General features: G+C 43.4%; 5 protein-coding genes and 1 pseudogene across 21 annotated transcripts; 1 reads left to right on the forward strand and 5 right to left on the reverse strand.

The window, feature by feature from the left end:
* Positions 1 to 8,448: 8,448 nt before the first annotated feature.
* On the reverse strand, positions 8,449 to 96,598 carry TEAD4 (TEA domain transcription factor 4). Of its 9 annotated transcripts, XR_012125599.1 has the most exons (16): positions 95,904 to 96,055; positions 71,298 to 71,552; positions 54,286 to 54,453; positions 53,927 to 53,991; positions 53,410 to 53,472; positions 49,794 to 49,922; positions 48,718 to 48,761; positions 48,154 to 48,209; positions 45,812 to 45,954; positions 44,661 to 44,834; positions 33,390 to 33,530; positions 32,461 to 32,613; positions 29,359 to 32,376; positions 27,242 to 27,380; positions 9,679 to 9,733; positions 8,449 to 8,721 (listed from the first exon to the last, which is right to left on the reverse strand). XR_012125599.1 is itself a non-coding variant. In XM_073222877.1 (13 exons), the coding sequence occupies exons 2-13, from the start codon at positions 71,302 to 71,304 to the stop codon at positions 32,263 to 32,265; spliced, it is 1,257 nt and encodes a 418-aa protein (XP_073078978.1). In that variant the 5' UTR covers positions 71,305 to 71,552; positions 96,583 to 96,598; the 3' UTR covers positions 27,435 to 32,262. The 9 variants fall into 9 exon arrangements, 8 of the variants coding, with proteins under 8 accessions (XP_073078978.1, XP_073078977.1, XP_073078974.1 ...); XM_073222877.1 differs by lacking the exons at positions 8,449 to 8,721; positions 9,679 to 9,733; positions 27,242 to 27,380; positions 95,904 to 96,055 and adding an exon at positions 96,583 to 96,598 and having other exon boundaries at positions 27,435 to 32,376; XM_073222876.1 differs by lacking the exons at positions 8,449 to 8,721; positions 9,679 to 9,733; positions 27,242 to 27,380; positions 95,904 to 96,055 and adding an exon at positions 96,417 to 96,518 and having other exon boundaries at positions 27,435 to 32,376.
* A 4,664-nt stretch (positions 96,599 to 101,262) lies between these two features.
* On the reverse strand, positions 101,263 to 102,085 carry LOC108399748 (large ribosomal subunit protein eL39-like). Its single transcript, XM_073223543.1, has one exon. The coding sequence runs from the start codon at positions 101,639 to 101,641 to the stop codon at positions 101,486 to 101,488; it is 156 nt and encodes a 51-aa protein (XP_073079644.1). The 5' UTR covers positions 101,642 to 102,085; the 3' UTR covers positions 101,263 to 101,485.
* A 2,972-nt stretch (positions 102,086 to 105,057) lies between these two features.
* Positions 105,058 to 192,668, reverse strand: TULP3 (TUB like protein 3). 6 transcript variants are annotated; one of them, XM_073222882.1, is made up of 11 exons: positions 192,552 to 192,668; positions 127,418 to 127,469; positions 119,393 to 119,489; positions 118,468 to 118,644; positions 113,558 to 113,691; positions 112,857 to 113,054; positions 110,216 to 110,328; positions 109,811 to 109,925; positions 108,171 to 108,269; positions 107,601 to 107,772; positions 105,058 to 107,013 (listed from the first exon to the last, which is right to left on the reverse strand). In XM_073222882.1, exons 1-11 carry the CDS (start codon positions 192,590 to 192,592, stop codon positions 106,880 to 106,882), a joined length of 1,332 nt encoding a protein of 443 aa, XP_073078983.1. In that variant the 5' UTR covers positions 192,593 to 192,668; the 3' UTR covers positions 105,058 to 106,879. The 6 variants fall into 6 exon arrangements, with proteins under 6 accessions (XP_073078983.1, XP_073078982.1, XP_073078984.1 ...); XM_073222881.1 differs by having other exon boundaries at positions 119,330 to 119,489; XM_073222883.1 differs by having other exon boundaries at positions 105,058 to 105,329; positions 119,297 to 119,489.
* On the reverse strand, positions 110,338 to 112,842 carry LOC108399752 (small ribosomal subunit protein uS5 pseudogene; annotated as a pseudogene).
* A 1,526-nt stretch (positions 192,669 to 194,194) lies between the features above and the next one.
* RHNO1 (RAD9-HUS1-RAD1 interacting nuclear orphan 1) lies at positions 194,195 to 199,392 on the reverse strand. 3 transcript variants are annotated; one of them, XM_073222887.1, is made up of 3 exons: positions 199,047 to 199,166; positions 196,225 to 196,356; positions 194,195 to 195,087 (listed from the first exon to the last, which is right to left on the reverse strand). In XM_073222887.1, exons 2-3 carry the CDS (start codon positions 196,270 to 196,272, stop codon positions 194,533 to 194,535), a joined length of 603 nt encoding a protein of 200 aa, XP_073078988.1. In that variant the 5' UTR covers positions 196,273 to 196,356; positions 199,047 to 199,166; the 3' UTR covers positions 194,195 to 194,532. The 3 variants fall into 3 exon arrangements, with proteins under 3 accessions (XP_073078988.1, XP_036864906.1, XP_073078987.1); XM_037009011.1 differs by having other exon boundaries at positions 196,105 to 196,356; XM_073222886.1 differs by lacking the exon at positions 196,225 to 196,356 and having other exon boundaries at positions 199,047 to 199,392.
* On the forward strand, positions 199,268 to 224,468 carry FOXM1 (forkhead box M1). Of its 2 annotated transcripts, XM_017664683.3 has the most exons (16): positions 199,268 to 199,403; positions 201,284 to 201,853; positions 202,433 to 202,578; positions 203,743 to 203,934; positions 204,845 to 204,973; positions 205,601 to 205,645; positions 206,261 to 206,333; positions 206,515 to 206,690; positions 210,639 to 213,496; positions 215,315 to 218,333; positions 218,474 to 218,610; positions 219,368 to 219,487; positions 219,635 to 219,894; positions 222,605 to 222,687; positions 223,272 to 223,378; positions 224,333 to 224,468. In XM_017664683.3, the coding sequence occupies exons 2-9, from the start codon at positions 201,328 to 201,330 to the stop codon at positions 211,650 to 211,652; spliced, it is 2,301 nt and encodes a 766-aa protein (XP_017520172.3). In that variant the 5' UTR covers positions 199,268 to 199,403; positions 201,284 to 201,327; the 3' UTR covers positions 211,653 to 213,496; positions 215,315 to 218,333; positions 218,474 to 218,610; positions 219,368 to 219,487; positions 219,635 to 219,894; positions 222,605 to 222,687; positions 223,272 to 223,378; positions 224,333 to 224,468. The 2 variants fall into 2 exon arrangements, with proteins under 2 accessions (XP_017520172.3, XP_073078972.1); XM_073222871.1 differs by lacking the exons at positions 215,315 to 218,333; positions 218,474 to 218,610; positions 219,368 to 219,487; ... (2 more) ...; positions 223,272 to 223,378; positions 224,333 to 224,468 and having other exon boundaries at positions 210,248 to 210,781.
* Positions 224,469 to 288,358: the final 63,890 nt, after the last annotated feature.

Raw genomic sequence — 288,358 nt, forward strand, 5'->3', positions numbered from 1 at the left:
TTCTAAGTACTTTACATGTTTTCATTCGTGTGATCCTCAAAATAACTCCCTGAAGTAGGTTCTATCAGCATCCCTCCATTTTACACATGAGGAAATTGAAGCTCAGAAGGGGTAAGTAATTTCTCCCTGGTCATTTAGCCATTAAATGACTGAACCAGGGTATAACCCGGGTTGCCTGGCTACAGGGCCTGGGCACTTACCTGCTACTCTCTCCATCCTCTATCAGCCACATGCACTAAGTGACATCAGAGGTGTCTTCCAACTAAAGTGACTTGAGCCAACTCTCTGACATGGAGACAATTAGAAGGGAGAGTGAGAAGCAGAGTGTACGAGATCATCTACCTGCATGTCTGCCAGTAAAAACTGGTGGTTTCTACATCTGCCAGGGTTTTAAAAAAGGACCCATTAACTCAGGTAGTGAGAAAACTTACAACTATCGGTTAAATGCACAGTGGAGCTACTAGTTTAAAGAAGCACTTTCTTTCATGTGATCCTCATAATTACTCCCCAAGGAGTTATTGTGCACTTTCCAACATGAAGAATGAAAGAGTTCCTCCCCTAACTCACCCCTTCACATGTACTCATGCTATTTGAAGAGTGCTTATTATGGTCACGGAGCCTACCAGCTGCACCAGAAGGGTCCAAACCCAGCCACCCACCATTCTCATGGCGAGCAAGGCCACAGTAGCCAAAGACGTCCCCTGCTTCCTTCCCACATCCCTTCTTCTAGGGAATGCAGATCATCCCAAGGGCCCCTCCTTTTATTTGATTTCCCAATGCACATAAAAGTTATGTTTACACTATGCTGTAGTCTATTAAGTATGCAATAATGTTATGTCTAAAAAACAATATATATACATTAATTTAAAAATGCTTTCTTTGCTAAAAAATGCTAACCATCATCTGAGCTTCCAGCAAGTTGTAATGTTTTTGCTGATGGAGGGTCTTGCCTTGATGTTGATGGCTGTGGACTGATCAGGGTGGGGGTTGCTGAAGGCTGGTGTGGTCATGGCAATTTCTTAAAATAAGACAGCACTGAAGTTTGCCACATTGATTGACTCTTCCTTCCATGAACCATTTTAATGTAGCTTGCAAAGCTGTTTGATAGCATGCTACTCACAGAAGAACTGTCAAAATTGGAGTGGGTCCTCTCAAACCCTGCCACTACTTTATCAACTAAGTGTATGGAATATTCTAAATCCTTTGTGGTCACTTCAACAGTCTTCACAGCATCTTCACCAGGAGTAGATTCTGTCTCAAGAAACGACTTTCTTTGTTCATCCATAAGAAGCAACTCCTCATTCATTGAAGTTTTATCATGAGATGCAGCAACTCAGTCCCATCTCTAGGCTCCACTTCAAATTCTGGTTCTCTTGCTGTTTCCACCACATCTGCAGTGACTTCCTCTACTGAGCTCTTGAACCCCTCAAAGTCATCCATGAGGTCTGGAATCAACTTCTTCTAAACCCCTGTTTCTGTTGGCATCCTGACCTCTTCCCATGAATCATGGTATCTAGAATGGTGAACTCTTTCTAGAAGATTTTCAACTGATGTTGCCCAGGTCCATCAGAGGAATCACTATCTATGACAGCTATAGCCTTATGAAATGTATTTCTTAAATAATAAGACTTGAAAGTCAAAATTACTCCTTGATTAATTGACTGCAGAATAGATACTGTGTTAGTGGGCATGAAAACATTAATCTTGTTGTGCATCTCCATCATGACCAGCTGCCTTGTCAATGAGCAGTAATATTTTGAAAGGAATTTTTTTTTTCTGAGCTGTAGTTTTCAGAAACAGGCTTCAAATATTCAGTAAACTATGTTATAAACAAATAAACTGTCATCCAGGCTTTGTTTCTTCACTTATAGAGCCCAGGCAGAGTAGATTTAGGGTAATTCTTAAGAACCCTAGAATTTTTGGAATGGTCAATGAGCATTGGCTTCAACTTAAAGTCTCCAACAAGGGAATCTGCCTCTCCTTTGAAGCTTTGAAACTAGGTATTGACTTCTCCTCCCTAGCTATGAAAATCCTAGATGGCACCTTCGTCCAGTAAAGGGATGTTTTGCCTATACTGACGATCTATTGTTTAGGGTAACCACCTTCATTAATGATCTCAGCTGATCTTCTAGATGATTTGCTACAGCTTCTATGTCAGCAGTTGTTGCTTCACCTGCACTTTGATGCTATGAAGACGGCTTCTTTCCTAAACCTCATGAACCAACCTCTTTTAGCTTCAAACTTTCTTCTGTAGCCTCCTCACCAATCTCAGTCTTTAGAGAATTGAAGAGAGTTAGGGCCTTGCTCTGAATTAGGGTCTGGCTTAAGGGGAAGTTGTGGCTTGTTTGATCTACCCAAACTGCAAGAAGTTTCGTATCAACAATAAGGCTGTTTGGCTTTCTTATTATTCATGTGACCTCTCAAATAGCACTTTTAATTTCCTCCAAGAATTTTCCCTTTGCATTCACAACTTGGCTAACTGTTTGGTGCATGAGGCCAAGCTTTCGGCCTTTCTTGACATGCTTTTGTCACTAAGCTTAATAATTTCTAGCTTTTGATTTAAAGTAAGAGATGTGTGATTCTTCATCTCATTTGAGCACTTAGAGGCCATCATAGGAATATCACTTGGCCCACTTACAATATTGTTATTGTCAGGGAATAGGGAAGCCCAAGAAGAGGGAGAGAGACAAGGGAACCACCAGTTGGTGGAACACTCAGAACACACACAACATTTATTGACCAAGTCCACCATATTATATGGGCAGGGTTCGTGGCACCCCACAACAATTACAATAGTAACATCAAAGACCATTGTTCATGAGTCACAACAAATATGATAATAATGAAAAGGCTTGAAATATTGCAAGAATTACTAAAAAATGACACACATGAAGTAAGCAAATGCTGATAGGAAAATGGCACCAATAGACTTGCTCAACACAGGATTGCCACAAACCACCAATTTATAAAAACCACAATATTTGCAAAGCACAATAAAGCCAAGTGCAAGAAAATGAGATGTGCCTGTATGATCTTAAATTATCCCTACATGCAAATCCATGGTTTTAAATCACACTTTAAACTCCGCCCTGCAGACCAAAACCCTATGTAAAAGTACTGACCAATAAAAGCATTAAACCAAAACATCAAATTGCCACAGCACAGGAAATGTTGATGTGTCTGGAACAAGGGAGTTGTGGGGGTACAGTGCAAGATAAGAGCAAAGAATCTCATAGGCAGCAGACTGCTGGGCCATGCTAAGAATTTTGACATGTAAATATATTCTAAGATTAGTAGTCATCCTCAAAGGGTTTTAGATAAGAGAGTGACAGGATCAGATCTACATTTTGAGACTTACTCTGGCTGTAGCATAGAGAACAAATTGGAGCTGCGTAGGAGCCAAAATGGACACGGAAGACTTTAGCAGTGGTCTGGGCACAAGATGAAGTTAGCTTGGTCTAGGTTGGTGGTAGTGTGGAAAGAAGGATATGAAAAGACTTGAGTGAGATTTAGAGGGTGAAATGCAGATTGGCAGTGATATGAGGGATTAGGAGGAACGGTGTCAAGAATGACTCATCAGGTCTCCAACCAGCCTAAGAGGATGGTTGGTGGGGCCATTCGCTCAGATAGGCAACAAGGGAAGAGGATTTAAGGGAAAGATGGTGAATTCAAGGAAGGTGAAGGCGAATAAGTAACCATCAGATTCAGTGAGTCAAAGGTCACTGGGGATCGTGGCAAGAGCCATTTCTTTGCAACAGTGAGGCAGTAGCTGTGCTGGAGAGGTTGAGAGACGATAGAGCTGATAAATGGAGATAGTAAGACAATGCTTTCAAGAAAATAGGCTGTAGATGGAAAGATACAGGGCAGATACTCACAGGAAATTGTGGATCAAGGGAGATTTTTGAGGAATTTAAAGGGGAAAATTGAACCTGTTTAAAACCTGGTGGGAATAGTCCTACTTCTGATATGGAGGAATCAGTTCCCAACTGGCCAATTCTCCCACAGATAATATACATCTCCCACTGGAATAATGTTTCTCCCACTGGAAAACATACATGCAAACAAACAAAAACCCAACTATTTCAGGGCTCTGGAAAGTGAACCCGAGTAGGTAGATTTTGGAGAGGATTCAACATATGAAAGAAGCAATTAGTATGTGATGAATTCCCACTTTTTGTAGATCTTACCTCCATGGGCTACAGTCACAGCACAGCATAGGGTGGCTGACACTGCAATAGAAAAGCCTGTCTTTCTGGCAGAGGAGCAAGGGAATAGAGCTCAGAGCAACCGAGTTGCTGAAAGGGATAAGTCCTGGAAAAAAGAAAGGCGAGAGTCAGAGAAGAGGAACCCATAATTCTTTATATAAACCATGCCCAAGTCTCTACTCATGAGCAGGGAACCCCTGCTACAGATAAAGGAATCAGACAGACTTGAGCAATTGCCTGCTGCAGGTAAGACAGGGTTTGTAGTTTGAGTATAAACAGAAATATGGCCTGCTGAAAGAAAAATATCAACACTTTTCTGGGGGGAAAAATGGAATCCAGAGTCTCCTCAACAAAACCTTCAAAATATTCAGGATATGATCCAAAATTATTCAACACACAAAGAACCAGGAAAATGTGACCAATTCTAAAAGGAAAAAACAAGCAACAGAGGTCAATCCCAAGAAAACTTGCATGTTGTAATTATCAGACAAGGGTTTTAAAGTAGCTATTGTAACTATGTTCATGGCTAAAAAATCACATTTATAAGAAATGAACAGATAGGAAACAATAGCAGAAACCTAGAAAATAGAATCAAATGAAAAAAGAAGCAAATGGAAATTTTAGAACTAAATATCAGGAATAAAAAAAATCACTGGATGGACTTAATGAAGATCTCATTGGAAAGAGAAAATGAACTTGAAGATAAATCAATAGAAAGTAACCAGTCTGAAAGAAAGAGAGAAGAAAGATTGGAAAGAAAAAAGTAACACAGAGACCTTTGGAACACGTCTGACATATGGGTGATTGGCATCCCAGAAGGAGAAGAAAGAGAGTGGGACAGAAAAATAAATATTTAAAGCCTTATAGGAGGATCCATTCAGGAGGCAGAGACTGAATATACAGGAAAGAGATCACAAATGCTAGAAGTTTCTATAGAAGGAAGGAAGGGATGGAATCCAAAGTGTAAACATAGAGATTTGGCCAAGACAGAAAAGACGGCCGCACTTGCACTGCAACAGGGGGAAAGAGGCGGGGATGGGAGCACATGGGGGGCCTGGTGTCCCAGAGGGGGGTTTTCATCTGATGGCTTCTGCTTTCCCTCTTAAAGAGAGGAACTGAGAGAAATAAGTCAGATAGAGAAAGAGAAATACAGGATGATTTCACTTACATGTGGAATCTAAAAAACAAAACAAATAGACAAACAAAACTGAAATAGACTCATAAACACCGAGAACAGACCAGTGTTGCTACAGGGGAGTGGACAGGGGTGAAGCAGGTGAAGGGGTAGCAGTTAGTGAGAATGTTTGATACCTCAATCTGGGCAATGGTGATGTGAGTATATACACATGTCAAAATCCATCAAGCTATACACTAAGATTTGTGTGTTTTATTGTATGCACCTCAATATAAAAAACTTTTTAATTAAAATGTCAAAAAAATAAATTTAAGAAAAAGAGAGAGCAACTGGAAGACAGAAAACAGCAGAAGACAGAAGGTCATCTGCAGCACGTGGGGGTACCGGGAAGGGCCCCAGGCTCTGGATACTCACCATGGGACAGCCAATCCACCACAGACACGGAACAGCGGCTTCGGTGTGCTGAGGGCTCATGTGGATGTAGTAGCCATGAATCATGTAAAACCAATCTGCCCTGGTGTGTGCCTTCCCCACAGACTGCTTGAGTGCAAGCATGGTGACTGAATAGCTGGGACCATCCACAGCTGGGATTTTACCAGATGAGTGCTACAAATGACAAGGATCATGTTTGGGACATAGACAAGGACTCTAAGCTTGATAAGGAGAGAAGAAAAGCAGTGAGGGGGCTGGTGACATGGGATAGTTAGATCAACAGAGCAGGGCTGCTGTGGGATAGCTGCCCTGGGAGAAGCTGATCAGCCAGTTGAGAGGGAGGATGTGGAAGTCAGAGAGGAGCAGCAGGCTCGATTTTGGAGTTCCCGGTGATGCCAAAGCCCCAGTTGCAACCATGAAGTGGGTGGCTTGGAGAGAATAGAGATGGTCTTCAGAGAGAAGGGAGTCAACTAACTGAGGGTCCAGGTGATCTCTTGAATTTCACCCAAACCAACACTGAATTTACCTAGCACGAGGGGAAGATGAGCCAGATGCAGAGATCTTTGAAGAATGAGGGACCTAGGGGTTAGTAAATGGCAGAAGCCCTCAGGAGGAGAGAGGATGGCATAGCCATACAACTGAGACTCAGAAGAGTGGTCTAAGGGAGTGGGAGTAAGGAAGACCACCCCTGCCTCCCACCTTTTATGCTGAGTGTAGAAGAACATAGCCAGGTGCTGCATCGTAGGGGCTAAAGGAGCAATTTCTGCAGGTCTGTTACTTCCTCATTACTGCACAACAGACTACCACAGATTTGGCAGCTTAAAACAACAACCATTTACTGTCTCAGTTTCTGTGAACCAGTCCCTGCATGGCTTGGCTGGGTTCCCTGTTCAGTATCTCACAAGGCTGCCATTGAGTGTTGGCCAGATTGTCACCTGGAGGCTTAACTGGGGAAGAACCCGCGTCCGCACCCACTCAGTTGTCAGAATCTGTCTCCTTGCAGTGTATGGCTGAAGGCCCTGGCTTCTTGCTAGATGTCTGCTGGAGGCTGCCCTCAGTGCTTACACATTTGGGTTTTAACAGCATGGCCAGCAAAGAGAGTCTCCTAGAAAGAGTCAATCAGCAAGACCAAGTCGCACATGGCATAACTTAATCACAGTGTGACATCTGTCCCCTCTGCCACACCCTGGCCACTAGAAGCACAGCTGCATGCTCACTCAAGTGGAGGGCATCACCGGCAGTGTGAACACCAGAGTCAGGGGTCATGTCTGTCCGTAGGGTCTGTCCTCCACAGAAAGGGAGGGGACACTGGGCGCTTGCAGGACACAATGGGACAGGCTGGTGAATGGAGGTGGAGGCAAGGGGGTGAGAGTCATCAGGACAAGGAAATGCTGAGCAGCTAAGAGTGAGAATTTGGCCAAGGATGGATGGAGTGGCAGAGAGAGGGGCTTAGACTTCGGGTGCAAGCTGATGGAAATTGCATTCTCTTGCTTTCTTTATCACATGTTCTATGGAAAAGAGATCTACTTTCAGAAATACGTTCTGTCAAATAGGCTAACTTTGCTATATATATATATATATATATGTTGATTCAATTTCCTCCAAAAGCCTGACCTCTTTAAAGAGCGGATAGCTGAAACACATCCACCCAGACAGGCTGAGAAGCATCTGAAGATAGCAGGGGAAACAGAGTGACAACCCCATTTCCAGTATGAAAGGCAGAGGAGAGCCAGAAGGCAAAGACTGCTCCAGGAGAAAGGGGAGCTGAAGTGGACACCCGGAAACTGGAATCAAGCCCAGGCAATTCAGTAGAGTTGGATGAAATGAAATTGTGAGATTGTGGATAAAGTGACCAGAGGATGATGGTCGATAAGATACACAAGGATCATAAAAGTAACAAGGGACATGTTTGCAGCCCTGGCCAGGGCCACTATACTTCCATTTACGATATAGTGAAGTTCATTAATATGATATTAAAATATATATATAGCAAGACATTTTAAAGTTGTTTTCAAAAAAGCATCTGGTAGCTGAAAAACTGGTAGTTAAAGGTGGAGGAATAAAATGAAAGGCATTATAGTAGAATATATATTTCTAAAGGACTTAGTAGGGTTGGCATTAAAGAGGACACATCAATGTGAACTCATTTATGGGCTCTCTTGCTAAAGTGGACTGAAAGTGGAAACTCCCTCTCACCTTAGGCTCTCATGTGGATAATCTGGCCCACACCAGGAGTGCCTGTATGTCAGCCCCTAATAACATTTGCCACTTAAGGAAACCAGGGCTCCCTGGAAAGTAGCTGACTCCCTACCTTGGTACAAGAAAAATCAAAGCAGGTCTAAGTCGCTCTATGATGCTAGAAGAATGCTAGTTTCAAAAGATGTGTGAGGTAGTGTTTAAAAGGACAAGAGATGCAGTAAAAAAAGGCAACACTGTGATAATCTGAGTATCAGAAACGTAACAAAAACCATGTGAAAAGCCCGAGTCTATAATGATAATGAATATGGGTTATACTAAAGAAAGGTACACATGAGGTCCTGAAAATGTCAGCTATTCAAGATGCACACCGTATCCAAGGTTTGGATAATAATTAAGTTGTGAATTTCTTGTCCTTATATCAGGCAGTGCAATTTAAGGGACACCAGGGATGAAAGATGCACTGGGTCGTATTTTTTTTTAAACAAATTTTTTATTGTGGCAGGTAAAATTTTACTACAGGAAGCCACTTCCACAGATAATTGCCAAGCTGGGTGAAAGTATTTCAGAACCAGAACCCACCCCCAGAGTCAGCCAACATCCAGGCAGCTCTCCATGTCTGTTACAGTATGGCAGCTCCAGCATAGGGAGCTCATTACCCTAATCTGTAGTGCAAACGAGTCCTAAATCTTCACATTAGTCATTCTCGGTCCATCTGCAAGGCTGATTCTGCTTTGTTTCTTTGAATAGCGGCTTGAAAATAAATATCAAGATGATGATAATTGGAACATATATTTGTACTTTTGTGACAGGTTTATGGGCATGTTGTATGTGTGTGTATGTGGTAGTAACTGCTATAATCATTGGAGCAATTTGTGTTTTATCTGTATTTTTTGTGATTTAAAAAAACTTCTATTGCATGAAAAAATTTGCAGAACATAAAGTTAATCAATTATTTTAATGTGTAATTTTTATCTGCTTTTTTAGGTGCTGGAAAATATAAAAGCACGTGACATTAGACTTGTGATGTTGATTTAATACTTAGGTGTATTAAATTTATGATTAAGTGCTTAAATAAATCTAAATAGATCCAAAAGTTGAGACTTACTGTTTCATGAATGGTATTTAACACTAAGTAAATTCTTAGTGTTAAGTGCTTAGCATCTAAGATTTTGTTAGACTTTGAAGAGTTGCAAGTCTGCCTTAGATTTCTGAGATGCTTATAGCTTAAATGGCCTAAGATAATTAAATTAATCAAGTTTATAAGTGATATTAAATGTTTAGAGAATTTGTGAGCTAACTGAATATTAATCAAAGAACAAATAAAAGACATTTTACTAAAAATACTAGCTTTGTAAATAGCAAGATTTTTAAGTTGAACTTAATAAATAAGGCTTTGTAACTTACAACTTTAATAAATTGAAAAAAACTTAAATATACCAATAACTTCAGTATTCTTTTCCATATACTAAATTTCCCTTAGACATTAAAAACTCAATTGACAGTGACTTAGTTTATAAACTAATACAAAATATACGGTGATATTTATTTGTTGAAATTTTGAGTTGAAAATAGTACATGTCAAATATTATTAAATTAAAAGGAAGCACCCTTTTTTAATTTAATTTTCTTTTATTCTATTTTTATTGATATTATTTTCTTTATAGTAACAGATTTCTACAAACAATGATGAATATGTTAAATACCTACCTTTCCCAGGAATGAAGCGTCTATAATCCACCCCATACTCCATCTGCTACTCTGGCTACAAGAAGAAGGAATTATTCTAGATTGGTCACAGTCTAGAGGTTGAGTTTTACTCTGCACCTGGTCAAAGTCTAGCCTGCAGCTTCTTGAACTTCATGTGCATGGGAATTACTTACGATTTTGACTGGGGTGGGTGGGGTGAGAATTTGCATTTCTCCTGAGCTCCTGATTGTACACTGCCTGCCACTGGTCCAGGATCCCCATCTGAGGCCCTGAAGCACACGCTGGGTCTGTGTGAGCGCATGTGGGTGCGGCTCTTCCCAAAGGCTCCAGGCCCCAAGGGCTGGACTTGCTCCCTTGGCCACAGAGCCTGGGCGCTCGCTCTCTCCCTCTCTTTCCTGGTCTCTCTCTCAGTCTCTCAATGTCTCTGTCTCTCTCATACAGTAGGAGGGCCTGGAGGCTGCTGCCCTAAGAAGACGTTGAGGCAACCACCCTCCCTGGCTCTTGAATCTCATGCTAATCCCTGCTCATCTCTGATGCATGGCCTTGCCCCTCCACGACAGAGATTGGCCCAAGACCCAGTATTGCCCAGTGGAATTCTGACATAATTCTGTTTCTTTTTTATGTGATTTCCCCCCACTAGCATGCAAGCTCTTTGAGGGCCAGCACTTTGTATTCACTAGGTCATCCCCAGGAGCTAGAACAGTGCCAGACACATCCTGGGTGCTCATAAGTATTTATGGGATGAATGAGGCCTGTTTTGGTTCTAGGTATGCAAACCAACCCTTCTACAGTTTGACATTGGGGTCCAAGTCTCACTTGATGAAGACAGGGGGAAGTGCCTGCTTAGCCTCTTTGGTGCACCTATCTGCCTTGGGGGACTGTGGCCAAAGGCAGGATTTTAGTTTTCTACCCCTTGCCTTAAAGTCGTCTCAATGCCATGTCCATCTCTGACCCAGCAGCAGGGTTCTGCAGAGCCCAGACCAGAAGAGCACTCCTTGTCCAAGGCTGTGGGAGGACACAAAGTCAGAGGCAGACGAAGTGGAGGGATAACAAGGAAAAGCTGAGGTCCTACAAGCTGTGAGGGGAATGTGATGAGTTGCCAAGCCCAAGAGAGCAGAAGTCAATATCAAAGCCAGGGACTGCAGCCAGGAATCCAAGGTCCAGAGATGAAGAGAACAAGCAAGTGGGCCGATTGGAACTGGGCAGGGGCGAGGCCTTTCCCTGGGGCCGGCATGTGAGGCTTGCTTTAATGTGCCTCCAGGGCTAGGCTGGGCCAGACAAGATTAAAGGGGGCCTGGGTGGGCTGGGAAGAATGGTATTTCCCAGGGACTCTTAGCGTTCTAGGGCTAAAGCTGGGGAGACAGCATGTGAACTTGGAGGCTGGATTCAAACCCCAGCTTCCAATGCCTGACCGTGCAACCTCGGGCAGGTCACTTAAAAGTGATCTCACCTTCGCTTGCTGTTAGGAAGGCACAAACCCTTAATCAGCTTAAAATCTGTATCTCCACAAACATCTCAAAATGCTATTTGGCATACACCTGCCACAAAGTGTCTACATTGGGATCGGTGGGGATTTAGAGTTGGAAAGAAATCAGCAAAGTAGTTACCGAGGAAGAAAAGCAGAAGAAGGGAATCATGCCAAACTTCAGAAGCTCTCAGTTTGGCCTCTGTGGAAGGGAGACTGCAAAGAGAGGCAGATCCTTCTGATACCAAGAAAACATCTGTATGGTCACACGATGCTCAGGAGACTCTTGGTCTGAACATCTCATTGCTCCCTGATCACTTCCAAAATGGGATTGCTAGCATGCCAGCTGGCAAACACATTTTCCCTCCAATGTTGGTTATCATCTAACTTTTACTCTTTATTCTCTGTAATCTCTTGTACGCACATCGCCTCTCTGGAAATATAAGCATTTTCCTGAAAAGGTGAGACAGCTTTGTTGCTGCATGAAAAAGTGCTTTCTCCTTAATGCCAGTTCTCTCCAGGACCTGGAAGACTTCTGGGGACCTTGGGGCCAGCTTCCAAGTACTTCTCCCAGCATCGGGCAAATGCTAGGGGAAGACTTCCTGCATATTTATAACCTTTCGCCACCTACATCCATGAGCACTGGGTAAGGAGCTGGAAGATCAGGTTGAAGGATAAGATCTGTGGCTTAGCAACCAGGTGACATGAGTTAGTGATTTCTCTGAGGCTCAGTTTCTTCATCTATCACAGTGTGGCTGCAAACATTAAGAAAGGCAGTGGAGGAAGATTAAAGATTGCAGCATGAGAGGTGAGACAGAGGCTTCCTCCTAAAACTGCATATAATATGAAAATATAGTTAATAGAACTAATCCTGAGAGAGCAACAGGAAAGAGGGCTGTGCCAGACTGCACACACCTGGAGAAAAGAGCAGACCTCACAGAACAGGGTAACGTACCAAAGATGTGGCCCAGCAGGACCCAAGCCCCACCCCCAACCCAGCTCACCGGCGGGAGGAAGAGAAGCAGAATGGAGAGGGAGTGGAGGCCTGGGACTGCTGAATACCTAACTCTGGAGATCTGCTCTGGAAGCACAAACCTACATTTCATGGTGCTTTCATGATGGTCTCATGATTACAGGGTTGGAAAACTAAGACAGACAGAACTCCTGGAAAGACTGAGATTCCAGCTGGTTGTGGAAAGCAGGGATCCATATCTGGCTGCTCTGGGACAAAAGCTTATACCCATGTGCTCAGCCCACTGGTTCAGGCAGTGGAGACAAGCATAGCAGCTGGGAAGCAGGAAACAGCTCTTTCCTCCCCCAGGGCACCAATACCACTCCCCTGCGACACCGACATTGCTTCAGGGGCTGAGCAGCTACAGAGAGTAGAGCTTCTGGACACTACAGGGCAGCATATACAAATATGAAACGCCAAGGGAACCTGGGTCAAAGTAAAATTAATACAACTCCTGAGAAAGATGACATGGACCTCATGACTCTTCCTGAAACGGAGTTCAAAATAAAAATCATTAATATGCTCATGGAGGTACGAAAGATATTCAAGAACTCAGGAATGGATTCCTGTCAGAGATCCAATTGTTGAAGAGAACAATGGAGGGTATTAAAAGCAGATTGGATACGGTGGAGGAGACGATAAATGAAATAGAAACTAGAGAAGAGGAATTCAAAGAAGCTGAGGCACAGAGAGAAAAAATAATCTCTAAGAATGAAAGAATATTGAGAGAACTGTGTGACCAATCCAAACAGAACAATATTCACATTATAGGGGTACCAGAAGAAGAGAGACAGAAAGGGATAGAAAGTGTCTTTGAGGAGGTAACTGCTGAAAACTTCCCCAATCTGAGGAAGGAGATAGTCTCTCAGGCCATGGAGACCCACAGATCTCCCAACAGAAGGGACCCAAGGAAGACAACACCAAGACATACAGTAATAAAATTGGCAAAGATCAAGGATAAGGACAGACTATTAAAAGCAGCCAGAGAGAGAAATAAGATTACATACAAAGGAAAGCCCATCAGGCTAACATCAGACTTCTCAGCAGAAATCTTCCAGGCCAGAGGGGAGTGGCATGATGTATTTAATGCAATGAAGCAGAAGGGCCTGGAACCAAGATTACTTTATCCAGAAAAATTATCACTTAAATTTGAAGGAGGGATTAAACAATTTCCAGATAAGCAAAAGCTGAGAGAATTTACCTCTCACAAACCATCTCTACAGGCTATTTTGGAGGGACTGCTATAGATGGAAGTGTTCCTAAGGTTTAATAGCTGTCATCAGAGGTCATACAACCACAGTAAAGAAAGTAGAACAGGATTCGGATTAAAGATGGCAGCGTGAGAGGAGAGACAGAGGCTTCCTCCTAAAATTAGAAAATTTAATTGGCACCACTAATCCTGAGAGAGCAACAGGAAAGAGGATGGCATCAGACTGCACACACCTGGAGAGAAGAGCAGACCTCAGCAAACGGGGTAAAGTAACAGAGCTGTGGCTCCACGGGACCTGAGCCCCTCCCCCACCCCAGCTGACCAGCGGGAGGAAGACAAACAGAGTAGGGAGGGAGTGGAAGGCTTAGGACTGCTGAAAACCTAGCTCCAGAGATCTGCCCTGGGAGCACAAACCTACATTTCATGGTGCTTTCATGAGACTCGCATGACTACTGGGTTGGAAAGTTAATACAGGCAGAGTTCCTGGGGAGACTGGGATTTCGGCTGCTTGTGGAAAGCAGGGATCCATATCTGGCTACTCTGGGACAAAACTTATACCTGTGTAACCGGCCCACTGGCTCAGGCAGTGGAGACAGGCACAGCAGCCGGGAGGTGGGGAACAGCTCTTTCCTACCCCAAGTACTGCTCCCCTGCGATCCCCGACATTGCTTCAGGGGCTCAGCAGCTCCATAATAGAGCTTCTGGACACTAGAAGGCGCCATATACAAACATGAAATGCCAAAGGAACCTTGTCCAGAGTAAAATTGTTAATACAACTCCCGAGAAAGATTTAAATGATATGGACCTCATGACTCTTCCTGAAAGGGAGTTCAAAATAAAAATGATCAACATCCTAATGGAGGTACAGAAAGACATCCAAGAACTCAGGAATGAATTCAGGTCAGAGATCCAATCATTAAAGAACACGATGGAGGGTATTAAAAGCAGGTTGGATACGGTGGAGGAGACAATAAATGAAATAGAAACTAGAGAAGAGGAATACAAAGAAGCTGAGGCACAGAGAGAAAAAAGGATCTCTAAAAATGAAAGAATATTGAGAGAATTGTGTGATGAATCCAAGCGGAACAATATTTGCTTATAGGGATACCAGAAGAAGAAGAGAGACAGAAAGGGACAGAAAGTGTCTTTGAGGAGGCAGTTGCTGAAAACTTCCCCAATCTGGGGAAGGAGATAGTCTCTCAGGCCATGGAGATCCACAGATCCCCCTACACAAGGGACCCAAGGAAGACAACACCAAGACACATAGTAATTAAAATGGGAAAGATCAAGGATAAGGACAGACTGTTAAAAGCAGCCAGAGGCAGAAATACGATCACATACAAAGGAAAGCCCATCAGACTAACATCAGACTTCTCAGCAGAAACCTTACAGGCCAGAAGGGAGTGGCATGATGTACATAATGCCATGAAGAAGAAGGGCCTGGAACCAAGATTACTTTATCTGGCAAGATTATCATTTAAATTTGAAGGAGGGATTAAACAATTTCCAGATAAGCAAAAGCTGAGAGAGTTTACCTCCCACAAACCATCTCTACAGGCTATTTTGGAGGGACTGCTATAGATGGAAGTGTTCCTAGGGTTGGATAGCTGTCACCAGAGATAGTAAAATCATGGTAGGGAGGGTGGAGCAGCTGATTGCGAGGCAAATGCAAATTAAATTGACTATCCCCAAAATCAATTAAGGGATAGAGAAACAGTATAGAATTTGATACTTAATATATAAAGAATGAAGGAGGAAGAAAAAGGAGGAGAAATAGAAAAGAACCTTTAGATTGTGTTTGTAACAGCATATTAAGTGAGATAAGTTAGACTTTTAGATAGTAAGGAAAGTAAACTGGAACCTTTGGTAACCACGAATCTAAAGCCTGAAATGCCAATAAGTACATACCTATCAATAATCACCCTAAATGTAAATGGACTGAATGCACCAATCAAAAGACATAGAGTCACTGAATGGATAAAAAAACAAGACCCATCTATATGCTGCTTACAAGAGACTCACCTCAAACCCAAAGACATGCACAGACTAAAAGTCAAGGGATGGAAAAAGATATTTCATGCAAACAATAGGGAGAAAAAAGCAGGTGTTGCAGTTCTAGTATTAGACAAAATAGACTTCAAAACAAAGAAAGTAACAAGAGATAAAGAAGGACATTACATAATGATAAAGGGCTCAGTCCAACAAGAGGATATAACCATTATAAATATATATGCACCCAACACAGGAGCACCAGCATATGTGAAACAAATACTAACAGAACTAAAGGAGGAAATAGAGAGCAATGCATTCATTTTAGGAGACTTCAACACACCACTCACCCCAACAGACAGATCCACTGGACAGAAAATAAGTAAGGACACAGAGGCACTCAACAACACACTAGAACAGATGGACCTAACAGACATCTATAGAACTCTACACCCAAAAGAAACAGGATACACATTCTTCTCAAGTGCAGATGGAACATTCTCCAGAACAGACCACATCCGAGGCCACAAAAAGAGCCTCAGTAAATTCCAAAAGATTGAAATCCTACCAACCAACTTTTCAGACCACAAAGGTATAAAACCAGAAATAAATTGTACAAAGAAAGCAAAAAGGCTCACAAACACATGGAGGCTTAACAACACACTTCTAAATAGTCAATGGATCAACGACCAAATTAAAATGGAGATCCAGCAATGTATGGAAATAAATGACAACAACAACACAAAGCCCCAACTCCTGTGGGACGCAGCAAAAGCAGTCTTAAGAGGAAAGTATATAGCAATCCAGGCATATTTAAAGAAGGAAGAACAAACCTAAATGAATAGTCTAACATCACGATTATCAAAATTGGAAAAAGAAGAACAAATGAAGCCTAAAGTCAGCAGAAGGAGGGACATAATAAAGATCAGAGAAGAAATAAACAAAATTGAGAAGAATAAAACAATAGAAAAAATCAATGAAACCAAGAGCTGGTTCTTTGAGAAAACAAACAAAATAGATAAGCCCCTAGCCAGACTTGTTAAGAGAAAAAGAGAATCAACACACATCAACAGAATCAGAAATGAGAAAGGAAACATCACGATGGACCCAACAGAAATACAAAGAATTATTAGAGAATACTATGAAAACCTATATGCTAAGAAGCTGGAAAACCTAGAAGAAATGGACAACTTCCTAGAAAAATACAACCTTCCAAGACTGACCAAGGAAGAAACAGAAAATCTAAATAAACCAATTACCAGCAAAGAAATTGAAGTGGTAATCAAAAAACTACCCAAGAAAAAAACCCCTGGGCCAGATGGATTTACCTTGGAATTTTATCAGACATACAGAGAAGATATAATACCCATTCTCCTTAAAGTTTTCCAAAAAATAGAAGAGAAGCGAATACTCCCAAACTCATTCTATGAAGCCAACATCACCCTAATACCAAAACCAGGCAAAGACCCCACTAAAAAATAAAATTACAGACCAATATCCCTGATGAATGTAGATGCAAAAATACTCAATAAAATATTAGCAAACCGAATTCAAAAATATATCAAAAGGATCATACACCACGACCAAGTGGGATTAATCCCAGGGATGCAAGGATGGTACAACATTCGAAAATCCATCAACATCATCCACCACATAAACAAAAAGAAAGACAAAAACCACATGATCATCTCCATAGATGCTGAAAAAGCATTCGACAAAATTCAACATCCATTCATGATAAAAACTCTCAGCAAAATGGGTATAGAGGGCAAGTACTTCAACATAATAAAGGCCATATATGATAAACCTACAGCCAGCATTATACTGAACAGCGAGAAGCTGAAAGCATTTCCTCTGAGATCGGGAAAAAGACAGGGATGCCCACTCTCCCCACTGTTATTTAACATAGTACTGGAGGTCCTAGCCACGGCAATTAGACATAACAAAGAAATACAAGGAATCCAGATTGGTAAAGAAGAAGTTAAACTGTCACTATTTACAGATGCCATGATATTGTACATAAAAAACCCTAAAGACTCCACTCCAAAACTACTCGAACTGATATCGGAATACAGCAAAGGATACAAGGAAGAATTAATATTGTGAAAATGGCCATCCTGCCCAAAGCAATATACAGATTTGATGCAATCCCTATCAAATTACCAACAACATTCTTCAACGAACTGGAACAAATAGTTCAAAAATTCATATGGAAACACCAAAGACCCCGAATACCCAAAGCAATCCTGAGAAAGAAGAAGAAAGTGGCGAGGATCTCACTCCCCAACTTCAAGCTCTACTACAAAGCCATAGTAATCAAGACAATTTGGTACTGGCACAAGAATAGAGCCACAGACCAGTGGAACAGATTAGAGACTCCAGACATTAACCCAAACATATATGGCCCGTTAATATATGTTAAAGGAGCCATGGACATACAATGGGGAAATGACAGTCTCTTCAACAGATGGTGCTGGCAAAACTGGACAGCTACATGTAAGAGAATGAAACTGGACCACTGTCTAACCCCATACACAAAAGTAAATTCAAAATGGATCAAAGACCTGAATGTAAGTCATGAAACCATAAAACTCTTAGAAAAAAACATAGGCAAAAATCTCTTGGACATGAACATTAGCAACTTCTTCATGAATATATCTCCCCGGACAAGGAAAACAAAAGCAAAAATGAACAGGTGGGACTATATCAAGCTGAAAAGCTTCTGTACAGCAAAGGACACCATCAATAGAACAAAAAGGTACCCTACAGTATGGGAGAACATTTTCATAAATGACAGATCCGATAAAGGCTTGACATCCAAAATATATAAAGAGCTCACACACCTCAACAAACAAAAAGCAAATAATCCAATTAAAAAATGGGCAAAGGAGCTGAACAGTTTTCCAAAGAAGAAACTCAGATGACCAACAGACACATGAAAAGATGCTCCACATCGCTAGTTATCAGAGAAATGCAAACTAAAACCACAATGAGATATCACCTCACACTAGTAAGGATGACTACCATCCAAAAGACAAACAACAACAAATGTTGGCAAGGTTGTGGAGAAAGGGGAACTCTCCTACACTGCTGGTGGGAATGTAAATTAGTTCAACCATTGTGGAAAGCAATATGGAGGTTCCTCAAAATGCTCAAAATAGACTTACCATTTGACCCAGGAATTCCACTTCTAGGAATTTACCCTAAGAATGCAGCACTCCAGTTTGAAAAAGACAGATGCACCCCTATGTTTATTGCAGCACTATTTACAATAGCCAAGAAATGGAAGCAACCTAAGTGTCCATCTGTAGATGAATGGATAAAGAAGAGGTGGTACATATACACAATGGAATATTATTCAGCCATAAGAAGAAAACAAATCCTACAATTTGCAACAACATGGATGGAGCTAGAGGGTATTATGCTCAGTGAAATAAGCCAAGTGGAGAAAGACAAATACCAAATGATTTCATTCATCTGTGGAGTATAAGAACAAAGGAAAAACTGAAGGAACAAAACAGCAGCAGAATCACAGAACCCAAGAATGGACTAACAGTTACCAAAGGGAAAGAGACTGGGGGAGAATGGGAGGGTATGGAGGGATAAGGGTGGGGAAGAAGAAAGGGGGTATAATGATTAGCATGTATAATGTGGGGGGTGGGGGAAAGGGGAGGGTTTTGCAACACAGAGAAGACAAGTAGTGATTCTACAACATCTTACTATGCTGATGGTCAGTAACTGTAATGGGGTGTGTGTGGGGGACTTGGAGTAGGGGAGAGCCTAGTAAACATAATGTTCTTCATGTAATTGTAGATTGATGATAACAAAATAAAAAATATATATATGTTCCACCAGAAAAAAAAAAAAAGAAAGTAGAACAGCTAATTACTAAGCAAATGCAAAATTAAATTAACTACCCCAAAGTCAATCAAGGGATAGACAAATAGTACAGAATATGATACATAATATATAAAGAATGGAGGAAGAAGAAAAAGGAGGAGAAAAAGAAAAGAACCTTTAGATTGTGCTTGTAATAGCATATTAAGTGAGTTAAGTTAGATTCTTAGATAGTAAGGAAGTTAACCTTGAACCTTTGGTAACCACAAATCTAAAGCCTGCAAGGGCAATAAGTACATACCTATTGATAATCACCCTAAACGTAAATGGACTGAATGAGCCAATCAAAAGACACAGAGTCACTGGATGGATAAAAAAACAAGACCCACCTGTATGCTGCCTACAAGAGACTCACTTTAAATCCAAAGACATATACAGACTAAAAGTGAAGGGATGGAAAAAGATATTTCATGCAACTAATGGAGAGAAAAAAGCAGAAGTTGCAGTACCTGTATCAGACAAAATAGACTTCAAAACAAAGAAAGTCACAAGAGACAAAGAAGGACATTACATAATGATACAAGGGCCAATCCAACAAGAGGATATAACTATTATAAATATATATGCACTCAACACAGGAGCACCAGCATATGTGAAACAAATACTAACTGAATTAAAAGGGGAAATAGAATGCAATGCATTCATTCTAGGAGATTTCAACTCTCCACTCACTCCAAAGGACAGATCAAGCAGACAGAAAATAAGTAAGGACAGAGGCACTGAACAACACATTAGAACAGATGGACCTAAGAGACATCTACAGAACTCTACACCCAAATGCAGCAGGATACACATTCTTCTCAAGTGCACATGGAACATTTTCAAGAAGAGATCATATACTAGGCCACAAAAAGAGTGTCAGTAAATTCAAAAAGATTGAAATTGTACCAACCAGTTTCTCAGACCACAGAGGTATGAAACTAGAAATAAATTATGCAAAGAAAATGAAAAATCCCAAAAAAACACGGAAGCTTCACAACATGCTCCTAAATAACCAATGCAACAATGACCAAATAAAAACAGAGGTCAGGCAATATATGGAGACAAATGACAACAATAATTCAACACCGCAAAATCTGTGGGACGCAGCAAAGGCCATTCTAAGAGGAAAGTATATTGCAATACAGGCCTACCTCAAGAAAGAAAAACAATCCCATATAAGCAGTCTAAACTCACAATTAATGAAACTAGAAAAAGAACAAGAAATGAGGCCCAAAGTCAGTAGAAAGAGGGACATAATAAAGATTAGAGCATAAATAAATAAAATTGAGAAGAATAAAACAATAGAAAGAATCAATGAAAGCAAGAGCTGGTTCTTTGAGAAAATAAACAAAATAGATAAACCCCTAGCCAAACTTATCAAGAAAAAAAGAGAGTCTATACACATAAACAGAATCAGAAATGAGAAAGGAATAATCACTATGGACACCACAGAAATACAAAGAATTATTAGAGAATACTATGACAAATTATAAGCTAACAAACTGGATAACCTAGAAGAAATGGACAACTTTCTAGAAAAACACAACCTTCCAAGGCTGACCCAGGAAGAAACAGAAAATCTGAACAGACCAATTACCAGCAACAAAATTGAACTGGTAATCAAAAAAATACCTAAGAACAAAACCCCTGGACCAGATGGCTTCACCGCTGAGTAAGGAAGGAAGTTAACCTTGAACCTTTGGTAACCATGAATCTAAAGTCTGCAGTGGCAATAAGTTGAATTTTATCAAACATTTAGTGAAGACCTAATACCCATTCTCCATAAAGTTTTCCAAAAAATAGAAGAGGAGGGAATACTTCCAAACTCATTCTATTAGGCCAGCATTACTCTAATACCAAAACCAGGCAAAAACACCACAGAAAAATTACAGACCAATATCGCTGATGAACATAGATGCAAATTAGCAAACCAAATTCAAAAATACATCAGAAAGATCATCCATCATGATCAAGTGGGATTCATTCCAGGGATGCAAGGATGGTATAACATTTGAAAATCCATCCACATCATCCACCACATCAACAAAAAGAAGGACAAAAACCACATGATCATCTCCATAGATGCTGAAAAAGCATTTGACAAAATTCAACATCCATTCATGATAAAAACTCTCAACAAAATGCGTATAGAGGGCAGGTACCTCAATATAATAAAGGCCATATATGACAAACCCACAGCCAACATCATACTGAACAGTGAAAAGCTGAAAGTTTTTCCTTTAAGATCGGAAACAAGACAAGGATGCCACTTTCTCCACTTCTATTCAACATAGTACTGGAGGTCCTAGCCACGCAATCAGACAACACAAAGAAATAAAAGGCATCCAGATTGGCAAGGAAGAAGTTAAATTGTCCCTATTTGCAGATGACATGATATTGTACATAAAAAAACCTAAAGAATCCACTCCAAAACTACTAGATCTAAGATCTGAATTCAGCAAAGTTGCAGGATACAAAATTAATACACAGAAATCTGTGGCATTCCTATACACTAACAATGAACTAGCAGAGAGAGAAATCAGGAAAACAATTCCATTCCCAATTGCATCAAAAAGAATAAAATACCTAGGAATAAACCTAACCAAGAAAGTAAAAGACCTATACTCTGAAAACTACAAGACACTCATGAGAGAAATTAAAAGAAGATACCAATAAATGGAAACACATCCTATGCTCATGGATAGGAAGAATTAATATTGTCAAAATGGCCATCCTGCCTAAAGCAATCTACATATTCAATACAATCACTATCAAAATAGCAACAGCATTCTTCAACAAACTGGGGAAAATAATTCTAAAATTCATATGGAACTACAAAAGACCTCAAATAGCCAAAGCAATCCTGAGAAGGAAGAATAAAGCAGGGGGGATTATGCTCCCCAACTTCAAGCTCTACTACAAATCCACAGATATCAAGACAACTTGGTACTGGCACAAGAACAGACCCATAGAACAATGGAATAGACTAGAGAGCCCAGATATAAACTCAAGTATACATGGTCAATTAATATATGATAAAGGAGCCATGGACATACCATGGGGAAATCACAGCCTCTTCAACAGCTGGTGTTGGCAAAACTGGACAGCTACATGCAAGAGAATGAAACTGGATTATTGTTTAACCCCATACACAAAAGTAAACTTGAAATGGATTAAAGACTTGAATGTAAGCCATGAAACCATAAAACTCTTAGAAGACAACATAGGCAAACATCTCCTGAACATAAGCATGAGCAACTTCTTCCTGAATGCATCTCCTCGAGCAAGGGAAACAAAAGCAAAATTGAACTCATGGGACTACATCAAACTAAAAAGTTTCTGTACAGCAAAGGACACCATCAACAGAACAAAAAGGCATCCTACAGTATGGGAGAATATATTTGTAAATGACATATCTGACAAGGGGTTAACATCCAAAATATATAAAGAACTTACATGCTTCAACACCCAAAAAGCAAGTAACCCAATTAAGAAATGGGCAGAGGATATGAAGAGAGAGTTCTCCAAAGAATAAATTCAGATGGCCAACAGACACATTGAAAAGATCCTCCACATCACTAATCATCAGGGAAATACAAATTAAAACCACAATGAGATATCACCTCACACCAGTAAGGATGGCCAGCATCGAAAAGACTAAGAACAACGAATGCTGGCAAGGATGCGGAGAAAGGGGAACCCTCCTACACTGCTGGTGGGAATGTAAGCTAGTTCAACCATTGTGGAAAGCAATATGGAGGTTCCTCAAGAAACTAAAAATAGAAATACCATTTGACCCGGGAATCCCACTCCTTGGAATTTACCCAAAGAATACAAGTTCTCAGATTCAAAAAGACATATGCACCCCTTTGTTTATTGCAGCACTTTTTACAATAACCAAGATATGGAAGCAACCTAAGTGTCCACCAGTAAATGAATGGATAAAGAAGATGTGGTACATATACACAATGGAATACTATTCAGCCATAAGAAAGAAACAAATCTGACCATTTGCAACAACATGGATGGAGCTGGAGGACATTATGCTTAATGAAATAAGCCAGGCAGAGAAAGACAAGTATCAAATGATTTCCCTCATTTGTGGAGTGTAACAATGAAGCAAAACTGAAGAAACAAAATAGCAGCAGACTCAGAGAGTCCAAGAATGAACTAGTGGTTACCAAAGGGGAGGGTTGTGGGAGGGTGGGTGGAAAGGGAGGGAGAAGGGGATTGAGGGGTATTACGTTTAGTACACATGGTGTGGGGGATCACGGGGAGAACAGTGTAGCACAGAGAAGGGACATAGTGGATCTGTGGCATCTTGCTGCACTGATGGACAGTGACTGCAGTGGGATATGGGTGGGGACTTGATAATATGGGTAAATGTAGTAACCACATTGTTTTTTCATGTGAAACCTTCATAAGAGTGTATATCAATCATACCCTAATAAAAAATTAAATTAAAAAAAAAAAAGAAAGGCAGTGGATTTGAAAGTGCTCTGTAAACTGAAAGTGATTTATGGAATCAGGAGTGGAACTGTTATTACTGTTGTCATAGCTGTTCATGGTTCAACCCCCACCTATGTTTGTTGCCAGATTCAGTGATATATCAGTTAGAATTAAGTTTGGCTGCTAACTACAAAAAAATATTAAAAGTGACTTAGAGAAGATAAGTTATTTCTCTCTCATATCTTTCTGAGCTGTTATGGTGCCCCAGAGTATGAAAGATCCAGGATCTTTAATCTTATTGCTTTACAGTGGGTAACCTCCATTCCTAAGGTCATCTCATGGTCCAAAATGGCTGTAGTAATCAAGCCATTACATCACAATCCAGTCAACTGAAAAGACTGCAGAAAAGCATGCATCCTCCCTTTTAGGACAGTTTCGGAAACTGCAGTTCTGCTTACCTCCACTGGCCAACCTGAGTCACAGGGTCACATCTAGCCACAAGGGTGACTAGAAAATATGAGTTTCATTCTGAGCAGTTGTGTGCCTAGCTAAAAATGGAGGGGTCCTATTACCTAGGGAGAAAGGGCTGCTAGTTGTCTCTGCTACAAAGGAACATTTCTCTATCCTCATCTTCATCTACCTGAGGAGCATTTCCCCACTCGCCATGGAAATTCTTCTCTTTACTACTGAGAAGAAAACCGCACCCTCCCAGCTTTCTCCTCCTCTCTTCCTTAAATGTTGGAATGACTCAGGACAGTCCTGGGGACACCTCTTTCTTCTCTGTCCATACTTTCCTCCTAAGTAATCTCATCTAGTCCCAAGGATCTGAATGCCAATCTGGGTGCCAGTGAATGCTAAGGCCAGCCCTGATCTCTCCCCTTAATTCCAGAAGCATGTAAGCAGCTGCCACTTGACACCACCACTGGAAAGTCTAACAGGCATCTCAACCTTAATCCTTGACCCCCACCCACAATTTTGCTCCTCCCTGAGTTTTCCCATCATAGTAAATGGCACCAGTGACTTAAACCAGGGAAATTAAGAGTTAATCTTGACTCCTCACTTTCGCACACTCACTACACCCAAGCCATCAGGAAGTCATGCTGACTATCTCCAAAACCTATCTCTAGGTAACCCGCTTTCCTTCATTCCCTCACTAACATCATCTCTTGCCTGGACCTTCGCAGTAACTTAATGGGGTTGGGTTGTGGCGGGGAGGGGAGGTGCCTGCTTTCACTCCTGCTTCCTACTGCCCATCTTCACACAAGTCAGAGTGGTATTTTGAAGAAGTCAATCAGGACAAAAGCGTTGGGATGCAAACCCTTCCCAGATGACCATGAAGGGATTCGTTAAGGGTATGAACCCTAACAGACAGACAGCACTGTAGAGGAAATAACAGTGACAGAAATTTGGAAGCTGGAAAACAGGAAGATGGGTGCCAATTGATTTAGTCAGCCCAAGAAAGTGGAATCCTAACCCAGAGAAAGCCAAAACAGAACACAATCAGTGATGCCACAAAACTCCCAGAAGCCAAGAATTGATGGCACCAGGTGTTTCTGGAAATGGAGGTGCCAGATTGCTCAAATTCCATTCCACATGATCCCCCAAGTCCTCTTCTCAACCCCATGCAGCTGGGGATGCTTCCTCCACTCAAGCAGAAGCTAGGGGTTCTTCCCCCTGGGAGAGGGCAACAGGGGGTGTCACTGGGCTAGGGGCACGAGGGCCAGCTGGAAACAGAGTACCGTGCAGAGAATGGGGGGGTGATGAAGGCGTCCATTCTGAATGCTGAGACACCCCCAGCACTTTTCTCCCATGTGGTTGAAAGGATGTTGGGGCCAGTTCTCCCCCACAAGGAACTGGAGGAGCCCTTCCCACGGAACCTGACCTGGCTAGAAAGAAACACCTTAAAGAAATACACTTCCTAACAGGAGCCCCGCAGGTGGGCAGAGCAGCCAGGCCCTCCACACTGGCCCGCGGTCGGAGCCCAGCCACCACTCAGCACCATGCCACAGCAGGCAAGCAGCCATCAACAGCAGGCCCCAGCGACAGAGGCTCTGTTCCAGGAAGACTGCACTTTTGGACCCTGAAATGGAATGGCAGATCATTTTCAGAGGTCACAAGTGTTTGTCTCCTTTCGATTTTTTTTTGTCAACCAGTTAAAAATGTAGAAACCATTCTTAGCTCCCAGGCTATCCAAAAAGTGGGAGTCATTGGGTGGGTTGGATATGGCCAAACCCTGTTCTCATACTTTATCCCATTTTATTTTCATCAAAGCTCTAATTGCTTCCTGTTCTTTTCTTGCTACTTCTTATCAGCCTCCCCCACTAGAATGGCAAGTCCGTAAGAGCAAATAATTCATCCTTTTTCCCGGCCCCTCAGCACTGAGAACACTGCTTGGCAAACAGTATGTGCTCAGTACATGTTTGCTGTGTGTCAGTATGACGGCTGAGCCATACCAGCCACCTGCACCCCGAATTGCTGCCAGCAGTGCCCGAGAGGACCAGCCTTGGATGATAGTGATGGCACTCCCAGCCCTGCTCTTCTCTCACCCCTTCCCTGTTTGCTGGCTCCTTTCCCTTTCCTTCTGTTCCTCCATCCCAAACTGTAAGCCTGTCTATGGTGCCCAGGGTGGCCCACAAATCTGAGCCACAGAAAATACACAAAGGCCACCTGGCCTCCACACTCCCAGACCTAAAGATGAGGGAATGGCGTCAGGCTGCTGGTCCAGCCTTGGACTGAGACTGTGACCACAGGCCCTGTCAAGGCAGACAGGGAGAGAAGTGGGGAGTATTTGCTTCAGGTAAACAGGGCTTCAGATTATGCCCTTCAGACCCTGAAACCAGGCAGAACGAATGCAGTGCGGCAGCTAATGCAGGTCAGGGGTTCGGTAGTGTTTGCGGACTGGATGGGATATTCACAAGCATTGAAGCTTTTCAGCATGATGTCATGGGACTTGTGGTGCCAAAGAAGAAGCCATCCCTCACCAATGTCCAGAACATAGGATTCCTTGGGAGAACTCCCCAAGTGGGCACAGGGCACCAGCCTGTGCTGCCACATTGATGGCATACAGTCCTTTAAGCTCACCCAACACCCTGTTTGAACATATGCAGAAGCCACCAACCACCAGTGATAGATTTCTTTCTTCCCAGGGGGAGAAAGGAGGTGCTGACAAGCAGACGTGCACCCCACGACTTGGCAGCCGCCCTGCCCGATGTGAATTAATCAAGGGGCTGATCAATAAGGTCGTTCTGGTTAGCAAGCCAGTCCTGTGGGCCCACTCACTCCTAGGTCAAGGGCTGAAATCAACTTCCTATGATGCCAAGTGAGAGACCGCATCCCACCAGTGCCTAGATCTCTTAACCTGACTGCTTTTCAAATCCAATGGTTTTTGTGTCTGTTTGTTTCTATTAAGTCCCTAATGCTATGTTTTCAAAATACAGCAGTGCTCACGGAACCTGGTGTCAGAACCGCCCCACTTAGGAGGTGGTAAGGAATTTATGTAACCCAGATGCAGCCAAGGACTTGTTCTCTGATGGCCCAGTGTCATGGTCTGGGACTTGACCTCGCGTTTGCCGGCAACTCGAGGGCTTCCTGTTCCCGCAGGGGCCTGGGCTGGCTGGGCAGGCAGCTCTCGGTGGCTCTGAGCTCCGGCTCCTGCTGGCCTGGCTCTTTCCATGGCTCCAGTCTGCAGTTTTTCTGCTCTATTGACAGATGAGATACTTTTATTTCTGTAAAAAGAAATGACTCACAAGGGCCTGTGTGTCAGTAGCTGACTTTACTGAAGATTTGGAGAGACAAAGGGGGTTTACATAGCAAAAATACAAAAAACTTAAAGTTGAATATTAGACATCCATGAGCTTAAAAAGACCCTTTGCCACTTCCACTAGCGGGCTTCAGCCTTCCGAAAAGGTACTGGACCAAACCTCTCCCTGACCTTTCTCAGGAATTAAACAAAAACCAAATTCCGACGTTTCTTGTTCAGAGTGGCTTCGCCCACCATTCGTCCAGTCCTCCCTTTCAAACCTTCCCTGGGGACTCTGCCTCACCCACATAGGCCACAGAATTATTTTCCCAGTTAGGAACTTCCTTCCATTTCTGATAAGGGGTGAGGATGAAAGTCAAGTGCGTGTGTTCTGGGGGTGGGAGAGCTGGGTCAGGGCAGGCTTTACACGCCCAGCTGCCCAGCTCTCTGAGGGTGCACTGGGAGCCCAGTTCGGCACCCGCCTTCATGCTCACAGCCACACTCCTTCCTTCCAACAGCAGCTGGAAGTTGAAGCCCTGTTATCCCCACTTCACAGATGAGGCCACGAAGGCTAAGTCATTTGCCCAAGACCACACTTGTAAGAAGCCAGTTCAGCCCTCGATCAGCCCCACTCCAGGGTTGAAGTCCTTAAGACCAACTGATGTAGATTTAACTCTTTGGGGAAAAGCTTCTCGTTTGCATTCTGGGAGCTGACATATGGATAAAGAAGGGGTCAAACAGTAACCACTGGTGTCACTGTCCCTGAGGTAAAACCAAATGCACTGCCGCTGTCCCTTACCTCCCTACCCTGTGCAGGTGCGGCCCAGGTGAGCCTGCACCTGGCCTAGTCCTGCCAGGTGTCAGGGGCTCCCTGCTGCCACACTGCTGCTCACAAGGGATGGCCGCCCTTCAGCTCCAGTCACTACGGAGCCCACTGTCCTCTGAACCCGCCCACTGGGGAGAGGGAGCGGGTGCTGGACCAAGCACCCCGAATGTGGGGGCCTGAGCCAGGAAGCCCCTTGGCTGCCCCTTGGTCCTCACGCTACCAGCTTCAGTCCTGAAAGGGCAGAGCCTGTGTCTGCACACGCATGCACACAAGCAGGCACACGCCCCAAGTCCCTTCTGGTGGGTTTCTCTCTCATTAGGACCATCCCACCCTATGGGAGGTCTCTGGTGGCCCCTGGGCACAGTGTGCTCAGTCAACATCAGACTCCATGGGATGGGCGGTCCGTTCCCATGTCCCCATCTCAACAACGTGGCTGCTGGCCCTACGTGGTGACAGTAGGGCAAGGGGCTCAGGGACCCCTCTCACCTTCCAGGCCCAAACGGTGTGGATCGCACTGCCTTGGACACATGCACTCATTCATCAAATGGTTCCCGGGCACCTGCTATGTTCCAGAACACCACGTTCAGTTTACAGAACCAGGAAATCCATTGCCTCCACCCACAGACAGTGAGTCCGGGAGGAGAGACTGGCTGAGAAGCAGACAGTCACACGTGCTTCTCTGCAGTCCATGGCAATCCCAGAGTTTTCTAAAATCAGATCAAAAAGACTCCCTGGATTAACACACTTCCAAGATCTCCCTTCACATGGAATAAAATCCACAGTCCTTACCAAGTGAGGGGCTGTTGGCCTGCAGAGGGAGCCGGATGGCCGGCTGCCCCCCACCTGGCCGGCTGTTCCCCACTGGCCGGCTGCCCCCACCTGGCTGGCTGGCTGGGCAGGAGGAGCCCCTGCCTGCCTCCACAGCTCCCCACTCATCTCTCCTTATTCCCGACACTCGCTCCTCTCTGTGGCTGGGACATGCCAGCCACCCTCCTGCCTCTCCTAAGAAGGCCTTTCCTCACCCTCCCCAGGCTGTAGAGAGGCTCCCCAGTGACCCTCAACCTCTGCACCCTCGTTTCCTGACATATCACAGGCTACATGGCCTGTTTACCTGCTTGTTTACTCTTTCTTCCTCAGTAAAACATAAGCTCCCCAAGGGCCTCTTCTGTCTTGGTCATTGATACATTCCCAGTATCCGGCACAAAGCAGAAGTGAAGTGAATATCTGCGAAGTGAATGAATAGAGGCAGTGATATGCCAAGCAAGTGAGTTCCCCTCTCTGTGCCCCAACTTTCCTCATCTGTAAAATGGGGAGAGCACAGAACCTAGCAGGAGATGATGAAAAGAGACAACAAGACACCTGTGTTCCGGCACCAGGTTAACAGGTGCTCCAAACGATCATGGGCGGAAATGCTTCTGCCACACAAGGGCAGGAGTGACTAGCCTTGGCCCTTGAGAATGGGCAACCAACTTCCAGGGAGAGCGGGGTGGGCGATGCTGGCCGGATCGTGTGGAACAGAGGCCAAAAGGCAGGGGGAGGTGCTGGGAAGGGTACACAATTCAGAACACAGGTGAGGGTCAGGTGAGGCTGCAGGAGGCAGACTGGGCCAGGCCTCCCGCCTGTCCTCCAAGTCTGCACACCAGGGGGAGAGGACACCCCATCTGCATTCTCCATGGCTGACTAGTCTGGAATTTACGCTGTAGGTAAGTGACTCTCCATTAGGCCTCTGAGGTCAGTTCATAAAGAGAAGGGAAAGCTCAGCCCGCACCTGGCCCCAGCAGGATCTGCACTGACTCCCTCCCACCTGCAACACAAGAAGATCACCTCCTGAATGTGTGCATCCCAGCCATGGCCAGGGGGCTGCTCACACGTCCTTCAGAAGCATTTGTCTGAAGGTTCACAGTCAAGCGAGAAGGGCAGGCTTCGTGAGCAGCCCCCACCCAAACAGGCCCAGGCCCAGGAATAGGGGAGGGGAGAAGGGCAAGGGGAGATGGTGAGGACTGTGATGCTGGGGTGGGGGCTGGGGGAGCCTTATACAAACACACCTGCACACATGAGCACATGCCACCCGCCCGGGGACCCAGGGCCCCATGCCCCGTCTCCACAGCACATCCTGTGAGAGCCATTTCCACTGGCAGTGGAGCTGGGAGGCTCAGCACGAGGTTTGCAGCGGCCCAGAATGTGTGGTTCAGGCTGCTCTGGGGTGAAGAGAGGAGTGTGGCCGTGGAGGATGGCGCACACGGGGCAGTGGGCTTCTCCCCACCATCCGAACGCTGCCAGCCTTCTTCCTGTCTGCTCCTCTGAACGCTGCCCACCCTTTACCGGACCGCCTCTCAACTGCGACCCCCTCCCTGGATCTCCCACAGCCTGCCCTCTCCCATCTCTGAATTCCAGCCACTCTGAGGATCCACCAGCCTCACTCAGGAGTTTTCCAACCTGACTCCTTAGATGGCCAGCTCCTCTCTTCATAATAATTTATATTCACTGAACACACTGATGTGCTCAGCACTAGGCTAGGCACTCTACATATACGAGGTAGGTACTATTATCATACCCATTTTACAGATGGGGAAACTGAGGCACAGTGAAAGTAGGTGACTTGCCCCAAGGTCACACAGCTAGTCAGCAGCTGAGAACCAGGATTCCAATCCCAGCAGTCTGACTCCAGAGCTCTTGCTCCTAACCGCCACTCCATAACACCTCCTAGGTGCCATCTTCCTCCTCTCTGTATTCCCATACATGCCCCGCAGAGCTGGGCACACAGTGAACCTGCAGCTCCCCTTGACCCCAGATTCCCGGAGTTACCTCCCGTCAGGGATGATACCAGAAAGCCACTAGGTGGCAGCAAAGAGTCAGGCCGCGTGGCCCTGCGGGAGGGGAGCCCTAAGGCAGGAAGTCGCTTATGCCTGTTGCCCCAGGCACTTTACAGACAGACTCTCCCCTCCCTGAGGCCTCCCAAGGCCGGCGAGACAGGACACTAAGGCTCAGAAAGTGGACAAATTCACCCAAGGTTAGACAGCCAGGAGCAGTGGGGCCGAAGCCAGGTCTGCGGAAACCTAGAGTGCGTGCTAGTTCTAGGAAGCAATGACCCAGGGGACCCCTCGAGGCCCAGAGGGGGTCCCATGCTCCTTCTCCTCCACCCCCAGGGAACACAGACACTGTCTGGGGTGGTAGTGGAAGGCCTGCCCCGGCTCCAGGCAGGCTGAGCTGAGACTCACAGAAGGCACAGCTGGGGAGTCGCAGAGGCCACGGGTCCATCACAGGCCTTTGACTGCCCTCCTCAGCCTTCACGACACTGCGTGATGCCAGCCTCACCCCTGAAACGCGGCAGGCTGGCTCGGCTCGGCCATACCTGCCTTCCCTGTCTTGAGCTGCTCTGGCCTGGGACCAGTTGCCCCAAGCAGCCGGTGTGGACCTGCAATCCATGCCCACTGAAGACAGATGAAATTTGCTTAAAGAGCTCTGACCATGTGCCTTTCAACCTTACAACTGTTACCACCACCTCACTAAAACCCGCACCCTGGGCTGGGCCAGGCCTCCCCCAGACTGTCCCGGGGCGATGGCCACAGAGGGGCCCTAGTGGGCACATGCACGGGCATGCACAGGACGGGGTCCTGTGTGCCCATCCTTGGGCCTCCCGGCGTGGCTGGCAGAGCGCAGCACAGGGACCATCCGCCTCATGCTTCAGCGTCTGGCGACATGGACAGCTGAGTCCGCCGGGGCGCTGGCTTCAGAACTGCTGGGAAGCGTCTGGGGCTGCTTCTGGCCTGCTTCCCAGGCTGCCCCTTTCTCCCACAGTCCCTCCTAAGGCCCACACCACAGGTCAGGCCCTCTGAAGTCATGACACCCCGCGTTTATCTGGGCTCGGGCACTGCAGGTTCAGGCAGTTTGTTCCTGGGCAGAAAGGGTCACGACCTCTCAGCAACCGTGGCCCTTCAGGGGCTATCACCGCAGGTCCCCTCCCCATGTCCCTGCACACATGATGTCTCCCCCCCCTCCCTGCTCCCCGTGTCTCTTATTCTTTCACCAGCCGGTAGATGTGGTGCTGGGCCCCGTGCTCACTGGCTGACACCTCAAAGACATAGGCAATGCACAGCAAGGTCTCCTGGGTGTCTCTGTTGGTGACCACCTGCAGGTGAGGGAAAAGAAGATGGTCAAGGCCCCAGAAGCAAGCCCGCCACTCCCCTACCGCCCACCGGCTCCCGCCAGCCACCTGCAGGATGGTGAAGTTCTCCAGCACGCTGTTCATCATGTACTTCTCCGGCAGGTGCTTCAGCTTGTGGATGAAGTTGATCATGTACTCACAGAGCGGGGACCGGTGGATGCGGTATGAGTAGTGGCCATTCTCATAGCGGGCATACTCTGTCTGTAGGACCCAGGGAACAGCAGGGGCTTAAAATCTCTTTTGACCATGTGCAGCCCAGGCCTAAGTCCACGGGGAAGCTCCAAGACCCACTGGCTCTTATGTGGGAAGAAAAGGAAGGAGGCCTGGTTGAGAACAGAGCCTGCCTCCTCCCTCAGGGACAGGCAGAAACCGGGGATCAGAGAAGGGAGCTTAAAGATGGAAGAGGGGCAGCACTGGGCACTGGGAGAAAGTGACAGCCCAACCCTGGCTGCACAGAGTGCCTGGGGACCCCTGAACTTGACGGCTGTGTTGCTTCGATGTTGCTTTCCTGGTGCCACAACTGTGTGCTCTAGGTATGCAAGATGCTGCCTTTGGGGGAGCTGGGGGAGGCATCAATGGGATTACAATCACATACGGATCTGCAATTATCTCAAAATAAAAGTGTGATTTAAATAAATAGCTTGGCAGGCTGTTTACAAGCCACTATCGCCCAGATTCCTCCCTAGAGGCTGGGTTAAGTGCTGGGGAGTGGGTCGCCACTGGTGTGTTTCCAAAGCTCCCAGGTGAAGGACGGCGTGGCCAGGGCTGAGCACTGGGATGGGGGACTGTCTTCCTGGGTGCTAGCCTGGCACATGGTTGTGGTGGACATGAGGTGAGTTACTGATAACCGAGAGACTGGGAGGGTAAGACTTCCATGAATTCAGACAAATACGGGGAAAGAGATGAGGACAGGAATGAAGACGAGCCCAAATTGGTGGAAAGGTCCAGTGTAACAGGTGCCCCAGATGGCCTCCTACCTCCACCTTCTCTACCACTTGCTTGCCGAAAGAGCAGACCTTGGTGGAGCAGGTGATTATCATGTTCTCAGGACTCTCGTACTGGCTGGAGACCCCATAGAAGGAGCTGCCTTCATCCTCAATGTTGGTGTTGAGGTCTGCCTGGAGGGAGACATGGGGAGGCCAAGAAGCATACAGATAAGTCAGCAGGGACCTACTGGGGGCAGAGCCAAGGAGACGTCTGGGGCTACAGTCCAGGGTCTAAGGCCAGGAAGCAACCGGAGGGCTTAAAAAGAGCTTGGACAATAGGATCTTGGAAAGTTTCCTCCTTCTACACATCCAGGCCTGGTATAAAATCAGGGTGTGTTGCCTAAACAATGGAAAATAATTCATGGCCCTGCATTAGTTTCAGGCCACAGCTGCTCACTCAGGTAGCAACATATCCATCAGGTAGGGCCCCAGATTTTATCTATAGGACTTCAGGTGTTATAGTCTAAGGCTCTGTCCTTACTAAATTGCAAACACCTGAATATATCAGTCATTTCTATTTTAGTATAAATTAATGTATCACATTCTTTCCAGAGTCAATTTTGATGATGAAGAAAGCAGGAGGATAGAAAGTGAGAATGGAAGGCTGGAACAGGGGGAGTAGGAGGGGAGGCTGGGACTCCACTATTCCTCATCCTCTGGTCCAGCAGGTCACCAGCCCCTGCCAATGCTCTGGGGGATGGCCTCTTGCCCATCTTGATGGCATTATTGAGTCCTGTCACCCTTGACTGCTTTACATTTCTGGTTCAGCCTCCAGTCTCCTGACACTAGTCTTCCCTTTGATTCATTCTAGCTGCTCTGAGAGTTCTCTTCAAAAATACAAGTCTGACTGCACCACGCTGTGGTTAAAACCCTCTCACTCGGCCCCTTTGCTACAAGAGAACATGTGTCTCACTCCCCAGCCTGGCTCACGAGCCCCTGGTCCCCTCCACCAGCTTCTCCACAGTCCCCGAACAACCTGTCCTCCTGGCCCTACTGAAAGCACAGCCTAGAACACCTCCTGCTGGATGTGAGGTTGATTTGAAATTTCCCTTTTAGAAAAGGTGGAATCAAACCAGGATTTTCACACCCGTTCCCTGGGAGAGGAGTCAGGGAGGATTTGATCAGTTTGATCAGTGAAGCTCCCCATCCATAGGCCTTGTGCAGGGCCATGCGGCTTGGTAGTGACAGGCCCCAGAAATTCAGGCTACAGTGACTGTCCCAAACAGCCACAGGAGAGGAAGGGAGACACAGGACTCCAGTGCCTCAGAGACGCTGAAGACAAGACTGTATTTCTGAAGCCCTAGGCCACTTGGGGTCCCCATCCCCAGAGCTCAGGCTCCACATCGAATCGTCCTGTCTGAGCCCGGGGTGCTAACAGAGCAATTGAAGACTCAGAAGACGTGCACGGACTACAGAAGCCTTATTCTTAGGGTAAAGTCTCTCCTACCCCACACACAACTAGTCCTAAATCACTACCAAGCTGGATCCAGAGTACAGCTCCATAAATGCAGGGGGAGCCCCAGACCAGAACTCTAGGAAGGTTCTGGCACCGCTGAGCCAGGCACTAGGCAGTTCCGTTATTGGCCTCCAGAGGGCGCTCGGACATTATTTTCCTCTCCTTTGGAGAAAGGTTCTCAGAGCAAGAATGCTCCCTAGCTTGGCAGGCGGGCGTTGAATGTCCAATGGCATAATAGAAATGTTATGTAGCCACAAAAAATGTTGAGAAGGACTTGAATTTTCCACAGTGAATTGACTACAACATATTATTGAGTGGGGAAAAGAAAATCTGGTTCTGGAACAGAATGACGATGTGTTACTTCTCTGATGAGGGAAAAAAACGCTGTTTTCATGTTGAAATAGAATGGTGTAAGTTTTACTATGCTCTGCAATGGCTTTAATGATGCCACTAGCAAGAGAGAAAAAAGGAATAATGCTACACTCAGATCAATACTCAGCCTCTGAAATAAACAGCAGTGTTGTAAATACCTCCATCCCACCCCTAGCTGGCCTCGGGGCTGCCCACTGTGTGGTGCGGGTGCAGAAGGCAGGTTCAGGGACCTGAATCTGCCTAAACAGACTTAGCCAGGCCTCCGGTGGGCTGGGAATGAATCGCAGCTGTGACTGGCCCACAGCCTTACAGTTAAGTACTAGGTGAACGGGGACCAAAATCTGGCTTTCTGTCTCGTATTTTCTCTACTAAGTCATATGCTCCTCCTGGGAGACCAAGTTTGTCAGACTTAAAAAGGCCTGCGGGACAGTTTGTGTGCTCAAAATATGCTGCAGCTAGAAGCACAGGGCAGAGGCGTGGACTATGCCTGAGAAAGACTGGCAGGACACCCAGCCGCCTGGGAAGGGCAGGCACCTGAACATGGAGAGGTGGATGAGGGGTGGCGCTGGCTGGGGGATGAGGCCAGAGCATAAAAGTGATGCCTCTCAGGCTTTAGCCACTGCCAGCCTCCTCTGATTAATGCCACCTACCACATGCCCCACTATACCCCTAAAGGTTTCTTTCAAATACACTCATTTCTATATCTTAACTCCATTTTAAGGAATATACTCATGAAATCTGAGGTTCTATATTTTCTAGTATACATGAAAATAATCACTAACTATCCAAGAAGAAATGGTTATTCATGTGCCACCTGAAAGAATGCTGTGCTCAGGCAGGGCTGGCACGACCCCTCCCAGCTTTTCCCAGGATCCCCACAGCTGTCTATCTGGCCAGCCCCTGGTCACCCTGCACTGGCAGAATCTGTTCAGATGGCCTGGCCCCCTTCCAGATGGGAAGCCCCCTGGAAGCAAGAACAAAGTGTTCCTCAGGGCTTGGGCCCACCCAGGGCAGGGGAACCTTTAATAAAGGCTGCATGTGGCTGTCAACCTCTCACCTCTGGGTAAGGAGAGAGGTCTCTTGGCCACAAGGAAGGACCTACTATCTCCTCTTCTCTGGGAGTCCTCTGAACCCCAGCTCTGCCCCCACCCCAAATACACGGGGTCTCTGGCCTCACCTGCCCCTCCAATCCCAGGGTCATCTACTAATCCTGCCTCGGCCCAGCCTGGCCAGGGGAGCGGGGCCCAGGTGGATCAGATGTTGCCTCTACTCTCAAGGAACTTATACTAGGAGGAGAGCAAGTGGAATGAATGAGCTGAGGGTTGAGTGGTACATAGAGGAGGGGAAAGAGAGAGAGAGGGCGGGAGAGAGAGAAATCCTACAAGGGATCATCAGAAATCTGCCCAGAACCTGCCCAGGAGCCACCCCTGCGGCTATGCTGCATGGACCCGGAGACTCGGAGGGTGCACTCGGGCGCCTGTCCTGTCCTCTGATCCCCGGCCTCCCACCCTCTCCTCGGCTTTTCTGCAGGTGCTTCCGGCCCAGCTAGCAACCTCCCCCAAACAAGCTCCGCTTCTCCCCTTTCTCAGCCTGAGAGGGACACTGCACCCCCATCACCCCGAGAGGCGCCCCCTCATCCTCCTGCCCCCTAAATGCCCCGCTGCCCTCCCTCCTCCCTATTCATAGCCATGCGAGTGAGCACAGCCTAGCCTGGAGCAGGTGCGGGGGATCGGGTGACTGACAGATGAGCCCAGGCAGCCCAGCCAGTGTGGGGGCCGGGGGGTTCAGCTTCATTGTCCTGTGCTGGTATGCGCCTGGGGGAAATGTCAGGGCCGCACAGGGAACAGCAGGGAACAGCAGGCCGGGACGCGAGGATGACTGGGGCGCGCTCCTGCCTCGGCGTGTCAGCTCAGCCCTGCCCTGCAGCTTCAAGGTGGGGACTGGTTAACGGCCAGCAGGGTCAGGGGTCCCCTGCCCCACCCACCTCAAGACAGAAGTGGTCTCTGCTGGCCTCACATATTCTGGGGGAGAGAGAGGGACTCCAGCTTCTCAGTCCCTGCTCCAAACCCCAAACTTCCCATTGACCGAGCACAGCCTCACAGTCAACCCCTCCTGTAGCCAGATGCCATTTCCAGCTGGAAATGATCTGTCCTGGTAGTCCGGGAACCTATGAATTACCACCACAGTCCCACCAATAACAGCGCCTTTCAGTGGGAGGGGCTAAGAGGACGGATGGGGACGGCAAAATCCTCCCAGTCCAAGAGGGCTCTGAGCGACACCGCCACGCATGCTCCAGGCCCTGGAACAGAAAGGAAGGCGTTGAGGGGGTGGGGGAGGCAGCACTGTTTCTCAGCTGTGCAGCTTCCCTTCCTAACTGTGTGTGGCCAGTGTCACACCAGCTGACAGCAGGCCAGGGCACAGGAGAAGAGGGTTCCAGATGGCTGGGGACACCAGGGCTGCCTGTGGGACCCTGTGGTTGACCAAAAGTAGCATGGTTCGCAAAGGAGCATCTTTGCCCCACATCACAAATTTGAACTTCTCCTCTGCCTCTGCCTCCACAGCACCGGAGGGACCAGGTGGCTGCCAAGGTACCCAGGCCGCAGCATGCCCCACCTCTGACTGTGCCCGTCCCCAGCCCGCTCAAGCCTCTGGCCTTCAGAGAGGGCCTGGCTCTCAGGGCTCAGGCAAGGGACAGGGACGAGGCAGGCGCATGGCCTGTCTTCACTGTTGGCTGACTCCACACACATCAGGGGCCACAGAGACACAGCCCCTTGCAAGCCCTCAGAACAAATTGCTGGCTTTTTGGATGGAAAAACAGGGACCCAGAGAAGCCACAATTTGCTCAGGACACAGCTCACAAATGGCAGAACCAAGACTAGAGCCTCTACATCCAGCTCAGGCCTCACCTTACTCTCCCTTAACATCCTGCAGGAGCCCTGCTTCTGGCCCACAACACTCCCCAGACAGTGGTTACTGCCCCAGGACCCTGAGATCTGCTCTGGATTCTCCCACTTGGAGCAGGAGCTTCTGCAAGACAAGGGATCCACAAAGCACAGGCCGTGTGCATGCACATGGTCAGAGCACAAAGGCCACACATGGAACCTGCTGATCATATGCACTCGGCACCAACCGTCCCCTCCCTTCTCCACTTCTCCCATCCACCTGCAAAGAGCCAGAAGGAAGGGGAGGCCATGGGCACAGCAGGGCTGCAGGAGGACATTCTGGCTCCTCCTCCCCACCTGCCAGCTTTGATGTACAGGCAGAACAAGCCTCCCCATTTTCCTGGAAGGCAGTTTGGGCTCCAGAGAACCCGAAGGCCTAACTCAGCAGCGCCCCGAATGTCCCCATGCTGCCCCCGCCTGCCATCCCGGGGACCTGGGGACCAGTTCAGGCAGTGCAGAGCCTTCTCCAACAGGAGTACCAGGACCCCACACAGAGGGCACCCCAGTCACTCTGCAAGGGAAGACAGCTTAGTGTGGTGCTTCTGGGCACCTGCCCCTGAGCCATTCTGCATGGGTCTGCATCCCAGTTCTGCCACTGTGAAATAGGGGACCTTTGTAAGTCATTTTACCTCTCTGTGCCTCAGTTTTCCCTCTGTGGAATGAGGCTGTCAAGTATACCTCCTCTTGGGGATGCTGCAGGGATGAAACATGCTAATACACATGGGATGGGGAACATCGAGTGCGTGGTGCAATCTTCCACCAACCACCCTGACCCACCTCACAGTGTGGCTATCAGAGGAAGGGCCACAGGAGAGAGGCTCGCCCTGGCTGGGTGTCTCAGAGCCAGGCCTTGCTTACTCCATGCCTCAGTTTCCCCCCCTTATGAAACAGGAGGCCTAAGATGGTCCTCGTCTAGATGGTGACTAGAAGAATACAGAATATTATCAACAACTAAAAGGCAGGAGCTAATGGAAAGGGCCAGAAATATGCCACCTCTCCCCTCTAGGGAAGTGTTCCCTGAATGCCTCTTGCCAACCAGGTCTCCCTTCTGACCCTAAACTGTACCCTCAGGATAGCTTGAAGCAGTGCTGGAAAACACCACGAATCACCTCACTCAAGCTCCTTTTCCCAAGCCAAGACTAAGCTTGGACAGATTTGGGGGGCTGCAGGGCAGGGATCACTCAGAGAGGGGGTAGGCTTCCCCAGGGGAAGGCCAGGAGCCTACTGACACACAGCAGGAAATAGGAGCTGCCTCTGCGGGCTGCCTGCTGGCGATGCTAACTGGCGGCATGCAGCCAAGCCTCTTGGTTCTGATTTTCATGTCCAGGGCTGGAAGTTTAGAGAAAAAGTGAAGTGAGATGGTTTAAGCCCTTCCTGAAAAAAAGGAGGTGGACATCTTGCCTCAAAGTCACTCTCTAAAGCCAGCCTTTCTGGCTGTGGTCCTAAGAGGCGGACATCTCTGCTGGGCCTCCATCAGAGCCATCTCCTGCAAATCTGGATGGCTCATTTATCAACGAAGTACATGTCATGCTTTGCTCAAAAACCTTCAATGATGTCTCATTACCTAAGGAGAGGGAATGGCCAATATGTAAGAAATATGCCACTATCTTCCCCAGCTACATCCATGGCAGACATTAGTAGTCAATCCAGAACTTTCTTCCTCTAGATCCTCCAGCCTTCCTAACAATGATTCCCTTTCCATTAGAGGTGAACTCAGGTCAGAGTTCATTTTCCCGGACACCTGGTTAAAAGGGGAGACTGATCATCCAAGCAATTTCACGATTCCCCTTCCGGAGAGCCGAGTAGAACTGCACCACAGAGGCGGAAAAAAACAGAGGAGACCAGACTGACAAGAGGGCGCCGAATTCAAGGAGACTGGGGGCTGCTCAGAGCCGGGAGGCATTCCGTGGAGCCCAAGGAGGCAAGAAAAGAAATTACAGCCCAAGAGTGCCCTCCACGGGGTGACAAAAAGTGAGCTGATGTTCCCAAGAAGAGGCCGAGCCGCTCGGGACGAGAGGGGAAGGCGCAGGACATGACACGGGGCTGACCAGGAGGCTGTGCATGGCTGGGCCAGACCTCCAGCCCACCTCTCCAGCCCATCAGGAGAGGACCGTCTTCAGAAAGTGGTGACCATCTCCAAAGATTAAACAGGAAGGCTCGGGTTTCAGGGACACTGGGCATGTCAGGGGAGGGTGACAAGACAGGAGAACTAAGGGAAGCCTCCTAAGGGACGGCTGGGTCCCTCGCCTCTCCCCTGCCCCTTCGCTAGGCTGCCAGTGACCCTGCCAGGGGCAAGTTTAAGGAGCCTGCTCTGAAAAAACTGAGCCATCTCAGAAGAAAAAAAAAAAAACACAAGTCTAGTAAACACAGTGACATTTATTAGTTTCCTCAATAAAACAATCACCTTAAAGGGATGCCGATGAGGTGACAAGTCCTACCTTGGACACAGAGCTTCCGGTCACTGTTAAGTATGGACAAATGGTGCAAACAAGAGAAAGGATGAACTGGACTTCATCAAAATGAAAAACGTTTGTGCCTCACAGGACACTCTCAAGAATGTGAAAAGACAGACAACAGAATGGGATAGTGTCTACAAATCACATACGTGATAGGGGACATCTATATATAATGTATGAAGAACCCAGAACTGAATAATAAGACAGATAACCTGATTTGTGTGGGCCAAGGCCCTGAACAGACATTTCTCCAAGGAAGACATATGAATGCCCAGCAGGAACAGGCAAGTGCAAATCAAAACCATAATGACCACCGCCTGTGAAGTGGTGAGGTACTGACGCCCACCACCCTAAAGCTGAGCCTTCAAAACACCACGCTAAGTGAAAGAAGTCGGTCACAAAAGACCACACATACTATGTGATTCTATGGATATGAAATGTCCAGAACAGGCAAAGCTATAGCAATAGGAAGAGATTAATGGTTGCCTAAGGCTGGGGGTATGTGGTAGGGGCTGAGAAGGGCGGTGGTTGGGTTTATTTAGGGGATGATGAAAACACTCTAAAATTGGTTGCACAATTCTGAATACACTAAAACATATTGAAATGTACACTTTAAGTAGGTAAATTATATGTAAGTGAATTATATGGTCCTTAAAAAAAAATGTGGACCAAAAACATAGCCAAGGATTATAGACATTTGAGAAAACCCTCCAACTTGAAAGACAGAGACCAAAACAGACAGAAAAAAGGACTAAAAGGAAACAAAGACAAGGAAGGGAGCAGAAGAAAACCTAAAAGATGATTCTTACTTCCTCTCCTCAGAATGGTAACAGAAAAACCATAGCCATGAAACAAGATCAGGATGCAGTCAAAGGACAAGACAGAGGACTAAACAGTGTCAGGTCAAAATTAAATATTTGATAGAAGGGGCAGAAAATGCCACCATATTCCATTAATATAATTCACCATTAACTATGTGATGCACCATGATTTTCTGAGCCACTAAGAAAGAAAAATGCCATCAATTGAACTATGGCACACCAGCAGCTAAAAGACCCATCCATCGCCTCTCGTCACAGAAGCTTGATTTATTCAGAACGGCAATTTATTCAACCAACAGAGTACATTTTCCTGGATCCTTTGCAGCCAGGTGCAATCATACGACTAATTAAGTGTTGTGTGGGACTCGCAGGAAGGCTACACAAAGGGAGCTAAGTTGGCCTCCCCCTTTCTGATGGCTGGAATGTATGATGGCTAGAACCCCAGAGGCCACGACCTTGAGGACAAAAGCCATGCGCTAAGGATGACCAACAGAGAAGGAAAAAAAGGTCTCTGGTGACTTCAAGGAGCTACTGGACCAGCCCTGGAGAGTCTTACCTCCAGACATACTTTACTTGAAGGAAAAAAAAACATTTATGTATCCTATGGTTACTGTAGTTTTTATGTAATGTACACTCAGATGTACTCTTGACTAACACAGAAGAATTAGAAGATAAAGTTAAGGAAATCTCCAAGAAAATTAGTTGGAAAAAAAAGAAATGGTAAAAACCATAGAGGATAAATCCAGGAGATCCAACATCAGACTAATAGGGGTTCCTGGAAAAGCACAGAGGAAACAGAAGGAAAGATGAGTAAATTTCCCCAAATTAAGAGACATGATTAAAAGTGCCTACCAAGTTCCTGGCTCAGAGAAAGCAGAACACACATATTCGAAGCTCACCAAAGTGAAATATAAGAACTTCAGGGAGGGAAAGGAAATTCAAAACTTTCAGACACAAAAAAAATCATAACAAGTTATATAACCAAGGATAGAGAATCAGAATGCTATCAGACTGCTTATGTCAGAAGGCAGTGAAGCACTGCATTAAAAAATGATTCTTAAAAATCATGTCTAGGGTAAAACATTTATGATCTAGATTCTATACCAGTCCAACTATCCATCAAGTACAAAAAAATGACATTCAAACAGGCGAAGACTTGGAACATTTATCTACCATGCATCTCTTCTTAGGAAGGTACTAGAGAATGTGTTCCAGCCAAATGAGAAGGGGAGAGGGGAGGTCACCAAAACAGAGAGAACCATGAGCTCTAGGAAACTGTAGATTCAATACATAGGAGAGCAGTAAAAGCAGGCTCCTGGATGACAATAGCAGAGCACGTCTGGAGAACAACTCATTCAGAATGAGCAGAAGATCATTAGGAGAAAGGGGGAACTGATAAATCAACTTATAGGTTTGAGGAGCTGAGGAAAACCTTTTTTTTTTTTCAATTTTATATGGTGGTTATGATGGAGCAATTTGTAAATTTTTAATATTAGATTTATTCAGAAACATGCAAGTGAGAAAGTAATTTATTTGTAGGAAAAAAAAGTACAAGAAATGAAATGTAATCATAGTATGTCATCACATAATAAGCATAATTCTTGGTTCTCTGGTGGTCAATTTACATTGTCAAAAAATGTAAATGTCATGTTGCTTTTATTAAAGTCTGTAATGATGAGAGGGCAAGTGGTGTGCTATGACTCAGGTCTTCCTACTATTATGGAATACACAATGTCTTAGTCATGACATCAAAGTATGGCAATATAAGCATATGATTCTGAACTAAGGAGACAAAACCCAGAATAAGCAGCAAAAATTTATACTGCCTCTGGGGATTGGACTGGGGCTGGGGAGGAAGGGGGCAAAAATCTGATGCTTTTTATTATAAGCCTCTTGGGATTAATTAATATCTATGAACACACACTGATTTAAAAATTAGATAAAGTAAAAGAAAATGTTACCTACTTTTTATCCCAACAAAGATTTAAACCCAGACTTAAGTATGATCAGGACCTCCTTCCAGGGTCTAACTCACCTTCCCAGTTTAAGTTCCATCATTTGCTCTCAGACATTCATACCATGACCTTCCCCACTGGAGCTCACTTCCTTGGGCCCCCCCAGGCTCTGCCTAATAATCCCTGGAGGTGCAGAGCACGCTTCCCTCCTCCTTGCAGACAAGCTGTCTTACAGAATGTACAAATTTGAGCATCTTAAAGATCAGGAGTCCCAGTCTCAGGCTCGGCACCTGTCTTGCTGGAGAGAGCCAGCCTGTGGGCTTGACTGGGGACCAGAACTCAGCATGGGCTTCCCAGCAAGGGCCTGTAAGCCACCTGGAATTTATATAAACTTTTGTGTGAATATGCCTATTTCTAGGAAAAGTAAAGCTTTCAGATCAAAGTGGTCTGTGACCATATAAGGGTCTCTGGGCAAGAGGTACTGAAAGGCTCCATCTTCAGCGTGGCTGTGTCCTGGGCCTCGCCAGGCCCACAGGGTGCTGGCAGAGGAGCATGGGCAGAGCCTCCAGCCCAGCACCAATGCTTTGAAACTACCCAAAGGCTCCCACCTCCTCTCAGCACCAAGCCAGGATTTCTTGCACTTCCTTGTCACTGGCTTCATTTGCCCGTGTCTGACCCTCTTCCCTGCATCCCTTTCCGTGTGTACTGGGCCCCCTGGCAGGCAGGCTTCCAGCGCAGGCACCTCGTCTCCAGGTCTCAGAGGAGGCGGCACTCATCCAGGGCTGAGACGGGGAGGACAGCAGAGGCCACGCCTGCGGGCTGAGCTGTTTGGGAAGCTGGGTGGGTGTGGGTGCTGCATCTGCGGTGACCTGTCCCAGCCCGCCAGTCCACTCTGCAAGCCCTGTCCAGCCCAACAGCTGCCCTGCTCCGGGCCCTGAAACCAGTTCAGGGCTTGGCATCCAACGAGTCCGTGCTGGCTCTCCACCTACCCCTCCCTCGGTATCTCCAGTGGGTCTTTTTCCAGCACTGCAGCCCCTTTGTGGCCACCATCCCCTGTCAAGGAAAGGGCCCTCTCCGAGCCCAGCTGCCCCACTCCTTGTCGGGCCTCCCATCCCAGGGCAACCATTCTGTGCGTGCTTCTCGCCTTCATGCTGGTCCCAGGTTTTCCCCACGGAAAGGGCACCTTATGCCACTCTCCTCCTGTCCTCCTCCTCGTCCGCAGACTGGGGGCTGGACAGGGCAGTGTATCAAAGGGCTTACCCAGAACTTCACGAGAAAGAAGGCATTGGAAGGTCCCCGTTCAAAAAGCTCCTTGAGTCCACCCTTTTTCTCTGGGAATTTGTCGTAGATCTGGCGGATGTCCACGGCTTCGAGGTAGGGGTCACTGTAGCTTGGACTGGACTGGCCGATGTGCACAAACAGGTGCTTGTTGTACTGTGGAGAAGACAGCTGGTGTGAGAGGTGTGGGAGGCCGTGGGCAGACAGGTCAGAGCTAGATCCCAGCCATGTGGCCGGAGCAGGTCACTTTGCCTCAGGGGGCCTCAGTTTCTCCACTGGTAAAATGGAGACAGTAAAACGATGGACTGCAAAGCAACGTGGGCAGGACTGAAGCATCTGGTGCCATGCCCAGCGCTCCCTGGCAGTTGTTCGTATTACTCTTCCTCCTGCCTCTCACTAAGTATCCCCAGGTAAGGCATCTTCTGTCTCTGGGCCTCGATTAGTGTGTCTGTGATGTAAGACCACTGACCTAGGTAAGTGCTTTCAAATGGTGCTCTACTCTTAGAGGTGGGGCTGGGCTGCTTCTGTGCCCTGCACAGACACCTTGCTACAACCCAAGAAAGTCTCCTTTTCTTGTATGCTCTGGGCATCTAAGGAACAGTTTTGTTAATGGGACCCTAGGCTAAAAAACAAGTTTGAAAATGTCCATGTGAAAAGGTCTGCGAAGTCCCCAGGCTCTGGCATCCTGTGGGTCCAGCCTCATCCAGCAGGTCAGCTAGCGCCTTTGACCTCTGCAGTTGATGCTGGCCCCCAGGACAGGGGACACGGAAGAGGATGGGTTGGGGGCAGGGCCCTGCTCCCTGCTGGTGCCCTAGAGGATGTGGGTCAGACACAGCTTCCTGTCTGCTCCTCAGAGCCCCTGGGCGGATGGACCCAGGCCAGGGAGGGGTGGGGAGGGGCCAATCAACTGTGGGGAAAGAGGTGGGTGGAGGGAGGAAGGAAAGGGGAGGCAAGGGCGGAGGGGGCGGAAGGCTGGGGGGGAGAGGGACCCTAAGTCAACCCCAGAAGTGGAGGCCCAGGACAGAAGGGCAGATGCAGGTGGAAAAGGGAGCCAGAGAAGGCAGAAGGTATGGGGGAAGGAGGCTCCCAGCACAGGGGAGGCAGGAGAGCTGGGCACTGGGGCCAGGACCTACCGAGTCAGGGTCCTGCTGCTGCTCCAGGAAGGCAGAGAATTCCAACATCCAGAGCTTGGAGCTGGCCACGCTGCGGCCCTGCCACGGGGGTGCCGGGGGTGCTGAGGGCGAAGGGGTGGGTCCCGCAGGAGAAGACTCAAAGCCTGCACACAGCAGGGAAGGGCATGGGGACCAGTCCATGCGCAGCCCCCGTGACAGCCTCTGTGAGGACCCTAGGCCCACCAGGGAGACCCTGTGCTGGTGAGGGCATCTCCTGCCTCCCCAAACTGGGCCTCCCCGCAGGGGTAGTGGGGAGGGGCGCAAAGCCTGGCAGGGAGGGCTCAGCCTGGTGCAGCTCAGCCCCTTGGGCCGCTGCACAGAACTACACTCAAGGGAGAGCAGATGCTGCTTGGGACCAGGATGCCTGTGAGACGGAGGCTTCCAGAACAGCACAGCTAGGGTCCTGCCCTTGAGGAGCTGCTGGTGCAGTCTGGGAGATGGTCACACAAATCAGTTACTACAACACAAGCCTGTGAGGACAGGAAGTTTTCTGTTCAGTTCACTGTGGTCTCTCAACCCCTAGGACAGTGCCTGGCCCAGAAGAGGACCTTGATGCAGGTTTGCTAATAAAGGAAGTAACTAACAGTGTAAAACAGACAAGGCCTGTGCTCAGCACCCACCTCGGGGGTGGTTGGGACAGAAGGGGAGGCTTGAAGAAGTTAGGAAGTACAGGGAAGGCAGTGAAGACAGGCAAGGGGGTTCCAGCTCAGGCAAAGGTAGGGAATGCAGGAAGCTCAGGGTCTGGACGCTCTGTCTTTGGTAGAACTGGAGAGAAGGGTGGCTTTGTGCCCCTGGCAGGAAACAAGGCTAAAGAGATGGGCAGGGGTACAGAGCAGCAGGAATTTTAGCCTGAGCTCAGAAGAGAAAGTGTTTTAAGCAGGGCATTAAAATGACCAGACTCAACTTTCTGGAAGACCCTGCTCCCGAGCGGAGGAAGGGCTGGAGGCAGAGCGGACAGCTGGGCCTGGCAGCTCTTCCCAGGCGGGACAGTGAGGAAGGCCTGATCTACCACAGTGCAGGGGAGAGGAGGGGACACTGGGGGGACACTAAGGGAGCGAAGCCCAGGCCTTGGTGACGGTGGGATGTACAGAGGGTGGGAGCAGTGTGCTGAGGCAGGAGTTCTGGAGGTGAAGAGGAACCAGTCCGAGAGGTGGCTCTAGGGCCACACAAGGGGTGACGGCTCGTGCTTAATGCAGCAGTTGAATCATTCATTTGTCCCAGCACTACGTACGGGCACAGCTGGATACCGGACTGGCAAGAAGCAGTCACAGACCCTGCCCAGGCACCCAGACAGTGACAACACAGAGGGTCCAGTGCCCGGTGGGGACGCCTAACCCGGGCGGGGCAGTGCGAAGAGACTGGCAGGAGGAAAACCTGAGCCAGGGCCAAGGCAGGGCGGGGTAGGAGTGGACAGGGGAGCAGGGAGAGAAGGCGGAGGTCAGCACAGAGTTCAGGGGAGCCAAGACGGGACTTTAAGCCTGGAAGCAACATGGGGGGCATGGTGCTTTGAAAAGCTCGGTGGGGTGAATTACAGGGTGTAGGGAGGAGCTGGAGCTGGTTAAGAGGCCGCTGCAGGAACCCTGGCAAGATCTGGGGGCTGAGCAAAGGCAATGTCCCAGGGAGGAGAGGTGGAGGCAGGGCTGAGAGAGCAGCCGTCAGGAGCCTGGGCGCTCTCAGCAGGAAAAGCCAGGCCAGCCTACAGGCAGGTGGCGGTGCCCCAGGCCAGGAAAGCTGGCTGGTGAGGGCCCCATCTGGCTCTACAGATGGGGAGGTGGTGAGGGGCCCTCATGAGAAAGAGGCATGGACGGGCCAGTCGTCCTGCCCTCCCCTGCGCTGTGAGAGGGCCGGGACCCTGTGCGGCCCCACCCGCCTGGACTTCTCCCAGGAGGGCTCCCGGCTCCCCAGGGGCTCCGGGCTGGAAAGCTGTGCTCTCCTCGGACCTCCCGTTGAAGGTGAGTTACAGCGTCACCAGGAAGGCCACCCCAAGCCAAGGTGTACGGGGCCCACATGCAGCACATGAGGGTGGCCAGGCTGAGCAGCTGCCCCAGGGCACAGGCACCGCCCTTTGCACTGTACACACCCTGCAAGCCCTGAGCCCAAGCTGAGGAGGAAGACAGGGGACCGGAGAGGCCCGAGGGGCTCTGGCAAAGGCGGTGCACACTGGGACCAGGGAGTGGGGTGGGGCCCAGCAGCTGGGATGTTCGGTCTGAGCACATGCAGGTGGCATCTATGGGGGTCCAGCTGCCGGGTGCCTCGGCCTCAATGCAGGAGCTGCAGGGCTGGGATGTGAGCAGCCGACCCACCTGGCAGAGGCAGTGCAGGCTGGACAGTGTAGGTTTGTTGAGAGAAAGGTTTCACACTGTGGAGACACAGGGGAAGAGGTATAAGCTGTCGGGCAGGCTACAGCCTGGCAGCCTTGAGTAGTGGCCCAAAGCTCTCTGCGGGGCCGGCCCCAATGGCCTGGCCAGCAGTGGTCTTGGTGGGCTTTGGTCTCCCACTCCCTCCCTGCCAACTCCCTCGGGCTTCCTGCTGATCCACAGAAGCAGCACGTGTATTGGAAAAACCCACCCTTTGCTCCTCCCTGCCCCGCAGGCCCCCACAGGTTTGGCCCTAGCCTCCTTCCTCTGGGGTCCCAAGCTCTGGCCTTGCTATGCCCATGACAGACAGGAGCTTCAGCAAATGCCACCCCAGAGTGTCGGCACTGTAGATGCAGCTGATGCCAGAGCAGGAGCCCAATCCCCAAGCTCAGACTGTCCTGAGAGGCCAGCCCTAGACCGCAGCCCATCCCAGCCTGGGGGCCAGACTCAACTGCACGAATTTATGGGCTCAAGTGTAGGTCAGGGAGCGCTGGTAGCAGGCATACTCACTCATGGGATGTTCCGGCTTGGCCTGGCAAAGCTCCTTGCCAAAACTGGGGAGGCAAAACATGCAGAGTGAGCACTGCTCTCATGCGTGTGGACGCGGGGTGCAGGCAGACAGGGCAGAGGCCTGGGCTGAAGGTGAGGCTGCGAGCCCAGCTCCTGGGGGCGGCAGGGAGAGGGCTAAGGCTAACACTAGCCTACAGCTGCGTCCCAAAGCATTTCAGGCTCTGCTGCCACGGTGCTCCATGGCAGGAACACCAGGTTTGGTGAACATGGTAAACTGGGTTCCTCCCTTAGAGGCCAACCGTGCAGGGCAGCAAGTCAGGCTCTGAACGGTTCTGCAGTCAGAAAACGTGTTTAGTTCTAAGCGCCCCACACTTCCTTCTGCAGTCACTTTGTATCACATCTATCTAACGTCCCAGAGGACCACAGTGAAAACTGCTGGAAAGGAGGCTTGCCAGCCCAGGGCCTGTTACTGTCCCTTCCCCCAGTGCCTAGATGGACCGTGGATGCATCTTGAAGAGCCATCTAGTCCCTACAGCCAAGAAAGCCCTGCGAGAACACAGCCCTGGACAGGAGGGGCCTTTCTGAAAGTGTGGCCAACCTGGCTGTGGTAAGAGGCCCATTATTAGGCTGAGAAATTTAAAATTTGAACAAGAGTTTGTTCCTGAATAGTGGCCAGCCCCCCCGCAGGTGGACAGCACTGAGAGCCCAAGGGGGGGGCAGGCACAAGGCCGATGGGGGAGGGAACACGCTGCTGTGCCAAAGCCTCAGGCTCCAGCCCCCGCCCCTGGGGCCTCGGCCTTCTCATCTGCGCGTGGGGCCCAGTCGGCAGCTCCTCAGTCCGTCAGCTAAGGGGGCAGTCTTGCCCTGTGTGAAAGGTCTGTGGTGTCACGGCCAAGGCCCAAGAATGTAGTTGAGATTCCGGGACCTCACATGGCCCCTTAGTCCCTGGTCCCTCCTTCTCCCTGGCTCTCCTGGCCCGAGAGGACTCGAGTGAGAGAAATTTTGTCTGGCTGGTACCTCGGGCTCCTCAGAAGTGGGGGCGGGCTTGACCTCTGGCTCCAGGCAGCCCCACTTACCCCTGAGACTGCTGGGTAGCCTGGGCCCCGGGCGAGGGCCATTTTACTGTGGAAGGCTGTGGCAGAGATGATCTGGGCGGACGACATGGTGGCCATGCTCTGCAGAGCCTTGTCCTTAGCTGCCTGATCCTGGGGAAGACATCAGAGGGAGGGCATCAGCAATGGTCATCACAGCAGCTCAGACAAGGCGGCATCTGGGCTGGGAGCCAGGGAAGCCGTCCCACTGCCAGTGGCCAGAGCCCCGGACTTGGCCCCAGGGCACCAGGCCCGCGTCCTTGCTGTGCTAAAACTTGTTTAGTGGCTTTGAGCCAGTGACTTGGTTTCTCTGGTTTCCCCATCCGTCAAAGGGGCATACTACTTGCCCTGCCTCTTTTTTAGAGCTTAAAGAAACTTTGGGGACATCTGCCAGACCATGTCTTTGTTCACTAATTACAGGGACATCTGAAGAATGGAACTGTTAGCCCTTTGCTCACCTCCACACGGCTGGTGGCAGGCATGGCACCTGGCTCATGGCAGGGGAGGTATAAATATCTGTCGGATCCCTCCGCAAATGGGTAGGAAGGGGCGCCTTCGGTCATGCACCTGTCAGAGGCACAGGACAGTCTCCTGCGGCCCCACCTGTCTCAGTCCAGCCCTAGGGGTCTCCCCGTGCATGGTGGACACTCCCCTTCTTATTACACGTCAGAATGTAAATACCTGCTTTCTGTGGTCTGAAGACCCCAAGGAATGGGTTCACCCTGTACAGGTTCTAAACAAATTAACATTTATGACTGGTAATAATACTAACAGTAATAATACTCTGTTATACATATAAAAGCCAGTGGCTCCCATCCTGAGCTCCTCAATCCCTAAGATCTTCAAAACAACGAGACAACAATGTGTTACTTTAAAAAGGCTAATGGGAATTGTGTCTTTGTCCAAAACATGACCACATATACAGACTGGAATGACAAGTACTATTTGGTGTGTGTAGTTTTATTGGGTCTAAAAGGGTGGATTGTGTTAATTTGGGAGCTCTGGTTAGAAATTCTGTGCCTTTCTGATGCATATTTTTCAGTGGGAAAAATAAATTGACCATTCTTGAATAATTATTTGGTAGACTGAGACCTGTCCTGAGTGATAAACTGAGATGCAACAGAGGTCCTCGCTTACAGATGCTTTGGGGTGATTTCACTCATCCCCCACCATGGCCTGCAGGGAGGCATTACTGTGGTGTCGGACTGAGGGGTTCAGGCGGTCCACCCCGCGGCCCAGCCAGAACACAGCAGGCCCTCCTCTCGGCCTCTGCACATGCTCACATGACACACAGAGAAGAATACTATCTCACATTGATTCTGAACATCATAGCTCTCCTGTGAGGCTGGCAAGAGCAGGACCCTCATGTCAGGATGAAGAGGCCCAGGCTCAGAGACTAAGATGCTAGAGTACTGCCAGTGGTGGTCGGCCCTGCAGGCGAGGGGGCTGAGCAAGCCGGGGAGGGGGATACATCAAGATGTGACAGCACTCAGGGACAGCACAGGGAACACTCTCGTGACAGGGTCATCCTCAACCCACTGTCCCTTTGGGGCCGCCCCTGGGCCTTGCTCTAGCAGCTGTCTCTGATAACCAACAAGGGTGCTGATCAGCAAGTGGCTTGCCTCCTCCCAAGGACACCTGCACTGTCCCTGGGGAAAGCCTAGCACGTCCAGCCCCTCTCCCTCCAGGAGACGGAAGTCACGGCAGGCTGTACCCCAGAAAGCCCACAGACCATGGGTTACCAACAGTGTTGTGGGGCCTGAGAGCCATCTGCTCAGCATCAGCAACTGTGCCTCTTCCTGGAAAGCTGATCTAAACAAACGACCAGGCTCAGGAAACCCTGTCCTCAGAGGGAGGGACAGGAATCAAGGGGAAGTGGGAGGATATGGTGTGGAGTGACATCAGGGACCAGGCTGTAAAGCCAGGGGGTCACTGAATTTTGGGGTTGGAATGGACCTCAGATACCACCATATTTAACCCTGTCATTTTAAATATGGAGCAACTGAATGGAGCTTGAGCCTTCCGTGACTCACCCAAGCTCACGTGGCCCAGGGGAAGAGCCAGGCTAGCCCACGCCCCAAGACCCGGAGGAGTCCTGCCTGACCTTGCTCTCCACCACGGAGCTTCATTATATTGGGTCCCACACCCCTTTGAGAACATCACCATATCCTCAGGTCAATCTGCCCAGGAAAACACATTTACCAGAAAATGTGCATATTGGTGAAGAGGTTCGTGGCTCCCCTTGATGTCTGTCCAGCCGTCTACTGTGGACAAGGACAGGCAACTGTGGGCCATACAGACAGACTCCATGGGAATTAAAAGTTGCCCTCAACAGCTCTAAACAAAACACTGGGAAGTTTCCATGCAGGTCTGTGATCCAGAGGCAACCCTGAGGTGGGAATGAGGGGCAAGCCTGGCTCCGGGACCCCATGTGTCCAGGCATGTGTGCCAGCGTGGGAGGGAGGGCCGGCAGCTGAGGCCCAGCCAGCTGTCCCAGGGACAGAGGGCGAGAGCCAGGCCACAGCTGTGAGGGCGGGGGACAGCTGGGCTGAGGGCGGGAGGGGCAGGGCTGAGCGGCACCAGGTGCCAGTCCCCGGTGTTCCCACCACTCCTCAGAGCCCCCAGTGTCGGGACCAGAGACTACGGCGGCCACAGGACCTTCAAGGCCATCTAACCCAGGGGCTCTTAGACTGGGTTCTGAGTTGCTTTGGGTCCAAGAGCCATGGGGCATGAGAGGTGAATAGGAGGAGGGGTGTCCCCCCTGCCCCTCACCGATGTGGCTTCACCCAGAGTGGCTTCTTTGATAATACACTGCAATGATATTTTTGGGGAAAAAAACAAAAGGGATTTCCACTGCTTTTTAGAAGAAGTCTGCAAATTAGTCTAATGCCCCGAATATTAACTCTTCCTGCCAAGTGCTGGGCAAGCCCTCTGCTAGCACCTCCCTCCTACTGCTCCCCACAGGGGTCCCCTGGCTCCCGAATCAAGAGGATGGAGTCCTGTGGGGAGCAGGCCGCCCCAAGCGAATCCCATCAGCACCTGGCCCTCCACAGAGCAGTCACCTGCTGGCAAATGGCCCTGTGAGGTGGGGCTGGTGCAGAAACAGGAAGGGCCTGCCTGTCCCAGCACGCAGGGTGAGGAAAGGACCACCAGCTCCCACAGTGCCTCCAGCCCCACCCCACAGGAGGGCCCCCCAGGCCTGACCACCCTGCAGGTACCGATTGGGCACTAAGGTGCCAGTGGGCTTGAGGAGGCCCTCAAGGAACGGGATCCGGAGGACAACCCCACTGTGAGCTGCTGAGTGCACTGCCCCTACGGGGAGACTGCAGAGCAGCAGATGGGCCTGTGACTCCCGGGATGCTGCGGAGCCTGGCAGTCACCTACCCAGCTCCAAGGCCAAGGGCCACCCCCTGTGTGGGTGGGAGACGTTACAGGCCAAGCCCCGCTCTCCTCAGCACAGGGAGGCATCCTGCTTCTACACACAGGCAGCCAGTCCTGAACCCAAAGGGAAGGCTTTTCCGGCCAGAACAAGAGCCACAGGAAGCTGGCCCTCGACTCCCATGCCCTGGGTCCTCACTCCCACGCCTGCCGTCAGCCTTACCTTTAGTTTGGCCTGGATCTCACGGGCTTTTCGCCGAGCCAGCACCTGGATGTGGCTGGAGACCTGTGGCGGGAAGAGAAGGCTGCTGCCCCTGCTTCCCACATAGCCAGTCGCCCCACCCTGGCTCCCTGCCCTCAGCCTCCCCCAGTCCTCATCCACATCTGCGGACTGACTGAACTAATGTGTGACTGAAAGGGTGATTGATGGGCCTCAGTCCCGTTTGTCCAGCTCATCCAGAGTCTGGCAGTAAATCAAGGTGCTGCACCACTGCTTCGCTCTCTGTTCTGGCACCCTGCAGGATGAGAAGGGGGCTGCTGACTCCCCACTGACGCAAAGGGCTTCCTCCCCGGCGATGGCATCAGGGAAACGGAACTGTCTGTGGCCCCCAAGAAGAGACAACCCACCCAAGTTGGCCCCACTGAGAGTTCACGCTTGGTCCTGCAGAGGGCCTGGCCCCCTTGGGGCAGGCTGGGCTGGGGTACCTGCCCTGGGGCCTGTGCCCGTCTCTGGGGCCCACCTGCTTCCGGGTGCGGGTCTTCCCTGTCCGGAGCTTGATATAGCGGGCAATCAGCTCGTTGCGACCTGCAGAGACACCAACAGCCTCTCAGCTGGAGAAGGACAAAAGGCAGGCAAACAGGAGGGCCTGGGGCCCCTGCCCGCACCCCCTGCCCACTTTAAGTGGGTACTTGGGTGAGGATTCTGCAGGTTCCCTCCTGCGCTCCTCAGATCCCAGGGATCTCCCAACAGCAAGAAGAAGCTGAGTCATAGCTGGGAGCCTGGTAACCTGAGCACAAGGACAGGGCAGGACCAGGGGCGTCTGGGCTGCTGGCGCACAACGCAGAGCCTCCCCACCCGCCACACTGACCACCTCCTCACCTCTACCCACAGCAGCCTGACAGGCACCTCTCCGCCTCCACCTTCTGGGCCTTCTGCACACTCGGGAGACTGCAGGGAGCGCCTGGGCCTTGGTGCTTCCCCTGTGCAGCCCCCACCATCCCCAGCACCTCCATAAATGACAGCACCTCACCAGATGTCTTGTCCTACCTGCGGGCAGCAGGGGGCATGGGGCTCACAAGTGCTGAGACATAGAGGGGCCCCAAAGAGGAGGCCTGGGGCCTTTGCTCAGATAAAGAAAGCACAGAGAGACCATGTCTCTGGCTCCGTGGCTGTGCCCACCTGCCTCCAGGTAATGCTCAGTGGTCACCACAGGCCTGCCTCCCAGAGGCTAGCATTGCTTCTCAGAATCCTGCAGACTCTCAGGAGCCACCCATGTCCCTACTATTATAAATGGGATTATGAAAAGAGGTTCCTGCTTTCATAGCACTCATACGAAGAGACACGTGTGCCCATGCAACGGCGCCAGGGTGTGCTGCAGACAGGGAACATTCTGTGGGTTCAGAGGGCGAGGGGTCGGAGCACCTGCAGCTGGAGCTTGACCCTGGGTAGGATCAGCCACCAAGCAGGGCACGGAGGGGTGGGGTGTGAGAGGGTTTGAGTGGGAGCAGTCACTTCCTGGCTCCACCTCTGGGCTGGAGGGCACAGCTGCCAGCCTGCCCTGTCCTGAGGGGCTGTGCTGAGCCTGGAGGGCCACGGCTAGGAGTGAGGAAGCTGCTGACGCACGGCGAGATGGGTGGGTGGTTGGCCACCCAGGCTTCAACCAGAGCGCACAGCCCTGCGGCCCACCTGCCCCCGGCTGACCTTTCCCCACCGCCAAGGCTGAATTAAGAGGACCTTCGAGTGTCTCTTCTGCCAGAAAGACTGCTGGCCTGGGAGCACTGGCCTGCCTGTGTCAGGGGAAGGAGGGAAGGAGCTTCAGATCCCAGGAACATCGCCTGCAGGCTGGTCCACACCTACAACAGTGACCCAGCAGGACACCTCTCCTCAGAGCTTTCCAGGGAAAGGTCTGCACGTTCCTTCGGCAGCCCAATGAGTGCTCACCAGTCCTACTCTATGTCTGCCTAGGGGCACTCATGCTGCAACTATGAACTGCTGTTGTCACTGACAAGAGAATCTACATCATGATCAGCAGTGCGTGGACGCAGGCCACGGGACTGGGAGTCGGGAGCCAGGCCCTCTCCCAGCAGCCCACCGTGCCTCTAGGGCCTCCACAGGTGACTTTCCTCTAGGCCCCCTCACCTAGTCCTCTCTTCTTAAGTCTAGTCCCTTGGAAAGTTTTTCCTCCAGATTTTTCCCATCAAACCATTCTGAGCCTTAGAATCAGGCCCTAAGTTTGGCTCGATGAGAGCTCTCTGGCGGTTCCCTTTTCTATAGAATGCACACGTTCTAGGCCCATGTAAGCAGTCTAATTCAGAGACCAGCCAGGGGGCCAGGAGAAGGGCATGGGAGCAGAGGAGGTCCTGTGCGGAGCAGGTGGGTTACAGTGCCTGGGTGTGGTGTCCAGAAGGACAGGCCGGACAGTCTTGGAGGTGGCGTGAAATGGGGAAGGCGGGGGGCTCCCTAGACTGCAGGGACCGGGAGACGACATGGGCGCTTCTGGAGCTGCTCCTCCAGATCACACCTTGTCACTTCTGTGTCTGCCTTTTCCTGTGAGATTCTCAACACCTCAGAGGAAGGGATCACATCTCCCCTCAAGTCTGCACCTCCAATACCTGGCACCTATTTATCCAATAAATGAATGAATGAGTCTGTTAGCAAATCCAGGTGACTCTGTCTTCAGACTCCAGCTGCTCTCAGCACCTCACCCTCCACAGTCCAAGCCCCCATCCCCTTGGCCAGGACAACAGTAACAGCGTTCCAGCCTGAATCCCTGCTCTCAGGCTACCTGAAATACAGCAGCCAGTGACCCTGCGGCTCAACCACCTTCCAGTGGCTTCCCATCTCCTGCAGATCAAAAGCATCCCAGGCCCCACAATGCCTGGAGGCCCCCACAGGCTCTGCCCACCCATCCCCAGTTCTGACCTCTCAGCAACCAGCATGGAGCCTCCTGGCTGTGCCTAGGGTGTGTCAGGTCCACGCCCACCTGAGGGCCTTTGAGCATCCTGCTGTTTGCCCTCTCTCAGGCCCACCCCTCCCTCACCTTCACACCCTTGATGGCTTCTTTGTTCGGATGCCCTTGTCTTGGGGACATCTTCCCTGAACACCCACTGATGGCTGAGGTCACCCCCCACCCTGGCCTGGCTCCCACTCTATGGTTAACACAGCGTGCCACCTACTTACTTATTAGCACACTGTCATCCTCGGTCCCCACTGGAAGGAAAGCTCCTGAGAACAGAATTTTTGCTTATTTACTTATTTATACCCAACACCTAAAACACTCTGCACATAGTAGGGCCCAATCCATATTTGATAAGGGAATGATAAGATGTTATTATTTGGCCTTCTACGGGAAAGGTGAGTTAAATAAAGGCAAATAACCTTTGACTTCTGATAGTCTAGCATAATTTTCAAAGTGCTTTCCAATCCTGGTCTCATGGGAGGCTCTCTTTGCAGAAGCAAATCCAGATTTTCTTGGGGCCTAAAGCAACTAAAAATTGGGAGGTTCTTTTTGAGAAAAAACACTAAAAGTACAACTACAAAATTATTTTAAGATCATTTTAGGCTAAGATGGATATGCTCACTCTGCTGATGGTTGTGATGGCTTTGCAGGTATACATACACACCTGTCAAAACTTACCAATTGGGATCACAGGAAGATGACAGCGTGAGTAGTTCAGAGGAAATCTCCTCCCCAAAACATATATATTTATGAAAATACAATAAATACAACTATTCCTAAAAGAGACACCAGTGGATGCAGTACAACAGCCAGGATACATCTACATCTGTGAGAACTCAACATCACATGAAGGGGATAAGATACAAGACGTGGCCAGGCGGGACCCGAACGCTCCCCCACCCCAGAACCTGGCGGGAAGAAAGGAGTCAGAACGGGGAGGGAGCAAAAGCCCAGGACTGCTGAATAAACCAGCTCTAGAAATCCTCACCTGGGACGCAGACACAAGGTGCATGGGGTGCTGGATATTAGAGAAATGGAAAAGCAAAATCTGCAGGCAGGTCCCCACAACCGGTGCCCCTGAGACAAAAGAAAAGCGAGTGCTTTCTGCAAATCTTAAAGAGACAGGGACTCCATAGCTGTACGAAGTTGTCACAGCACACTCAGCCAGCAGCTGGGAATTCCAGGGAAACTTAGGCACCCTAAACCCCGGGGAGGCAGTGCAGCTCTGAAGCCCCTCACGGCACTAAGCAGCCTGCCAGTCGCTTCTCCAACTGGCACGAACCCCGATACACCGGCCCAGTAGCAGGAGAGTGGCAGCACGCACTGGGGACGGAGGTGCCGGAAGGGATGGGGAGCAGATCTGTGCGCCAAAGGCGCCAGATGGGACCAGGAGAGGCTTGTGCGAGCCTACAGCGGTGTGATCGAACAGCCCAGGTGCGGCTCGCACACACCAGTGGCAGTAGAGCCAGAGGAGCCCTGTAGAGGCCCGCACAGGAGAACCCTGCGCGCACCTGCAGCCGAACCAGAGGGAGCAGGCGTGCTCCCAGCAGCCGACCGGAATCCCAACCCAACGCACAGCTGCCCGGGCCAGACCCAAAGGCCACTGCTGCTACACACCTGCCTGGCAGGGGTGCTGCTAGCATGGAGGAGCGCACCTGGCATGCCTGCCACTTCCCGCAGGGCTCTGTGCTGCTCTGACGGAGACCCCGCCCACAGCAGCTTAGGGGACTAACCCGGTGGCTGCCCCAGGAGTGCGGGTAACCATCACAGGCAGCGGAGAAGGGTAAGGCATCCAGCAAGCAGGAAAGGACTTTCTTCTCCCAGCTGACACACCCGCAACCTGCCTACAGCCACCGCTATCACCATGAAAAGTCAAAAAAATTTAGTCCAGTCCAAGTTAGTTCAAACAACACCCGAGAAAGGATCTGCAGAGGCAGACCTAACCAGTCTCCCTGAAGAAGAATTCAAAATAAAAATCATAAACATGCTGACAGAGCTGCAGAGAAATATGCAAGACCTAAGGGATGAAGTCCAGGGGGAGATTACAGACATCCAGAAGGAGATTACAGAAATGAAACAAACTATGGAAGGATTTATAAGCAGAATGGATAAGATGCAAGAGACCATTGATGGAATCGAAACCAGAGAACAAGAACACATAAAAGCTGATGCAGAGAGAGATAAAAGGATCTCCAGGAATGAAACAATATTAAGAGAACTATGTGACCAATCCAAAAGGAACAATATCTGCATTATACGGGTATCAGAGGAAGAGAGAGAAAAAGGGATAGAAAGTGTCTTTGAAGAAATAATTGCTGAGAACTTCCTCAAACTGGGGGAAGAAATAGTTGCTCAGACTAGAGGCACACAGGACTCCCGAGAGACAGGATCCAAAGAGGACAACACCAAGACACATAATAATTAAAATGGCAAAGATCAAGGACAAGGACAGAGTATTAAAGGCAGCCAGAGAGAGAAAAAAGGTCACCTACAAAGGAAAACCCATCCGGCTATCATCAGACTTCTCAACAGAAACCTTACAGGCCAGAAGAGAATGGCATGATATATTTGATGCAATGAAACAGAAGCGCCTTGAACCAAGGATACTGTATCCAGCACGACTATCATTTAAATATGAAGGAGGGATTAAACAGTTCCCAGAAAAGCAAAAGTTGAGGGAATTTGCCTCCCACAAACCACCTCTACAGTGTATCTTAGAGGGACTGCTCTAGATGGGAGCACTCCTAAAAAGAGCACAGAACAAAACACCCAACATACGAAGAATGGAGGAGGAGGAAAAAGAAGGGAAGAAATAATCATCAGACTGTGTTTATAACAGCTCAATAAGCAAGTTAAGTCAGATAGTAAAGTATTAAACAAGCTAACCTTGAACCTTTGGTAACCATGAATCTAAAGCCTGCAATGGCAATAAGTACATATCTTTCAATAATCACCCTAAATGTAAATGGACTGAATGCACCAATCAAAAGACACAGAGTAATAGAATGGATAAAAAAAGCAAGACCTATCTATATGCTGCTTACAAGAGACTCACCTCAAACCCAAAGACATGCACAGATTAAAAGTCAAGGGATAGAGAAAGATATTTCATGCAAACAACAGAGAGAAAAAAGCAGGTGCTGCAATACTAGTATCAGACAAAATAGACTTCAAAACAAAGAAAGTACCAACAGATAAAGAAGGACATTACATAATGATAAAGGGCTCAGTCCAACAAGAGGATATAGCCATTATAAACATATATGCACCCAATACAGGAGCACCAACATATGTGAAACAAATACTGACAGAATTAAAGGAGGAAATAGAATGCAATGCATTCATTTTGGGAGACATTAACACACCACTCACTCCAAAGGACAGATCCACCAGACAGAAAATAAGTAAGGACACAGAGGCACTGAACAACATGCTAGAACAGATGGACCTAATAGACATCTATAGAACTCTACATCCAAAAGCAACAAGATGCACATTCTTCTCAAGTGCACATGGAACATTCTCCAGAATAGACCACATACTTGGCCACAAAAAGAGCCTCAGTAAATTCCAAAAGATTGAAGTCCTACCAACCAACTTTTCAGACCACAAAGGTATAAAACTAGAAATAAATTGTACAAAGAAAGCAAAAAGGCTCATAAACACATGGAGGCTTAACAACATGCTCCTAAATAATCAATGGATCAACAACCAAATTAAAATGGAGATCCAGCAATAAATGGAAACAAATGACAACAACAACACAAAGCCCCAACTTCTGTGGGATGCAGCAAAAGCAGTCTTAAGAGGAAAATATATAGCAGTCCAGGCATATTTAAAGAAGGAAGAACAAACCCAAATGAATAGTCTAATGTCACAATTATCGAAAATGGAAAAAGAAGAACAAATGAGGCCTAAGGTCAGCAGACAGAGGGACATACTAAAGATCAGAGAAGAAATAAATAAAATTGAGAAGAATAAAACAATAGAAAAAATCAATGAAACCAAGAGTTGGTTCTTCGAGAAAATAAACAAAATAGATAAGCCTCTAGCCAGACTTATTAAGAGGAAAAGAGTCAACACACATCAACAGAATCAGAAATGAGAAAGGAAAAATCACGATGGACCCCACAGAAATATGAAGAATTATTAGAGACTACTATGAAAACCTATATGCTAATAAGCTGGAAAACCTAGGAGAAATGGACAACTTCCTAGAAAAATACAACCTTCCAAGACTGACCCAGAAAGAAACAAAAAATCTAAACAGACCAATTACCAGCAACGAAATTGAAGCAGAAATCAAAAACTATCCAAGAACAAAACCCCCGGGCCAGATGGATTTACCTCAGAATTTTATCAGACATACAGAGAAGACATAACACCCATTCTCCTTAAAGTTTTCGAAAAAATAGAAGAGGAGGGAATACTCCCAAACTCATTCTATGAAGCCAACATCACCCTAATACCAAAACCAGGCATAGGCCCCACCAAAAAAGAAAACTACAGACCAATATCCCTGATGAACGTAGATGTAAAAACACTCAACAAAATATTAGCAAACCGAATTCAAAACTACATCAAAAGGATCATACAACACGACCAAGTGGGATTCATCCCAGGGATGCAAGGATGGTACAACATTTGAAAATCCATCAACATCATCCACCACATCAACAAAAAGAAGGACAAAAACCACATGATTATCTCCATAGATGCTGAAAAAGCATTTGACAAAATTCAACATCCATTCATGATAAAAACTCTCAACAAAATGGGCATAGAGGGCAAGTACCTCAACATAATAAAGGCCATATATGATAAACCCACAGCTAACATCATACTGAACAGCGAGAGGCTGAAAGCTTTTCCTCTGACATCAGGAACAAGACAGGGATGCCCACTCTCCCCACTGTTATTCAACATAGTACTGGAGGTCCTAGCCACGGCAATCAGACAAAACAAAGAAATACAAGGAATCCAGATTGGTAAAGAAGAAGTCAAACTGTCACTATTTGCAGATGACATGATATTGTACATAAAAAACCCTAAAGACTCCACTCCTAGACTACTAGAACTAATATCGGAATAAGCAAAGTTGCAGGATACAAAATTAACACACAGAAATCTGTAGCTTTCCTACATACTAACAATGAACGAATAGAAAGAGAAATCAGGAAAACAATTCCATTCACAATAGCATCAAAAAGAATAAAATACCTAGGAATAAACCTAACCAAGGAAGTGAAAGACCTATACCCTGAAACCTACAAGACACTCTTACGGGAAATTAAAGAGGACACTAAAAAATGGAAACTCATCCCATGCTCCTGGCTAGGAAGAATTAATATTGTCAAAACGGCCATCCTGCCCAAAACAATATACAAATTTGATGCAATCCCTATCAAATTACCAACAGCATTCTTCAATGAACTGGAACAAACAGTTCAAAAATTCATATGGAAACACCAAAGACCCTGAATAGCCAAAGCAATCCTGAGAAGGAAGAATAAAGTGGGGGGGATCTCGCTCCCCAACTTCAAGCTCTACTACAAAGCCATAGTAATCAAGACAATTTGGTACTGGCACAAGAACAGAGCCACAGACCAGTGGAACAAAATAGAGACTCCAGACATTAACCCAAACATATATGGTCAACTAATATTCAATAAAGGAGCCATGGACATACAATGGGGAAATGACAGTCTCTTCAACAGATGGTGCTGGCAAAACTGGACAGCTACATGTAAGAGAATGAAACTGGATCAGTGTTTAACCCCATACACAAAAGTAAACTCTAAATGGATCAAAGACCTGAATGTAAGTCATGAAACCATAAAACTCTTAGAAAAAAACATAGGCAAAAATCTCATGGACATAAACATGAGTGACTTCTTCATGAACATATCTCCCTGGGCAAGGGAAACAAAGGCAAAAATGAACAAGTGGGACTATATCAAGCTAAAAAGCTTCTGTACAGCAAAGGAAACCATCAATAGAACAAAAAGGTATCCTCCAGTATGGGAGAATATATTCATAAATGACATATCCAATAAGGGGTTGACATCCAAAATATATAAAGAGCCCACACACCTCAACAAACAAAAAGCAAATAGTCTAATTAAAAAATGGGCAGAGGAGCTGAATAGACAGTTGTCTAAAGAAGAAATCCAGATGGCCAACAGGCACATGAAAAGATGCTCCACATCACTAATCATCAGAGAAATGCAGATTAAAACCACAATGAGATATCACTTCACACCAGTAAGGATTGCCATCATTGAAAAGACAAACAACAACAAATGTTCGCGAGGTTGTGGAGAAAGGGGAACCCTCCTACACTGCTGGTGGGAATGTAAATTAGTTTAACCATTGTGGAAAGCAGTATGGAGGTTCCTCAGAATGCTCAAAACAGAAATACCATTTGACCCAGGAATTCCACTTCTAGGAATTTACCCTAAGAATGCAGCACTCCAGTTTGAAGAAGACAGATGCACCCCTATGTTTATCGCTGAACTATTTACAATAGCCAAGATATGGAAGCAACCTAAGTGTCCATCAGTGGATGAATGGATAAAGAAGATGTGGTACATATACACAATGGAATATTATTCAGGCTTAAGAAGAAAACAAATCCTGCCATTTGCAACAACATGGATGGAGCTAGAGGGTATTATGCTCAGTGAAATAAGCCAGGCAGAGAAAGACAAGTACCAAATGATTTCATTCATATGTGGAGTATAAGAACAAAGGAAAACTGAAGGAACAAAACAGCAGCAGAATCACAGAACCCAAGAATGAACTAATAGTTATCAAAGGGAAAGGGACTGGGAAGGATGGGTGGGAAGGGAGGGATAAGGGCGGGGAAAAAGAAAGGGGACATTACAATTAGTATTTATAGTGCGTGGGGGGCATGGGGAGGGCTGTGCAACACAGAGAAGACAAGTGGTGATTTTACAGCATCTTACTACGCAGATGGACAGTGACTGTGAAGGGGTATGTGGGGGGGACTTGGTGAAGGGGGGAGCCTAGTAAACATAATGTTCTTCATGTAATTGTAGATTAATGATAAAAAAAAAACTTTCCAATTGGTCTACTTCAAATGTGTGGAGTTCAATAAAACTACTCCACAAATTGAAATTAAAAACAAAAAGGGACTTGACGGGGCCCATGCAAGTGAAGGGTCCTGAAGCACAGTCATTGCCCCACATAGTGAATCCCCCTCTTCCCCACTGGAAGGCAGGCAATTAAAGCCATTCACCTCACGAGGAAACTGAAGTCACAAACCTCACCCAGATGGTGCACAAGCAGATCCAGGACCCACTGGCCAGGTTGAATCCTGACTCAGCCACAGCAAGTGGCACCAAGTGGCTGGCCCAAAGAAGAACCTCAGTCAGGGGACATGGAAGGCAGCAGGGAGGCCCTGTCTAGCCTACGACTGGCTGAGACCCTCACTGCAGACATCACAGATGACCAACCCCTGTGCAAGGAGCCCCAGGGCTTGAAGACAGAGCCCCAGCCAGCCCCACTCCCTCTGCTCTCTCCTACCGGGCTCAGGAGCTCTGCTACCAGATGGGCCCATCTTGGCCCTGGGCAAGAAGAGGCCAGCCGTGGGGCCCCAGAAGCCCAGCCCATGGGGGCTAGGCTGGCCCAGGCTCTCTGCCCTTTTACAAGGTGTGCTTCTTCCCCTCCCTTTCTCTGCAGCTGTGTCCTCCTCTCCCTTGCTGGCTCCCCTAGACTACGGTTCTCTCTGGTCTCACTCTGCTTCCCAGAGGTGATGCCAGGAGGTGAGAATCCCCCCAGGCGGCAGTTGAGTGCTGGGCTTCTGTGCGCGTGCTGAGTCAGGAGGGACCAAACAGTTTCCCTCCTACCATCAGGGGCGCTTCAGACATCAGCCCGGTCACTTACCTGCCTCCAGGCCCGTGGGCATCTACCCTGGCTTTCTGCCTCACAGGGGCTGGGCTTCCTTTTACTCCTGTAATCATAGCAGTGACAGTGAGCATTACTGAGCACTCATGTGGCCAGATGCACACTTTACTTGCATGGGACGCCATGCAAACGCAGCATGTATACCTATCATGACAGCCGGTGCCTTCCCCCTCCATCCTCCCAATGGCCCTATGCGTCCGTTCAAGCATCTTCACTCGACACAGAGGGAAATCAAGGTACAGAGAGGTTTAGAAAGCTGTTCAGGGTCACAGAGCACTAAGTGGCTGAGATTCAAGTCCATGCAGTCTGGTTCTAGAACCTACCTCTTCACTGTTGCGCAGCATGACTTCTCTTTAACACAGGATTGAGGGCCTTCCCTCTCAGAAGCAGGGGCTGCACCAGGTGACCCCAGAGGCTCTGTCTAGCCTAAGGAAGAAGAAACTGTGGCCCAGGGAAGGGAAGGGATTATTCAAACCGCATAGTTTGTTAGTGTTCCAGGTGCCACAAGGACATACATCTCTAAGTCTTCAGAGCTATTTACACAATGGCTGCTTTTCCCATGGCTGTCCTCCCCAGCTGGGCTGGGAGTTTCTCTAAAGGCACTATTCCGCTCCCCCTCTCTGGATCGATCCCGATTCTCTAGGTCTCTGCATGAAGGACAATCCTGGTCATGTCTGACTGCCCCTCACCCTGACCCAGGTCCTAGGGAGAAACAACTACTTAGACCCAAGAGCCTGCCCACCTGCTTTCAGTCTCTCATGGACTGTGGTCCCCAGAGCTGACTGAAGCCTGTGTGTCCTGGATGCCCACAGTATGGGGTAGAAGCAGAGAAGTGGGAGCATGTGCCCACAGGTAAAGCCCCAAAACCACAGTGAAGACCAGCAAAGAAGAGCAGTAGCAGCAAGAAACTAGTAGAAAATCCAGGTGAGTTGGTGAGAAGAGACCTGTAGCCTGCCCCAGCCCTGCCGCCAGCTGCCCATCTCCAGGCCTTCTCCCCCAAGGGGCTGATCACATGCTGGGGCAGCAGGGGCCGGTCCAGACCTCAGAGGCTGGCTTGACAGCTGGGCATTGCAGGGTGGCAGGTGGTCTTGGCCAACCCCAGAGAGGGCCTGGGTGGGGCTGGGAAGGATGCCCCCACCAGGCTGTGGCCCATCTGTCAGAGGACATGTGTCCAACAGCCCCTGGCTCACATCCAGGGCCCCACCCACCATGGGTGAGGCCTGCAGATGGAGAAAGGGGAGCCCTGGCTAGGGCACAGGCTGAGGGGAGGGCATTCCCAAAGCAGGGGCCACACAGAGCCACCACCTCTGCCGCCTGACCCTACACCCAGCGTCACACACCCTGCCAGCCACCTCGGGCTTTTCCGCAGTCATACATTACTACTAAAATTGCTATCCTATCAGCAAAATCCTGTCTGGGACAGGTCATTTCTGCAGTTCATTTCCTCTGTAATGATTCCCCTCTGTACCAGCTTCTCTCTGGACTATAAACATATTAAATTGCATGAAGTGAGTAAAGCCCCTGCCACTTACAGGAAGGCCAATACAATCAGTAATTAGGGTTAACAGCATGAATAAGTCCTGTTATAACTAATGCTATTCTTTTTCAAATCTGGAAGAGGCTGAGAACCCCAGGGCACAAGCCTCCCCACCCGAGAGGAACCAGAGCTTTGGGTCACCGGAGCCCCTTTATGTGAGTGCTCCACATCACCCCTGCAGGCTGGGACCCCGAGATTAGGCCAGAGCACCCTGCCCAACCAGCCCTCATCCTGATGGCCCGCTGAAGCTATCAACACCTGCAGCTGCAGGAGGAGGATATTTCTGGAGAAGAAGATTCTGCCCAAAGCCTGAGAAGGCAGTGATTAGGCCTGACATCTGAGCTCACAACACCACTGCCCTGAAGGGCTCTGGAGCTTCTGGTGAAATCCTACCCAGTTTTCAAGGCCAGCCGGAGAAGGTTTCCTGATCCACACCCAAGCCTGCCTCCAAGCCCTAGGGCAGAGTCTGTGCCTTTCTCACAGTCCTTGGCTAAAGTCATGTGAGCTCTTAATTTAGCCCCTCACTCGTGTGTGAGCTCCCAGAGGGAGCAGGGAGCATGTCCTATTCAGCTCTACACCCTGTGGTGTCTGCTGGGCATCTCTGTGCTCTCAGCCCCCCAGCAACACTGAAAGGCTGTGTCTTCCTCTACTGAGTATAGGAGAGATGCTCAGCATCACCAGTCACCAGGGCCATGCAAATCAAATCCATGAGACACCACTCCATACCCCAGGAGGGCTATTTTAAAAAGAAGAAAAAGAACAAATGTTGGCAAAGATGTGAAGAAATTGGAATCCTTGTGCATTGCTGGTAAGTGTAAAATGGTGCAGCCACCATACCGGATAGTTCAGCAGTTCCTCAAAAAGCTAAACACAGAATTACCATATGATCCAGCAATTCCACCACTTGGTATGTCCCCAAAAGAACTGAAAGCAGGGACCCTTACCCGCACACCCACGCTCACAGCATTACTCACGATATCCAAAGGGTAGAAACAACACAAGTGCCCATAACAGGTGAATGGATAAACAAATGTAGTATATCCACACAATGGAATATTACTCAGCTACAAAAAAGAATGGCATTCTGATATGTTACGATGAGGATGAACTTTGAAGACATTGAGCTGAGTGACATAAGCCAGTCACAAAAGGACAAATATTGTACGATTCTACTTCTATGAGGAACCTAGAATAGTCAAATACACAGATGGAAAATAGAACAATGGTTACCAGTGGGAGAAGGGAATGGGGAGTTAGTGCTTAACGGGTACAGAGTTTCTGTTGGGGAGAATGAGAATGTTCTGGAGATGGATGGTAGGATGGTTGTGCAGCAGTGTGAATGTGCTTAATGCCACTGAACTGCATGCATGAAAATGGTTAAGATGGTAAATTTTATATAATGTAGATTTTGCCACAATAAAATAATATAACCAAAACTCCCCAAAAGGTGATATTATCATCATCCCCGTTTTACAAATGAGGAAGCTGAAGATGAGACAAAGTTTAGACAACTGGCCCCAGGTCACAGAGGCCCCTGGGACAGAACAGGTTTGAACCTAGGCTCACGTCATCTGGCTTCCAGAGAAACAGAAAGTACGGGTCCCAGGCCATTCGGGGAACATGGAGGGAGACAGAACGCACAGGGCAGCACAGCCGAGGGTGGCAGAGGACCTGGGGAACATCGAGGAGGCGGGGGTGCTGGGAGACACTTGAGTGAGACCCTGACCTCTGGCTGTGCTCTCAGCAACTTGGGAGCCCTGAACTGGGTCTGGCCCCCGCCCCACCTCTCATTAGCTGTGCGACTCCTCTGCAGTGAGGATCCCCTCCTCTCTGATGAGTGCAATGCCACTGTGCCATGCCCAGATGCCCAGTGGGGTCTCCCAACACCACCACATAAAGCTCCACCCTGGGTCAATGCCCCCTCCTTTCCCCCTGCCTCGGCACCCCTCCTCTAACCAACTCCACTGCCTTCCAGAAAACTCCCGGGACGACCTAGACCTCCAGTTCACTGGCTGTACACTACAGAAGCATCATTAGTCTACTTTCTAACAATGTTTCTTTCTCCTGCCTCTCCCCTTAGACTGTGAAGCTGTAGAGACCACAGCTCCTGGCCTGGGTCAGCGGTGGGCACTGGGCACTGGCCAAAGCTCCCAGCTGCTCACAGGAATTGGAAGCCGAGGCCACAGGGCACCAGTGAGACAAGGGAGAAAGCAAGGCAGGAGAAGCAGAGCCACACAGGGAGAAGAGGGGCAGGAGGAGCGGGGTCCGGTTGGGTGAGGGGCTGGCTGCAGAAAGGAAGGGTGCACAGAGGGACGCAGAGCCATCAGGGCCCTCCTGCAGGCAGGAGGGGCACCGCTGAGCGGTGAGGAGAGGCGAGGCAGAGTGTGGGGCAGAAGGGAGAGGAGTTGCCCCACATGCACCTCCCACCACCTGCTCTTGAGGCCAGAGGCCAGGCTGGCCAACAGAGGCCAGAGTGCCCAGCATGGCAGTGCCAGGGTGAGGGTCACACGGTGATGAGGCAAAAATGAAAGCAGTAGTGAGCAGGAGAGGGCTAGGAGCTCTGGCCTGGGTGCCAGCCCACAGGCTGGTGAGGCTCGGCTCAGAAATATCAGGCGCTAATCTGCATGCTGTCTGCACGTCTGCGTGGCCTTCGTGTGCACCCCATGGGGGGCACCAGGGCTGGGAGCAGGCCTAATCCCATCCTGGCCTCCAGGTCTCCAGTCCCCTGGGTGCCCTGGCCAGCTCATTCTCAGCTCCCACCCTGCACCCTCTGGCCTGGTCTACCTGAAAAATGATGGGCATCCTCAGGATGTGGGAATCAGGGGACTGCCAAGACCAGGCTCTGGGGCTCAGGCTGGGGCTGGGGCACAGGAGGACAGCAAGTGGGTCCCCGGAGGGCAGATGAGAAGATGGAGGAGAGAGCCAAGGTACATGGAGGCTGAGTCAGCCTGGCAGCCTGTCCCTCTTCCTCGGCTTCCTGGGGCCCATCCCACACACGGTGGCTGAGCTCAGAGTTATATATACTCAGCTGCACAGGCGCGCTGCCGAGAGCCCTCCGTCAACCCCTGTGCAGGCCTGCCTCAGCTCACACTCCGAGCCTGGTAAGAAGAGACGGGATCAGCCAGCGTCTGGACCCCAGCAGGATTGGCAGCCACCGAGGACAGGTGCTGGGGGGCTGGGGAGTCACCAGACACTAGCGCCTCCAGCCAGCCTGCCCAGAGGCTGACACACCTGGAGCCCAGGCCAGGCAGATGGCGGGCCAGGAGGAAGGAGAGGAGCAGGCGGGCAGGCTTCTGCAGGCACACAGAGGCCACGCAGGGTGATAGCACCCTGCGCCTGGACTCGGAGATCTAGGTTCTAATCCCCACTCTTCCACTTTTCACCTGAGAGACCCAGGGAAGCTCTTGGCTTCCCTGAACCTGTCTCTGCATCCACAAGCAGAGGTTATAACCAAGCCCACCACCTCCCCTGAAAAGACTCAAGAGAGCAGATGTCAAAGCCCACCAAGGGCAGCAGTAAGGGGCTCCTGGCCTCTGCCCCCTGCCAGGTCCCCCTGTGTGATAGCCACGCTGTCTCTCTGCACAGGGAAGGAGAGGCGCAAACATGGCCCGAACAGTTCCTGGGCAGAATTCCAACCCAAGGCCAGCCGGAAGTTCACAGCCTTGCATTTCTAGAACCCTGGCTCAGTCACGATCACCTGGTGACCAAAGACAGTCTCTTCACCCCAGTTCCAGTCACTTCACTTAATATGTGAAGTGGGAGAGAAAGAGCCTCCCATAACAACTAAATAAAGTAAGCATCCACCCAAATGTCCACGGACAGGTGAGGTGGAGGGAGACGCAAAATGTGGCCTATCCATACAGTGGCCCATTATCATCCTTGAAAAGAAAGGAAATTCTGACGGTTGCCACCACATGGAGGACTACTGAGGACATTATGTTAAGTGATTAGGCCAGTCCAAAAAGATAAAGCTGTGTGAGTCCAGTAATACAAGGTCCCTAGAACAGTCACATCCACAGAGACAGAAAGTAGAGTGGCTGCCAGGGGCTGGGGCGGGACAGGGAGTTGGCCTCAGTGGGGACAGAGGTTCTGTTTGGGAAGATAGAAGGTTGTGGACATGGATGGTAGGGATGGCTGCACAACAGTGTGAATGTGCTCCATGCTGCTGAAATGTACACTTAAAAATGGGTAAAAGGGTACACTTTATGTTATGTGTATTTTACCACACACACAAAAAGATACGACTCAGAACCCAAAGTCTGGATGGTCCCCAGTGGCTCTCAAATACACATCTGCTGATTCTACGACTTTCGGCCGTATCCTTGGGCCTTCTAGACCCCTCAGCTCCCTCTCTACGCTCAATGCTTCTTGCACACTTGTCTTTGCCAGATGATTTTTCCCTTTGAAGCACACAGATGTACCATGCACAGTGTCCAGGGCCCACACCTTGGGACAGATCTCCCCTCAGAGCCTCCAGAAGGACCCCACCTTACAGACACCTGGCCTTCCGGCATCTGGCCTCCTGAATGGTGAGAGAATAAACCTCTGTTGTTTGAAGCCAGTCTGTTTGTGGTGGTGTCTTACAACAGCCCCCACGAGCACCTCACAGGGGACAAGGCTTCTGCAGGATGGGGGGCACGACCTGAGTGGCAGCCCTGGGGGTGGGCACGTGGCCTGCAGCCATCTTGCAGGGAGCTAGGGTGGGGCCCTGTGGTCAGAGACCCTCTCAGCAACAGCCTGAGACCAGTGTCTGAAGTTGGCAGTCCTGGGGGGCTTTCTGATGGGAGTGGAAGCCTGACCTGGGCCTTCCAACAGCTGTTCAGTGTTTGTTTCTGACAGACCCTCTCTTCCACCCAAAAGTCAACACAGACCAGGCCAACTGCTTGGTCCTCCCACATGGCTGCTGGGCATAAAGTGTCCCTGTACGCCCTGCATCTGCTGCCACTCTCCAGAGCAAGTTCTGGAGCACAAGGTGTACCACGCCCTGCTGGATCTGTCTGGAGACACTCCACAGTCTGCCCTTCGGGACGGCGATGTGTGTGCCCACCGTATGGGTCCAGACCTGTCCCACCCAGACCTGCACACAGAAGGCTCAGGAGCAAATGAGGGAATGAGTCCAGGGGCCACCTTCCTGAGCACCCTTCACAGCTGAGGTGGGAGGTAGGAGATCAAGCGTTTGTCTTGAGGACAGCTGTGGGATTCTCCCATGCTGCTCTGGGGGAACGTGCTGCCCACCCTTTCCCCAAGTCTCCCCCATCCAAAGGCTTCTGCTCAGATGCCCCTCATGGTCTGGGAACCCAGGACAGAAGAAAGCCGTGTCTGCTGACAGAAGAACCAAGAGGCCACACCCCTCCGTCACATGGACGGGCCCCAGAGTTGCTGGGCCCGGCCCCTTGGCTGAGGCCCTATTTCCAGAGCTAGTCCACGAGGGCAGGAGACTGCCACCCACCCCAACGGGCTCCTTACCGTACATCTTGCCTTCGTCCGAGAGGATGATCTTGCGCCTACCACAGGGTGGGTAGATGGCCAGGGCCTCCTGGAAGCTCTGCTCAATGTCCGGGCTCCACACACCCTCTGCGTCATTGTCGATGGGCTTGTTCAATGCCTGACTGCCCCCAGAGATGTTGCTCCCCTCGGGGGAGTTAGGAGGGCTCCACTCGTTGGAGGTAATGGTGCCGGCCGTGCCCTCCAAGGCTCCGCTTGGAGGAGCGCCCTTTGGACCTGGGTGGGCAGAAACCACAGCATTGATGGGAGAACTGGGTGGCGGTGAGACAGGGGTACCATGGGAAGTGCCAAGCCCTAGAACCAGTTGCTGTTTCTTGTTTGGCCACTCACAGCACAGGAGCATGGAGGGTTAAGGCCTGGAATCCAGGGCAGAACATCTCTCTGTAGACGTCTGCTTCTCACCCTGTCAAATGAGCACAATGACCTAGGCATCCTCTGATCGTAGCTCTAAAAACCCAGACAGGGCTGCAACATAGGAGAAAAGACTAAGTGCCGGCAACGTTCCAGCACTAAATCAACAGTGGGCAAAAAGGATGCCAAATATTGCACACTGTTGGTAGGAATGTAAAATGGCACAGCTACTGTGGGAAAATGATGGCTCCCCCCAAAATTAAGCACAGGACATGTAACCCTGCAAGTCCACTTCTGGGTATAATCCAAAAGAATTGAAAGAAGGGTCCAAAGAGATATTTGTAAAGTCATGTTCACAGCAGCATTATTCAAGCATAGCCAAGAAACCCAAATGTCCGTGGATGGATGAATGGATCGACCCAATGTGGTCTATACATACAATGGAATATTCTGTTACCTTTAAAAGGAAGAAAATTCTGACACAAGCTACAATGTGAAAGAGCCTTGAAGACATGACGCTAAGTGAAATAATCCAGCCCCGAATGACAAATACTGTGTGATTCCACTTACAGGAGGCATCTAAAGTGGACAAAGTCCCAGAGACAGAAAGTAGAATGGAGGTTACCAAGGGTCTGTGGGGAGGAAGAAATGGGGGATTGTTGGATGAATACAAAGTTTGTTTTGCAAGATAAAACAGTGCTGGAGTTCCGTTACACAATGCGAATACACTTTTAAAACTACTAAAGAGTACACTTAAAATGGTTAAGAAAATACAAATTTTTTACCACAATTAAAACTTTAAGTAAATTTTTAAAAGGATGCCAAATAAAATGCAGGTGATCATTCTGCTATTCCAGCCTCAGCTTTGGCTCTTCTCAAAGGAAGAGTTTGGTGCCCATAGATTCTCACTTGCTGGGGCTACAGGGGACTGACCTGCAAGTGCCTCCTGAAGCTGACAGCCAGCACAACCCTGTCTGCAACACAACCTGCATGAGACAAACCCAGTGGCCTCTAGGCTCCACCTGTCTAGGCTGTAAATTTCTAGACACAATTCTCAGGGGTCTGAAAAAGAGCAGGACATACTAGGCATCTTAAGGCAGTTTTTGGATTATGGGTACCAGGCAGGCACCATCTGTCTCCCACAGCCCTCCCTGAGCCCCAGCTTCCCCTCTCTCCCAGCTGCTGAGCACATCTGCAAAGGAGGACCTCTCACCACCACATATATCACCCCTTTCCTTCCCCACCATTAGCCATGAGGAGCAGTGCCGTCCGGCAGCCCACACCCAGGGCTAGGCGTCTAAATGCCCAAGTCACCCCAGCCTCCACCCAGGACGCTCTGGGAGGAGAAGAGACCTCCCCACAGCATTCTTTGCTTGCTCTCCCTTCCCCACACCTGAATCCCCTCATCCCAGGCTGAGGGACATGGTTCTTCACAGAAGGGTGGGTATCAGTGAGGAAGCCGATGTCCACAGTGTGGGAAAAGGAGTTGCTGACTACAGAGTGGTACATCCGGGGACGGTGGCGGCTCTGAGGAGCTGGCCAGGCACAGACAGTTGGAAGGAGTCAGAACCACTAGAATTTAAATCAGGAATCCTAGAGAAAACCTAACCCAACCCTTCAGCTTACTGATGAGGACAGGGAGGCCCAGAGAGGCCTATGGACTCACCCAAGGTCATAGGTCATATAGCGAGTCAACAGTACCACTGGTCTCCATCTCTGCCCTCCAGTGTCCTGGGCCTTTTAGCAAAACATATGTTGGCTTCTTGTGTGGCTATCAAAATAAGCTTTTTTCAAAGTGTGTCTGAGGGGGTCACTTGATCTGAAACATCTAGCTTATTTCTACCAGAAACTCTGGTCTTGATTCTATCATGAATGTGCAAACATTTTTCTGTACCTTCTTAAAAGAGTTAACTTTAATGTCTGGCAATATAGTAAAAAAGATGATTTTAAAATTCTCACTCTATAAAAGAAATTTAGAAATGATATATGAAATATAATACACTTCTAAATGCATAGCTGACTTTGAAGAAAGTAAATTGCTAGAGGCCCAACATGAGAGAACTCCAAGCTGATAGTAAAAAGCCAAGCTGATAGCACAGTAGCCCTGGGAGGCAGAGGGTGAGCTGATCTGAGTAGGAAAGCACTGGGTTTCAATGGCCACTCAGAGATGAGACCTTAGACCTGAGGGATACAGGGAAGTTGTTGCCTGGGAACAATATCTCAATCCTCAGAAAAGAGTAGAATACTCACAAATTGTGACAAGGAAGACTGCCTGTCTTGGCCTAAGCCTTAGGTATAAAAAAGAATTGTCTTTCCTAAGAATCTGTAACCAAGGGCCTGCCTTTAAGTTGATTTGAGGTTTGAACTTTATTTTACTCAGGAACTCCCTATTCATTAAAATAAACAGTGGTCCCAGGCTGAAAAATCTCTTGAAAAGGCAGTCTTAACCCAGACTGCAGAGAGTTCCCAAAGATAATGCCTTGCTAAAGATGATCTCAAAATCCAAAATTATAACACATAAAAGGAAACAATCTACCACAACTAATATTCAATTGGAATTAGATCCTCAAGAACTACAGATAACTGAACTATCAGATTAAAACTATTATATAATTGTATTTAAAATAATTATTGACTTAAACAAGGAATTGGAAACATGAGAAAGAATTAGATAATATCAAAAAACACGAAGCAGACTGGAAAAAAATAAAACATTTAGAAATAAACATTTTGGTCAATGAAGTTAAAAATTCAGTGGTTGAGATTAACAGCAAGTTAGATACACTTAGAGAAAGAATTAACATCCTGGAAGATAGATCTGAAGATGTTAGAGATGTATTTTTTTTTAAATAATGATGAAGAGCCAGGACAACAGAATAAGGCAATTAAACATACCTTCAATCAGCATTCCAGAAGACAGAATATAGAAAATGAAGTAGAACAACAGTTGAAAAGAGTGTGGCAGGGAATTTTCCAGAATGAATGAAATACATGAATTCCAGTTCAGGAACCATACTGAACCCTACCCAGGATAAATCCAAATAAAATAAATGCATATTGTAGGGGCACTGCAGAATACCAAAAACAAAGAGTAGACCATAAAAGCATTCAGAGTAAAAAAGGACAGATTATCTACAAAGGAAAGATTATTGTATTGATATATATTATATATATAGTATATATTGATAGCAGAGTTCTCATCAGTAACTCTAGAAGACCCAAGTTAACACTTGCAAACTGTTGAGAGAAAAATAACTACCAGCCTAGAATTTAAAACCCAACCAAAATAACATTCAAGAGTGAACATTAAACAAAGGCATTTTCAGACAAAGATGGAGAGAACTTGTACTAACAGACCCTCACTGGAAAAAACAGTAAAGGGGGTATTTAAAAAACAAACAAAAAACTGATAGGAAGAGAAGGAATTACACACATGGGAGGGTAGGGAGCAAAGTAACTGGTGAAAATAAGAGCAAATCTAAACTAACAACATTAATACAGTTGATGATTACTTAGGTTGGCCATGCAGTACATGCACACACACACACACCATTTTTCTGAACCATTAGTTCAAAAGATACATTTGGTAAAATTCAAGACCCAGTTACAATAAAAACCCTTAGCAAACTACTAGGAACAAAAGGAACTTCCTTAACCTGAAAAAAAAGTATTTTCCAAAAACTTACTCTGATACTGTGACTTATAATAAGAAATATATTATTTGTCCCAGTTTTGCCCCAGTTCCTGGCATAGAGCTCCTAAGTCCTCAGACTTTTCTAGGGAATGAGAACAATAAAGATGTCTTGTTTTATGAATTAGTGACTTCTGGCATGCACCTAAGAATGGGAGCTGATGATTATAGGCAAACCAACCACGTGGTTACAGGGTTGGAACTTTCAGTCCCACCTACCAAAATCCAGGGAGGGGAAAGGGGCTGAAGGTCAAATTGCTAATGGCCAATGGTTTAATCAACCATGCCTATGCAACGAAGCCTCCATAAAAACCTGAAAGGAGAGGGTTTGCGAACTTCAGAGATGGATGCAGAGATTTGGAGAGAATGACACGTACTCAGAGAGGACATGGAAGTTTCATGCTCCTTCCCCAGCTTAGCCCTATGCATCTCTTCCATCTGGCTGTTTTTGAGTTATACGCTTTTATAATAAACTGATAATCTAATAACTAATATGTTTCACTGAGTTCTAGCTGCTCTAGCAAATTAATCAACCCAAGGAGAGGAGTCACTGGAACTTTAGTCTATAGCCACTGATCACTGGGGCTTGGACTGGCATCTTACGGTGTGGGGAACAGTCCTGTGGGACTGAGCTAACCCATGGAATCTGCAGCTGTCTCCAGGCAGACACTGTCAGAATTGAGTTGAATTGTAGGATACCTTGGTGTCTAAGAATTGGTATCTGAGACTTACTGGTGAGAACCCCGACCCTAAACCTACACACATTAGAATTGGTGACTAGATATTGGTTACCTATAGAATTGGTTACCAGTACAAACTTACTGATTAAACACTACATTACCTTTAAAGTCAGGAGTAAGAGAGACTGCTCACTTTCAATATTTATACTCACAGTGTAATAGAAGTCCTAGTCAACACAATAGACAAGAAAAAGAGATCTGAAGATTAGGAAGGAAGAAGTAAAACTGTCATTATTCTAAGGAATTATGACAGGAGATTGAAAAGATTATACAAACAAATTATAATAACTTCTAAGAGAGTTCAGCAAGATCAATATATCAAAATCAATTACATTCTTTTATACCAGAAATCAGTATTAAACAATATAATATTTTTTAAATATTCCATTTAGAAACCAAAATCATAATTTATCTAGTGATAGCTAACAATAGAGGAGACCTTTAAAGAGAAAATTGTAACTGTTTTGAAAGACATAAAATACTTCAATAAATGGAAAGGAAATAATGTGTTTATGGATAGGAAAATATAAAAATGCTGAATCTCTACAAATAAATAATAAATTCAATGAAATTATGACTTTAAATCCCACAAGGTTTTCTACAAAACTTAACAAGCTGATTCTCAAAATATGGAAGAACCAAGACCGTCCTCGAGTCGACTGACCCACTGTCTTTTCCTTTCTTCCCGCTGGCTTCATATTTTGCCAGACCCAGTCCATAATGTTTCCATCAGGATTCTGACCTGACCTCTCCTTTTTAAACCCTATTCATACCCGCTGTGGGATCCCCTATACTTCCGCTATGTTTCTGATTCCCACCTGTGCATGTGTTTCCTGAGTTTAGGCCTAAATTACACAGCCCCTGCCTGCCAGGCATCTCTAATCAGACATCTCCCAAGCTCCTCAAACTCAACATGTCCAAAATCAAATTTTCAGCTTGCCACTGAGTCCTGCTCTTCCCCCTCCTCTGTCTCTCAGGAAATGACACCACCATTCACCCAGAGGCCAGAAACCAAAGAGTGATTTCAACTTTTCCCTCTTATCTCTCATAAACAGTTGGTGACCACATCCTGTCTATCTCCTAAATGTCTTCTTAATCCCATTTCTCTTTCTATCTCAGACCCAAACTGCAAAACTTCTACCTTAGGCTCACCTGATGACTGTGTCAACCCCACACAGAATACACAGTCTCTCACTACAAGCCAGAGTAATTTTTCTACTTTTCTACAATGCCAATCTGAACTCATGATTCTCTACTTAAACCTTTTGATGGCTTTCCTATGATCATTGGTAAAATGACCTCACCAATAGTGGAGTTTTACCCTTAAAATCAACCCTTCATCAGCTGACTCCTGCTATCCTGCCATGCCTGCCCTCCATCAATGTGCACCACCTTCTACACTGTCTTCTTTGAACCCACCCCTAACTCCCAAACTCAATTATTCAAATGATACCCCCAACACGCTCTTTCTCCACACCTAGAGGTGCTGCCTGTAACTGTCTCCCCATTCCTCTTTCATCTGTGACTCCCACTCATCCTCAAGTTTCAGAAAACACCTCACTTCCTGTGGGAGGAGGACTCCAACCTCAAGTCTGGACCAGTGGACCAGGCAACTCCCTGACACACCAACAGATCCCCGGACATTGCATACCCGCGCCCTGCCTCCCAGGAGCGACAGGTCTGCCCACCGCATGTCAGCTGCCACAAGGGCAGGGATGGCCTTCTCTCTGTTAAGTCCTCAGCATGTTGCACAGTCCTGGGGTACAAAAGAATGAATGGATGGATATTTGGCAACTGTTCTTTGCAAAATCAAGATTTCTCTGCGGGGAGGATGAATTGTTCTGTGTTTGGTGTAAGGAAACAAAAGAAAATCTCAGTGAATGTCTGGATGTGGGCACACCAGAGGGGAGCTTAATGAGGTTGTATGTAAATCCTTCTGGGATTTATTTTGGAGGCTTGTAAAATGCAAGGGTGATATCTGGGAATAAAGAGACTGGTTTGGGTTCCAGTTCTACAGGCAACTGTGTGATCATGGTCAAATCCCTCCATTTCTCCAGGCCTCGGATTGCGTATCTATAAACTAAGGCAAGGAGTTACTCCCACTGGAACCTGAGGTCCTTTCTGCTCTGTGCCCTGCCCAGACCCCCACTTCCTCCTGGAGCTCTCCTCGTGGTCTCCAGACATGCCCTGCAGGCTTTCTCAGAGAAGGCTGGGCTGGGGGACTGACCAGCCATACGGAGATGCCCCCTGTGACGGCCAGTACAGCGAGCTGCTCACTGCGGCCTCACGCAGGGTCAGCGGTGCCCAGTAAGGGCTGTTTACTGTCACCAGCATTATTACTAAGCTACTGATAATGCCTCAAGTGGAAGGTCTAAGGCCTTAAATGCAGGTGATAGATAAATACACCTTAAGCCCTAACTCCTAATATTGATTAACATTAATTAATAATATTAATACCTAAGGCCTCATATGTCCTGGCTTTAGCCTAGATTTTCTCCTGAGACCTGATGCTAAGCACGGGTGGATACTCAGCCAGGCGGAGGGTGCCGTGGAGGTTATGTCAGGAGAGGAGGAGAGGAGGGAGGCCCGACATCCTGGCCCTCCGCGAGGCCCCCTGAGAGCCGGGCTGCTGTCTCCAGGCCCTTCTTCCCCCCAGCTCAGTGAGCCAGCACCTCTGTCCTTGCACAAGGCAGGGCCAGGCAGCCCAGGGCAGCAGCTGCCCATGGGCAGGGCTGCCTGAGGACCTGCCGTCCACATCCCCAAGGTTGGGTCCATCCCAAGAAAAGGAGGGCGGCGGGCCACCCAAGGCCCCGGCCATGGGATCTGTGATGGAGGTGGAGCTACCTCCGGCTCTGGGCGGTCCCGCTGCTCTGGGCCCACAGCTCACGCCGGCAGCCTCCCCTCACTAGGCAAACCTCCCAGGCAGCCACTGTCCCATGGCTAGGAGAATGGGGCATAAGCCAGTGCCAGCCCACAGACGGAGACCCATGCCTCTTTCTCCTGCCCCTGGTGCCCCATGGTGCCCCATGGGCCTGCCAGGAGGAGAGCTGGAGAGGGGACAGGTGGCACCGTCAAGCTGGCTGTGTGCTGGGTACAGAGGAATGAAAATAACCCCTGACTCGGCTCCTAGGCCCTGTCCCGGCTCCTAGGACCTGTCCCGGGCCTCCTGCTGTGCCCCAGCCCCACCCCAAGCCCAGTGGGCAGAGGCAACCCCAGCCCCAAACCACACACAGGCCCCCCCTGGGGACCACAGATGCGGTTACTCAGGAATTTTCAAAAGAATCAGAACGTATGGGCTTTTATTAAGATCTTTCTAATAATGAGAACAGTATGCTCCTCAAAAACACTTCCAGGACAGGATGGGAATCATGGCCCCCAGGTTAGCAGTAGAGAAAACAAGGCTAAGGGAGGGCAATAACTTGCCTGGAAGAGGGGGCAAAACCAGACCTCAGACCCTGAAGTCCTGTCCGCTGCCTGGTCCGGGGCTGTGTCCTGGGCCTCGCCTCCTGCTCTCGCAGCCCACCCCTTTTGCAGCCAGCCAGAGCCCCTGGGATCTCTAAGCCCTGCCCAGCGCTCCCCAGTCTGCAGAGCCCCCAGCCCACGATTCACAGTGTGTCCAGGCAGGGTCCTGCCAAAGTGACGGCACCTGTGTTCACCTGTTTCCCCAGCAGGACTGTGAGCTACTGGAGAGCAGGGCCGCTTCTCATCCAGAGCACGCCCACCACCCCCAGCTCAGGGCTGGCAGTTTGGGCATGTCGCCCTTAACCAGCAGGTCCTTAGGGAGCTGATCCTTCCACTGTCCCCTTCCTCAGCAAGAACAAGTCCACCTCTGTGTCATTTCCTTTTATCACAACAGCTCTACCTTGCTGGGGTCAACATATGTTCAAGCCCCTCCCCCTGTTCCCTGTCTCCAACCTGGAAGTGATAGGGACTGAAACTCGGAAAGTTCACGAGACTCACCTGGTATCCTCCAGAAGTTAGGGCGGGGCAATCAGGACAGGGCCTGAGTCTCCCTCCCGGGACGGAGGATGGGATGGTTGTCTCAGCCCCCTTTCCCCACCCTGATTCCAAGAGCCCTGGGCTGCAGGCTAAAGGTTCCAGCCGCATCAGGACCCTCCTGGCTTGTGGGCTCTGCCATCCCCCATCCCGCAGATGCCTCGCTCTTCTCTGCAGCTTCTCCCCTGGGCCCTTTGGAAGAACTGCTGCCCTCAGCCCCAGGACTCCTGTAACTGAGGAGCTGGGGGGAAATTCTAACTCAGGGTTGCCTCCCAGGAGACCCATCCTAAGCTTCAGACACAGGAGTCCCAGAGGCACCAAGGTGCAGAAGGCAGAGGAGTGACCGAAGTAATTCAGGGTGGCAGCGGGGCCCTTCTGCCTCATACCAGTGCAGGAGCCTGTCCTCGGGCTGGTGGGCTTACCACAGGCTGGGTTATCGGGGCCGTGGGGCCATGTCCCTGGACCCCGGGCACTTGGCCCAACCTAGCATCGTGGTTACACAGCACCTGCCCTGGATGGGACATGGTCCTCCCTACCAAGTACGTTTCAGAGCAGGCTCTTCACGACCCTGACTTCATTTCCTAAGTAAGGATACAAGAGGGGAAATTGGGAACAGAGGACTCCAGGTGCCTCCCAGATTCATTCCCACCCTTCCCTGCACCCCGAGGTCTCCTCACCATCTCCTGAACCTGAGTTCACTCACACTGCCTTCCCACTGAGGGTGAGCCTCTGTACTCAATTCGTGACACCTACCTGTCTGTCAGCAAACATCTACTGAGGGTGGGGAATAGGAAGAGGTTGGTAGAGGGGTGCGAACTTTCAGCTCTAAGATGAGTCGGGTCTGAGGATATAATATAGGACACGGTGACTATAGCTGAGAATGAAGTATAACTGAAGTTTGCTGAGAGTATAACTTAAATATTCTCTCACACACACACAACAGATAAATATGGGAGGGGATGGAGGTGTTCATTAACTAGATAGAGGGAATCCTTTTGCATGTATATGTACATAAAATCACAAGATGGACACTTTATCTCCTAATTTTATGTCAATTATACATCAATAAAGCTGAAATTTTTTAAAACAGTGAAAAAAAATTAGAAACCATCTATTGAGTACCTATTCATCGACAAATCTCTGGAGAAGTGGGCTCTGGTCCTCAGGGGGCTTGGGCTTTAGATGGCAGCAAGAGGCTGGTACAGACACGTACACACGTACATATGTAAGCACTGTGTCACATGAGTGGCTTGGGTGCATGTAGGTGGAAGGCACATGCCCAGGCCAAGGCAGCCTCTGCCCTGACAGGTTCCCTGGCCTCAGGTGTTTGACACCTGCCATCTGAGTTCCACCTCCCCACCTGTCCCTCGTCTTCTGCCTTCCACTCTAGGTCAATGTCATTCCTACCAACTGCAGCCAGGGATGTCTGAGGACAGGGCAAACGACCTCCTCCCAGGTGGTAGGACATTGTTTGCTCGATTGTAACTCAGAAAGTGGGCAAGGGAAGGGGGAGGAAGAGAGGGGAGCTGAGGAGATGGGATCCTCCAGGCAGAGCCAGGCACAGCGGGCTGCCCACCTGCCCAGCACACAGTGCTGCCTCCTCCCCTAGTGACCTGCAGGGCACGCTCAGGCAGCCACACTCTCCTGGGAAGGAGGCCCAGCAGTGGAGGAGGTCCCTGAGACACTGAGGGACACAGACATTCTGCTTACCAGACAGAGCTGCTTTAATAGGAGGTACTGTTTTGAATGCCCACTCTGTGCCTGGCACTGGGCTGAGCACTTGACTACACCTCCTCTAACCCCCCACAGGTATCCCCTGAGGTAGCTGGTGCCACCCCACTTCAGATGACCACGCTGGGCACTGCAGGTGGAGCATGGCACCCTGGCCCCAAAGCTCTCCACGGTGAGGCTCAGTCCCCACCCCGTCTCCCACAGTGCTGCTCGGGGTCCCTTTGCTAACAGTCCCAGGGACAATAGTGGGGCACAGTGGAGGAGTGGTCTGACTCTACAGCATGCAGCCTTCAGTTAGACGTGAAGAGTAACAGGGAGGGACACTGGACCCTGGACCGACCAGCAAAGGCGGGCTAGGAGCATTTCTCTCTGTGGATGTGAACATCCTCTGGGTGCCTCTCTTAGCTTGGACCCCGCTGTCCCCACAGCCTCTGGTGAAGGTCCCAGCTGGGAGAGCCCAAGGTCTGTGTGATGAGCAAGAAACTCCAGAGGAGAAAGTTGCCCTCCAATGTACAGGTGAAGGGTCTTGTCAAAACGCCCCCAGCTGGTTAAGGCCGGGACTAGATCTAACCTCAGAATCGTGCTGTCCTGCTAGGCTGTCGCCACCCTGACCAGCCTGGCTGTCCCTGACAGGGAGGGAGCTGGTTCCCAGGAAGGAGATCAGCGGGCTCCCCAGCCCAAATATCCCTCCTGCTCATTTTCATGCCTAACATCCTGCCATGGGGGCTTTAGCCTTTGACTCTCATTTACTCACTCAAAATTGTGTATTGTGCACCTACTATATGCCAGGCATTGAGCATAAGCCACAAATGACATAGTCCTGCCCTCAAAGTCCTTCAATCTAGCAGGGGCAAGGGTCCAGAGATCTCAGAGAAGAGGCACACACAGTCAATCCTTACTATTCAGAGTCAGGACTGGCAGATCGACCTACTCACTAAAATCTGAAACCCCCAAGTCAATATCTGCAGTGTAGGCGTTTGCAGACCCGCACACATAACCTGTCCATCGCGAGGTTCCCCGCTGAGGCGGAACGAGGCTAACCTGCCTTCCAGTTTCAGCCATCAGACTGCAAACAAGTATCCCTTCCGCGATCTGTTTAGTGCCATGTTTTTGCATCGTAGTGCTTTTTTAAATGATTTCACTGTTTAAAACTGCCCCCAAGTGTGCTGAAGTGCTGTCTGGTGCTCACAAGTGCTAGACAGCTGTGATGTGCCGTATGGAGAAAATAACGTGTGTTAGATAAGCTTTGTTCAGGCATGCGTTGCCTTGATGTTGGCCGTGAGTTCAATGGTAATGGATCAACAATATTTATTAACTAAGATGTCTTTGAACAGGAAAACACATAAAGCAAAGGTTATGAACTAATCAGGTGACAGAAACATTGCTCCAGATGCTCAGAGGAACTAACGTGAATCTCCCCTAGAAGCAACGGCTCAATATCTGTGAATTCAGTGTTCTCAGTGACTTTACAGAGAATAACTACACAAGCAACAACAATCAGGTGAACCCAGAGAGGGAAACATGGTAAGCCATTACAGGTAAGCACCTTGGGGTGATGATTTTAACTTAACAGACGATGAGCTCAAGTCCCTGGGAACACCACATCCAGTGGAAACAGAAACGTCAAAAAGCACCAAGATAGACAAAAAGTAGACACAATCCACATGTCCATCAACAGAAAATGGAAAAGCAGAATGTGGTCTATGCATACGATGGGATATATCATCAAGCCTGAAAAAGGAATGGGATTCTGACACAAGTGGCAACATGGGTACCCTGAGGACATTAGGCTCAGTGAAATCAGCCCAATACAAAATGATAAACACTTATTCCTCTTTTATGAAGAGCCCAAAAGAAATTCAGAGACAGAAAGTAGAATACAGGTTTGGCAGGGCCAGGGGGTGTTTCGGTTTGGGACGATGAAACAGAAGGCAGACAGCGATGGCAGCTCAGCCTGGTCAGTGGGCTGGCGCTGCTGGGCTGTATACTTTGCAGTGGTTAGAATGGTAGATTTTGTGTTATATATTTTTACTGCAAGGCTTTTAGAAGAGCACCATGACACAGAAGGGAAAAGATGTGGACAGAAAAGGGAAGAAGGCACTTCAGGGGACCTGGGCCCCAAGCAAAAGAGAAAGGCCTATTTGTAGCCAGAAAGGAAGACATGAGGCAGGCCAGTCCTGGGTCACAGGGGCATGTCCCCAGGGGCCCAGAGCAGCAGAAAGCCACCCAGCAGAGCGCCGACTGCAGTGGGCTGGGCCAGGCCACAGACTCAGCTGGAGGCCAGAAAAGGCCAATCTCAAAACATGCCCACCACACAAACGAGGTGTCCCTCACTGCAGCCCCCACCCGCAGGCCGAGCAGCGGGCCTTCCCTCCTGAGGCAAGAAGCTTCAGAGTGCTCAGGCCTAAACTAACTGCTCCTCACCAGCCTTTCAGTGTGAACACACTGAGCACAGCTTGCTTCTTGACAGGCTAAGAATGGGGCGGGGTGAAAAATGGAAGGCAAAAAGGGACCCCAGTCCTACCCAGTGTAAGCATGTGCTGGAAGCAAAGTCACAGAGGGCCAACCCCACAGGCACTGCCTGGCCCGGGAGAGGGCACCCCAGGCAGATCCCACTTGGGTTGTGGACTCTGAGGCCTGGCTCAGATCTTGGCTGGACTTCGAATGGCCCCTGGTCCCTGGGCAAGCTGCTCAGCCTCTCTGAGCCTGTATCCTCCCAAACACCCTGTGGAGGTAATAACGTTACCCCCTCAGGGCCTGTCATAAGGATCAAGTACAACTGTGTCCAGAAGATATGGGCACAGAGGCTGGCTCTCGGGCTTCTCGAACATTTGTGGATCTAGCAGGGACAACAGAGGGGCAAGAACCAGTGAGGTGCGGCTCTCCTGGGGTGCACTGCAGGGGAGCAGGGGGAATGAGAGGCCACAGGAGGGGAGAAGTAAACAGGTGGAGAGGGAAGCAGGCTGGGGGAGGGGCTGCAACAGGTTGGGGCGATGGGTGGTTCAGAGGCAAGAGAGGAGGGAGGTGAGACTCCCGAGTGGACGCAGGCCCCAAGCCCTTGGCCCGATGGGCAGCAGAGTCTCTGATGCCCGCCCCAGGGGCCGTCAGGTAAGTCCGGCATCCTGTTCCCCCAGCTCTCCAGGAGCAGGAACCCGGGACGCTCCTAGCCCCGTTCCAAGAGGCCAGGGGCATGGGTGTCTGTGGGCCTGGCAAACCCAGGAAGTGGTCCCATCAGGTGGCTGTCCTGGCCCTCCACCCACCCCACCCCTTGCTCTCCCTGGGGACACTCAAGGGCTGATGAAGCTGGGAGAAGCTAGGCTAGGACCCAGGCAGAGCGCCCAGTGCAGCAGACCCTCCAAAAGGTTTCTCGGCAGCAAGGTGGATTAGACGCCAAGCTCGGCCTTGCCAAGGATCCATGGTGCCCCCTGAACCGGTCACTTCCCCTGTCTGGACCTCAGAGTCCCCACTTACAGAAAGAAAAGGTGGGGAAAGTGTAATCTCACTCAGCAATGAAAGGAAATGTTCTATGAAGCCACTGAAAGGCCGGAGGAACCCTAAAGGCCTACTGCCGAGGAAAGCCCACCTGAAGCCAGTCTGCAGAGGTGGCACGCTGCACAGCTCCCACCACGGGCGTCCTGCAGATGGCGACACACAGAGCCGGCAAGAAGACCAGTGGGGGCATGAACAGGGTGGAGGGCAGTTAGGGCAGTGAAACTGGTCTGTATGACACTGCAATGGTGGACGATGCCATTATACATCTGTCCAAACCCAGGCAATGCACAACACGGAGAGTGGACCCTGATGTAAACTATGGACTTCAGTTAATAATAATGTATCCATACTGGCTCATCGATGTAACAGATATGCCGCATTACTGCAAGATGTTAATAATAGGGGAGAGTGGACAGAAGGGAGGCCCCTCTCTATACTTTCTGCTCCATTTTCCTGTAAACCCAAAACTGCTTGAAAAATATTACAGGTATTAATTTGAAAAAAAAAAGTAGCGAGTAAGCCTTGCACCTTTTTCTGTTTGGGCCTTTCTTGAAGATTCAAAATCCAGCAAAAGTCACAAAAGTACTGAACCCAACTAGTCAGCTCCACTTTCAGTAGGCCTGTCCCGTGAACACTCAGACCTCAGAACAGATCAAAGAGCCACGGAGTCTTTGCCTAACATGACTGGCTGCTGAATCCAGGCAGGGATCGTCCGGGGCACCAACAGAACCAGAGCTCACAAACGCAAGCCCAGCGAGCTGTTTCCTCAGCCTTGGGGTGGGGTTGCCTCAGTCAGCTGCTTTGTGACCATGCCTCCTCCCCCTGCCAGGCCCACGGGGAGCCACGCCAGGTGCCCACGAGCACAAGGCACCCTGGAGGGAGAAGGTGCCGGAGCTCAGGGCTGTGGGGAGCAGCCTCCTGGGGCAAAAGGAGGCTGCCTGGGCAGCAGCCCAGGACCTGGGGCTCCACCTGCAGCTTGTGTAAAGCTCACAGAGCTGCGGATCGAGATGCTTCAGAAATTCTCACAGCCCGAAGCCCTCAGACCCTAGGCTGACGTCACCATCACAGAAGGCCCACCCCGACCTGGAAAACTCGCCCCACTGATTCTCTCTTCCACCAGCCACACACCCACCTGACACCAGCTTACTCCCACAGGCCTGACAGTCGCCCCACCTCCCATTCCAGAATGCATGGTCATTCAGTTTGGAAACAAGTCCATGGGAGTGGATGGGATGGTACCCGGGCTGGGCACAGCATCGCTGCTCTAGATGGGGCTGCTCGAGTCTGCTCCAGGGACCATGAGGAGCCGCCGGCAGAGCCAGCCTATCACGGAAGACACAGCACAGCAAGACAGCACCTGCACCCCTATTCTGGAGTGTGCCCGATGGCCAGTGCTGAGCCAGGAGCAGAACCCACGGGAGGCCCCCCTCCTTACCCGTCTGGTAGGCCATTCTCTAGGTGTCCCCTGCTCCCTGCCTCAGGTCCCAACTTTGCCCCTGAAGGAAGGCCAAGGCTCAGGACACCAGACTCTCACCTCACTCGCAGGGTCCCTCATACCCACCATCTTCTTTTGGAGATCTTCTCCTTAAATGAATTTCTGCCCAAAATTTGTAAATCACACATCCAAAAGGACCTATATCCAGAATAGTAAAGAACTCTCAAAACCAAACAATTAAAAGAAAAAACAGGCAAAAGATTTAGACAGACATTTTACCAAAGAAGTTGTATGAATGGCAAATAAGAACTTGAAAAGATATTCAAATCATTAGTCATTTAGGAAATGCAAATTAAAACCACAGTCAGATTCTACTACACACCTATTAGAATGGCAAAGACAGAAACAAAAAGAAACCTGTCAGTATACCAAGTGCTGCTAAAGATACGGAACAACAGAAGTCTCATGCTCTGCTGGTAGGAATGCAAGATGGTATGTTTCAGAAAAGTTTGGCAGTTTCTTATAATATTAAACATACATGTACCATAGGACCCAGCAATCCCTCTCTTGGTTATTTATCCAAGAGAAATCAAAGCCAGTGTTCACACAAAAACTTGTACACAGCTCTATTCAAAATCGGCAAAGCCTGCAAACAACCCAAAGTCCTTTAACCAGTGAATAGATAAGCACATGGTACTAAATCTGGGCAATGGAATACTATTCAGCAATGAAAAGGAATATGGGACAGAGTCACACAACTGGATGAATCAAGGCATTACTTGGAGTGAAAGCAGCAGACCCAAAAGCTACATACTGTGTGATTCCACCTGGCACCCTTGGGAGGGCACAAGGGTAGGGGGCAGAGCAGGGGACAGGCGTGGGCTGGAGCAGGAGGCATGGCCACAAAGGGGTGGCACCAGGGAACTGTTTGGGGAGATTGGCTGATCTGTATCTTGGCTGTTGTGGTGAATACTCAACTCAGTGCATCCATCACAACCCACAGAACCATACACCTTCAAGAATAAATTCTCCTGCATGTAAGTTAAAAGAAAAAAATTTTAAGTTCTTATTCTACCCGGATGGTGTACTCCATTCCAACCTACTCCATTCATAAATCCCGGTTATTGTTCTTCCTCTATTTCACGACCACAGTCCTGAAAACACTACTTTTTCTCTATCTTCTCACAGATAATATTTCTCCCTCTCTTCCTCCATCTCTCCCATTCTACCTGTCCTTCTCCTACACACACACACACACACACACACACACACACACACACAGACATGCAGATATCAAAACCCTACTCAATCTTCAAAGCCACCCTGAAAGTCAAGTGCCTCCTCCTCTGGGAAGTCTTCCCTGACCCCTCCCAGCCCCATCAGAGTGAATCACCATCACCAGGCACCCCCACCCTTGGTACTTGTTTGTGTCTCTAATTAGCCCTTCTTTCATCTGGCAGGTTATCAGTGTTTGCTCTTCAGTCTGTCTCCCCTGCTGGACTGCAAGCCCCTTGAGGACAGGAACCAGGACTTCCATTCCATTCCCCCTGTGGACCTGGCATGGCGCCAGGCACCCAGTGGGTACTTTGTGTCCACAGTGGACTGGCTGAGGGCAGGCTCAAGTGGAGGGGGTTGATGCCAAGAGTGGAGAGCTGGCAGTGCTAGGGCTGGCAGAGCTCTAAGAGGGCATCGTAAGTCACTGATCCAGCTCTACTTCCTCTTGCATAAGCAGCACGACTATTGCTTAAACCTCCAAGTGCTGAAGTGACCTTCCCCGATTCCAACGTGAGGTCATGCAATTTACAACAGAGCCTTTCTGTGGGTGCTTTGGCTTCCTGCACGCCACCCAGCACAGTTCCAAGCCCCAGGCAGACATGCTCAGGGTACACCTGCCGTGGGACTGGAACCTGCCCCGATGTCAGGGTGCTGTCCTTCTCACTCCCAGAAGGCAGGCCCTCCTCCGGCAAGAGCAGATCAGGTCCGTCACATGTGGAGTCGATGTCATCATGCAGAAAGACCAGATGCCAGCACAGCCGACCAGGAACACCACAGGGCCACTCTATGCTTGGGTGTTTCCAATTATATCATCAGCCTCTTCCACTTACAAACTCTAGCTTGTCCAGGATTTAAGAACCATTATTAGGTCATTTATTTGATAAACACAGTATTGTATAGTATGTACCAGATGAAAACCAAGCACCTTATAAATATTTACTAATTTAATTTTCACCCCAACCATATAAGGTTGGTTCTACTAATATTATTTTTCCATTTTGCAGAGGGGAAAAATAAGACACATAGCAGTTAGATAACTCGGTCAAGGCCACACCGCTGAAAAGTGGCAGAGAGGAGATTCACACCCAGCAGCCACTAGCCACACAGAGCTTGAGCACTGACCGCGTCTAGTCTGAACCAAGACATTATCGCTGCAAAGTGTAAAATACTTGCTGTATTTCCAACACCTTGCATGAAAAAACTGTAAATTATCTCAATATATTTTTACTATTGATTACATGTTTAAATGATACTATTTTAGGCATAGCGGTTTAATAAAATATGTTATTAGAGTTCACTTTGCCAGTTTCTGCTTACTTCTTAAATGTGGCCCCTAGATAAGTTAAAATTATAGCTCTGATTTGGTGATCTTCCCATCGGACAGCACAGCTCACCATCGGCCCCAGCCTGAGGGGTGCAGCCTATCCCCACCACCCTGCTCATTCCACTTGCACAAAGACAATGGGGAGCCAGACATTCAACCCACACCTCCCATCTGTCTCATCTAACTGTTCAGATGCTGCCTCTTTCCGCCGCACACCCCCAGCCCTGCCTCCGGTTTAGTATTACCTCCCTCCAGCAGGAATTTCAGGGTGTCAAGGTGGAAAAATGCCTCCCTCACCACCTAGTGCAATCTCCACCCGCTGCATGTGGAGAAAGTGAGGCCCAGGACCACATGGAGGAAGCAGAGGCTCTAGAAGTCACCTGGCCCAATTTTCCACCCTGTGCAGAGACCTCCTCTCAAGCCTACCAAGTGCGCCATAGTTTACATGGTGAAACTGACCTCAGATCCGATGGACCCGATCTGGTCTTGCTGCCAAGAGTTGCCTGCCTTCTGGGGGTGAGAAGGACAGCACCCTGGTGACAGGGCAGGTTCTGGTCCCTCATCCAACCTCTGCTGAGACACTTACAATTGGCAAGCTCAATACTTAACAGGTCACAGTGTGTCCACCATCCAGGAGCAGGTGAGGCTCCCAGTATGGCCAGAGCAGCACAGAGCTTAGCACACAGAGGTGTTCCCCGACACCGGCTCAGGGTTGCTAAGGGCAGTGGGAGGAGGTAGATCGCCTGGACTCCAGCTCCAGTCCTAGCATTAATCTGTGTAACTTTTTCCTCTTGTATAACATAGGGGTTAAAAAGTAAACAAAACAAACACACCAATGCTATCTCATAGGGCTGCTCCAAAGATTACCGAGATGATGTAGGCAGAAACGTCTAGAATAACACCTGGCATCTAGCAGACACTTAATAAATGCTTGTTTCCCTTCCCCTTCATCAACCAAAAACTGTAGCTTCCATTTCTTTTTTCTACCAGAATTGATAGTGAGTTCCCATTCTATACTTATATAATTGTTGCTTTGAACTTAAATTCACAATCTTATATTTAAATCTATTATTTTCATCTCAAGATAAATATCCATGTTTAATACTGCTTGGTGTCAAGTAATTTTTAATGGCCAAAAATTAACAATTTTTAGAAGTCCAGTAGGATGCAGTTAAATAAATAAAGGTGTATTCATATAATGTAATATATTTCAGATCCTTACATTATGGTTTTAAATCATTTTTTATGGTATCAGATATTGTTTTATAGAATTCAGTACGGAAAAAGAAGATACTGTAAATTTCAATTATGTCAAACTACATAGATTTGCATGAACACAAATTTGGAGGGACATATACCAAAGATGAACTGTGTTTATCCCTGAGTTGTGGTATTACATACCATTTTGTTTTCTCCTTTAATTTTATAAAAGCTTTCTACAATGATCATGTAATAATTTTAACAGAAAAAATGTATTTTTTTAATTCCACATTTCTGCTTAATCTCAGCATTATAGTCAATTAAGATGATTTTGAATTCTGGTCTGTCATCCAGTATGCTTGCTATCCTAAACACCCACAGAATGGAGAGAGGACAAAACCCAAAAGAGAGCTCTGCGGCCTATCACTAGATAGGTTCCCCCACTCGCTCTCCCCACCCCTGCCAAGGGCACAGGAGCTCAGTATCAGTACCCAGGACGGCCTTTCAACGAGTTATAAATCCATCTTACTACTGTACCAGCCAGAATACAGATTTCTCTGGAACCCAAGAAAATCATTAGGTATTCATCTACCCAAAAATCAGATCATTCTTCCAAGACTTGGTAGAGTGACACAGATCGTTTGCTCAAATATCTTATCTGGAATAAGTCAAGGGACCAATAAGCTGGCCAGCTGCCATCCCCAGGACCCCCTCTTGCCACACTGAAGATCCTTCTTGTCCTGCCAGGCTTACCTCCCCTCCTGCCGGTGTCAGGGCCCCTCCCAGATCCTAGAGCTATGCTGTGGTCCTCCTGCAGCTTCCCTCAGGACCCCAAAACCTGATCTCTATGAATCTGGCAACCTGAACTTATGAAAAGCAACTCAGTGTGGACTCACTGTCACTTCTCCCAAAGCCCGCCTCGGCTGTCACAGAACCTGCTCTCCCCTTATAAAGATGAAGGCAGATAAGAGTGCTCTGCCTCCCAGAACATTCCACTACCTGCTTTGAGCAGGAATCTCCCCATGCCTGTCCTGGTTGTCTTCTTACTCTGACAGTGGCAGAAAACAATCCCTCATTGCTGTCCAGCTGCCCTGGGCCTGTTGCCTTCCCACCCAGACCTCTGCCCTCCACACAAATCGCCTCCCCAGTCAACTATTGCTCAAGGCTCAACGCCAAGATGGAGATGAGCCAGGAAGAAACAAAACTAGCCTTTCATCCAGGCCAGGATGATTCCCACAGGCATCTCAGGGGCTTAGAGGGAAGGGGAGACACAGTTCTGGCAGGGGTGAGCTTGGCAGGAGCTGGCAGACACCATGACACCTTTGCTGGTAAGACATCTTCTGCCAAATGACCGGCCCTAAGCAGCTCAGGTTTCACTCTGAGTCAACAGCCCCTTAGAAGGAGAGGCCCACCCTATGTGTCATCAGCCCCTCCCCAGTGCCCTTTGCACTGCCCCAAACACCCTGCCTTTCCTTTAGGCCGGATATGCAATCCCATCCCCCAGGAGGGTCACCCTGCCTTAGCACAGCTCCCATTTCCTGCCCCTGGTGACTCCTCTGAAGTCCATTGTTCCCGCGAAGTTTGGGTCAAAGGAAGCCAGTCCCCACCTAGGGGGGCCCGCCTAACCTTAGCACTGCTGTGAGCTGCCCACACTCCAGGGAGCCTGCCTGCCTTAAAGTCAGGAGGCTGTGGGGACCCACCCTGGGGACTAGAGCTGTAGTGGACACGGTCCCAAAGAGCCAGTCGCTACCAGCCAACGGTTCCAGGACCTTATCACAGGGGAGGTGATTAGAATCTCCCTAATATCTAAATGGAAAAACCAAAAGCTAGTGAAGAGCTGTCATTTCAGAAGAGGTCAAGGCAAAGCTGGGATGGGAACACAGGCGCTGGAGACTGAGCTGCCCAGGGACAGGGCATTGCCCCCACCTCCACCTGGGCCCCAGAGCGGCCTAAACCCCCAGGGGCAGGGAGGGGACGGGAGAGCAGCTGCTCAGCTCCAATTTCAGAGCTTTAAAGGGAGCTGTTGGTTCAGCCCCTGCCAGCAAAGGGTCATGGGGGGCAAAGAAGACAGGCAAGGTAAAGCCACCCTCGCAAGCCCTGAGTTTTCCACTGCCCCAGGACTGACCTCAGCTATGGGAAAGACAACAGGGCAACACCAGCAACTATGCTCTCCACCTCCGTGGAAAGGAGGTGAGGAGCCACAGGCCACATGTATTGCTCCATGACAGTCACCAGCACAAGACTCCAGAATGGAAGCCAGAAGAGGCTGTGCCATTTGCATCCCAGAAGATCTAGAAAGCTAGGGAGACCCTTCTCCACGGGGTTGAGTAGTATAGAGACCAGCCGTGAAAGGAGCGTGCATTAAAGACCTCGTAGGGGCCCCTCTCGGTGGTGGTATTCTCAGATTCCACAGTTCTGGGCTGTGTGGTGGAATTAAGGTGAGTATTTCTGCCTCCTAACAACCTTACCTGAGCCACAAGATGGGAGGTATCACCCAGGTTGGACTGTTCCAGCCTCCACGCCTGTTAGATGAAGGTGGCTGAGGGGCTGAGCACTGGGATCCAGAGCAGGAGAAGACAGAATGTAAAGCAAAAATCATGGATTCTGGTCCCTGCCCAATGGGACTCACTGTGCGATCTTAAGCAAATTACTGTCCCACTAAGGGCTTCCTCTTTACAATGAGGGAGTTAGTGCCAGCGTGAGAGCCTCCAATAACACTTGGCAAGTTCACCATGAGGTCAAGGCAAAACTGGAGTTAGAACAGGGCTGCCAGAGACCCTGAGCTTCCCAGGGACAACGCCCTGCCTCCACTTCCACCTGGGCCACTAGCTACCCTGGTTCCTAAGGATGAAGAACAGGGAGCAGGGCCTGGTCTCAGAAAATGTTCAATTCACCTTTGCTAAATAAAATAAATGAACAGGGCGGTGTTTGTCAAAGGGTGTTCAGAGAAGTTCCTGGGAAAAAAGAGGTTCCATGCTGAAAAACACTTAGGGAACCCTGGCTATTGACTCTCTGGGATGTGCCATGCTCTGTGCTAGGCACTTAGCAAACACCGAATTCTCACAGCAAACTCTTTGGACATATATTAATTAACCCCCCTCCCACTTATCAGAAAACTGAGCCTGAGAGCTGGAAAAGCAGTGAGCAACAGTTGGGATTTGCAGCCAGGTGGGTCTGTACCCTCTCTGCATGGTCCTTGCTGCCTGGAGGCCAGACTGGCCCAAGCAGGCAAGAGGGTGAGGTGGCTTCTGCATGAAGGCACAGCAATGAGATCCCACCCCTCTGAGAGTGTCTTGCTCCTTCCTTCCAAGAAGCCCTAAACATTATGCCCACAACATGAAGAAAACTTATGGCAAGCCTGCCAATGTCCCCCTACCACTACCATCACATGCCATGTCACCTCTGCCAATCTGGACACAGTGACTCCCTTCCTACCCACTTCCCTCCTCTGAAATGTTTCAAATGGGAAAACCCTAAATGGAAAGAAAACAGCAAAGCAGAAAGGAAGAGATGGAGGAAACTGCGACACCCAGAAGGGTCTTCCAACAGGTCAACTAGCAAATCAGAAGCGGTCCTTCCACCCAGGCGGATGCACAGCATTCATGAAACAAGCTGCTCGCTCCCCTCCCCAAAGGAAAGTGTCCAGTGGTCAGGCAAATTGCAATGAATGAAGGATTCTTCCATTTGACTGCCTGCGCAGCTCCAAGAAGAGCTGGGCCAGCAGAAGGTAGCCAGACTGGCATACATCCATTCCCTTTTGTCCTTGGAGCCAACTTTAAAAGCACTGTCTACACAACTCCCAAGATCCAAATGGTCTCCTTTTTCTAGGGGTTCCACCCCCACTCATACCCCCAACTCCATGAACAACTGCCCCATCACAAAAGACAAAAATCTCAACTTTCTTTAGCCTCCTACCAGCTTGTTCTCTAGACTGTTCCCGGCAAGAATTGAACACACTCTTCCTCAGAAAGACAGCTGCCTGGGAGAGGCAGGTGTAGGCAGCTTTCTTCCAGCTCCGCCCAGTCAGTCCAGGGCCAGGGGAGCCTGGGGTGTCCACACACTCCGACAACCACAGCTGAATTGCCCCTGCACACATACACCCAGAGACACTGTCTCTTGCCCATGGTTATACAGGAAGGAAAAAGAGCCATGCTCAGAAAAAACATGCTCACAAATACACACTCTGAGATCTGGCATCGCACAAACACTCAGAGATACTTTCAGACCGACAACACTCTTCTCAAGTGGAAATAGGTTCAACAAAAACATATACGCCTACTGGCAGCCAAGGTGAGTCATGTGTGAACAGATATCACCCTCATTATACCCAGAGCTAGGAAGGGGGACAGTCGGCCGGCCATAGGAACTCATCATTCCGGAACCCCCTGTGCACACATGTGCACGGAGGCTGTGATCTGGAAAACGTGCGCTTTCGGATTGGGAGTTCTCCTCCCCCCCAGATCCACTCGTCCCCACCACGGAACGCAACAGGCTTCCCAGTGCCTGGGAGCAGGGCGTTACCTAGGGGTCCCCTTCACTTTTGCAAAGCCTTAGCACTGAAAGCAGCCAATACAACTCCCTCCAGGGCTCTCTCTTCCAAGCCGAAGAAGGGCCCGTCAGGAAAGGGGCAGGGGTGCTGGGGCTCTGGTATCGCCGGTGCTCTCGGTGCTGCTTCTGGTTCTTTGGGCTTCTCGGCCCCTTTCCCAAGGCCCTCGGGTCCCGCTCCGACCCCGCGGTGCGCATCGCTTCCGCACGCCCTCCCTAAAACCGCCCCCGTGGACAGGTCCTCCCGCGCCGCCCGGACGCCCGCCGGCTGCCGATCCTACCAACTCCCCGCGCCGGTCGCGTCGCAGCCTGACGGTCCCAGGGTGCGGGGCTAGGGGTGCGCTACGCCCTGTCCCGCGAGTCCGCCCCAGCGCCCAGCGCGCTCTCGCAGCCGCCGCTCCGCTAGGGTCCCGGGAGGCCGCTGGTGGCACTGCAGGGACGGCGGGGGTCGGCGGGCAGCGCGGGCTCGGCCAGGCGGCCCCGCGGGGAGGGGAGGAGGCGGGGCCGCGGGCCGGGGCCCAGCCCCCCGGCCGCACGAGTCCCCGTCGCAGGGGCCCGGCGCGCCGAGCGGGCGCAGCGGGCGCGCGGAGGGAGGGGTTTTCCCGGAATGGGGCTGCCGGGAAAGCACAGGAGCTCCCTATTCCTGGAGGCGTGAGTCAACGGGAGAGAGGAAGGCGGCCCGGGGACGGCCCGGGTGGGGGGCGGAAGGGAGGGGACGCGCGAGGGGTCGGGGGGCGCGCCGCGGGGAGCCGGGCGGGGCGCGGGAAGCCGGGCGGGCGGGACTCACCTGCGGACGGGGACGCGGCGCGGGCTGCGGCGGGAGTGGCGGCCTCCCCACCCCGGCCTCGAGCGCGGAGGGAGGCAGCCTGGAATGCGCGGAATGAGGGCTGGAATGAGATGCGCGCGGCGGAGGAGGGCGCGGGAGGGAGTGGCGGCCCTGCCACCGACCTCGGGGAGGAGACTGGGGCGCCGGCGGGGAGCGGGCTGTGGGCCGGGGGCGGGGCGAGCGGCGGGAGGGGCGGGGGCCCCCGGCGGCCCCGGCCGCCCAGACCCTCGGCCGGGCCCGCAGTCTCCGGATGCGCCTTGCCGCCCTCCCGCACACGCACTTCGGTCTCGGCCCGACTCTTCCTCCCGCCCCAAGCCCTGTGCCCTCCTCGTCCCGCGCGGGGTGTCCCGCGGGACCCCGGCTCTCGGACGCCGGCCGGCATCCCTGCGCACAAGTCCCCTAAAGGCGGGGAAGGGCGCGGGCGCCCAGCGCTCAGGAAGGGCTGCTCTGACGCTTCCCAGAAAGGACACTTGCCCGGGAGCCAGGAGGCAGGAGCTCCCGCGCTCTCGTCCCAGGTCTGCCGCCAGTTCCCCCACCCGTGCCATCCGCGGCGGGACGCCCCTGTCAGTCTCCGCTCGTGTCCCCTGCGTATCTGCAGAGCTGTCACCACAAGTAACGCTCACGTGGAAAGGACACTCACGTGAAGTCCCTGTAGCACAGCATAAGACGCCTTCTGAGCTCAGGAACCCAATGAGTATTCATCCAACGTATGTGTCACCAGATGCTGTGAAAAAATCCCGAAGGATAAGACCTGCCCTCAAAGAGCTGGTCAGTTAGCTGCGAAGATTCGCTTACAGAGGAGCATTGCCATAAAGGGGGCGTCTGAGTTTAAACAAACACGCCAGATGAGTGTAATCTCTTGTTGGGGGAGAGGGTGCTAGAAACGCATTGCGCTCCAGTTAGGAAGTCTTCAGAACACAGTGGCTTAAAGCAGTGTGTTATCACATGCCCTGTCATCCACCTTGTTGGGAGATTTAAGGCAAAGGCCTTTTTGGCTTTTCCCAAAAATCAAATCCAACCTCTATGGCGCATTATCGCTTAACCTTGTATTGCAGCTGTTTATCTACATCTTATCTCTCTCACCAAACAGAAACTGCTTGGAGACAGTAAATGTCCCATTTATCTTATCTTTCACCCAGCACCAGTGTGGTGCCTGGGCTAGATAAGTACATAATATATGTTGAATAATGAAAAAAACTGCTACCACAGAGGCTATTGAAAAGAAAAGTTCTGTAAATGCCAAAGTTGTTTCCAAGAGAGGTTTCCCAAAGGTGTTTTGAGCAATGACAGCAGCTCAGAACCAAGTATCCCATCTCACAAGGTAAAGATGGAAGGAAGCAGCTGTCATTTGGATGTATAAATTTGGGTATGCTTGTTAAGTAATGAGTCACCTCGGGACTTGGTCACACCTCATACACATGAAAAGACTGCAGTCCAGGGCAGTGTATGGGCACCACATGAAGCACAAACTAAGCACCACTATTTTATGGAACAAAATTTGTTGAGTGCCTATTGACTTGGAGCACCATGCTAAGTGCAGGGGTAGGGCCCTGCCCTCAGGAAGTTCACAATCTAGGTGGGAAGACAGACAATTATACAAAGTTGAGTGGGAACCCAAGGGAAGAAACAATGAAATCCAAGTCACAGAGGTGACATTTGATCTAGTTCTCCAAAGATAGATGAGTTTACCATATTGGGCCTGAAGACCCACAAAGGTATGGCAACCTGTGCACAGGAGTGTTTAGGAAAAGTCTTGTAACATGATGAGGCTGGAGAATAGGAGATGGAGAGAACAGATTACAGTAAGTGGATATCAGCTCGTGAAGGTCATTGTACCCCCCTGCTGAAGAGTTTGGGCCTCAGAAAGGCCCATTAGACACCTGTATGACCTAATCAGTCCCACCATCAGAAAGACCCCTCTGGCAACAGTATTGGGACCAGATTGGAGAATCAGGGTACCCTAAATTCAAGACACTGTGCAGAGGTTGAGGATGAAACAGAGGGTCTAGGAAATAGTCCCAAGGCAAAATGAACAGGAATCGGTGACCAGGCTGTAGGGTGGAAGGACACCAATCACTTTGACAACGAAACTATTGGTGGTACCAGTAACCAAGGTAGGAATTCGAACACGAGGAGGAATACGTTAGCTGGAAGGTGAGTCCTGCCAGGTTCAGAGGATTGAGAGGAGGACAGGAGAGAGTCCAGAGGGGAGACAGGAGGCAGCCTTTAAGGAGAGGTTTGCAGATCGGACTGCTTATTCTCCCAAATTTTAACTACCCAAGACCATAAATGACCACCGCTGGAATGGTGCGGCTTCAGAACTTCAGCCCCCGGCCCACCCCTCACAGGATCCAGAGATCATTGTCCTCCAGGAATCTTACATTCCTAAACTGCTGAAGCCCCTCTGGGTAGAGGAAAGTTCTTAGACATAGGAATTCTGAAGAGGTAAAGACTCTCATTCTCTGCCCCTCAGGCATGAATCTATTCGTGGAAATAATTCATCTGTCTGGATCAAGCTAGAAGAGATGCATATGGTTCCCCTCAAAATATACCACATAATCCACAACTCACCCCACTTGCTATGATGCAGACCAATACCTAGTCCTACAAATGGATCCTCAGGCGAGCTTGATGGGGAAAGGTCCAGAAAGGGCAAGGCAGGGTCAGGGCCAGTTTTGATGTGGGAAGGTGTTTGTGTTGTCTGTAGTTCAAATTCACAGTCAAAAGTTAAATTAATTATTATATCAGATGTTGTTTGGTATTATTTCCATCCCTTTAATAAATTTTGTTTTTCCAACCACATGGTCATAGTTAAATTATCCATATGATACTGTGTTAAACAAATTCAAGCACACCTATGTGATGGGATTCTTCACAGTAACTAGTAACAAGACATTTTTTAATAAACCAAATGTGCGTAAGTGGAAAAGCAGATTCTAAAAACAGTATATACAGGATGACTCTGTTTCTGAAAAAATAAATGGAAAAGTACTTTAGAGTAATTATCTCTGACAGGTTGGAGATTAAGGGGATATCTTTATTTTCTCATTTTTATTCTCTTTTATTTTCTATAACAAACTACTTCTTTTATAATCAGAGGAGAAAAAATGTGACTGGAAGTATATATCTAACCCTTCCCTAATTTGTCCACATCTTTAAAAAAATACCCACAATTGGATGTGATAGCCTCATAAGCAGCTGACAAGGACACAGTCAAGGAAAGATTGCTTCCTAACCTTTAGGGAAAAGGTGAATCCTGTTCCTTGAGATCTCCGCAGAGCATGCCCACCCTACTTTCAAAAGCCCTCTGTGCTGACTCCCGCTGTGGTTGTGCTCAGCCGTGACTCAGGTTATTTCTTTTCAAACCTCCCCATACTCTCTTTCCGTTTGCTTTTCTGTAAGAAGACTCTCTGGTCCTTACCAACTGAACTGCGTCTTGTGTTTTAGGGACTAAACAGACCTATATCAAAATTGTTTGGAGTCTTTATTTTTTCCTCTATCAAATAAAAGTAGTATGTAATTTGATAAGCATAATATTAGTTCTAGTATCTCTTCATCAAAGAGAAACATAAAGGAGAATAGACTCTCTGTCTACTGTCCAGGGAACAGTATATGCTGTGGGTGGAATTGTGCCCCTACCTCAAATTCACATGTTGAAGTCCTAACCCCCAGGGCCCTAGAATGTGGCTGGATTTGGAGATAATTTCTTACAGAATTGATTAAAACGAGGGGACCCTAATCCGATCTGATTGGTGTCCCTATAAGAAGAGGAGATTAGGACACAGATTTGCACAGAGGAAAGACTATGTGCAGACACAAGAAGGCCCCCTCTGCAAGCCTAGGACAGAAGCCTCAGGAGAAACCAACCCTTACGACACCTTGATCCTGGACTTCCAGCTTCCAGACAGGTGAGAAATAAATTTCTGTTTAAGTCACCTAGTCTGCCCAGGGCAGCCCCGGCAAAGTAACACAGTAGATTTCCAGGCTGAAACAAAACCTTTGCTTTCTGGAGCCTTCTCTGCCCAAGGTTGAGAGTTTCTCAGAGGTTCCCAGAGGATCTTGAGGATCAGATATCCAGGAACTTCCTAGAAAAAAATCAAAAGGGAAGAAAGGCATTATCCAGGCTTATTCAGTCAAGTTTTTCATTTTCAGTTTTTCTGATACATTGTTTTCAAAATGGAAGTTAACATAGGCATGCGTTATGACCTTACTGGGGAGTTATGCATCTGGGTTCAAGTGACAGCTTCGCCATGTACTGATTGTGACCTTGGGTGTGCTTGCATGATAAGCCTCGACTTCCTCATCCCTCACTTTTCACTCCACGTTTGTTGAACACGGGCGAGGTCGTGCTTGGTGGGCACGAAGGATAAACAGAGGAAAGCCAGGCAGTTAAGGAACACTTGCAGAACTAAGGGAAGAATTCAGGGCTGGGGAGACCCTGAGTGTGGAGGTGTGACATCGTGGGAATTGACTGACTATGAAGAGCACTGAAGTAAACAACACGGGGTCCTGGAACATGGCACATGCTCAAAGCATGCTGATAAAATTTCTTACTGTGCCAATCATCCATGTATAAAGGGATAAACACACCATAGCACTTCCTGCAATGAAATGTGGTGCATAAGCAAGTACGAAGGATTGTATTTATTAATATGAGAAGATCCCCAGGATATATTATGTGAAAAAAACCAAGCAACCTAACCAAGAATACAGTATGCTCCATTTGTGCGCAAAGGGTGGGAAATTAAAAGTAAGTTTCTATTTGTGCATAAAGAAACATAAAAAGATGAACTGGAAAGAAACAGTGGTTAACTACAGGGGTAGGACAGGGCGAGGGAAACAGGAAGGGGCAGACATAGGAGGAGGCTTTAACTGCTGTAAAAAGTTTAAACCATATGAAATTGTTACTGTTTTAAACTTTTTATCTATCTGTATAGCTAACATTCAACTGCATAAAACTGACCAAAGGCAAAATCAGGACATACTTTTCAAGGTCATTTCTACCTTATATGGACGTAGTTTGTCCTGAGTGTGCATGTATTCCCTAGAACTGCCTTTAGGTCCATTTTTAAAACCATCTAATCCCCAGCCCCCCTCTGCCCACCCCTCTCCTTTCCTCTCAGGCTGTTCTTCCTTTCCAGCCTTCCTAATCCCAGACTAAAGAAGAAAGACAACTATTGGGTTATTCTTGGAGTCCCTGAAAAGCATAATAAGAGACAGAATTTGGGTAGATGGTACCTAACTAGAACCACTATAGGAAACAAAATGTGTAACAAAAGGTGGTAACAGACCAGGAAAAGCCCCACCGCCACCTTGGCCCCTGCAGGCCCCACTCTCTATGTGGTCTGCTTTTTTTCTTTTTTTAAAGCAAAAGGTTTCACATATTACTGAATCAACAGACTAGTGCAGAGGCACAGAAACAAAAAAAAATCATTTCCCCACGAAAACCCACCCAACTACCCAGATAATAGCTATACTTAGAGTGAGATGAGAGCATGTGACTTTGATACAGCATAAATGTACGTGCCATCTCGTATTATTCCTTATAGACCCAGTGTGGTTCTTCCCCAGGGCCTCCTCTTAGAGTTGTACTGGATGTTGTTACCAGTTTTCATTCGAATCCACTGGGGAATGGGACGATTCTGCTTTTGTTTCTTGGAAAGGAATCGCTTGATTCTGAAAGTCCAGGGAAAAGACATGGCGAGGGGCAGCACCAGTGGCACATGCCGTGATGCTGGGGAAACCAAGGGAGCTCCCTCTCTTTTCTCGTGCTCCGAATCCTGCGCCACACAGTCCTGGAAGGCAGCGTGCAAAGGAGGGTGGGCCTGATGGGCCCAAAGGCTGGGCAGAGCCAGAGAGAATCATGGAGGTCCACTTCATATTTGAAATGCTTCATAATGTTCCATTAGCATCCAGGCTATTGTTTGCCTAGGCCGTTCCCTCAAGTAAAAATGGAGAGATGGGTACAAGGTAAGGACTGGGATGTAGGGTGAGGACTCAGACTAGAACCTGGATGATTAGCTACCCAGTTAAACCATATTGCTTTACTTTCTTCTCATGATAGTCCTTGGAAAAAACATAAAATTTCTTTATGAGCATTTTTAAACCATTTTGCATAACTGCATGGCTAAAGAAGGCAACTGAAATGCATTGTTACATTTTAAAAGGACATTAATATAAGTGATGGTATTTGTCCTATCCTGTACTAAGCGTGCCAGCTCCTGAGCATTTTACCTGGAATACCTTAGCTGGTTCCTAAATTCCAGAAATACTGCTGTTCTCAGACCATCAGAAGAGAGTCATGCCATAGAAGGTGCATTGCAGGTACAGGACTCTGATTGACTTCCTCCTCGGGATCACAGAAACTGTGCTGCGCTCGCTTAATGTATTTGCAATGTGCATCCTTGGTCAGCAGGTGGTGCCATGAGACCATCTGGTTTAGTTAGGGCCTGCCTAGTTCTCACAGCACCAATGCAAATCATTAGGTTTTTGTGAGGGAAGAGTCTGTGTTGGTTGATAAAGATGGTGAGCCTTTTAAAGAACATATATTGACTATGATAACTAGGGGCCAAAGCAGCAAGAGAAGGCAAAACAATCCAACATGTAATATTTGGTTAAGAAATGTGTCCCAAGTGGTGGGCCAGAAGCTCTCCAGTCCTTGGCAAGGCCCTCACTGAGGTGCACAGAGGGATGTTTAAGAGGCCCGCGGGTTGGAGAGCAGCAGATATGAGATATGTGGCATGAGTACGTGGCAGGAGCCATTCTGTCTGGAGGGGGGAGCTGGAGGCTTAGGGAAGGCACCTTGGTGCAGCCCACAGTTCTCTCTGCAGAGCGAGTGGGTGCCGGTGGTTGGGGGAAAGCAGCTCCATGGGCCTGTGCTCCCTCAGCACAAGATCAGATATTCCCTGTCGTGCATTCCCGCCATCCCAGAATCTACTTCCCTAGTTCCTTAGTTTAATTGTCAGTCTTTCCCTGAGGTCTCTGTCACCACGCTTCCCAGCAGCCCCTTCAGCTGTGAATGGCAGGATACTGTCCAGGAGGCAACCAGAGAGCCGGACACATTCAGAGGGATTCCAGGTCGTTGCCAGCAGGAGTGGAGGGGCTGGTTAATTCAAAAACAAGTTCATGTAGTTCAAAACCTCTCAACCAATCGCTGAGGAAAGAGGCACATGGCAAGTCATTGGTTAAAAAAAGGGCCACAGTCCAGGATTTGGTCTCCGTCAAGCTGTGGCTTTATTTCTGCACCTTTGATACTGTCTAAATAAAGGATGCGAACTAGGGCTAGTTTGTTTCTTTTGTAATTACAAACTTCTGATTAAACAGCTTTTTTCAGGCCTTTTAGGTTTTTAAGTAAAATTTGCTGGCACCTTTCATATCAAGACCATGGACATTATTTCTGGTTACTGCAAAGTATACAAAACTGTGCCACAAATGATCTGTTTAGCCTCCAGGAGCCTCAGCCAAAAAGAACACTCTGAAAAGAAACCTCAAGCTGAAAGAACTGAACCCTGACTCCAGCTTTCATCCTGATGTTTAGGTTCTTCCAGGTTCTTTCCATGGGACTTGCTATCACTATGACATAAGAGCAGGAAGCCTTGTATATACGTTTTTCCAACTTGCCTCTGTAAGGTAGCTTTAAAATGTAAACCCTTCATAAGATTCCTCAAGGGAGGAACAACCTAAGACAGGCACAGTCGCAGGGGGGCCATCAGGTGAGAATTTGGGGATCAACAGAGGTGAGGCTCAGAACCTCACCCCCCCTGCTTTGAGAGAAATCTTCTGCATCCGTGGATGTCTTGCTGCCCTTGTCTAGCCTGGATTAATACTTAGTCCATAGGCACACACCTGATCATCTGATCATCTACATTTGCCCTCTTACAGCACTAAACTATGTTTTCTACCTTTATCTTGCATCTACCTACCACTTCAGCATTTTATTAAAAATAATAATAATAATAATAATAGAGGGAGAAATGTGGGATCAACATATAAATCAAGTACAAAAATCAAATGAATATTCATATTTGACCTGATTGTTTATAGGTCATAATGCGTGATCAAAACCGAAAGTTTCTGTGATGAATGCCCTTGTACTGTTCACCATGTAAGAATTTATTCACTATGTAAGAATTCGTTCACCATGTAAGAACTTGTTCGTTATGCTTCAGAAGATTGGAGACTGACGAGAATGAGGCTTGAGATGGATTAATGATTGTACATTGAGCATTGACCCCCCTATACTGAATTTTATTGTTGTTAACAACCATTTGACCAATAAATATGAGAGATGCCCTCTCAAAAAAAAAAAAATGTAAACCCTTCAGAGGCAGGAGGTAGGCTATATGGCTATTGGTTATATAACGGTTTTGCTGCTCAGTCAGTAAGCAATGCCAGCAACAAAAATCCAGAAGGCTGACCCATGCAGCGTCCAGAATATAAACCCTATCCTTCCGTGGCCCCCGCTATGTTCGGCTCCATCAGATTTTGGCTCCATCATCTGCCGAGGAACATCCTGGTGTCATCTGTGTGGTGAGTCTGGACAGTCTGAAATAGACTTGGAAGTCTCCAGGTCCTGCTCCCCTGGGACGAAAGCTTATGGTGATACTCGGCTGCAAAGAACTGATTAGTTCACGGTTGCCAAGTGATGGAGATTATGCCAGTAGGAACTCTGAGGGGTGAGACTGCAAGGAATGGTGACACTCGCATTTTTACATAAATTATCTTTTATTTCTGTAGTATACAAAAGGTATAAATATGATTTATGTAAAACCAATCATCTGCATACTCAAGCAGAAAAAGTACATGAAGCTGGGGTATATGTATGTCTTTGAGCCACAGTGAGCAGGAAGCAGGGTGGGCCAGGCCTCCCACCAGGCTTCCCATCCCCAGGTGTTGTCACACAGCCCGGCTGCAGAGGAGTGGACGGCTTTCTGTTGTCAGCCAGGGTGGAGCCGTCCTTACATGAGGACAGGTGCCAAGGCCTGGAGGGTTCTGGGGCACTTCTAGGAACGAGGCACTTGATGGGCAGCTTGCCTGATGAACAACACAGATGGGACTTGCCAAGGGGAGGAGTGAAGTCTTCTCACCTCCTGGGTCTCTTTCCTTCACATTGCTGTTTGATGAGCAGCAAGGGACTGGAGGCAGGGACACAGAGGACGTGCACGGAGGGGAAATGCAGAGGAAGGGCCACCGTGGACTCCTGGCTCCATGCTGCCAAATGGCTCGGCAAACAAGGCTCGGGATAACAACACGAACAGAGAACTCACTAAGTTCCTGGACTGTCAAGATTCAGCTGCACTCTGAGGCTGGTGAGCTGGTAACAAGCAGAGTCATATGACTTGTCGGGAGGTGCTAATTATCTCAAACACTTGGCAAAAATCTTACGATCTGTGAAGAAAAGCAACAGGGCACGATCTGTACCAGTGAACGAGGCTGTGGGGAACTGATATTTATGTTCAGAAGAAAGGCCTGAAGCTCTGCCCAACAAGGTCTGCAGAGCCCAAAGTCAGCCGGCTGTCTTCCCCACAGCCTCTCCCACCACCTCTCCTGAAAACAACAACAGGCTTCGACGTATGTTCTCTCACCTCATACGTGGTCTACAGATGTGTGGGTCCCTCCCCATGGCTCCACAGTAGTGTAACTGTGGGAGGCACTCGGGTTGAAAATGAAGGCAACTGTCAACTCCCAGTCTTAACTAGACTAAGTCACCTCCAGGGTTTATGCTTTCAGCCTACACTGAATTTAGACAATTATATAAATTCTCACATCACTGATCGTTAATTTGGCCATAGAGTCTTCAGTGAAGCCAGCCAACCTGCTCCACGGGAGGGAAGGGAAGAGGGGCAGTGACAGTCAGGACTTTCCAAGCCCCCCGTGGAGACAAGCTGGTGCTAAGAGACAAATGCCACCCCCCCTCTGATAAAGACAACACAATTCTCGATTCATTTCCTAGTGGGTATGGGCTCTTCTCTGAGGCTGGGTCAAGTGGCTGACACCGCCTCCTCCCCTGGGCAGGCTGGGCAGGGCAGCAGAATTAACCACCTGTGTGGACTCAAAATGCTCACTGGCTCTGAGTTTTCTCAGTTCTGATGGTAAATGATGCCCCAGAAACCATCATCAAAACAGGGTAAGGTATGTGGATGTAGCCCAGGACCTCTCTGGACCCACCCCGTAGGGCTGCTGCTTCCTAGAGACAGCGGCTTCCCTCTCATCCAGTCTCCTGACCATAGGCCCAGTTTGGAAGATGCCCAAGCCTAGAGATTACAGAGACGCAGCTGAAGCAGGGGTCGGCACACTATGGCCCCAGGCAGAGCTGGCCAGCTGCCTGTTTTTGTAAATAAAATCTCACTGGAACACAGACATGTGCATTCTTCCATGAATTGGCCATGACTGCCTTTGCACAACAGAGCAGTTGTGAGAGAGACTATTTGGCCATTTAAAGGGGAAGTTCACAGACCTAGAGACTAAAGGCCATTTAGGGAACTGTCCCTCTCTGAAAAGGTCTTCAAGAAAAGAGACCCAAGTCTTTAATCATTAGAACCTGATTCTAGCTGCACGGTTCCAGGCATAGGAAATCTGACCCAAGGCACTGAATCTGCAAGGCAAAAACCGCAGGAGTCACCGATGTGCTCTGGACAAGAACCTCTCTGCCCTCTGAACAGTCTCTCACCCATGATAATCTGTGATTCCTGACCAGGTCTGTGAGCCCCAGAGAAGTGGGGTGTGTATGTGTGTACACATATACACACATATGTATATATACATGCACATATACATATGTGTGCACACATACACACGTGTAGATACACATATACAGACAGACCCTCAGGGATCACTCCCAAAGGGGCAGGCTGTTGCTCTTCATGTCCCGGGACAGGAGCAAGGGAAGCATCTCTGCCCTGCAAGCCCTGCAGTGAGGAGCCCGGGGCTTGCTTGTCTCATTCACATGCCAACTTGCTGTCAAAGCTAGAAAGCCCGATGGCAAAGGCTTGGAGTGCACACAGTGGGTAGTTGTAGTCCAGTGTGAACACATCATCTGCCACACGTCCGAACTGCATGACTATATATTCAGCTAGAAACAGAAAGAAATTATGACATTAGATGATAATGTGACAGTCCAGGGGAGAAACCCTATTTAAGATACAGAAAAAAAGTCCTCAAAATAGGTCAATCACCAGTCTCTTTAAAATGGGGAACTCTGTGACAGACAGAAAGAGGCATGGATAGTAATGTTGCCGACCATTAGCAGCGGTGCTATTATCATTCCTCTCAACCATGCAGAACAGGAGCCTGGCCTGCACAGTGTGAGAGGGCAAGAAGAGAGAAAAGGCAGGAGCAGGTGGCTTGGGATGGTATGTGCTCCAGGGGCCACAGGTGCCAAGGAACCTTTACTGGGTGAGGGTCATTTGCATCTGCTTCCCAAACAGCCTAAGACTTCTCGGACTGGTCACAGGAAATCCCACATTGTTCTGCCCTCTCAACACAGCGGTTTACAAGTTTTCCTGTAGGACTGTAGTTCTGTCTTTCCAAGGAAGTCATTTCTTTCTTAAATAATTCTCTCCTGAACATAACTTCCTGTCAATGACAGGAAATGCTCATTCCCCATCATGTACCAACATCTTTCCTCCCATTCCCATCCAACCCTTCCTGTAGGCTTACGGTCATTTTCGTGGACTATCTGAAAATTTTTCACAGATGCCTGGGTGACCCGGCCATGGAAGTTCAGGACATAGGACTGAGTGTCATCATTCCAGACAGGGGCCTTGTTGTGCAGTTCAATCAAGTTCTCCATGGTTTTGTTTTGCCATTTTGAAAGCAAGCTCTCATGGTCCTGTTTGGAGGGAAAGTTATTTCTTTGTGGTGAGGCCCATAAAAAGCCATTCATCCACAACTCTGTAGTGTAAAAGATAGAATAGGGGAATATTTCTCCATTTCAGAAAGGGTCACACAGAAACAAGGAAAGCCAAAGTTAAGCCAGGTTTTTAAATGCTTATAGATCATCTGGCGTTTCTCTTTGAAGACTAAGTGGCTTTGGATCAACAACTTTGGCACCTACTCTGGGCCTGCACCTACCCTGGGCTTCTGGAGTGGTCACTCTCCTCAAGGACGATCTGAACCATACTCTGGATTGGGATTCTCAAAGACTCAATCCTTTTCTGGTTTTGACCTCGTCTGTACTGTACTCCTGTTGTTTAGCATCCTTTGCTAAGTAAGTATGTTCTTACTTACATTGCGTGGCTGAAATGGGATCCGTTGATGATTCATATTCATCCCTGGAATGATCACAGACATTTTCCTAGGACCTTTAAATCCAAGTACATTTGTTTCCTGGGAGACAGGAAAATAAGGCAGGAACTTGGAAACGGGAAGGAAAACAAGGCCACATTCTTCACACAAGCCTTTCTTGGGCATGTAAAATGTTGACAATGTCAAAAGCACTAAAAGCTCTTTTATTACTTTACTTAAAAAGAAACAGAAAAATTAAGAATGGGAAAGTAACACTGTACCACTTTTTAAACCTAATTTGAACATCTGAATTCAAAACAGATTCTATTAGCTTGAAACTCTCACTCTTCAGTTTTAAATGAATTTGAGACAACTGTGAACAAACTGTCCAATTCTGTCATCAACAGTAAGTACTCCCAAGGAGGGCACAGTACTACACGATACACAAGACTACAGTTCATATTAAGTAGGGCCTGGACCGGGAGGTAAAAACCTCAGGCTAGGCAGGGTATATGTGAATAAACACATTAAAGAGGTGGATATTTGTGTGTGTGTGTGTGTGTGTGTGTGTGTGTATTTATTTACCTGTACATGTACATACACCTATATACATGAAATTTATGCATAGTTAAAATTAATAGATTCTGAAGCTGGGTGAAAAAATGCTACACACTATAAAGTATTAAGTCAAATGGTTCTCAGTCATTTAGATAAAATCTCATGGGAATCAAATGAGATTAATTCTAACTTACAAAAGCTGAGATTCTGGCATCAAAGTAACAACTGAGTTGGGGTAATTCCTTCCTACTTCTTTTACTCAACAGTTCTTTGCCTGCCAAGCACCAGGCCCCACGTTAGTGTGTATAAAGTGGCAAATGGGGGTTTGACAGACTGGTGGAGAAGGTTCGTGTTGAACAAGCAGTAACATGCACAGGGTGGGTTACAAGAGGGAGTGCGGGGTGCCATGGGGACATATGCACAGGAACATCAGACGCATCTAGTGATCAGGAAAGACTTCTTAGATGATATCAGTTTTTTAGGCCAAAGGCAAAGAGCAGGGAAAGCAAAAGCTCCAGGTGAGGAGGGATGGCGGTACAGCACAGGAATGACAGGACAGCTGCTGTGGCGGGGACGTGGGGACAGGAGGGAGGAGTGCCACCAGGAGTCTGAAAGGAGAGGCTAACACATGAGGGCTTCATTCTGTACATGGTGGGTGCTCATCACAAGACCTGAAGCAGGAGAGCAGGATGGACATGAAGATTTATCTGGCAGCAGTACAGGATGGATTGGATAGGAAAAGACTAAGAGCAAATTGATCAGTTTCTAATTTACTATAACCTCTGGCCAGTGGGTAAGAGGTAATGAAGGTCTGAGTTAATACAATGGCATTAGGAGAAGAGAAGAGCAGATAAGGAAAGAAAAGTTAAAAAGTAAAAAAATAACTGAACTTGATAGTTCATAAGTAATTAAAACCTCAATATAGAGAAAAGAATACCAGAAACAGAAAAGGGGAATCACAAAACCCAAAACCATCTTGGGAAGGAAGATTAGGAGTTCAGTGTTGGTTCAGCTTAAAAGTGGCAGCAGGACACCCAGGTTAGGAAAAGATCAAGAGCAGAGAGCACTGCATGCAGAGCACTCACGTAACAGACGGCCGCCAGCTCCTGCCGGGTGTAGGCCTTTTCTACCAGACCCTGGGCCTTGGCTGGGCTGACGCCATGGTCGTAGACTGTAAACTTGGTCCCCATGAGATTAGATCTAGAATCAAGAGAAAAAGTATAACGATCTATATTTCTTCTCTTACACAAACTCAATCTAGGAGATGACTGTAGCCGAACAGAGCCTGCCAGTTCTCCAAATAAATATCCATCATCACTTTCTGAAAGATCTCATTACAATAAGGAAAGGATGAGTATCTGTGAGTTTCCTTTTTTTTTTTGACATTACAGCTTCAGTACAGGCTCATTGTAAAGAAGATATGGATTGTTCTGAAACCACAGGGTAAATGTATCAGAAAGAACAGGACAGTCATACAAGGCTGCGCTCACCTGAGTTTGCCAATGTAACTCTCCCCTTCACGAGATAAATCTGTTGGATCAGTGGAGATAAGGTAGTTCGATGTTTTGCTTTTTTTCCGCTTTCTACCTGCAAGAAGAAATACCTGGAAAAAGGAAAAAAATATCAGTCAAAAATGAAGTCAAGAAAACCACCATAGTTTGTTCTGCCTGTTCATTTAGCAAATGTTTAGTAGTGTCTATGATGTACCAAGCAATAAATCTTTGGGTCTTTTTTTTTTAACAGGCTTAATTCACTTTAATTTTTCTTGTATGAAAACTGTGTGATGGCCAGTCGGAGCCCTGGGTCTTCTGCACAGACACTCTCGAGTGGGTCTTAACAAGCTGTTCCATGAATTCCTGATGTGAAACTTGGTGAACATGGTCTCTTTCCAGAGGTCAGCAATGAAAGAGCTGCAGATCCTGGAGATGGCATCAAAAGTAGCCTTGGTGTGGCTGCCTAGGGTGGCAGTGCAGCCCCAGGCCTGGGTGCAGCGGTCACTTGGAGATGGCTGAGGGGATGCCAGTGGCCCTGGGGCGGGATGAGGACCATGATGCCGTGGCTGGTCACCCAGCAAGGGATGATGTGGGGCTTGCCAGTCTGCTTTCCAGTAGCCTCGCTGTACTGGAACCATAGAGATCTTGGCCAGGATGATGGCCCCGCAGAAGACAGTGGCGACCTCCCTGGAGCATTTAATACCAGACCAACATACCAGTTGTAATCTGTAATGGTGACAGATGCCTTGAACCTGGTCCACTGGCCAGTGTGGGTCTGCTTGTGCAGAGGCATTAACTTCAAAACCTTGTTCTTGAGGGAACCCCTCCCCGCCCAGAAAATGATCAATGATCTCAGATTCCTTGATTGGCAGGCAGAACAGATTCATCTCCTCCTCGAGGGACCTGCTCTTCGTGTACTTGACCAGGCATCCAGTTTGGTGGGGGCCTCTGCTCCTAGTGCTCCACCCCACTGCCAGCAGCCCTTCAGCCTTGACCCCCACCCTGCCCACCACTGCTGAAGCCTCAGGTGAGGACTTGTGGCCCCCCACCCCAGGGTCCTCCTGCAGCAACAGGTCCAACGGCATGTGCTGTCTTCTCAGAGAAGACCAATCTTTGTGTCTTCATCCCTTTTTCTAACCCTAATAATGCTTCTCAGAATTCACTATCAGGGTTTCTCTTCTGTACAACTTTTCTAAATTCGCTAGTTTTGATTCTCCATATACAGTAGCCACACTTATCTTTGGGGGAACATTCCAAGACCCTCAGTTGATGCCTGAAACTGTGGATAGACACAAACCCTACAAATACTGTTTTTCCCTATACATATACCTACTTATGATAAAATTTAAATTATAAATTAGGCACAATAGGAGACTAACAATAACTAATAATAAAATAGAACAATCATAACAATCTACTATCATAAAAGATATGTGAATGTGGTCCCTCTCCTTCTCTCTCCCAAAATATCTTACTGTACTATACTCAACCTCCTTGTTTTGATAATGTAAGATGATAAAATGCCTATGTGATGTGATGAAGTGAGGTGAATGACGTAGGTACCATGCATGACATGTGTTAGGCTACTGTTGCCCTTCTGATGATAGGTCAGGGAGATTACTTTATACACAACTTTACCTAAAATCTCCAGTGACTTTTTTAAAAAAAGCCATCCAATCCCATGAGGAAGAGTCTTTCCAACTTTAGGAGAGACGGAATCCTGAATACCCACCTTTCCCATTCTTTACTGCACCTGCTTTCCTAACACTTCTTTGTGTATTCTGTTGTTTTAAACCCCTGTGACTTCAGTGACATGAATACTGTCATATTTATGCATCCTTCCTAAACCCTTCTAGGCTTGAACAGTAACAGGGAAGGAGAAATGTGACAGGAGCTAAGGAGGGGACTTTGAGATCAAACAAATACGGGTTTGAATCTGGCTCTGCCGCTCATTAGTGTTAACTGGGGCAGATAGTCATTCTCCGTAAAGCAGGGAGAAGAAATTTTATCTTACAAGGTTGTTATAAGGATTATAGGTGATAAGATATAAAAAGCACTTAGCACAAAATGGGTATGTTGTAAACAATAAATAGTGGTTATAGCAATGATACCTACTATCATCACCTCATTTCTAGCCTCTTAAAATCATCCACTTAGACCTGGCAGCTATACAAATACATTGTTCATTAGCAAGTATTAAATTACCTCAAACTTATGTATAAAGTAAATTAATTTCCAAAGTGACAAACAAGACATTTCACTTATGTGTTTAGATTTCTAATTCCTCCTATTCCCTAAAACATGCTCCCTCTTCCATATGCCATGTTCTACCACAATATAAATAGAACCAAAGTACACAGTAAATGGATAGAAGTGAAAACAATTACATTCAAATATTCTCTTCCATTTTCTTACATTCTGGATAAAACCCTTTTTCTTTGGGGTGGGGGTAGGTTTTGTCATTATACTATGAGCTCTTTGATGACAGGGAGAATCCCTGGGAATTAATAAGCACAATCGGCTTCCAGGTGACTTGGTCTAAAACCAGTACTATTCCCCTGTAAGACCGGTCAGCAAGCTATTCACACAACATGCCTCCCTGCATCTCAAGATCTGTCTTAAAGATAAATTCTCATACCTTCCGATTTTCATCCTTTTCCAAGTGCATGTAATAAGTGGGGAACAGACCCCGATCCATTCCTTTCTTATCCCTGGTAATGCGACACCTGACTGTGATACCGCGAGGGGCAGGACTATATGCAAAGTCCTCTAAATTCTCCACTTCTCCCAGCTGGTTATCAGCTTGTTGGGCTGCAGTACGGGACGCTCCTGGGTCCTGAAAGAACAGCCACATATGAGCAAGAAGGCTGGGTCAGAAAAACTCATGTTCTCTTCAAGAAACACTTAATGGACAAAGTGACTTACTGATTTACCCCTATGTCTTCAGTCTTCTGACAAAATAAGAGGAAACTGAGAAGTTAAATAAGTATATGAATACTGGGAGCAGTGAAGGAGTTAAGTACAAAAATGGGATATAGCATCACCATAACTGGCTTAAGACAAAGAATTAGAGAGGCTGTGAACTTGAAGTCTAAATGTGAGCTTAAATCTTTCAAAGGAGCTGTATGATTCCACTTACATGAAAAGCTAGAATAGTCAAATTCATAGAGACATAAAGTAGAATAGTGGTTACCAGGGGCCAGGTGGAGAGGAGAAAAGGAAGTTACTGTTTAATGGGAGTTAGAGTTTTATTTTGAAAAGATGAAAATGGTATTTAAATACTGAAGACTGTTTGGGAAATATATAAGCCCCGAAGAAAGACACTTCGGAATTACATACTGTGGTGGACTTCTGACTGGATGCAGAATTGGGTCTCTCTGCCTCCGAATGTAGTGAATGAGATCTTAATTGTTTTCCTTCTTCTTCCTCCCCATCAGTTTCCTCCTCATCAAAGTTCAAACTACCTGAGATACCTGAGAGAAAATGGACAACTGTCAAAAACACTCAATGCTGGCTTAAAAAAGAAATCTTTGAACCAAAGGTAACATAAATTTTCTTGCTTATAACATTCCAAGCTATCCTAACCTAAAACCTGGCTATTTTATCCAAATTTTGACAATTCTTTCTTTATATTCTCATTTGGCTCCCTCCCTGGTTTTCCCTTTCCACTGTTGCCACTGTTTATTTAGCTCTTTAAGACATTATGTCTATGGGAGAAAATACTTACAAATCATATGTCTGATGGGGAATCAATATCCAGAATACATAGAGCTCTTACAACTCAACAACAAAACAAACAACCCAATTCAAAAACTGGTGAAGGTCTTGAATAGACATTTCTCCAGAAGATACATAAATAGACCATGAGCACATGAAAAGATGCCTAACATCACTAGACATTAGGGAAATGCAAATCCAAATCACAATGAGATCCACCTCATAAGCATCAGGATTTCTACTATCAAAAAACAGAAAGTGTTGGCGAAACTGGAATCCTCACACACTGCTGATGGTAATGTAAAATTGTGCAGCCTCTGTGGAAAAGAGTATGGTGGCTCCTAAAAAATTAAATACAGAATTACCTTATGACCCAGCAATTCCATTTCTGGGTACACACCCAAAAGAACTGAAAGTAGAGACTCAAACACATACTGGTACACAATGATCAGAGCAGCATTAATCCCAGTATCCAAAAGGTGGAAACAACCCAAATATCCAACAACTGATGAAGAGAGAAGCTGTGGTACATACACACAATGGAGTATCATTTAACTTTAAAAAGGAATGGAGTTCTGATACATGTCACAACATGGATGGATCTTGAAGACATTATGCTAAGTGAAAAAAGCCAGGCAGAAAAGGACAAATACTGTATGATTCCACTTACATGAAAAGCTAGAATAGTCGAATTCATAGAGACATAAAGTAGAATAGTGGTTACCAGGGGCCAGGTGGAGAGGAGAAAAGGAAGTTACTGTTTAATGGGAGTTAGAGTTTTATTTTGAAAAGATGAAAAAGTTCTGGAGATGGATGGTGGTGATGGTTGTACAACAATGTGAACATTCTTAATGCCACTAAACTGTACATGTAAAAATGGTTAAAATAGTAACTTTTATGTATGTTTTACCACGAGACAAAAAAATCAATCCATTGTTCTCTCTCAGTTACTTTTCTGTATTCCTGAACTTTGTTCATCTGTAGTCTAGTTAACTAATTTGAGTTGGGAATGTTTGAAATACTACCACCTTGGATTTATGATGTACCTTTTACAGAAAATAAAAAACTGTTTAATTAAAAACTATCTTTTCATTTTATCCTCTCATTTATATGAGTTTTGAGGAGGATACTTGTAATCTTATTTTTTGTTTCATTGCCTACTTGTTTATGGAACATATCTGAAGAGGGAACACAGACATAAAATAAAGTATCTGTTATAAAAGAAGTATGGTACCCAAATTCACACATGAGAGTATGGGGCTCAAGGAGAATTATTTGTCCAAAAGGAAGATGCAGAGCTAAGACCAAAACTAAATTCCCTTTTTTCTTTAGTCTTTAGGGGTGAAGTTATCCCTCATATAAAAGTTGAAGTGCCCCCAAATCATGAATTTACCACTATACTTAACAACAATCAGTGTGGCTTTTGCCTCCAAACCATTTCCTGTCCACATTCAATCTCAGAGCAGAGACAACTGTGATCTATTTTTACACAGTTTGCAAATAAACTGGTACTAACCTTTCTCAAGGACATTCAAGGACAAGACAAAGGCCAGTGAAGAAATTAATCTCAAGTAAAAACCTATGTCCACAGAAAACTTAGATATGAATGTTCATAGCAATATTACTCTTATGGGCCAGAAATGGAAACAACCCATATGTCCATTAAGTGATGAAAACACAAACAAAATGTGGCGTATCCACACAATGGAATGACATGCAACAATAAATGGAATGAAGTAGGACACACGCTACAACATGCATGTACTAAGTTAAAGAGGGCATTCATAAAGGACAAAGTGCTATTTATACAGAACACCCAGAGCAGAGAAATCCACAGCAACGGAAGATAAAAGACTGGCAATTACCTAGAACGGAGGGGTCAGTGGGCAACAGGAAGTGATTCCTAACAGTCATGAGGTTTCCTTTTGGGGTTGTGAAAATGTTCTAAAATTGATTCTGATGATGGCTGCAGACCTCTGTGAATATACTAAAAATCGATTAATTGTTCCATTTAAGTGAGTGAATTATATGGTATGTGAATTACGAATATACTAAAAATCGATTAACTGTTCCATTTAAGCGAGTGAATTATATGGTATGTGAATTACATCTCAATAAGCTATTATTTTAGAAATTCTTTGGTTTGTGAAGGACATTTTTTCTTTTGTTTTCTAAAATGTTACTTTTTTTGGTAGCAAAAAGGCATAAAACTCTTGGGATCCCACCATCACATGGATATCTTCCCTTAGAACTGTTTTTCAAGTGCTATTTTTATACCAACAACTCAGTTTGTATAAATATATGTCTTAAGATGGAGATCAAAGATTTCTCCCAAACTTGTAAGACAAGCACTTTGGACCAACTTTAGGGACATAATCTGCCAAAATGACTTCTTAGGTCCCAATCAATAGAGTACTTGGTGGGTTTTATGGGCAAGATGCAACTTGCTGAGATGTGAACAGGCATCAATCCATGTGGCCATGAAAGGGCGATCCTGCCAGCCAGGAGACTGCTTCATGGGGCAAGGGGACAGCTTGGTATTTACATACAGGGTAAGGAACCAGACGAAGAAGCAAAAGTCTAGGTCTGCCACTCTTCAGCTGGATGAACCGGGGTAACCGAATGTTCTCTGTGCTCTGACTCCTCCTTAGTTCTCACTTTCCTCTACTGTCGCAGGAGTGGTAGTAAAGCAACAGTACCATGATCACACTGATATACACAGGGAAACTGTGGCAAAGGAAGTTAAGTTGTTTTCCCCTTTCCCAGATGTGGCAGAGTTGAAATTCAAAACCAAGCAAGTGGCCCCAGGCCCGCTCAAATCCATTTTCCCACTCCCCCTTCACCAACCTGCACTCTCTCACCTGCCCCCGTTTGCATCAACACATCCTGCTTTTTATAACTGATGCCTTTGCACGTTATTTCTTCTGCCCAAGTTTGCCACCTGACTAGCAGTGTGCTCTTAGCCTCTCTGGGAACTAATTTTCTTATATGTGAAATGGAGAGACTAATATCTATAAAACCCTCTATGTCCTGTCACAATTATTAAATTGAGGTAATGTATGTTGAATGCCGACATACAAGACTTTCCAAATGTCGGTCTCAAGCTGCCTCCCCAGATGACAGCAGGGCACATGATGACATGCAGCCTTCACAGCTTAGCTCAGTCAGCCACCTCCTCTCGAGCCTTTCTCGTCCCTTCCCATCACCCTGGCAGTAAAATTCTCTTCCTCCTCGTTTCTCACTTTTGAATACGTCACATGATAACTCTAGGTCAGGCCATCAGCAGCCACCTCCCAGTGAATTTTCCTGCTTCCTAAACTCCCCCCAGAGTAATTTCTCTACAGCCCAAACCTGATGACCTCACTCCTCTGCTTCAAATCCCCTAAAAGGCTCCTATTTCCCTCAGACACAGTCCACATTCCTAATATGGCCTAGAATGTCCTACATACTAAGAGCCTGCTTACCTCTCCAGGCCCATCTCTCTGCGTTCCCCTTCCATCTCACCACCCCAACTCAAGAGCTCCAGCCATCCTGAACTCCTAGCTCTTCCCATGTTCTGAATTCCAGCTCCTCTTTTCGCGTCCAGCTCTAGCTTAGACGTCACTGTCTTTGGGAAGGTTCCCAAACCTTCAGCTCTGGCTTAGGTACCCCTCTCCGTGCTCTTATAGCTATTTCTGTGCCTGAAGCCTCACTTAGAAAAGACTCCCCATGAGGGCAGGAGTCTTGTTTGCTGCTGGACCCTAAGTGCCCACAATGCCTGATAGGCAGTACTGAGCATACGCAATCACATCTTGTAAATAGAGGAATGGATGAATTTGTTAGAATGTACCTCCAGTCTACCGTTCTGTGGTAGAATCTCCTGGTTCATATATACCAGGACCTTGCAATGCCCACCTACTTCGAAGTAGGCACCCAATAAATATTTATTCATTATTGAGCTTCAAGTCTTCTCATCTGAAAAGGGGACACTTGATTTCTTCTCACTATAAAATTAATTTTCCTAAGAAAGAAAGAAGACCACAAGGGACTTCTGAAATGTAGACTGTTTATGGAAGGATAACTCCAACTGGCAGAAAGTGGGATCTGTTGGAAAAAGTATTAGCTTAGACATATTTTGATCCAATTTTCCATTCAGCTGGCTACTTTTCTTTTCCCTCATCACTGAATCAATATAACTGTGAAATGGAGGCAGAGTAGGGGTGTTAAGTGGCAACTCTGTCAAAGGAAGAGGGTAGGAACTAAAAATAACATGTCAAAAGGAAAGACATGGTCATATATAGCAGCTAATGCTCATTCTTTATACTTGACTTAGTTATCTTACTTTTCTCAGGCAATAGGATAAATACTATTACTGTTGACAATGACCAATTCTCAGGTGTCAAAGAGGCCCATCCTGTCACTCTGTAAAGCCATAAGCCCCATTACAAGCAATGTGAGTCATCTAGACTGCTAACCAATAATGAAAGGAAGGAAGGGCAAGATCATAAATTACTAAGATGACTGCTGGCCTTAAAATCGTTCCCTGCTCGCACCATGTTTCTGGAGAATCTCCTGAAGATCTGGCTTGGAGGCAGTATCCAAAGTGCTTTCCCCACCAGCACTGCTCTCAGTACTCTCTTCTGCAGCAGAAGGGCCTACCGAGAGAACGTGAAGTTTTGTTTCCAAATCTTGAGCATCTGGCCTCGGGAAGGCAGCTGGACCATCAATGCCTAAAGAGAAAAGAGGAAGTGTTATCTACTGTTCAGCTGGGTGGTTTTGCTGTATGTCATCAGAATTAAGAACCACCAAACTACTTCATTTTTCCTTCCTTAACATCCATGAGGACATTTCTTAAGAGTAATTCAGGACAGGTGTTCATTTTATTCACATGCTCTGTTACTGAAGTAAAATGTACATGATGTTGTGCTTTAAAAACTTAAGAATGAGACCATAAAAACAAAAGTTAGGTTCTCTAAAGTTCAGACCTGTCCAAACCAAAAGCTCAGAGGGCTTGATTTAGAGTCCCTTAATCGTACTCTTCCTTCTCCCCATCACCATCTCAGGTGACCCTTTGGGTCCTACCTACTGAAAGAATGGATGCTCTTGACCTACTCCTGGCTTCATGATTAACTCTGCCATGATGTCATAATCAAGAGTGTAAGCACCTCCAACCCGCCATTCTGGACTAATATCATTCGGCATCAAAACAACAGTTATAGGATAGACATGAACTTTAAGATCAGACCACTGCTTTCATCCTAACTCAAAGACCCAGATTGTAATTATAAAAATTCACAAAAGTACTTAGTAATAATGTTACTGTTGTCCCTTTCACCCATCTGAGAATCCTCCTGCCTTCTTCTAGGTTTGTGAAAACTGTACCTGCAAAGGAGGAAATGTTGCCTAAACACACACCATGTAGGATGACATTGCTGTGTGGGGCATGAGGTTCCACCAAAGGAGTTTGCTCCTCACTACCTCTTGGCTTTGATCGACGCAGCCTGGCTTCCGGATTTGGCTGTACCATGAGTGGCTCCAGGCGCTTTTTTCTCTGCTTCTTCTCTAGCAGTGCTCGCTAGGAAAAAAAATGTGGTATTACAGCCATTTTTCACTCATCTTGTAGATTAATTTTTGCCACTTAAATGGGAACATTGAGGCACAGGGGCAAGGATTCATTCATTTCATTTAATAAATATTTACTTAACACCTGTAAAGATCTATTTAAAGTTATACAAATGCATTTCTAGCCAAGCTGATGCCATGATCCAAGTCTATTTAAAATACATATAGAAATTATCAAAATGTTATCAAAGTATAATCACCAGTTTAAAGAATGTAAAAGTTTATGAATAGGGGAAAAGGCGAAAGAAGTGTAAAGGTGGCAGAAAATGGATGATTATTTTCCTCTTCCTAGTTTTCTACATTTTCTAAATTTTCTTTTGTAATTGGAAGGAAAAAACTTATCATGTAAACCTCAAATTACTTTCATGTTTTAATCAGCTAAAGAGGAGTAAGTTTTGCTTTCTTGCTCATTTTTATGTAATTATAAATCAGACAAATTAGAGCCAAGGGTAAGAGAAGAAAATAGCAGTTGGAACATTCCAAAGAGGAAGCAATCAACTCTACGGGTAAAAGCAAAATAAAGAATGTGGTAGCAAGAAAGTCAGGAAAAGCATGAGACACTACGAGAAAAAAATCCAAGATAAATAGGAAGGTACTAGCACATATACTATTTTTAAGCTTTGGCAAATAAGAAAGTTTATAATACACAGAAAGTACTATGGGTCTGGGATTATCTTAGAATAGGAAAGTGCCAAGCCCCAAGCTAAAAAATTAAGCCATGATTTAAAAGCAAAAATATTATCACCTACTTTATTGTTTCTTAGGCAAAAAGCATCTACTTTTTCTCATTGATCCTGACATTACCATTAAGAAGGAGGGTTACCCCAAGAATTGAGACTATTAGTAGGAAAGGAAGTGTGTTTTTCCTCAACTGGGCTGATGGAAGCTTACAGATAAATTCAGAAGACACAAAGAAATAGAACTATTCTTTTTTACCCAACCTTGTGTATTAGGGGAAAGACTAGGAGCTAAGATAATGTGCCGAAATAGACCATACCATCAAAAATGAATAAGGAGCTTAGAGCAAGTTGGGAAGGAAAAATTGGGGTCTGGGGATTATTTTAAGATTCATAAATTAATATGAATAGATGAACCTTAGTGTACCAGGAACACTAAATACATGAGGGGCTATGATGAGGTGATCCCCATACAATTTGTTGATAAGGTTGTTCTAGCAACTTGGAAGTCTTGTATAATGCATACAGAGTAACCTGCCCAAAGAGATGATAAACATAAAGTATAAAGACATGAGAAACTGCCACATCTTACCAATGTAGCCACAGCTATTTAGTCTTAAATAGCTCATAACTGTGAAACAATTGATGAAACAGAAACAAAAGCTATAGCTAATCCATCTTTTAACATATGCAAAGAAAAATATTCTATCGAAAAGGAATGTACTACTTGTGGTCTGGAAAAAGGGAGCCAAAGAGCAAGAATTTGTCACAGTTGATGCAGCCTGTCCAAGAAGGAGAAATACTGAATCTGGTAGACAAGAGTATCCTATTTATTGGGAGAGATGACTCTTACTCTCCTGAGGAGAGGAAACTAGATATGGCTTTTTATGGCCTTGATGAAATATCCCTTGGGACTATTTCATTTCCTCTGATTCTTTGCTTACCAATCAGCCTTCTAACTTTCAGTTCAACTTCTTAAACAACATATTCCCAGGAATAGGGAACCATGAACAGTAGAGATGAATGCACACTGGGGGAGTTAGAGTTCTCATTGTAAATTAACACATTTGTGTCTGATCTCATAACTAACCGTTTTAAGTGTGACTAGTGTGAGTTTGTGCCAAAAGACCTGGCTACCTCTGGGTTCACTGACACAACCAAGTGCTTAGACCTGTAAGGGACGGCCTAGGCTCTTGGTCACAGTATCCTACCAAGTGAAGCCTTTCTCTGTCAACTTTAATACCAGCCAAATTCATTTAGATCAACGACTTAAGAAAAACAGTAACTGTAGATTCAAACTGTGAACTTCAGGACCACAGCTCCTACTTCATAGCATCGAATACCTACTACTGTCCAATCCTATAGTTAAGAAAAAAATCATAAAATACCTACATGTGGACAAATTGACTTCTTGGTGAAAACATTCTAATCATTGTTTGGATGGGGAAGAAGAGAAGCAATAATTAAATTTCAATGTAACAAAATCAATTCATATTTCATTTATATTTTATCCTCTATGAAAAGCTAAGAATGCTTGAAATGAGGCTGAATAAACAGGAAGAGTCAGGAAGAGAGCCAGAGGTGACTGTTTTGATGACCTAAACAAAAATTAAAACTTATTGCCTTCAGGACTATTGTCACATAAACCAAATCTTTCATTTTCCAAATTCCCTTGGAAACTGAACAATAACTCAAAGAATCCATCTTCTCCAGAATCTGGTGGTATGTCCTACTATCATTACTTGGGGGCAAAATATCTAATGGTGGAGTCAAAATAAGTAAGAAAATAAAGGAAATTAGATGGGGGAAAATTTCCATCAAAGGGCTTTATCCAGTAAAATAATAAAGTTCAGGCAAGCCTCAAGTTAATGACAGCTTGGCTTCAGTGATTCTCAATTTTCCAAGGACTCTTTAGAGATCACGGGCTGGTTACAATACATCATGACAACCTTGGAACAGACTGGTTGACCACACGATATGACCAGCAAGATCAGAATATGGTTGCCTGAGGTCTATCAGTTTGACTAAAAATAACTAACCTTCCTGGCACAAAAAGTAAGATCATAGGAAGATAAAAGTTTTAAATGAGACTTCTTAAAATACCAATTCAATGCACTGACGAAGGGTATGTACAAATGGACAGGCAACCTGACCCAAAGGGCTCATGCTGTATTTTAATCCATTGTCCACCAGATGGCATAAATGTTCTCTACCTAACGGGCACTCAAGTCTGAGTGACACCACTGGCAGAATCTAAAAATCTTTACATTCTGTAGCCAGGCTGAGGTATCTACATATACCCTGAAAATGTGAGTACCCTAGTGAAACTTGTAAAAATAAAAGCAATATATACTCAATGGGGAAGAATTTTCAATAAATGGTGCTAGAACAACTGGATATCCACATGGAAAAGAATGAAGATGAACCCCCATCTCATACCATATATAAAAATAACTCAAAACAGATCATAGAAAGTGTAAAACCCTTAGAAGAAAACATAGGAGTAAGTCGTCATAACCTTGGGTAGGCAACGGTTTCTTAGATGTGACACCAAAAGTATAAGTGACAAAAGAAAAAAATTACAACTTTTGTGGTGAAAATGATACCATCAAGAAAGTAAAAAGACAAATCACAAAACGGGAGAAAATATTTACAAATAATATTCCTGATAAGGAACTTGGATCTAGACTCTATAAAGGGCTCTTACATCTCAACAACAAAAAGGCAATAAGCCCATTTAAAAATGTACAAAAGGCATTTCTCCAAAGGTGACATCCAAATAACAACTAAGTACACAAAAAAATGCTCAACATCCCTAGTCATTAGGGAAATGTAAATCAAAACTACAATGAGATACCACCTCATACCCACTAAAGCAGCTACAATGAAACAGACAGTAAGTGTTGGCAAGGATGTGGAAAAACTGGAAGCCTCATTTACTGCAATGTAAAATGGTTCAGTAACTCAGGAAAGCAAACTGGCAGTTCCTTAAAACGTTAAACATTGAGTCACCACATGATCCAGCAATTCCACTCCTATTACCCAAGGTATATTAGGTATACTGCCCCAGAGACGTGAAAACCTGCCTGCACAAAAACTTGTACACAAATGTTCAGAGCAGCATTATTTGTAATAGCCCAAAAGTGGCACAACCCAAATGTCCATCAACTGATGAATGAATAAACAAAATGTGGTATATCCACAAATAGGGAGGCTATTCAACAATAAAAAGAATGAAGAACTGATATATGTTATAATTTGGATGAACCTTTTGCTAAGTCAAAAAAGCCAGACACAAAAGACTACATATAATTCCATATATCATATTAGATCTAAAAATCATTTATACACTTTAACTGGGTGTATATTTATAGTATGTGAATTATATCTCAATAAAACTCCTCAAATATCTATATAGGACAAAAATAGCCATGTGTAAGTTATCTAAAAAGCTAGGATTTTTAAACATTAAATTCTAAGATTATACTATCAGGAAAACAGGACAGCTATGAAAGAAACTCATCTAATCAATGACACTGAAAACTGGATGATAAAGAAAGAGTTAAGAGAAGGGAATGGTCTGTGTGGAATACAGTAAGGTAGAAATAAAGAACAAGATTTACCTTGTGTCTCTAGCACTATTCAAGGAGGGACTGTCCTGGTCAGATACTCATGTATCTCATTCCATTGGCAGGTATATCCGTTGTAGAGGTGAATTAATTATACCATCATACGATGATATTTATCATAAAATCATTTTACAAATCCAGCTTGCTCTGATTTCACATTACCAGGCTGCTTTCTGATCGCCAACTTCCCACAGACTTCTCTAATAGGAATGTGATACCCAGCTGATTGTGGTATACAGTTCACTACCAATTAATAAATTAATCCCCTGATTTAGATTAATCACTTATTACATTGGTTAGTATGAATCAATCCTCATGAGACTGATCGATCAACTTTGTTTTGGTTACTCTTAGCAAATTGTTTCATATCCAGCAAAACTCAGGACCAGTGACTCTCAACCATTAAGGACATTCCCACAGCAGAATTCCTAAGAGGTTAATCTACTCCATGTCTCAGGAGCGGGTGGGGAGAGTGAGGTCCCCCAGCCTTTCCAACCCCCATTGACAACCACTGCCACAGTAGGCCACTGTCACCGATGGGAGTGCACCGCAGCCCTCTGGCAGGCTGGCATGCCCTGGACTGTCAGCCTCCCACCAAGGCACTGCCAGCCTATGAGCCCAGACCTAGCAGTAACCTTGCTGTCCTCTCTATACCTCCACCTCAGCCCTCTCTCACTTTGCAATGCCAAGATCCTTTCTAGCATTCTATTATTTTACTCTGGCTGACCTCATTTTACAGATTAAATAACTGGGGCCCAATAGCATCCATGGATCTTACCAAAAATCACATTTAATGGCGGCTAGAAAGGAACCAGTGTTCTGATTCTCAGCCCCATGTCTAAATTCATTCTGTGGTGCTGCTTGTTATGCTCAGCTTGCATGACAGAACTTCCCTCCCACCCTGCTGAGTAGCCTCCTCCTGTGCACCCAGCACTTCAAGGCTCTAAGACTATTCTCATGTGCTATTTAACACCAACAGCTATACATCAGGTCCAAAGAGATCTTTGAATTTTAAAAAAAGTCTATAAAATTTTATGTCTTTAAACTCATTGACTATTTCTGGAAGGATACATCAGAAGTCAGTGACAGCCACTGGTAAGGAACTAAGCCAAGTACAGGGGAAGAGACTTTTCATTTTTTTCACCTTTTTGGTATTATTTGAATTCTTACCATATGCTTTATTACCTAAAAAAAAAACATTTTTTTTCAATTGTACTATAAAAAGGCTTACAAAATCCTGAATACCACATACATACCACATGTAGGATTTTCACTAAAAATAATAAAAATTATAAAAATTTTAGGCCATCTTTTAAAAAAAACAAAATATATTTACATACAAAATTCAAAAACGTACGCCTTACATTATTACTTGGTAAATGACCTCAGATTTTGAATGTTAGCAGGGGATGAACCACTTAGCCTTATAAAAATAAATCTAAGACCTAAAATTTTGTGAGTTTTACCCCTAAATACAGTTTGTTATGCAACAGAATGCAGAAAATAAAGGGCTCATCCCAATTATTCCAGTCTTTAGAGAGGGAGGGTAATACATATATCAGAATTTTCCCCGTGACCCCAGGAAGATTAATTTCTGACCTAGTTTTTTTTTTTCAACATTAGAAAGAATTGCTTATTTCAACCCCTTCCAGACAACTTTCTAGATAGAAGGAGGAGAACCCCAGCTGGGTCTCTGCTCGGAGGCAGCACGCCCTGCGGGGGGAGATGCTGGCAGCCTCTAGTAACTGCAGAGTTTGCTGCCCTTGTGCTCTTCTATGCAAAGCTAAATTTGCTTACAATGTCCCCCACGTCTTTAAAGGAAGCAGGTTGCAGGGAGGCTGCAGGCAGTACTTTAACCTCAACAGTGGTTCAAAGAAGCCTACTATGTAAACCGCTACAGCCAGGCTCCTGCAAGGCAGGTCACCCACGCTGGGGTCCCCAGCCTTTAGCAATGGCACGCCCTGGGGATCCCTAAGCCCAGAAGTGGATTTCACTGGCCAATCTCCATATGAATGCATGTCGAGATGCAGGTGACCAGCCAGTGGCGTGGGCCTGGCCGTCCCAGTGTGGGGGTTAGGCAGTCCAGGTCCTCGCGTGCGGGAAGGCAGGTGAGGTCAGCGTGCGCTGTCATCTGAGCACAGGGAGAGCCTGTGGGCTGCTGGGGCCCAGGGTACTGGGCCCATGGTCCTTGTCCAAGCGGCCCTCTGGTGGCCTCCGGAGGGGTGGGGAAGCTTGGCTGCCACATGCCCTCCCACCCCACTGCTCCAGACCTGCTGCACGGTGGCTTGCTCCTCCCTCTTCACCTCTCCACTAAGTAGCAGGTGGGAACAGGGGGCATGGCCATCATCAGGGCGATGGCGCTGCTAACCGTGGAGGCAATCACTGCCACCTTGTCCCCGAAGGTGCATACGTGGCACAGGCTTGCCCATAGTGGATCCCTGAGAACCACAGGGCGACACTCCCCTCCAGGCGCTGGGGATGCTGGGCCCCTTCATCTGGTGAACTGATGGGCAGTGGATGCGATGGCAGTTCCCACTAAGTGCCATCCCCTGAAGGGCTTGGAAGGTGCCCTGAAGGGCTACAGCCCTGCTGTCCCCCAGCACCGGCCCGCCCCACATAGAGGGTTGTCCTACACACCCTCCATGCTCCATAGAGACCTCTCTCCTAGTCTTCAAAGACTCCATCTTTAAAGCAATTTATTATGCTCTAAGTCCCAATATTAATTCCAACAGGAATATAAAGAAAACAAAACTTTAGAGGTATTTTTAGTCACCTATGGAGACTAGACATGTTGTTAATGATCCCACACAGGTAGGCTAGAGCTACAGGATTTCCTGAATGAGAAAACATTCATGTGAAAAAGCAAATATGAAAGCCACACATGTTGGGTAAGGTTCTAACCTGACTAACCATGACGGCCATAGCAAATAACAACATAAATTCCTTCCTTCATTAAAATATTTAATGTAGGATTCTTCTGTGCCCAGCCCTACACCAGGAACTTTTGATATAATGGTCATCATAAACCTACTTGGTTTCTGTTCTCATGGTGCCTAATCTAGTAGAGGAAATACACATAAATCAAATCACTGCAAACAAAAACCTGTAACTGAAGAACTGGGACCAGTACTTGAGGAAAATGATTCTGTAGGCAATGGAAGTTTTCTATGCACCAAGCAGCATGTTCAGACCTGCGTTTTAGGATAAGGAAATAAATCTTGTAGTTAAATGAAATTGCAGTGTGGATAGGTATTTAAGGCAGCAGGACCAACTTACTACACAGAAATACAATGGTAACATTGTTTTAATTCTTATGAAAGGTGCCAAGGAATTTTCAGTGACTGTAAACCCAAGGTCAGTTTCACTGCTGGTGTCCTCAAAGAGCTTTGGTCTCTGCACAGCCCAGGGCCTTGGTTCAGCAAATAGTAATTCCAGACACTGCTCAGTGAGTAACATCAGAGCCTCTTCCTTTCCAGTTTTCTTCCCATAACCCTGCCAAGACTTCAGAATCAAGACCATCGGCATCATGGTCAGTGTGGCTGCCCACTGATTTCAAAACAGGAGACTGTACTCACCTGATTGTTTAGTTTCAGCTGTCGAAGCTTCAAGGTCTCATCTTCAAAGGCACTATTAAAAAAAAAAAGAAAAGAAAAGAAAAGAAAACACATAAAGAGGAAATCCAATTTCATATTTTCCATGTATCCACTCCTTTGGGTCATTTGGAGCCAATTAACTCTGCCTTATGGAAAGTGTCAGTTTCTAGACGCTACCCATACTTACTGCAGGAGGACTTGCCATCCTTTAATGCCACTTAAGACACCAGAGGACATGCTGAAGCTACAATACCCAAAGGATAAGACAAAGAGGCATGCAGGGATTTCTTTTTTTTTTAAAACATGCTAAGTACTTATTATATTCCAGATACAGTGCTAAGTATTTCACATGCATTATTTTACTTATTCCTCAAAACAACCCTATGAATTAGGCACTATTAGATTTCATTCTTTGAAGATGAGAAAACAGACTTGAGAGCTGTGCATAAGGTTAAACAGCAGAACCAGACCCTAATCCAGGTCTCTTCCCAGAGTCTAAATTCCAACTAAAAGTGAAACGTCTGTTTCTTCTACTTGGGAGCTAGTTCTAAGAGGGGAGATTAGGTATCTGACTTGTCAGTTCTTCACAAATTTATTGCTTCTTTGTCTTAAAAGGTATATAAACAGCCTGCTCTGGTCACTTCTTAGGTCCCATATCTATGAGACCTCTGTACATATGAAATGCAATTTGTTTTCTTTTTTGTCTCCTGTTCATCTGTCTGGTGTCAATTTAATTATTAGATCAGTCAAAAGAACCAAGACGGGTGGGGGACATTTTCCCCTCCCTGGCAACTGTGTACAGCATGGGACTACAGCCCAATGATTTCCTTAACATCTAAGCAAATCATTTAACTTATTTTTCAAGTTTGCCATTAATAAAAACATTATTCTGGTCATGGGAAGAGACTGTAAGTATGGATGAATAAGACAAGATTTAATACCACGAAACAGATTTGCTTGATGGAAGAAAACAGCAACAAAAATGGAAGCAAATTACTGTCTTCAGTCGATAAACCAAACTCTTTTGAACTTAAAAAAATTCTCTCCGAAGCCCTTTCTGTTTTTGACAATTTCCTAATTTAAGATTTTATTTTGTAACTCAGCATTTTTGGAAAGAGTAAAGCATGAAACAAGGCAGAAATGGTTTTCAATTATTTGTATTATGAACGTTTACGAGTAGCTTACTGTCAGAAAAACTATAAATACAAGGTTCTATTTAAGAAGATAAATTTCATGGCTACAAGGGAAGCATGGCTTTTCCTGCATTCGGGGTAAATACATTAAAGCGTCTATCCGTGGCTTAATAGTTGACCATTACATTCCTACATTTTCAAAGGTTTTATGTATTTTAATGTGCACAGAAACTTGGAATGGGCATACTAAGCATGCAATCTCTAAGACTCTCCCTGCCTTCAATTCCGTAAGAAGATTTAGTAACTCCTGAGATAAAGATATGGAAGTGCATTCTGATTTTCCTACAGTTCCCCTCTATTAATTCCCTTTTGACCTTTATGTTAAAAACAAAACGAAACAATGGGTATTCAAAGTAAATCACCTCCCTTTTCCCAATTCAAAAGAGGGACAAACAAATAAAACTGTCAGATATGATATACTTCACACCCTGAGGCTGTGGGCCCCCTACATTTCTCCTAGGTATGTTCTTGTTTTCCTTAATGCCTTTAATCCTCATCACATATTTTTAAATCTTAGCTGTACAAATAGAGTGCTAGAATATTATAAGTATTCAGGGGATGAATGTAAATTTGAAAGAGTGCTATATAAAATGACTAAGACAAAAAAAATTACAAACATTAAATAAGAAAGGGTAACTGAGTAAAAGATTCACTGTAATGGCCTAGTATTTTCAACAGCTACTGCTATGAATCTGCTTTTCCTCCAGCTTGCTCTGCTCTCAACTCTAAATGAGAACTCCAAAACTCTAGCATGGGAAAAAAATCATCTTATCCTCCCCCTGCTGCCCAAATGTTAAAACCTCCTTAGTCATGCTAAATGCTGACACACAACTAAAGTCCTCCAACAATTCTCTTAAGCCCTCTAATAGGGAAGAAAACCAAGTGTATCTGCACTTCCCTATCCTGATCCCACCTAATTCCTTTCATCAAGCCTGGGCAAGCTAAACAATCTACATAAACAGGGTATAATCAAAGCGTTTTGACCTGAACAGAAGAAACACTAAAAAGATGCCCTATAATTGTAACACTTAGCTACACTTTCTCTAAGCTCTAGTTTTAAACTATAATTTAGCAGAAATAATAAAGATATTTTTCTATTCTTATATTAATATGAACTTGAATTTCCAGTCTATACTGGGATATGATCTTACTAAATTTGCATTTTTCCTTTAATATTCTCTTTCCTTCATTTCAAACTAGGTCATTGAATAATAAGCCTAAACAAGCCTGGTTAGTAGATCAACACAAAACAGAAAGAAATCCTACAGAGTAAAAGACTTGGAATTACTATTTTTCCTTTCATTTTTCTCATGGAAGATTTCTGGTTTATTTGATACAAAGAGGGAAAACACGTGACATATAACTCATGTGTGGCTGTGTGGCTGTGTGGCAGACGATCAGGCCCACAGAACACCATTTACTGATCAGCCAGAGTCTAAACTGAAAATATCTATAAGGCTTAACCACAAGAGTACACACAGAATTTTCTGGGAATGTGCCTTACCTATCTATCCATCTCTGTTTATGGGCATCAAAAAATTTTCCTAATCACCCTGTACCATCATGCACTTATTCACCTAACAAAAATGTCTGCTGAAAGGATGTCCCCACTCATCACTCCTATAATTACACTTTTAAGAATCACTAGATGCACTGAAAACATCACAAGTATCTATCAATAGTAAAATGGATATTTGGTATAGTCATACAATGAAATGTTACACATTAATGAGAATGAACGAACTTCATTGTAATACAAATCCTTGAATTGACTGAACATAACATTAAATAAAACAGGCAACATACTAAATAATACATTTCTTAAGCTTCCTTTTAGATAAAGTTCAAAAACACAGTAAACTAGATTGCTTACAGAATACATATATAGGACAAAATGATAACAAAGAGAAAGAAAATGGTTATCCCAAAAGTTAGAGCAGACCCATATATTTACAAGCCAGTTGATTTCTGACAAGGGTGCTAAGACCATTCAGTGAAGAAAGAACAATCTCTTCAACAAGTGGTGCTAGACAACTAGATATCCATGTGCAAAAGAATGAAGCTGGAACTCTATCTCATACCATATACAAAAACTAACTTAAAATGGATCAAAGACCAAAACATAAGAGCTAACGCTATAAAACTCTTAGAAGAAAACAAGAGTAAATTTTCATGACACTGTGTTCTTAGATATGACATCAAAAGCCCAGCAAAAAAGATAAATTGGACCTTATCAAAATTAAAAATTTTTGTCATCAAAGGACATTATATCTAGAAAGTGAAAAGACAACTCACAGAATGCCAGAAAATATTTGCAAATTATGTATCTGATAAAGGTCTAGTATTCAGATTATATAGAGAACTCTTACAACTCAACAACCAAAAGGCAAACAATGCATTTTTTTAAATGAGCAAAGAATATGAGTAGACAGTTCTCCAGAGTAAATATACAAATGACCAATAAGCACATGAAAAGATTCTCAACAACATTAGTTACCAGGGAAATGTAGATCAAAACTGTAAGATACCACTTTATATCCACTAGGATAGCTATAATAAAAAAGATGGATAAGAAGAAGTATTGGTGAGGAGATGGAGAAATCAGAACCCTCATAACCTGTTAGTGGGCATGTAAAATGATACAGACACTTTGGAAAACAGCCTGGCAGTTCTTCAAATGATTAAACATAAAGTTACCATTTGACCCAGAAATTCCACTCCTAGGTATATATCCAAAAGACATGAAAACACATACCTATGCAAAACACTGTACATTTTTTTTCTTTATAGTATATTATTTCTTTAATGGAAAGGATTCTGAGATAATATATGTGTTACAAGAAGACTGCTATTGCCAAACTCTTTTTATATAGGTCATTTTTTTCTTTTAATGTTTTTCTTCATTGATTATAAAAATAATATACATATCCATTTCATAAATTTTGTAAAAACATATAAAGAAAAATAAATGGTCTTTTCATAATCCTACCATCTTGAGGTGAATCACTTCTAACATTGAAGCAAACATCTTTACAAATATTTTATAAATTTTTATGTATTTGAAATACTTGAGATTTTTACATCACTTTAACTTAAGATTATACCATAAGCATCTTTTTATGTTTATCATATAGGTTTTTAAAATATAATATTAAGTAACTATATAATATTCTGTAACATAGACATTCCACAAATATTTGTCTTTTTTTATTGTGGTAAAAAACATGAAATTTAACATCTTAACCATTTTTAAATGTACAGTTCTGTAGCATTAAATATATTTACCTTGTTCTTTGTATACCAATTTTTATAGCGACTTATTCATACTAGTCAAAAGGCAGAAACAACCCAAATGTCCATCAACTGATGAGTGGATGAGCAAAATCTGGTAACTATATAACAGAATATTACTCAGCCACAAAAAAGAATAAGTACTGAAATATGGGAGAACCTTGAAAACATTGTGCTAAGTGAAAGAAGCCAGTCACCAAAATCACATATTGTAGGATTTTTATGAAATGTCCAGAATAGGCAAAGTTATAGAGACAGAAAGTAGGTTAGTGATTTTTTAGGGCTGGGGAGGATAGAGTTGGGAGATGATAGCAAAAGGGCTTAGGATAGCTTTTTGAAGTGATGAAGATGTCCTAAAGCTGACTGTGGTAATGGTTGTATGTCTCTGTGAATATATTAATAACCAGTGAAATGTGTATACTTTAAGTGGGTATATTATATGGGATATGCCTATAGCTCAATAAAGCTTTTTTTTTTTTACATCCATGCATCTCTACTGATTCTAAATAAATATATTAAGGGCACAGCAAAGATCTTTACAGAGTAATGCCAACTAATAAATACAAAATGATCGACAGAATAGAATATCACCATTTTATAACCACATTAATCATTGACTCTTGCAAGAAATACCAATGGATCCTATAACCACTAAATGAAGTAGGATATTCAACATAATCTCAAGTATCTCCCCACAGATTACATTAACTACAAAGAGGAAAGGTAACTTTACAGTGAAGCAATCTGGCAGACATCACCTTCACCAAGTGATGGGACACAGCAGACATGGATGGGTCTGATGGGTACCCGCTGACGTGGTGTACTGAGAAGAATATAGTATAGTGTGTGCAGTGTTCCTACCAACAATGCTTATCCTAAATCTATCAGAAGGAAGCAAACCAAATGGAGCAAAATTCTGCAAGACAACTGTCAGGACTCCCCAAAAACATTATTATCAAGAGAGACCAAAAGCAAAGCTGGGAGAACGATTCTAAGTTAAAGTAGAGGAGTTAAGAGATTTCTGGCAACCAGACATAACACACTGAATTCTGCCTCAAAACATACATGCAGCAAAGACTATGCATGCACTTAGGCTATCTATGAAATGCACATCAGACAAGAGTGTCAGATTGCTGGGAAGTGTCCCACGTGTGGTGCCAGCATTGTAGTCGTGTGGGGAATGCCCTTCTGGGTAGGAGTTGAGTAGAAATAATCAGGAGATGGGAATGGGTAGTAAGGATTGGGGCACCAACTTCTCTGAGTTTTCATGAGTCCACGATGATATGAATAAATGAATAAATAAATGGAAAAGGAACAGCTCTTCCCTACAGAAAAAAAATCCAACTAAGGTAAAGGAATGATGGAAATAGAAAATCACCGCCAGGCAAACACCACAGTAATAGTCATTGCAGAAAGAACATCACTGAATACTGAACTTAGTGGATGAGAGTATGTTGAGAAGCAGGATAATTACACAGTCTCAAAGAATCGCCTACAAGGTAACTATACAAAGGGAAAAGTAGTAATGTTAGAGAAACCAGGAGATGGCCTAATAACCATCTAATAATGCATCACAGATAATAACCACTGTGTTCCTCAGTTATGAGAAAGGTGCTGTACAACATTTGTGGTGTTCTCGTCAAAAATGCACAATTTAATTTAATCACAATGGAACACCAGACACGCTCAAGTGAGGTCCTTTCTACAAAGTATCTGGTCAGTACTCTTTAAAGTTGTCAAGACCAGAAAGGCAAAGGAAGACTAAGAAACAATATCGGTTGGCAAAGACTAAGCAGATGTGACAAGTACGCTAAAGGATCCCGGACTTGGCACCAGGCTAGAAAAGGGATACAAGTGGAAAAAACAGGAACACCAAACAAGACCTGCAAGTGAGTGAGTAGTACTGAATCAACATAAATTTCCTGGTTTTGAGAACTGTACTATGGTTATGTAAGATACTAACATTAGGGAAAGCTTGAAGGGCATATGGAAATTCTCGTATCTATACAACTTTTATGTAAAATCTAATGAAAAAGATTTTTTCAAGTGAAAGACTAAAAAATAACATTAAGCAGTGACTCTAGGTGAAGAACACAGGTTATCAATTTACTTTTCTTGCAACTTTTCAGCATATTTACATTTTTTTCAGAGTAAGACATTAGAGAGAAAGACATGAAAATAGACATTTTGCTACTGCATACGTCACAACTGTGGAATGACTTGAAAACCTACATGCCCTTTAATCTACCACCTGAATTATAAACAATGTTTCTAAGGAATGGTGATAGTATGAAACAAAAAAATTTGCCAAGATCAAATATCTAAGAAACTTAGAGCCTACTTTAAAATAGGACTCACTGAATTGCTGGTCTAGAGCTGTTCCCAACAGATCATGCTGCCAAATAGTTTGGCACATTTAATATGTATTAAATTAAATCCAATGACCTACTGGATTCTATGATTATTCTACACTTCCAACATTCCAGTCAAGTTCTTTAAGTCTGCAAAAAAAAGAATAAATTTTTTTCTAGTTGTCAGCAACACAAAAGCCATTGCTGCTATACAGTCACGGAGTATTCCTGCTCCCTGTCCCAGACCATAAGGATGCTGTAATCAGCACTTAGCTGCAATCTGGCCAGTGATGCAGGAGGCCAAGCAGGCTCCCTCTGCAGCACTGGAGGGAGTAAACAACATCCTTGCCAGAGACACAGCAGGACCAGACTTGCAAAAAGGAAGGCTGTGAGCAGCCAGTCCAGGGCTTTTCTAATAGTAACTTGAGTGAACACTTCCTTTACTGATTATAATATTGCTCCATCACATCACAAATGATACTTTTCAGTTGCAGAAACTCCTTATTAAGAAACAAAGGAGAAGGAAAGGTCTACCCTACTTTATTAAATAAAAGCAATGAATGCCAGTGCGGATTGATAAGGAGGACAATTTAGAAGGCAATTTCTTCATTTTAGTTAGAGGAATTCATAATTGTAAATCTATAGTAATTATCTGCCTGCATGAAGTTATAGTAAATACAATTTATAAAAATCTGGCTCAACTCAGTCTATCAGAAATAAATGTACTATGTGTGACAAGTTATTGGAAAGATTATATTACAGGAAAGAGAGGAAAAAAGGTTTATCAAAAGACAATAATTACACAAAACAAAGTAATTTTTTATTCTTAAATTTAGTCAATTATTCACACTTAAATGAAGCCTTCAAGACTTTACTACTACCCTCTGGGAGAAAAATTATAGGTTTGATTATGACTTTTACTTAAATTCAAATACTAAGATAATCAATAAAAATCAACAAATTAACTATCAAAATAAAAAATTTTAGTGGATTGCATCAAACTAAAAAGCTTCTACACAGCACAGCAAATTCTCATAAAATCAAAAGGTAACCTACTGAATGGGAGAAAGTATGCAAAAATCATATATCTGATCAGGAGTTAATATATAAAATGTTTAAAGACCTCAAACCATTCAGTATTTTTAAAAAATGTAAACAATTCAATTAAAAAATGGGCAGAAAATGTGAATAAACATTTTTCCAAAGAAGACATACAGATGGCCAACAAGTACATGAAATGATACTCAACATCTCTGATCATCAGTGAAATGCAAATCAAAACCACAATGAGAGATAACCTCTCCAAGAGGCGGAAGGGCCACAAAGCTCTTCTTGCCTGAGGTGAGGTGGGCAATTTGAAAAGCAAATTCTCCTCCTCCCCTCCAACTTTCCTCATAAAAATATACACTCTTCCTGTCTTTCCCTATCACAGAGGAAGAGCTGTTTCTTCTCCATAAAGTGAACTCTGACCCTGGTGAATTGATTCTGACGCCTCCCCTTCCCCAGTACAATGAATATTGCCTCTGTATTTTCAGCCTCTCCAACTCTAGTAGATTCTTTCCTTGGTTCACAACTATTCTTCAAAAAGATACCTTCCTAGATCTTATCTATCTACAAAGCTATGAATCTATCTCCACTCCCCATCATCCTTAAATAACTTTCACACCTTAAATAATCAACATTCACTGTCACTATTTCAACATTTACTTCTCAACTCATTGCAACCTGGCAATAAGGGATTCCTTATTCTCTGGACATTCTTTTTCTAATTGCCAGAAACAACTTGTTTTTATTCTTCATTCCCGCTTGACTTCTCTGAGGTATTTGACATGAATAACCACTAGTACCTTATTGAAACCTTACAGGGCCTTCTGGTGTCATCCAGTCTGGTCCCATGACTGATAACCCCAAATCTTTATTTCTAGCATCTAGACTATCAGTTCTGCTCAACTTTCTGGTTGACCCCTGAACCAAGTATGCGTAAGGCAGATGCCAAGCAGTCCTGATAGGACTAAAAGAACCAAACTGAGATTTCAGCTGCTGCCTTCCAACTGAGTTTGCAGTTAGTCTTCAAATAAGTGATCTGCCTCTTTTTAAAAAAAAAAATCAGCAATCTTCACAGGAAAATAAGAGAATCGCAAGTCTTTACAATGCATCATTCATAATGTCCAGGACACAATGGAAAACTACTCCATATACAAAGAAACAGGAAAAATGTGATATATCAATATAAATTATCCAATCTGAAGAACAGAGAGAAAAACTATTTTTAAAACACTAACAGAGATTTAGGGATATACGAGACAATATAAAAAAGTTTAATATACATGTAATAGAATAATCACTTAAATTTCCCCAAGTTTGGCAAAAACATAAATTCAGATTCAAAATCTCAGTGAACCCAAGAATGTAAATACACGTGCACATGCACACATGCCCACACATATACACGCAAGTTCAATTACCACTTTTCCTATGAAGTCCTCAATTTTTCACAATAATTTTCACTGCTCTACCTCAAAAGTGCTTTTGAGGTATTTTTACTTATGCTGAATATCCTGATGTTGTATCAGTTTCCTACCTATTAGAGCAGTGACATTCAAAAATTGCTGACAGTGAAACCACCAGAACTCTATTATCCTATGTGTTTTAACATGTACACACACATAATACAAACACACACACACATAGCTGATCATGTAAAGCAGTAAAAAAAAAAAAATTTACAGGAAAAAAAATTCCAGTGTGTTACAAAATCTCAGATCACAATCAATTCATTCTGATCCTTGTTCAGTTCAGTACATTCATATATTTTTTTCTTTTTCTCAGCCTGAGTTTGTTTTTATTAGTTTTAAAAATTATCATAGAGTAAAACTTCTTAAGTGTATTATGAATTCAACACATTTATAGATTTGCAGTGAACACAGCAAAAACTCATTTTGGTCTATTTTTTCAATTATCTTATATATATATATATATATATATAACTTCTTTTACTGACAAAATTCATATACATATCATGTTTTAAATAGGTAAAGTGTTCTATTCCACTGATAAGATGTACTCTCCTATAATCTTCCCTCTGTTAAATGTGGAACTTCTTTCTTCGTTTTTGTTATTATAGAATAGCAATGAGTTATCTTTACTCTTCAAAATGGAATTTTCAAGTCAAAAGTTGTAAACTATACTATTACAGCTCCTTACATATAATTCTTTCAGATTATTTTCCCCCAAAATAGTACTTTATAAATTCATTTTGCTACAGCAAGTTAATAACCTATTTCTCAATGCTCTTCTAATTTGGTATATTATTTCTATTAGGTTAATGATATAGTAAGGTAACTTCAGATTGTTTAATTTGCATGTTTTAATTACTTAGGAAGATAAGTCTTTTACCATATAATGAATAACTTTTTCACCTGATACATATAATTCATCTGCAACTGGAAAAAGTCTGGAATTCAAATCCAGAAAGTCATATAAGCAAAACCACAAAAGAAGTACAACTTGACTACTCTACCACCTGAAGGGCCCCCACCAGTAAGATGGCAAACTTCCGGCTTCTCTTCAGGGTCCTCGGTTCCCGCCGGTGCCACCTGAAGCCCAATCACCTCTCGCCCCCGTCCCAATCCCAGCACCTAGCCACCAGCCACCAGCCCCGTAGAAGTGACACCTCAATCAATTCATGCCCCTTCCTATATAACCCAGCACCTTTCCCTAATAAAGCGGAACTCTCCGGTGAATTGCTGCTGTGTGTCGCTCCTTTCCTTTCATTGGTGCCGAAACCCGGGAGACGGGACACCCCAACTGGGCCCCGTCTTCCCCCCGACACCAGCAGCAGCTTGCCCTCATCCTCTTTTTCCGGCGCTGGCTCATCACACTCACCACTCCTCTCTGGCCTTTAGGTAAGTTTTCCCCCCGGAGTGGGCCACTTCTTCCCCGAGCTATCGCAGTGCCATTGACCGTGATCGTCCGGCAAGGCCCTGACACTCGGGGATGAGGAGGGAACTCTCCCCGCCTCAGGCCTTCACGGCTGCGGCCCTCTGACAGCCATAAATCCCTGCCTCAAGCCTTTACGGCTGCGGCGGACGCTCAGGCTCCTCCTCCGACAGTCGTAAACGCATTCACCGTCCCTTCCATCAGTGCTGAAACTTTTTAAGCAAAATTTCTCCGGGGTGGGCCACTCTTCTCCGAGCTATCGCAGTGCCATTGACCGTGATCGTCCGGCAAGGCCCTGACGCTCGGGGATGAGGAGGGAACTCTCCCCGCCTCAGGCCTTCACGGCTGCGGCTGACCCTCAGACCCCTCCTCCAACAGCCATAAATCCCCACCTCAGGCCTTCACAGCTGCGGCGGACCCTCAGGCCCCTCCTCTGACAGCCATAAATCCCTGCCTCAGGCCTTCATGGCTGCGGCAGACTCTCAGGCCCCCACCTCCAACAGCCATAAATGAGAACGCTCCCTTTCCCCGCCCCCTCCTCCTTCTGTTCCGTCCGCCGAAATCTGTTCTGTCTGCCGAAAACGCCTAGCGCTAGGTACCTCAGGACTCCAGCACTCTGCCTTCTTAGGGAAGTCTGGGTGACGACCCACACTTCCTAAGAAATTCCAACTCTTATACGAGTTTCCGCAGACCACCAAGGATCATCAGGGACGCCCTTTGTCTCCTTGCGGTCTGCTTCCAGTCCGAGGATCTCCGTTCGTCTTCCCCTGTTTGTCTCCTTCTCTGTCCTTTAGCCATGGGAGCCTCCTCATCCCTCCCTGAAAGTTCACCTCTTGAATGCCTGCTTAAGCATCTGGCTACCCTCTCCCTGACGCCTGATATAAAACCAAAATTTCTCCTTAAATATTGCTCCCAAGATTGGCAGACATACCCCCTAGACAATAACAACCAATGGCCCGCAGGGGGAACTCTTGATCCTAACATCACTCCCAATCTCTTTAACTACTGCCAGCGCCTGAAAAAATGGAAGGAGATTCCCTATATCGAAGCTTTCCGCCTCCTCCTCCCCCCCCCCCCCCCCCCCCCCCCCCCCCCCCCCCGCCCCCCCCCCCGCCCCTCCCAAGTTCTCCTAGCCTGCAAGCCGCCGCCCCCGCAGAAGCCTCCCATTCACTCCCTTCCCCTTCTTCTCCTACAACAGCCCTTCTCCCTTCCTCCCCCACCATCTCCTCCCCCATCTCACCTTCTCCACCTTCATTCCCTGCAGATTAAGCCTGAGCCTTTCAGCCCCCCTTTAACTAGGTCCCAGGGGCCTCCTCCGTCTTTGCCCTCATCACCTGTTTCTCCCCTGTTAGGGACCGCCTTTGTCTTCTCACATGTTTGTAGAGAGAATGGGAAAGCACCTTCCCCCATGTCTGAAAGCAGCATGGGAAAGCATAAGCTAGAGAACAACCGGTGCAGTCCTTAGAAGTTATCTGTCCACAAAAACATATCTTGCCAAGACTCCTCACTCTGAAAATAGGGAGACCTTGAAGATGTGTAAAAACACCGCCCCTGCTTCTAGATATGCCCTTCCCCCACTTGCCGATGTGGCAGGAATGGAGAACAAAGAACATTCTGTTTACGCATTCCATAAGCAATTAACTAGATCCCTGCTGTAGCTCAGTTAGTAGAGCATGGGACTCTTAATCTCAGAGTCATGAGGTCAAACCCAACTAGAGCGGCAGAGGCAAGCAGCTGGGCTGCTAGCTGGCGACACGTGGGTCCGATTCTATCTTTCTTTATTTTCTTTGCCCCCCTTACGCACTTCAGGACCTGCTTGAATAGGCGCAGCTAGACCGCGTCACTCCCCCACAGACTGAGCCAGAACCCTTCAGTCCCCCTCAGACTTGGTCCCGAGAGCCTGCCAAAATTATCACCCCCCTCCTAGAGGTAGCAGGATCCAAAGGCATTTAGGAGATTTAGCCCAACTAGAGAAATGCCTAAGTTCCTTTTCCACTGATCCCACGACATACATCAGGGAGTTTCAATGGACCCTCCAGTCTTACAGCCTCACACATCATGCCATTTTCATGCTCCTGGCCAATACTCTCCTCCCTGAAGAGCATAGACGAGTTTGGGACTTCACCCAAACACACACTACCGAAACCAACAGGACTGACCCCACCTATCCCCCTAGCCCCACTGCTGTCCCCGAACAAGACCCACACTGAGATTATAACACCGCCATGAGTCTCTGCTCTTGAAATATTTTTGCCTCCTGCTTAATAGCAGGTCTGAAAAAGGAAGCTTGTAAAGTAGTCAATTTTCAAAAGCTCCAAGACATAATTCAAAAGAGACGAAATCCCCTCCGAGTTCTTAGACAGACTCACTCCAGCCCTATTATAGTACACCAGTCTGGACCCAGAAACACCTGAAAGAAGACATTTCCTTATGACATACTTCCTAGCTCAAGGCTACCCCAACATTAAAGCTAAACTCAAAAAGTTAGAACAGGGCCCCACTACCCCACAGACTGAGATCCTAACAGTGGCCTTTAAAGTCTTCCATAACCGGGAGGAGGAGAAAGAACGCCGTAAACAAAAGGCTGATCAGGCCAATTTCCAGATGTTGGCCCAGCTGATAAAACCACAACCTGGGCGCCCCTCTACAAACAAGCCCCCCCCAGGAGCTTGTTTCAAGTGCGGAAAAGAGGGACATTGGTCAAGGGCGTGCCCCTCCCCCAGATCTCCTACCACCCCATGCCCCAGATGCCACAAAAAAGGCCACTGGGGGTCTGATTGCCCAACCACCCGAAGGGGAGGCTGGACGAACAACCCCCATCCTAAGCTCGCCGTAGTGGGGCTGGCAGAAGAAGATTGATGGGGCCCGGGGGCTTCTCGCCCAACCATTTCCATCACCAAACAGGAGCCCAGGGTTACTTTAACAGTAGACGGTCGCCCCAACTCCTTCCTCCTAGATACAGGAGCCACCTTCTCAGTCTTGCGAGAATACCGGGGCCCTACCACGCCAGCCATTACTCCTATAGTTGGGGTAGGAAGTAAACAGATTTTCCCATTAACCCCCCCCCACCCTTTTATGCACAATCCAAGACAATCCCATACCTTTCTCCCACTCCTTCCTGGTTATGCCCCAGTGTCCCATCCCTTTACTAGGACGGGACATCCTTTCTCTCCTCCACGTTTCCATAACTATATCCACTCCCACATAGCCCCCAGTACTTCCTTTCTGATGGCCCTCATAGCCGATGACCCCCCTCTACCCAATGAAAGCTCCGGTTCTGCCCTCATACACCCTGTAAATCCCAAAGTTTGGGACATTACAAGCCCCTCCGTGGCCCTATGTCCCCCTGCCTCTATCAAATTATGTGACCCCTCTCCGTATATCTGTCAGGCCCAATACCCCCTAACCACTTCAGCCCTTATAGGCCTTCAACCCATCATTCAAGATCTTTTAAACATAAATTACCTCAGACCCACTCACTCCCCATTTAATACCCCATATTAGCTGTTAAAAAACCAACGGATCTTTCCACCTTGTCCAAGACCTTCACCTCATCAACATAGCTGTTGTCCCTATCCATCCCTTAGTTCCAAATCCATACAGCCTTTTATCGCAGATCCCTGCCTCAGCATCCCACTTCTCAGTCCTAGATCTCAAGGACCCATTTTTCTATCCCTCTAGACACCTGCTCCCAAGATTTTTTCATCTTCACCTGGACGGACCCATACACAAGACATTCTGAACAACTCACTTGGACAGTTTTGCCACAAAGCTTCCGAGATAGTCCCCATATTTCTAGACAGGTCCTAGCTCAGGACCTCAAACAGTTCCATCATGATCACTCCAAGTCCACCTTATTATAATACATAGACAATCTTCTACTCTGCAGTCTCTCGTGGGAACAGTCTCAACTTGACACTGCCTCCCTACTTAACCTTCTAGCTTCCAGAAGTTACCGAGTATCCCCCGTCAAAGCTCAAATCTCTTCCCCTCCTGTCACTTACCTCAGATTCCTTCTATCTCAACAAAGAAAGTCCATTACCTTAGACAGAAAATGGCTCCTCTCTGACCTGCCCATTCCCAAAACCAAGACAGAAATCCTTTCCTTTCTAGGCCCTTTCTAAGCCTGGATAGATATTTTAGAACGTAGATCCCTAACTTCTCCCTGCTCCCTGTTGGCAAGACCCCTATACAACCTCAGCAAGAGCCCCCTCCCCTAAAAAACCATTATCCTCCTCACCCCGACACTCCTTCATTAAGCTCTGTCAAGCCCTTGTGGAAGCCCCAGCTCTCCATCTCCCTGATTTGTCAAAGCCCTTCTCATTATACATTCATGAGAGGTCCAGTCAAGCTCTAGGAGTCCTAGGCCAATATTATAGCCCATCCTTTGCCCCAGTAGCTTATCTCTCCAAGCAATTAGACCCCACAGTTCGGAGATGGGCCCCCTGCCTACGAGCATTAGCCGCTAGACAGCTCTTGCAGAAGGCAGCTCATAAACTGACATTCAGGGCGCCCCTTACCATTCTGTCCCCACATCACCTAAAAGATCTCTTAACCTACAAAAGTTTACAGACTCTCCCTCCCTCCAGACTCCTGACCTTACTGTCCTCTTTCCTCCAAAATCCCGTTCACCCCCTTTGCCATCCATACCCGAATCATGACTTTTTCCTCCTTTACTGCTCTCTTGCTTTTTTCCTCATTCCTATTGTCTTCCCCGCCACCCCAGCCTCCTTTGTATGGCGATTCAAAGTCAGACAGACTTACACACAGCATCAAACAAAAGTTACTGCCCTCATTGCCACACCAGCCTGCCCTCTGAAAAGCTGCTCTGAGCCTTTATACCTCCACTTTCCTCCCTCCACTAAAGTGTTCACTAGCAGCTACCCTTATTCTCCCTACCTCTGCTTCCTCTATGATCAAAAACAAGCCTATTACAGGTGATGGCCAGACACCTACAGGAGATGTCCCTACTGGTCTTGCGCCATTCACTACATGAGTAACTTCCAGTACCCACAGTATTACTCCTCCAACCATTTCATGAAATATCCCAACGGCTCATTCTCCTTATCAATCCCAGATCCCTGGGACTCTCGATGGGCTGCCAGAGTCACAGCCTCAGTTTACTACGGGGGGTCCTCGACCCCCCACGGTACCCTTCATATCTCTCGAAAGTATGTTCCCTCTCATTCTCAGATCTCTCAAGTTGCATCAGATATCAGACATTCCGAAAAAGTCATTATCCAAACTCTTGACGGCGCCTCTTCATCTTCTTATCCCCGCCCCTCTTCCCATTTCTCCTACTCTTCGTTACAGCTCATTCAGGACACCGCCATCTTTCTCTACCACACCCTTAACACCGTCAATTGTTTCTTGTGTGCATCACTACAGCACCCACTGCTGGCTGCCGTGCCCCTTAATATTTCCAACTACTCCTTCCATGCAGAAAGACAACCCCTCTGCCCCCTGGCAGACATACCCCTATGGGAACCAGAATACGCAGATAATCTCACCATCCACCACTGTGTAGGCCCAACTCCACCCCCCTCCAGCGCACTTCACTGCCTCTTTATCTACACCCCTACCTCCAGCTCTAAGACTTTCACACAACCGGGACACTTCTTTTAGTGTAATGGCAGTCTTTTCAACTCACTGCCTCTCAACTCTGATACACCCTGCATTCTCGTCACCCTAATCCCACAGCTTACACTTGACAGCATGGAAGAATTTCTTGAGCTCCAACCTCCCTTGCCCTCACGCACAAAAAGGGCTGCTTTCCTTCCCATCATGGTTGGTATCTCTTGGATCACCTCAGCCATTAGAGCAGGGTTTTCGGGAAGAGCCTTGAGTCACTCTCTATGGGCAGTTAGAGATCTCGACTCCAAACTTGAGGGAGCCCTGACATCCACTGCCGATTCCCTAGCCTCTCTCCAAAGACAGGTCACTTCGCTAGCTAAAGTCACCCTTCAAAACCGGCGGGCCCTAGATCTGCTTACAGTTGAGAAGGGCGGCACCTGCGTCTTCCTCCAGGAAGAGTGCTGCTATTACATCAACGAATCCAGCACTGTAGAAACTGACATTACCAAACTCACCAACCTTGCCTCCAGTCTCCACTCTGCTTCCAATTCCAACCCATTCTCTTCAATACTAACAAACCCCCTCCTCACCTAGCTCTGGCCCATTGCAGGCCCCATAATAATCATTCTTCTTGCCTGTCTCTTCTTACCCTGTATAATAAAGTTCATCAAATCCCAAGTCAGAAAAATCTCTAATCAAGCTTTCAACCAGCTTTTACTCAAGCTTCTGGCCACAGAAGATCCCTCACCCTCACGTGACCTCCTCACCACATGCTGAGATGGACCCCTCTCTCCACTGGAAACTATTCCTGGAAACAATGGCTGCAGATGCCTGGCTCCTGACACCCATATCCTCTTGGCACCATTGGAATCTATGGTTACAGGGAACCTTCATTGATTTCCAAACCTGAAGAAGTCCACATCTACTCATCCTTACTGTGGAGAGTCCTATCAACCCTTTCCTCCCAATCCTCAAGCCCTCACTCCCTTCTCCGCCCCTGTTCAGCAGGAAGCAGCCAGAGAGAAAGCAATGTCCACAACCCCATAGAGGAGAAAGGGGGGAATGAAGGGCCCCCACCAGTAAGATGGCAAACTTCCGGCTTCTCTTCGGGGTCCTCAGTTCCCGCCGGTGCCACCTGAAGCCCAATCACCTCTCGCCCCCGTCCCAATCCCAGCACCTAGCCAACAGCCACCAGCCCCGTAGAAGTGACACCTCAATCAATTCATGCCCCTTCCTATATAACCCAGCACCTTTCCCTAATAAAGCGGAACTCTCCGGTGAATTGCTGCTGTGTGTCGCTCCTTTCCTTTCACCACCCACACAGTCAAAATTTACAATATAGAAAGTACAGTGATCCTCATTCTTACTTCAAAATTTTTTTCAATTAGGAAAGTAATTTACTCCCAATATAGAAAAAAAAGTAAAGAAAAATATGCTACACAATTATGCATTTTTTCCATTGTTATGTTAACTTTTTATTTAATTTTTATAAGCACAATTTCAATGGCTATATAAAATTTATCCATACCAATACATTACCCTGATGTTGAGTACTTTTTAATATTGTTTCTAATTTTTTAGTAACAAAAAATTGTTGCTAATATCACAAAATAAAGTAGTACATATATCTAGAAAAAGACTTGTATAAGAATGTTCCTAACAGCCCAAAACTGGAATCCCATGTCTGTAAACAGGAAAACAAATTGTGGTATATTCATTCAATGGAATACTGCTTAGCAATAAAAAGAACAAACTGCTAACATACACACAACATGGCTGAATCTCAAAAACATTATGCTGATCAAAAACAGCCTTATATAAAAGAGTACATACTGTATGGTTTCACTAACTAAGTTCAAGAGCTAAACAAAAGCAATCTATGATAACAGAAGTTAGAATAGTGGTTACCTTTGTTGGGTGAGGAGACATAATTGGAAAGAGGCATGAGGGCACTTTCTAGATAATGGACATGTTCTCTATCTTTATCACAGAGATATATACATACGTAAAATAGTCTTGACCTATACACTTAAAATTTGTATACTTTACCATATGTAGATGCTACCTCAATAATAAATGAATAAATAAATCTAAACAAAATTTTTATCTACACTCTAAGGTTTTTTTTCTTCAGATAGATTCCCAGAAGTAGGATTATTAAAATTACAGGGTATAAGCCTTTAAGTCTCTTGGAACAAAAAAGACTGGTCAAAGAGTACAAATGGTTTTATTGCCAAATGGTTTTCCAAACTAACTACATCAGTTCATACTCCCACCAGCAATATACTGTTGATCATACATGAAGTAAAAATGATCTTTCTTGGTATCCACATGTAGATAACCTGTTCAAGGGTATAAAAAATAAGTTAATGTTCAAAGTTTCTCTTTTGATAATTTAAATCCTTTGACATATTACAGTCAACATCTTCAAAATAAACTTTCATAATTTAGTTATCCCTTGACTGTATATATCCTAGCACCACAGACATTTTAACTTTGCCTTTAAAAATATTCAAATTCATTTAGCCATCTTGTTCTTCTTTAAGTCTAGAACAAGTTTCTTCACATTTTCCTTAAAAGTAAAAAAACTCTATAACATTAATATGAACCCAACCAAAGCCAAGTATAACAAAAGTCTAATAGAAATACAATAACAACAGACACGTGTCATTGGGATTAAGGGAAAGAAAAAGTTCTATTTGCTAGGGAGGGTGCTAAGGGCTTTACAATAGATCTTATTTACACTTCATATAAACCATGTAAGATTGGCATTATTAAATAGCTCTTAAGTGCTAAATAGTGGCTTAATTAGATGGCTCCAAGGGATTCAGTAACTCACTAAGCCAAGATTAAGGTCATACATATTAGAAAAAACAAAGCCAAATTGTTATACAAATATATCCAACACCAAAGTCCAGGTTTTTCCCTTTATGTCATTCTGCTTCTCAAAAAGTCACACACACAAATCAACAAAATGAAGGAAGGAAACCAAATGATCATTGAATTGATGCATAAAAAGTATAAGGTTGGAGGCACCAGAGGGAGGAGTGAACACATCGGACACTGATGATATGCCAAAATCCCTGGCTGCCGCCGCCTCCCAACCTGAAAAATGTGCCTTAGGCTAGCCAATCCTTGCGCCGAGCCGCTGTAAATCTAAGCTCTGCCTCCTCCTACCTTCTTTAAAAACTCGCTGCCTGCCCTGCTGAGCGTGACTTCCCTGGCCTGTGATAGCCAGACCGGGGAACATCACCCAGGAATTGTGCTCAAATAAACTGCCTGGCCCTTTGTTGCTTCTCGTCGCCTGCTTATTTCGGCTAGAATTTATCTTACATTTGGTGCTGAAATCCTGGGAAGGAGCATGAGCGCGGGGCCTTGACCGGCCACTGGCGGCCCGGCCCCCTCCTTCCCCGACCCGGGACCTCAGCCTGCTGTCTGCTGCATGGACTATTTTCCAGTGAGTCCCTGAGTTTCCCCCGGTCTGTTTCCCTTCCTAACTCCGTTTCACCTGGTCCCTTCAAAATCGTAGCTATATCCAGGTCGGGGCATCCGGCCCCTTGGGCATCGGCCCACCCTCTGCAGGCATCTGGCCTGCCCCTGGCCCTGCAGTGCAGGAGACGCCCCTAACCCAGGCCCCAGGACGTCTGCGGCCATCTGGCCTGCCCCTGGCCCTGCGGTGTGGGAGACGTCCCTCACCCAGGCTCCCAGGCCGTCTCCCCTGAGTTGGCGTGCTTGGGACGCTGGACGCTCCTCTCAGAGGGATTAGTTGGGGAGGTGACACAGACATGGGGAACCAGTCCTCAAAAGCAGAGGCTCAGACCCCATTGTGGTGTCTCATTTCTAATTTGGCTACTCCTGTTTGTCCTGGGAAGTTCGCAAATAGAAGCTAGTCTTTCTTTGCTCTGAGGCTGGGCCTCAGTATCCCTTGGACAACGAATCTCACTGGCCCCCCCGAGGGAACTTTCGATTTTGGCCTCCTCACCAACTTGACTAATTATTGCCACCGGAGCAGAGAGTGGGGCAAAATCCTGTATGTGCAGGCTTTTGGACTTCACGCTCCCACCCAGACCTTTACGTTAAGTGTCCAATAACCCAAGTTCTCCTGGCCCGATCTCCAGTTAAGGATTGTCAGCTTCTTACTCTGCCCAGTCCTTCTTCCTTTTCAGATCTGCCAGAAGACCTTAGTCTCCCACCTCCCTCAGCTCGTTACCCCCTACCTCTCTCCACCACCATCTTTAAGTTATTTGGCCTCCCCCGTGTTGCTGCCATCTTAAAAGTTCTACATTCTCAACCATGCGGTCTTCCTGCTCCTCTCCTCTTCCAGTGGCTGCACCACCCCCTGCCCTTCTCCTTCCACCTTCACCACCCTCTTCCCCCACCGGAACACACTCCTCCTGCCCTCTGGTTCCAGAAACCACGGACAAGAAGCTAAAAAGAAAGAAAGCAATTGAATATCAGTAACTCAAATCTTTATATCAGTTTGTCTGTCTGTGTATATGTTTTTATATGAAAAGTGTTGCTAACTGTAATCATTATGTCTCAATTTGTATGTTTGTGTGTCTAAGTGTGTAAATGAAAAATATTTTCCTACCTCCAGATGGTATTAATAAAAATTAATTTTAAAACAAGCGCTTGTGAAAATTAGGCATTCTAAAACTTCCAGAAAATCTAATAAAAAATATTAAGCATTAGTGCTAATTTAAGTTTAACTGAAATGGACATGTCCTTATAGTTATCAGCTGCCAAAGTTTACTTAAAGTCATTTAAGTTGATGTTATCTGTTAAACATTTCAAGAAGATGCTTAAAGAAAAGCTTGACTTTGTCTAATGTTTGGTAAAAGTTTTGTAAGTAATCTAGCATGGTTGCTAAAAATAAGTAAACAAATGTAGCAAATAAACATCTTAATAATAATACTGTATTAATGTATAACAGTGTATATATATGCAAACGGCCTGAGAATTTTTGTGGTAACGAAAATTCTTAAAGTTTGCCTAATGAGAAATTGTGCAAAGAAAATAAAGCACATTTCCAAAAATGATAATATACATTCATAGATGTATCAATCTGAAGAACGCTAGTGTAACAGTTTACAGTAGCCTATTTTTCAGTGTTCACTGAAGGTTAAAGTAATAGTTTTAAGTTCTAATTAAAACTACTTAAAGTAATAAGGAAAACATTTCTGCATGCTAAAAAATGTGTCTTTTGATTAAAAAAAAGTAACTTTGTTCTAAAGTACAGCTGTTTATTTAGAGGGAGAAATCTAAATGTAAAAAGAAGGTTGTAGAAAGTTTTAGAAGAATTTAATATGGTCATGCTATATAAAATTAAAGTGGATGAGTTGGTATCAAGTACACAGCAAAATTAGAATTTTGTTTTCAGTTAAAAAGGCAGTTTTCTTAACTGTTAGTCTGCTCTTAATATTAAAAGATTGCAAATAGTTCTCTAATTGTTCTATCAAAGCAGTTTCTCATGCTTAAAGTCTCAGTGAGTTGTCGGAGTATTTAAGAAAATGAGATCTTAATATTAAAAAGACTAAAAGCTAAACTTTGCTAACAACTGTGTAACCTTCTTTATTTGCCTTTGAGGTATTTTGTTGTCATTCTATTTAAATGAATAAGTATTGCTTCACGGCAACCTACAATCTTATTTAAGCAAATGCCAAAGAAACTTTCTTCTGACAACTTTCTAAAATCAAATTCAAAAAGGTGCTTTTACCTCTAGTTAACTCTGATATTTTCCAGAGGGCCCCTGGAACATGTCAGAAGAATTTTTTTTCTCATTGAAGAAAGTATTCGGCTAATTTGGCTTATTTATCTGATATATATTTACCTGGAAAGGACTGTCAAAGGGAATGATGCTAAACTTTGTTACTGAATGTTCTGTGTTACAGAAATATCAGAATTTCCTTATGTCAACTGCCTTACAGTAAGCTCTCATCAGATCTTCAACCTTTGTCATTTGTAAGTCTTTTGTCATTTATAGCCACTGTTTTATTAATCCTAAACTAGTAAAGAACTAGATTTTGGCAGAACAGGTATTGCTTACATAAGACTAAATAAACTAAGGAAGATGATTTTGTAGCTTTTTCTTTCAAATGTTGCTGATAAAGTGTTAGCTTTTTCTCTTAAGCTGACAACAGTTTATTAAATGAATGATCTTTATGAGCAAAATTGAAACTTATCTTTCTCTCTACCTGATCCCTCCAGAATTTAAAAACTCTCAGTGACTATTTTTATATTTCATGGCAGTATGTTTATTTGCATAAGTTCAATAAGAACCTGCTTTCCTTGTAAGAGGACCAATTAAAAACACTAGTTATATTACCAAAGCTTTGACTGGAACGCCATACCTGAGAGACACATGTGTAAACTCAGATATAAACAGACAGCTTTAAAGAACCAAGACTGACTTTATAAAGCCAACAAAGCCCCTTAGAAGAACTGGCCTGGTACCTTGTTTACAGAGTTCCCAGCAGCCTTACCAGGTGAGTAAGGAAGGTCACTTCCTGGCAGGTGCAGGAACCTCAAGAATGTCTTGGTAACCTCAAGAAGAGAGGAATTCACCCAAGTGTACAGGTACTGCAGGCACAACCTGATGGCAAGTCTGGCTTAGCTGTCTAGGCTCGAGAGGCCTTTAAAGGTTCAATCTGAAATTCCTTACAAAAAGTTCCAGCAAAGCACATTTAAAAGATCCCATGTAATCAATTACTCTTCTTGTTGCACTTATGCAAATAATCAAGCCAACTGTTAATTATTTTCTTAATCTGGCTACTTCTAAAAATGAGGGTGATTTTAAAGAAAAGTATTGTTTCAATAATGCAGTCTTATCTATACTAAATCCTAATACTAGTCATTAAGATGTAAACTCAATCCAGAATTCTAGTTTCCCCATGATACCTGGCTATAATTCTCAATTAGACCCTTCATATTTCTAGTTCTCATATTCAACCATGCATTCTTAATCTCATCAAGTTTGTCCTTCCAGAATAGAAAATCCAACTCCAGATGTTGCTACTTAATCTAATAACACAATTTGTTCTGTCTTGCCTAGAAGCCACAAAACTGCAAATAGTAATAGAAATGAAACTCAGAATAGAAGCACCAACCTTCTGAGGCCCTCTCAACTGACCAGTGATGGAAACCTGGCTACACCCTTTACTGTGCCCCCTCTCAGCATGAAGCAGCCAGATCAAGTCGGTGCCCATTATAACCAAAAGGCTGGAATGTAAGGTTGGAGGCACCAGAGGGAGGGGTGAGCACATTGGACACTGATGACGTGCCAAAGTCCCCGGCTGCTGCCCCCTCCCAACCTGAAAAATGTGCCTTAGGCTAGCCAATCCTCACGCTGCGCCGCTGTAAATCTAAGCTCTGCCTCCTCCTACCTTCTTTAAAAACACGCTGCCTGCCCTGCTGCGCGTGACTTCCCCGGCCTGTGATAGCCAGACCGGGGAACATCACCTGGGAATTGTGCTCAAATAAACTGCCTGGCCCTTTGTTGCTTCTCGTCGCCTGTTTATTTCGGCTAGAATTTATCTTACAAAAAGTATCTGGCAAAATGCAATACCTTTTCATGATAAAAACAGTCAACAAAATAGGAATAGAAGGAAACTACCTCCACATAATAAAAACCATATATGAAAAACCCACAGCAAACATAATACTCAATGGTAAAAGACTGAAAGCATTTCCTCTAAGATCAAGAGCAAGGCAAGGATGCCCCCTTTCACCACTTCTTTTCAACAAACCTAACCAAGGAGGTGAAAGACATATAAAACTAGAAAACACCACTGAAATTAAAGAAGACATAAGTAAATGGAAACACGTCCTATGTTCAGGGGATTGTGAGACAGGGCTTAGATTGAATATGGTGAGGGCCTCCAGAAAAAGCAAGACAGGATATTTATAGTCAGAGCAATGTTACTACATGCAAGGAAACCCCCTACCAAAACTCCATGTTAAATATGTTAAACATTCAGCTCTAGAGTCATTCTTCAGTGAGATCAGTTAACATTCCCCCAGAGTAGCACAATGTTTTTATTATGCTAATCATTTGTAATCATGTGTAAGATTCACTTAAGCATGCTAAAGGCCCAGGCCTATGTGCTGTCTTTCCTCCTTCAGACCTGATAATGAGGTGATTTGCAAACTGGACAACTAATATAGCATGTAGGCCCAGCCATAAACAATAAAGTAAAAGGCAGGAAGGATTCTACCTTAAAGATAAGATTTCATTTCAGCTTGGATTCAAGATGGTAGTGTGAGAGGTGAGACAGAGAACTCCTCCCAAAACCACATATATTAAGAAAATATAGTTAATACAACTAATCCTAAAAGACCAACAGGAAAGAAGGCTGCACCAGACTGCATACACCTGGAGAACAGAGTAGACCTCACAAAACAGGGTAACATACCAAAGCCTTGATCCAGCGGGACCCAAGCCCTTCCCCAACCCCAGTTCACAGGCGGGAGGAAGAGAAATGGAGTGGGGAGGGGGTGGAAAGCTAGGACTGCTGAATACCCAGCCCTGGATATCTGATTTGGGAGCACCAACCTACATTGCATGGTGCTCTGGAGATCAGTGCGGTTGGAAAGCTAAGACAGGCAGAATACTTGGAGAGACTGACATTCCAGTCATTTGTGGAGGACAGAGATCCACATCCGGCTGCTCTGGGACAAAAGGAAAGGTGGGTGGTCTGAGAGGCTTCCTAGCACCTAGAGGGCTGCTAAAAGGGTGGGGTTTGCATGGAGCTTGCTGCACGGGAGAAGGGATAGGTGGACAAGGTTGTCTGGGCACGCTCTGCCCAGCAGGTTGGGAACTTTCAGGACCTTCAGGTGCTCCAACCCCCTGACTGGCTACGCATCTCCGAGGCCCGCCACTGTGATACGCAGCAGCCTTCCTCCTGTCTACAGGCACCAGCTTGCAAACCGGCAGTCGCTGCCCTGGCATCAGGCCAGCCAGAGGGAGACCCTGCCTATGGCAGCTACAGACGCAAAGCAAAGAGGCTTACACCTGTGTGCTTGACCCACTGGTTCTGGAAGTAGAGACAGACATGGCAGCCAGAAAGCAGGAAACAACTCTTTCCTCCCCCCAGGCCCCAACACCACTCCCCTGTGACCCATAACATCACTCCAGAGGTTGAGCATCTCCAGAGAGTAGAACTTCTGGGCACTAGAGGGCGCCACATACGAATATAAAATGTCAAGGAACCTGGTTCAAAGAAAAATCTCAACACCAGAGAAAGGATTGAGTGAGATTGAATTAATAAATCTTCCTGAAAGAGACTTCAAAATAAAAATCACAAACATGTTTATGGAGGTACAGAAAAATATTCAACAAATCAGGAATGAATTTAGGATGGAGATCCAGTAATTGAAGAACACAATGGACAGTATTAAAAGCAGATGAGATATGGTGGAGGAGACGATAAATGAAATAGAAATTATGGAAGTGGAATACAAAGAAACTGAGGCACAGAGAGAAAAAAGGATCTCTAGAAATGAAAGAATACTGAGAGAACTGTGTGACCAATCCAAATAGAACAATATTCGTATTATAGGGGTACCAGAAGAAGACAAAGAAAAAGTGATAGAAAATGTCTTTGAGGAAGTAATTGCTGAAAACTTCCCCAAACTGGGGAAGGAGATAGTCTCTCAGGTCTTGGAGGTGCACAGATCTCCCAACACAAGGGACCCAAGGAAGACAACACCAAGACATATAACAATTAAAATGGCAAAGATAAAGGATAAGGGCAGACTTTTAAAAGCAGCTAGAGAGAGAAAAAAGGTCACATACAAAGGAAAACCCATCAGGCTATCATCAGACTTCTCAATAGAAATCTTAGAGGCCAGAAAGGAGTGGTGGCATGATATATTTAATGCAATCAAGCAGAAGGGCCTCAAATGAAGAATACTCTACCTGGCAAGATTATCATTTAAATTTGGAAGGATTAAACAACTTTCAGATAAGCAAAAGCTGAGAGAATTTACCTCCCGCAAACCACCTCTACAGTGCATTTTAGAGGGACTGCTATAGATAGAAGTTATCCTAAGGCTAAATAGCTGTCACCAGGGGAAATAAAACCACAGCAAAGTAAAACAATTAATTATTAATCAGATGTAAAATCAAATCAACTATCCCCAAAGTCAATCAAGGGATAGACAAAGAGTACAGAACCTGGTACCCAATATATAAAGAAAGGAGGAGAAAGAAAAAAGAGAGAAAAAAAAGAACCTTTAGATTGTGTTTGTAATAGCATAGTAAGTGAGTTAAATTAGATTGTTACATAACAAAGGAATTACCCTTGAACCTTTGGTAACCACGAATCTAAAGCCTGCAATGACAATAAGTACATACCTATCGATAATCACCCTAAATGTAAATGGTCTGAATGCACCAATCAAAAGACAGAGTCACTGAATGGATAAAAAACAAGACTTGTCTATATGTTGCCAACAAGAGACTCACTTCAAACCCAAAGACAAACACAGACTGAAAATAAAGGGATGGAAAAGATACTTCATGGGAAGAAAAAAGCAGGAGTTGCAGTACTTGTATCAGACAAAATAGACTTCAAAACAAAGAAAGTCACAAGAGACAAAGAAGGACATCACATAATGATAAAGGGGTCAATCCAACAAGAGGATATAACCATTATAAATATCTATGCAACCAATACAGGATCTCCTACATATGTGAAACAAATACTAACAGAATTTAAAGGGGGGAACTAGAATGCAATGTATTCATTCTAGGAGACTTCAACACACCATTCACTCCAAAGGACAGATCAACCAGACAGAAAATAAGTAAGGAAACAGAGGCATTGAACAATGTATATGAACACATGGACCTAATGGACATCTACCATCCAAAAGCAACAGGATACACGTTCTTCTCAAGTACACATGGAACATTTTCAGGAATAGATCATATACAAGGCCACAAAAGAGCCTCAGTAAATTCAAAAAGACTGAAATTGTACCAACGAGCTTCTCAGATCACAAAGGTATGAAACTAGAAATAAATTACACAAAGAAAATGAAAAAGCCTACAAACACATGGAGGCTTAATAACATGCTTCTAAATAATCAATGGATCAATGACCAAATAAAAACAGAGATCAAGCAATAATGGAGACAAATGACAACAATAACTCAACACCACGAAATCTGTGGGACTCAGTGAAGGCCATGCTAAGAGGGAAGTATATTGCAATATAGGCCTACCTCAGGAAAGAAGAACAATCCCATATAAGCAGTTCTAAACTAACAATTAAAGAAACTAGAAAAAGAAGAACAAATGAGGCCCAAAGTCAGTAGGAGGGACATAATAAAGTTTAGAGCAGAAATAAATAAAACCGAGAAGAATAAAACAATAGAAAGAATAAATGAAAGGAGGAGCTGGTTTTTCGAGAAAATAAACAAAATAGATAAATCCCTAGCCAGACTTATTAAGAAAAAAAGAGAGTCTACACACATAAACAGAATCAGAAATAAAAAAGGAAAAATCACTACAGACACCACAGAAATACAAAGAATTATGAGAGAATACTATGAAAAATTATATGCTATTAAACTGGCAAACCTAAAAGAAATGGACAACTTTCTAGAAAAATACAACCTTTCAAGGCTAACCCAGGAATAACCAGAAAGGAAATTGAATTGGTAATCAAAAAACTACCTAAGAACAAAACTCCTCAACCAGATGGTTTCACAGCTGAACTTTATCAAACATTTAGTGAAGACCTAATACCCATCCTCCTTAAAGTTTTCCAAAAAGTCGAAGAAGAGGGAATACTCCCAAACTCATTTTATGAGGCCAGCATCACTCTAATACCAAAACCAGGCAAAAATACCACAAAAAAAGAAAATTACAGCCCAATATCCATGAACATAGGTGCAAAAATACTCAACAAAACATTACCAAACCGAATTCAAAAATAAATGAAAAAGATCATCCATCATGATCAAGTGGGATTTATTCCAGGGATGCAAGGATGGTACAACATTCGAAAATTCGTCAACATCATCCACCGTAACAAAAAAAGAAGGACAAAAAACACATAATCATCTCCATAGATGCTGAAAAAGTATTTGACAAAATTCAACATCCATTCATGATAAAAACGCTCAACAAAAAGCGTATAGAGGGCAAGTACCTCAACATAATAAAGGCCATATATAACAAACCCATAGCCAACATTATACTTAACAGCAAGAAACTGAAAGCTTTTCCTTTAAGATCAGGAACAAGACAGGGATGCCCACTCTCCCCACTTTTATTCAACATAGTTCTGGAGGTCCTAGCCACAGCAGACAACACAAAGAAATAAGAGGCATCCAGATCAGCAAGGAAGAATTAAAACTGTCCCTGTTTGCAGATGACATGATATTGTACATAAAAAACCCTAAAGAGCTCACTCCAAAACTACTAGGTACAATATCCGAATTCAGGAAAGTAGCAGGATACAAAATTAATACACAGAAATCTGTTGCATTCTTATACACTAACAATGAACAAGCAGAAAGAGAAATCAGGAAAACAATTCCATTCCCAATTGCATCAAAAAGAATAAAATACCTAGGAATAAACTTAGCCAAGGAAGTGAAAGACCTATACTCTGAAAACTACAAGACACTCATGCGAGAAATTAAAGAAGATACCAATAAATGGAAAAACATCCCATGCCCATGGATAAGAAGGATTAATATTGTCAAAATGGCCATCCTGCCTAAAGCAATCTACAGATTCAATACAATCCCTAACAAAATAGCAACAGCATTCTTCAACAAACTAGAGCAAATAGTTCTAAAACTCATATGGACCCACAAAAGACCCCAAATAGCCAAAGCAATCCTGAGAAGGAAGAATAAAGAGGGGGGGATTATGCTCCCCAACTTCAAACTCTACTACAAAGCCACTGTATTTAAGACAATTTGGTACTGGCACAAGAACAGACCCATAGACCAATGGAACAGACTACAGAGCCCAGATATAAACCCAAGCATATATGATCAATTAATATATGATAAAGGTGCCATGGATATACAATGGGGAAATGACAGCCTCTTCAACAACTGGTGTTGGCAAAACTGGACAGCTACATGCAAGAGAATGAAACTGGATTATTGTCTAACCCCATACACAAAAGTAAACTCAGAATGGATCAAAGACCTGAATGTAAGTCATGAAAACATAAAACTCTTAGAAGAAAACATAGGCAAAAATCTCTTGAATATAAGCATGAGCAACTTTTTCCTGAACACATCTCCTTGGGCAAGGTAAACAAAATAAAAAATGAACAAATGGGACTACATCATGCTAAAATTCTTGTGTACAGCAAAGGACACCATCAGCAGAACAAAAAGGCATCCTACAGAATGGTAGAATATATTTGTAAATGACATAACCAAGAAGGGGTTAACATCCAAAATGTATAAAGAACCCACATACCTCAACACCGAAAAAGCAAATAACCCTATTAAAAAATGGGCAGAGGATATGAAGACACTTCTCCAAAGAAAATTCAGATGGCCAACAGGCACATGAAAAGATGCTCCACATCGCTAATTATCAGGGAAATGCAAATGAAAACCACAATGAGCTGTCACCTCCCACCATTTAGGATGGCCAACATAGAAAAGACTAGGAACAACAAATGCTGCCAAGGATGTGGAGAAAGAGGCGCCCTCCTACCCTGCTTGTGGGAATGTAAACTAGCTCAACCATTGTGGAAAGCAGTATGGAGGTTCCTCAAAAAACTCAAAATAGGAATATCATTTGACTGAGGAATTCCCCTCCTAGGAATTTACCCTAAGAATGCAGGATCCCAGTTTCAAAAAGACATATGCATCCCTATGTTTATCACAGCACTATTTACAATAGCCAAGAAATGGAAGCAACCTAAGTGTCCATCAGTAGATGAATGGATAAAGAAAAGGTGGTACATATACACAATGGAATATTATTTAGCCATAAGAAGAAAACAAATCCTACCATTTGCAACAACATGGATGGAGCTAGAGGGTATTATGCTCAGTGAAGTAAGCCAGGTGGAGAAAGACAAGTACTAAAGGATTTCACTCATCTGTGGAGCATAAGAACAAAGCAAAAACAGAAGGAACAAAACAGCAGCAGACTCACAGAACCCAAGAATGGACTAACAGTTACCAAAGGGAAAGGGACTGGGGAGAGTGGGTGGGAAGGGAGGGAAAAGGGGAATAAGGGGCATTACAATTAGCACACATAACGTGGGGGGCAGAGCACGGGGAAGATCATATAGTACAGAGAAGACAAGTAGTGACTTTATAGCATCTTACTACACTGATGGACAGTGACTGTAATGGGGTATGTAGTAGGGACTTGATAATGGGGGAAATCTAGTAACCACAATGTTGCTCATGTGATTGTGTATTAATGATACCAAATAAAAAAATAAAAAGATAAGATTACATTTTAACACCCAGGACATTAAGAAGTATGATTCTTAGTCTTTAGCAAACAATACCTCAGCCCACGTTGGGGGCTGTGCAGGCAAGCCTTGTTTGATATGCTCCTAGACCAAGGCCCTGGTATCTCAAGGAGAAATCATGGCTGGAAGTTCCTCGTGTTAAGTTAATTCTAAATATTCAGCGACCACTTAACAAGTCCACACCCCTAAGCCTTTTTTTCACATTCCGAAAAATCCTCAACTGCCTATAAAACCCCCTAGACAATGCACAACTACGGGCTCTCTTGTCCCCTTTCTGGCATGAGCCAGGAGTCCTTTCACTGTATCTCTCAACAAAAGCCTGTCCCTGGCTCTCCTACCTTGGGTGTTTGCTAAGTTCATTCTTCAACTCTGCAAACAAGAACTCCGGCATCAATTGGACAACTTTATATTGTTAAAATGTCAGTATCACCAAAAGTGATCTACAGATTCAATCTAATCCTTATCAAAATCCCAATAATAATACTTTTTTCAGAAATAGAAAAACCCATCCTAAAATTCATATAAAATCTCAAGGGACCCCAAATAACCAAAACAATCCTGAAAAAGAAGAACAGAACTGGAGGACTCACACTTCGTGATTTCAAAACTTACTACAAAGCTACAGTCATCAAAACAATGTGCTATTGGGATAAAGACAGACATATAGACCAATGGAAAGGAGAGCCCAGAAATAAAACCTCACATATATGGTGAAATGATTTTTGACAAATACGCCAAGAACATTCAATGCAGAAAGGATGATCTTTCAACAAATGGTGTTTCAGAAAACTGAATATCTACATGCAAAAGAATAAAGCTGGACCCTTACCTAACACCATATACAAAAAGTTAACTGACAATGGATCATGAACCTAAATGTAAGCCCTAAAACAATAGAACTCTTAGAAGAAAACAGGACAGATCTTCATAACACTGGACTTGGCAATGAAAGCTTGGATATGACACCAAAGGTACAAGTAACAAAACAAAATAGGCAAAATGGACTCCATGAAACTTTAAAGTTTCACACATCAAAAGATACTATACACAGAATAAAAAGGCAACCCACCAAATGGGAAAAAATACGAGCAAATCGCATATCCAATAAGAGACTAACATCCAGAGTATATAGAGAACTCCTAAAGTAAACAAAAAGGCAAACAGCCTGATTCAAAAATGGACAAAGGACTTGAATAATCATTCCTCCAAGGAATATACCTGAATGGCCAATAAGCACATGAAAAGGTGCTCAACATCACAGATCATTAGGGAAATTCAAAACAAAACTATAGTGAGATACACCCATTAGGATGGTTACCATAAAAAAAAAAAAACAGAAAACAAGTGTTGGCAAGGATGTGGAGAAATCAGAATCCTTGTGTGCTGTTGGTGGAAATATAAAATGGTATAGCTGCTGTGGAAAACAGTATGAAAATTCCTCAAAAGATTAAAAACAGAATTACCAGCAACTCCACTTCTAGATACATACCCAAAGAACTGAAAGCAGGACCTCAAAGAGATGTTTGTACACCAATGTTCGTAGCCTTGTTCACAAAAGCTAAGATGTGGAAGCAACCCAAGTGTCTATCAGTGGGTGAATGGATAAGCAAAATGTGGTATATACAAACAACGGATTATTATTCAGCCTTAAAAAGTAAGGACATTCTGATGCATGCCACACCTGGATGAACCTTGAAGACATTATGCTAAGTGAAACAAACCAGTCACAAAAAGACCAACACTCTATGATTCCACTTATATAAGGTATTTGGAGAAGTCAAAATTGTGGGGACAAAGTAGAATAGTGGCTGCCAAGGCTTCAGGGAGGGGGAAGGGCAAGTTAGTGTCTAATGGGGACAGAGTTTCTATTTTGCAAGATACCTGAATGGCCAATAAGCACATGAAAAGGTGCTCAACATCACAGATCAGAAAAGAGTTCTGGGCAAGAATGGTGGTGATGGCTGCACAACAGTGTGAATGTATTAATAGCACTGAACTGTATGCTTAAAATGGTTAAGGTGGTTAAATTTTATGTTATGTGGATTTTAACACAATGAAAAAAAATTAAACACAAAAATCTTAAGAAAATATTTCTATAATGTGAACTATAGAAAAGTCTTAAAACCCAGAAATTATCAAGGAAAAAGCTGATAGGTTTTACTACATAAAAATTTAATATCTGTACATTTAAAAGTAATATATAAAATAAAAGCCAAGGACCACTGTGAGGGGGAAAAAGAGAAACAGGCTCAATCAGAAGCTCTTTAAAGTGAAACTATTTTCTAATTTTTAAAATATTAATGCACTGCTTACTAAGTCAGTCAATGCTCCACTAAAACCACAGTGACCATATAGCCCAGATTTCCAAACTAATTCTGATATTTTCCAGATCTTGTATTTGAGAAGGATAAAAATCAATGATTTAGAAGGATAATATAGTCAGAAGATCTGGGCTCATATTCTAATTCTAACACTTATTATGTGTTTAACCTTCAGCAAGTCAATTCATCCTCCCAAGCCTCAACTGCCTCAGTCATAAGATGTGGACAATATCTACTTCACAGAGTTGTTTGTAAAGAGCAGATAATCGTAATGTATGTGAAAGTATATGGTGACATGTGTGAACGTGCTTTGGAAATTGCAAAGCACCATGTGAATGTCAGCACCTACCTACTAACGCATCCAATTTGCTCACCGTTCTAAGGTAGGCCATGGCCAGGACAGTGGATTATTTCTTTAATTCAAGCAATTACTGAGCATAATGTAAAAAGTACCATGAAGTACCCTGATGAGACAAAGGTGAGATGACTAGCAGGTCTGGTGAGACTAGTCCACTGAACACAGACTAGTGAAAGTCTGATGAGAACACCAAATATAGTTCCCATACCCTGTGAGAAATGCATTACCATAGGTAAAATCTACCAGGGTAATAAGTTTTAGCAACATTCCCTCCCCTTACGGGACTAGGCAGGCATTCCCAACTTTGGAGCATCTATACATACCAATGACAAAATCATTTCAAAAGTAGGTAATCCTAGGAGAATAATGGGAAAAATTAACAATATGCCTTTATCTACCATGACCTACACCACTTACAGAACAATTTTCTCCAAAAAAACTCTTACCTCCAAAAATCCTGTTAGGTTTCTAGTCAAGCTCAGAAAGGTCTCAAACCATGATGAAACTAAAAAATCATGTAATTATTTTATAATTTTGAATTAAATTCACTGTTATAAATTGCTCTGGAAATTCAATTTCCATTCAAAAATTTTTTCTATGGGAAATTATTCTAAATGCCAAACAACTATTTCATACCAATGTTTGGAACATAATGCAGTTATAAATTGGGAACAGTCCATACATATCTGTACAGTCATCTCAACTGGCAAAGTTAAGGCTGAACACAATACCACACAGGCTACAATGACAATACTGTCACTCCAGAGTCAGCATTTTAGAGCAAGGTCTGGGTGTTAATGTAACAGTGACAGAAATTCTAAGAGGTTTGAAAATAGAACACTGAGTAGACAAGAGAGAAGAGGGTCTCTTTTCTACTCTACTATTGATTTACTGAGTTATTTCCCACATCTTTCAAAACCTCCATTTTCTTACAAGTAAGAGAAATATAAAAATGTGGGTCTCTTATTTAACATAAAGATAAATGTCAAAGGTGGCAAATTGTTATGGCAGCCTCAAGAGAACATCAAGTTTACTACTTCCCATGTGGCAAGCAAAGAAAATGCAGGAAACAAAGAGCAGATATTAGGGTTATAGGTAACCCTTCCTTTTTTTCTCATTCTTCTATTAGCTGGGCAATAATTAAAATCTGGGGGGGGGGCAATATTAGAAAAAGAAAGTTTTCTACTTCCTCTATCCCATGATATATATGTGAGAATCTTGCTGAGAAGCCTTTTTAAGAGTCACCACTTGTGAGTGATTATTTAGCCTGACCAACAGTAGAAGGCATTGTGTAGCCCTGCCAAACAGGAAATCAGAAGCCAGCAGAGATGAAAAATAATGTCAACTGAGAGGAAACATTTGAAAAATACATAAAGGACTCATATACAAAATATACAAAGAACTCTAAAAATTCAACAACAACCCAATTTAAGCAATGGTAAAAGATCTGAACAGACACCTCACCAAAGAAAGTATACAGATGGCAAATAAGCATATGAAAAGATGTTCCACATCATATGTCACTAGAGAAATGAAAATTAGAACTGAGTTACCTCTACATACCTATTAGAATGGCTAAAATCCAAAACACTGACAACATTAAGTGCTGACAAAGATGTGCAGCAAGAAGAAATCTCATTCCCTGCTGGTGGGAATGCAAAATGGCACAGCAACTTTGGAAGACAGTGTGGCAGTTTCGTAAAAAACTAAACATACTTTTTATCATACAGTTCTGCAATTGTGCTCATTAGTATTTACTCAAATGAGTTGAATACTTTTGTCCACATAAAAACTTGCACATGAATTTTACCATGTGTTCATACCAGCTTTATTCATAATTGCTAAAAGCTGGAAGCAACCAATATGTCCTTCAATAGGATAATAAATAAACCAGATCACAACTATACAACAGAACATTATTTAGCACTAAAAACAAATGAGCTACCAAGTTACAAAAAGACATGGAGGAGCAGTAAAGGCACATCAGGAAGTGAAAGAAGCCAATCTAAAAAGGCTGTATAAACTGTATGATTCCAACCAAATGACAACCTGGAAAAGGCAACATTGCAGAAACAGTAAAAAGATCAGTGGAGGGATGAATGGGTGGAGCACCGGGGTTGTTTAGGGCAGTGAAACTAGTCTGCATGACACTGTAATGGTGGATAATGACATTATGTATTTGTCCAAACCCACAGAATGTACAACATTGAGAGTGAACCCTAATGTAAACTGTAGACTTCAGAGTTAATAACGTATCAATACTGCCTCATCAATTGTAACAAATGTATTACTAATAATGCAATACTAGGGTAAATTGGGGGGAGGTAAGGGGATACATGGGAATTCTGTATTTTCCATTTATTTTTCTATAAACCTATAACTGCTCTAAAAAATAAAGTATAGTACTTTTTTTAATGATAGTCTAAATACTGTACTCAAAAGCAGATTCGGACGATAAAGGAGCCATGGACATACAATGGGGAAATGACAGCCTCTTCAACAGCTGGTGCTGGCAAAACTGGACAGCTACATGTAAGAGAATGAAACTGGATCATTGTCTAACCCCATACACAAAAGTAAATTCAAAATGAATCAAAGACCTGAATGTAAGTCATGAAACCATAAAACTCTTAGAAAAAAACATAGGCAAAAATCTCTTGGACATAAACATGAGCGACTTCTTCATGAACATATCTCCCCGGGTAAGGGAAACAAAAGCAAAAATGAACAAGTGGGACTATATCAAGCTGAAAAGCTTCTGTACAGCAAAGGACACCACCAATAGAACAAAAAGGCATCCTACAGTATGGGAGAATATATTCATAAATGACAGATCTGATAAAGGGTTGACATCCAAAATATATAAAGAGCTCACGCACCTCAACAAACAAAAAGCAAATAATCCAATTAAAAAATGGGCAGAGCAGGGGCCGGGAGGGGGGCGCCCGGGTGCGCAGGGCGAGTGCGGGCTGCAGGACCTGGAGCGTTCGTGGCTGGGCCAAGGAGGGGGCTGGCCGGGCTGGTGGAGGAGAGCAGGAAAACATGGGGGAGGTGCCGGCGAGAGAAGGATAACTTGCATGAGGAGGAGGAGGAGAAACCAAATTTAATATGTGGAATCGAAATGGTTTTTTTTTCTTTTTGCATCTTCAAAGCAAGTGAAGTGAAATTTATCAACAGTTTATCCCCCCATCCCTCAACATGTGAGGATACGTTCTCCCTGGACTTGGAGCTGAAGAAGCCAGAAACTTGAAATGCCAACAAACACTGATGAAGAAAACCCCAACAAAAAGTCTGCTCTCTTAGCCAAAGGATAAAGAAAGGAACAGCATAGCAAGGTAGAATAAATGCACAGAAACCTACTCCAAGACACACTATAATTAAATTTCTGAAAACTAAAATGAAAAAAATACTTTGAAAGCAGCCAAAGAAAAACAACATCTTACCTATAAAGGAAAAGCAGTTAGAACAATGTTAAGTGTCTCATCAGAAACCACGGGAGCCAGAAGAAAGTGGCACAGTATTTTCAAGTATTGAAAAAAAAAAAAAAAAGAATCCTATATCCAGTGCAAATATCCTCCAAAAATTAAGGGGAAATCAAGACATTCCCAAATGAAGGAAAATTAAGATAATGTGTTGTCAGGAAGATGTATTCTAAAAGAATGGCTAAAGGAGGTTCTTTAAACAGTAATGAAACAATAAGCAGCCTTGGAACACCAAGAGGGAAGAAAGGACATGGTAAGCAAAACTATGGGTAAGTACAATAGGCTTTCCTTATTCTCTTAAGTTTTCTTAATTATGGTTGACATTTGAAGCAAAAATGATAACCCTGATGTAGTTCTCAATGTATGCAAAGGAAATATTAAGACAATTATATTTTAAACAGGAGAGGGAAAAGATGAAAAAATAGCTAAGGTTTCTATACTTTACTTGAACTGGTAAATGATTGTACTTGTAGAATGTGATTATGTATGTATAATCTGCTACCTAGAGCAACCACTAAAAAATGTGCTAAAGAGATTCAATCAAAATCACTAGAGAAAAATCAAAATGGAATTCTAAAAAATACGCTCTAGTAACCCACAGGAAGGCAGGGAAGAGACAATAGAGATGTTAAAAAAATAGATTAAAAAATACAAAAATTAAATGGCAGAGTTAATCCCTTAAAAATTACTTATTAGATGATCTAAATTAAAAGAAATATTAGCAGATTTTATTAAAAACATGACCCAAGTATATGCTGTTTACAAGAAACTCACTTCAAATATAATGTTGTAAGCAGGTTGGTAAATGGGTCAATCCACCAAGAAGACATAGCAATCCCAAATGTATATGCACAAAGCAACAGAGCTGCAAAATATATGAAGCCAAAACTGATAGAAAGGAGAAATACACAAATCCTCAATTACAGTTAGACACTTCAGCACCCCTTTCTCAACAAGTGATAGAACAACTGGACAACAATTCAGCAAGGATGTAGAAGAACTTAAGAATGCCTACAACAAATAGCATCTCACAAGCATTTTTAGAACACTCCACCCACAACAGCAGAATACACATTCTTTTCAAGTGCACATGGATCATTCACCAAGATAGATCATAATCTTGGGCCATAGAATAAACCTAAAAATATTTAATAAAACTGAAATCATACAGAGCTTGTCCTCTGACCACAGTGTAACCAAAATAGAAATTGATAGAAAAACTACAGGAAAAATTCCAAACCTTGGAAACTAAACAACACACTTCTAAATAATCTATGGGTGAGAGAGTCTTGAAGGAAATTTTTTAATCATTAAATTGAATGAAATTGAAAATACAACATGTCAAAATTTATAAGATGCAACTAAAGCATACATTTATGAGGGAATTTATAGCAACTAAACACACACATTAAAAAAAAGAAAAGTCTCAAATCAATAATCTAATCTACCACCTCAGGAAGGTAGAAAAGAGCGAAATAAAGCCAAAACAAGGAGAGGAAGAAAATAATAAAGGTAAGGGCATTGAAAACAAAATTACAAACAAAAACAATAGAAAAAAATGAATGAAACAAAAAGCTGATTCTTTGAAAAGATCATTAAAATTGAGAAATCTGTAGGAAAATTGGAAAGAAGAAAGGAAAGACAGAAATTACCATTATCAGAAATGAAACAGTTGAGAGGACTACAGATCCTGTAGATATCAGAGGATAAACAGGGAATAATGTGAACAATTCCGTATAGATAAATTTGACAACCAAGGTGAAAATGGACAGCTTTCCCTCAAAAACACAAACTAAATAAATGTGAATAGCCCTAAAAAAAAATGGGCAGAGGAGCTGAACAGACAGTCCTCCAACGAAGAAATTCAGATGGCCAACAGACACATGAAAAGATGCTCCACATCGCTAATCATCAGAGAAATTGCAAATTAAAACCACAATGATCAAGGGAGGAACAACCTAAGACAGGCACAGTCGCAGGGGCGGGCCATCAGGTGAGAAATTGGGGATCAACAGAGGTGAGGCTCAGAACCTCACCCCCCTGTTTTGAGAGAAATCTTCTGCATCGTGGATGTTTTGCTGCCCTTGTCTAGCTTGGATTAATACTTAGTCCATAGGCACACACCTGATCATCTACATTTGCCCTCTTACAGCACTAAACTATGTTTTCTACCTTTATCTTGCATCTACCTACCACTTCAGCATTTTATTAAAAATAATAATAATAATAATAATAATAAAGGGAGAAATGTGGGATCAACATATAAATCAAGTATAAAAATCAAATGAATATTCATATTTGACCTGATTGTTTATAGTTCATAATGCGTGATCAAAACCGAAAGTTTCTGTGATGTTCACCCTTGTACTGTTCACCATGTAAGAATTTATTCACTATGTAAGAATTCGTTCACCATGTAAGAACTTGTTCGTTATGCTTCAGAAGATTGGAGACTGACGAGAATTAGGCTTGAGATGGATTAATGATTGTACATTGAGCACTGACCCCCCTATACAGAATTTTATTGTTGTTAACAACCATTTGATCAATAAATATGAGAGACGCCCTCTCAAAAAAAAAAAAAAAAACCACAATGAGATATCACCTCACACCAGTAAGGATGGCCACCATCCAAAAGATAAACAACAACAAATGTTGGGAGGTTGTGCAGAAAGGGGAACCCTCCTACACTGCTGGTGGGAATGTAAATTAGTTCAACCATTGTGGAAAGCAGTATGGAGGTTCCTCAAAAAGCTCAAAATAGAAATACCATTTGACCCAGGAATTCCACTTCTAGGAATTTACCCTAAGAATACAGCAGCCCAATTTGAAAAAGACAGATGCACCCCTATGTTTATCGCTGCACTATTTACAATAGCCAAGAAATGGAAGCAACCTAAGTGTCCATCAATAGATGAATGGATAAAGAAGATGTGGTACATATACACAATGGAATATTACTCAGCCATAAGAAAAAAACAGATCCTACCATTTGCAACAACATGGATGGAGCTAAGAGGGTATTATGCTCAGTGAAATAAGCCAGGCGGAGAAAGACAAGTACCAAATGATTTCACTCATATGTGGAGTATAAGAACAGAGAAAAAACTGAAGGAACAAAACAGCAGCAGACTCACAGAACCCAAGAATGGACTAACAGTTACGAACGGGAAAGGGACTTGGGAGGATGGGTGGGAAGGGAGGGATAAGGGGAGAGGGAAGAAAGGGGGCACTATGATTAGCATGTATAATGTGGTAGGGGGCACAGGGAGGGCTGTGCTACACATAGAAGATAAGCAGTGACTCTACAGCATCTTACTATGCTGATGGACAGTGACTGTAATGGGGTGTGTGAGGCAGACTTGGTGAACGGAGGAGTCTAGTAAACATAATGTTCCTCATGTAATTGTAGATTAATGATACCAAAAAAAAAAAAAAAGCCAAAAGCAGATTCGGGGTTTTCTGCCTGGCCCAAAATAATCCCCTGTCTCTAACAAGGCCCTGTGTCCATGGCCATAAGCTGACAGACTGGGGTAGACACCTCACCCAAAATGAAGTAACCAGACACTCCTGGAATTTTTAAATTGGATCTGAGCGATATGAGATCTGAGTTCAATATAGGTTATTTAGTTGAAGTAAAGTAATTCAACTTTTATCTCTATTTTACAGTTGAAGAAACTAAGGCACAGCCAAGTTAAGTTATGTGGTCCCACAATCAGTAAATGGCAGAGCCAAGATCCAAACCCTGGCTGTCTAGTTCCAAAACCTATGCTCTCAATGACTATACGAAAGAACATTGTACCTAACATTTTATTTGTAACCAAGAATACTAAAACACCTACCAAGGAACTGATACCAACACAAATTAACCTACCAAGGAACTGATACCAACACAAATTAATAATACAGTGTAACTGCCATCTCCAACTTGAACTTTCTAAAAGAAAGGACAAAGAGTTGAGAGCTAAGAAAAGAAATATGGATATACATAGACACTCCATAAACAGTTATCTATAGGAGGACACATACTGCCTTTTACCCTCCTGGCATACCCTTCAACTGCACCATCAACCAATGCAAAGTAATGTTTTGTACTTCATATTTTTTAACTCTGTCAAGATACAACTCTCTTTTTAAGTTTCCCCTTTAGAACTTCTTCTAAAAAGCCTAAATTTCCCATATGCCTTTCAAATTAATGCACCTGATTATTTTTAATGAGTTCATTCCCAATCACTAAGTCATGATATTTTGTCGTATTATGACACCGTTAACTCCCTCATTTCCCACCGCCAAGGAATTTTGGCATTATTACCTGTGAGATTGTATACAGCATGCATAATGAAGAAATCAGAATGATTTTATAAGCTACACACAAGATGGTTTCATTGTTTGGTATGCATATAATAAACATTTATAAATGTGACAATAAGCATGAATCAATAAACTGCTGAAATGATGCAGATGAACCAAGGAGACCAGAAAATTCAGTGAAAAGAGAACGGAGAAGCATCCCTCCCTCCTTATCTGTACCTGCAAATTATGACTGCACACACATGCCTGGAGTAGCTCAGCAAAGGTTTACTTTAGTTAATATCAGAACTTTGCTAACACCAAAGAAGAAACCCCTTTTTTCCTCCCAATTATAGGTCCTGATCTTTGTTTCTTGGGCCTTCCTTCTGCTTTTTCCTGACCAATTCTTTCCATTATCAACATCATTCTGAATTTCTCTATCTGTGGGAAGTCAGATGACAAAACATCAAAGGAAAAGGGCATTTCAAGACTGCAATACATTTACAAGAATCCTAAAGTTGAGTCAAAAAAGAACAATGAAACTCAACACCTGAAGCAGAGCATAATGCTCATGACTCCTGGAAAGTTTCTTCTGTAGATGACATAGGAACACAGTACAATTCCTCTCTACAGAGGAGACTGAATCAATAATCCTCCTCGTATCTTGCTGCCTCAATTCCAGCATATTTTTAAACAACACGCCCTTCCTTGTGAATTGTTTATTAGTGTAAAGATTAAAAAAGCCACTAAGTGGACAGATAAATAAATAGAAAGGACAATAACAATCTACTCAAATTGCCATCTTAACTGTGGTCAAATGAGTGACTGCTCAACAGCCATGCTATTCAAAGTTCAGAAGATGAAAAACCTATATTTTTCCCCCAGGTAGTCTTTATCACTATTCTTAAGCTGAGAGCACTCCATTCAGGCCTTCCATAAACATGTTGACACTATGGATAAACAGTTTTGCTTTTCTGCATTTTCCTTCCCTAATAAAACGGATAATGAGAATGACCTCACAAAACATCTAAGTGTAAAAGCAAAGTTGATCCACTGTATAGAGGAATCATTGTAAGTACAGCCTCTGGATCCAGACTACCTGGCTTTTTAATGTCATGGCTCCTTTATTTACTACTCCAGATAAGTTATATAACCTCTTCCCACCTCATGGACAACATGAAGATAATAATAATATTTATTTCATATGACCATGTAATATTTAAACAATAAAAATAAGATGCTTAGAATAGTGTCAGGCACATAGAAAGCATTCATTAATCTGTATTATTATTATTTTCTGAATCCCTATCTTGCCTTGTGTTATATAAGAGTTAAAGATATAACACAATGGAATATTACTCAGCCATAAGAAGAAAACAAACCCTACCATTTGCAACAACATGGATGGAGCTAGAGGGAATTATGCTCAGTGAAAGCCATGCAGAGAAAGACAAGTACCAAATAACTTCACTCATCTGTGGAGTATAACAACAAAACAAAACTGAAGGAACAAAACAGCAGCAGACTCACAGACTCCAAGAAGGGACTAGCAGATACCAAAAGGAAGGGGGTGTGGAAGGTGGGAGGGAAAGGAGGAAGAAAGGGATTAAGGGGCATTATGATTAGCACACATAAGATGGGGGGGGCAAGGGGAAGGCAGTATAGCACAGAGAAGTCAAGTAGTGACTCTATGCCATCTTACTATGCTGATAGACAGTGGCTGCAATGGGCTATGGGGGAAGACTTGATAATATGGGTGAATGTTGTAACCACAATGTCGCTCATGTGAAACCTTCATAAGATTGTATATCAATGATACCTTAATAAAAAAAAAGATGTACTTATTGCCTAAAATAGCTTATATGAAATTAGTGGTACTAACATTAATAAAAGTTAAAATCTTTGTGTCAAAATAAAGTGGCCTACTAATTATAGAATAATGAGCACTCAATAAATTCAAGCAGCCACAAATAAAATATGTGACCTATTATAGTATAATTTCTTAAAGAGGGAGTGATTTTACCCTGAAACTTCCACAAATAATAATCAGAAATATTGTCAGTGAAGTAAAACAAAATAGACACAAGTCCCATTCTTAATCTCTCTCTATTCCAACCTTCCAATAGCTCCCAGAGTTTTCATTATTATTTTATTCCCACTAAATAAAAAGCCCAATTGTATAAAATAAGCATGTGCTTGTTTTTTATAATATTAGTCTTTTAAATATTAAAAATACATCAGTATGAAATAAAGTTTTTGATCACTAATAAATGCATCTTACACTCTTTGAGAAACTCATCTGTAGGCAAATTTACAACATTATTGTTTTTATACCTTTTATTAACTTATTCCTTCCTGACTTTGGACAACTGTTCAGTGTGATCATAAACTTTACATGACTTCGCAACAGTAATAGCTACACTAGCTTTGTCAACAGTAATAGCTACACTAGCTTTGTAACAGCAAAAGACAGCACACTCTAATGTTTATCAGTAGTGGGCTGGTTGAATTAAGTATAGTATATCCATGCAATGGAACATCATGCAGCTGTTTTTTGTTTGTTTATTTTTATTTTGGTATCATTAATCTACAATTACTTATGGTTACTAGACTCCCCCCTTCACCAAGTCCCCCGGACATACCCCATTAGTCACTGCCCATCAGCATAGTAAGATGCTGTAAAATCACTACTTGTCTTCTCTGTGTTGCACAGCCCTCCCCAAGCCCCCACACACATTATGCATGCTAATTGTAAGGCCCCCTTTCTTTTTCCCGCCCTTATCCCTCCCTTCCCACTCATCCTCCCAAGTCCCTTTCCCTTTGGTAACTGTTAGTCCATTCTTGGGTTCTGTGAGTCTGCTGCTGTTTTGTTCCTTCAGTTTTTCCTTTGTTCTTATATTCCACATATAAGTGAAATCATTTGGTACTTGTCTTTCTACGCCTGGCTTATTTCACTGAGCATAATACCCTCTTAGCTCCATCCATGTTGTTGCAAATGGTAGGATTTGTTTTCTTCTGAATACTTCTTTCTGGCTGAATAATACTCCATTGTGTATATGTACCACATCTTCTTTATCCATTCATCTATTGATGGACACTTAGGTTGCTTCCATTTCTTGGCTACTGTAAATAGTGCAGCGATAAACATAGAGGTGCATCTGACTTTTTCAAACTGGGCTGCTGCATTCTTAGGGTAAATTCCAAGGAGTGGAATTCCTGGGTCAAATGGTATTTCTATTTTGAGCTTTTTGAGGAACCTCCATACTGCTTTCCACAATGGTTGAACTAATTTACATTCCCACCAACAGTGTAGGAGGGTTCCCCTTCCTCCACAACCTCACCAACATTTGTTGTTGTTTGTCTTTTGGATGGTGGCAATCCTTACTGGTGTGAGGTGATATCTCATTGTGGTTTTAATTTGCATTTCTCTGATGACAAGCGATGTGGTGCATCTTTTCATGTGTCTATTGGCCATCTGAATTTCTTCTTTGGAGAACTGTCTGTTCAGCTCCTCTGCCCATTTTTTAATTGGATTATTTACTTTTTGTTTGTTGAGGTGCGTGAGCTCTTTATATATTTTGGATGTTAAGCCTTTATTGGATCTGTCATTTATGAATATATTCTCCCATACTGTAGGATGCCTTTTCGTTCTACTGATGGTGTCCTTTGCTGTACAGAAGCTTTTCAGCTTGATACAGTCCCACTTGCAGCTGTTTTTTTTAAAAAAAAAAAAAAGCACTAATACAAATAAATAGAATAACAGATGTATTGATTTGGAATGACTTCCAAGATGTTTAATTAATTGGAAAAGGTAAGGTGCAGGACACTGGGAAGTAAAATTTGCTACCATGTACAGAAGGAAAATATACACATTTTATCTGAAATGCAGAGAATGTCTTTAGAAGGATACACAGTAAGCTAGTATCAGTGTTGCCTTCAGGGTGGAAAACAAAACAGGATAGGAAGTGGCCTTACTTTTCATTCTGTAACCTTTCAATGCTTTTGAATTTTGTACCTATGAGAAAATAGAAAATATATATTAGTTTCTGCCCCTGACTCCTGAAAAAAGCTCCTAAACACCCTTGTAATTTCCTGTGTGATAGGAGGTCTTTGGCTCTAACAAGGTAACTCTGCCAAGCTCCTGGATAAGGACTGGTCACTGGAGAGACCAAGCCATGATTAGAAGCGTGGAATTAAAAACCCCATCCCACATTCACTTGGAGTAGGGAGAAGGGCTGAAAATGAACTTTATGATCGACCATGCCTACAGGATGAAGTCTCCATAAAATCCCAAAAGTAGGTGGTTCGGAGAGCTTCCAGGTTAGCAATGTATCTACACTGGGAGGGTGACACACCCTAGCTCCACAGGGACAGAAGTTCCTGCTCTCAGGACCCTCCCATATCTTACCCTACACATCTCTTCATCTGGCTGTCCATCAGTATCCTTGATCAGATCCTTTAGTAAACTGGTAAATGTACGTAAGTGTTGCCCTGAGTTCTGTGAGCCTCCCTAGCAAATTAATTGAACCCAAGAAGTGGGTCTTTGGAACCTCTGACCTATAGCTGGTTGGTCAGAAGCACAGGTGACAATCTGGGCTTGCACCTGGCATCTGAGGTGGCAGACGGGGAGGCGATCTTGTGGGACTGAGCCCTTAACCTGTGGGATCTGATGCTATCTCCAGGTAGACAGTAACAGAATTGAATTAATTGTAAGACTCCCAGCTGGTGTCAAGGAGAATTGATTGTTGTGGTGAGAAACCACCACCCATTTGGAGACCAGAAGTGATGGAAGTGAAGTGGTCTGTGTGAATGGTAAAGGAGACTCACAGAGAAGAAACACACAGTAGGGAAGAACTGGGTTTTTTTCCCCACATAAGATGGGAAAAGCTGAGTATCTGCATAATTGCACCATGGGAAGGCATTAAAAAATATATATATTAAAAGTCAGCTTTCTATAAGCCAGGCAGAGAAAGACAAGTACCAAATGATTTCACTCATCTGTAGAGTATAAAAACAAAAGCAAAAGCTGAAGGAACAAAACAGCAGCAGACTCACAGAACCCAAGAATGGACTATCGATTACCAAAGGGAAAGGGGTTGGGGACAGAGGGTGGGAAGGAAAGGATAAGGGGATTAAGGGGCATATGATTAGTCCACAAAATTTAGGGGTTGGGGCAAGGGGAAGGCAGTATAGCACAGAGAAGACAAGTAGTAACTCCATGGCATCTTACTACACTGATGGACAGTGACTATAATGGTATGTGGTGGGGACTTGATAATAGGAGGGAATGTAGTAACCACAATGTTGCTCATGTGAAACCTGAGCATAAGATTGTATATCAATGATACCTTAATAAAAAAAAGTTTAAAAAGTCAGCTTTCTAGTTCATTAAATATGACTAAGAATAAAACAGTTTGAAACTATAAATGGTTGAAATCAACATAGGAGCCAGCAGTGTTCTGCTATATATTAATCAGCCCAGAATTGGAGTTGCCAGCATGTTGATCTGCTCTCTGCTAATTGCTGCATACACTCACTCAAAATATACTTGATGGCTCTTAAATAGGCTGCATTTTAAAACAAAAACATGAGTACAAATTGTGTTGATTATTATTTTTTTTTTTGAGAGGGCATCTCTCATATTTATTCATCAAATGGTTGTTAACAACAATAAAATTCAGTATAGAGGGGTCAACGCTCAATGTACAATCATTAATCCATCTCAAGCCTAATTCTCGTCAGTCTCCAATCTTCTGAAGCATAACGAACAAGTTCTTACATGGTGAACGAATTCTTACATAGTGAATAAATTCTTACATGGTGAACAGTACAAGGGCATTCATCACAGAAACTTTCGGTTTTGATCATGCAATATGACCTATAAACAATCAGGTCAAATATGAATATTTGTTTGATTTTTGTACTTGATTTATATGTTGATCCCACATTTCTCCTATTGTTATTATTATTTTTATTTTTAATAAAATGCTGAAGTGGTAGGTAGATGCAAGATAAAGGTAGAAAACATAGTTTAGTGCTGTAAGAGGGCAAATGTAGATGATCAGATGATCAGGTGTGTGCCTATGGACTAAGTATTAATCCAGGCTAGACAAGGGCAGCAAAACATCCATGGATGCAGAAGATTTCTCTCAAAGCAGGGGGGGTGAGGTTCTGAGCCTCACCTCTGTTGATCCCCAAATTCTCACCTGATGGCCCCCCTGCGACTGTGCCTGTCTTAGGTTGTTCCTCCCTTGAGGAATCTTACCCGTCTCTGGCTAACCAGTCATCTTCCGGGGCCATACAGGGAAATGTAAAGTTGGTAAGTGAGAGAGAAGCCATTTTGTTTGCAAAGGTTAGCTTTTTACTTCTTTGCAGATTTATGCCCTGTGGCTTCTATGCCCAGCATTTGTCTCGAGGTATCTATACCACCTGGAGGAATTATGATACTCGGTAAATTCGATATGAGGCACGAATTCTATTTAAGGGTTGTAATTAGGAAGGAAGAAGAAAACCTATAGATGTAGCATATGAAGGAAACATGGGAGGATTGATTATTTCTTTGACATATCTTCTTGTAGAGTACCTTAAGTATGTATAGGTTTTAAACTACTAACTAATTTGCACACACATATTAACATAATAGGAATACGGTGACATAAACAAAGCAAATCTATAATTACCATCCATCTCCAGTGAAGCCAAGAAAACCATTTAGGCACCCTAGGCATTTGTGAAAATTTATCTATGATATGATGGATATTGTCCAACTGTATTTGAACCATCAGACAAATTAAAGCAGCCCATTTCTGGGATCTGTTCACATCCCATATGTTCTTTTAACCATAGATAGTCTATAGTCATGAGATCTTGGAGCGCTACAACTTGCACCCCTCCCAACTCCTGGTTGAGTTCCAACAGTACAGATCCGGTCAAATTCGTTGTCTCACTGTATGCACATGCCAGCCTAGACATATCCCTCCTCATTCCTATGGCAAGTCCAGGAGATGGTGGGCTGGATACAGCCACAACCGCAGCATCGTCCGGATCCCTGTGGAGGCTTTTTGATGATCATCCCCCCGCACAAGTCCTCCAGAGAGTGCTGATGCCGGAAGCTCCTCCTCATATCGTATCTTAGTTCATTTTCTGGGTATCCAAGCTAGGCCTTGATCTTCTGCGTAGAAACAAACAGACCCTTTGCCCACACTTTGACATGCCCTCTATACCACTGTGCAGAACTCATTGGAGGTCAGCACACAGTAACTGCTTTTTTTTTTTTTTTTTAATTAAGAGAAAGGAATATTATCAGAAAAGAGTACCTCCATACCTGATCATCTGACACCCTTTAAGTGATCAACATTAAGGATATTTAAAGCATGCGTTGATCTTTGATTTACCAATAGTTTTATCCTATCAAGGAGTAATCCCCCTTTTCTTTCTTTTTTTTTTTAATTTTTAATCTACACTTACATGAAGAATACTATGTTTACTATGCTCTCCCCTATATCAGGTCCCCCCTAACAACCACATTACGGTTACTGTCCATCAGCTTAGCAAAATGTTGTAGAGTCACTACTTGTCCTCTCTGTGTTGTGCAGCCCACCCTCCCCTTTCTCCCTCCCCCCATGCATGCTAATCTTAATACCCCCCTTCTTCTTCCCCCCCCTTATCCCTCCCTGCCCACCCATCCTCCCCAGTTCCTTTCCCTTTGGTACCTGTTAGTCCATTTTTGGGTTCTATAATTCTGCTGCTGTTTTGTTCCTTCAGTTTTTCCTTTGTTCCTATACTCCTCAGATGAGTGAAATCATTTGGTATTTCTCTTTCTCCGCTTGGCTTATTTCACTGAGCATTATACTCTCCAGCTCCAACCATGTTGCTGCAAATGGTTGGATTTTTCCACTTCTTATGGCTGAGTAGTATTCCATTGTGTATATGTACCACATCTTCTTTATCCATTCATCTACCGATGGACATTTAGGTTGCTTCCAATTCTTGGCTATTGTAAATAGTGCTGCGATAAACATAGGAGTGCATCTGTCTTTCTCAAACTTGATTGCTGTGTTCTTAGGGTAAATTCCTAGGAGTGGAATTCCTGGGTCAAATGGTAGGTCTGTTTTGAGCATTTTGATGCACCTCCATACTGCTTTCCACAATGGTTGAACTAATTTACATTCCCACCAGCAGTGTAGGAGGGTTCCCCTTTCTCCACAGCCTCGCCAACATTTGTTGTTGTTTGTCTTTTGGATGGCAGCTATCCTTACTGGTGTGAGGTGATACCTCATTGTAGTTTTAATTTGCATTTCTCTGATAATTAGCGATGTGGAGCATCTTTTCATGTGTCTCTTGGCCATCTGTATTTCTTTTTTGGAGAACTGTCTGTTCAGTTCCTCTGCCCATTTTTTAATTGGGTTATTTGTTTTTTGTTTGTTGAGGCGTGTGAGCTCTTTATATATTCTGGACGTCAAGCCTTTATCGGATCTGTCATTTTCAAATATATTCTCCCATACTGTAGGGTTCCTTTTTGTTCTATTGATGGTATCTTTCGCTGTACAGAAGCTTTTCAGCTTAATGTAGTCCCACTTGCTCATTTTTGCTGTTGTTTTCCTTGCCCGGGGAGATATGTTCAAGAAGAGATCACTCATGTTTATGTCTAAGAGGTTTTTGCCTATGTTTTTTTCCAAGAGTTTAATGGTTTCATGACTTACATTCAGGTCTTTGATCCATTTTGAGTTTACCTTTGTATATGGGGTTAGACAATGGTCCAGTTTCATTCTCCTACATGTAGCTGTCCAGTTTTGCCAGCACCATCTGTTGAAGAGACTGTCATTTTGCCATTGTATGTCCATGGCTCCTTTATCAAATATTAATTGACCATATATGTTTGGGTTAATTTCTGGGGTCTCTAATCTGTTCCACTGGTCTGTGGCTCTGTTCTTGTGCCAGTACCAAATTGTCTTGATTACTATGGCTTTGTAGTAGAGCTTGAAGTTGGGGAGTGAGATCCCCCCTACTTTATTCTTCTTTTTCAGGATTGCTTTGGCTATTCGGGGTCTTTGGTGTTTCCATATGAATTTTTGAATTATTTGTTCCAATTCATTGAAGAATGTTGCTGGTAATTTGAGAGGGATTGCATCAAATCTGTATATTGCTTTGGGCAGGATGGCCATTTTGACGATATTAATTCTTCCTAGCCATGAGCATGGGATGAGTTTCCATTTATTAGTGTCCCCTTTAATTTCTCTTAAGAGTGACTTGTAGTTTTCAGAGTATAAGTCTTTCACTTCTTTGGTTAGGTTTATTCCTAGGTATTTTATTCTTTTTGATGCAATGGTGAATGGAATTGTTTTCCTAATTTCTCTTTCTATTGATTCGTTGTTAGTGTATAGGAAAGCTACAGATTTCTGTGTGTTAATTTTGTATCCTGCAACTTTGCTGTATTCCGATATCAGTTCTAGTAGTTTTGGAGTGGAGTCTTTAGGGTTCTTTATGTACAGTATCATATCATCTGCAAATAGTGACAGTTTGACTTCTTCTTTACCAATCTGGATTCCTTGTATTTCTTTGTTTTGTCTGATTGCCGTGGCTAGGACCTCCAGTACTATGTTAAATAACAGTGGGGAGAGTGGGCATCCCTGTCTGGTTCCCGATCTCAGTGGAAATGCTTTCAGCTTCTCGCTGTTCAGTATAATGCTGGCTGTGGGTTTATCATATATGGCCTTTATTATGTTGAGGTACTTGCCCTCTATTCCCATTTTGCTGAGAGTTTTTAGCATGAATGGATGTTGAATTTTGTCAAATGCTTTTTCAGCATCTATGGAGATGATCATGTGGTTTTTGTCTTTCTTTTTGTTGATGTGGTGGATGATGTTGATGGATTTTCGAATGTTGTACCATCCTTGCATCCCTGGGATGAACCCCACTTGGTCATGGTGTATGATCCTTTTGATATACTGTTGAATTCTGTTTGCTAATATTTTATTGAGTATTTTTGCATCTACATTCATCAGGGATATTGGTCTGTAATTTTCTTTTTTGGTGGGGTCTTTGCCTGGTTTTGGTATTAGGGTGATGTTGGCCTCATAGAATGAGTTTGGGAGTATTCCCTCTTCTTCTATTTTGTGGAACACTTTAAGGAGAATGGGTATTATGTCTTCTCTGTGTGTCTGATAAAATTCCGAGGTAAATCCGTCCGGCCCCGGGGTTTTGTTCTTGGGTAGTTTTTTGATTACTGTTTCAATTTCTTTGCTTGTAATTGGTTTAACTTTTGTGTTTCTTCCTTGGTCAGTCTTGGGAGGTTGTATTTTTCTAGGAAGTTGTCCATTTCTTCTAGGTTTTCCAGCTTGTTGGCATATAGGTTTTCATAGTAGTCTTTAATAATTCTTTGTATTTCTGTGGAGTCTGTCGTGATTTTTCCATTCTCATTTCTGATTATGTTGATTTGTGTTGACTCTCTTTTTCTCTTAATAAGTTGGGCTAGAGGCTTATCTATTTTGTTTATTTTCTCAAAGAACCAGCTCTTGGTTATGTTGATTTTTGCTATTGTTTTATTCTTCTCAATTTTGTTTATTTCTTCTCTGATCTTTATTATGTCCCTCCTTCTGCTGACTTTAGGCCTCCTTTGTTCTTCTTTTTCCAGTTTTAATAATTGTGATGTAGACTATTCATTTGGGATTGTTCTTCCTTCTTCAAGTGTGCCTGGATTGCTATATACTTTCCTCTTAAGACTGCTTTCGCTGCGTCCCACAGAAGTTGGGGCTTAGTGTTGTTGTTGTCATTTGTTTCTATATATTCCTTGATCTCTATTTTGATTTGTTCATTGATCCATTGATTATTTAGTAGCATGTTGTTAAGCCTCCATGTGTTTGTGAGCCTTTTTGTTTTCTTTGTAGAATTTATTTCTACTTTCATACCTTTGTGGTCTGAAAAATTGGTTGGTAGAATTTCAATATTTTGGAATTTACTGAGGCTCTTTTTGTGAGCTAGTATGTGGTCTATTCTGGAGAATGTTCCATGTGCACTTGAGAAGAATGTATATCCTGTTGCTTTTGGATGTAGAGTTCTATAGATGTCTATTAGGTCCATCTGTTCTAGTGTGTTGTTCAGTGCCTGTGTGTCTTTACTTATTTTCTGCCCGGTGGATCTATCCTTTGGGGTGAGTGGTGTGTTGAAGTCTCCTACAATGAATGCATTGCAGTCTATTTCCCTCTTTAGTTCTGTTAGTATTTGCTTCACATATGCTGGTGCTCCTGTATTGGGTGCATATATATTTAGAATGGTTATATCCTCTTGTTGGACTGAGCCCTTTATCATTATGTAGTGGCCTTCTTTATCTCTTGTTACTTTCTTTGTTTTGAAGTCTATTTTGTCTGATATTAGTACTGCGACCCCTGCTTTCTTCTCACTGTTGTTTGCCTGAAATATGTTTTTCCATCCCTTGACTTTTAGTCTATGCTTATCTTTGGGTTTAAGGTGAGTTTCTTGTAAGCAGCATATAGATGGGTCTTGCTTTTTTATCCATTCTACTACTCTGTGTCTTTTGATTGGTGCATTAAGTCCATTTACATTTAGGGTGACTATTGAGAGATATGTACTTATTGCCATTTCAGGCTTTAGATTCATGGTTACCAAAGGTTCAAGGTTAGCTTCTTTAGTATCTTACTGCCTAACTTAGCTCGCTTATTGAGCTGTATATACACTGTCTGGAGATTCTTTTCTTCTCTCCCTTCTTATTCCTCCTCCTCCATTCTTCATATGTTGTGTGTTTTGTTCTGTGCTCTTTTTAGGGGTGCTCCCATCTAGAGCAGTCCCCGTAGGATGCCCTGTAGCGGTGGTTTGTGGGAAGCAAATTCCCTCAGCTTTTGCTTGTCTGGGAATTGTTTAATCCTGCCATCATATTTAAATGATAGTCGTGCTGGATACAGTATCCTTGGTTCAAGGCCCTTCTGTTTCATTGCATTAAGTATATCATGCCATTCTCTTCTGGCCTGTAGGGTTTCTGTTGAGAAGTCTGATGTTAGCCTGATTGGTTTTCCTTTATAGGTGACCTTTTTCTCTCTAGCTGCCTTTAAAACTCTTTCCTTGTCCTTGATCCTTGCCATTTTAATTACTATGTGTCTTGGTGTTGTCCTCCTTGGATCCTTTCTGTTGGGGGTTCTGTGTAATTCCATGGTCTGTTCGATTATTTCCTCCCCCAGTTTGGGGAAGTTTTCAGCAATTATTTCTTCAAAGACACTTTCTATCCCTTTTCCTCTTTCTTCCTCTTCTGGTATCCCTATAATACGAATGTTATTCCTTTTGTATTGGTCACATATTTCTCTTAGTGTTGTTTCATTCCTGGAGATCCTTTTATCTCTCTCTATGTCAGCTTCTATACGTTCCTGTTCTCTGGCTTCTATTCCTTCAATGGCCTCTTGCATCTTATCCATTCTGCTTATAAATCCTTCCAGGGATTGTTTCACTTCTGTGATCTCTTTCCTGACATCTGTGATCTCCTTCCGGACTTCATCCCACTGCTCTTGCATTTTTCTCTGCATCTCATCCCACTGCTCTTGCATTTTTCTCTGCATCTCATCCCATTGCTCTTGCATTTTTCTCTGCATCTCTGTCAGCATGTTCATGATTTTTATTTTGAATTCTTTTTCAGGAGGACTAGTTAGGTCTGTCTCCTTCTCAGGTGTTGTCTCTGTGATCTTTGTCTGCCTGTAGTTTTGCCTTTTCATGGTGATAGATATAGTTTGCAGAGCTGGTACAAGTGACCGCTGGAAGAGCTTCCCTTCTTGTTGGTTTGTAGCCTTTTCCTGGGAGAATAGCGACCTCTAGTTGCTTGTGCTGGGCAGCTGTGCGCAGACAGGGCTTCTGCTTCCTGCCCAGTTGCTTTGGGGTTTATCTCTGCTGTTGCTGTGGGCTTGGCCTGGCTGGGGCTGTTCCTCCAAAATGGTGGAGCCCCGTTGGAGGGGGAGTGGCCAGGAGGCTATTTATCTCCGTAAGGGGCCTCTGTGCTCCCTGCTGCCCAGGGGGTTAGAGTGCCCAGAGATCCCCAGATTCCCTGCCTCTGGTCTAAGTGACCTGTCCTGCCCCTTTAAGACTTCCAAAAAGCACTCTCCAAACCAAAACAACAACAGCAACAATGAGAGAGGGAACAGAAAGAAAGAAAAAAAAAAAAAGGAAAAAACAAGCGATTTTTTTTTTCTTTTTTTGTCCTCAGGTGCAGGTCCCAGGCACCCGCTCACTGGTCCTGCTGCCCTGTCTCCCTAGCACCAGGGTCCCTGTCCTTTCAAGGCTTCCAAAAAGCACCCACCCACCGGTCCCGCAGGGAAGGAACGCTCGATATTCTTTGTCCTCAGGCACTGGTCCCAGGCACCCGCTCACCAGTCCCTCCGCCCTGCCTCCCTAGCACCGGGGTCCCTGTCCCTTTTAGGCTCCCAAAAAGCACTCGCAGAAAAGAGAAAAAAAAAACGGGAAAAACGCGCGATTTCCTCTGTCCTCACGTGCCGGTCTCAGGCACCCGCCCACCGGTCCCGCAGGGAAAAACATGGGATATTCTTTGTCCTCAGGCGCCGGTCCCAGGCACCCGCTCACCAGTCCCGCCACCCTGCCTCCCTAGCACTGGGGTCCCTGTCCCTTTAAGGCTTCCAAAAAGCGCTCGCCAAAAAGAGAAAAAAAAAGGGAAAAACGCGCGATTTCCTCTGTCCTCAGGCACCGGTCTCAGGCACCCGCCTGCCGGTCCCGCAGGGAGAAATGCAGGATATTCTTTGTCCTCAGGCACCGGTCCCAGGCACCTGCTCACAGGTCCCGCCACCCTGCCTCCCTAGCAACGGGGGCCCGTCCCTTTAACGCTTCCAAAAAGCGCTCGCCAAAAAAAAACCGCTCGGGTTTCTTTCCACCCGCCGGGAGCCGGGGGGAGGGGCACTCGGGTCCTGCCGGGCCGGGGCTTGTATCTTACCCCCTTCGCAAGGCACTGGGTTCTTGCAGGTGTGGATGTGGTCTGGATGTTGTCCTGTGTCCTGTGGTCTCTATTTTAGGAAGATTTTTCTTTGTTATATTTTCATAGCTCTATGTGTTTTTGGGAGGAGATTTCCACTGCTCTACTCACGCCGCCATCCTGGCTCCGCCCCCTGTGTTGATTATTTTTAAACTAGAAATCCAAACTGATGTCGTTATTTCGGTTAGCAACAGGAACTCCCCGAATACCCTAAGGAGCGGCTTGCTCAGTCTGGGGAAGACAACTGACCTTCTGGTAGGGATCAGTTATGGGAACAGGTGCACACCTCTGGTTCAAGTGTGAGCTTGTGGGTATGAAGCTAGCCTCTGCTCAGTGACATACAAGATAGTCATTTCCTTTATGATTTTTGAGATAATGCTTCTAACACTCAAAAGACAAGCAAAATTATGAAAGAAACTTATAAATATCAGTACTTTCTAATGTTACTCAAAATGACTAATGGCACATGATGACTAGAACGTGGAAGATATAAAATAAATGTTTGTTAAGTAAATGAATTTTAAAGTTAGATGAAAAATATTCCTCTTATGCCTTTAAAAATACTCTAATTCATCATCCCTTGCTTTTTGACTTTGTAAAGTAGGTAAAAATTAGATATTATTATTCCCATTTAAGAGTTGTACAGCTATGGAAAATAATTAAGAAAATGATAAAGGATCACCTGGTTACCTTGCCTAACTAGGGAAATAATTTCAACAGAGGTTATTATCAGCGTAAAATAATTTTTTAAAAAAACTTAAGACTTTTAGTTATAAACCCCAAATGAACTGTTCACAGATTTAATAAAATAATACCTACACTATTGGCTCTACACATTATCACAGTCTAATATTAGAAAAGCAAATCTCTTAGAGGCGCAATCAACACAGTTGTTGAGATGTTAAGAGGCTTCTGCTCTGTTCTTCCTTGGTTTTCTTACTCATTTTCTTCTCTCATTCATGTACTTAATTGGGACACTGTTTCAAACTGTACTATAATATCAGTTATAGTCCAAAGCACACCTTTACTTTTGTTGGTGAAGATCAGTCAGTCTGAGATTATTATTCTATATCAGAAGAGCTGGAAGCATTGATTTTAAAACACATTCTTAAATTTGAACTTATTGTATTGCTAATGCTTTTATCAAACCACATTTCAGAGGCAAATGGTGATTAATAATCTTAGCATGCCCAAAGTGGTACATCTTCCCATTACACATTCAATTATATTTTGCTAATTAACTCACACATGTCAACAAAATGTCTTTCATTATATATTTCTGATACAGTCTTTATGACAATTACCTATCGTAATTACCAGTTTGTGGACTAACAAACAATATGCTTTGTTTCTCTGTAAGGAACATAAGAATGTTAGCTACATAATCTTGGCTACCACTGTTCCTACCTTGATATGTAAATTTGCCTTTAGTTGTTGAATTTTTGCATTAGTTAGTTTTATATTCTTTGTCCCACCTGACCACTTTAAACTAATTTTGATCCAAACTGTAGACAGACCTAAATTCTACACTCATATTTATCATCTGTAAATATTTACTAAGTGCCTACTATGTACTCATGTACATACAAGGGACTGAGCAACAAGAATGGACAGTAACTGCTCCACTTCAAAATAGGTATTCATATTCTGCTGAAGAAACAGTCTATAACCTTTTCGGAGGGAAATTTACCAACTTCTACCAAAATTTAAACTCTGTATGCCTAAATGTATAAAGTTTACAAAATATTAGGCCAAAATACAAAGATACAAGTATGCTATTGTTTCATTATTTTCAACAGAAACTGAACATAATATCAATGTCTGTCAATAGGTGAGCAATTAATAAGACACATTTATGAAAATAATACTTTGTGGTCATTAAAAAGAAGCTAGATCTAGAGGTACTAAGCTGTAACCTATGGCACTTTAATTTAAAATAGGTTCAGAATAGTTTTTCCAACTATTGGTTCTAGGGCAACTGAATATTCACATGCAAAAGAATGAATTTGGGCCCCTACCTTACAGCATACAAATAGATTCACTCAAAATAGATCAAAGTTACCTAAATATAAGTGCTAAAACTTATAAACTCTTAGGAGAAGACATAGGAGTAAATCTTTGTAAGCTTGGGCTAGACAATTTCTTAGATATGACACAAAAAGCAAAAGGGATAAAAAGAAAAATTAGCAAATTGGACTACATCAAAATTAAAAATATTTGCACCTCAAATGACACCACCAAGAAAGTGAAAAAGCAATCCACAGACTGAGAGATTATATTGGCAAATCATTTATCTAATAGGGACTTATATCCAGAATATATATATATGAAGAACTCTTATAACTAATAAAAAGACAACCCGATTTAAAAATGGGTAAAATAAATGGAAAGACATTCTCTGAAGATATAGGAGTGACCAATAACAATCACAATGAGGTGTAATTTCATATCCATTAGGAAGCCTATAATCAAAAATATAAGACAATAACAAATGTAAGGATGTGGAGAAATTAAAGCCCTCTTACACTGCTGGTGGGAAAGTAAAATATGACAGTCATCTGGGAAACGTCTGATAGTTGTTCAAATGGTAAAGAGTAATTACAGTTACCATATGGTCCAACAACTACAATCTACTCCACTTGGGTAGATATGCGAAAGAAATAAGAATATTTGTCCACAACGACCTGGACACTAATGCTTATAGCAGCACTTATTTATAACAGCCAAAAAAGCAGAAACAACTCAAATGCCCATCAATTAATGAATTCATATAATAAAGTCAAAGAAGCCACTCACAAAATGCCATGTATCACATGATTCCAATCTATGAAATATCCAGAATAGGCAAATCTAGATAGGCAGAAAATAGATTAGTGGTGGCCGGGGGCTAAGAGTGGGGGCAGGGGAAAGGGAATGACTGGAAATGAGTAAGTTTCTTTGGGTGAAAGAAATGTTGGAAGATTAGATTTGGGTAATAGTTGCATAACTGCAAATATGCTGGGAACAACTGAATTGTACACTTAAAAGGGGTGAATTTTTCTGGTATGTAAATTATATCTCAATACAGCTACTAAAAATAAAGTTCAGTGTATATATTGTATTTCTGGTGGATAAATATTATATGTTTTTGTAAGTGGGGGGAAAAAGATGCCTGTGATGTCCACAGACACAGAAGAATTCCAGAAGGATACACACAAACTGTTAACAAGAGTTACCTCAAAGCAAGGGTGTCAAAAATCTTATTATACAAACCAGACATTTTTGAGACTAAAAAAGCATTAGTCATTATTCTAACAACGGCATATGTGAATCAGAGAGACAAGGAGAGCAGAGCAGGAAAGCTTCCCAAACCACACATTTACTTCTATGATTTCATAGAAACAATCACCAATCATTACTCCCCTCCAATTTAGGGACATGTAAATAGCCTTTAGATTCTAATTTTGTACCTAATAATCTTTTATTGGCACACTGATGTTTATGTGGATTAGTGTAGGCAATATTTCCATCCAAGTGCCTCTAATAGTAGAAAAGAGAGATTTCATGCTCAGATGAAACTGGGCAGAAAGGAGGGAGGTACAGCCCAAGGAGACCATCTACAGAATAATCTATCTTTACAACCTCAGGTTTTATCCTGAAAATTAATTTAACCTTGTATTTAGTCAATAATGTAACTGGTTATATTTTAATATAAACCCCCACTCCTCTTTTTTAATAATATAATAATCATAATGATAATATCAGTAACTACAACCTTCCAGGAAGAAATAGTCTTTACCCTGTGACTGAGCACAGGTATCTGCAAACTAGTTTGTGGGCCAGATTTGGTTTGCTACCTCTTTTTGTATTGTCTATAAGCAAAAAAGGGGTTTTTGCATTTTTAAAAAGTTAAAGAACATCAGAAAAGTAGTATTTTGTGATATGTATAAGTTATATGAAATTCAAATTTCCGGGTCTATAAATAGTCTAACTAAACAGCCATGCTCATTTGTTTATGGCTTATCTATACATGTTTGTGATGTATTTGTTTATGTATTATCTATAACTGTTTTTGTCCAATAACAGCAAAGCTTAATGGGTGGGACAGAAATTGTATGGCCTGCAAAACCTAAAAATTTAGCATCTGGCTCTTTACAGAGAAGATGTGCTAACCCCTGGCTTAGCTCAAATCAAGGGGTAAAATTCCCCCGAAGCACAGGTATGTGGCTAGGGCAGTTTCCAACCCAACTTACCTTGTGGAGCCTCAGGTTTCCTCTTCTACAAAACAAGGACAATGTCACTTAATTCATAAGGTTGCTGTGAGCGTTAGATAAGATCTAGTCCACAGTAAGTGCTCAATAAGTGCCACTCTGCTATTATGTCAGATTTTTGCTCTACGTTATAACTTTTTTAATACTACAAACAAATGTATTACCCTAATTTTGTCTTTATTGACAAGACTAATGATTTCAACATATTATCATCTTGTAAAAACTTCTTCATTGCCTTTCTAAACCTAGACATTTCTAGAATTCCCCTTGTATTAAATAAATCCTCAATTTTTTTTATTTTCATTGATATTGAAACATTGTTAAAATATGTTGCCACATAGCCAGTTGCAGTATCATTTAGGGAATAACTACTGTGTGCCAGAAACTACATTAAGTACCTTACAAATTATCTCCCAATGAACCTATAATCCCATTTTACAGAACTCTCTGACACTGGGAGGTGAGGCTCTGTGCTTCAGGTCACACAGCCAGCGGGGGAAGGGGCTACACTTCAATCACAAGCCACAGTCCCCTCCACCTCCACATGGGAAACTGCACCACTGACCATATTTATTCACACAGTCAGCAGAGAGTCTGAAATTTTCAGTATTATGGAGTTTCAGGAAGTCTGCCAAGAACCCTTGCAGTCAAATACCAAATGCAGTTCCTTTGGTATTTCTCGTTAGCAAAATGTCCCAGCCAGTATAGGATTCTGAAAAAACCCTGGGGGTTGATTATAGTTAGAAATAGTTCATATATTATGAAAAAGAATCAGCAGATTTCATTGTGTCCAAACTAATTACATTGTCAGGTGGTTAGGGCAATAGCTATTAATAAAGTAATTTTCTCTCAGTCAACTGACAAATAGATTCACCTTGTCCAAATCTTAAATGTCAATATTGGAAGGCCCTATTTTCACATGTACTGAGACACAGAGAACACATCCAGCTAGAGTAAAACATTGCCCCTGGGAAAAGGCACATAAAGGTCCAATTAGAACTGCCAGACAGACTCCTCTCAAGCCCATCCCGTCTCATCTGAGGGGAAGTGAGAGTGTTCCAGCTCAGGCTGTCCTCTACCTGACGACCCACACAAAATGGAACTAACTTAACTGAAGCTAGAGAATGAAAATCCACTTCCTAAGAAGCGTATTTAGTAGAGGCAGAATAAAAAGAGAATTGCTTGGGGAAAAAGGGAGACAATGAGAAGGAAAAGAATGAACTGATCATTCATTTGGCCCCAAAGAATGCAGTAAAGAAAATTCCTTTAGAGTGAGAAGCCCTCCTCGTTTTGCCTCACAGAGCAAAGCAAAAACATCCTTTTGAGTGACCCAAACAGAAAGGTTATTTTAAATATATGATTTGATCCGGAAGCTAAAGATTCCATTTATTCTTTATAGATATAAAGTAATAGACATTACTCAGAATCTAAGTTAATGAACATTCTCCCTCTCACCTGATTCTCCTTTTCTCGGGGTTTCATTTTCTCTCCTCAGAAATGTTACTTATTTCCCCTCTCTTTCTTGTGTGCAGATGAAAGCACATTCTTTTGCCTAACAGTACCAAATAAATATTTCCACTTCCTTTCCATGGGATAAAATTCATATTCATTTGTACTTTGCTAAAATGTCTGATGTCTTCAACTGCTCACCCTAAAAATAATTAGAATATAATCAGTATCAGCTGTTCTTGTTTATATGCACACATGACATCCAGAATATCTGGAATAGATATTCTGATAAAAAGTGAGAAGAAAAGAGGAGATGAGAGATCTAAAGCTGGATTTCACTTTTGACTATATAACTTACCTGTCAGGTGACCTAAGATATATTACGCCCTCTCTTAGCCTTAATTTCCTTATCTATAAAGTAAAGATAATGACACCAGCCCGGCTTTCTTCAGAGTATAAAGTTCAAGAGATCAAATACATAAAAGCACTAAGAACACCACAAAGGTTACAGGATGGAAGCCATTATTACTGATAATTTTATTTAGTCATATCTTCCCTTAAAAACACAGCTTGAGAACAACCCAGTCAAAACATTCCCCTCTACTTTGCCTCCAGCTTATAAGACATATCAAATCACCAGAACAAAATTACACTATATTTCAACAGGGAAACAAGTCAATCCTCTATTACACTTATTTCATTCTAAAACCTACTTTCAAAGGTGAACTGTAGATTTATTGAAGTTTCTTCCTCCAAAGCTAAATAGCAATGATTTATTTTTCCAGAAGCCTGCCTGAAAAATAACTCTTGTTTTCTTCTTACAGTCCTATATTCTATACATTAATTATCATAGGAAAAAAATTAGAACTTATAGCAATCATAGTTCATATTCTAAAAATACATGTTGCACATGATAAAAGTAGATATTAGAGTTTAGATTATTATATTCTACCCTAAAACTCAAAACCACCAAATTTTAATAGTGGGAAAGGAATATTAAGAGATTAAAATGTAGAATATCATTGGAAGGCTCCCTAAGAAACCTACCAATGAATAAAGTAGGTGACATGGGGACAGTGAGAAATAAAGACATATTTTTCATTGAATATCATTTTGTATTTTGAAACCTGAGCATGTACAGTTAAAAATATGTTAGTTTCTTAGTTCGTTGTAAATCACTGAAGGACTCCAAAGAAGCCCTCATTTTCCAGAGGAGAAAACTGAAGCCTAAGAAGCAGATGAGCTGCTCAAGATCACACTGCCAGAGAACGAAAAAGCTGGGAGTAGAACTCAAGAAGCCACCGGGCGCTTCCAGTGTTTTTCTCCCCCCTCACCACAATGCCTTGTGGTGAAACAGCATCTTATGAACAATAAAAAGTATTACTATAATCCTTTTCAGAACTGTGGTCTTCCCGAGGTCCTGGTAACACATGTGATAGAGTGCTAGTTGTTAATGCTTTCACAGAGGTCCCAGGGCAAAAGGACAGAGATGACAGTCCTCACCATCAAGCCCACACCAAGCATTAAGCAAGTGAATGGAGACAGCACGCCAACCAGCATGTGGATAATGTGCCTGAAAGTGGACTTAAGCTTTAACCAGGCCAGGAAGAGTTTACAGCTTTCATTATTACTAACAGGAAGGATCCCTGATGAGGCAGAATAGATTTAGTAGTTCAAAGAGTTTATTCCTAGTGAATTGACTCCGAGGAAATACAGCAAAAGCAGACTACAGGAGATTCCAGTTTGAAAGAAGCCTCAACATTCCACTGTGGAACTACTCTCGAACAGAAAACTAAGGGAATCATCAAGGCCCCGACTAGTCCTAAAATTCTCAAATAAGGAGAAGCAAGACAGTTTCAACTCCTCCTCTGATGACTTCAAGCATACTTTTCCGGCTGGTAAGAAGAAATGTTAACCTTCTCTCTCAATAGGTACAAATGCAGGGGAAACAGCAGAGTTTCCACAGCAAAGATAAGAGAAGTCAGAATTAAAAACTATGCCCAAAAATGTCTGAGTCTGTCTGCTTGGAACAAGGGATCCTGGAAGAAAGGAGGATTATTACACAGTTACTGTTTCCTTTCTACATGTGTATGTAGCCTTCACATTTCGAGAAATACATGTGTGTCAGACGTTATTAGGCCTTTACTGCAGTTTTTGCTGTTAGCCAAACATACTGTAGTCATTACTTTTTAGTTTACCTAAGGATTTTTAAGCACTGGGTAAGTCTGTTTGCCAACAATGCTGTTCTGATGGAATATTTGAAAAAGAGAGAACATGAGAGTGGATAATAAGCCTGGCCAAACCATGACTTCCAGGTTCATATTTCTGAAGAGAAGCCATGGTATATGGATAAACCACAGATGAGGACCCTCTTAGTCAACTCTAGGTCACAAGGTCACATCACACTGAGAAGTCTCACCACACCTTCAATTCCCGATCATGAACAAAAGGCAAGAGGGCGCTCAAGTTCCAGCACCAGCCAACCGATGTCATCTCCAGGAAATCTATAGTGTACAATACCTAGCGTCAACAAAGGTGAGACGGCTGTTTTAAATTCCACCTCCAATTTTCACTAAATATTTCATATTTGGAAAAAACATTTGAAGTTTATGTTAACTTTTCTACTTTGTCGAAAATAAATCTGCCTCATGGTAAAACAGTCACACAATTCAAATAAAACAAATTACAGGAGATTTAAGTCAGATGTTATGCTTCACATTGAAAGGTGTAATATCAAAAACTCTATCGATGTGTTTCATCAAAAATATTAAGCACACAACCTGGAGCCAAAAAAGCAAGAGACTTGTCACTTCCTCTCCGTGACAAATGAGTTAAACACTGACAGAAGCTGTATTAACATTACCTAGGGCAGGAGAAACATTTGGTGACTCACACATTTCCCTTTAATATCAATTTTAAAATTAAAGAGCTGTTTTCTCAGGGAAAAAAAAGAGGGAAAACATTTTAAATTATCCCTTTAAACTTCAGATCCAATAAATTAAAAACCATTTTGCCTCCTTGGTTTCAATTTCCAAGCCAATTCCATTTTTTTCGCCCCAAATCGCGAGTCATATCAATCATCTGGTACCCATTAAATTTACTACCTTAAAACCATTCAGCTGAGGTTTAGGGTGTGCCTGCAGCTGAACAAATACCATCTGAATTTTAACTCTATCTCCTTCTAACACCTTCCATATTTATTTACTTATAAATGTGGATTATTTTTCTCTAGACGTGAAAAAAAAGTGCAGTGAACAAATTTCACAGAGCGCAGTTATCACATAAATAAAACCAGATAAAATCGGAAAATGAGTGTTCTCTACCCCAACGCCTCGTTCATGACAAGGATTTTAAATGGCTCAAAAACGTTTCAATACCTATAGTCTAAATACCAGAGTAAATCCTTACATGCTCTTTACTCGCCGAGGTAATGGAATAAAGAGCGGGGGGATACAGTCGGCATGACTAAAATACTCAGGTAATGCCGAAGTTAAGCCGACGATTTGACGCCGCTCCCCATTAACTTTTCATCAACCTTGCTAACAAGAAAGTGACAAGCTGAGATGTCGGATCGTTTTATTTCCCAGGCTGTTCCTCTGGCGGAGGCTGAGTTAAGCGGTGCTCAAACAAGGGGTACGGTACACTGCAAATAACACAGTCCTGGGTAAGATTATTCCTACAAAGTAGGAAAAAGCAAAAGAAGAATTGTTTTGCATTTCTGCCCTCGAACTCCGTTCCAGAATCCAGCACTGCCTGCCAAAAGCAACGCAGTAGAACCGATCATTAAATAACACCCAGAGTCTTCCGGCTGGACGCCCCGAGAAAGCCTTCCTCCAGCCTAGTCAGGACTCGCCGCGGCAGCGCGAGAGAGGCACGGCCCACCAGGGCAAGACGAGTTCGCAACGAAAACCACGAGTGTCCCACGCAGGGACCCGAAATGAAGTCCCTGCTCCCGCGCACGCTGCAGGGCCGCGGCTCCCCGCCGCTCGCCTGCAAAAAGGGGGTCCCACGGCGGACTGGGGAGAGGGAACTCGCCTCCTGCGACGAACCAGTCCCTCCCCGTCAGACCCGCGCGCAACTCCCGCTCTTGCGAGCTCGCAGACGGTCCCGCCACGGTCTCACTCCGCTCCGCCCCGCTCAGCACGAGACCAGCCGACACCCTCTCTGACCTGTCCTCGCAGGGGTCCAGTCGGCAGCGTGACGCCTCCATCGCGATCGCCGCTGTGAGCGAACGCGTCTAGACCCCGACTCTGCGGCTAGGGAGGCAAGACTGGCCAGCAGCCGGGCCCCGCCCCCTAACAACCGAACCGCGCACTGTCGCCATTGCCCATTGGTCTGCGTGCCGGCCTCTCGCCTCTCATTGGCTATTGCCGCCGCCCGGCGTTGCGGGAGGGTTTCTAAGGGGAGTATGAACAGGGCGTAAAAGGCCCCTGCGCCCAAGCTAGGTGACGCATTAGGGTTTGGCTCCTGGTGCGGCGCACCGGGAAGACCCCCCCCGGGCGGAAGGCTGTGCTTGCCTCAGCTACTTCACTCCCGGCGGCTGGAAAGCCAGTCGGGGAGCCACCCATCCCCCACTAACCGCCACACACGAAGCAGTCTTCCCGCACTTCCGGCTGTTTGTACCCAGAGACCACCCAGAGGTCTGTAATGTGAGCACCTACAGACCTCTGCCGCCTGCCTCAGGTCGGCCCCTTCCGGACACCAGGGCCTTCCTGGGAACCACACTGGTTCCCTCTCCAGCAGTCATTCCCCGTTAAAAGCACCTTTCATAGTTACCTAGTTGGCTCTCCAACTGCGCGAAACTTGAGGCTCCCCTACTCCAAGCCTGAGCGGTGAGAGCCCTCCTAACACTAGCTCTACAGACTCTCCTAAGAATCTTTTCCATTTACATCTCTACAGCCTGTGGCCCATCTTCACACATCCATATCCCTTAATGAAATCCGCTATCTAGACCTGTACTCCCGTTTCCAATACATCTCTTCTCACCACCAACTTATATACAGCACTATAGTGTCTACAAAACTGCTGACATAAGTTATCACATTTGGAAGTCGAAGTTGTTTTCCCATTGGTTTTGAATTTCTAAGAGGCATAGAATTTGGCACAAGCTAGGAGAGCAGAGAATTGTGCTCCCAGGTCAGTCGCCCCTCACTGTGACCAGAACATGGTTCATTATCCGTTTCAAACCCCCATCTATAAAATAATAATCCCCGCTTGTCTGGCTCAGGCTGGACCTGACTCTTAAAGCCGAATGAATGGAGTTGAATGGGAAACTCTTTGTACTAGTGAGAGGACCATGGAGACACTTTTGTTGCCTGGGCAGCCCTGCATTAGGAAGTAGTATTCTCTGAAAAATTTCCACATTCATTTACACACATTTTAAACAGTTACTACAAGAAACCATTTTCTCACTCTATTTAATATTTACAGATTTCTTTGGCTGGAAATAAAAAATCAAAACACAGCAAACCAGATAACCTAGTATCTCTCTCCCCTTCACCTCCCTGATCCCATCGTATTCACTAAAACAGGGCTTGCTGCCTCGTTTTCATCTTGCTCTTCCAGCAGATGAGCCAAGGTTGCAGAGGTGGAAGTTCAATTATCAAAACTCAGAGTTTGATTTTTTTCATCTAACAGGTCAGAGGAAGCTGCCCATGAGCCTGACACAGAGCTGGTATTCAAAAATGTGGAGTGAATTAGTTTGAGAGAGGTGATTAAAGGATTAATGAGTTGGAGTTAAAGAAAACAATTTAAAAAGACTTCTGTGGAGGGAGCAGCAGTATTGCTGCATGATTGGCAGTCAGAAGCAGGATTCTCTGAAAACTTTCTGCAATTATTTATTTACATACATCTTAATCAGTTACTACAAGATACTTTAAATTTTTTAACAGTACAAGAGAAATAGAAGTCAACTGTTTATGACACTAAAAACTGTTTATGACAAGATATTTTTAAAAAGCAGATAAATCTGGGAATGGAACCCTTATTACTCCAAGACTGTAATTAAAATATTTTTTCTATTGATGTTATTGGTATTATTTCCATTCTATCCTATTGATATACTCTCCTGTGAGCTGGAAGAGTGACTTTAGCAACACGATGAAAACCAGCAATCAATTTCTTGAGACCATTGATGCCTGAGAAACCCAGTCAGTTCTTCGCAAGGAATGGGCTTTTGCTCAGCCTCCCTCTCTCCCTAAGGTAAGTAAGCAGGTGCTGTCGTCTTCTCCATGTGACCTTTATCCCATACTTCTCCTCAGGAGTGTCTTTAACCAGAACAGGCCCAGGCTCTGGACTCTTGGGAGTGCTCGTATGAAAACAGTTTAGAAAGCTGTTTTCCCTCTGATCTGGGGAAATGGGCCCCTCCTGCACAGAAGATGACTCTGGGGTCTGGATATCAGGTGGAATGAACACATAAGGTAAGTTTTGAAGTGCATGTGCTGACAGCTCCCCAGCGCTTTGGGGACTGAGCATTGGAACTAAGGGCCTTCTAGAACTGTCCTTTTCTGATTGATTGGGGCACTCCCTGGTTGAGGGGATTCCAAGTGTGGCTGAACTGGAAGAAGACTGTGGATTCTCAAACATGAGATGTGGAAACTTAGAAGTGGTACATTTTCGACTTGAATGTCTTGCCTGGTCTCGCTTATGACGTTTCCGGTTGACTGGAAACCAGCTTTCTGTGGGTATATCAAACTGAGGTGACACCTAAGGATCCAAAGGAAAAAAAAGTGAGGACAGCTGATGACCAAGAATTTGAGGGAGAAAATGACATCACTGACTAGAACCCTAAATGGGCACTATGGTAATGGACACAAAACAAAAATACCTGTCTAATGGGATATTACTAGAAACGGACATGACTTTGGACAAGTTATTCAATCTCTCTGACTTTCAATCTCTTCATTGTAAGAAAGGGGACAATGCCTCTTTCATCTAATCACACCATACAACTGCAACTTGTTTATCTCTAAACTTTAAGGGCAGAGACCTTACTTACTCACCACTAATCTCTAGCACCTAGGGGAGTGCCTGGCATAACGAAGGGCCCCAGGAGAGAATGAATGGCTTCATGCAAGAATAGGGAGTGAGGTCCTGTATGGAGAGCAACTAGCATAGGACCTGGCATATAACAAGTTCTCAATAAATGCTCATTCTTCTTCTCATCTACAGGATTCAAACATTCGTTTCTCCTATAGTCCTGAACCAGGTATTATGGTTCTTCTAAACAACCGTGAATGAGTAATATTTACTAAGCACTCTTAAGCAAAGCTTATGTTTTTGTCTGACCCATTTGCCATTCTACTTCCCTGACATGTTCTCTTCGCAAGGCTTTTAAACTGTCAAAATATGACATACACCATTTCTGTGGGTTTTTTTCAAGGTTCAACCTAATAAGCAGTAAATAGCTAAATACCAATCGCACGAAGCTTAAGAAACAACCTCATTTTTTTTTACTGGTTCTGCCATTTTGTCTCAGTTACTGGTTTATATTGAACTTTCAGAGGAATGTGGAGGGAAAGACTCTAATTCCAACCAACCCATGCCTCTGTTTGGACTTAGGAAAAGAAGATATACCAGAGAACAGGGCTGACAAGACAGAAAGAATACATTACATCCTTGTCCTGCCCCCCAAATCTTAGTCTTTGGACGCTCTGGTTCAAGGAGCATAAGAGTCAGCATTGTGAGAAACCTAACAAATTCAAATCAAATCCCATGACCTACCCAGGAAGTAACGGTGTCGTGGTCAATGGGCTTGCTAGCCACCTGTCTAGTGTAAGTGATGGGAAGCTGTGGAGATCTATAGCAGTGTTTGGGACCCTCCAGTGGTTGTTGGTGAAATACCAGCTGGGCTTTCTGGGAACCTTGGCAGCGTTTTTTTCTGGGAGGCATCAAAAGGTGAGTGAAGAGCAGTTAGTAACCACATGATGCTGGTGGTAGTCAGGTCGAGGGAAAGGCTCAAGTTCCAACCCATGCCTGCAGAGAAGAAACAAATGCTAGGAGAAAATAATTCCCACAATTCCCCAGCTCTTCCTCATACTCTGCCAACCAGTTCTACTACCAACTACCACCCCAACCTCAAGGCTGCTGGGAGCAGCTTCCTATAGCTACACCACCAAGTAAAGACATGCAAAAACAGTCGTTCAATGAACATCCATCGAGCACGTGTTAAGTGCCATGCTGGGTGTTGGGAATTGAAAGATGGATAACCATTTATTCTATGATCATTTCTGGAGTGCCAAGCACTGGAAGGATCAGACTGCTCCTGTTTTCAAAGAGCTGATGGTCTAGCACAGAGAGACAGACAACTACAACAGTGGGAAGAATGCTTCAGTGACCTCAGGGGAGGCTTTCTGCAGACGGTGACATCTGACCTAGGTATGGAAGGAAGAATGGAGAACAAGCAACAGTAAAAAGATGTGAGAGGAATGCTGATGGACAGTGACTGTAATGGGGTATCTGGTGGTGACTTGATAATGGGGGGAATCTAGTAACCACAATGTTGCTCATGTAATTGTATATTAATGATACCAAAAAAAAAAAAAGATATGAGAGGAGAATATTCCAGGCTGTGAGAATAGTAAGAGCAGAGACCACTACGTGGGAATACGTCTGACTTGTCGAAGAGAGAGTAAGGCCAGTATGGCTGAACTGGAGAGTAGCGGGATCTGAGACAGTTCATATGACACAGAACTTCAGAGGTGAGGTTAAGGACTCTAGATTTAATTATTCTCAGTGTGACAGAAGCCATTGAAAGATTCTGGACAGGAAAATGATATCTTCTGAGTTATACGTTTAAAAGATAAGGCGCTTTGTGAGAAAAGGTGGCTTGGGGAGAGGAGGAGGAGAAAGTAGCAGGGAGCCGTTAGCAGGCTCCAGTGAAAAGTGTGGAAATTAACCAGTCTCAACGGGCAGTACATTGTTCACCAATCCTACTGTTTCCTCCATCAACTCATTTTCCACAAAGATTATCTTAAAACTTTCCCACTTTCTTAGAACTTTAGAACTCCCCTTCTTTTTCAACAATTGACTTCACTTCCTACTTCACAAAGGATACAGGAGACGTCAAAGGAAATACTCCCACTTTCCAGAAATCAAACATAAAACCTACATATATCTGCTATACATCCTCTTTCTGCTGTAATTAGAGGTCCGTCCCTTTTGCTGTCTCAGGCCTTCCCCTCTGGCCAGGCTTTGGAGCCTTCCTCACTCTGTGCACTTTTCTTAGGCAACCATCCTCTCATGTTTCAATAACCACCTAGAAGTAGATGGCTAGTATTTACATATTCGGCTTAGAATTCTCAGCACCCAAAACCCACACATCCACTGCCTGCTTGAGAGCAACTAGATGCCGCAACTGCACCTCCAACTCAACATGTGTAAAACTGAATTCATGATCATTTCCCCTGCACCTGCTACATAAAAGTGACTATCTTCCAGGGCCCTTGCTCAGGGAATTGGTATTGCCATTCATCCAATGACGCAACCAGAAATCTTGACATTTTCTTTTCCCCCCTCCCATTCAACCCAACACCAAGCCCTGTCAATTTGACCTCTTATACGTGTTTCTAATAATGCCCCTTTCTCCTCTCCCTCTCCCCCTCTCTCCACCACCCTTCAAGTTTCAATAGTTCTGGCCTGAAGTATTGCAATAGTCTAACCTGTCACCCTAATCCACTCTGGCACCTCCCGCAGAGGGCCCTTTTAAAAAGGCAAATCTGATCTTGACTCGCTTGTGCTTAAATTTTTGGATTTTGGAGTAAGGACCAAACTCCCTCAGCTCTGGCTAAGGTCCTGCCTCTTCTGGTTCCAACCTCACCTCACACCACACTCCATTCAGATCTCAGCTCCGTGGCCTCAGCTATTCTTCAGCCTTTGTACACACCATGCTTCCTCCTGTCACACGGCCTTTGCACACCTTATTCCCTTTACTTTGAGAATTTCCCTCCCTTCTTTGCATAAGGGCATCGCATCTCAGACCACGCTTTGGTTCATCAGAAAAGCCTTTCCTAACCTACAGACAGCAAGACTCCCTTGTAGCGGCTCAAAGGCATAGCTGACCTCTAATGTATCATTTCACAATTGTAATTCTCCAGTCGCTGATTTTTGGGAAAGTCTGCGCTCCCCTCTCCTCGCAGTTAGACTGTAAACTCAGGAGAAGGAAGAATGTCCTCGGCCACTGTATCCTGGCAGGACCTGGCACACAGTAAGTGCTCGACAAAACGCGTGGATAAGTTAATAAACAAAGTACTTTATTATATATGAGATATATAAAGAGACTGGAGTCGTATCATGAGGTTTCGAGGCTGAAGTGGGGCTTTCGGTGTGCAGTTGTTAATGGCGCTAACTTGGACAAGATTTCACGCTGCCCTCAAAGAACTCGCATTCTAGTCGGGGAAACCAGATGACCGATCGCTGGAGGTCAGGGAAGCAACATCTCCCCCGGGAGGGAAATCAAGCCGGGTGGGCTTTAAAACTGGGTGAGGGTACCCGCAGACGGGGAAGCGTCGCCCGGAGTGATTAGGGCGGCGCCCCGGACCGCGCAAGACAGCCCGCCGCGAGGCCTCCACAGGCGCCGCCGTACCCCGCGTCCCCCGCGGTCCCCGCCCGCCGCGGCCGCCTGGGCCCCGGGCGCCGCTCCCCACGAGCCGGCAGCGAAACCTTACCCGCCCGGCGGCTCCCCTGCCGCCGCTCCTCCCGGCCGCCGCGGCGCTAGGCCTGGAACGCGGAGACAAGGGCTGCGCCGATTGGCGACGCTCCGTCACGTGACCGCAACGCTCCGCCGGCGCCAATTTCAAACAGCGGAACAAACTGAAAGCTCGGCCGTCGGACCCCACCCCCGGCCCCCGGCCCGGGACCCCCTCCCTCCCGGGATCCCCCGGGATTCCCCACCCCTCCCGCATCGCCGGGGACCCGGCCGGCCTGGCGCGAGTCCCTGCCCGGGACCCTGGCTCGGCCCCCAGCTTGGAGGAGCCCGGAGCCCGCCCCAAGAGCCGGAACCCAGCGGCGGCTGCAGTCGGGAGGTGAGCGGGGGCGGAGGGACGCAGGCTGAGGCCCGGCCTCGGCAGACAGACGCGGGCAGCGAGTCTCGGACACCGACGTCAGGGGTCCGACGGCAGTGGAGGTTTGGGGCTGCGCGGGTAGGAGGCCTGAGGTAGAATGCAAATTTTTTCTGCATCCAACCTCGTCCTCACTTCTTTCTCAAAGCACCCCTCGGTCTTCCGTGGAAGTCTGACCTCTGAACCCTGTTCGCAAAGGAGGGTTCGGGAGAACACCTTGGGATGGCGGGGGTGGCCTACTTACTTAGGCAGACTGTGACTGGAATGAAGATTAAGCTTATTCTGCATTAAGTCAGAGACCAATCTGCTCGCACATTCCCCTCCTGGGTGTTCTCACCATTATGCAACACTGTCTGCATGCCACCCTTTTCCAGGGCTTCCAGGGTGCAAAGAGGCTGGTCAGAGTAGAAGGGAGAACTGAGCCTTAGACCAGAAAGATATATATTAGGAGTGGGAGGGAATAATAGTATCTACTGAGTGGTGGGGGAGGAAGGGAGACCTGAGAGATGTGGAGTGGAACAGATTTGAAGGTGCAGGAAATCTAGATATCAAGGAGAGGGAGGAGGCAGAGTGGAGCGTTCCTGTGACCTCTAAGCATATGGCAAATGTCATATGAGTTTGACAATCATTTTTAGGGAGGTAACAGATGTCCTAAAAGAGACAGTCCACTGCTCTCTCAAAATACCTCTAAATAGGATTACACAATTTCACATACTAATGAGGTATTCCGTGTGTCTATTAGAATCAACAAAGCACAAATGTTTTAAAAGATAAAACTATTTTCCTGAACATTACAAAACCACCTTAGCATATTGAGGGCACATTCTGTTAGTTAAGAGATAGGGTTTAACAGAGAAGACAAGTAGTGATTCTACAGCATCTTACTACGCTGATGGACAGTGACTGTAAGGGGGTATGTGGGGGGACTTGGTGATGGGGGGAGTCTAGTAAACATACTGTTCCTCATGTAATTGTAGATAAATGATACCAAAAAAAAAGAAAAGAGGGTTTATAGTCTTGGTTCTGGAAGAGTTATTAAGTAATACAGTAATTTGCTTAGAAAGTTAAAACATGAAAAAGCCCATGCAAACACTAAAATGTCATTGTATAAATATTTTGCATATTGTGGAGGAAAAATGTATATTTTTGCATCAATGCAAGGATAATGGTATGTGAGATAAATGGCACCCCGTAGTGTTATGCAGTGCACAATCTGTACAACCGTACCATGGGCCTTGAACAGAGCAGGTTGCCTTTTTATCTGAGGTCTTGTGAACTGTGCCATGATTTCTTCAGTGGTGTGGCAACAGTGCAAGAGTACAAACTGCGTTTCTCCTCTGATTCATAGGCACTGATCCTTTTATTTTAAACTAAGATGATAGGAAAATATAAAGGCTCTTTTCTAGAATGGGTTATGGGATCAGTGTTTTGTCAGGACTTCTGATGACCAAATGTCCTCCTCTTCCAGCATTCCTATCCCACAGTCACTGTAGTGATCTGTAGTATTGTAGTCAACAAGAGAGAGTTCCATATTTTTGTAACCGTCCCACTTGTTTCTGTAGCCAAACATTCCTAAGCTTCCAGAAGACCTTTGGCTCTATGGACCTACATTCTTCCCAGTTCCACTTTCTCCCTTCGAATTTCTTCAGTTTTCCTCATGTTTAGCCACCTCCTGTCTGTAGAACTCATCTCCTTATTGTCTGAGGTCTTTGCAGAGGCCCAGGGGCCATTCACCTTGGCCTGCGGGCTAGTGCTCCTGGCCGAAGGGCAGGAACGCCTCTCTAACAGAACCTCCTTCTCAGCCCTAACAAATCTCTGACATCCTGACACTGTGTGCTTTCCAGGGTCCATGCCTGTGATTCTCGATGGAGAGTGAAAGCACAGATTCATGATGAAAACCAGCCCCCGGCGACCACTGATTCTCAAAAGACGGAGGAGGCTGCCTGTTCAAAATGCCCCAGGTGAAACATCAGAAGAGGAGCCAAAGAGGCCCCCTGTTAAACAAGAGCCCGGTCAAGCACAGGCCTCCATGGAGGGGGCAGAGCCCAACCCTTGCAAGTTTCCAGCTGGGATCAAAATCATTAATCACCCCACCATGCCCAATACCCAAGTGGTGGCTGTCCCCAGCAATGCCAATATCCAGAGCATCATCACAGCACTGACTGCCAAAGGGAAAGAGAGTGGCAGCAATGGACCCAATAAATTCATCCTCATCAGCTGTGGGGGAGCCCCCACTAACCCTCCAGGAGCCCGACCTGAAGCCCAAGCCAGTAATGATCCCAAGAGCACAGAAGTGATTGCTGAGACCCAGGGACCAACGCCTGCAGCGAGGGCTATGAATCTCCCTAGACCAGCTGGAGCCCGTCCCAGACAGAGATGGGAGAGTTGTGGTATGTGGTCCACAAAGCAAACAGGTGAGGGGCCCAGCCTTTCCTCTCTGGTGGCACAGACTGTCATCGGTCATGTTGATACTTGCATGCACCAAGGGAAAGTCTTGTCTTTCTTCATCCTGAAACCTTGATCCAGATCCTTTGGACACTGTCAAAAGGATTGCAGTTATAATTTAGCATTTCTATAGCCTTCTTTATATTAAAAATAAGGATTTGTTTATTGTTTCTATTTCTCCTTCCCATTGACTGTATAAGGAAGTACGAATTTTTCTCCTTCTTAATAAAGGAGAAAACTGAAGCATGAGGAGGGAAAGTGACTTTCTTGTGCAGATTACTCAGTAATTCTTTTTCGGACAGTTGCCTTGACTGGTCTCTGTCTCACTGTGGCTCAGATTGAAAGGCAACTTGAACTGTGCTCCTGGATTTCTCCAGAAATCCATAAGGGGGCAGAGTACCTGAGGGCCACACTAGATCTGGTACCTCTTCCCTGTCCCTGAGGGTAAAGGTCATAGCAAGGTGACCCCTAACCACCAACTGTGATGGGCCTGCCGGGCATCGGATCAGGCGGCTAAGTTGCATCTTGGATTGTTTCCCCCCAAACAGCTGGCGGCGAGGCAGCAGGCGGTACTCTGGACAACAGCTTGACCAACATCCAGTGGCTTGGGAAAGTGAGTTCTGATGGACTGAGCAGCATCAAGCAAGAGATGGAGGAAAAGGAGAACCATCACCTAGAGCAGCGTCAGGTTAAGGTGAACTGTTCTGTCACTCACTGGAGAAGTCGAAGCCAGTGCAGAGAATTTCTAAGAAGGGAAATGGGTCAAATGGCCTGTGGCACAGAATTTCCAGGTTCTAGGATTAGCTCTTCACTTAGTGAAATTCTGTAGAACTTGTGAGCTACCTTTCTGCCTAGGATCTTTCTCCGCCATCTGTGAAATTCCCTTGAAGGCAAATTCCTCTGGGTCACTCTGTATTCATTATAGCAGCACTGACTTTTGTACCCTTAGTAGGTATTCAATAAATAATGATGAGGTCTTCGTTTGAAAAGCAACTTAAACTTTAAAGGGGCATGCCAACCATACGAATACAGCATTTTTAACAAGGTAGTTTTATTAGAAGACATATTAATAGCAAATAAAGCAAGTTACATGTGCATTTTAAATATTTCCCCAGCAATCAAAACTGACCCAAACTCTGTGGGCTGGGGTTGTTTTTCACAGTTGCCACATGCCTAGATTCTGTTGTATATACTCTTTAATCATTCATTCAACTACCTTTCCAAGTGAAAATTTACATGAATTTGTACGTGAGTAAAAACTGAGCTGTTTCACTTAAAATTTGTGTACTTATTAAGTGGTAGCTCAAGTTTTTTTCATGTAAATGATCTGACCTTTGCCTAAGACTTAGCCAGATGTGTGCTTTGCACACATTTGACCCATACTCTTAGGAATATTGCTCTCATACAAACATTGAAAGGAGATGGGTTTATTCACATCACATCAGAAGTAGGAATCAGATGAAGACCTAGGTCTCTTGACCCCCAGGTCTGAAAAATGGTCTTAGGATGAAATCAGTGCTTTAAGAATCTAAATTCCCAAACTTTCCCAAGAGGTTCCAGCTAGCAAAGAAATACTGGACTTGTGTTTATTACTGGGCAATATCACCAACAAAATGAATGAGGACAGAGAAGTGGTTCTACATGTCTAGGAACTGGACTAGGTCACCTCCAAGATCTTCCTAATCCTAAAAGTTTATTCAGTGGAATTGTGGGCTCAGATGAGTTTGTTTCTAGTGTGATTCTATGGGATCCAAGGTTTCTATAGGGGATGTTGTTTTGGGAGGAGCCAGGCGCAGCATTGTGAATGCTTCCATGACATTCCATTTTCTCTTTCCCTTTGGCTTCTTATAACCTTTAGGTTGAGGAGCCTCCAGGAACATCAGCATCCTGGCAGGACTCCGTGTCTGAGCGGCCACCGTACTCTTACATGGCCATGATCCAGTTCGCTATCAACAGCACCGAGAGGAAGCGCATGACCTTGAAGGACATCTATACTTGGATTGAGGACCACTTCCCCTACTTTAAGCATATTGCCAAGCCAGGCTGGAAGGTACCATGTCCCATACAACCAGTCGCTCTGGCTGGTAGTTTGTCTACATGGATGTAGAGCAATTTGTGTCTGGCGCCCTGAGGGAGCAGTTAAATGCAAAGGATGCTGGAACTATAAACAACTAGATCTTTTGGAATGTGACTCTATCCTGCTGAGTCCAGGCAAAATCATCAGTAAGAGCTCTGCCTCCACTTCACTTGTGGCTGTCTAAGGGTAATGGAGATGCTTCAGTGTAACACGAAGCCTGCTTTTGTGCTCCATTGAACAGCAGCTGGAGTGACTAAGTAGCTTTATGAAAAGATCTTAATGAAAAAAAACATGCTGTCTGTGAGCCTCATGACCCAATATTCACCTCCTATAATGTCACATATCATCTCTAGAAGGCAGGGATTTTCTCTTCAGTTTATTCATGGGAACCCTGAGGTGTCTGAGTCACTGTAATGCACACCTCAGCGTCAGAGCCACCACCTAGGGCTTCTGACACATACTCAATTTCAAGCCAAGGGTTTTTGTTTGGTTTTCCACAAAGTAGACGTCTTAACTTCATGCTCTTACCTCAACTAAATTCCAAGCTCCTTTGTTTCTTTACTCACTTGTCTTGCTGTTGAGTATTGCTTCGCAGCCTCACACTTCCTTCCCAGCCCCTGATGGCTATTGGGGTCTTTATCACCCACCTAAGGAATGCCACCAGTCTTCCTCCCCGGTGGGTAGATGGGTCCACGGCTCAGGCTGCCGGCCCTGCATTGTGGAGTGTCAGGAAGAGAGTTGCCAATAGGCAAGGTCATAAGGATGCTCGCAAAGCCTGTGCTGAGCACAGTGGGCGAGCCCCGAGTTTGATTCCCCTCAGGAAACATTAAAGGTGACGTTTCTGAAGCTAAAGTAGCCAGTAATTGGTTGTCTTTTCTTTCAGAATTCCATTCGCCACAACCTTTCTCTCCACGACATGTTTGTTCGAGAGACGTCTGCCAATGGCAAGGTGTCCTTTTGGACCATTCACCCTGGTGCCAATCGCTACTTGACACTGGACCAGGTGTTTAAGGTGAGTGTCCTGGTTTCATATAAACAGGGCCACAGATGAGAGTCATAATATCCATCTCAAGAGGAGACAAGCCCTCCTTGTGATGATCTTATCCAATCAGGGCAGAATTAGAGGCCCACCAGCCCATAGATGATTTGTGTGAAACTGAATTAAGTACAGCTGACAAATACCAAATGACACCCTTTTGTGCTAGATCAGGCCGTGGAAAGGACTGTTCACTGTCCCCCTATCACTCCATGGGTAAGAATTGTCTGGCATGCTTATTAAACCACACCTTCCCAGGCCCCTCTTTTGGGGCTTCTGATTCAGTGGGTCTGGGATGGGTCCAGAAATAAGTAGTTTTAACAAGCATCTCAGGTGATTCTTAGAGAGAAAGTCTGGGAAACCTTGTTTTTAAAGCCCTTCTTCAGGCTGGAAACCAGAACATCTTTTCAGAAGCCATGGTTTTGGGCTTTTAGAGTGTGTATAAGGCTGCTGCTAACAGTCGCTGTTCTCCTGGGAGGGAGAGTTGTCCAGGGTGGCTCTCAGTATCAATCAGGAATAGGTATTTTGCCCAATCTGGCCAGGTTGACCACGCTGGTGGTAACTTCATCTCATTTCTCTCCCACAATGCCTGACTGCCACCAGCCACTGGATGCAGGGTCTCCACAATCGCCTGAGCACTTGGAATCAGTAAGATTCTTTCCCTCCGGCTCGGGGCTCGGCCTGTTTTCCTTTCACTGCCAGTATGCCTTTAGTGGACAGTGACAGGATGATAAGCAGGGGAGGGATCATGTGGCCATGTGACTGCCAGTCCCAAATGCAGAGCACCCAAGCTTCTGGGAGTGAGGAAGTCTGTGGCACCATGTCATCTCCCCAGAAGTAGGGCTCCCCCGCCCATAGGTGTCATGCAGGTTCACTAAGCAGAGCAGGGAGCGGCAGGAGAACACGCTATGGGCTTGGTGCAAGACAGCAACTGCAGTGCATGGCGTAGGCCTGGCAGGCAGTGTTTTTTTCTCGCTGTTCTACCTGGCTTTTCTTCGCCACTCATAGAGCTACACGCTTTAGCATTCCCTGGGGATGGTGAGGACACATGGCTGAGATGGTAGGACCTGCCATCATATGTCTGTGCACTGCCCACCTCTTCTCACTAACCATCTTTGGAGACAATGCTCATATGCCAAACCGGCTCTTACTTCCTGGGCTGTCGGTTAGCACAGTGCTTGGCACCAGAGCTGCTGGTGGGGTCTCCTGCCCTCTCCCCCTGCCTTATTAACCCAGGTTTCTTTCTCTCCCTATTCCCATAAGCAGCAGCAGAAACGACCCAATCCTGAGCTCCGCCGGAACATGACCGTCAAATCTGAACTCCCACTGGGCACACGTTAGTATGGGAGAGCAGGCCTCGCGCCTCAGCCTGGTCTGGGGATGTACCTTTAGGGCAGTAGGCTCTGGGATTCTGTGCTGCACTCACAGGGTCTGAGCCCAGAGAAGAAAGGCAAGGGTCCTGGGATTGAGAAGAGCTGTATCCCCGGACCCCTGCTTCTCATCTCGTTTCCTCCTAGGGCGGAAGATGAAGCCGCTGCTCCCACGGGTCAGCTCGTACCTGGTGCCCATCCAGTTCCCAGTGAACCAGTCCCTGGTGCTGCAGCCCTCGGTAAAGGTGCCTTTGCCCCTGGCAGCTTCCCTCGTAAGCTCAGAGCTTGCCCGCCACAGCAAGCGGGTCCGTATTGCTCCCAAGGTGAGTGGCTTCTATTTGTCTCTGAGGAGAGACGCCAGTCCATTCAAAGTGCTGGACCTGTGGCTTGCAAATCACTCCACTCCGTGTTCCTTGAGAAGCTTTTAAACTTAGTTGGCATAAAAACACAAAGGAAAATTCAGTAACAGTGTAAGAGCTAAAAAGGAATTTGGATTATGGTGGAAATGGTGTCTGAAGGCCATAAATACCTGATGAGTTTGTAACAATTCCAATAACAGTGATTATGATGAATGGACTGGGCTGGTTAAGGAGGAGTTCCAAGGGAAGCAAGGTTTAGAAAGAATCACCTTAGGTAAGCAGCCAGCATGGAGGACATTCCAGTGGCAGTGCCATGAGATGGGGAGGGAGTGTCTCTACCCCAGGAAGGGTAGAGTGATTGGGTCAGTCTAGCGCAGGGTTTCTCAGCCTCAGTGCTCTTGACCTTTAGGGCTGGGTAATTCTTTGTGGGGGGTGAGAGGAGGCTGCCCAGTGCCTGAAGGATGTTTAGAAGCAGCCCTTGTCTCTCCCCACCAGATGCCAGGAGCACCCCCCCTGTGACAATGAAAATGTCTCCAGGCATTCCCAAAGGTCCCCGGGTGGGGGCAGGGGTGCCACTGGTCAAGCGTCAGTGGTGTAGCTTGAGGAGAACGTGAGGAAGGTAAGTTAAGACCACATCGTGATAGGCTGCCAAGTCTGGAGAGGAGAATTTGTGAGTGAGAGCTGATGTAGTAAAGTAGAGGAAAGAACCCTTCCTCCTGCCCTGAGATGGCCATAGCATATGGTCTGAGGCTTAGGACGTGGGGGTTTGTTTTATCTTTTCTTCATTAAAAAATATTATTAAAATATACATAAATCTACACAGAAGTGTTAATGTGATGGTAGCTTGCATGCTGTGTGTTTTATTTTTATTACGGTATCATTGATATACATCTATGAAGGTTTCACATGTGCAACATTGTGGTTACAACATTCACCCATATTATCAAGTCCCCTCCCACACCCCACTGCAGTCACTGTCCATCAGCATAGTAAGATGCCTCAGAGTCACTACTTGTCTTCTCTGTGCTATACTGCCTTCCCCATGTTCCCCCAACATTATGTGTGTTAATCATAATGCCCTTTAATCCCACTAGTCCCTTCTTGGAGTCTGTGAGTCTCTTGCTGTTTTGTTCCTTCAGTTTTGCTTTGTTCTTATACTCCACAAGTAAGTGAAATCAAATACTTGTCTTTCTCCACCTGCCTTATTTCACTGAGCATAATACCCTCTAGCTCCATCCATGTTGTTGCAAATGGTAGGATTTGTTTTTTTCTTATGACTGATTAATATTCATTGTGTATATGTACCACCTCGTTATCCATTCATCTACTGTTGGACACTTAGGCTATTGTAAATGGTGCTGCAATAAACATAGGGGTGCATATGTCTTTTTGAAACTGGGCTCCTGCATTCTTAGGGTAAATTCCTAGAAGTGGAATTCCTGGGTCAAATGGAATTTCTATTTTGTTTTTTTTGAGGAACCTCCATACTGCTTTCTGCAATGGTTGAACTAGTTTACATTCCCACCAGCAGTGTAGGAGGGTTCCCCTTTCTTCACATCCTCGCCAGCATTTGTTGTTCCTTATCTTTTGGATGTTGGCCATCCTAACTGGTGTGAGGTGATATCTCATTGTGGTTTTAATTTGCATTTCCCTGATAATTAGCAATGTAAAGCATCTTTTCATGTGCTTGTTGGCCATCTGAATTTCTTCTTTGGAGAAGTGTCTGTTCATATTCTCTGCCCATTTTTTAATAGGGTAATTTGCTTTTTGGGTGTTGAGGCATGTGAGTTTTTTATATATTTTGGATGTTAACCCCTTTTTGGACATGTTGTTTACAAATATATTCTCCCAAACTGTAGGATGCCTTTTTGTTCTACTGATGATGTCTTTTGCTGTATAGAAGATTTTTAGTTTGATGTAGTCCCATTTGTTCATTTTTGCTTTTATTTCCCTTACCCAAGGAGATGAAAAAGTTGTTCATGTTTATATTCAAGAAATTTTTGCCTATGTTTCTTCTAAGAGTTTTATGGTTTCATGACTTGCAGTCAGGTCTTTGATACATTTTGAGTTTACTTTTATGTATGGAGTTAGACAATAATCCAATTTCATTCTCTTACATGTAGCTGTCCAATTTTACAAACACCAGTTGTTGAAGAGGCTGTCATTTCCCCATTGTATGTCCATGGCTCCTGTATCGTATATTAATTGGCCATATATGTGTGGGTTTATATCTGGACTCTCTATTCTGTCCCATTGATCTATGGGTCTATTCTTATGCCAGTACCAAGTTGTTTCGATTACTGTGGCTTTGTAGTAGAGCCTGAAGTTGGGGAGCATAATCCCTCCTGTTTATTCTTCCTTCTCAGTATTGCTTTGGCTATTTGGAGTCTTTTGTGGTTCCATATGAATTTTATAACTATTCTAGTTTTTTGAAGAATGCTGTGGTATTTTGATAGGGATTGCACTGAATCTGTAATTTACTTTAGTAAAGATGGCCATTTGACAATATTAACTCTTCCTATCCATGAGCACGGGATGTATCTCCATTCATTGGTGGCTTCTTTAATTTCTCTCATGTGTTGCATGGTATGTGTTTTAATGCAGTCTGTTCTTTTCTCTTTTCCTTCTGCCCCCCTCTCCCCACCTGCTCCCACATCACCCCTGCTCTCCATGAATATTCCTGTTGATAATTTAGTATGCTTTCTTCATAATTTTCCCATGCTCTTAGTAAAATATACATATAAGACATACAATGCCTTAGACATTTTATATGTGCACAACACAAGGAATGTTGAAAATGGGATATGACACATACTTTTCTGCTTCCAGAAAACTCTTCCAAGTCACTTGGCATAGCTTTAATTCATTGCTTCCTAATGGCCACACAATATCCCGTGGTTGTGGCTATGCCATAAAATTTCCAATCTTCCCACTTCTATGAGCACACTTCGTTTCTAGTTTTTTTGCCTTATCAACAGTATTGCAATAAATATCTTTGCAAGTATCTTTCTTACTAGTGCTTTTATTTCTATGAGATCGAGAACCAGACATGAGATTGTTAAGTAGTAAGGTGTTTTAAATTGTATGAAATATGGTAAGGTTGGTTTCCAAAAAATCTGATAATTCACATTTCTATCAGCAGTATATGATAAGACCTGTATCTTTGCCAGCAATTGTTATTGTTAGTGTTGTAAGTATTTGCCCAGCTACTATGTGTAAATGATATCTCCTTGTTTCATATTATCTTTCTTTGCTAATCAGGAAATGTGAGCACCGTCTTGATATGTTTGGTCCCTGGGGTTGTTACTAGAAGATACTCATTTATGGACATTGCCCATCTTTCTATAGGGGTTTGTTAAGAATTTGTGTAAGTTCTTTGTTATCAAATTATTAACTTCTGCCTATTATGCTGAAGATATTTCTTGCCTCTACTGTTTGTTTCATAACTTTATCTTATCTTTTGTCACAGTAAGATATTTAAATTGTTATATAGTCAAATATGTCTCTCTTCTCTTTTACAGTTTCTGGGTTTCCAGTCTTGGTTAAGAAGGTCACCCCACCCTCAGTTTGTACATGTGGTCTTCTAGATTCTCTTTTAAGATTTGTATGGTTTAATTTTTCTGTTTAAGTCTTTGTTTACAGTGTAAAGTAGGCATCCAATTTTATTCTCTCAGATGGATACCAATTTTGCCAGCACCATATTAAATGCTCTAATTTTACTCCCAGCATTGAACTCCCACCTTCATCATATATTCTCATATGTAATAGTTCTTAAGACTTTAAAAAGACAAAAAAGAGGATCAGGAGCAGCAAGTCACATATTTTAGCCACACCCTGTGTCCTGCTCAGTGACCAGCCTAAACATCGGAGCCTCGAGGGAACCCATTCATCTTCTCCCTGCTTTGCTTCCAGGTGCTGCTGGCTGAGGAGGGGGTGGACCCCCTGCCCATGGCAGGGACAGGGGAAGAGGAGAAGATCTTGATTGGAGAGGGGCTGTCTGCTCTGCTTCCTGTTCAGCCCATCAAGGAGGAAGAGGCCCAGCCTGGGGAGGAATACCCACACTTGGGGAGACCCATCAAAGTAGAGAGCCCGCCCTTGGAAGAGTGGCCCTCACCGTGGCCTTCTGTCAAAGAAGAATTGTCCCATTCCTGGGAGGATTCGTCGCACTCCCCCACTCCAAGGCTCAAGTCCCCAGCCCGTTGTGTCTCAGAGATGCTGGTGATGAAACGAAGGGAAGGGAGGGAGGTGAGCCGGTCTCGAAGGAAACAGCACCTACTGCCTCCAGGCCTGGATGAGCCTGAGCTGTTCTCAGCCGGGCGCCCTGGGCCTTCCCGAGGGGCCCCAGAGCTCACCCTCGCGGCAGAGCCCTCTGAGCTCGCCTGCCCACTTGGCCACTCCCAGGAGGAGGGAGGACCTTTTAAGACACCCATCAAGGAGATGTTGCCCATCTCCTCCACCCCGAGCAAATCTGTCCTCCCCAGGACCCCCGAATCCTGGAGACTCACACCTCCAGCCAAAGTTGGGGGGCTAGATTTCAGCCCAGTACAAACCCCCCAGGCTGCCTTTGGCCCCCTGCCTGACTCCCTGGGGCTGATGGATCTCAGCACCACCCCACTGAAAAACGTCCCCCTCTTTGACTCACCCCGAGAGCTCCTCAATTCTGAGCCCTTTGAACTCACCTCTGACCCTTTTGGTAGCTGTTACCCCTCAGATAGGGAAATCCCCAAGCCAGGCTCCCCCGAGTCACAGGTTGCCAGCCTTTCAGCCAACCGTTCTCTGACAGAAGGTCTGGTTTTGGACACAATGAATGACAGCCTCAGCAAGGTCCTGCTGGACATCAGCTTCCCTGGCCTGGAGGAGGACCCCCTGGGCCCTGACATCAGCTGGGCTCAGTTCATTCCCGAGTGCAGTAGAGACATGGCCTGACCCTGCCGCTCACATGTCTGCTCTTTGGAGTGTTCATGTGGCTGGGCCTCCAGGTCCTCCGAGTGGGGACAGCAGGCAAGGACTGTCCTCTAGCCTCACCTTGTCTGGTTATGCCAAGGCAGATGTCACACTGTAGCTGCCACTGGGCCCTCTGCAAGCAGTGAGGCCCTGTGACTGCTCTCTGTGCCACCCTATACTCCCTAAGAATATGATTCCTCACTCTCCCGACTAGGAGCTGAAAGGTGGGAACAGCAAAAACAAAGCAAACCGTTTGCATCTACGCCCAGCAGTCTACCACCTTCCCCACTCTTTGCAGGGTGGCCCTTGTAAATAGTGTATATTCTCCAAATTATCCTCTAATTATAAATGTAAGCTTATTTCCTTAGATCATTATTTAGAGACTCCCGGAAGGTGAGTAGGATGACAAAGGGTTTCAGTTTGCTTCCGATCCTTGCTTTCAGTTCCTAGGGAAGGGAGGCCATGCAGTGCACGGTTTCCTCCAGACCCAAGCTACCCACCTCAAGGGCCCTTTACTGTAGGCACCCAGACAAGAGGACCTGCTTGTCAGGGTCCCTCTGTTTGCCCCTCCCTCCCACCTACCCATGTTTCCAAGTCTGCTTTCCTGCAAGAAGAAATCCTGGTAAAAAGGTCTCGTCATGGGTCAAGAGTTGAACTGAGGGTGGGGGATGGATGCATCTAAAGCAGAGTGGAGGTGCCCAGATGTGCACCCATAAGATGTTTCTCTGATAATGTCCCTAATCATGCCAGAGAGACTCATGCTGACGAGAACTTGGCCCGAGGCTGAGAAGACTGAGGGACCCTGACCTGCCCGGCTGCCTTAGCTCACACCTCAGCTTTGCAAAGAGCCACCCTAGACCATGGCTGACCTCAAGAACACTACATAACCACCTAACAATAAATCCAGGGTGGAAGTGCTGGTCTCTGGTGTATTGGTGTCTGGTCCCTGAAGCATAAGAAGGGATGAGAGAAGCTTGTGGGTGATAATGAAGTTGGGGAAAGGGAAGGCAGGGCCAGCGTGACAAAAAATGCACTTGAAGGAGAGTGCAAAGGGCTTTAGCATGGACCACCTCCCATACCCTGCCAGGTACATGTCCTTTCTAACAGACACTGGCAGTTTTCCCAGTTCTGGTCCTGCACAGCCTGCCTCTTTTTGGGACCTCTGAACTTGCTGGTTGTTGTAGGCCTTTTAGGGATCCCCAGACAGGGAAAGGCCTATAGGGGGAACATACCCAATCCCTGGTGAACACTAGAGAATGTGGGTCTGGTTACAGGTGCTGCGTGACCATCTTCGTCCCCAATCCAAGGCCTGGAAGCCAGCCTGTCCTTTCCTCACTCTGCCCTCCTAGGCAAGTCCCTCCCCAGAAGCAGTTCACGTTACCATCTTTTGCAGTCAGAACTTAGGAGTCCTGTTCTCTGCCTATCACCTGAAAGGCCGCTGGCCTGAGAGACCGGCAAGCCCTCCCAGCAAGAGGTAAGGGCCTCCTCCCTGCATCATCACCAGGAAGCATCACCATAGCAACCCCAGCAGCAAACAATGCTGCCAGGAAGGCTTCCCTATAAAGCAGCCCCTCCTGGCAATCAGGCCCAAAAGAAGAATGGCCAGTAGTCTGAAAAGGTCACTCAGAGGGTAGAGTAATCCATCTCGTGTCAGAGGACCTTTCCTGCAGGTAGGGGGTGGGGCCCCAACTCCACAGCCTGCCTTTCTGTACATGTACCTATGGAAAGGAGCAGAGGTCCAGTACACTTTGGCAGAGAAGCAACTGGCTGCTGTGTACCATGCCTTGTTGGCTACAGAGGCCATCACCGGAACAGCTCCGACCAAGGTAATAACCACCTATTGCATCACTGGGTGGGTGGGAGACTGGACCCCAAAGCCATTGAGTGACATGGCACAGATGACTACACTGGCCAAATGGGGCACATACTTAAAGCAACATAGTACCCTCTCTACTAGCCCCTTAAGAGGAGAATAACTTTTACTGGGGCCGGTGACCTATACCAGTGGAAAGCAGAAAGAACTTGCTTTTGAGCCATTGGTAGCTGAAAAGTCCTATCAGAAGGGAAAAGCTATACGTGAAGATGCTTGGTATACAGACAGCTCCAGTCGTGGGCAGCCCCCAAAGTGGAGGGCTGTGGCTTTCCATCCTAAGACTGAGAATATGGATGGAGGATGGAGAGGGGAAGAGCAGCCAGTGGGCTGAGTTGCCGGCAGTATGGCTTGTGATCACCTGGGAGCCCTCCCCTATAGCTGTCTGCACTGACAGCTGGGCTATTAGGGATTGACCCTGTGGCTACTGACATGGTACCATGCCAACTGGAAGGTTGGTCACCATCCCCTTAAGGGGCAAGAGTTGTGGCAAGACTAAGGGCCTCTGGTCAGACTAAGACAGTTACTATATATTATTTGAATGGCCGTTTGCCTTTGGCATCCCCAGAAAATGATGAAGCAGACACACTGGCCCAGGGACATTGGCTAGAAGGAAAGCCTGCCTTTGATGTGGCCCAACGGTTACATCAGTGTTTGTTGCACACGGGCAAAAGACAATGTGGGCTGTAGCCCATCAGTGGGGCTTGCCACTGACCTTGAAGAAGTTAGCAGAGTCCAGCAGGAGTGCCTTGTGTGCTCTAAGAGGGACTTACACCAAGTCCCACAGCAATATGAGACAATAGTAAATGGGCGGATACCCCTTGTCAGACAGCAGATTGACTATTGGACCTCTGCCCACATCAGAAGTATATCGGTATGCCATGACTTGTGTGGACACATCTACTGACCTGTTGGTTGCTTTTCCTGCACATCATGCAGACCAGCAAACTACTAAAAAGGGCCTAGAGTATCTCTTTACAGCCTATGGCTGACCACAGGTGATTGAGAGCGATCAAGGTACCCATTTTACTGGCCATACTTTACAAGAATGGGTGCAGCAATTAGGAATAAAGTGGAAATTTCATGTACCATATAACCTACTGGGGCATAACAGAGTGGTACAATGGTTTGTTGAAATCTGGCCTGAAGTCGGACACCAAAAATCTATGGGGCTGGTCAGTTAGTTCATGGAAAATGAGCCTTAAGCCCTGTGGACATGCTCACCCACACATTGCTGCCTCTCCTATACAACTGTATGTGCAAACTAAAGAGAATTATTGAAGCCAAGATATGGCCAGCAGAGCAACATCCTGCTGCCAGCCCCAACTGTTTTAAGCCCTGGAGACTGTTCAGTGGACATGGCCCTGGACATTTTGACACAAAGACCTGCGATGGCTGGTCCTTCTGGCACTTTGGGAAAAAGGCCTGGAAGCTGGTCGTGTGTGTATTCCTGGAGTAACAGTGGAGTGACCCCCAAAGATCACACTAGTGTACCCAAAATGTCCAGGAGGTAAGAGCATCTTATGGGGAAGTTGTTTTATCTTTATGGCCAGTGTGTGTGTACGTCCCATAGCCCTATATATTGACACCTGTAACTCCCACAGGGAGGGGGGTGAAAGGCTGGTATACTAGACCAGGATGAGGTCCCTTTCCTGCCACTATCCTATCACAGGACCACTCTCTTGCATGCATCCTACCTGATGGACAAGATTTGCCTTTGCTGGTGTCATTGAAACATGTATCTTATCACCCTTAAACTTATTTTCTATTATAGTCCCTGTGGTCTGGACCTGCCCCCTGGCTGCAGCTGTCATGTGATGATTGCTCTGAACTCCCTACCTGTTCAGCGACTGCCTGCCTGTGGAATGGGCGAGCTATGGCTTAATTTGCATAGGACTTTGAACCTAGCTGAATCCTCTCGCTTGAGGATTAACATGATTTTATTGCTGTTGCTATTGTATGCTGTTAGTCTGGTTACAATGCTCCAGTTTTCTTTCCCAGGAGCCATTGTGGAAGATGGGGAATGAGTAGACTATAATATGAGATTTCTGGAGGGGTGGGCTGTGGGTAAAATTGCAGTATTTCCAGAATCTCTTGCCCAGCCTTAGTGCATCTCCACATCAATAGGTGTTTCCAAGGGGTAGAGAGGAGTCCATCTCTATATCAGTAGGTAATTACAAGGGTGAGCAAGGGCATATCTGGACTGGAGAGGTTGAGTGGGATTCCTTTTACAGCTGGGGTGCAAGAGACATGGGTAGGCAGAAGTGGACAACTGCTTGTAAGAAATAAATGGGTTTCTCCTATTTTATTTCTCCCTTTGACTGATTTTGGTTTCAAAGGTGTTTTGTCCTGGATTTTCCCCCCTGGAGTTACAGAGTCTATTTTAGTTTTGTTTACTTGTTTATTTCATAGTTGTTTTCTTTCAGCCATTTGAATATATCACCTCAGTATCTCCTAGCCTGCAAAAGTTTTTTTGCTGAGAAACCTGCTAAAAGCCTTATGAGATTCCTTTATATGTGAAACATTTGTTCTGTCTTTGTCTTTGATTTTAGGCAGTTTTCTTACAATGTGACTTGTAAAAGACCATATTGGGTTGAAATTTTGGAGTGACCTATTAGTTCCATGAACTTATATATCTACATCTGTCCCAAGATTTGGGAACTTCATAACTGCTATTTCTTAAATAAGCCTTCAGCTCCTTTCTCCCTCTTCTCCTAGGAGTCCAAGAATGCATAGATTATTTCTTTTAGTGGCATCCTATAATTCAATAGGCTTTTTAAACTTTTTCATTCATTCATTATTATTATTTTTTTTCTCCTCTGACTGTATGATTTCAAAAGACCTATGTTGTAGTTCACAGGTCAAAATCTACTGTTGCAGCTCTCGAGTCTTTGGTGCAGGGCTCTATGTAGTCTACAGCTCTAGGATTTCTGCTTGGTTTAATGGTTTCTATTAATTTGTTGTTTATTTAATGGTTTTTATTTCTATTTCATTTTGTTTATGCATTGTTTTCCTAGTTCAATTTATTTATCTGTGTTTTCTTTTAGTTCACTGAATTTCTTTAGGAGAATTATTCTGAATTTCCTGTCAGACAGTTCAAGATCTCCATTTTTCAAGGATCTGTCTTTGGAATTTTATCAGTTTCCTGTGGAGGTGGTGTCATGTGTTGTTGCTCACTCTTGGTGTTGGGGGCTGCATTTGTGGATGTATGGACCTCTCCAGTCGTTACAGACTGTCTTTGGAAGGCAAAGCCCTTCACTAGTTAGTTCATCCCGAGACTTTGGATGGGCAATCTAGTGGTGTCCATTGGTGGACTTACTGCTGGAGAACTTGGGTGGCCTAATACTCAAAATGGTTGAAAGCCTGGGACAGGGGTGCTCAGCCCAGTGCTGGTCCCACAGGGTCCTGGGTTCACAGGTGCTCCCATGGAGCCTGGGTCGTGAGTGTTGGGGAGCCTGAGTTCACAGGAGGGGTCCTGGAGCCACGGAGACCAGCTGGTGAGGGGATATGCTGGAGCCTGCCAGGAGTTTTCTGGTGAAACTGGATTTGGGAAGTGCTGTGGTGAGCTGGGGATGTGGGTTCCTAGGAGCCCACTGGGAGTCTGATGACAAGGGCCAGAATCCTGGGGCCACTGGAGCTGCCTGGGACCATGGGAGCCTTCAGGCAATGGAGTGGGTCAGGAGCCTTGGCTCATGGGAGCCTTCTTGGAACCTGAAACTGTGGAAGATACCTGGAGCCACGGGGGACCCTGTGGCCACTGGGCTGCGTGGGGCTGCTGGGGCACATGGGCCTGGATCCTGTTCCCAGCGGCCTTCTGCAAGCCTGGGGCCAGTGAAGCTGCCTGAAGCCACCGGGGCTGGCAGGTTTCCAGGGTGAACTGGGGTCTGGTCCCCCAGGAGCCCTCCTGGAACGTGGTGCCATGGGAAATGCCTAGGACTGCAGGAGCCAGCAGGCCCCATATGCCTGGATTCACCATGGCCTGCTGGTGCCAAGGATACCCCTTGGGGCTGCTGGACATGTCAGGGGCAGTGGGGGCCTGGGTTCTTGGGAGCCTGCAGAGAGCCCTGCTGTGGGAGCTACCTGGAGCTGTGGATGGCGTCTGGGGCCTCTGGATCACAAAGCACTGAGGTGAGTTGGTTTCTTGATTTGTGGGAGCCGGCAGAGGAGTCACAGGAGTCGCCCGGGGCAGGGGCCTGGGAGAAATGAGGCCTGTGTTCCCAGGAACCTGCTGGTAAAACCCCAACAATGGACTAAATAAAGTCATCACTTTCCTGAGCTATTTGGTAGGGGGCCTATCTGGAACTGCAGGCGCTTTACTGAGTAAGGAGGATCACTCTCATAGAGGAACTGGCTAGAACTGGTTCCCAGGGCATGGGAACTAACTGAAAGTACTAGAATAACCTCTGCTTCATTAGCATGCTAGGATTCCTGCCCAGGGAGGTGCTTATCCACCATTTTTTAAATATGTTATGAACAAGCATGATAACATGCAATGCCTGCACACTAATAAGTACAGTCCCGGTCATCGGAAACACCCTGGACATTTCCCTTTCCTTAAGGAATAAATATTTTCTCTGACCCATAAACGCACTCTTCACATAATCCTGAGGAGGTAATCTGAACAACCGCTCTTGCCTTTGTGTTTGGCTGCCACAGTAAAATCCTCTTGCTACTAAAGACTGTGTTGGAGATTGGCTTTCTGTCACACAAGCAGACAAACTCACCTCTGTGCTGTTTCACCGGGCACCCGGTGTCGTGGGAGTCACCTGGTCACTGGAACTGGCAGGCACAAGGTGGGGCCTGGGTTAGCAGGAACCTGCAGGGAACCACCTGGGGCTTCAAGAGTCAGCTTGGTTCTGGCCAGGCAGCTGTGGGGTCTGTAGCGAAGGCAGGCACTCATTTCACTCTCTTTTTTTTGTCTGTCTCTCTGTAGGAGGGCCCAGGCTTGGGGGAGGGTACAGAGGGCCTGGGTTCCCAGCACCCCACTGGACGCTCTGCTATGGGAGTTGCCTGAGACCCCTGGGTCAGGCAACATCAGGGGAGCACCTGGAGTCCTTGGCTCTTGAGAAGGTATTTTCATGTGCAGGTTGTCAAATCCATGTTTGGGTGGCAGGTGGTGAGCTGACATCCCTTCTGGAGACACTTTTATTTCCTTCCAATCTGTATGCCTTTTATTTCTCTTTCTTACTGCCCCTGATAGGCCCTCCAGTAAGATGTTAAACTGGATGGGTGAGAGCAGACACCCTTGCCTCATTCCTGATCTTGGGAAGAAAGCATTCACTCTCACCATTCAGTAGGATGCTAGCTGTACTTTTTCTGTAGCTGATTTTTTCAAATTTAAGGGAAGTCTTTCAATTCCTAATTTGTAGGGATTTGTTATCATGGATGAGTATTAATTTTTTTCACATTTTTTCCCTATATTTATTGAGATGACCATATGCTTTCTCTTTTCTTACTCTGCTAATATGATGAATTACACTGATTTATTTTCTAATGCTTCCTTCAGTACTTCTATCCAGATCTCTTAAAAAGGAGGTCAGTTTGGATTGTTTGTTATATATTTCTTTTTCAGCTTGCTTTCTACTCTTTTTGTTTCTTGCTCTCTCATCCCCAAAACTGGAAGATTCCATAAGGAAAAAGATTCAGTTTCTCTTATCTCTGGTGCTCTTTGGACAATGTCCACCATCTATGGCCAGGACCTTTAGTGGGAGGGGTTGGCAGTAGGGGAGTTGAGGTACAGTTGACCTCAGGGTTGAGTCTGTGATAAATTTAAGGTTTTTCCCTAAGGCCTTCATGATATTGAGATTATGATATTTGCATTTTATAGGTCAAGAAAAGCTCCAAGGAAAATGTGCAGCAAACACACCTGCTAAGAGAACTTTTTGTTTCTGGTTTGTTACTGCTGCATGCCTAGCTGTTGTGTCTACACTTCCTATTCCTTTGGCAGGTAGTTGCTTAGTCTCCAAACTTCACAATGTTCTCCATACATTTATATTGTCAGTAAATAATTACTGAGCTTCATTACATGCCAGGCACTGTGTGGAGTTCTTGAGGTATATCAGTGAACAAAACACACAAAATTCCCTGCTCCCAGGGAACTTACGTTCTAGCAGGAAGACACGAATACTACAATAAATAGAGGTGGGGTGGAAGTGGCTGCAGTTTACTGAGAGTGGTCAAGGCAAGTCTCCTTGAGAAGATGATCTTGCAGCAAACTTTGGAAGGAGATGAAGGAGCCTTGTGGCTAGCTGGAGAAAGCACTCCCAGCGGAGAGACCATGCGAGGAGGCTGCTTTGACCAAAGCTAAGAAAGAATAAAGAAGAGTAAATGATGGGGGTCAGAGGTAATAACCTTGTAAGTCATTTCAAGATTTTGTTTTTTACTTTGAGTGAATTGGGAAGACTGGGAAGAGGGACATTGTAGGACAGGAATGTCATAACCTGACTTCCACTGTAGTTTAACTGTTATATTGAGAAAAGATTGTATGAAGAAAAGAGTAGAATCAGGGAGACCTATGAGGGCAGTCTTACAGAAATCTAGGCAAGAGATGAAGATGGCTTGGGCCTGGTATTAATAGTGGAGGTGGGGAAGGGTAGTCACATATGGGTATTTTGGAAGTTGAGTCAACAGTATTTTGTATCAGACTGGATATGAAGTTTTAGAAAGAGAAAAGTCAAAGTTAACTCTAAGGATTTTCTCCTGAACCATGGCAAAAAAGTGGTTCCCATCCTTGAGAGTAGAAAGCTGTGGGTAAAGGAATTCCATCTATGGAGCTATTTCCTGACATGTCACATCAGAATTGCCATTTTATCAAAGAAATATTCAGGTGAGATCTCTGAGTTTTTATCCTCTACCTACATAGATGCGGAATGCACAAAAGTACAGGAGAACTATATACTCAAAATAAATTCCTTTGTACATGTAGGCAATAGGTCCTCAGCATTACTTGGCGTACTTAATTAGGTCTGTTAGGAAGAAATGACTTACCAATATTAGTAAGTAACTACTACGTATATTCTGATTGTATTAGTGTAAAAGCTTTCTGTTACTACAACTCTTAAATGTGATGTAAACATTTTTGAAAACAAAATATATCCTGGTAAATTTTTTAGTTATCATCTAATATTTTTCATCAGAGATTTAACTAGTTGCAAATGATGTAATTTCCAGCACACTTTTAAATCTGCAATTTCCAGGTACATTTTTGGCATTTTATTATTAACCTGTTTCTTGTTCTTTTAAATATATCTATTGGAATCTGAATAATGCTGTGATTTGAACCCGCTTTTATCTATGTTAAGAAAAGAGAGGCATCTATGTTAAGAAAAGAGAAATATATTGTTTCTACTCTAGAATTTTATCACAGTATACTATGTAATATCTTTGTATACTTAGAAGTCACTTATCTTTTGTTAATATTTTCTTTATTTTTTCTGTCACAATATGACTTTAAAAAATTACTAATTTTTAAAAGTTATATGACAATAAGACTCTTAAAATAACATTCTGAATTAAGTTAGATTTATAATTTTTAGTAATATTTAAAAATAACTCATATATTAAAGATTTGGTAATTATCAAAAGCAAATTTATATATTTATTAATGTATGTGAATTGATCTATATGCTGTTCTCAGTAGTTTGCCATAATGCAGTGTCTGTCATATATAGCTAATCTTATGAGTTATTAGTTTGGGGATTATGACAAAAAGCATGTTAAGTTTTTAGTAAATGCCTGCACATAGTGTGTTTAATATTTGCCTTTTGAAGTAATTATATTAGAAACACTTATAAATCTCAGAAATAAATCAATTAATAAAGCTAGAAATCAAGATGAAATTTTTCCTATGAATATAATGGGAGAAAGTAGTCTAATCTAATAATCTCCCTCCTCCCTCAAAAATCTTAATTGGTCTAACAGCATCAAATTTTATTTTCAGTACTAACAAGAAGAACATGTTAAATATCTTACATGAGGACATAAGATGAAAATTGACCATAATTGGGAGTAAATATTTCATGGTATTTGATAAAATTAGTTTTAACTACTTCAGTGAAGTCTAAAAGACATCATGTAATTTACCAATGGATTTTATTCAACATAATCTAAAATATATTAGGTGATCTCCTAAAACAGTTCAGTTATATTAAAAGCAGTGATACTAACCTTGACAGCTAGCTATTCTCACTCCCTTACCCAGTGACTCACCCTAGGGATGCAGATTGAGCATATGTGTAAAGAATTGCCTACCTTTGAATATAAGAGGAAATAGAAGTCATCTTTGGTATTGAATATTTCTTACCAAATCTCATTGCTTTCACTAGACCCTCCAAGAAGCAGTGGCTTCTTTCTTAGATGTTAAAGGAGGAAAACATGAGGTTATGGGACATGACTATTCTTCCCATAGCCTACACTCTGAAATCTTGGTTTCAGAATATTCCCAAGGGCCAAAATATTTTTTGTACATATTTACCAGAAGTACATATAAAGTGGAAAACTGTTGGAAGCCCTAAATTTTATTTTGGTACTAAAATCAATTTTTGAATGATGTTATGTTTTGTCCACTGGACAGTTCTGTACACCCTGAGAAGTGCACCATAGTAACACGTAGGACAGGGAAGGAGTGGCCTTTTTTTTATCATGAGGAAAAGCTACTATTAAGGAAGAAGTGGGAAAGAAGAGTCTCTGTGATAATAGGAAAGAGTATTGCAGAGCTACAGAAGTTGATGCTGTAGAAGTTGGTTTCCTTAAAACCATTAGTGCCCATGTACTGCTTGGAAAGTCAGATATACAACCGCCCCACTTGAAGACCACTGGACTGATGACACTGTGCTCAGGGTAAGATGCAGTGATGAATTCAGAAAGCAATAATCAAAAGTATATACTTCAAAACTGACCTTGGATGGTAAATGGAAAAGTAGGTAGAAAAAATTTATTTATTATAATTATTTGTGATTGTCCAACTTTTAGGGAGAAAGTCAGCTGGTCTCAAAGTACCCTGTGTATGCTACCTGCCCCCAAACATGGATTGGATTTGGAAATAAGTGTTTTTATTTTTCTGAAGAAACAGGAAATTGGACATTCAGCCAGACCTTTTGTGCCTCTTTAGAAGCTTATCTTGTTCAGTTTGAAACTGTAGAGGAACTGGTAAGCAATATTTTTGTATCATGTTCTCTGTTGAATACTTAGCTCCCTTAAAGGGATAGGCTGCACAGGATTTAAACTGAAAGGTAAGGAAGGATCCCATGTCAGGCAGACTGAGGGCCATGGGATGCACACTAGTGCCTAACACTTACTTGTTTTCTTTGTCTGCAACCCTGAGAGGCATTTTAGATACATTCTCTCAGGTAATCCCCATAGTTAACCTGCAAGATTAGATGTATTGTTCCCATTGTACTAAAAAGTATGGTAATCATATAATTTATCATCCAAATGGGGACATTTTAGGGAATTAAAGTGACGATATTAATATGATGCTAGAACAAAAGGCATAACTAGGATTTTCCCAGTCAAACTGGGAATGGAACATGACTTTCAATAAAGTAATTTAAGATCACAGAGACACTGAATGACTTTAGCTAAGAATTAGGGCCTAGTGTAACTCCAATGACTATACTAAACTTCCCAATTATATCATGCTATGATCCCCAAACAGAAGGCTGTAGAGAGGAGAGACTCAAGAGTATTATGAGAGAAAGATACATGTTTTTGATTTCTGTGCCTCATAACAGAATTTCCTGAAAAGATACAAAGGCCCTTCTGACCACTGGATAGGCCTCAGAAGAGAGTCATCACATCACATTTGGAAATGGACACACAACCCTGAATACAATGTCTCGTAGGTTTTGAGGCTTCTTTTCCTTCTCCTGTTTATATGTGGTTATGAATGTGAATTGTGCTTATGAGACAGTAAATTTAGTATCATGGACTGCTTACTGCACTAGGGCATAAGACATATAAATCCTATTTATGCTTTTCATTTATTAGCTGTGCCTTTGGAAAAACTACTTATTGTGATTTCAGTTGAAATCTTTAACATGATTGATGACATAATTTTTATAGTTTCACCCAATGATTTAAACTTTTCTCTGCTGAAATTTAGAATGTAGAGAGAACAGCTGATGCACAGCAAGGGTTCTAAAATCCTAGAAAGCCACTGATGAACTGATACCCACAAAACTCTTGAGCCCACTCTTCCAGCTGCTTGCATCCATTCATAAAAATATCTTCTGGGAACCAGTGGGGAATCTCTCCTGAAGTTGTATCACCAGAAAGAATTTAGTAACCGTTTCTTGGATTGTGAACATTTCCATGGAGTATTTTGGATTAAACGTTACAATGGAGCAGATAAAATGTAGGGGGCCCAGTCACTTCCACCAATCAAAGCTAAGCCCTTTAGGAATTTACCAGCAAGAAAATATTTTTATTTCCACACATTTATGTAACAGTTCAGAAGAAGACTGAAAATAATCTTCACTGAAGGCTGCCAATGGCAGCAGTTTGTTTGAGGACAGCAGCAAGCACTGATTAAATACCTAATCAATAATACACACTGCGTTCGGTATGGCTGAATGAAGAGATCTGTGATATGCAAGCAGGGCCTTGAGATGTAGAAGGAACTGAATACAGGAATGGTGTATATTATTGTGAAGCCATATAAGAGACATGTTTTTATTTTTACTGTTCTCTTATTCACATTAAACACCTGGAGTGGACGTGCTGAAGATGTTAGTGGAGGAATGAGTGCAGGGGTTCAATCGATGGATATTTAATACTCGGTGTTTGGTTTTAGGTTTGTCATCAAAGGAGGTGGGGAATGCGCTTACCTGAATGATAATGGAGTCAGTAGCGCCAGGGTCTACACAGACAGGAAATGGATTTGCAGCAAACCGAGTAACGTCTACAGATGCCAAGTTACTTCCAGGTCTTTCTGGGTAATTACCACTGTGGGGGACCATAACATTTCACTTTTATTTTACAAAGCCATCCCTGAGGAATATAACACAAGGATATGGAAGAACCTGATTCTAAATTATATGTTTTAAACTGTATGAGTTGATATTTGTATTTAAAACCCTGAGTATAATCAGTATCAGTGAACTCATCTTTTCTGTAGACATCCTTTCTTTGCCTAAAAATGACCATGTTGGCTGACACCATCCAAAATGATTTCAAAAACTAATGAGAGAAGTTACAATTGGTCTGAGACCTTTAAAAAATTATGTTAACATATTCAAAATTCTCTTATTATCAGTTATAAATATATAGGGAAATTTAAAAAGCACTAAAACTAATATTTATTTTGTATTCTTTTAAAACATTAGAAATACTGAAAAATACTTTTTATGCTTTCTCAGTGCTTATATTTTAAAGTGTGCTAAGTAAGTTCTATACCTATAAACAAATACTATTCTTTATTTTACTCTTTATTGTATTAAAAATCTTGCCTTTAATATCAGATTAATCACAAAGAGTTAATTACTCAAACTCTTTACGTATTCAACACCCAATCACAGAACAACTGAATTTTATTCAATAGATGACTGAGTTTTAGAAAAAAATGTTTTAAATGTAGCACTCTACTGATGAGTCCTCAAAGGAATGAAATAACAATTTACAGTGCATCCTTTCTTTATATTCTGTACTTCCATTTCTACTTAATTGATGTACTGTCACTAAATCTTCTATAAATTGCCAAATTTTACTGTATATATTTTACATATATATTATTAAATAATTTTGTTTTATGATTTAAAGCTTTTTTTCAGTGAGTAATAACTTTATTTAATCCTAATAATGCTTTTTGCCTTGCAATCCATTTTATCTCAGGTTTCCTAAGAGTTGGGGACTATTTCTAGTTCCTGTCTCTATCATAAGAAACTAGCACAATGTCAAATACAGGGTGTGTTCAAAACTGTGGCTATGCCTTTATGACTGTGAGACTCTGCCCTATTTTCTTCATTTCTGTTAACTTTCCCACAAAGAAGCTAAATTTCTACAGAACTCTGAAAAGCAAAAAATAAAAACAAAAAAATGGGCAAAAAAACTAAACCCAAGATTTCATATTGATAAACTGTGTGTGACTGACTCACAAATAAGATTTCAGTCAAACTGTTCTAACAGAGAAAAAAAGCGAGCATCTCTGCATTCATATGGTATCTGTCTCCTTTAATGTCTTAATCTTTGGGTCAAAAGACTTCTACTAAGCCCTGCAGCCCTGCACACAGGCTTGTTAATCATCAAAAAGTATTTTGTTCACAGCTTAACACTGGTGCAATCAGCTCCTTACCTGAAGCTCACCACCTGACAAGGAGACACGGAAGTGTATGTACAGAAACAACTGGATCGTTGAAGCCTCGTAGGAACATCATGGCCAGACCTGCATCAACAAGAGAACTGGAGTCAACGAACCAAGGACAAAGAGTTTCACAAGCCTCCTCAGACCCCTGCTTATGTCCAGATGTCTGTGGTTGACCATTACTTCCTAATCACAACCATCCCCTGTTCTGCTTTCCTGATTTAAATAAAGCCTAAACTGAAATAGATCTTTGTATTAGTAAGCCATCTTGGTCTCCTGGCTTTCTGCATAAAGATGCTTTTCTTGGCCCCAACACCTTGTCTCTTCACTTACTGGCGTGTTGTGCAGCAAGTGGCACAGGCTTGGTTTTGGTAGCACTGTGACCCTAATTGGCCTAGGGCTTTTACAAACTAGCTTCCAAGCCTTATATTTAAAGTGTGGATTTCATTTCTTGCCAACTATGACCTGGATAAATTAGCAAGCTGCTCAGAGTTTCTTAATATGAAAGGTGAGCATAAGAATACCAGTTTCACTGGCTAGTTGTAAGATCAAATGAGGTAACAGATGAAAGTCTGTTGCCAGTATATTGCTCATAGTAAATGTGCAATAAATTGTTGTTTTTCCTTTATAACTCTAAAGAAAAGTAAACATAATAGCAATAGTTCTGCTACCGGCATGGGAACTTGTAAGAGACGTTAAGTTCACTGCCATTTTCTTGCTGCTCCCAGAAGAAAATCAGTGAGCTGTTTAAATGGGTTTCTATCAGATTAATTTCCAATGCTTCAGTGGAAACCACTATCAGTTGAATTCATCATTCAAAGCATATGTCAGAAACATTTCTTCACAAGAACAAACCTGCAAAAGTACATGGTTTATAACAAAGGGAAAAAACTCTACATAATTTGAGACTTACCCATTTTTCCACTTTAAATGCATTCTGATTCATTCATAATGTTGCAACCAAAGTGATCATTCCAATCTAAAATATGGTCAGGTCACTCCCTTGTATAAAATCCTTCAATGACTCCTCATTTGCTCTCAGTAAACCCAAACTACTAATGGTAACCAAGGTCATACACTAAAATTATGTCTCTGCTTTCCTTTCCATCTTTTTTTGCCTTTCTCTTCAAAATCCTTCCCTCTCTCTGCTTAGATTTGACATAGACACAATAAATGAATAAAAGAAATATACCAAGTAAGTTTCCTGCTAGTGGATAGTATCCCAGCTTGTAGAAGGGTCCCAGAAAGTGCAACTTGTCAAGCCAGAGCTTGTACAGAAACTCCATGGTGTTCATGTCCATTGGAAATAATACAGTTGTCCCCTTATCTGTGGGTTTTCTTTCCACAGTTTCAGTTATCTGTGGTCAACTGAGGCATGCAGACAATCTTCCTGACATACCAGCAAAAATGTCAACAGTAGCCTAACTCTACAGCACAATGCCTGCGTTGTTCATCTCAGTTCATCGTTTCATCCATTTTATCACCTCACATCATCATGAATAAGGGTGAGCACAGTCAATAAACTATTTTGTGTGTGAGAACAAGAGCATATTCATATAACTTTTTTACAGTATATTGTTATAATTATTTTATTACTGAAGTTAATCTCTTATTGTGACTAGTTTATAAATTAAACTTTATCATAGGTATTATACATAGGAAAAAAAACAGTATATATGGGGTTCAGTACTATCCGGTTTCAGGCATCCACTAGGTGTCTCACAATACATCCCCACAGATTAGGTGGGACTACTGCATAGCAGTTTTAGCAGCTCTAGAAGCACTCAGGGCACAGCCACCCGTGGGAAATTACAACTACAGCCATGTCAGCAGCTGCAGTTCCAAAGACCCAAATCACAGTGGAGAGGATGAAGGCTCTGAAGGAGCATATCAGCTCTGGAGCAAATCAGTTTTTACGCGACCATAGACAGCCAACTGGGCGAGCTCATCCTTAGTCTTAATTTAATCATCACTTTACATGAATGATCTTTCTATTAGGTCATAGCTCCCCATGTTTTTTTTAAACAATTAGTTGTGCTTATTTGGGGTCTTTGGGATTGCAATGAGGGGGACACTGATTTAGGTAGCGGCCCAAATTATGCTCCAAATTGCTGACAAAGTTTAGGGTTTTTAAAGGTAAAAACTGGAAAGTTAGTCATTTTCAGTAGTTGGTTTTGTTTTGTTTTTTTTCACCTGGCCTAGAATTATTTATTTTTATTTAAACATTTTTTAAATAATTCCCTATCTTGTGTTCTCATAGTCATTATTCCCCCAACCTAAAGCTTAGTACACTGTGTTGCTATGATTTACTCGATTTTCTCATTTCCCAATGAGAATGTAACTACATGCGGGGAGAGGCCACAGTGACTTTTCCTTCACTATGTCTCAGTACTTCATGCAGTCCCTGACAGATGGCAGGAACTTAATGTCTATTAAATGAATTAATCTGTTTGAATACATTTTGCTCTTGTGCTCAAATATCATATTTACTCTTAATAGTTTGTGTTGATTGTGCTTTAAAACATATAGTCTTTCTGAATCATGGAATATATTTAATGGTTGTCTGAGTTTCTTGACTTTGAGTCACAAAAAGTACAGCCATGACACAAACTCTCCAGAAAATAAACTGGAAATATTTGAGATAAGGAGTATCTACTCTATGGCACAGCAATGATGCAAGTGATATTCAAACACATTAATTATACTAATGTTCTGAATATGAAAAAAATAAACTGAAAATAGACTTTGTTCTTTGTGCTATGGAAATGAATGTATAATGTATGTACAGCTATTACTTGCAATGTGTGAAAGAAAGTAGGTGCTGGCATTTAAATCTTTTCTGTGGGTACCCCAAGCAGGATGTCTCACTTTGCAAGTTGGGTGCTTTTAATATTCTAGTCAGAAAGGAAAAAAGATGGTGGCATGAGAAGTGTGGTGGAAATCTCCTCCCAAAACCACATACACTTTGAAAATACAGCAAGTACAACTATTCCTAAAAGAGTGACCAGAAGTAAGAGTACACCAGCCAGTCTACATCTGGGAGAAGTGAACATCTCACAGAAAAGGGTAAAGTAAAAAAGCTGCAACCAGGCGGGACCCAAGCACTCCTCCCACTCCAGCTCACTGGTGGGAGGAAGAGAATCAGAGCAGGGAGGGAGTGGAAGCACAGGACTGCTAAATATCCAGTCCTAGGAATCTACCCTGGGAGCACAGACCCACACTGCATGGTGTGCTCTGGAGATTAGAGGGGCTGAAAACACATGGCAGTATAGGGGTTAACCCAGAGGCCGCTCCCAGTGCACAGTTAACTGGCACAGACAGTGGAGACAGGCATGGCGAACAGGAAGCACAAAAGGGCTTTGTCCTCACCACAGACACATGCACGACTTGCCTAAAACCCCTGCCACCATGCTAAGCCATCCTCAGGGCCACCCTGCCCACAGCAGCTTAGGGGATCAATGCAGAGGCTGCTTCCTGTGCACGGTTAACCGGCACAGACAAGCACTGCGACTGGAAAGCAGGAAGGGACTTTGTTGTCATAGCTGACACCCATGCCACTTGCCTGTGACCACTCCCATTGCTCCAGGACTATGAGAAGGCAGAAGAACCTTGTTCAATCAAAAATACCTCAAACACCAGAAAGACAGCACGGTGAGACTGAAATAATCAATCTTTCTGAAAAAGAACTCCAAATAAAAGTCATAACCATGCTGATGGAGCTACAGAAAAATATGCAAGAGCTAAGGGAAGAATTCAGGAGGGAGGTAACTGACATCAAACAAACAATGGAGATATTTAAAAGCAGATTAGATGAGGTGGAGGAGACAGTTAATGGAATAGAAGTCAGAATATAGGAATACAGAGAAGTTGAGGCAGAGAGATAAAAAGATCTCTAGGAATGAAAGAACATTAAGAAAACTGTGTGACCAATCCAAATGGAACAATATTCACATTATAGGGGTACCAGAAGAAGAAGAGAGAAAAAGGGATAGAAAGTGTCTTTGAAGAAATAATTGCTGAAAGCTTCCCCAATCTGGGGAAGGAAATAGTCTCTTAGTCCACGGAAGTCCATATATCTCCGAACATAAGGGACCCAAGGAAGACAACACCAAGACACATAATAACTAAAATGGCAAAGATCAAGGACAATGACAGAGTATTAAAAGCAGCCAGAGAGAGGAAAAAGGAAAACCCATCAGGCTATCATCAGACTTCTCAGCAGAAACCTAACGGGCCAAAAGGGAGTGGCATGATATATTCAATGCAATGAAACAGAAGGGCAAAGAACCAAGAATACTCTATCCAGCAAGATTATCATTTAAATTCCAAGGAGTGATTAAACAATTCCCAAATAAGCAAAGTGGAGGGAATTTACCTTGCACAAACCATCTCTACAGTGTATTTTGAAAGGACCATTCTAGATGGAAGTGCATCTAAGGCTACATAGCTGTCACCACAGAAAATAAAACCACAGCAAAGGAAGTAGACCAATTATATACTAACCAAATGCTAAATTAAATCAGCTACCCACAAGTCGGTCAAGGTATACACAAAGAGTACAGAATAAGATATCCAAAATATAAAGAGAGGAGGAGAAAGAAAAAGAAGGGAGGAGAAAGAAAAGAATCTTCAGATTGTGTTTATAATAGCATAATAAGTGAGTTCAGATAGCTAGATCATAAAGAAGCTGCCCTTGAACCTTTGGTAACCACGAATCTAAAGCCTGCAATGGCAATAAGTACATATCTATTGATAATCACCCTAAATGTAAATGGACTGAATGCGCCAATCAAAAGACATAGAGTTACAGAATGGATAAAAAAGCAAGACCCATCTATCTGCTGCCTACAGGAAACTCACTTCAAACCCAAAGACATATACAGACTAAAAGTGAAGGGATGGAAAAAGATATTTCATGCAAACAATAGGGAGAAAAAAGCAGAAGTTGCAATACTTGTATCAGATAAAACAGACTCCAAAACAAAAAGTAACAAGAGACAAAGAAGGATATTACATAATGATAAAGGGCTCAGTTCAACAGGAAGATATAACCATTATAAATATCTATGCACCCAAGATACGAGCACCCAAATATGTACAACAAATACTAACAGAATTAAAGGGGGGATTAGAAAGCAATGCATTCATTTTAGGAGACTTTAACACACCACTCACTCCAAAGGACTGATCAACCAGACAGAAAATAAGAACACAGAGGCACTGAACAGATGGACCTAACATCTACAGAACAATCCACCCAAAAGCAGCAGGACACACATTCTTCTCAAGTGCACATGGAACATTTTTCAGAATAGATCACATACAAGGCCACAAAAAGAGCCTCAGCACATTCAAAAGATTGAAATTGTAGCAACCAACTTAGATCACAAAGGTATGAAACTAGAAATAAATTGTACAAATAAAAAAGGCTTACAAACACATGGATGCTTAACAACATGCTCCTAAATAATCAATGAATCAATGGCCAAATTAAAACAGAGATCAAGCAATATATGGGAACAAATGAAAACAACAGCTCAATGACCCAACTTCTTTGGGACACAGCAAAGGCAATTGAGGCCTATTTAAAGAAGGAATAACAATCCCAACTGAACAGTCTAAATTCACAATTATTGAAACTGGAAAAAGAAGAACAAATGAGGTCCAAAGTCAGTAGAAGGAGGGACATGATAAAGATCAGAGAAGAAATAAATAAAATTGAGAAGAATGAAACAATAGAAAAAAATCAATGAAACCAAGAGCTGGTTCTTTGAGAAAATAAAATAGATAAACCCCTAGCCAGACTTATCAAGAAAAAAAGAGAATCTAAACACATAAACATGAACCAGAAATGAGAAAGGAAAAGTCACTATGGACACCACAGAAATATAAAGAATTATGAGAGAATACTATAAAAAATTATAGGCTAATAAACTGCATAACCTAGAAGAAATGGACAACTTCCAAGAAAAATACAACCTTCCAAGACTGACCCAGTAAGAAACAGAAAATCTGAACAGACCAATTACCAGCAACGTAATTGAACTGGTAATCAAAACACTACCCAAGGACAAAACTCCTGGGCCAGATGGATTCACCACTGAATTCTATCAGACATTTAGGGAAGACATAATACCCACCCTCCTTAAAGTTTTCCAAAAAAAAAAATAGAAGAGGAGGGAATACTTCCAAACTCATTCTATGAAGCCAGCATCACTCTAATTCTAAAATGAGGCAAAGACACCACAAAAAAAGAAAACTACAGACCAATATCCCTGATGAACACAGATACAAAAATACTCAACAAAATATTAGCAAACCAAATTCAAAAATACATCAAGAAGATTATACATCACAATCAAGTGGGATTTGTTCCAGGCATGCAAGGATGGTACAACATTTGAAAATCCATCATCATCCACTACATCAATAAAAAGGACAAAAACCACATGATTATCTCCATAGATGCTGAAAAAGCATTTGACAAAATTCAATGCCTACTCATTATAAAAACTCCTAACAAAATGGGCAAGTACCTCAACATAATAAAGGCCATATAGGGCAAACCCACAGAATCTATTTACAGTAGCCAAGAAATGGAAGCAACCTAAGTGTCCATCAGTAGATGAATGGATAAAGAAGATGTGGTACATATACACAATGGAATGTTATTCAGTCATAAGAAGAAAATGAATCCTATTTGCAACAACATGGATGGAGCTAGAGGGTATTATGCTCAGTGAAATAAGCCAGGCGGAGAAAGACAAGTACCAAATGATTTCATTCATCTGTGGAGTATAACAACAAAACAAAAACTGAAGGAACAAAACAGCAGCAGACTCACAGAAGCCAAGAATGGACTAACAGTTACCAAAGGGAAAGGGACTGGAGAGGGTGGGTGGGAAGGGAGGGATAAAAGGATTAAGGGGCATTATGATTAGCACATAACATAGTGGGGGTACAGGGAAGGCAGTATAGCACAGAGAAGACTAACAGTGACTTTATAGTATCTTACTATGCTGACTGACAGTGACTGTAATGAGGTATGTGGTAGGGACTTGATAATAGGGGGAATGTAGTAACCACAATGTTGCTCATGTGAAATCTGAGCATAAGATTGTATATCAATGATACCCTAATAAATAAAAAATAATTCTAGTCAGAACTACAATTAGACTTCCAGTGTCTCTCAGAATGCAATGTGATAACCAGAGAGAACACTGGGACCTCAAGAGCAGAGATAACCAAAGAATAGGTGGAGAACAAGAAACAGGAAGATGCAAAGTAGTAATAATGGGAAAGAAACCAGGAAAAAAGAAGTGAACTTGGATTAGATTTAGCCTTACAGGAAGTTGGATGAAAAATGTGGATGGAACGATGACCTCTGGTAGGACAAGCTGGAGTAGACTCATGTCTCCGTGATCCTCATTTGAAAATAACACAAGGAGCAATCAGTGGAGTTTTAAAGATGGTACAATGAAGGTGAACTGGTTTGGAATTCCAGAATTGGAGAACTAACACAATGACAGGGCATCTTGAGTCTGCTTCCCATCATATCCAAAAGAAGAAGGTTGCTGTGACTTGATATTTCCTGACCCCCCACCTAATAATGAAAGGAGATGCAAGAAGACTCCTTCCTGACCCTGACTGATGGGTTCCCACTGACACCACCAGGTTCATCCAGCAGCACCAGCACAGGGGATCTATTGGGAGCCTGGCTGATAATAGGCAGCTAAGGAAAGTACTCATACCTCCAGATCTCAAACTCCCCTCTCCCACTCAGAGACACCACATGGCCTGGAACACCAACAGGGGTGAGCCCACCATAACAGGCACACTATCCACGAAGCTTCCTTCATCTATGTGGGCTGGAAACTCCCTTCCTCCACTCACATGTGCCAAGCTGAGCAACTTGGGGAAGCTCCTTCTGACTCCCTCATGCAGCACCAGCAGAGCCTATGAGAGCCCTATGGCACCAGATAAACCCAGAAGACCAAAATAACACTGCAAGCACTCTGAAAATTAGAGTGTCCCTGCAACCACAGATCACAAGAGTAGGCCAGAATATTCACGCTAAATCCATCTAAACAGGGTGTCTGCCTGCTAGAATAAAAAAGAATGAACAGTAATTAAATTGGTAGGAATTAAATTGGAGCTGCCACTGTGGAAAGCAGTATGGAGGTTCCTCAAAAAACTAAAAGTAGAAATACCATTTGACCCACTTTTAGGAATTTACCTGAAGAAAGTAAGATCCCTGATTTGAAAAAGATATATGCACCCCTGTATTTACTGCTGCATTTTTACAATAGCCAAGATACAGAAGCAACCAAAGTGTCCATCAATAGATGAATGTATAAAGAAGATGTGTATATTCCATATACACAATGGAATATTATTCAGTCATAAAAAAATCCTGCCATTTGCAATAACATGGATGGACCTAGAGGGTATTATGCTCAGTGAAATAACCCAGGTGGAGAAAGACAAATGCCATATGATTCACTTATTTGTGGAATATAAAGACTAAAGAAAACAAAATGAACAAAATAGCAGTAGACTCATAGACACTGAGAAGTGACTGGTGATAACTACCGTGGTGGTAGGAGTTAGGGTAGGTGAGTGGAAGGGGAAACTATACTAGATTAAGGCAATATGTACCCATCTACATGTCTACCAAGGGATAATGTATTTCTCAGAGCAAGATTTCATACACAATACACATATATTGTGTATTAACATATTATACATATATTATTACAACATTCAAGCCAAAAATTCTCTTATTGTACCAAGAGGTAAAACAATGATAAAAAAAAGACTACTCAAGTATTCTGAGATGTAAGAAATCCTTAAGTAAGGTCAATGTATGTACCTCTTGAAAACAGAATTTTTTTTTTTAAGGCAAGTGAGCCCTTGGGAATGGATTTTAATTTGAGATTAGGATTGCTGTTTTTTACTTGCCTAACATTCAGTTCCTCTGAGAACACCTCTTTCCAGTAAATTCTCATTTTCTTTCTTTAAATTAACAAGTATCAATTTGCCTTGCAACCAATGTACGTGAATTAGCTTCAATATCTACTAAGACATTCTTAACACGCATGGTTATTTGTCGTGGTAAATTAAGGGACTAGAAACACGTTTTTTGTGTTGCTCTTTCACTTCTAGCCAGATTTAAATGAAAATATAGTTCCAGTTATTGAGGAAGCTCTAAACTCATCCTGTTAATTATTAGTCTAAACTCAGACTATAATTTAGCTCCCTCAGAAAGACTGGCAGCAAAATGCATACCCGTAATGTGGAAAAAGACTTTGTACCTACTGAATCGCTTGCAAAGCAAGGTAAGAAGCTGGGCTGCAGGCAGAGTGTGGGCATTGGGTGGTAAGCAGTGGTGATGATCAGAACTAGTTCCTACATGGGGAGAATGGTTAAAAAGTAGAGATTTTTCAAGGAGGAGAGATGGACAGCCATAAATTGGCTTATAATTTGTATAAAAATATGCAGAGTTAAATACCTATTTTAATAAATAAGAAGAAGAAACTGTTAGGGAAAGATGTAAGAGACTGGTATCAGATTAAATTTATGATTGAGAATAAAAATAAACTTTACTGAAGAGCTTTACAAACTGCAAACTGTTACACAGATGCAGATGCAAACTATCATTATTAAGTATGAGAAAAACCTATCATTGAAGCCCATAGGAGAGAAAAAATTAAAAAGTAAGTAATGGAGATTTACAAATAAAAATAGTCAATAAGTCCATGGAAAAACTTAGCAGAGCATTCAAATGGAATTATCTCACATTAGATACACTATAAAAATATGTGTGTGTATTTATATGTACATATACATATACATATATATAGAATATGAAGTTGAAATTTTAAAAAGACTTGTATTTGAGGCTTTAATATGATTTACAAGTGGGGAAAAAAAAGTGATTTTGTACCAATTGGGAAAAATGGAGGTATCATAATTTAGGAGTGGAAAAAAATTTTTGCCCCTGATAAAAGTAATAATCAATTTAGACAGAAAGCAATTCAGATGAGGAAAAGTTGATTTCTAAGTCCTGTTTAGTGACTTCATTTATTTCTTCATTTGGTATTTTGAGTATTTTTATAACAGTTACTTTAAAATATTTGTGAGATAATTCTAACATCTATGTCAATTCAGATCCTGTTGATTGCCTTCTTTCCTTGAAAGCTGAAATTTTCATGGTTATTTATATACTGAATACCTTTGTATTATATTCTGGACATTCTGAATAATATTTTGATGTAAGACTCTTTGTTTAGATTTTTAGGGTATATTGTTACTTTTGGCTTTAGCAGGCAATCACTCTGGCTAGTTTCAGGCTTTCTGTGGGCTCTGACTCCAATGTTGGTTCAGTTTTTAGAACCTGAGTAGTGTTACTCAGAATTTTTTGCATGTGCATCAACCAGTGGTCAATCTCTTGTCTGGGCAATGTTTAATTTATTAGGTTAGCTCTCAGTGTCTCTGGTATGTTAATTAGCATCAGGTCCAGGCACACAAGAAGGCTTGTGGCTGGTTGAGTCCAGGAGCTTCCAAGTAGATTCAGAAGTTCCTTTTCAAAGTTTCTCCCTTTTCACCATCTGCTCAATACTTAATGGCTTCCACAGGCTTTTCTTTTCTCTCCTCCAGCCAGAAATTTGTGCCTCTTGTTACCCTGCTCGACCATGTACTTCTGTAAATGTGGCTGCGTCTGTAAGTCTAAGTAGCAGGAGAAAAGAGGGGTCTTGGCCAGTAGGTGCTGTCAAACTGCTACTGCCATCATGAAAAGCCTGAGGTTTGGGATACATAAGAATGAAGAAGAGGGTAAAAACATATGGGGTATTTTCATACTCTGTTAGCAGTTCACTTTCCTGCTCTTATACCATTTACAGTGCTTCTCCTGGACCATCTCTGTTTGTGCCCTGATCGATGCTCAGTTCCAGGGGTCTGGATGCATTATGGTCAGGGCACTGATCCTGGGTGGAGGGGAGGTCATTCAACACTGCTTTGGTGCTACCTTGAATTCTAGTGTTTTTCATAGAACTGTTGCTGCTATACAGTTTGTGTGTGTATGTGTGTACATATATATAATCAATAGCTGTTGTATACATTCTGTCTAGGTATGTATGTACTGTGTATTTATATATATATACTTATATATATGTGTGTATTAAGGTATCACTGATATACATACAGTCTTATGAAGGTTTCACATGAAAAACATTGTGGTTACTGCATTCACCCATATTATCAAGTCCCCTCAACATCACACTGAATTCACTGTCCATCAGTGTAGTAAGATGCCACAGTCACTACTTGTCTTCTCTGTGCTCCACTGTCTTCCCTGTGACCCCGCACACACAACATGTGTACCAATCATAATAGTCCTCAATCCCCTTCTCCTTCCCTCTCCACCCACCCTCCCTCCCCCTCCCCCTTGGTTACCACTAGTACCTTCTTAGAGTCTGTGAGTCCGCTGCTGTTTTGTTCTTTCAGTTTTGCTTCATTGTTATACTCCACAAATGAGGGAAATCATTTGGTACTTGTCTTTCTCCACCTGGCTTATTTCACTGAGCATAATACCCTCTAGCTCCATCCATGTTGTTGCAAATGGTAGGATTTGTTTTCTTATGGATGAATAATATTTCATTGTGTATATGTACCACACATTCTCTATCCATTCATCTACTGATGGACACTTAGGTTGCTTCCATATTTTGGCTATTGTAAACAGTGTTGCGATAAACCTAGGAATGCATATGTCTTTTTGAATCTGAGATCTTGTTTCCTTTAGGTAAATTCCTAGGAGTGGAATTCCAGGGTCAAACGGTATTTCTATTTTTAGTTTTTGAGGAGCCTCCATACTGCATTCCATAATAGTTGAACTAATTTACTTTCCCACCAGCAGTGTAGGAGGGTTCCCCTTTGTCCATATCCTCATCAGCATTTTTTGTTGTTTTTTCAATGTTGACCATCCTAACTGATGTGAGGTGACATCTCATTGTGGTTTTAATTTGCATTTCCATGATAAGAAACAATATGGAGCATCTTTTCATGTGCCTGTTGGCCATCTGAAATTTTTCTTTGGAGAAGTGTCTGTTCAGATCCTCTACCCATTTTTTAATGGGTATTTGCTTTCTGGGTTTTGAGGCATGTGAGTTCTTTATATATTTTGGATGTTAATCGCTTGAGGGATATGTCATGTACAAATATATTCTCCCATACTGTAGGATGCCTTTTTGTTCTGCTGATGGTGTTCTTTGCTGTACGTAAGCTTTTTAGTTTGATGTAGTCCCATTTATTCATTTTTGTTTTTGTTTCCCTTGCCCAAGCAGATGTGTTCAGAAAAAAGTTGCGCATGTCTATATTCAAGAGATTTGCCTATGTTTTCTTCTAAGAATTTTATTAAAGGTTACATGACTTACATTCAGGTCTTTGATCCACTTTGAGTTTACTTTTGCATATGGGGTTAGACAATAATCCAGTTTCATTCTCTTACATGTAGTGGTCCAGTTTTGCCAACACTATTTGTTGAAGAGGCTGTCATTTCCCCATTGTATATCCATGGCTCCTTTATTGTATATTAATTGACCATATATGCTTGGGTTTATATCTGGACTTTCTATTCTATTCCATTGATCTATGGGTCTGTTCTTGTACCAGTACCAAATTGTCTTGATTACTGTGGCTTTGTAGTAGAGCTTGAAGTCAGGGAGCATAAGCGCCTCAGCTTTATTCTTCCTTCTCAGTATTGCTTTGGCTATTCAGGATCTTTGTGGTTCCATATGAATTTTAGAACTATTTTCTATAGTTCGTTGTAGAATGCTATTGGTATTTTGATAGAAATTGCATTGAATCTGTAGACTGCTTTAGACAGGATGGCCATTTTAACAATATTAATTCTTCCTATCCATAAGCATGGGATGTATTTCCATTTATTGGTGTCCTCTTTAATTTCTCTCATGAGCGTCTTGTAGTTTTCAAGGTATAGGTCTTTCACCTCCTTGGTTAGGTTTATTCCTAGGTATTTTATTCTTTTTGATGCAATTGTGAATGGAATTGTTTTCCTGATTTCTCTTTCTGCTAGTTCATCATTAGTATATAGGAATGCAACAGATTTCTGTGTATTAATTTTATATCCTGCAACTTTGCTGAATTCAGATATTAGTTCTAGTAGTTTTGGGGTGAATCTTTAGGGTTTTTTTACATACCATATCATGTTATCTGCAAACAGTGACAGTTTAACTTCTTCCTTGCCAATCTGGATGCCTTTTCTGTCTTTGTGTTGTCTGATTGCCGTGGCTAGGACCTCCAGAACTATGTTGAATAAAAATGGGGAGAGTGGGCATCCTTGTCCTGTTTCCGATCTTAAAGAAATGTTGGAGTAGCTATACTATATTAATTTCAGACAGAAAACTTCCAAACAAGGAAAATTACCAGTGATAAAGAGGGACATTACATAATAATAATAAAAGGATTCTTAACAACTAGAATGCATAACAATTCTTAATGTATATAAACTTAAAAACAGAGTGTCAGAATATATGAGGCAAAAACTTGAAGAACTCCAAGGAGACAATGACAAATGAACTGAAAATCTACATCTACAGAGAAATCTGAACATGAATGTTTACAGCAACCTTATGCATAATTGTCAAAACCTGTAAGCAATCAAGATGTCCTTTGATAGATGAATTGATGAAATGGTACATCCATACTGTAGAGCATTATTAAGTGATGAAAAGAAATGAGCTAACAAATCATAAAAAGATATGAAGGAACCTTAAACACTTACTGCTAAGGGAAAGAAGCCAATCTGAAACGGCTACATATTATATGACTCCCAGCTCTATGATATGCTGGAAAAGGCAAAGGAGACAGTTAAGTAGATTAGTGATTGCGAGGGTTTTCGGGTGGGGAGGCAGGGAAAACGAACAGATGGAGCACAGTGGATTTGGGGGGAAGTGGAAATATTCTCTGATACTGTAATGGTGGGTACATGTCATTCTCCATGTGTCAAAACCCACAGAATGTACAACCCAAACAGTAAACTCTACCGCCAACTATGGTTAATAGTTAACGATGGTGTATTATCTCTTCAGTTTTGACAAATGTACCACACTAGTTTAAGATGTTAATAACAGTGGAAACCAGGGGTGGGGTTGGGAGACAGATTAAATGATATACCTATACTCCCTTTTCAACGTTTCTGTAAACCTAAACCTGTTAAAAAGAAAAAGTATATTACTTAAGAAAAATATCTTGGGAAACATTAATGAAAAGTCTCTAGTGTGCATGGAATGTTGGAGAAAAATATGACTGTTTAGCCCAGAACACTAGATGAAATAGTTAAAATTACTAAGTGATGAAGTCAGAAAAGAGTTCCAACAAAAAAATTTTTAAGATTTTAGATAATATGGGATGTTTTGAGATACAACACAAATCAAATACACAGCTTAATGAATTATGCTAAGATGAACACCCTTGTCAACTACTTTAGTCAGAGAAGAAGCTTGCTATGCAGACCAGAAGCCCTCCATATATTCTTTACTATTTGCTAAACTTACCTCCCAAGAATAATTTGACTTTAATAATCATCTTCTCACTTTAACTTTGCCTTTTTAAAAAATGCCTTTTAAGTTCCTTTTAATCAATAAACTCCACCTGGTCACTTTTTAAATTTTCCTTAACATTTTTTTTTTTTTGCTATCATTAATCTACAATTACATGAAAGACATTATGTTTACTAGGCTCCCCCCTTCACCAAGTACCCCCACAAACCCCTTCAGTCTCTGTCCATCAGCTTAATAAGATGCAGTAAAATCACTACTTGTCTGCTCTGTGCTGCACAGCCCTCCCCATGCCCCCCACACTATACATGCTAATGGTAATGCCCCCTTTCTTTTTCCCCACCCTTATCCCTCCCTTCCCACCCATCCTCCCCTGTCCCTTTCCCTTTGGTAACTATTATTCCATTCTTGGGTTCTGTGATTCTGCTGCTGTTTTGTTCCTTCAGTTTTCCTTTGTTCTTATACTCCACATATGAGTGAAATCATTTGGTACTTGTCTTTCTCCACCTGGCTTATTTCACTGAGCATAATACCCTCTAGCTCCATCCATGTTGTTGCAAATGGTAGGATCTGTTTTCTTCTTATGCCTGAATAATATTCCATTGTGTATATGTACCACATCTTCTTTATCCATTCATCCACTGATGGACACTTAGGTTGCTTCCATATCTTGGCTATTGTAAATAGTGCAGCGATAAACATAGGGGTGCATCTGTCTTCTTCAAACTGGAGTGCTGCATTCTTAGGGTAAATTCCTAGAAGTGGAATTCCTGGGTCAAATGGTAAGTCTATTTTGAGCATTCTGAGGAACCTCCATACTGCTTTCCACAATAGTTGAACTAATCTGCATACCCACCAGCAATGTAGGAGGGTTCCCCTTTCTCCGCAACCTCACCAACATTTGTTGTTGTTTGTCTTTTGGATGGTAGCCATCCTTACTGGTGTGAGGTGGTATCTCATTGTGGTTTTAATTTGCATTTCTCTGATGACTAGCGATGTGGAGCATCTTTTCATGTGTTTGTTGGCCACCTGAATTTCTTCTTTAGAGAACTGTCTATTCAGCTCCTCTACCCATTTTTTAAATTGGATTATTTGCTTTTTGTTTGCTGAGGTGCGTGAGCTCTTCATATATTTTGGATGTCAACCCTTTATTGGATCTGTCATTTATGAATATATTCTCCCATACTGTAGGATCTTTTTGTTCTATTGATGGTGTCCTTTGCTGTACAGAAGCTTTTCAGCTTGATGTAGTCCCACTTGTTCATTTTTGCTTTTGTTTCCCTTGCCCGGGGAGATATGTTCAAGAAGAGGCCACTCATGTTTATGTCTAAGAGATTTTTGCCTATGTTTTTTTCTAAGAGTTTTATGGTTTCATGACTTATGTTCAAGTCTCTGATCCATTTCGAATTTACTTTTGTGTATGGGGTTAGATAGTGATCCAGTTTCATCCTCTTACATGTAGCTGTCCAATTTTGCCAGCACCATCTGTTGAAAAGACTGTCATTTCCCCATTGTATGTCCATGGCTCCTTTATCGAATATTAGTTGACCATATATGTTTGGGTTAATGTCTGGAGTCTCTATTCTGTTCCATTGGTCTGTGGCTCTGTTCTTGTGCCAGTACCAAATTGTCTTGATTACTGTGGCTTTGTAGTAGAGCTTGAAGTTGGGGAGTAAGATCACCCCCACTTTATTCTTCCTTCTCAGGATTGCTTTCGCTATTCAGGGTCTTTGGTGTTTCCATATGAATTTTTGAACTATTTGTTCCAGTTCATTGAAGAATGCTGTTGGTAATTTGATAGGGATTGCATCGAATTTGTATATTGTTTTCGGCAGGATGGCCATTTTGACAATATTAATTCTTCCTAGCCAGGAGCATGGGATGAGTTTCCATTTGTTAGTGACCTCTTTAATTTCTCTTAAGAGTGTCTTATAGTTCTCAGGGTATAGGTCTTTCACTTCCTTGGTTAGGTTTATTCCTAGGAATTTTATTCTTTTTGATGCTATTGTGAATGGAATTGTTTTCCTGATTTCTCTTTCTATTCGTTCATTGTTAGTATGTAGGAAAGCTACAGATTTCTGTGTGTTAATTTTGTATCCTGCGACTTTGCTTATTCCGATATTAGTTCTAGTAGTCTAGGAGTGGAGTCTTTAGGATTTTTTATGTACAATATCATGTCATCTGCAAATAGTGACAGTTTAACTTCTTCTTTACCAATCTGGATTCCTTGTATTTCTCTGTTTTGTCTAATTGCCATGGCTAGGACCTCCAGTACTATGTTGAATAACAGTAGGGAGAGTGGGCATCCCTGTCTTGTTCCCGATCGCAGAGGAAAAGCTTTCAGCTTCTCGCTGTTCAGTATGATGTTGGCTGTGGGTTTATCATATATGGCCTTTATTATGTTGAGGTACTTGCCCTCCATGCCCATTTTGTTGAGAGTTTTTATCATGAATGGATATTGAATTTTATCGAATGCTTTTTCAGTATCTATGGAGATGATCATGTGGTTTTTGTCTTTCTTTTTGTTGATGTGGTGGATGATGTTGATGGATTTTCGAATGTTGTACCATCCTTGCATCCCTGGGATGAATCCCATTTGGTCATGGTGTATGATCCTTTTGATGTAGTTTTGAATTTGGTTTGCTAATATTTTGTTGAGTATTTTTGCATCTACGTTCATCAGGGATATTGGTCTGTAGTTTTCTTTTTTGGTGGGGTCTTTGCCTGGTTTTGGTATTAGGGTGATGTTGGCTTCATAGAATGAATTTGGGAGTATTCCCTCCTCTTCTATGTTTTGAAAAACTTTAAGGAGAATGGGTATTATTTCTTCTCTGTATGTCTGATAAAATTCTGAGGTAAATCCATCTGGCCCGGGGGTTTTGTTCTTTGGTAGTTTTTTGATTACCGCTTCAATTTCGTTGCTGGTAATTGGTCTGTTTAGATTTTCTGTTTCTGGGTCAGTCCTGGAAGGTTGTATTTTTCTAGGAAGTTGTCCATTTCTCCTAGGTTTCCCAGCTTATTAGCATATAGGTTTTCATAGTTCTCTCTAATAATTCTTTGTATTTCTGTGGGCTCCATCGTGATTTTTCCTTTCTCGTTTCTGATTCTGTTGATGTGTGTTAACTCTCTTTTCCTCTTGATAAGTCTGGCTAGAGGCTTATCTATTTTGTTTATTCTCTCGAAGAACCAGCTCTTGGTTTCATTGATTTTTGCTATTGTTTTATTCTTCTCAATTTTATTTATTTCTTCTCTGATCTTTATTATGTCCCTCTTTCTGCTGACCTTAGGCCTCATTTGTTCTTCTTTTTCTAATTTCGATAATTGTGACATTAGACCATTCATTTGGGATTGTTCTTCCTTCTTTAAATATGCCTGGATTGCTATATACTTTCCTCTTAAGACTGCTTTTGCTGTATCCCACAGTAGTTGGGGCTTTGTGTTGTTGTTGTTTATCTTCATATATTGCTGTATCTCCATTTTGATTTGGTCATTGATCTATTGATTATTTAGGAGCATGTTGTTAAGCCTCCATGTGTTTGTGAGCCTTTTTGCTTTCTTGGTACAATTTATTTCTGGTTTTCTGCCTTTGTGGTCTGAAAAGTTGGTTGGTAGGATTTTAATCTTTTGGAATTTACTGAGGCTCTTTTTGTGGCCTAGTATGTGGTCTGTTCTGGAGAATGTTCCTTGTGCACTTGAGAAGAATGTGTATCCTGTTGCTTTTGGGTGTAGAGTTCTGTATATGTCTATTAGGTCCATCTGTTCTAGTGTGTTGTTCAGTGCCTCTGTGTCCTTACTTATTTTCTGTCTGGTGGATCTGTCCTTTGGAGTGAATGGTGTGTTGAAGTCTCCCAAAATGAATGCATTGCATTCTATTTCCTCCTTTAATTCTGTTAGTATTTGTTTCACATATGTTGGTGCTCCTGTATTGGGTGCATATGTATTTGTATTGGTTATATCCTCTTGTTGGACTGAGCCCTTTATCATTATGTAATGTACTTCTTTATCTCTTGTTACTTTCTTTGTTTTGAAGTATATTTTGTCTGCTAGTAGTATTGCAACACCTGCTTTTTTCTCTCTGTTGTTTGCATGAAATATCTTTTTCCATCCCTTGACTTTAAGTCTGTGCATGTCTTTGGGTTTGAGGTGAGTCTCTTGTAAGAAGCATATGGATGGGTCTTGCTTTTTTATCCATTCTATTACTCTGTGTCTTTTGATTGGTGCATTCAGTCCATTTACATTTAGGGTGATTATTGAAAGGAATGTACTTATTGCCACTGCAGGCTTTAAGTTTGTGGTTACCAAAGGTTCAAGGTTAGCTTCTTTACTATCTTACTGTCTGACTTAACTCACTTATTGAGCTATTATAAACACGGTCTGATGATTCTTTATTTCTCTCCCTTCTTATTCCTTCTCCTCCCTTCTTCATAAGTTGGGTGTTTTGTTCTGTGCTCTTTTTAGGAGTGCTCCCATCTAGAGCAATCCCTGTAAGATGCCCTGTAGAGGTGGTTTGTGGGAGGCAAATTCCCTCAACTTTTGCTTGTCTGGGAATTGTTTAATCCCTCCTTCATATTTACATGATAATCGTGCTGGATACATTATTCTTGGTTCAAGGCCTTCTGTTTCATTACATTAAGTATATCATGCCATTCTCTTCTGGCCTGTAGGGTTTTTGTTGAGAAGTCCGATGATAACCTGATGGGTTTTCCTTTGTAGGTGACCTTTTTTTTCTCTCTGGCTGCCTTTAATACTTTGTCCTTGTCTTTGATCTTTGCCATTTTAATTATTATGTGTCTTGGTGTTGCCCTCCTTGGATCCCTTGTCATGGGAATTCTGTGTACCTCTGTGGTCTGAGAGGCCATTTCCTCCCCTAGTTTGGGGAAGTTTTCAGCAATTATTTCTTCAAGGACACTTTCTATCCCTTTTTCTCTCTCTTCTTCTTCTGGTACCCCTATAATGCGGATATTGTTCTGTTTCAATTGGTCACACAGTTCTCTTAAAATTCTTTCATTCCTGGATATCCTTTTATCTCTCTCTGCATCAGCTTCTCTGCATTCCTGTTCTCTGTTTTCTAGTCCATTAATAGTCTCTTGCATCTCGTCCATTCTGTTTTGAAGTCCTTCCAGAGATTGTTTTATTTCTGTATTCTCCCTCCTTAGTTCTTGCGTATTTCTGTGCAAGTCCATCAGCATGGTGATGACTTTTGTTTTGAATTCTTTTTCAGGAAGATTGGTTCAATCTATCTCCCCAGGTTCCTTCTCAGGGGAAGATGTAGAAGATGTTGAAGCTGTCTGGGCTAGTCTTGTCTGGATCAAATTTTTTTGCCTTTTCATGTTGATAGGTGCAGTGGAGTGCTATTGATGTGTCTATCAGCTGGGAGAGTCAAGCCTCTTTCCACTTGGCTCCTGGCCTTTCTTTACTGGGACAACTGCAACCCCTCGTGGCTTGTGTTGGGCAATTGCGTGTAGACTGGGTCTCTGTATCTTGCCCGGCAGGTATGGAGGAAGCTCCCTTGCTGTGGGCTTGGCCAGCCTCAGGCTCCTGCTCTGCTATGGCGAGGCCCCGGAGGGGTAACGGGGGGCTGTTTGGCTGTTTACCTCTGTGAGGGGTCTCAGAGCTGTTGCCCAGGGGTTTAGTGTGCCCGGAGTTCCCTGGAATTTCCAGCTGCTGGACTGTGACCTGGGATGCTTCCGTCCAGCTATGGGGTGCCTGTCCCTTTAAGACTTTCAAAAAGCACGTGCTTTTCTTTGTCACAGGGGTGCTGGTCTTCCTGTCCTGCTTCTCTAGTTTCCAGCACCCCACGCATGCACTGTGTCTGCGCTCTGGTGTGGATGGCTAGTGCTGGATGTTTAGCAGTACTGGGCTCCCTCTCCCTCCCCGCTCCGACTCCTCTCCTCCCGCCAGGAGCTGGGGTGAGGGGCGCTTGGGTCCCGCCGGGCTGTGGCTTGTATCTTACCCCTTTCGCCAGGTGCTGGGTTCTCGCAAGTGTGGATGTAGTCTGGCTGTTGTCCTGTGTCTTCTGGTCTCTCTTTTAGGATTAGTTGTATTTGTTGTATTTTCAAAAATATATATGTTTTTGGGAGGAAATTCCCACTGTCCTACTCATGCTGCCATCTTGGCTCCACCCCCTCTTCCTATATTTTTTATGCCCTGTCTCATCTTCCGTACATGCTTGTTCACCTTTTATTAAATTCCTCGTAGGTCACCAAGCTGCTGGCCAGATTACAGGTTGGGGACAGTAGAGAGTTTAAGAGCAGAGTTGAGGGTAGAATCTGGATTTAGAATGCTTGGATATGAATTCTCTTTTGTTTGTTTGTGCAGCTTTTTAATCTTACACAACTCTGATAATCTTTCACTGCTTGAGTTTACTCAGGGTTGTTATAATGATTAAATGCATTTGTATATGATTGAACTTGGTCAATGTTTGGAGCATACCAAGTATATAGTGAATATTATAATTTGTTGGAAAACTCAAATTGCTTTTAGTTAAAAGACAATATTGAAGTTATGAGCATACTGCTAAAAAAGCCCAAATTTCCTAAAAATCATATGAACCCACAATGTAATAAAATTTGATGAAAATCAGAAATGGTTGAATAAATTGCCCCAAAGTCATATACTTCATATATGGCAAGACAAGATTCTGACACAGTTATTTTGGATTCACTAGAATTTACCCCCATTTAAAACAAATGTATTTTCACACTTCTATTTTTCAAGAATGTATTGATTAATATTGGTTGCATGCTCTGAGTTCTCATAGCACTTGTTCCCGATGGTGTAAGCATTTATTTATGTGTATGCTTTTCATGTTTGTTTTGAGGAACTTGAGGGAATACATTTTTTTCTGTGCCCTTAGTCCCTAGCCCAGTACTTGATACAGAGTAAATTGTTCAATAAATGATCACTGATTGAAAAGTTTCTAATATTTTATCCTTTTGAATATAATTTTAAGTATCTGTGCTTCATTTTCCAACTTGCCAATTTCTCTAATCACATCATTCACTAAAATTCTGGCAAGAGGCTTTTCCTTCTAAAAGTTGGAAAAAGTTGGAAAGGGACTGGAGCAGTGGTTAAGTGCATACACATTTCACCACCAAACTATTGGGATTCAAGTTCCAAATCTTCAAGTCTGAGCCATGGAACTTTGGGAAAATTACTTAGAATCCTAGTCCTAGTTTTTTCATCTGTAAAAAGGACATAAAGTCCACTAGGGTTGTTATCAGGATAAATAATATAAATAAAATACATAGACCACTAGGAAGAATTAATATCGTCAAAATGGCCATCCTTCCCAAAGCAATATACAGATTTGATGCAATCCCTATCAAATTACCAACAGCATTCTTCAATGACCTGGAACAAATAGTTCAAAAATTCATATGGAAACACCAAAGACCCTGAATAGCCAAAGCAATCCTGAGAAGGAAGAATAAAGTGGGGGGTATCTCGCTCCTCAACTTCAAGCTCTACTACAAAGTCACAGTAATCAAGACAATCTGATACTGGCACAAGAACAGAGCCACAGGCCAGTGGAAATGGAATAGAGACTCCAGAGATTAACCCAAACATATATGATCAATTAATATACGATAAATGAGCCATGCACATACAATGGGGAAATGACAGTCTCTTCAACAGATGGTGCTGGCAAAACTGGACAGCTACATGTAAGAGAATGAAACTGGATCACTGTCTAACCCCATACACAAAAGTAAATTCTAAATGGATCAAAGACCTGAATGTAAGTCATGAAACCTTAAAACTCTTAGAAAAAAACCTGGGCAAAAATCTCTTGGACATAAACATGAGCAACTTCTTCATGAGCATATCTCCCTGGGCAAGGAAAGCAAAAGCAAAAATGAACAAGTGGGACTACATCAAGCTGTAAAGCTTCTGTACAGCAAAGGACACCATCAATAGAACAAAAAGGTATCCTACAGTATGGGAGAATATATTCATAAATGACAGATCCGATAAATGGTTGACATCCAAAGTATATAAAGAGCTCCCACACCTCAACAAACAAAAAGCAAATAATCCAATTAAAAAATGGTCAGAGGAGCTGAACAGTTCTCCAATGAAGAAATTCAGATGACCAATAGACACATGAAAAGATGCTCCACATCGCTAGTCATCAGAGAAATGCAAATTAAAACCACAATGAGATATCTCACACCAGTAATGATCACCACCATCCAAAAGACAAACAACAACAAATGTTGGTGAGGTTGCGGAGAAAGGGGAACCCTCCTACACTGCTGGTGGGAATGTAAATTAGTTCAACCATTGTGGAAAGCAGTTTGGAGGTTCCTCAAAAGCTCAAAATAGAAATACCATTTGACCCAGGAACTGCAGTTCTAGAAATTTACCCCAAGAATGCAGCAGTCCAGTTTTGAAAAAGACAGATGCACCCCTATGTTTATCGCTGCACTATTTACAATAGCCAAGATATGGAAGCAACCTAAGTGTCCATCAGTAGATGAATGGATAAAGAAGATGTGGTACATATACACAATGAAATATTATTCAGGCATAAGAAGAAAACAGATCCTACCATTTGCAACAACATGGATGGAGCTAGAGGGTATTATGCTCAGTGAAATAAGCCAGGTGGAGAAAGACAAGTACCAAATAATTTCCCTCATTTGTGGAGTATAACAATGAAGCAAAACTGAAAGAACAAAACAGCAGCAGAATCACAGAAGCCAAGAATGGACTAACAGTTACCAAACGGAAAGGGACTGGGGAGGATGGGTGGGAAGGGAGGGATAAGTGCAGAAAAAGAAAGGGGGCCTTATGGTTAGCATGTGTAACGTGGGGGGGAGGCATGGGGAGGGCTGTACAACACAGAGCAGACAAGTAGTGATTCTATAGCATCTTGCTACGCTGATGGACAGTGACTATAATGGGGATTGTGGAGGGGACTTGGTGAAGGGGGGAGCCTAGTAAACATAATGTTCTGCATGTAATTGTAGATTAATGATAACAACAACAAAAAAATACATAGACCAGTGCCTGGCATGAACTAATAGGTTTAAAAGATAATTTTTGTTATGTTCTGCTTTGGTTTTCTTTTGTATGTTCTGTAAGACCATTAGAGCTGATGTCTGAGGGACTGATTTTCCAGTCCTGTGTAGACTACACTCTTAATTTTCACTTTCTTGTATTATTTTGACTGAAAACTTATTTGGGGACCTGTGGTACAAACCACTCAGCATGATATGTCATGTAAAACAACTCCTGATAGTCCCTACCTTTGCCTGTGACTTTTGCCCTCAGTCAGTCATACCCTAAGTTTTGAAATCTGTAACTGCCCTCTTGTGTCACTATGAAATTACATGGTCTTTCAGTGGCAAAGTCTGCTTTTAAGTACCTGGGTTGCAAAAAACTGCTAGTGGACAAAAAGTACAGAATTCATCCTTCGCTGAATAGCTAAGGTGATGTAATAAATAACTGTAAATCTGGTATATCCAAATGTTATTAGGATTAAACAATTTGATTAGATAGATCTACATGACTGAATCATGCCTAATAAAAATAAAGCCTTCAAAAATTGTTTGCTACTATTTTTATTACTGTAAGTGATAAAAATCATGGCCATCACCATTATTGTCTTTAATGGAAATGTTATAAGATTATAGGTAAAGAAAACATGGAAGAGGTGACATTTAACCCTTCAAGGTCACCCTTGGTTTAAAGATTTCTCTGTGTGCTATTTGCTCAGGTCCACTTCTGGATAGAAACCCTGAGCAGGGTGATTACTCATCACTTTCTCTACCTAAACTTGAACTTCGCAAAACATACATGGAGAGGGAACACCTGTTTGGGCTGGGTCAACATGTTTGTCACCTGGTAGGTGCAGCAGCCTCATGTCTAGTAGGTCAAAGGAAGGGACAGAGAGAGAGAGGGAACACACAGATTCTTTCTTGGATTGCATACCCTGGAGGAAACTTGGTTCTGAAGGTACAGCTCAAACCATGCTTACACTGCATCTAACATAAACCAAGTTTGACAGAGAAAACTACAAGAACACTCCTCTAAACCCCATTCAACTTGAATAGTAATACAAAACCCACCCCCATTATTGCATCCAGAGGCAGTATCCTAACAGGTCCTTCTAATGCTGCTTATAAATCTTAGACTCAGCAATGTTTGAAATAGTCCATGTTCTAGGTGATCTTCATTTCTTTTAATATTTTTATGATTCTACAGCAAATGATCTGTTCTTGCCATTCTTTAGCCAAAAATATTACATATTGATGAAGCAAAAATACAGGTTATAGAGATTTAAATCAACAGTACTTACTTAATAAAAGAAAAAGGATAAAGAAGATGTGGTACATATACACAATGGAATATTATTCAGCCATAAGAAGAAAACAGATCCTACCATTTGCAACAATATGGATGGAGCTAGAGGGTATTATGCTCAGTGAAATAAGCCAGGTGGTGAAAGACAAGTACCAAATGATTTCACTCATATATGGAGTATAAGAACAAAGCAAAAACTGAAGGAACAAAACAGCAGCAGAATCATAGAACCCAAGAATGGACTAACAATTACCAAAGGGAAAGGGATTGGGGAGGATGGGTAGGAAGAGAGAGATAAGGGGGAAAACAGGGCATTACGATTAGCACACATAATGTAAGCGGGGCGCATGGGGAAGGCAGTATAACACAGAGAAGACAAGTAGTGATTCTATAGCATCTTACTATGCTGATGGACAGTAACTGTAATGGGTATGTGGTGTGGACTTGATAATGGGGGGTATCTAGTAACCATAATGTTGCCCATGTAATTGTACATTAATGATACCAAAATTGTAAAAAAGTAGGAGACTTACATACCTCAATATTAACCAATAAACTGTTTTTGAAACACATTTTAAGTCTATAGCCTTCAATTCTTGAAATAATCGTAAGAACTTAACTGATGCTTGTGGCGGCCTTCCTTCATTACCCATTCTATGTTTCTCTTCCTTTCAATTAACCCTTTAACAGAAAAAGGTCCCTGATGAGGAGACAACATCTGTGCTCATCCTCTAATTTGTCCCTCCTTTTTAAACTGGTTGATGTACAAGCAGTGAAAGCACAATAGGTCTGCATCAATTTGGAAAAAAACAGGTCTGGTCCCTGAAATTATTATATACCTCCTCTTATAGGTGTAGTTTGGTGTCTGGTTTTTAGTGAGTGCCTCAGGACACATTATTTTACTGGTGTTACAAGATTAGACATTCAGGATGTATCAGTGATTATCCATGGCCAGGAGCTGGTCTCATAAGAGGCAAATCTCAGGCCAATCACATCATGGAAATTATGCTATCTGTACACAACTTCCTGATCTGCTACAGAAACTTCCAGAGCTGTTGAGTTGACAGAAGATGGCCACAGAAGGAACTGTCTGCAACCAGCAGCTCAGTAAAGACCATCTAGAGGCAGGTTCCTTGCTGTCAATTCTACTTGAAGAGAGCATCTCTCCTGGTTTTATGGGAATTTTATCACAAAAGCCTGTCCAATGGAGTATTTTTGGCTTCAAAATAGAGAGCCTCACAAAATTTCCTTAGTAGAAGGAGGGTCGGGGTAAAACTTCTTTCATCCTCATGGGATTATGGAGACATGTGTCTGACTATTTTATCTCAAGTAACTACTCAAAGTTCTGTACTCTGTGCCTCATTTTATTTACTAAGGTATCTGGAGTTCTTGCAGAACTATCTGTTCTCTAAGGCCCATCAAATGTTGCTATTGATGTAGCTGGTATTTTAAAGAAAGGTAACATTGTTGAAATCTAGGCAGACAGGTACAAGACCCAGAATTTAAGGCATTATTAACTCCTTCAACTCATCCACTAACAACAAAGGCTTTAGTTTGAATCTCAGCTTTGCCATTTGCTGTGTAATCTATGCAATGATTTTCAGCATCATATTTCTCATTTGAAAAATAAGGATAAAAATAAGGATAAAATTTTAGTATTTCATAAGGCTACTGGGAAATATATTCAAAAGCATCGGGTAATATATATAGGAAAATATAAAAGCAAGCTGTTTTTATTTTCAGTAACTAGAGTTAAATTCCATCAAAAGCAATCAGAATGCCCTGAAGCTGCATGCCCAGAGAGCTGGATTGGTTTCCAAATAAAGTGTTTCTACTTTTCTGATGACACCAAAAACTGGACATTCAGTCAAAGATTCTGTGTCTCACAAGGTGCTGATCTTGTTCAGGTTGAAACTTTACAGGAACTGGTAAGAAAATAGTTCTGGCTCAAATAAAAAAATTGGTCCTACCAAGGCACTCTGTCATTCTATGCAAGAGTGTCTAAAGTACAGGTTTAGACACCTAACTAGACCACTGATTTTTCAGCATAAACAGAGAGGAAACTAGTATGTGCTGTATTGTGCAAGGGGCCATGTATAGTTACTTTAACACTCATAGCTAGAAGATGGCCAGAGAGCAAGCAAGTTCCTTCTTTGATTTATGAGCAAGGACTGTGCAAACAGGATTAGAAAATTAAAGGTGGGAACATGTTACACTTGTACAGAGTTAATAACATTGCTTCAAAATTAATCAAGCAGGATTGATGTCAGAAAAGATGGTCGAATAGGAAGCTTCTGGAATCTGTACCTCACCTAAACAACTATTAAAATGACAGAAATTGTCTAAAGTAACTAATTTGAAACTCTGTAGTACTGCAGCATCTAAGGGAGAGTTTGATGAAAAGGCTGGTAGATTTCAGTTAATCTCAGTGAATTTCAGCCTTCTCACTCAGTCCTGGCGACCAGCATAGCAGAGAGCCACAGGGACTGCTGTCCATGATCCTTGTAAAGCTTGGGGAGCCAGGGTGGGCAATGAGAACCTTGTTTTCCAAATGTTGGGGTTATGTGTTGTGATTTCTGCTTGCTGCTTTTCATTGCTAAGGGACAAGCACAAAGGCAGTCCGCCATTGTTTTCAATCCCCACCAACTGAAGTGGTTTCCAGAGGATTTAAAGAAACAGTAATTATGTTTCCCCCTTGGGAGTCAGGCATTTGAGAAAAATCTTTGGCAGGTAACTGGCTGGCCATAAAGATAACAAAACAGAGATTTTGGTGGCCACACACAACAGGGCATACACATCTCTTACAAAAATAGTTTGTAAAAGTCACAACTAGATGGCTCCAAACCTTAATAATCAAAATATAACAGTCCCCAAAGAGCAGAATATTAGGTTTCCAAAGTTGCTACAACAAAATATTCATAATGTCTAGTTCTCAATGAGAAATTACAGGACACACAAAGGAAGGTATAGCCCATTCACAGGGCTATGCAGAAAGCGTCCCTGAGGGAGCTCAGACATTGGAAATATTAGTCAAAGATATTAAATCTTCCTTGTAAATATGTTCAATGAGCTTAAAGAAGTAACAGACAAAAAAACTAAAAGAAACCAGGAAAATGACATATGAATAAAATAAGAGTATCAGCAAAGAGGTAGAAACTATTAAAAGGATAAAATAGAAAGTCTGGAGCTGAAAAGTACAGTAACTGAAACGAAAAACTTATTACAGAGGTCAACAGCATATGTGAAGAGGAAGGAGAAAGGATCAGCAAACTTCAATATAGGGCAACTGAAAATGTCCAGTCTGAGGAACAGAAAGGAAAAAGAATGAAAATAAACAGATCCTGAAGGGACTGTAGTATGTCACCAAGGAGACCAACATTTGCATTATAGAAATCTCAGAAGGAAGAGAAAGGAATAGGAAAAAAAATGAAATAATGGCTGAAAACTTCTCAAATTTGAAGAAAGAAAGGAATATGCAAGTCTTAAGAGGCTCAACAAACTCCAAGCAAGTTAAGCTCAAACAGAACCACTTTGAGACAAATTATGGTCAAGCTGTTGAAACCCAAAGAGAGCTTTTAAAGTAGCAAAAGAAGCAACTAGTCATATACATGGGATCCTGAACAAGATTAACTGCTGATTAATTTTGAGACAGCATGGAACTGAGAATGCAGTGGAATGGCATAAAGTTCTGAAAGAAAAAAACACATCAATCAAGAATTCTGTATCTAGCAAAATGAAAGAGAAATTAAGACATTTCTAGATAAACTGAGAAAGTTTCTTGCCACTAGATCTATTCTACAAGCAATGATAAAGGCAAGAATTAAAGTATATTAGAACATGACACAGAGCCAAAGGAATAAGGAACAGTCATAAAGGTGACCACACAAATATAAAATCCAGAATTACTCTACTTTTGTTATAGTTTGCGGTTCTCCTTTTCATATACAATTTAACAGGTAAATTCATAAGGCAATAATTATGAATCTGGGCAGACAACATATACATATGCGATCTATGACAATAATATAAAGAGAGTGGGTTGGAGATAGGTGGGGCAAAATTTCTGTACATTATTGAAACCAAGTTCACATTATAAAGTAGGTTGTTATAAATTTAAGATTATTATTTATTATTATTATAATAATATAATATAATTATTATTATTATTATTAATTGCAATCCCCAAGGTAACCACTAATAAAATTACTTAAAAAATGTACAGAAAAGAAAGAAATCAAAATGGTACACTACAAAATAAAATCAAATACAAAAAAATGCAGTAATAGAGGAATTGAAAAATAATAAAAATATAAGACATTTGGACAACAGATAAACGGTAGGTGTAAGTCCTTCATCAGAAGTTACACTGCATATTAAAAGGCATTATCCTATTAAAAAGCAGAGGCTGGCAGATTTATTAAAAACAAGAGGAAATAATCCATCTATATATACTCTACAAGAGACTCATGTTAGATATAAGGACACAAAGAAGGTGAAAGTAAAAGGAAGGAAGAAGATATTCCTTGCAAATAGAGCTGGTGACTCTATTCTTGTTAGACAGAATAGACTAAAGCGAAAAAGTTCCCAGGGGACAAAGAAGGACATTACATATTGATGAGAGTTTTGGTTAGCAAAAAGATCTATTATAAACACTTATGTGTCTAATAACACAGTCCCAAAATATATAAAGGAACAACTGACAGAACTGAAATGAGAAACAGTTTTACAATAATAGTTGGAGGCTTCAAAACTCCACTTTCAATAATGGGTAGAATAACCAGACAGAGGAACATTATAAGGAAATAGAGGTCTTGAATAACACTATAAACCCATTAAGCCTAACAAGCATATGCAGAACACTCCACCCAACAACTGCAGAATACACATTCTTCTCAAGTGCATGTGAACATTCCCAGGATAGACCATACGGTGGCCATAAAAGAAGTCCATAAATTTGAAAAGATTAAAATCATACAAAGTTTCTTCTATAATCACAATGGAATCACACTAGAAATCATTAAAAGAAGGAAAACTGGAAAAATCACAAATAATGTGGAAATTAAACAACCCACTCTTAAACATCCGATGATCAAAAAGGAAATCACAAGGAAAATTAGAAAATACCTTAAGACAAATGAAATGAAAACACATTAAGCTATGCAGCAGAGGCAGTACTAAGAGAGAAATTTATAGCTTTAAAAAAATATCTAAATTCAATAAAAACACTACATACCTTAGGGAACTGAAAAAAGAAAAGCAAAAATAAATGTCAATTTTAAAACTTCAAAACCATAAAGATTTCCCTAAGAAGTCACGAAATCCATTAATTATAAAGGAAAAATGTACATATGAAAATATTAAAATTAATACCTATAATCATAAAAAGCCACTCTAAGTGTTGACAGGAATGTGTAGCAAAGGAAAGTGGGCTTCACTGCTGTTGTGAGTATAATTTGGCACAAAAACATTAGAAAAGAGTTCGGTGTGATTTGGTAAAGTTGACAATAGGCATTCACTGTGGCCTAATAATTCCATTCCAGGACAGGTGCCAACAATGTCATAAATAGCATTCATAATAACTTCAAACCTGAAGTAACCTTAGCATCAAACAACATCAGAATAGATAAATTATGGAAAAGTAATATAAAGGGGTACCATGCTGACATAAAAGCAAACAAGTTTCAGCAATTTCTCTCAGTTTTCATCCTCCCTATGTATGCATGCTCTCCATGTATTATTTAACAATACAAAATTAAAAAGAAGGAAATTTTAAGAGCAATTAAGAATACAGGATACAAGCAATATGTCTTCTAGGAGAGGCCAGGCAATGACAGTTCTTTGACTACCATTTCTGTGTTTTCTGAAAGCATTTCCTATTGAGGTATAAAGGTCCCTCAGACCACTGGATTGGGCTGAGCAGAGAACAAGGCCAAACATGGAAATGGATAAATGGCACTGAATGGACTGAATGGTAAGTTATGAAAATTATGGCAGCAATATTTATATTTGAATTTAATTTGAATTTATAAATGAATTTACTTTAAATGCATTCTCCATGTATGTGCTCTAAAAATTTACTTTAAGATTAGTAATAAAGGAAGAAAGTGCCAATTTGTATGTTGCAAAGGTTTTGCAAGCTCCTTCAATCAATCCAAAGCAATGACATTTACCAACTCTCACTCTGAGGAAACCATATACCATCTATAAGTTTGTTACTTCTACAACTAAATTAATTGTATTTGCTCTATTGTTCTTTTTAAACTTTAAAATATAAAAATGCATGTTAAATTACTATATAAAACTACCATTGCATCAGTCTTCAGTAATTTACAGAGGGTTTATGAGTGAGGGTAATAATGCCTATTATTTTTAAGATTACAGTTATAATGTTCAGGACAGGCAGTTTGGCATTTTTGAATTTAATCTTGATTGTGTACTTATAGGATATTTATGGTACTGAAAAGATTTTGGATAATGCTGGAAGACTTGGGTTCAGACAATTTCACTAAATGTTTGCTTGTCTGAGGAGATGAGGAGGTTCTGAAATACTGCTTTATGACGACATAGTCAACACTGGAAAAATATTATTTAGTGGAAATGGCATTGGACTATAGGTAGTTCTGAAAACCAGTCTTTCCATTAGCTTTTTGACCTTGGACAGATGGTAAATTTTAGAAATTAGAACTTATTTTTATACACTCTTGTATTTGCAGTGCTCATCACACTGTGGATACTTGATATTTAGCATTAATCTCTATTTCTTCCTTTACAATACTGAAATAGTAATATACTAATTCTCAAAATGTTTTAAGGATCAAGCCTATTGACAACTACACAGTTGTTGAAAAATATTGGAAATTCAAATGTTTATGTGGAAAATATTGTATTATTAAGGCCTAGCATATCTCACAATCAGCAAATTCTATAAGACTATAGCAATTTCAACCAGCTAACAGGAAAAACTTATCTAGATGCCCACCCAAATGTCTGTGTCAGGCCATTTCAACACAGCTGAATAGCACTGTAGTTTCAGTACTATAACAACTAAGGAAATAGGAAGATATGGTAAAACACAGGACTTAGATAAAGCTCTGAAGTTTTCAGTTATTTAAGGAAGCAGAATATTGCTGAAACTATGGAGAAAAAACAGATGTCTGACCTCTCTCACCAGCCAAACAAGGCTTTGGATGCAGTTGAAAGAACACTATGCATATTGGTTCACTGTCCCCATAGCTGCTTTGCTGTATCTCCGGGTGATGAAAAGAGTATTGGATAGTTAGTGATTGATAACATAAGCCAAGAAAAAACGAGGGCCTGTGACCAACAACAAAACTACCTGTAACGCAGCAGCATTTCTCCACTCCTTTCCTAAAATGAAGGTGGAAATAGCCTAGACCCTGTAGTTTCATCAATCTAGGTATGAATCCCAGTTTTATTTGTTGTAGGAATTTGGGGAATGCAGACCTTTTTTTTCTATAAAAAGAGATAATACTTATCTCACAGAGTAATTTTTAATATTAGAGACATGATATGCATAATGCATCTTATATTCAGAGGCTGAAGTACTGTTTACTTATTTTTTCATCTTTATTCCCTCTGTTCTTGAAGAAATGCCCAGTGGTCAACTGATTGATTCTGCTTCTTTCATTGCAGTTTTCCGGTCAGAGGAGGAGGGGAGCATGCCTACCTGAGTGACAAAGGTGCCAGTAGTGCGAGGCGCTACACAGAGAGAAAGTGGATTTGTTCCAAACTAGACACACATGACCAGATGCGGAGGCAAAGCCCCTAAATGATCTTCAGATACACATTGAGAGATAACTTATCAATTGCCATCTCCAGTTATTCTTAATCTACTTAAAAAAATTTTTTTCTAGTAAAACTGCTTTGCTTATATTTTACTATTTTCATTTTATTTCTAGGTATATAATTTTGAGTGTAAAGTTGAAGGTTTGTAGTAGTTATTGTTTTATAATGAACAATTTGGGTTCTCACCTATGTGTATACCAGGTAAAAATCAAGATGGTGTATAGTGAGCTCTGCCTAGGTGCCTTGTTCTTGAGCTATTCTTTGTGGGCTTACACAAGTCTGTCACCACTTGAAGCCTCATCCTGGGGCTTCTCAGTCCTCCCACTACTTCTGGATCCAGAGGAAGTTTTATGATCCACGGTAGAGAATTTGTTTTATGTTCCCAAGTATCTGCTGAAGTGGGGAAGACTCAGAAGTATATGTGTGGGGCTGTATGACAGTTAATTCTGGATCAACTTGGCTGGGCCATGGTACCTATATTTTGGGCAAACTATGTACATATAATTTACATATAATATTTTACTGGTTTCAGATGAACCTAGTGGTTCATCAACTATATATATTGCTAAATGCTCACAGTGGTAAGTGTAGTTACCATGTCCTATACAAAGGTATTAAGCGATATTCCCTAAACTGTACTTCCATTCCTGGGACTTAATTACTTTATAATCTGAAGTTTATACCTCTTTATTCCCTTCACCTGTCTCACCCAGCCCTCTTCTATGGTAACCAATATCTGTTCTCTGTGTTTATGAGTCTATTTCTGTTTTGTCTGTTCATTTGTTTTTCAGATTCTACATACAAGTGAAGACATATGGTAATTCATCTTTCTCTGACCTATTTCACTTAGAGTTAATTACCTCTAGGTCTAACCTATCATTTCTCTTTCATTTCTGATTTTATTTATTTTTGATAAGTCTAGCTTATCTTTTCCAAGAACCAGCTCTTACTTTCATTGGCTTTTTTTTTAGTTTCTATTTCATTTATTTCTGCTCTGAGCTTTATTATTTTCTTTCTTATACTAACTTTGGACTTTTAGGTGTCAGGTTAGATTGTTGACTTGACATGCTTCTTGCTTCTTGAGGTAGGCCTGTACTGCTATGAACTTCCTTTTTAAGACTGCCTTTCCTGCATCCCAAAGATTTTGAACCATTGTATTCTTATTTGCTTTTATTGCTTATTATCCAAGTTTTTTTATTTCTTTGATGACCCATGGGTTGTTTAGTAGCATGCTTTTTAGCTGCCACATGTTTGTGCTTTTTTCTATTTTTTTCTCCTTTGTAATTGATTTCTAGTTTCATACTGTTGTGGTCAGAAAAAATGCTTGATATATTTCAATCTTCTTAAATTTACTGAGACTTGCTTTATGGATTAACATGTGATCTATTCTGGAGAATGTTCCATGTGCACTTGAAAAGTGTATAGTGAGCTCTGCCTAGGTGCCTTTTTCTTGAGCTATTCTTTGTGGGCTTGCACAAGTCTGTCACCACTTGAAGCCTCAGCCTGGGGCTTCTCAGTCCTCCCACTACTCCTGGAACCAGAGGAAGAACGGGCATTCTGTTTTTGGATGGAATGTTCTGTATATATCTGTTAATTCCATTTGGTCTGATGTGTTGTTCAAATTGTAAGGATGTTTTTTTAGATGACATGTTAACAGTGGACTTTGACTAAAGTAGATTGCCCTGCATAATGTGGATGGGCCTCATCCAATAAGCTGTCAGGCCTTAATAAAACAAAGACTGGCCTCTTCCAAGTAAGAAGGAATTCTGCTGACAGATGGCCTTTGGACTTGAATCGCAACATCAGCTCTTCTTTGAGTTTCCAGCCTAACAGCTTTCGGATCTGAACTGCAAAGCTCGCTCTTCCCTGGATCTCTAGTCTGCGGGCCTGCACACACAGAGTTTGGATTTATCAGCCTCTATAATTATGTGAGCCAATTCCTTAAAAGAAATCTCTTTCTATATATGCATTCTATTGGTTCTGTTTCTCTGGAGATACCTAACACAGTAACTCCCTAGAGGATAAGTTTTTGACTAATGGAGACAGGAAAAAGGAAGAACCATAAGATACTTTCTCCATTTGGAAGCACAGATAGTGGCTCTCTGAGGGCATCCAGAAATAATGAACAATCTATTCAGCTTTTAAAGACAATTTTAAAAACTTTAAGCTTTTCTAAAAAACATCATCTTCAGTGTGTTTTGTATATAGAGTTCGATTTTTGTTATACAGTTTATTAGTTTTCTCTCATTATTTTTAAAGCGCTGATGAAGTCCGGAAATGATTTTATTACAATAAAACCAAACTTTTCCAGTGAAAAATATCTCAAGTTCAATAATATTATTGAACTCTATTATTCAGAACAGAGAATAAAGGGAATACAGTTAATAATATATAACAACTTTGTATACAAAGGTATGAGGAAAATCAACAATAGGAAAGAAAGTTTGCAATCTCCATCAACAAAATAATTTGTGTCTGAGGAAACAGAACTAAAAAAAAACAATTTGTAAAAACAAATAAGTAAAAAAAAGAAAAATAATCTCATTGCCCCCATCCAATAAAACCTTTTCAAATGATTACATTTATTAATCCTGAGGAGATAAAGGAGTAGGGCATAAAGTAGGCAAAAACAGTATAAAAATAATCTGATTGCACTCTTGAAGCAAAAAATTTTGTTGTTGAAATATACTCAGTAGAAAAGCTACACACAAGAGAGACCCAGCTGACAAATAAAACAATGAAACAGCATACGGGGCTGAAGAATACAGAGCAAAAAGATGAAGAGCTGACAAACATGGAACAATTAAGAGACATGGAGGACTGATTAGGAACTCAAGTGTTCACTATCAGGAGTGCTAGAATCGCATAAGAAAGAAAGAGAGAAGGGGAACCATCTGGGGAATTTACATGTACATGTAATACTATCAGTGGGCCTGAAATATGTGTTTTTTTAACCAGTTGCAGGACACCATACTATAGGGTGCAGGAACTATATTTACTATGATTTTCAAGAGACTCCTTGGGAAAAGAGAAAAACAGAAAAAAAATCAAGAAAATGTGCACACAGTGGTTGATCTTAAATTTCTGCTGCAAAAACTCTGGTTATGTGCAAACTAAAACATGGTGAAATAACTTTCATAGTAGGAGCATAAAGGTAGAAACTGAATAGAACAGTATGTAGAATAAAATGCAAAATCATTAGCGGCACCCTATAGAATGTGGGTGGCCAAGAAAAGATAGGTCCTATGAGTTTACCAGTTTCAAAACATGCAGTTTTATTTTTTATGGTTGGGCTGTAATGGTAGAGAAAGAGAATGAGAACCTAGCAAGTATCTTGAGCAATCCCTAAACTTGAAATGCTGACTTATCAGCTTTTGTAAAGAATGGATATTCCCATATGATAAAAACAGTTAAAATCACATTTAAACTAAAACCGGATTTTCATTATTATAACAAGTGGCATGCCAAGCCATCTGTATCATCACTGGGCTCAGGTGTTATGGAAGACTTGATGTCCTTAATCTTTTAGCTTTTAGTTAAAATGCTTTCAGCTCAGAGAGGTTTTCTCCATAATAGAGGGCAGTCACTGACAGCCTGTACCAGGTATCAGTTTAGAGTGTCCTATCTACAATCCATACTTTCATTACCTGCTTTGCATTAATGGACTAAATTGAGCTCTTTCCCTTGAAGTTAGGTTGATGTTAAGCTTGTGACTAGAGGACACTGGAGTAAAATGCAGATTGGGCTTCTTCTCCTGGTTCTGATTTTTCTGTTTTACAAGAAATTTTCTTTTTGCTCTTGGGATACTGTAGCATGAAACTGACATTTTTTTTTTTTTTTTTTTTGAGAGGGCATCTCTCATATTTATTGATCAAATGGTTGTTAACAACAATAAAATTCAGTATAGGGGGGTCAATGCTCAATGTACAATCATTAATCCACCTCAAGCCTAATTCTCGTCAGTCTCCAATCTTCTGAAGCATAACGAACAAGTTCTTACATGGTGAACGAATTCTTACAGAGTGAATAAATTCTTACATGGTGAACAGTACAAGGGCATTCATCACAGAAACTTTCGGTTTTGATCATGCAATATGACCTATAAACCATCAGGTCAAATATGAATATTCATTTGATTTTTGTACTTGATTTATATGTTGATCCCACATTTCTCCTATTATTATTATTATTTTTATTTTTAATAAAATGCTGAAGTGGTAGGTAGATGCAAGATAAAGGTAGAAAACATAGTTTAGTGCTGTAAGAAGGCAAATGTAGATGATCAGATGATCAGGTGTGTGCCTATGGACTAAGTATTAATCCAGGCTAGACAAGGGCAGCAAGACATCCACGGATGCAGAAGATTTCTCTCAAAGCAGGGGGGGTGAGGTTCTGAGCCTCACCTCTGTTGATCCCCAAATTCTCACCTGATGGCCCCCCTGCGACTGTGCCTGTCTTAGGTTGTTCCTCCCTTGAGGAATCTTACCCGTCTCTGGCTAACCAGTCATCTTCCGGGGCCATACAGGGAAATGTAAAGTTGGTAAGTGAGAGAGAAGCCATATTGTTTGCAAAGGTTAGCTTTTTACTTCTTTGCAGATTTATGCCCTGTGGCTTCTATGCCCAGCACTTGTCTCGAGGTATCTTTACCACCTGGAGGAATTATGATACTCGGTAAATTCGATATGAGACACGAATTCTATTTAAGGTTTGTAATTAGGAAGGAAGAAGAAAAGCTATAGATGTAGCATATGAAGGAAACTTGGGAGGATTGATTATTTCTTTGACATATCTTCTTGTATAGTACCTTAAGTATGTATAGGTTTTAAACTACTAACTAATTTGCACACACATATTAACATAATAGGAATACGGTGACATAAACAAAGCAAATCTATAATTACCAGCCATCTCCAGTGAAGCCAAGAAAACCATTTAGGCACCCTAGGCATTTGTGAAAATTTATCTATGATATGATGGATATTTTCCAACTGTACTTGAACCATCAGACAAATTAAAGCAGCCCATTTCTGGGATCTGTTCACATCCCATATGTTCTTTTAACCATAGATAGTCTATAGTCATGAGATTTTGGGGTGCTACACCTTGCACCCCTCCCAACTCCTGATTGAGTTCCAACAGTACAGATCCGGTCAAATTCATTGTCTCACTGTATGCACATGCCAACCTAGACATCTCCCTCCTCATTCCTATGGCAAGTCCAGGAGACGGTGGGCTGGATGCAGCCACAACCGCAGCATCGTCTGGATCCCTGTGGAGGCTTTTTGATGATCATCCCCCGGCACGAGTCCTCCAGAGAGTGCTGATGCCGGAAGCTCCTCCTCATATCGTATCTTAGTTCATTTTCTGGGTATCCAAGCTAGGCCTTGATCTTCTGCGTAGAAACAAACAGACCCTTTGCCCACACTTTGACATGCCCTCTATACCACTGTGCAGAACTCATTGGAGGTCAGCACACAGTAACTGCTTTTTTTTTTTTTTTAATTAAGAGAAAGGAATATTATCAGAAAAGAGTACCTCCATAGCTGATCATCTGACACCCTTTAAGTGATCAACATTAAGGATATTTAAAGCATGCGTTGATCTTTGATTTACCAATAGTTTTATCCTGTTAAGGAGTAATCCCCCTTTTCTTTCTTTCTTTTTTTTTTTTTTTTTAATTTTTAATCTACACTTACCTGAAGAATACTATGTTTACTATGCTCTCCCCTATATCAGGTCCCCCCTAACAACCACATTACGGTTACTGTCCATCAGCTTAGCAAAATGTGGTAGAGTCACTACTTGTCCTCTCTGTGTTGTGCAGCCCACCCTCCCCTTTCTCCCTCCCCCCCATGCATGCTAATCTTAATACCCCCCTTCTTCTTCCCCCCCCTTATCCCTCCCTGCCCACCCATCCTCCCCAGTTCCTTTCCCTTTGGTACCTGTTAGTCCATTTTTGGGTTCTGTAATTCTGCTGCTGTTTTGTTCCTTCAGTTTTTCCTTTGTTCCTATACTCCTCAGATGAGTGAAATCATTTGGTATTTCTCTTTCTCCACTTGGCTTATTTCACTGAGCATAATACTCTCCAGCTCCATCCATGTTGCTGCAAATGGTTGGATTTTTCCACTTCTTATGGCTGAGTAGTATTCCATTGTGTATATGTACCACATCTTCTTTATCCATTCATCTATAGATGGACATTTAGGTTGCTTCCAATTCTTGGCTATTGTAAATAGTGCTGCGATAAACATAGGAGTGCATCTGTCTTTCTCAAACTTGATTGCTGCGTTCTTAGGGTAAATTCCTAGGAGTGGAATTCCTGGGTCAAATCGTAGGTCTGTTTTGAGCATTTTGATGCACCTCCATACTGCTTTCCACAATGGTTGAACTAATTTACATTCCCACCAGCAGTGTAGGAGGGTTCCCCTTTCTCCACAGCCTCGCCAACATTTGTTGTTGTTTGTCTTTTGGATGGCAGCTATCCTTACTGGTGTGAGGTGATACCTCATTGTAGTTTTAATTTGCATTTCTCTGATAATTAGCGATGTGGAGCATCTTTTCATGTGTCTCTTGGCCATCTGTATTTCTTTTTTGGAGAACTGTCTGTTCAGTTCCTCTGCCCATTTTTTAATTGGGTTATTTGTTTTTTGTTTGTTGAGGCGTGTGAGCTCTTTATATATTCTGGACGTCAAGCCTTTATCAGATCTGTCATTTTCAAATATATTCTCCCATACTGTAGGGTTCCTTTTTGTTCTATTGATGGTGTCTTTCGCTGTACAGAAGCTTTTCAGCTTAATGTAGTCCCACTTGCTCATTTTTGCTGTTGTTTTCCTTGCCCGGGGAGATATGTTCAAGAAGAGATCACTCATGTTTATGTCTAAGAGGTTTTTGCCTATGTTTTTTTCCAAGAGTTTAATGGTTTCGTGACTTACATTCAGGTCTTTGATCCATTTTGAGTTTACCTTTGTATATGGGGTTAGAGAATGGTCCAGTTTCATTCTCCTACATGTAGCTGTCCAGTTTTGCCAGCACCATCTGTTGAAGAGACTGTCATTTTGCCATTGTATGTCCATGGCTCCTTTATCAAGTATTAATTGACCATATATGTTTGGGTTAATTTCTGGGGTCTCTAATCTGTTCCACTGGTCTGTGGCTCTGTTCTTGTGCCAGTACCAAATTGTCTTGATTACTATGGCTTTGTAGTAGAGCTTGAAGTTGGGGAGTAAGATCCCCCCTACTTTATTCTTCTTTTTCAGGATTGCTTTGGCTATTCGGGGTCTTTGGTGTTTCCATATGAATTTTTGAATTATTTGTTCCAATTCATTGAAGAATGTTGCTGGTAATTTGAGAGGGATTGCATCAAATTTGTATATTGCTTTCGGCAGGATGGCCATTTTGACGATATTAATTCTTCCTAGCCATGAGCATGGGATGAGTTTCCATTTATTAGTGTCCCCTTTAATTTCTCTTAAGAGTGACTTGTAGTTTTCAGAGTATAAGTCTTTCACTTCCTTGGTTAGGTTTATTCCTAGGTATTTTATTCTTTTTGATGCAATGGTGAATGGAATTGTTTTCCTGATTTCTCTTTCTATTGATTCGTTGTTAGTGTATAGGAAAGCTACAGATTTCTGTGTGTTGATTTTGTATCCTGCAACTTTGCTGTATTCCGATATCAGTTCTAGTAGTTTTGGAGTGGAGTCTTTAGGGTTTTTTATGTACAGTATCATATCATCTGCAAATAGTGACAGTTTAACTTCTTCTTTACCAATCTGGATTCCTTGTATTTCTTTGTTTTGTCTGATTGCCGTGGCTAGGACCTCCAGTACTATGTTAAATAACAGTGGGGAGAGTGGGCATCCCTGTCTGGTTCCCGATCTCAGTGGAAATGCTTTCAGCTTCTCGCTGTTCAGTATAATGCTGGCTGTGGGTTTATCATATATGGCCTTTATTATGTTGAGGTACTTGCCCTCTATTCCCATTTTGCTGAGAGTTTTTATCATGAATGGATGTTGAATTTTGTCAAATGCTTTTTCAGCATCTATGGAGATGATCATGTGGTTTTTGTCTTTCTTTTTGTTGATGTGGTGGATGATGTTGATGGATTTTCGAATGTTGTACCATCCTTGCATCCCTGGGATGAACCCCACTTGGTCATGGTGTATGATCCTTTTGATATACTGTTGAATTCTGTTTGCTAATATTTTATTGAGTATTTTTGCATCTACATTCATCAGGGATATTGGTCTGTAATTTTCTTTTTTGGTGGGGTCTTTTCCTGGTTTTGGTATTAGGGTGATGTTGGCCTCATAGAATGAGTTTGGGAGTATTCCCTCTTCTTCTATTTTGTGGAACACTTTAAGGAGAATGGGTATTATGTCTTCTCTGTGTGTCTGATAAAATTCCGAGGTAAATCCGTCCGGCCCCGGGGTTTTGTTCTTGGGTAGTTTTTTGATTACTGTTTCAATTTCTTTGCTTGTAATTGGTTTGTTTAACTTTTGTGTTTCTTCCTTGGTCAGTCTTGGGAGGTTGTATTTTTCTAGGAAGTTGTCCATTTCTTCTAGGTTTTCCAGCTTGTTGGCATATAGGTTTTCATAGTAGTCTTTAATAATTCTTTGTATTTCTGTGGAGTCTGTCGTGATTTTTCCATTCTCATTTCTGATTATGTTGATTTGTGTTGACTCTCTTTTTCTCTTAATAAGTTGGGCTAGAGGCTTATCTATTTTGTTTATTTTCTCAAAGAACCAGCTCTTGGTTATGTTGATTTTTGCTATTGTTTTATTCTTCTCAATTTTGTTTATTTCTTCTCTGATCTTTATTATGTCCCTCCTTCTGCTGACTTTAGGCCTCATTTGTTCTTCTTTTTCCAGTTTTAATAATTGTGATGTTAGACTATTCATTTGGGATTGTTCTTCCTTCTTCAAGTGTGCCTGGATTGCTATATACTTTCCTCTTAAGACTGCTTTCGCTGCATCCCACAGAAGTTGGGGCTTAGTGTTGTTGTTGTCATTTGTTTCTATATATTTCTTGATCTCTATTTTGATTTGTTCATTGATCCATTGATTATTTAGTAGCATGTTGTTAAGCCTCCATGTGTTTGTGAGCCTTTTTGTTTTCTTTGTAGAATTTATTTCTACTTTCATACCTTTGTGGTCTGAAAAATTGGTTGGTAGAATTTCAATATTGTGGAATTTACTGAGGCTCTTTTTGTGAGCTAGTATGTGGTCTATTCTGGAGAATGTTCCATGTGCACTTGAGAAGAATGTATATCCTGTTGCTTTTGGATGTAGAGTTCTATAGATGTCTATTAGGTCCATCTGTTCTAGTGTGTTGTTCAGTGCCTGTGTGTCTTTACTTATTTTCTGCCCGGTGGATCTATCCTTTGGGGTGAGTGGTGTGTTGAAGTCTCCTACAATGAATGCATTGCAGTCTATTTCCCTCTTTAGTTCTGTTAGTATTTGCTTCACATATGCTGGTGCTCCTGTATTGGGTGCATATATATTTAGAATGGTTATATCCTCTTGTTGGACTGAGCCCTTTATCATTATGTAGTGGCCTTCTTTATCTCTTGTTACTTTCTTTGTTTTGAAGTCTATTTTGTCTGATATTAGTACTGCAACCCCTGCTTTCTTCTCACTGTTGTTTGCCTGAAATATGTTTTTCCATCCCTTGACTTTTAGTCTATGCTTATCTTTGGGTTTAAGGTGAGTTTCTTGTAAGCAGCATATAGATGGGTCTTGCTTTTTTATCCATTCTATTACTCTATGTCTTTTGATTGGTGCATTAAGTCCATTTACATTTAGGGTGACTATTGAAAGATATGTACTTATTGCCATTGCAGGCTTTAGATTCGTGGTTACCAAAGGTTCAAGGTTAGCTTCTTTAGTATCTTACTGCCTAACTTAGCTCGCTTATTGAGCTGTTATATACACTGTCTGGAGATTCTTTTCTTCTCTCCCTTCTTATTCCTCCTCCTCCATTCTTCATATGTTGTGTGTTTTGTTCTGTGCTCTTTTTAGGGGTGCTCCCATCTAGAGCAGTCCCCGTAGGATGCCCTGTAGAGGTGGTTTGTGGGAAGCAAATTCCCTCAGCTTTTGCTTGTCTGGGAATTGTTTGATCCCACCATCATATTTAAATGATAGTCGTGCTGGATACAGTATCCTTGGTTCAAGGCCCTTCTGTTTCATTGCATTAAGTATATCATGCCATTCTCTTCTGGCCTGTAGGGTTTCTGTTGAGAAGTCTGATGTTAGCCTGATTGGTTTTCCTTTATAGGTGACCTTTTTCTCTCTAGCTGCCTTTAAAACTCTTTCCTTGTCCTTGATCCTTGCCATTTTAATTATTATGTGTCTTGGTGTTGTCCTCCTTGGATCCTTTCTGTTGGGGGTTCTGTATAATTCCATGGTCTGTTCGATTATTTCCTCCCCCAGTTTGGGGAAGTTTTCAGCAATTATTTCTTCAAAGACACTTTCTATCCCTTTTCCTCTTTCTTCCTCTTCTGGTATCCCTATAATACGAATGTTTTTCCTTTTGTATTGGTCACATATTTCTCTTAGTGTTGTTTCATTCCTGGAGATCCTTTTATCTCTCTCTATGTCAGCTTCTATACGTTCCTGTTCTCTGGCTTCTATTCCTTCAATGGCCTCTTGCATCTTATCCATTCTGCTTATAAATCCTTCCAGGGATTGTTTCACTTCTGTCATCTCTTTCCTGACATCTGTGATCTCCTTCCGGACTTCATCCCACTGCTCTTGCATTTTTCTCTGCATCTCATCCCATTGCTCTTGCATTTTTTTCTGCATCTCTGTCAGCATGTTCATGATTTTTATTTTGAATTCTTTTTCAGGAGGACTAGTTAGGTCTGTCTCCTTCTCAGGTGTTGTCTCTGTGATCTTTGTCTGCCTGTAGTTTTGCCTTTTCATGGTGATAGAGATAGTTTGCAGAGCTGGTACAAGTGACCGCTGGAAGAGCTTCCCTTCTTGTTGATTTGTAGCCTTTTCCTGGGAGAATAGCGACCTCTAGTGGCTTGTGCTGGGCAGCTGTGCGCAGACAGGGCTTCTGCTTCCTGCCCAGTTGCTTTGGGGTTTATTTCCGCTGTTGCTGTGGGCTTGGCCTGGCTGGGGCTGTTCCTCCAAAATGGTGGAGCCCCGTTGGAGGGGGAGCGGCCAGGAGACTATTTATCTCCGTAAGGGGCCTCTGTGCTCCCTGCTGCTCAGGGGGTTAGAGTGCCCAGAGATCCCCAGATTCCCTGCCTCTGGTCTAAGTGACCTGTCCTGCCCCTTTAAGATTTCCAAAAAGCACTCTCCAAACCAAAACAACAACAGCAACAATGAGAGAGGGAACAGAAAGAAAGAGAAAAAAAAAAAGGAAAAAAAAGGAAAAAACAAGCGATTTTTTTTTTTTTTTTTGTCCTCAGGTGCCGGTCCCAGGCACCCGCTCACTGGTCCTGCTGCCCTGTCTCCCTAGCACCAGGGTCCCTGTCCTTTCAAGGCTTCCAAAAAGCACCCACCCACCGGTCCCGCAGGGAAGGAACGCTCAATATTCTTTGTCCTCAGGCACTGGTCCCACGCACCCGCTCACCAGTCCCGCCGCCCTGCCTCCCTAGCACCGGGGTCCCTGTCCCTTCAAGGCTTCCAAAAAGCACTCGGCAAAAAGAGAGAAAAAAAAGGGGAAAAACGCGCGATTTCTTCCGTCCTCAGGTGCTGGTCTCAGGCACCCACCCACCGGTCCCACAGGGAAAAATGCGGGATATTCTTTGTCCTCAGGTGCCGGTCCCAGGCACCCGCTCACCAGTCCCGCCGCCCTGCCTCCCTAGCACCGGGGTCCCTGTCCCTTTTAGGCTTCCAAAAAGCACTCGCAGAAAAGAGAAAAAAAAAAGGGGAAAAACACGCGATTTCCTCTGTCCTCAAGTGCCGGTCTCAGGCACCCGCCCACCGGTCCCGCAGGGAAAAACGGGGGATATTCTTTGTCCTCAGGCGCCGGTCCCAGCCACCCGCTCACCAGTCCCACCACCGTGCCTCCCTAGCACTGGGGTCCCCGTCCCTTCAAGGCTTCCAAAAAGTGCTCGCCAAAAAGAGAAAGAAAAAAAAAAAAGGGGGAAAAACGCGCGACCTCCTCCGTCCTCAGGCACCGGTCTCAGGCACCCGCCCCCCGGTCTCGCAGGGAGAAACGCGGGATATTCTTTGTCCTCCGGCGCCGTTCCCAGGCACCTCCTAACCGGTCCCGCCACCCTGCCTCCCCAGCAACGGGGGCCCGTCCCTCTAAGGATTCCAAAAAGCGCTCGCCAAAAAAAAAACAAAAAACCGCTCCGGTTTCTCTCCACCCGCCGGGAGCCGGGGGGAGGGGCGCTCGGGTCCCGCCGGGCTGGGGCTTGTATCTTACCCCCTTCACAAGGCGCTGGGTTCTTGCAGGTGTGGATGTGGTCTGGATGTTGTCCTGTGTCCTGTGGTCTCTATTTTAGGAAGATTTTTCTTTGTTATATTTTCATAGCTCTGTGTGTTTTTGGGAGGAGATTTCCACTGCTCTACTCACGCCGCCATCCTGGCTCCGCCCCCTTGCATCTGAAACTGACATTTTAAAAAATCGTGCTAAACCATCAACAGCCCTGTGCTGACAAGCAGAAACAAATGCAAAACTATTCTGGAGTTGGGATATTACTTAGCCATAAAAAGAATGAAGTACTGCCACATGCTGTAACATGGATAACCCTTAAAAATAGGAGGCTAAGTGGAAGAAGCCATACACAAAAGGTCAAATACTGTATGATCCCATCCATATGAAATATCCAGAATAGGTAAAAACAGAGAAAGATGCAGATTGATAGCTGACAGGGGCTGGTGTGGTGGTGAGGGATGCAGAGCAACTGCTTAGTGGGTAGCAGGTTTCACCTTGGTGTGATGCAATATTTTGGAAATAGACAGAGATGGTAGTTGCACAACACTGTGAATGTACTAACGACCACTGAATTATTCACTTGAAAAAATTAAATTTACATTATGCCAATTTTATCACAGTAAAAAAAAAAAAAACTGTTCTGCAGTGACACTTCCACGCTGTGGGAAAGTCCACATTGAAGGTGAGTTCACAACAGAAAACAAAAAATACCATCTGAGAGAGTCGTCATAAGCAACAAACAGGAGGATCAGAATCAGGAGAACCCAGTATCATATAAGTAATAACATCAGATAGTATGAAGTGAAGAAAATCATAATACAAGAAGAAGCCTCTACAAAAGTAAGAATAGACACATTTAAAATAACTAAATAGAAATGAGAAATATGATAGGTAAAATGTTAAATGAATTGGATAAACAACGGATTAAACTGAAGGAATGATTAATGGAACTTCAAGCTGAGAATAGAGATTAAAAAACATGTAAGACATTAAAAATATTGGATAACAGAATGAGAATATTCCAAAAAACATCTAAGAATTCCAAAAGTGAAGGGCCCCCACCCATAAGATGGCGAACCTACTGCTTCTCTTCCGGGTCTTCGGTTCCTGCTGGCGCCACCTGAAGCCCAATCACCTCTCTCCCCCCTCCCACTCCCAGCACCTAGCCAATAGCCACCAGCCCCATAGAAGTAACACCACAATCACCCCATGCCCCTTCCTATATAACCCAGCACCTTTCCCTAATAAAGTGGAATTCTCCGGTGAATTGCAGGTGAATTGCTGCTGTGTGTCGCTCCTTCCTTTCAAAAAGAAATAAATGAAATAAACAAATAAGAAAGGCAATATTTGAGGTATCAATGACAAGCAATTTTCCATAATTCTCATTATCATCTAACAGAAATATAAATTGTTACAATTACTTTTAAGAAAAATGTGATTTTATAATAAAGTTGAAGAATGTGCATATACTATAAATTTGTTATCCTACTCATAGTTTCTCTTGGAAAGAAGTTCTCAGAATAAGCGCCTGTGTAGTATTGTTCCTTGAAGCATTGTTTTGTAACAAGGAAAAGATAGAACCATATTAACTGAATCTTTCCCAGGAGAAGTCTTTGACATACTCTGCTTTTATACATTAGGAAATCTGCAGCCAGTCATAAGGGGCTGTATAATATTCAAAAATTAAAACACTGGATGAATTCAGTTTTATTCAAGGAAAAAGTTTGTTGATTGAGCTTAAAATATATGAATTTGTAAGTAAGACATTTTATTAATTTTATAAAGGTTTGCTGAATCAGTGTGCTTAGAATAAAGTTAGTAAAGGTTTGCTGAAACTGTGCTTAGAATAAAGTTAGTAAATACTATTCAGAGGAGTGTCCATTCAAGTCCCGATTCAATGAATTAGTTATGCAAAATCTAATGGCCTTGATTATTTGATCAATTCACAAACTATCAATAGTAGATGAGAAATAAAGAATGAAAATATGCCTAGAGAGGAACATATGCCTAAGCAGTGAAGGATGAGGTTGGGAGAAAAAAACAACAAAAAAAGCAGATGTATTTACAAAAATCCTTGTCACTTTGAGTCCCCTAATTTGGGGATGGGCAGCCCTAGGTATCTCTGTTTTTCTTGAAGTCTTCGTTGTATTTTAGTATAGCTTTAAACTTCATGTTCAGAATGGATCATTAGTACACATTTCATTTTGGTCCACATGCCCTCTTTAAGACAGTAGGCTGGGAAGAATGGAATAAGGTACGGAGACAACAAACACAACTGAAGAAAGCTGAAGAGGAAAGTTAGAGTTGTTACACTCGACAGTTTGAACCCCAGGTATGCTGCTGGGTAGGTCAACTTCAGGAGCCACGCACCCGAGAGTGCCACGTGATTGCCCTACAGCTACACCTAGCGGGCCGAGTGACATAAAGGAAACCAGCGTCTAACCCCTTTCAAGAAACAAGAAATAGAGGGCATTTTGAAAGAAGTGATGTATCCTGTGTACTATGAACTCTCTTTTAAGCTTCTCTAAATCTTCAGTAACATATACATGTCCTGCTAATGCTCTGGAAAAACCAGATTTGTTATGGTAACTGGGGACGGTGTTGAGTCCTGCTTCAAGGATGTCAGGAGGCGAAAGTAAAACTACTTGCAGGTACAGCTAAGAGCCAACTTCCAGTCAATGCTCTGTCACAGGACTAAGGAGATACAGAGGGAAGCCTTGTGTGAGGAGCAGGTCATACCTCACTTGAGAAACAAGAAACATTTGTCCTACCCTTGGAAAAAAAGAAAAGCAAAACTAAATTAACAGCATTTCTGATAGCATATAGCATATCTGAGCAATTTTCTGACAGTCGTTTTAGAAGAAAAATCATTTAATATTTCTGTTAAATGACCCCCCATGATGCTGAGGAGATAGAACTTTATTACACCCCTATCTAATAGATCTATGGAGTTAAGAAGCCTTCAGGTTATATTCGATTTTCTGGAAAAAGAAAGGAAAGAAGAATATCATTTTATGGAGGTTGCTGGGGGCAAGAAGACAGGGAATTTTGTGTCAGAGAAATACTGGATAAGGTATTTGAAAATAAAAAGGTATTTTTTTCTTTTGTTACATAGGAAGACCCTGACTTCCTACACCCTGAGGTGTACACCTACACTTCTATACACACTTACCAGTTTTTCTTTCATTATGTAATTAAGCAATTGCCACTCAGAACCAGCCAGAAACAATTCCCACTACTCAGAAAGCCCTGATCCACTTCCTTCACACCCCTAACCCTCTGTCAAATTGTTTTTCGGTAAGGCTTCCTCTCTGATGGGCAAAGTTGAGCTCTAGAGACCTCTGGAGGCAAATACAGATGATGAACTGACAGCACGGTGTGCCTTGAGAAAAATCGTGAAGAATATTAAATCTTTTCTATCGCCCTTCAACATTGCTCATTCGGGGCTCTCTTTCCCAGTTGCTAGTACCCGCTTTGAAGTTCCAGCTCCCTATCATGACCACCCTTTTCAACAAGGTTTCGCTTACGGGATTTCCTTGCATCACTGACCATCCATTCAAACTCACTTGTCTCACGCCCTATTCCTTAAGAGCTCGGCTCTCTGGCAGGAATAAAGTTTCAAGCTAACTGATTTAACTCCTAAAAAAGTTAACATAAAGCAGTGTCTTTAGGGGCTAAGGATCCCTTTGGGTTAAGAAGAAACAGTTTTAGTAACGACTGCACTGTAATGAGTACAGTTCGCTATCGTGGAGCTGCTTTTACAACACACCTCTGCAAAAGAGATGTCTCTAAGCCCCCTTCACTTACTCTCCACCCGTTGGGGAGGGTTGGTTAAGTCTGGTTGCTTTGTTTTCCAGCGCTTCACCAAAACCGCTTCTGCCAAGGTCATCAGCGACTCCCGTCAGGGGAAATCCAGAACCAGCATTCCCTCCTCCTCCCACTAATCTCTCCGGCCGCTAAGACGGCCTGGCGCGCACCTCTGGGTGGCGGTCGGGAGGCGGCGGCGTCAGGTCCTCTGCTCCGGGCACGAAAACGGTCAGGGCCGGGGAAGGTCCAGGAAGGCGCCCGGCGAGCTCCTGGGAACCCGGCCCGCGGGCCAGGGGAGGCGCTGCGCTGAGCTACCGAAAAGCTAACCTTTCCTCCGCTGTTCAAGTCCGGGCTTGAGGGCTGAGGGCGAGCGCCCAGCGCCCAGGAGGGACCAGCAGAAGCGGGCGCGCACCGGCCCGCGCGGGACTCCGGAGTGTGCAAGCGCAGGCCGTCGCCGTCGCCCCCGCCCGCAGCCACCCCGCAGCAGCCGAGCAGGCACCACGCCCTCCTAGCAGCCGCGAGCTGCAATTAACCAATGACGGACGAAACCTGGAAATGGAATTCTGCTCCCGTTTTTCAATATCCCTGTAGGACAGAGAGCATATTAACCTTTGTAAGTTTCTATGCCTTTGTGTGATCGAACTTATAAAGTAGTCTCTTGAACATGGTTTGAGCCAGGGAAAAAGAATGAGGGTCCTTAGGAAGTTCATTGAATGAATTCCACCGGGAAAATCAGGAGTACCTTCTGAGAGTGGACTGCACTGACTAGTAAGTGTCCTGAAAAGAACTTCAAGAACGGGTTGAACATATTTCAGCTCTTTTAACAAATCAGTGGGTTTTTAGAAATATAAACCACAGGAAATAAGCTCATTCAGAAAGAGACCACCTTGTAGATATTGTAAAGAACAATGAATAAAATTCAGAAGACTTGGATTTATGTTGTAACTGCTCTACATAGCTGTCTTTAGACAATCGGTATCTCTGAAGTTCAAATTCCTCATATATAACAAAAGAAAAAAGGGTAATTATACTTTTCTACCTCTCTAGGTAACTCAAAAACACAAATGGGATATTGTGTATGAAAATATAAAGCGCAAAATGCTGTATTAAAAACTTGTTTTATCAAAAACTTCTTTCTTCTTTTGCTCAGAAGAGCTAAATGACTATTTTGTCTCAAATGTCGTAATTTAAACCAAGTAAAAACAGCAATAATTGTTTATTTCCTTAACTTGATGAATAGGTGTAAATATGCTTTTACTTGGGTAACAGTTTTCCTAGTTTGTAGTTAGGTATAAATTACGAACTTTTGGACCATGAACTAAAGAATAATAATTTGTGCTAAATTTTTTCCTATAAATATGGAAGCCCGTTCATGTAATGCAATGTCATGGCCCAGGAATTCCACTTTTAGGAATTTACCCTAAGAATGCAGCACTCCAGTTTAAAAAAGGCAATGTCATGGTATCTTTGGCAAAACTGTTTACTTGATTTCATTACCTGCCCTCCTCATAGAACTCATCATTCTTATTGACTCATGACTTCTCCTGTTGAGTAAGTTTCATGAGGGCAAGAACCACATCTGTCTTGTTTATTGTCAACACCTAGCACAATGCTAAGTTCATACAGTGATCTCTCTACCCATCACCTTCTTTCTCTCATATATATATATTCACACATATATGTGTATATACATAAACACACATTTATATATGCATTTATGTATATGTGAATATGCATAATCACATGTATATTAATGTATTAAAGGCATAGTGCTTAGTTAATAGATAAGCTTAATATACTGTATAAATTATACAACTGTGCACATTTATGTATACATGTATATGTAATATATGGACATTAATTTCTACAAATTACTTAATGCATGCATATATTATATACATTTATAATACATTCATGTGTAAATCTTATACACACTGATATATGTACATCTGTATGCTCATATAGTTATGTATATATTTTCAAACAGCTCATTAAAAATGTTTTGAGTTCTTTGTAGGCTGTATGTCCATAGTTTACTATTATGAAAGGAATATCTATCATGCGGCTTTTAGAGTTAAGAGTAATCTATGTTTTGTGTAAAATATATGATCATTAGGATAGCAACAATTTTTTCTTGTCTAATTCTCTATAATTTGTATGTTTAATTGTGAATTATAGTTGGGAATTGGACTTATGTAAAATCTTTCAGGAAAAAGAATTTTAGTACATTGCTAAAAGGAAGGAAAGACCAGTGTTCCTCAAGTCTTGTGAGCTCATTAACTTCTTCATAGGGAAGGACTTGTAAGCGCATTATGAAATGTATACTACTGTTAGTTTTCTGTGTACCAAGGTCAATTGAGAAATAACCCTGTATTTTATTTACTTGTAGTGCTATTTTGGCTGTTCAAAGTCAGTTGTTTTTATTGTTTAAAATGTCTGAATTTGAAGAGTCCCATTATGTATTGTAAAGTAGATATATCGGAACCAAATGATCCCAATAACTGAGAATGACCTTGATCCCCAAACTCTTTATTAACTTGGCCAGGCAACTGGGTAACTAGTATGTGGTTCCCAGGTACACTGATGGGAAAGTCAGGCCTATACTGACAGATATCCTGAGGGCAGAGGGGAGCTCAGTGACCAGGACTCACTCACCTCCAGTTTTGTTATAAAGCTCATGACAGAGTTTTTCAGCTACACGCTGCAGAGTTTCTGCAAGCTTCCCGTTCTGGGCTTGGAGGGATTGCAGCTGTCGGGAGAGATTCCCCAGTCTCTCTTCCTTTTCAGAAATGCTGTCTTGCTGAGTATGGGAGAGCTGGTAGAACTGGAAAACTAACCCAAGTTACCAAGTCAGACTGAACAGCCTATTTCCTCATTTCTCTTTCTGTTTTCTACCCACTGGGAAAACAAAACAGCATATTGTTTATGATCTCAAGCTCTGAGATCCCATATTGCCTATATTTGGGTTTGGACTATAGCATATAATAACTTGTATTGCCTTTAGAAAATTAATTTCTCTAAGTCTGTTTCCTTATCTTAAAATGTGGAGTTATACTAACAGTTTCCAACTACAGGAATAAATTCCTTAACCGTTATATTTTTTGTATACGCTCAACCCACTACTCAACCTAAAAACAAATTCATTTACCTGTTGATCATTCATATTAATAACAGTACCACATACTGTTACCTCATTCAGTCATTAAAATATTCATATGATCATTTTGGTATTTTTATTGTTTTCAACTAGGTTCAGTGACAAGGTAACTTTACTCTCATTTGGCTAGAAAATTCCAGCACTTAGGTTTAAAGTTCATTTCCACATCTAAGTAGAGAAATCTTTCAAGATCATGAAAGTTACTTTTTATTCCCAAAAAGAGTGGTGGTTGCTAAACAATAATCAGTTACATCAAAATGAGGTAAAAATGTTGGGGTCAGGATAGAAACACTTAAAAATATTTTTTTAATGTTAAAATTTAAGATCACAAACAAAAGTTCAAAAATTTCCTATAATAAACAATTTTTTTTCATTAAAACTGGCCCTTTGATATAACCTTTTAACTTGGACCACCTTCTTTACCTGCTCAAGGAAACATTGCTTGAGGGGTCAGTCTGATGAAGCAAATTCACCCACTTCCTTTTCTAAGTTTTGGAGTTTGCCGTTACTAGTTTGAAAGTTAAAGACTTTTATACACGCATTTCCCCTTGTTATTTTCACAAATTTTTGCAAAATGATTCCATAACTTCCTGGACTTTTGTAAAAATATGGTGATTAAGGACCTGGGTCGTTTCTCGTTAGACTGAAGGGGCTGCGATGTAAACGGAATCTCTTCCCTTTGCATTGGCTCACTGAACCAGGCATACTTAGTAAGTGCAAAAACACGATCTCTATTTTTTTGTGCATTCGTTAAAAATTGCTGATTTCCAATATTGACATATGAACAGACAAAAACCTTATCTCAAGCAGAATATTAAGAGTCTGTATTTTAATGCTTCTTCCATACTCATCATTTAAATAGGTGCTTTAGAATAATAAATGATGAATTATCCACAGGCTTCAGAATTCAAATAAAGAAAAAAATCCATTGCAAGTACTTCTCACCCTAGACAGACCTTGGAAGCAGGATCCTCCCCCAGGTCGGGGCGCAGACTTACACACAGGCCCCAGGGCTGCCAGGCCCGTCAGCAGCACCAGGCACAAAGCCCGCAGGATCAGGGCCCCTGGACGCCAGGCTGCAGAGGGAGGCCGCTACTCTGCATGGAACAAAAGAAAAGGCAGGGTTTCCCTTTTAATTCCACTTGGATCTTTGTCAGCAGCTCGCTAAAGAGTGGCGCTGATTCTGGGAACAAATTTTACAGAACAGTAATCAGTGGAAGATAACATTCCCTCTGTCCTCAGAAACATTGTCAAAAGGTTCAAGGTCAAGCCTCACTTTTTCACATCATCAGAGATGAAAATTAATTTGTTATTCTTTTGGAAAGTGCTCTCCTCCCCAGTTTCCGTATATGCTGCTTCTGCAAAGCAAATTGCATGTCAGTAATGAGAAATCATTTTACTGCTTCTTTTTGGGATTTACTTGTTGAAAGTCTGTATTCTGAAAGTCCGTCTTCTATAAGGATTTTGTGCATTCATTTAATTTATGCTCCCCCAATAATAGATTATAATGAAACAAGATATCAACTTCTTAAAGGATGATCTAATCTGTCTCAATTTTGAAACAGTTAGGTAATTTAAAAAGCTGTAGCCAACATCCTTCCCCGTCCCACACCCCCACAGGTTTGCCTTGTGTTAATTGCAGAAGCCTCAGGGAGTCAAGAGGAAACCCGCCACCTGGCGAGGTCAGATGTCAGTCTGAACCAGCTTGAAGATAAACGAGGAAGACTCCCCACCACCCCAGTCAAGTGTAGGGAACATCTAGCATTGTGCTTAAAATGAAGCAAAGGGAGAGCAAAACCCATAAATATACTCTCACCTCGTCATGACCTGTGAATTTCATTTCATTGAGATTCAAGTCAGGAGGATCTCAAACAGAAAGATTAAAAACACATGAAGTCGTTTCCTCTTCAGCAAAGTCCTCTTCACAATACATTCCAGGTGCAGAGATTTGCACTAAACAATACGTCCAAATGGAATGATAAGGGGTGAAGAGAGTATTGAAGTAGAAAATATGATCATCACCCTCTGGAACCTACACTGTAGTATGGAAATTAAAAAAAATCATGGGGCATTGACGCATTTTAAAACGTGATTCTTATTTTCTGCTAATAATCATCTTCAAAAAACTTTCAATGGCTTGTATTACAATTAGAATAAAATCCAAATCACTTTTCATTAAGATCCAAGTTGCTCTTTGTAAAAAATGGAAATTTGATTATGATATTTCCTGACTTCAACACCTTCCAATAGCTTTTCGCCCTTACACTAAAATTCTACAAGAGTTTTTCATCTGGACCCCACCTAGTTCTTTCATCCCTTCTGAACGACTCTCCTGCCTCTCAAGTGCTCTGAAGTGCTCTCCTGCCTCTCAGTGGCCTCTGTTTATCCCGGAAACAGGTTTGTCCCTGTACAGAACTTTCTGCAATAGCTCACCTCGGCCCTGCACTAACCAATCCTCAGGTTGGTGGGCTGCTTCCTGTTACTAAGCTTTCTGTTTAAAGGGCACATCCTTAGAAGAGGTCCATGAATCCAGCACATCACCCTATTAGGTATGTTTTTAAAAATAAGATTATTAAGTAGCATTGTCAAGTCTTTTTTTGTTTGTTTTAGTCTATCTCTTCCCAGTTCGGTGCTCATTCCATAAACAGTGATCTCAGTCTCGCTTTGCACCAGTGTGTTTCCAGTACTAAAAACAGTGCCTGATACAGGAAGGCTGAATACATATTTGAATGAGTAGATGAGTGAAAAATGAAATTATGAAAAATAAATATTACCCCAACTATCTAATTTTTACAGAGGCACAGAGGATTGTCTAAAGTTAAACTTTACAGATTGATTTTTTTTTTAATCCATTGACTTTTCAGCAATATTTCTGTCAGCAGAGGGCAGACTCGGCTAGATTCATCTCCTCGCCGTACTTGTGTGAATCTGAATGACCAACAGATACAGAGGAATTTGCTGACTCCCCTAGTTCCTTCCATTAGCTGGCCTAAGTGACTGGGCCTGAATTTTCCTAGAAGTTGCTGGTTTCTACAGGCACTGGCCTTTCAGGCATCTCAAATCAGCAGAGCATAAAAGAGAACCAACAGAGGGCAGAATATAGCTTAAGCTAAATGTTCTCTCCAAAACCCTAAGTCTTCTAAAGTTCTATGTAGACCAAGAAAATTAACCAGGTGAATGTTTCTAGATTCCGGAGGTGGACTCACCACACAGTGGCTTCATTTTTCTCCATATCTCTTATTACCATCAAATATGTACTTTACTTACTTCTTTTGTTCTGTATCTGTCTTACCCCAGTAAGACATAAGCTGCTTCTAGAAAAGATGGTCTGTTTAGTCACTGGAACATCAATTCTAGCACCTAGAACGTCAGTTGAAATAAGCTCAATTATGGTTGAATGAATGAATGCTATATATAAATATCTGTTTTATGCCTGCCTTATCCCTGCCCAAACCTATTTATACACACCTGAAAGCTATAAACATTTTAAGGGCTGTCCTTATTTATTATTAATATTTCCCTTGTCAAAATTAGAAAAAAATAACATAAAAAAGAAGAACTATGGAATTTACCAAATTATTAATCCCTAAAGAAACCTGCTTTCCCTTGCATAATATTGGGAGCAAGGGAGGTATTGATTTTCTGCCAAAAGGATCAAAAAGAGTGAACTTAAGTTTTTACTGAGGGCATGGAATTCAGGGATTAGAAGATCATTTAATAATAATTATGCTCATCTAAGGAATAAAGACATGATCCTTCCTAAGATTGCCTCTAGGACAGAAGAGGAAAGACGTGTAGCCTCTCTTTTGCTAAGGAGATAAAGTTTTAAAAATTCCCTTCTAAGAAATCATCTTTCTCTGATCATTTGCACATTTTTCTGCTCGGACTCTGCTCTCCCTCCCTCCTCCCTCGTTCCCTCCCTCCCTCAGGGTCCACAGCCCCTCCCATTGCCTAAAGACCCTGGAAACACCACCTCAGGGAGCTTCTGCAGCAAGTATATGGTCATTTCCTAGGAAACCAGGCTTGCAGGAGGGAAAGACTATGGACTTGAAAGTTTCACTTTTTTCTTTTTCTTTGATGCTATTTTTCCCCTCTAGATATATATTTTTTCTAACTGTGGGTTTAATGTTTCTGAGTTTTATTCCAAGTACCTGATCATAATGAGGTCTCTCTCAAGGGGCCACCCCCACCCAAAAATAAGAAAAATAAACTGCCTAAGAGGTGCCTCCGTTTGGCTTGGCTATTTTGTGGTTTTCCCTTTTTGGAAGACTTCTGAGGCATGTTAAGAAAAAGGTGTGGACAGGCCAAGGACTGATATAAACATCCCTAGGAATAATAAGATATATATAGAAAAAAACTCATTCCTGTATTCTCTTACTGTAACTATCCTAAGAAAGGCTACAGTGCTAAGGTCCAGTTTTGAATACAAATTCCTTTGTAGTCATAAGAGCGGTGTAAATGAAGAGGGTTGTCACACTTGACCAGTTACTCTTCATCAGGCATCAGAGAGGGAAACCGCGCACACCTCCATTCCCAGGGCCCATAAGAAATGAACCAGACATCACCAAATGTAGTCTCTCAGTACACCTCTCAAGTGGGAAGATCATAAAAGCTGGAAAAGTCACAGAGAATTTCAATAATCTGCATAAAGCCAGCTGGGGGCAGAGCCAAGATTCAGTTGTTCATGTTTAACACCACGTTTTGTATGCTTTTCCCTGTGAACCAGGACTCACAGAGAAATGGAGGCTGACCTGGGGGCAAGGTACAAAATAATTCAGAAATTATTTCCCTTTAGATCACTCTACTTTTAATGGCTTAATGTGGAAAAGTCTTGAGACATTGGCAATTACGTATCTGACTTTGGGATATATTTTTTTAATTTTAGTGTTGTCCTTTTACAAACTTCTCTTTTTTCCTTCATCCTCTCATATGGTACATAGTAAACCTTCAGCCTCCTCATCTCTGTGGGTTGAGATTATTTTACAGTGTTCATAAAAATGCAGGTTTGCTTTCTCTTATGAGTTTATTTCAAATATTTGCTATTTTCATTCTCCCTAAAAGTAAATGGTCTTATTCTTCCATAATTTCAGGATATACATGTAAAAACATATAAGCTATTTCTAGACCATCATTGAGTTTCCAAATCACAGCAATTAGAAACTTGATTTTATTTTTCCTTTTGAAAAATGTAGGTGAGTCAATTTTATATATCAATTAAGGAGCTTCATTTTTGAAATACAATTCAAAAAAAACATTGGCATTAATGATAATTGCAAACACTCCTTGAGTTAATTAAATAAATGCCTTATATGAATTATGTCATCTATCCTCACAAATACCCTATAAGGTAGGTACTATTATAATTTCCATTCTATAGGTAGATTACTGAGTCCTAGGGGGTTAGTTACTTTGCCCAAGGATACACAGCTTTTGATAATATTTACTGTGTTATGTACAATGTGGTATTTCATTTTAATCTCCCCAAAAATCATTCAAGAGGGCGCTATTTTAACCTTCCTTTGGCTGAGAAAGCTGCGGTGCTGAGGAGTCCCTGAATGTGCTTTAGGGCCAGACGGCAAGTGAGCGAGGGAGCCAGAGGGCTGTCCCAGCACTCTCATTCGGAGCTGAGTATTCTAAATCGTTTTCCTATCCTCTCAACAATCCCCACATTAATAGTTTCCTTTTTATGGCAGTACCATACAGAATTATAGAAAGACTTAGTGTTTTACCACTTGCACTTTTTCACCTCTGTATTGTGAACTATCTTATCAATAGCCACCTTAAGTAATGCATTCTCCACTCTACCACCAAAGTGAACTTTCTGAAGTATAGATCTGATTTCTTCCTTAAGGGAGAAACAGAAGGCTTTTCCCGTGCTCTGTAAGGCCCGGTGTAGTGGGATCCCGTCCTACTTGTTATCTTCATCTGCCAAGTCCCCTCACACAAACCTCCCTTAAGGACTAACCACTCCTCAGCCCAACAGCCCACCTTGCTGTTGTGTTTGACTCTGCTGCTGATTCCCCACTCTTACACTCTCAGGCTTTCTCCTTAGCATTAGAATTATGTAACCTATCTTTAAACCTGTGTCACAAAAACCCTTCAAGCATATTTAAATTTTCAAATTCACTAGGCTACTTTCCTGCAATTATTCATCGTTTTTGACCATCGTGAACTCCAACAATAAGTAAAAAATTAGCACCTCTTCTTTTAGACCTAACCTGACTGGAAAACACCCTGCCAAAATGACTTCATACTTCCACATAAAAACCTCTCTACTCACATCAAATCAAAAAGGCCTGATCAAACTCTACTTTCTATCATTTATAGTAACAACTATACTAGTTTTACTGCTATCTAGTTACCGTGAGTAACTTCCATAATAATAACAACACAAATTAATAATGACCATCCAGTTGCAACAATAAACCAGGTACCGTAGCGTACAAAGTAGCAATTCCTATAGCTTCTTCACTAAAAAATCCAGAATCTCTAGTGTCATAAATTACCCATCACCCTGGCCATTAAATTCAAAGACAATATTTAACTCCTCATTCTCTAATATTAAAAACACTAAAATTATCTCTATGATTACACCAACAATAAAGACACCAAATACAACAGCATTCAACACCCAAACTTCAGGATACTCCTCAATAGCCATAGCTGCTCTATACCCAAAAGCAACCAATATCCCCCCAAGATAAATCAAAGACTATTAAACCTAAAAAAGACCCTCCAAAATTAACCACAATACCACACCCAGTTCCGCTGGCTACAATTAAACTAAGCCCCCCATAAATGGGAGAAGGTTTTGAAGAAAACCCTAGAAAACTAATTACAAAACTAATACTTAAAATAAACACAATATATGTCATCATCATTCCCACATGGACTTAAACCTTGGTCTATGACATGAAAAATCATCATTGTAATTAAACTATGAGAACTTAATGACAAATATCCAAAAATCCCATCCTCTACTCAAAATTACCAATAACTCCTTTATTGACCTTCCACCCCCCTCTAATATTTCAGCATGATGAGATTTTGGATCACTGCTAGGGATCTGCCTGATCTTACAGACCCTAATAGGCCTCTTCCTAGCCATGTGTTACACAGCAGACACAACAGCCGCATCCTTGTCAGTCAGACATATCTGTCGAGATGTTAATTATGGATGAATTATCTGATATATACATGCCAATTGCGCATCAATATTCTTTATTTGCCTATTTATACATATTGGACATGGCATGTACTATGGGTCTTTCACCTATAATGAAACATGGAACGTCGTGATTACTCTCTTAGTCGCAGTTATAACAACAACCTTTATAGCTAGGTAATGCCATGAGGACAAATATCTTTCTGAGGAGCAACAGTAATCACAAACCTTCTCTCTCCGCAATTCCCTATATTGGTTCAAATTTAGTAGAATGAATCTGAGAGGGCTTTTCAGTAGATAAAGCAACCCTTACTCGATTTTTCGCCTTTCATTTTATCCTTCCTTTTATTATTCTTGGCCTAGTACTAGTACATCTACTCTTTCTACTTGAAACAGGGTGTAACAATCCAATAGGAATTATATCTGACTTGGACAAAATCCCATTTCACCCGTATTACACAATTAAAGATATCCTAGCACTCTTTCTCATAATTATAGTACTAATTATTTTAGTACTATTTTCCCCCGATCTGCTAGGAGACCCACGTAATTATACACCAGCAAATCCCTTAAACACCCACCCCATATTAAACCAAAGTGAAACTTTCTATTTGCATATGCAATTTTACGCACAATCCCCACTAAACTAGGAGGCATATTAGTATTAGTCCTATCTATCCTTGTACTGGCAATTACTCCAGTGCTACACAGCTCAAAACAACGAACTATAATATTTCGGCCCCTAAGCCAAATTGTATTTTGACTCCTAGTAGCTGACCTTCTAGCACTAACTTGAATCGGAGAACAACCTGTAGAATACCCTTTTATCTTAATTGGACAGGTAGCCTCTATTCTCTGCTTTACACTAATCTTAGTAGCTATTCCAATCACAGGTATTATTGAAAATAACCTTATAAAACAAAGAGTCTCTGTAAAATAACCTAATACTTTGGTCTTGTAAACCAGCAAAGGAGCTATAGAATTCCCTGAGACTCAGGAAGAGACAACAGCCTCACCATCAACACCCAAAGCTGATATTCTTTATAAACTACTTAAATTATCTTATCCTGATCTAAATTCCAATCAAAATTAAATCCTCACGTTTTCCCTTTGAACTCTTGTCTTTCTTAATTTTACCCATCAATACACTGCACATGAGGCCTCACCATGGAAACGTCACCTTGGTGCCCCATCTTGCTCTGTCTGGAAAACTTAGACTTGGCCTCACAGACGAGATCAAATGTCACCTCATGCAAAAACACTCACACGAGTCAATATAGTAAGTTATAGTAAGTTATGCATTCCTATTTGCTTCTGTGGCCTCCTACATGTATTCAATAGCACTGCATAACATTTTCTTATAATTATTGATTCAGATTATTCCTTTCACTTCTCCAAGCACCTAAAAATAGTTTCTCCCCAGTGCTTACCGTAACGCTTGATATTTAGAAGGTATACATTAACGATTTGTTGAGTTGAATCAATTAGATGTGATTTATGCCATGACTCTTTAATGAAAGGTTTATGATGTAATTAAGGAAATTAAGCTAAAAATACAAGGAAAATTCGAGAATATTGTAATTAATATGATCAGAGGGAAAATGGAACTTGAATTTATCATTAAATGTTTGTAGTTTTATGTCTTAAACCCAAGTAGGTTTTCATATTCTTTTGATAGGATTGCATTTAATCTTCAGAAGGCATTTGGCCTCTCACAATTCATTGTCTCTCTTCCTTGCATATTACTGCTGTGAGGTGCTCCAGCTACACTTCTTTCCAAGTTACAGTTGAGTTGGAATTTTTCGTACCTTAAAAAATAACTTTAAAAAGACTCTTGCAACCCTATAATATCGCATCTCTAATATTTGATCTTTTATCTTTGCATCCAGGCTTCTCAAAAAGAGAGAGAAAGAAAATAAACAGAGAATTACTCCAATGATTTATTTTCATACTTAATTATTAGTGCCTTTCCACATAGTGGATCTGTGGCATCTTGGTACACTGATGGACAGTGACTGCATTGGGGTATGGGTGGGGACTTGATAATATGGGTAAATGTAGTAACCACATTGTTTTTTCATGTGAAACCTTCATAAGAGTGTATATCAATCATACCTTAAAAAAAATTATTAGTGCCTTTCAAACCCCTGAAATTAAAAATTACCAGTAATCTATTGTCTTCCTCATTGCTAAAACAATAAATTGTTTTTAGCCTTCCTCTTACTTGATCTCTCTGGAGTACTTATTATTATTTTAAAAATTCACTATTCATGACCATTGACTTTTCCATTTCTTGTCAAGTTACTGCCTCTTGGTTTTCTAGAAGCCTGCCTTTCCTGGTCCATTTCTGTCAATCTCTACCATTCATTCTTAGTAGCTCTTAATGGAATCTCTTACACATTCTGCCCTTCAATTGCATTCCCTAAGATTCTCTTCTTGGCATTTTTCTCCTCTGGTCTTGTGCGTGTGTGTGTGTGTGTGTGCGTGTGTTTTCATTTTATATCCTCTTCCTCGGTGATGTCACTTATCTCAGAAAATTTAATTCCTACCTAAATGCCAACAATTCTCATACACATACCCAGCTCAGAATCATTACCTCCAATCCACCTGCCCACCTGCTACGCACAAATATTTTGGGGCCACTCCAACTGCATGCCCCTTCTCTACAGCTTCTCAAACTCGAACTGAATTCATCCTCTAATTTCTATCTCAGCTAATGGCAGCACCATCTGTATAACACCAGCTGGAACCTAGTCAACCCATGCCCTCCCTTCCCTTGTCTTCGCACTGTAACCAGTCACTGATTCTTTGAACTCCACCTCAACATCTTTCAAATACGATTCCCCCTCCTCACTCCCATCCTCCTTCAGTTCAAGTTCTTCTAATCTCATGCTAAGCATAAAATCTGGGTATTGCTCTTCCAGTTTCATATTCCTTCAATCCACCCTCCTCTGTGCAGCCTACATGGTCTTCTAAAAAACACCGAATTGACTATGATACTCCTCATTTAAATACTTCAGTGACTTCATTTTACCTACTGAATAGAATCAAAAGACGTTAGTATGACATAATGGCTCTCCTTAACTTCCCAAACTTACGTCTTGTCAGGCTGTCCCCCTAACCCTACATTTCAGCCATAATATACTCCTTGTAGTTCTCTAAAAACACAAAGTTATGTAAGATCCCCAGGGCTTTCCTCCCATGTGTCTGTCTGCCTGGTGCCTCTTACCCCTTAAGCCCTTGCATTTCTGATTCCACACCATGTGGAACATCTTAAAGTCAAGTCAATCAATGGTCATTCCTCT

The sequence above is a fragment of the Manis javanica genome, chromosome 15 (genome assembly GCF_040802235.1).
Source record: "Manis javanica isolate MJ-LG chromosome 15, MJ_LKY, whole genome shotgun sequence".
NCBI lineage: Eukaryota > Metazoa > Chordata > Mammalia > Pholidota > Manidae > Manis > Manis javanica.

Excerpts from the sequence above, each read along its gene's own strand:
- LOC108399748 (XM_073223543.1), bottom strand. The coding sequence starts at position 101,641 with ATGTCTTTTCCCTGGACTTTCAGAATCAAGCGATTCCTTTCCAAGAAA.
- TULP3 (XM_073222880.1), bottom strand. The coding sequence starts at position 192,592 with ATGGAGGCGTCACGCTGCCGACTGGACCCCTGCGAGGACAG. Across the intron at positions 113,692-118,467 it reads GGAGATTCTCCAGAAACATG|GTATCTCAGGTAGTTTGAAC; the intron begins GTGCGAGCAGGG and ends ATTTTCTCTCAG. Across the intron at positions 107,773-108,170 it reads TCCCATTTCAGCCACGCAAT|GACCATGAGAGCTTGCTTTC; the intron begins GTAAGTAAGAAC and ends CCCTCCAAACAG.
- TEAD4 (XM_073222874.1), bottom strand. The coding sequence starts at position 96,324 with ATGCCGGCCGGCGTCCGAGAGCCGGGGTCCCGCGGGACACCCCGCGCG. Across the intron at positions 71,553-95,903 it reads CGCCGCGTCCCCGTCCGCAG|GTCCAAAGGGCGCTCCTCCA; the intron begins GTGAGTCCCGCC and ends CTGCCCACCCAG. Across the intron at positions 53,992-71,297 it reads GGACGAAGGCAAGATGTACG|GTCGCAACGAGCTGATTGCC; the intron begins GTAAGGAGCCCG and ends GTGTCTCTGCAG.
- FOXM1 (XM_017664683.3), top strand. The coding sequence starts at position 201,328 with ATGATGAAAACCAGCCCCCGGCGACCACTGATTCTCAAAAGACGGAGG. Across the intron at positions 201,854-202,432 it reads GTGGTCCACAAAGCAAACAG|CTGGCGGCGAGGCAGCAGGC; the intron begins GTGAGGGGCCCA and ends CCCCCCAAACAG. Across the intron at positions 204,974-205,600 it reads CACTGGACCAGGTGTTTAAG|CCACTGGATGCAGGGTCTCC; the intron begins GTGAGTGTCCTG and ends GACTGCCACCAG.
- RHNO1 (XM_073222886.1), bottom strand. The coding sequence starts at position 199,283 with ATGCGGGAGGGGTGGGGAATCCCGGGGGATCCCGGGAGGGAGGGGGTC. Across the intron at positions 195,088-199,046 it reads GCAGGGGAGCCGCCGGGCGG|GTGTCACCTCAGTTTGATAT; the intron begins GTAAGGTTTCGC and ends TTGGATCCTTAG.